At 45.3% G+C, this 288358-nt stretch overlaps 1 protein-coding gene across 3 annotated transcripts; it reads left to right on the top strand.

Annotated features, from left to right (window-relative positions):
* Positions 1 to 18581: 18581 nt before the first annotated feature.
* Positions 18582 to 234769, top strand: NBDY (negative regulator of P-body association). 3 transcript variants are annotated; one of them, XR_013966307.1, is made up of 3 exons: positions 18582 to 18908; positions 20638 to 20757; positions 234509 to 234769. XR_013966307.1 is itself a non-coding variant. In XM_080795431.1 (2 exons), exon 1 carries the CDS (start codon positions 18673 to 18675, stop codon positions 18877 to 18879), a length of 207 nt encoding a protein of 68 aa, XP_080651557.1. In that variant the 5' UTR covers positions 18582 to 18672; the 3' UTR covers positions 18880 to 18908; positions 20638 to 21205. The 3 variants fall into 3 exon arrangements, 1 of the variants encoding a protein (XP_080651557.1); XM_080795431.1 differs by lacking the exon at positions 234509 to 234769 and having other exon boundaries at positions 20638 to 21205; XR_013966308.1 differs by lacking the exons at positions 18582 to 18908; positions 20638 to 20757 and adding an exon at positions 186946 to 187348.
* Positions 234770 to 288358: the final 53589 nt, after the last annotated feature.

The raw sequence follows: 288358 nt of genomic DNA on the forward strand, positions 1-288358 counted from the left end.
ATCAGACACATGAAAAAATGTTCATCATCACTAACCTGAAATTTTTGATACATATATCTGTGTTTTTCTTTTGCTTTTCTATTTTTTTAATTTAATTTTAATTCAGTTTATTATTTTTTTTATTTTTTAATATTCATATAGAGTTAAACTTCAAGGTAATCCCCTTCCCCCAATCAATGCTACCCTATAGATAAACCAATTTTTAATCCCCCTTTATCTTAGAAAAGGTGAGTCCTTTAACAAAGATATTAAGACACATCCAGGAAGAATCAAAATAACCTTCCCTGCCCACACTGAGAATTTAAAACCACTCTCCCATATTTGCCTTGCACCAGTGCTTCTGTGTATTTGTTTTTGTCCTGGTAGTATACAAATCTTACACTTGGGGTTCATTTGGACGAGGTTCTTTTTTTTTTTTTTCCTCTTGTTATCTACTTTTATCAGTCTTTTTGTTTGTCTGCTTTTGTTTGTATACTTCATAAATATTACCTTGGGGCCCATTTGGGCTGGGCCTTCTCTTTAATTTTATCTTTCTTTTTTATTCCTGTATCTCTCTCTCTCTCTCTCTCTTTCTTTTTTTCCTTCTTTTGGGTGGGGACACTTGATTGCTCAGAAGCGTTCCAGGGTGCACCTTGCCTGAACACGGTCGATACATTCAGCTACATCCATTCAGCCATCTCTCACCAAAATGATTAGGGGGAAGAATGCCTAACAGAAGAAAAATGCAGAGACTGGGCCTTCTGCAACAGAGCTAATGGCTACGGACATAGACAGTATGTTGGAAAGGGAATTCAGGCTAACAATTATACAAGCAATAACTAGGTTGGAGAAAGCCATGGATGACAAAATGGAATTGATTAGGGCAGAACTGAAAGCCAACAGGGATGATGTTCACAATGTTCTCAAAGAGTTCCAATCTAATCTAAATTCTGTAAAAGCTAGGGTAACTGAGACAGAAGATGGAATTAGTGATCTGGAGGACAAACAGGGAGAAAGGATCAGGAGGAAGCCTGGAACAAACAGCTTAGAAACCACAAAAACAGAATTAGGAAAATAAATGACGCCATGAAACATTCCAATGTCAGAATTATTGGAGTCCCTGAGCGGGAGGAGAAAGAAAGAAGACTAGAAGATATATTGAACAAATTCTCCATGAAAATTTTACCAATCTTGCAAATGGAACCAACGTTCGTGTACTAGAGGCAGAACAGTCTCCCCCCAAGATTATAGAATCTAGAAAGACATCAAGACACCTGATAGTGAGAATGATGAATCATAATTGTAGACAGGGGCTTTTGAAAGCAGCTAGAACAAAGAAATCCCTTACATACAGAGGAAAGCCCATCAGAATAACGTCAGACCTGTCCACAGAAACCTGGCAAGCCAGAAAGGGCTGGCAAGACATATTCAGGGCACTAAATGAGAAGAACATGCAGCCAAGAATACTTTATTCAGCAAGACTGGCATTCAAAATGGATGGAGGGATAAAGAGCTTCCAAGACCCGCAAGTTTTTTTTTTTTAATTAAATTTTTTATTTCTTTTCAGCGTAACAGTATTCATTGTTTTTTCACCACACCCAGTGCTCCATGCAATCTGTGCCCTCCCCAATACCCATCACCTGGTTCCCCCACCCTCCCACCCCCCGCCCCTTCAAATCCCTCAGGTTGTTTTTCAGAGTCCATAGTCTCTCATGGTTCACCTCCCCTTCCAATTTCCCTCAACTCCCTTCTCCTCTCCATCTACCCTTGTCCTCTATATTATTTGTTATGCTCCACAAATAAGTGAAACCATATGATACTTGACTCTCTCTGTTTGACTTATTTCACTCAGCATAATCTCTTCCAGTCCTGTCCATGTTGCTACAAAAGTTGGGTATTCGTCCTTTCTGATGGAGGCATAATACTCCATAGTGTATATGGACCTCATCTTCCTTATCCATTCATCCGTCGAAGGGCATCTTGGTTCTTTCCACAGTTTGGCGACCGTGGCCATTGCTGCTATAAACATTGGGGTACAGATGGCCCTTCTTTTCACTACATCTGTATCTTTGGGGTAAATACCCAGCAGTGCAATTGCAGGGTCATAGGGAAGCTCTATTTTTAATTTCCTGAGGAATCTCCACACTGTTCTCCAAAGTCAAGACCCACAAGTTTTAAAAGAGTATGCGACCACCAAGCCAACACTGCGGGAAATATTAAGGGGGGGTTATAAAAGAGGAACAATCCTAAGAATATCATTGAATAGAAATATATGGAGACAATCTATAGAAACAAAGCCTTCACAGGTAACACAATGTCAATAAAAACGTATCTCTCAATAATCACTCCCAATGTGAATGGCCTAAATGCGCCCATAAAATGACACAGGGTTGCAGATTGGATAAAACGACAGGACCCATCCATATGTTCTCTACAAGAGACCCATTTCGAACCTAAGGATACACCCAGACTGAAAGTGAAGGAATGGAGTAGTGTATTTCATGCCAATGGGCCTCCAAAGAAGGCTCGCGTAGCGATTCTCATATCAGATAAATTAGATTTTGAACTAAAGACTGTAGTCAGAGATACAGAAGGACACTACATCATTCCTAAAGGACTACCCACCAAGAAGATCTAACAATTGTAAATATTTATGCCCCCAATATGGGAGCAGCGAATTACATAAGAAAACTGTTAATCAAGATAAAGAGTTACATTGATATGAATACATTAATAGTAGGAGATCTTAACATGCCACTCTCAGTAATAGGCAGATCATCCAAGCAGAAAATCAATAAAGAAACAAGAGCACTAAGTGACACATTGGACCAGATGGACCTCATAGATATATACAGAACATTCCACCCTAAAACAACAGAATACTCATTCTTCTTGAGAGCACATGGAACCTTCTCCAGAATAGACCACATACTGGGTCAAAAATCAGGGCTCACTGGATACAAGAAGATTGAGATTATTCCCTGAATATTCTCAGATCACAGTGCTTTGAAACTGGAGCTCAACCACAAAGAAAACTTTGGAAGAAATGCAAACACCTGGAAGCTAAAGACCACTTTGCTTAAGAATGCTTGGATCAACAAGGAGATCAAAGAAGAACTTAAACAATTCATGGAAACCAATGACAATGAGGACACTTCGGTCCGAAACCTATGGGATACAGCAAAGGTGGTCCTAAGGGGGAAATACATAACCATGCAAGCCTCCTTCAAAAAAAAAATTGAAAAATCCAGAATACACCAGCTATCTCTACACCTTAAAGAACGGGATAATCAACAACAAATTAAGACAACTCTACACACAAGAAGGGAAATAATCAAGATTAGAGCAGAGAACAATGAGATAGAAACTAGAGATACAGTAGAACAAATCAATAAAACTAGAAGCTGTTTTCTTGAAAGAATCAATAAGATCAATAAACCATTGGCCAAATTAATCCAAAAGAAAAGAGAGAAGGCCCAAATTAATAAAATTATGAATGAAAAGGGAGAGATCACAACTAACACCAGGGAGATAGAAACAATCATCAGAAGTTATTATCAACAGTTACCTCCAATAAGTTAAGCAACCTAGATGAAATGGATGCATTCCTGGAAAACTATAAACTTCCAAAATTGAACCAGGAAGAAATTGACAACCTGAATAGACTGATACCTAGGAAGGAGATTAAAGCAGTGATCAAAAACCTCCCAAAAAACAAAGTCCAGGACCTGATGGATTCCCGGGGGAATTCTACCAAACGTTCAAAGAAGAAATAACACCTATTCTCCTGAAAGTGTTTCAAAAAATTGAAGCAGAAGGAAAACTTCCAGACTCTTTTTAGGAAGCCAGCATTACCCTGATCCCCAAACCAGGCGAAGACCCCACCAAAAATTTCATACCAATAGCCCTGACGAATATGGATGCTAAGGTTCTCAACAAGATCCTAGCAAATAGGATCCAACAGCACATTAAAAAGATTATCCACCATGACCAGGTCGGATTTATCCCTGGGTTGCAAAGGTGGTTCAACATTGGCAAATCAATCAATCTGATAGAACAAATCAATAAGAGAAGAGAGAAGAACTACATGATCCTCTCAATTGATGCAGAAAAAGCATTTGACAAAATCCAGTATCCATTCCTGATTAAAATGCTTCAAAGTATAGGAATAAAGGGAACATTCCTCAGATCATAAAATCTATCTATGGAAAACCCACAGCAAATATCAGTCTCAATGGAAAAAGCTCACAGCCTTCCCATTCAGATCAGGAACACGACAAGGATGCCCACTCTCATCACTCTTGTTCAACACAGTATTAGAAGTCCTAGCAACAGCAATCAGAAAACAAAGAGAAATGGAAGGTATCCAAATTGGCAAGGAAGAAATCAAACGCTCTCTCTTTGCAGATGACATAATTCTTTATATGGAAAACCCAAAAGACTCCACCCCCAAACTACTAGAACTCATATAGCAATTCAGGAACGTGGCAGGATACAAAGCCAATGTACAGAAATCAGTGGCTTTCTTATACACTAACAATGAAAATACAGAAGGAAAAATTAGAGAATCGATTCCATTTACTATAGCACCAAGAACCATAAGATACCTGGGAATAAACCTAATCAAGGAGGTAAAGGATCTGTGTTCAAGGAACTATAGAACACTCATGAAAGAAATTGAAGAAGACACAAAAAGATGGAAGACCATTCTGTTCTCTTGGATCGGAAAAATAAACATTGTTAAAATGTCTATACTGCCTAGAGCAATCTATACTTTTAATGCCATTCCGATTAAAATTCCACCGCTATTTTTCAAAGAGCTGGAGCAAAGAATCCTAAAATTTGTATGGAATCAGAAGAGACCCCAAATTGCTAAGGAAATGTTGAAAAAGAAAAACAAAACTGGCAGCATCAGGTTGTCTGATTTCAAGCTTTACTATAAACCTGTGATCACCAAGACAGCATGGTACTAGCATAAAAACAGACACATGAACCAGTGGAAAAGAGTAGAGAATCCAGATATGGACCCTCAAATTTATGGTCAAATAATCTTCAGCAAAGTAGGAAAAAATATCCAGTGGAAAAAAGACAGTCTTTTCAATAAATGGTGCTGGGAAAATTGGACAGCTATATGTAGAAGAATGAAACTCGACCATTCTCTTACACTGTACACAAAGATAAACTCGAAATGTATGAAAGACCTCAACATGAAGCAGGAATCCATTAGAATCCTAGAGGAGAACATAGGCAGTAACCTCTTTGATATCAGCCACAGCAACTTCTTTCAAGATATGTCTCCAAAGGCAAAGGAAACAAAAGCGAAAATGAACTTTTGGACTTCATCAAGATCAAAAGATTCTGCACAGCAAAGGAAACAGTCAACAAAACAAAGAGGCAACCCACTGATTGGGAGAAGATATTTGCAAATGTCAGTACAGACAAAAGGCTGATATCCAGGATCTATAAAGAACTTCTCAAACTCAACACACACAATACAGATAATCATGTCACAAAATGGGCAGAAGACATGAACAGACACTTCTCCAATGAAGACATACAAATGGCTATCAGACACATGAAAAAATGTTCATCATCACTAGCCATCAGGGAGATTCAAATCAAAAGCACATTGAGATACCACCTTACACCAGTTAGAATGGCCAAAATTATCAAGACAGTAAACAACGTGTGTTGGAGAGGATGTGGAGAAAGGGGAACCCTCTTACGCTGTTGGTGGGAATGCAAACTGGTGCAGCCGCTTTGGAGAACAGTGTTGAGATTCCTCAAGAAATTAAAAATAGAACTTCCCTATGACCCTGCAATTGCACTACTGGGTAATTACCCCAAAGATACAGATGTAGTGAAAAGAAGGCCCATCTGTACCCCAATGTTCATAGCAGCAATGGCCACGGTTGCCAACCTGTGGAAAGAACCAAGATGCTCTTCAACAGGAATGGATAAGGAAGATGAGGTCCATATACACTATGGAGTATTATGCCTCCATCAGAAAGGACGAATACCCAACTTTTGTATCAACATGGATGGGATTATGCTGAGTGAAATAATTCAAGCAGAGAGAGTCAATTATCATATGGTTTTGCTTATTTGTGGAGCATAAGAAATAACACGGAGGACATGGGGAGATCGAGAGGAGAAGGGAGTTGAGGGAAATTGGAGGGGGAGATGAACCATGAGAGACTCTAGACTCTGAAAAACAATTTGAGGGTTTTGAAGGGGTGGGGGTTAGGAGGTTGAGGGAGCCTGGTGGTGGGTATTATGGAGGGCACATATTGCATGGAGCACTGGGTGTGGTTCATAAACAATGAAATCTGTTACACTGAAAAAAATTAAATTAAAGAAAGAAAGAAAAAAGATAAAACAAAGACCCATTGATATACTGATTACAAGGGACTCATTTTAGACCCGAAGACACCTCTAGATTGAAAGTGAGTGGGTAGAGAGACATTTATCATGCTAATGGACATCAAAAGAAATCTAGGGTAGCCATATCCATATCAGACAAGTTAGATTTTTAAACCAGTCCTGTACTAAGAGATGAGGAAGAACTCTGTATCAAAAAAGGGGGCCTGTCCAACGGGAAACTCTAACACTTGTGAATATTTAAGCCCCTACCTTTGGAGCAGCCAATTAGATAAACTAATTAATAACAAAATTAAAGAGACACATTGAAAATCATCCAATAGTAGTAGGGACTTTAAAACCCCACTCACACAAAAACAATGAATGCTGTTATGCTGAAAAGAAATTAAAAAAAAAAAACCCACTCACAGCAAGAGACAGATCATGTAAGCAGAAAATCAACAAGGAAACAGGGCTTTGAATGACACACTTGACGAGATGGACTTAACAGGTATATTCAGAGTGCTTCATCCTAAAGCAACAAAATACACATTCTTCTTGAGTGCAGATGGAACTTTCTCCATAATAGATCACATACTAGGTCACAAATAAGGTCTAACCAATACCAAATGATTGGGATCATTCCCTGCATATTTTCAGACCACAATGCTTTAAAACTTGAACTCAATTACAGGAAAATATTGGAAGGAACACAAATATATAAAGGTTAAAGAGCATCCTACTAAACAATGAATGGGATAACCAGGAAATTAAAGAAGAATTTGAAAAATTCATGGAAAGAAAATGAAAACACAACAGTTCAGAACCTTTGGGATGGAGCAAAGGCAATCCAAAGAGGGAAGTATACAGCACTACAGGTCTTTCTCAAGAAACAAAAAAAGTCTCAAATACACAACCTAATCTTACACCTAATGGAGCTGAAACAAAAACAGCAAATAAAGTCTAAATCCTGCAGAAGAAGAGAAATAATAATGATTAGAGCAGAAATCAATGAAATACAAATTAAAAGAACAGTAGAACAGATCAACAAAACTAGGAGATGGTTCTTTGAAAGAGTAAGATTGATAAACCCCTAGGAAGATTTATCAAAAAGAAAAGAGAAAGGGTCCAGATAAATAAAATCATAAATGAAACAGGATAAATCACAACAAACACCAAGGAAATACAGGTAATTTTAAGAACATATTATGAGCAACTATTTGCCAACAAATTAGGCAATCTCAAAGAAATGGGTGCATTCTTAGAAATATATAAACTACCAAAACCGAAACAGGAAGAAATAGGAAACCTGAACAGGCTAATAACCAGCAAAGAAATTGTAGCAGTTATCAAAAATATCCCAACAAAAAAGAGTCTGGGGCCAGATGGCCTCCCAACAGAATTCAACCAAACATTTAAAGAAGAATTAATACCTATCTCTCTGAAGTTGTTTTTAAAAGAAAGAAATGGAAGAAAAACTCCAAATTCATTCTATGAGGACAGCATTACCTTGATCCCCAAACCAGGCAAAGACCCCATCAAAAAGGAGAATTTCAGACCAATAACCCTGATGAATATGGTTGCCAAAATTCTCAACAAGATCCTAGCTAAAAGTATCCAACAGTGCATTAAAAGGATTATCCACCATGACCAGGTGGGATTTATCCCTGGGATGCAAGAGTGGTTCAACATCTGCATATCAATTAATGTGATACACCACGTTAAGAAAAGAAAAAATATTAATCATATGATCCTCTCAATTGATGCAGAAAATGCATTTGACAAATTACAGCATCCTTTCTAGATTAAAACTCTGTGCAATGTAGAGATCGAGGGAACATAGCTTGATATCATAAAAGCCATAAACAAAAAACCTACAGCAAATATCATCCTCAACAGAATAAAATAGAGCTTTTCCCCTAAGGTCAGGAACACGGCAGAGATGTCCACTCTCACCACTATCGTTCAACATACTACTGGAAGTCCTAGCCTCAGCAATCAGGCAACAAAAAGAAATAAATGGCATCCAAATCAGCAAGCAAGAAGTCAAATTTTCACTCATCGCAGATGAGATAATACTCTGTGTTGAGAACCCAAAAGAGTCCACTCCAAAACTGTTAGAATTCATACAGGAATTTGCAAAGTGGCAGGATATATGATCAATGCAGAGAAGTCAGTTATATTTCTATACACTAACAATGAGACAGAAGAAAGAAATGAAGGAATTGATCCCATTTATAATTGCACCCCAAACCTTACTATGCCTACAAATAAACCTAACCAAGTTAAAAGATCTGTACTCTGAAAACTATAGAACACTTATGAAAGAAATTGAGGAAGAGGGATGCCTGGGTGGCTCAGTCATTAAGCATCTGCCTTTGGCTCAGGTCATGATCCCAGGGTCCTGGGATCAAGATCTTTGTTAGGTTCTCTGCTCAGCGGGAAGCCTGCTTCTCCCTCTACCCCTCCCCCCTTCTCACTCTCTGTCTCTCTCTCTCTCTCTCTCAGATAAATAAATGAAATCTTTTTAAAAAATAAATGGAGGACCAGTTAGAATGGCCAAAATTAGCAAGACAGTAAACAACGTGTGTTGGAGAGGATGTGGAGAAAGGGGAACCCTCTTACACTGTTGGTGGGAATGCAAGTTGGTGCAGCCACTTTGGAGAACAGTGTGGAGATTCCTCAAGAAATTAAAAATAGAGCTTCCTATGACCCTGCAAGTGCATTACTGGGTATTTACCCCAAAGATACAGATGTAGTGAAAAGAAGGGCCATCTGTACCTCAATATTTATAGCAGCAATGGCCACGGTTGCCAAACTGTGGAAAGAACCAAGATGCCCTTCGACGGATGAATGGATAAGGAAGATGTGGTCCATATACACTATGGAGTATTATGCCTCCATCAGAAAGGACGAATACCCAACTTTTGTAGCAACATGGATGGGACTGGAAGAGATTATGCTGAGTGAAATAAGTCAAGCAGAGAGAGTCAAGTTTCATATGGTTTCACTCATTTGTGGAGCATAGCAAATAACATGGAGGACAAGGGTAGATGGAGAGGAGAAGGGAGTTGAGGGAAATTGGAAGGGGAGGTGAACCATGAGAGACTATGGACTCTGAAAAACAACCTGAGGGTTTTGAAGGGGTGGGGGGGTGGGAGGTCGGAGGAACCAGGTGGTGGGTATTAGGGAGGGCACGGATTGCATGGGGCACTGGGTGTGGTGAAAAAACAATGAATACTGTTACGCTGAAAAGAAATAAAAAATTAAAAAAAAAGAAATGGAGGAAGACACAAAGAAATTGAAACACATTCTATACTCATGAAATGGAAGAACAAATGTTAAAATCTGTATGCTTCCCAGAGCAATCTACACATTCAATGCAATCCCTATCAAAATACCATAAACATTTTCCACAGTGCTGAAACAAATAATCTTAAAATTTGTATGGAACCAGAAAAGACCCCAAATAGCCAAAGGAATGTTGAAAAAGAAAAAACCTGGGAGCATCACAATTCCAGACTTCAAGTTATATTATAAACTGTAGTGATAAAGACAGCATGGTACTGGCACAAAAAAAGAGACATAGATCAATTGAACACAATAAAGAACTCAGAAAAGGACCCTCAATTTTAAGGTCAACTAATCTTTGGCAAAGCAAGAAAGAACATCCAACGGAAAATAGTCTCTTCAAGAAATGGTGTTGAGAAAATTGGACAGCCACATGCAGAAGAATGAAACTGGACTATTTTTTGTTACACTATACACAAAAATGAAGTTAAGATGGGTGAAAGACTTAAATGTGAGACAGGAATCCAACAAAATCCTAGAGGAGAACATAGGCAGCAACTTCTTTGACATTGGCTGCAGCAACTTCTTGCTAGACAGATCTCAAAGGCAATGGAAGTGAAAGCAAAAGTGAATCATTGGAGCTTCATCAAGATAAAAAGCTTTTGCACAGCAAAGGAAACAGTCAACAAAACTAAAAGGCTACCTACACACTGGGAGAAGATATTTACAAATGTCTTATCAGAAAAGGGCTAGTATCCAACATCTATAAAGAACTTATCAAACTCAACACCCCAAAAACAAATGAACCAGTCAAGAAATAGGCAGAACACATGAACAGACATTTTTCCAATGAAGACATGCAAATGACCAACAGACACATGAGAAAATGTTCTACATCCCTTTGTATCACGGAAATAGAAATCAAAACCACAATGACACACCACGGCTACATGAGTCAGAATGGCTAAAATTAACAAGTCAGGAAACAACAGATGTTGGTGAGGATGTGGACATAGAGGAACCCTTTTATACTGTTGGTGGGAATGCAAACTGCTATCACCACTCTGGAAAAAAATATGAAATAGAGCTACCATACAACCTAACAATTTTACTACTAGCTATTTATCCAAAGGATACAACACAGTGATTCAAAGGTACACATGCACCCCAATGTTTATACCAACAATGAACACAATAGCCAAAATATGGAAAGAGCCCAGAAGTCCCTAGACAGATGAACGGATGAAGAAGGTGTGGTGTATATATATACAATGGAATATTACTCAGCCTTCAAAATAATGAAATCTTACCATTTGCGCCAACACGAGTGGAACTAGAGGGTAATAGGCTAAGAGAAGTATGTTAGTCAGAGAAAAAAAAGTGCCATGTAATTTCAGTCATATGAGGAATTTAAGAAACAAAACATGAGCATAGGGGATGGGAAGGAAAAATAAAATATAGATGAAATTGGAGTAAGATTAAAAACCATTAAAAAACTCTTAACTATAGGAAACAAACTGAAGATTTCTGGAGGGAAAGTGGGTAGGCAGATGGGGTACGTAGGTAATGGGCATTACGGAGGGCACTTGATGCAGTAAACATTGGGCATTACATGCAATTGGTGAATCACTTAACTTTACCTCTTTACCTTTGAAGCTGGTAGTACAGTGTATTTTAATTAATTGATTTTAAATTTTAAAAAAGCAACTTAAATAAATTTAAAAAACTTGAAACTAACTAGCTAACTAGTCACTCAGTCAGTCCTGGGTACATAATGTTATTACTTGTCGACTATACTTTAATGCTGTAGTACCAATCTGAGTGTTGTTAAATGGAGTAAATCTCAGTTCTCATGACAAAAAAATTAATTCTCTAAGTATGTGTGGGGGTATTTTTAAATTTCTTAAGATTTATTTATTTATTTGACAGAGAGAGAGCACATGCGTACAAGCAAGCAGGGGGAGTGGCAGGCAGAGAGAGAAGCAAGCAAAGGGAGAGGGAGAACCAGGCACAGGGAGAGGGAGAACCAGGATCTCCGCTGAGCAAGGAGCCCGATGTGGGACTTGATCCCAGGACTGTGGGATCATGACCTGAGCTGACGGCTGATATTTAACTGACTAAACTACACAGGCACCCTAATCATACTTCATTTTTCAAAAATGACTGTGAAGAAACAGCAAAAAAATGATGCATATCAAATAATAATAAATAAAAATATAATAATAAATAATAAATCCTTGGCAAGGTGATATTGCCCTGGTGATATTGAAACCCTTGTGCACTCTTGGTGAAAATGTCAAAAGGTGCAGCCACTATGGAAAATATTTTGGTGTTTCCTCAAAAAATTACATATTGAATTATTACTGCATGATCCATTAATTCGGCTTCTGGGTCATATCCATAAAACTTAGGACCTTCAAGAGATATGTGTATACCCATGTTATTGGAGGCATTATTCTCAATAGTCCAAACGTGGAAGCAACCCTAATGTACAATAACAGGGGAATGGATGAATAAACTGTAGTATATACTTAAAATGGAATATTATTCAGCTTTTCATTTCATTTCATTTCATTTTTTTAAAATTTTTTATAACATAGTCACCTTTTAAAGGGAAGAAAATTCTGACACATGCTACAACATGAATGAACCTTGAGGGCATTATACGAAGCAAAATGAATCATTCACAAGAAGACTAATATTGTATGATTCTATTTTAATGAGGTACTAGAGTAATCAAGCTCATAAAGACAGAAAGTAGAAAGGTAATTGCTAGGGGTTAGGGGCAGTGGTGAATGAGGAGTTGTTGCTTAATGGTTATAGCATTTCCATTTAGCAAGATGAAGACTTCTGGAGATCATTGCATAACACCTAACACTTCTGAGCTATACACTTCAAAATTATTAAGATAATTAAGATTTTTCAAAATAAAAAATAAACTTTGTTATGTGTATGTACCACAATAATTTTTTCTAGTTTTAAAAATGAAACACTGATTCATTGTACAAAATTGTGAACCTGAAAAATATGCTTAGTGAAAGAATCCAAATGCATAAGACCATTTATCATATGATTCCATTCATATGAAATGTCCAGTATAGACAAATCCATAGAGAGAGAAAATAAATTAGTAGTTTCCAGGGGCTGGGGTGGGGAGGATTGGAATTGACCATTAAAGTGTACATGGTTTCTTTTTGGATTGATGAAAATGTTCTTGAATTAAATAGTGGAGATAGATGCACAATTTTGTGAATATACTTAAACATGTCAAATTACATACTATACTATAATAAGGTGAATTTTATGGAATATGGATAAAAAATCAATGTAAGGGCATATAATGGGATTGTGTGCAGCCATTAAAAAAAATTTAACAATGAGAAGCAAGATTATCTGGAAAAATCAGCAAGCTATATGGTGAAGTTAAAAACACCAAAAACCTATGTTCAAAAACTGTGATTATATGATCACCTTTTTGAAATAAAAAACAACACATATACAAGTACATACATCTCACACACAAGCATCCGTGTATGTCAACATATACAAATTTATACTCTGTTCCTCTTCCCCAAGCATTTAAGGAGGTTTTCTAGGCAAAGAGCTGATAGATCTTTTTGCTTCCTTATTTTTATTTTATAGAATTCTTTTAAAAATTCTAGCTTAATTGGGGCACCTGGGTGGCTCAGTGGGTTGAGCCTCTGCCTTCGGCTCAGGTCATGATCTCAGGGTCCTGGGATCGAGCCCCGCGTCGGGCTCTCTGCTCAGCGGGGAGCCTGCTTCCTCTCTCTCTGCCTGCATCTCTGCCTACTTGTGATCTGTCTGTGTTAAATAAATAAATAAATAAAAAGAAAGAAATTCAATGAGTTTTTGAAAAAAAATAAAATTAAATTAAAAATTCTAGTTTAACCTTATATTAAAAACATAAAATAAAACAAAATAAATCATATGTCTATTCTCACTCCAAATCATTCTTATTTTCCATTTTGTGAAAATCTTACAAAAACTCCATGGTTTTTTCCCTGAGATTGGTACTTAAAAACAATTAACAAAGAAGTCCTTTATAATTGCACATGTAAGAGAAAACTTCTTGGCCTTGAGATGAAAGTTAATTTCCAAAAGAAATCAGAATTAATCAGCCAACTTCCCAGTTTAAAGAATTCACTATTTTCCCTCCCGTCCCCTATAAGAGGAAATCAGAGAGGGAGACAAACCATAAGGACTCTTAACTATAGGAAACAAACTGAAAATTGCTGGAGAGAAGGAGGGGGGGATGGGGTAACTGGGTGATGGACATGTGATGTAATGAGCACTGGGTGTTACATGCACCTTATAAATTACTGAACTCTATATCTGAAATTAATGATACACTATATGTTAACTAACTGAATTCAAATAAAATAAGTAAAAACAAATAAATACCCCCCAATTAAAACAGATTAATATCATGCAGAGGTGGGTTCAATTTTGTTCTGTGTTGTCATTTTCTGACATACAACATTATATTAGTTCAGCTTTATGACACAATATTTCAACATTTGTATGCATTAGGAATAGATCACTACAATGAGTCTATTACCGTCTGCCACCACATAAAATTTTTAAAAAATTACGTAATAGGAAACTTTAAGATTTACTTTCTTAGCATCTTTCAAATTTCCAATAAAATATTATTGAGTATGATCACCATGCTGTATATTACATCCCTATGACATTTATTTTGTAACTGAACATTTGTACCTCTTGACCTCTTTGCCCATTTTACCCACCTTCCAAACCTCCTCCCTTCTGGTGACCACCAATTTATTCTCTGTATCTATGAGTTTTGTTTTGCTTTGCTTGTTCATTTGCTTTGTTTTTTTGACTCCACATGTAATTGAAATCATACAGTATTTGTTTTTCTCTGTCTTCGTTTAGCATAATACACTATATGTCCATCCATATTGTCACAAATAGCAGTATTTCGTGCTTTTTTCATTGGTTGAGTCGTATTGCATTGTGTGCATTGTGTTTGTATGTGTATTATGTGTGTGTATACCACATCTTCTTTTTTCTTTTTTTATTAATTATTATTATTAATGTATAATGTATTATACACATCTTTATACACACTTCCATTATTGGACCCTTAGGTTGTTTCTATCTTGGCTATTGTATGAATAATGCTGCAATTAACATAGGGGATGCGTATATCCTTTTGAGTTATTTTTTGTTTCCTTTGGATAAATACCCATAAGTGGAATTGCTGGATCATATGGTAGTTCTATTTTTAATTTTTTCAGGAACTCCCATAGTGTTTTCCATAGTGGTTGCACCAATTTACACTCCCACCAACAATGCACAAGGGTTGTCTTTTCTCCACATTCTCACCAACATTTGTTTCTTGTCTTTTTGATAATAGCCATTATTCTAACAAGTGTGAGGGAATATCTCATTGTGGTTTTGATTTATATTTCCCTGGTAATGAGTGATGTTGGTAATCTTTTCATGAAGCCATTGGCCATCTGTATATCTTCCTTGGAGAAAATGTCTATTAGGATCCTCTGTCCATTTTTTAATCAGATTTTTGTTTTTGCTATTGAGTCGTATGAGTTCTTTATACACTATGGATATTGGCCCCTTATCAGATATACAATTTGCAAATATTTTCTTCCATTGAGTACATTGCCTTTTTATTTTGTTGATGGTTTCCTTCACTATGCAGAAGCTTCTTAGTTTGATGTAGTCCCATTTGTTTATTTTTGCTTTTGTTCTCATTGCCTTTGGAGCCAGATCAAAAAAAAAAAAAAAAAGTATCGCCAAGACTGATGTCAAGGAGCTTACATCCTATGATTTCTTCTAGGAGTTTTATGGTTTATGGTCTTGCATTCAAGACTTTACTCTGTTTTGAGTAAATTTTTGTGTATGGTGTAAAACAGTGATCCAGTTTCATTCTTTTTCATGTGGCTATCCAGTTTTCCATCACCATTTATAGAAAACACTCCCCTCTTGCACATCTGTTGTCATCTTTTGAGCACTTTAAATTATGAAAGAAATTCAGATCTGTAACACTTTTCAAATCTGGTATGCTAGCCCTTCAGCCTATAGGTGTCCTCTTTTGGTTTCATGATTCACATTCACCTATTTCAACAATGTTTTAAAAAAAAGTTTAACTTGGAAAAGCTGATGGGGAAAAATCCTTTTGAGACCTAGCTGTAAAAGGTTTTAGTTCTCCGTTTTAGTATAACAAAAATAAACAAACAAAATCCAGTTGGGAGTATAATGGTAGTTACCAAGGACTAGGAGAGGGGAAAAGGGAAGGCATTGTTTAATAAGTACGACAAAATTCTGGAGATTGGTTGTACAACATTGTGAATATACTCAACTACTGAACTGTACACTTAAAAATGATTAAGATGGAAAATTTTATGTTTATTTTACCACAATTAAAAATAAAGATAAATAAATCCAGTTGAGATATAAATAGTCCAGGTTGATGGCAGCAGCTTTACATTGGGACTGTTTTCACAAGTCAAATGTTTACCATAAATATAACACATCTGGATTTGATATAATTTTTAATTTCTGTTATTTTACTAAAATAGGCAACATTTATCTTATTTTACTAAAGCAGTCGCTATAAAACAACTTAATTTCAACTTTTGCTCTTAAAGTCTCTAGTTTTACAGATTGAGAAGCAGATCTGAAAAGGTTGCAAAAATGTTACTTCACTTACTTTGGAAAATAATGAAATAGTCTGCAGTATAAAGCATAGTAATAAGGTTTGACTTGTACAGCTGGGTAGAAGGGATGGCATTCACTGAAATAGAGAAGACTAGGAAAGGAGCAAGCTTGGTAGATTAGGAATAGACCAATGGTTCTTAGTGGGGATGACTTTGTCTCCCAGAGGACATTTGGCAGTGTCTGGAGACATTTTTAGTTTTACAGGTGGTGAGGATGTGCTACTGCCCTATGTTGGTATACTGCTAAACATTCTACAAAGCACAGGGCAGGCCCCTCCCACAGATAGGAATCTGGCCTCAAATGTCAGTAGTGCCAAAAGTGAGAAACACTAGGTTAGAGTCCTCTCCTTTGACTTTGGCTACTCTTTCTCAGTCTTTGCAGTAGACTACTCTTCCTCTGTCTATAATTACTGTCTTTAGCCCGCTTCCTTTTTCTCTATATTTTCTCTTGAGGATAACATCCATCTCTGTGCAACTACCAGATTTATGTTGGTGATTCCCACATGCTATGTCTAGTCCCAACTGCTTTTCTAAATCTAAAGTATTGATTCCCTTGATTTCCCTTCACATGTTTTCATTAACCCACTAATAGTATTTTTCTTTATTGGTAACATTTGATAGAAAACCACAGGGTCATTTATTTCCTAAACTTTTATTTAGTATCTAGTTTGTGTAAAGGCTGCACTGGTACTTAGAGGAAGGCGGTGATGGTGAAGATGAGAGGCAATTATGGTTAACAAGTATTTTAAATACATGAAGCCTGATTATGGCAACAGTTTTTTTTTTAAGATTTTATCTATTTATTTGACAGACAGAGATCACAATTAGGCAGAAAGGCAGGCAGAGAGAGGAAGGGAAGCAGGCTCCCCGCTGAGCAGAGAGCCCGACGCCGGGCTCGATCCCAGGACCCTGGGATCACGACCCGAGCCAAAGGCAGAGGCTTTAACCCGCTGAGCCACTCAGGCACCCCTATGGCAACAGTTTTAAAAGGAAGAAATTATTATCTCCTGGAAACTATAGCTCTTAGTGTTTAATTGATTACTTAAATATCACAGAGCTTATAAATAACAGAGTATTTTACTTATTTTTATTTTTTTAAAGATTTCATTTATTTATTTGACAGAGAGAGATCACAAATAGGCAGAAAGGCAGGCAGAGAGAGAGGGGGAAGCAGGCTCCCCGCTGAGCAGAGAGCCTGATGCAGAGCTGGATCCCAGGACCCTGAAACCAGGACCTAAGAAAAGGCAGAGGCCTAGACCACTGGGCTACCCAGGCGCCCCTAACAGGGTATTTTAAAAGTCAGTTCTATTTTGACATTAAGGATTGAACTCTCTCTATTATAAAACACTAAGGACAGTGGTGTAAAATTGTGGTCTAGTTTGTGCATAGCCAAAGGGGGATGGACATGAATGAGAAAGGTCTAAGAAGTTCCAGTAGCCTTTTCTTCTAAACCACAGCGCACCCTTTTCTGATTACTTACCATATATCATAGAATATAATACACCATATAGTAAGGTTAATTATAATTTTCCATAACTCTGGGAAACAGAACAAAAACATTGCCAATTAAAGTATGACATTCCATCAATTGAGACTGAGATTCATCAACTGAAATTTTATAGATGTTGAAATATTTAAAAACTTAGACATTTAAAAAAGTAAGCCTTCAGAGATTTCTAAATTGTTAAAAGACAAAGAAATAAGTGACATTACATTCTACGACATACGGTGAATTTATTTTACACATTCAATTACCATGGTCAATGCTGGTGTGCTATTTTGCATTTCAGTCAACTATCAGGTTCGCTTATTGCTTTTTAAACGGTCCTAAGCAGTTTCATGGTTCTGTTGTGCATAGGCAACTCTATAGTAAAGCCCTTAGCTTTTGAATAATTTCTTTGTTCTCCCCCTTCCCCCACACCTGCGCACCTTCCCTCCCCGCTCCGCGCTTTTCCACAATCTACGCAGAGTTTACCGTTTAGGAGTAAATCTAAATTTCTTTTAATCTTAAAATGGCATAGATTGTATAAAACAGAACGTAGATTTAGTTACACTTGGGGGGGGGGGACGAGCAGAGGAAAAACATTAAATATTAAATATACGCCTCGTCTTAAGACCCTCCCCTGTAGAAACATTAAAATAGGGTGGAGTAGGGAAGGGAGGGCGGAGGCGGAGAGGGGATATGCGTTTCAGGATACAGGAAATACGGTAAGCGCGAAACCCGGAGGAAGCTCTGTGCCTGCAAGGGACCAGCCGCCATCTCAGCTCTCGGCCTCGCTGGGCCCACCAGAGAGAGCTGACGCCCAGTCTTATAATCCTTATGGGGGACCAACCTTGCGCCTCCGGGACATCCACGCTCCCACCTGGAAATACGCGGGAAACCAGGCCTCCAAAAAAGCGCTGTCTCCTAGCTCCACGGTGGGATTATCCTGAAGGAACCCCCAACGGAGGTAGTAACCCTCTCCCCTCCGCACCCTCTCCTGCATCACCCGGCCTGAAATCGCACCCTCCTCCTCCGGAGAAGTAGTAGAATACACTTCTCCCACCCCAAACCAGGTCAGAGTCTTTCTCATCTTGAACATCCAGGCTCTCTGCAACTTAATTATGTAATTTCCCAGATCTCTTCCCTCTTTCTCTATTCTTTCCACGATTTCAAAGTGGAAAAACAAAATAAACAACAAAAAAGGGGGCATTAAATAGCTCTTTCACGAAATATGTTTGGGTGAAATTATGGATATTTATTGACATTAAGTAGTTATTTTTAATATATTAACTGTGATAATTATTATGTTTTTTAAGAGATAGATTTAAATCTTTTGATATGCTTAAAAGTAATTCAGTGGGGCCGAAGTGGGGGTTTACAAACAAAATGTTCATGAGTTGTTCATAACTGGGTGATTCATTATGCTGTTCCCACTATTTTTGTGTATATCTGAAACTTTCCCATTTTAAAAAAGTCATTGGTTCAAGATCAATAACATATGGAAGGCCTCATTCCTATGCTAACAGGCCTAATTCCTGTGGTGACAGAGAGTATTCTTAAAGTAAGTCTCCAGGAATGTATGTTTCTCTGTGTGTGGCAGGAAAATTTACCAAGTTAAAAAAAAAAAAAGTTACGCTGTGATAAGTGTAAACCCAAGTGCTTGTTCGGGGTGTGCAGGGATCACTCAGGATGGACAAAGTCATTCTGCCTGGTGGTAATCATGACCCATGAAAAAGGAAAGGGGAACTTTGGGTGGGCCTTAAAGGATGAGTGACATCTGTCTTGTGGAAAGCAAGAGAATGCTTTTCAGGCCTGATGCTTCCAGGACAAAAGCCCCGAAGCAGCCTTCTATGAAAAGCTTGGAGAAATTTTGGAGAAAGACTTGGAGGTGCAACAGAGTGTTGCAGGACCTTGAATGTTATGCTAAAGAGTATGTAGTTTAATCCAAAAGTGGTGATAACACCACAATCAAATGATGTATTTTAGGAGTCCAGTTTTTACTATCAGAGAAACAACCTTTTATTTAGATGACCTTCTAGAATGCAACAAAGAAAACCAAATCTGACCCAAGCCTCACAGATTCTTGTAATCCAAGGAAACAGGGCATCCTTTCTTCATTCATGCAATAAACCTTTACAGAGCCCTTGAAAAGGACTAGGCTTTGTGCCCGACACTGTAGGGAATGGATGACAAGGCATAATGCCTGGTAAATAGTAGGAGTGAAACAGGTATTTGAATAAAAAGGTCAATAAATGCTAGGATAACAGTGGAAACTAAGGAGGCTCTGGACTTAGAACTTAGAGGTAGTGCATAGAAAAAGAATGAGTTCTGGTTTTGCTTGAAAGCATCATTCAGTCATTCATTCCTTTACACTCTGATTTGCCTCAACTCTACTTCAGTGTCCAAAAGGATAATGGTTGTAAGGGGTAGGACATAGGAATAGCAGTGCTCAGATACAAAACAAAGGAGGTTGTGCAAGGCAAAAAGTTCAAGAGCTACATAATTTCCTCTAGTGATTCAAATCATTGAAAATAGTAATAATAGCACATATTTACTGAACATTTTTATGTGCTAGACCCTGTTCTAAAATGCTTCCAATATTTATGCTCTTAATTTACAATAGACCTCTCTTAATAATATCCATTTAACTGTTATACAAGAATATTATTATTCAGAAATATAGAATAATATTTCTATTATATAAAAAATGAGAACATGGTGGATCATAAGGACTTGAGGCCAGGGAAAAAGAGATGGACCATAACAGAAGAAACCATTTTGCCTTACTCTATTATTTTTCAGTCTTTGAGGGATTGCAGAATGACTCCATTTCCTTGGTGCATTCATAAAATGCTTCGTCTAGTGAAGACAATGAAGATTATTGACACTGCTGCCCTGCTTTTTTCTGATGTCCTGCAACAGGTAATTGTGTTTTTTAAGGTTATGTGTTTACAAAAAAACTTAGTAAGGGAGGAAGAGGAATAAGAGTTATAAAAAGAAATAGCCAAACAAAAAACAAAGCTAGCACCAAATGGTAAAATAGAAACTTACTTTCTACATTATATGAAACCATATATACCATATAATAATAATGTAATTTATAAGTTCCTTTGTTAGATTCACTCCTAATTACCTTGTAGTTTTTGTTGTTGCTGGGAAATGTATAAATGTGTTTAAAACCACATTTTCTGAGTGGCTCAGTGGGTTAAGTCTCTGCCTTCTGCTCAGGTCATGATCTCAGGGTCCTGGGATCAAACCCCCCCCATTGGGCTCTCTGCTCAGCAGGGAGTCTACTTCCCCCTCTCTCTCTCTCTCTCTGCCTGCCTCTTTGCCTACTTGTGATCTCTGTCAAATAAGTAAGTAAAATCTTAAAAAAAAAATTAAATCCTCACATTTTCTGATTTTTGGCTGATAAATGGGAATGATTGATATTTTTGCATATTGATTTTATATGCCACGATCTTTCTGAATTCTGTTTGTTCTGATAATTTACCGATTTTCTGAGATTATCTATTAATTATATTGTGAATAATGGCAGTTTCTCGTCAATATTTATTTTTTAGCTTGTCTTACTATGCCAGCTAGGATCTTCACTACAATGAGAAAGAGTTACAGTGATAGCAGATTTTCTTCTCTTGCTTTTGAATTTTCAACAAAATTATACAAATGTTTCACCATTTTTAGATTTGTTTCTTCAGGATAAGGAAGTTCATTTCTAGCCTTAGTATGCTGAGAATTTTAATTATAAAGGAATATGGAGTTTTTCTCCATTAATTTGAGAGTGTGACCATGTGATAAATTACAGTAATCAATTTTCTAATGTATTTTCTGATATTGGTTTCATCACCCTCACTATTGAATATTTTGTTTTTAAAATTTTTGCCTTAATCTTTATTATTTTCTTTACTTGCGTTATATTTGCTCTTTTTCAAATTTATCTTCTGGACTTTTAGCCCAGTAATCATCAAACTCTTCTTCTAAAATAAGAATTTATGACTATGAATCTTCCACTACTTATCATGTTAAAAGGATTTCACAGATTTTTATATGTAGTACTTTATTGTCATTCAATTGTAATTTCTCTTATGACTTCTTATTTGACTCATAAATTTGTTTAATTTTCAAACACGTGGGGCTCTTTTGTAAAAATCAGATCATGAAATCATGAAATCATTAGTCCAATTACAATTAACTTCATCTTATTTTCCAAAAAAATCCCACAAAACTTCATCTTATTTTCTGCTTTAAAATATATTTTTAATCTTTCTGATAAGAAGAAGCAAAATTATAGATGAGTTTCTCATTCTAAAAGATTTTGGCCATATAAAATATTTCTTTCATTAACTACATGGAAATGTATGTGCATGCTATTGAATGATGGAATTATTCCTGATATTTATATTTGGGTTTTTAAACTTTTTGTATATTTTGTTGTTGTTGTTCTTTTTTTTAATATAAAAAATTTAAATTTTATTTAAAGTTATTTAAATTTTTATTTAAATATCTGTTAGTTAACATATAGTAAAACATTAGTTTTAGGAAAAGAATTTAGTGATTCATCACTTACATATAATAATACCCAGTGCTCATCACAAGTGTCCTCATTAATACCCATCAACTATTTAGCCCATACCCAAACCAACTCCCTCCATCAACCCTCAGATTATTCTCTATAGGTAAGAGTCTCTTATGGTTTGCTTCTCTCTCTTTTTTTTTTCCCCTTTCTATATGTTCATCTGTTTTCTTTCTTAAATTCTACATATGAGTGAAATCAAATGGCAAATGGTATTTGTCTTTCCCTGACTTACTTCACTTAGCGTAATATACTGTAGCTCCATCTACATCATTGCAAATGGCAATATTTTATTCTTTTTGATAGCTGAGTAATATTCCATTATATATAGTATACAATATATGTGGTATATTTACATATACCACATCTTCTTTATCCGTTCATCAGTAGATGGACATTTGGGCATTTTCTGTAGTTTGGCTATTGTTGATAATGCTGCTATAAACATTGAGGAGTGTGTGCCTCTTCGAACCTGTATTTTTGTATCCTGTGGTTAAATACCTAGTAGTGCAATTGCTGGATCACAGGGTAGATCTATTTTTAACTTTTTGAGGAACCTCTATACTAATTTCCACAGTGAATGCACCACTTTGCATTCCCATCTACAGTGTAGGAGGGTTCCACTTGCTCCACATCCTCACCGATACTTCTTATTTCCTGTGTTGTTAATTTTAGCCATTCTGACGGTTGTGAGGTGGCATATCATCATGGTTGTGGTTTGTATTTCCCTGATGATGATTGATATTGAGCATCTTCTCATGTGTCTGTTAGCCACCTGTATGTCTTCTTTGGAGAAATATCTGTTCGTGTCTTTTGCCCATTTCTTAACTGATTATTTTTTGGGTGTTGAGTTTGATAAGTTCTTTATAGATTTTGGATAATAGTGTTTTATCTGATATGTCCTTTGCAAAAATCTTCTCCCATAACATACATTGCCTTTTAGTGTTTTTTTGGTTGTTTCATTTACTGTGCGAATGGTCTTTATCTTGCTGAAGTTCCAGTGTTCATTTTTGCTTTTGTTTTCCTTGCCTTTGGGGATTTGTCTAGCAAGAAGTTGCTGTGGCCAAGGTCATGGAGGTTGCTGCCTGTGTTCTTCTCTAGGATTTTGATGGATTCCTGACTCACATTGAGGTCTTTCATCCATTTTGAGTGTATCTTTGTGTATGGTGTGAGAAAATGGTCCAGTTTCATTCTTCTGCAATGTGGCTCTCCCATTTCCCCAGCACCATTTATTGAAGAGACTGTCTTTTTTCCATTGGATATTCTTTCCTGCTTTTTCTAAGATTAGTGGACTATAGAATTGAGGGTCCATTTCTAGGGTTTCTATTCTGTTCCATTGATGTGTATGTCTGTTTTTGTGCCAGTACCATACTGTCTTGACTACAGCTTCATAAAGCTTGAAGTCCAGAATCGTGATGTTTCCAGCTCTGCTTTTCTTTTTCAGGGTTGTTGTGGGTATTCCAGGTCTTTTGTGGTTCCATAATTTTTCTGGATCTGTGAAAAATGCTGGTGGTATTTTGATAGGGATTACATTAAAATTGTAGGTTGTTTTGGGTAATATAGACATTTTAACAATGTTTCTTTCACTCTATGAGCATGGAATGTTTTTCCATTTATTTATGTCCTCTTCAATTTCTTACATAGGTGTTCTATACTTTTCAGAGTACAGAACATCTACCTCTTTGGTTAGGTTTATTCCTAGGTATCTTATGGTTTTTGGTGCAGTTGCAAATGGGATTGATGCCTTGATGTTGGTACATTTTTTATTACTGATATAATTTCTTTGCTGATTATGGGTCTATTCAAATTTTTTAATTCTTCCTATTTCAATTTTGGTAGTTTGTATGTTTCTAGGAATTTTTCCATATTTTCTAGATTGCCCATTTATTGCATATAACTTTTTATAATATTCTCTTATAATTGTTTGTATTTCTGTGGTGTTGGTTGTGATCTCTCCTCTTTCATTTGTGATTTTATTTATTTGTTCCTTTCTCTTTTTGATAAGTCTGGCTAGGGAGTTATCAATTTTCTTAATTCTTTTAAAGAACCAGCTCTTAGTATCATTGATCTGTTCTACTGTGTTTTGTTTTTGTTTTTGTTTTCTGTTTCTATATCATTTATTTCTGCTCTAATCTTTATTATTTCTCTTCTTCTGTTGGCTTTAGGCTCTATTTCCTTCTCCTTTTGTAGCTCCTTTAGATGTAAGAATAGGTTGTATATTTGAGACTTTTCTTGTTTGGTGAGGTAGGCCTGTATTATAATATACTTCTCTTAAGACTGCCTTTGCTGTGTGTTTTCATTTTCATTTGCTTCCGTGTACTTTTTTATTTCCTCTTTAATTTCCTGATTAACCCATTCATTCTTATTAGGATGTTTTCTCACCTCCATGAATTTGTGGTCTTTCCAAATTTTTTCTTCTGGTTGACTCTAAATTTTATAGCATTGTGGTCTGTTATGCACAGTATGATCTCAATCTTTTTTGTACTTGCTGAGGCCTAATTTGTGACCCAGTATGTGATCTATTCTAGAGACTGTTCTGTCTGCACTTAAAAAGAATGTGTATTCTGCTGCTTGTGGATGAAATGTTATGAATATCTTTGTTAAGTCCACTGGTCCGTGTGTCATTCAAAGCCATTGTTTACTTTTTGATTTTCTGCCTAGATGATCTGTCCATTGTTCTAAGTAGGAGTATTAAAGTCCCCTAGTATTATTGTATTCTTGTCACTGAGTTTCTTTATGTTGTTTGATTTACATATTTGGGTCCCAAGTTGGGGGCATAAATATTTACAATTGTTAGAAATTCTTGCTTGATAAGTCCCTTAATTATGATATAGTGCCCTTTTTCATCTCTTCTTACAGTCTTTGGTTTAAAATCTAGTTTTCTTTTCTTTTTTTTTAAGGATTTTATTTATTTATATGACAGAGAGAGAGATCACAAGTAGGCAGAGAGGCAGGCAGAGGGAGAGGGGGAAGCACGCTCCCTGCTGAGCACAGAGTCTGATGTGGGGCTTGATCCCAGGACCCTGAGACCATGACCTGAGCCAAAGGCAGCAGCTTAACCCATTGAACCACCCAGGTGCCCCTAAAATCTAGTTTTCTTATATAAGTATTGCCACTGTGGCCTTCTTTTGACGGTGAATGGCTCTCTATCCCCTCACTTTCAATCTGTAGGTGTCTTTAGTTCTAAAATGAATCTCTTGTAAGCAGCATATAGATAGGTCTTGTTTTTTTTTAATCCATTCTGCTACCCTTTGTCTTTTGATTGGATAATTTAGTCCATTTACATTCAGACTGATTATTGATAAATATGAACTTAGTGCCATTGTATTAATTGTAAAGTTGGTATTTCTGGATATTTTCTCTGTTACTTTCTAGTCTTTGTTGCTTTTGGTCTTTTTTTCTCTACTCGGGACCCCTTACAATTTCTTTCACACCTGGCTTAATGGTCACAAACTCCTTTAGTTTTTGTTTGTCTGGGAAACTCTTTTTCTCTCCTTTTATTCTGAATGACAGCCTTACCAGGTAAAGAATTATTGGCTGCATATTTTTCCCATTCAGTACATTGAATATATCATGCCACTCTCTTCTGGTCTGCTAAGGTTCTGTGGATCTATCTGATGCAAACCTGATTTGTTTTCTCTTCTAGGTTAAGGAATTTTTTCCCATGTTGCTTACAAGATTCTTTCCTTTTCTGTGTATTTTGTAAATTTCACTATGCTTTGTCTTGGTGTTGGGTTGCTTTTGTTGATTTTGATGCGAGTTCTTTATGCCTCCTGGCTTTCGATGTCTGCATCCTTCTCCAGATTAGGAAGTTTTCAGCTATAATACCCTCAAATAAACCTTCTGCCCCTTTCCCCTCTCCTCTTCTTCTGGGACTCTATGATACAAATGTTATTACACTTTATGGAGTCACTGAGTTCCCTAAGTCTACATTCGTGATCCAATATTTTTCTTTCCTTCTTCTTTTCAACTTTATTATTTCCCATAATTTTAACTTCTGTATGACTGATTTGCTCCTCAGCTTCTTCCATCCTTGTGGTCACTACATCCAGTCTGTTGTGCATCTTGGTTATAGCCTTTTTATTTCTGCCTGAGTAGTTTCTAGAACTTTTATCTCTGTAGTAAGGTTCTCCCTAGTGTATTCAATGCTTCTCTCAAGTACAGCTAGCATCCTTAAGATTGTTGTTTTAAATTCTTGTTCAGGCATATTACTTATAACTGTTTTGATTAGATCACTGGCCTTACCTCTTGGTGTTTCTTGTGTGATAGAGTCCTCCATCTTGGCATTTTGCTTAGATCTCTGTCTTCTGTGTTTTCAGAAAATCTGTTACATTTCTTGCTCCTGAGAGTAATGGCTAAGTTAAGAAAGATCATATACCGTCCAGAGTTTGGCATTTCAGGAAGTTTTTTTGGTGTATTTTATGTGTACTCTGCTGCTGTGTTTTGGCTGCTCCTTCCCTTAGGTCAGTCCTCTACAGAGTTTCTCCTTGCCCGCAGTGGGGAGTGTTCAGACATTGGACATTGTGTGGTGGGTTTTAACTAGGTAACTTTTGGTGTGCTTGTTAGAAAAGGCTAGATTCTATTTCATTTCCCCCAAAGCTGAAGTTTTCCAGTACTCTATGATCAGTAGACTTAGTTTGTGCATGGGATTTGTGCTGGTCTTCTGGGGAAGGGGCCTGCCATGCTGGTTCTCAGGTGGACTTGGCCTAGTGGAGATGCATCTTCAAGGTATGGTGGGGTGAGGATTATTATAAGCAACCGTAGCCTCCACTGTGGGTGCTGTGTTGTTCACTGAAGTCTGTCTGTGCTGATGGATGGGAGGGAAATGGCCTCACTCTACTCTCATGTCCCTAAAGAGGGGAGTTTGTGCCTGCTCCTATTCAGGAAGCCCTCACAGAAGAATGAACAATCTCCCCCTCTATGTCCCAGGATTCCATCAGAGCCTTGTCTGTGTCTGCACCATCTATCTGCATGGTGGCACTATGTTCCTGTGTTTTATTTCAAGGGTGCAGCTGGGTTTCAAAACTCCAAATTTTAGGAACCTCATAAGGTGCAAACCTACATTAATTCTCTGGGGAGTGTCTCACTGCACTGTGGCTCATGTCAGTTTGTCCCAGAAAAGCAGTTGCACGACTGTGCAGGGGTTCAGCGTTTATGGTAAACCTTAGACAAAAGCTGGCATCCAGGTAACCTGCCTTCATCAGGTCCCTCTGCTGATTTCCTAATTAACAGTGCTGCTCAGTAGTGCCCATTTTCTGTTTCATCTCCTCTCAGGATATGCCACCTCTCCCAAATTCACTCCAAAGAAGGGAACTATCTCTCCCGGTGCAACCAAGGGTATCCTCAGACCATGCTGTCCACTTTTGGGGCTCTGAACTCTTCCCTAGATGAACACAACTGTACCCACCTGACACAGCCCCAGCGATGGCACAGACTTCTTAAACATCAGACTTTGAGCTCCACTGCTTGTAAAAACATAAAATAATCAGCCCCTCTCCTTTTCACAGTCAGTGGTTTTGGGGAAGTGTTTTTCTTGCGTAATCCCCTGTATGTTGGATTTCCTCTTTCTCTTCCTCTCTCAGTCTTCTCTGTGAGAAGGTCTCCTTCCCCTCTGAAGCATCTGCAGTTCTCTTCTCCCCCAAATCACCTGTCTGCAGCTCCTACCTTCCATGATGTGGCTTTTCTCCCTTTAAATGTACAGTTTGTTCTCAGTCCTCAGATCAATTTTTGGGTGTTCAGAATGATTTGATATTAATCTATCTGTGTTCAAGGGACAAGGCAGGCATAGGGTTCCCCATCTACTCCACCATCTTAACTCACCTCCTCATAACTTTATTTTTATCTAATTTTACAATTCAAATAAATTATTAGACTATTACAAAGAACTCCCATATGCTCTACCCAGATTCACCAATTAACATTTTTCCATGTTTGCTTTTATAGTCTCTATTTCTTTTTCTCCCTCTTATACCCCTTCTCCCTCTCCCAGCTCTTTTTTCCTTTCCTCCTCACTTACCCATTCTCCTCTTCTCTACCTTCCCCTTTTCCTCGGCCCTTTCCACTCTTCCTCTCTCTCTCTCCGAGCTGTTTAAGAGTCCCTAGCAGATATCATGCTCATTTACTTGGAAATATTTCAGTACCTGTAAGTACTACAGTGCATACTTCCTCAGAAAGATGACTTTCTCTTAAATAATCTTACTACATGTGTCAAAATAGAAATTTTGTATTGTTCGTTTTTGTTTCATAAACTTCTATTTTCATGATTATCCACTTATAATCACTGAAAAAGGGATGTGTTTAGAAGAACATATATTTCAAATGGATGATGCAAGCTATATTAATAATTCTTTTTTGTCTAGATTTATTGAAATATATTTCGCATATAACATTGTTGCAAGTTTATGGTATACAATAAGGTGATTTGCTATATCTATATGTTACAAAATAATTACCACAAGTTTTCACAGTCATCTCACACAGTTTTTTTTTCTCTGTGGTGAGACCTTTTTTTTTAAATTATTTTTTTAGAGATAGCACATGAGCAGGAGGGGCAGAGAGAGAGGGAGAGAATTTTAAGCAGGCTCCATGCTCTGCAAAGAGCCCAAAGCAGGGTTCAGCCTTCTGACCCTGAGATCATGACCTGAATCGAAAACAAGAGTTGCACATTTAACCGACGGAGCCAACCCGGTGACCCATGTGTGGTGAGAACTGTTAATATCTACTTTCAACAACTTTTAAGTATACAATATAGTATCACTAATTATAGTCAAACTATAGTTTTAACTATACTATAACTATAATTGTATAAATACGTATACTATAACTATATTATTAACTGTAATACAATGTATATCATGCTATATATGTAGTAGATATCCAGAACTTACTCATGTTAGTAACTGAATATTTATACCCTTTGAGCACTTTCACCAATTTCTCCCACCCTCCCACCTCAGGAAACTACCAACGTACTTGGTATTTATGAGTTTGTTTTCTTTTTAGTAAGATTCCATGTGTAAGTTCATGCAGTGTTTTTCTCTAATGTCCTTCACTTAGTATAATGCCCTCAAGTTTTGTCCATTGGGTTGGAAATGACAGGATTTCTTAACGCTGAATAACACATCATTTTATATTTACATCGTATTTTCTTTATCTTTTCATCTGTCGGTGGAGACCTAGGTTGTTTCCATGTCTTGCTTATTGTAAATAATGATGCAGTGAACTGGGGGTGCAGATGTCTTTTCAAGATTAGTGATTTTATTTCTTTCAGATATATACCTAAAGGGACTTGCTGAATCATATGATAATACTTGTTTTTCCCAGATTTTTATTTAAATTCTAATTAGTCAATGTACAGTGCAGTATTGGTCTCAGAAATACAATTCTGTGATTAATCACTTACATAGAACACCCAATGCTCATCATAAGTGCCCATACCCCACCCACCTCCTCCATGAACCCTCAGTTTGTTCTCTATCTTTAGGAGACTGTTATAGTTTGTTTCTCTCCTTTTACTTTTTTATTGCTCCTCCCATATCTTCAGCTGTTTTGTTTCTTAAATTCCACATATGAGTGAAATCATATGTTACTGGTCTTTCTCTGACTGGCTTATTTCGTTTAGCATAATATACTCTACCTCCATCCATTTCATTGCAAATGGCAAGATTTCATGCTTTTTGATGGGTAAATAATATTCCATTGGAATGACATTCCATTCCAATGTAAATAACATTCCATTCCACCATATCTTCTTAACCCATTCATTAGTCAGTGGACATTTGACTATTGTTGATAATGCTGCTATCAACATCAGGGTACATGTGTCCCTTTGAATCTGTGTTTCTCTGTCTTTTGGTTAAATACCTAGCAGTGCAATTGCTGGATTATAGGGGAGTTCTATTTTCAACTATTTAAGGAACCTCCATACTGTTCTCCTGAATGACTGCACTACTTTGCATTCCTACCATCAGAGCAGGAGGGTTCCCCTTTATCCACAGCATTACCAACACCTTTTGTTCTTTGTTTTGTTAATTTTAGCCATTCTGACAGGTGAGAGTTGATATCTCATAGTGATGATTTGTATTTCCCTGATGATGAGTGATGCTGAGCATTTTTAATGTGTCTGTAGGCCATTTGGTTGTCTTCATTGGAAAAGTGTCTATTAGTGTCTTCTGCCCATGAAATGTTTTTTGGGTATTGAGTTTGGTAATTTCTTTATAGATTTTGGATACTAGTGCTTTTTTGTCTGTCATTTGCGAATATATTCTCCCACTCTGTAGGCTGCCATTTCATTTTCTTGATTTTTTTCCTTCTTGAAGAAGTCCCATTAGTTCATTTTTGCTGTTATTTTCCTTGCTTCCTGTGACATGACTAGTAAGAATTTGCTATGGCTGAGGTCAAAGGATGCTGCCTGTGTTCTCTGGGATTTTGTTGGGTTCCTGTCTCACATTTAGGTCTTTCATCCATTTTGATTATTTTTATGTATGATATGAGAGAGTGCTCCAGTTTTATTCTTCTGTATGTGGCTGTCCAATTTTCATAATGTAATTTTTTAAAGAGACTGTATTTTTTCCATTGAATGTTCTTTCCTGTATCATCAAAGATTAGATAACCATAGAGTTGAGGGTCCATTTCTGGGTTTTCTATTCTGTTCAGTTGATCTCTGTGTCTGTTTTGGTGCCAGTACCATACTGTTCCGATGGTTATGGCTGTATAATTCAGCTTGAAGTCTGGAATTGATGCCTCTCGCTTTGGCTTTCTTTTTCACCATTCTTTTGGCTCTTCTGGGTCTTTTGTGGTTCCATACAAATTTCATGATTGTTTGTTCCAGCTCTGCGAAAAACGCTGAGGGTATTTTGATAGGGATTGCATTGAATGTGTACGTTGCTGTGGGAAGTATAGACTGACTTTCTTTCTTTCTTTCTCTATTTGTCAGAAAGAGAGGCTGAGAGAGAGAGAGAGAGAGAAAGAGCACAAGCAGAGGGAGAAGCAGAGGGAGGGGGAGAACGCTGAGCAGGGAACGTGAATCAAGGATCAGTCCCAGGACCCTGGGATCATGACCTGAGCCAAAGACAGACCCTTAACCAACTGAGTCTCCCAGGCACCCTGGTATAGACATTTTAACGGTGTTTGTTCTTCCAGTCCATGAATGTGGAATGCTTTCCCATTTCTTTGGGTACTCTCCAGTTTTTTCATTAGTGTTCTGTAGTTTTCAGAGTATAAATTCTTGAACTCTTTGGTTAAGTTTCATCCTACTTATCATATGGTTTTTGGTGCAATTGTAAATGGGATTGATTCCCTGATTTCTTTTTCTGTTTCTTCATTATTGTTGTATAGAAATACAACAGATTTCTGTATGTTGATTTCATAGCCTATGATTTTGCTGAATTTGTATACAAGATCTAGAAATTTTTTGGTGGAATCTTTTGTGTTTTTTACATAGAATATCATGTTGTCTGCAAATACTGAAAGTTTGACTTCTTCCTTACTGATTTGGATGCCTTATTTCTTTTTCTTCTCTGATTGCTGAGGCTAAGTCTTCCAGTATGTTAAATATGGTGAGAGTGGAAATCTGTATCTTATTCCTGACCATAGGTGAAACACTCTGTTTTTCCCCTTTGAAGATGATGTTAACTGTGTCTTTCATATATGGCCTTTATGATGTTGAAGTATGTTCCTTCTATCCCTACTCTGTTGAGGGTTTTTATCAAGAATGGTGGCTGCTGTGTTTCGTCTTGCTTTTTCTGGCTCTATTAACTGGATTATCTGGTTCTTATCTTTTTGTTTATTAAGGTGTTGTATCATATTGATTGATTTGTGAATATGAACTACCCCTGAAACCCAGGAATAAATTCCAGTTGATTGTGGCAAATAGTCCTTATAATGTACTGTTAGGTTCAATTTGCTAGTATCACCTTTATTTTTAACATCTTAATTTTATTTTATTTTTTTCATGTTCCAAGATTCATTGTTTATGCACCACATCCAGTGATCTTCTTGAGAATTTTTGCATCCCTGTTCACGGGGGATAGTGGTCTGTAATTCTCCTTTTTACTGGAGTCTTTGTCTGGTTTTGGAATCAAGGTAATGCTAGCCTTGTAGAAGGAGTATGGAAGTTTTCCTTTCATTTCTATTTTTTGGAAGAATTTGAGAAGTATAGGTATTATCTCTTCTTTAATGTCTGGTGGAGTTCCCCTGGGAAGCCATCTGTCCCTGGAGTTGTTTGTTGGAGATTTTTGATTACTTTCAAATTTTTCAATGTTCTTTCCATTTCTTTCCTGGTTATGGGTCTTCATAGATTTTTTATTTCTTCCTTTTTCAGTTTTGGTAGTTTCTATGTTTCTAGCAATTTGTCCATTTCTTCCAGATTGCCCATTTTGTTGGCATACAGTTTTTCATAATATAATCTATGATTATTTGTATTTTTGTGGTGTTGGGTACTATCTCTCCTTTTTCTTTCATGACTTTTTTCTATTTGGATCCTTTTATCTTTTTTCTTTTTTTTTGATAAGCCTGGCTAGGCACTTATCAATTTTATTCGTTTTTTTTTTTTTCAAAGAACCATCTCTTATTTTCTTTCATCTGTTTTACTTGGGTTTTGTCTTGTTTTTTTTTCTATATGATTTATTTCTGCTCTAATCATTGTTATTTCCCTTATTTTCCTGGCTTTAGGCCTTACTTGCTTTTCTTTTTGTAGCTCCTTTAGATGTTAGGTTAGGTCATGTATTTGAGACGTTTCTTACTTCCTGAGATAGGCTTATATTGCAGTATACTTCCCACTTAGGGCTGCCTTTGGTGCATCCCAAGGTTTTGGACTGTTGTGTTTTCATTTTCATTAGCTTCCATGTACTTTAACGTCTTCTTTAATTTCCTGTTTGATTCATTCATTCTTTAGTAAGATGTTCTTTAACCTCAATGTATTGATGATCTTTTTATAGTATTTCTTGTGGTTTACTTCAACTTTTATAAAATTGTCAACTGAAAATAAGTATATGATATTGATCTATTTGTACTTGTTGAGGCCTGATTTGTGACCCAGTATGTGATCTATTCTGAAGAATGTTTCATGTGCACTTGAAATGAATTTGTATTCTGCTGATTGAGGTTGAAAGGGTTTGAATATATATGTTAAGTTCATCCACTCCAATGTGTCATTTGAAGGCATTCTTTCCTTGTTGATTATTTGCTTACATGATCTGTCTGCTGCTGTTATTGTGGTGTTAAAACCCCTTACTGCCATTGCATTTTTTTTGCCATTGCATTATTACTGAGTTTCTTTTTGTTTATTATTAGTTGATGTATATATATTTGGATATTCCCAAGTTGTGGGCATAAATATTTAAAATCATTAGATCTTCTTGTTCAGTAGATCCCTTACTTTTTAGATGGTGTCCTTCATCTCTTGTTAAAGTCTTTGGTTTAAAATCTAATGTGTCTGATATAAGTATGGTTACTCCAGCTTTGTTTTGATGTCTATTAGCATGATAGAATGTTCTCCATCTTCTAAAATTCAATCTGCAGGTGTCATTAAGTTTAAAATGAGTCTCTTATAAGTAGCATATAGATGGGTCTTTTTTTTTTTTAATCCATTCTGTTACCCTGTATCTTTTGATTGGAGCATTCAGTCCATTTACATTTAGAGTGATTATTGAAAGATATGAATTTAGTGCTATTGTGTTATCTGTACTGTTCATATTTCTGGTGATGTTCTCTGGTCCTTTCTAGTCTTTGTTGCTTTTGTTGTTTTTTCCTTCATTCAAATAGTCCCCCTTAAAATTTCTTGCACTGCTGGCTTAGTGGTCACGAACTCCTTTAGTTTTTGTTTGTATTGGAGGCTGTCTCTCCTTCTATTCTCAGTGATAGCCTTGCTGGGTAAAGAATTCTTGGCTGCATGTTTTTCCCATTTAGTATGTTGAATGTTTCCTGCCACTATCTTCTGGCCTTCCAGCTTTCTCTGGCAGATCTGTTGTGAACTTGAGCTGTCTTTCGTTGTAGGTTAAGGGCTTTCTTTCCCTTGTTTTCAGGATTCTTTCCTTACCTGTGTATTTTGTGAATGTATTATATGCCTGGGTGATGTTGAGTATTTTAATTTAATGGGAGTTCTCTGTCCTTTTTGGATTTTGATGTCTGCATCCTTCCCCAGATTAGGGAGGTTTTCAGCTACAATTTGAACAGTCCTTCCGCCTGTTTTTCTCTTTCTTCATCACCTGGGTCTCCTATGATAAAAATGTTACCAGCTTTTAATAAGTCACTGAGTTCCCTAAGTCTACCTTCGTTGGCCTACCTTCATGGTCCATTACTTTCTTTCCCTCTTCTTGTCAGTGTCATTATTTTCCATAATTTTATCTTCTGTATCACTGACTCCTTCCTCTGCTTCATCCATCCTCACTTTCTTGGCATCCATTCTGGTTTGAATCTTAGTTATAACATTTTAATTTGGGGGTGACTAGATTTTAGTTCTTTTATCTCTGCTGTAAAAGAGTCTTCATTGTCTTCTATACTTTTTTGAAGCCCAGTTGCTATCCTTATAATTGATGTTTTAAATTCTAGTTCAGACATCTTATGTCTCTTGATTAAATCCCTGGACGTGAGTTATACTTCCTGTTTTTCTTTGGTGAATTTCTCCATCTCATCATTTTGTTCTGAAAAGAAAAGAAAGAAAACCAAAGCAAAAACCAAAAAACATAAAAACTAGATCCTGGGTGTGTTGGTCTCATTGTTAAAAGATTCACCCCGAAAATAATAAGATAAAATGAAAGTAAACAAAAAATTAAGGAAACATTTATATAATATATATATAAATAAAACTAAAAATAATAAAAAGAGAAGATATTGAAAAAATAAGAAAATACATGGAGAATTAATACGGAATAAAAGTAAAAAGGAAGCAAGATCCTATTTCCGTTAGAGCTAAACCTTTGCAGTACTCAGTGATCAGTAGATTTGGTGAGAAGAAGGTGTTTGTGTTTGTCCTTTGGGGAAGGTGCCTATTGTGCTGATCTTCAGGTGGACTTGACCTAGCAGAAATTTGCCTCCGGCGTAGCTGGGGTTGGGCTTTATGCAGGTGAGTCTGGCCTCCACTATGTGGTGTTGGTTTTCTTCATGAAGTTTTACAGTGCTGATGGGCAAGATGAAAATGGTGGTGCCCTGATGTCTAGCCTTGGAGCTGAATGTTCAAGCCTCCCACTCTTCAGTGAGCCTTCAAAGAAGAGCAGTCAGTCACCCCTCTGGTGTCTCCAGTTTCCTTCAGAACCCTGTGTTCACCCCACCTGTGTCCAAGTTTTTTTTAATCTCAGGTGCACAACTGAATTTCAGAACTCCAAATTTTAGGGACTCCTGTGTTGTGCACCTATCCTGTTTTTCCCAGGGAGGGTCTTGCTGCACTTTTGTTGTTTGCCAGTCAATCCAAGTATGTAGTCACACAACCACGCTGTGGTTTGTAGTTTATAGCAAAACAGCAGAAAGCCAGTACAAAGACTGGCTAAGCAGGATTCCCCTGTCCTATTTCTGGGAACAGTGCAGTATGTTGGCATCATCTGTTCTTCTTGTGACCCAGGGGATCCTCAGACCACACTGTCACTACTGGGATTCTGGCCTACTTCCCCACCTTAGCACCTTTAAGTGGACTTCTAAAGGTTCAGATTTTGCACTTTGTTGATTGTAATACTTTGCAGTTGCCCCTGTAAGCAGGGCTCCCTCCCGGCCACTGTATCCACAGCTATATATCCCCCAGGTCAACTCTCCCCCAGGACAACTTTTCTACTTGTAGATTTGCAGTTTTTGTTCTCTCAGACCTCTGACTGATGTTGTGGGTGTTCATAATGATTTGATAAGTATCTAGCTATATTTTGAGGGAGGACACAAGCTTAGAGTCCCCCTACTCTTCCATCATCTTAACTCCTCCCTCCAAAATCCACTGGTTTTAGTATCCATTGGTAAATCTGGACTGAAACAGTTATTAGTATGATGGCTGCAGTATGGTAATTTTGAAACTCCATCATTTTTGCTACAGGTATAAATTTGAATTCTACTTTAAGGAAGAACTTTATTCTCTATTTGTTCACTTATTTATGTTAGTTTGGACACATTCATTTTGATTCTTTCATGGATATCTTATTGCTATCATTATTTATTTTAATGCTCAGATTATCTCAGATTTAACCAGTGGCAGCCAATTGAAGCTGGCTTCTCTGTCCATTCAATCTACTCCCATCATTCTGATACGTATTTTGACATCAACATTTCCTTCACTTCCTTACTTTCAGGCTTGTTTTTTATTCCCTGGCTTATGGACCATTTCTGTGTGGAGCTGCAATTACTTTTAGTGGGAGGTGATATTTAGAAACCAAGACATGGGTACATGGATATATTTTAGTTTCACATTTTGTTATTCTCATTTAATTATACTTAGTACAGACACTATGATACTATTTACTTAGTACTGAGATTTGATATATGTTCTAGAGAACATGATCAATTTTTAAGTATTTCATATGTGCCTGAAAAGATTTTGTATATTCTACCTCTTGAATATGGTGTTCTGTAAGTGCCCATTAAATTCATTGTATCGTTTATCTGTCTTCTATATCTCTATTAATTTTGTTTGTTTGTTAGATCTATCAGTTCCTGAAAGAGGTAAATTTAAAATCCCCCACTATAATGGTGGATTTGTCAAATTATTGTAGTTCTCTAAATTTTTGCTTTTTATACGTGACACTTTGTTATGTCCGTACAAGTCTAAAATACATGCATCTTTTGTCATTTCAATGACCCATTTTACCTCTTTTTGCACTTAAAGTCTATTTTGGTTGATACACTTTTCTATGGATGGTATTTCTTTTTCAGTTCTTTTAATTACTCACTTTCCTTTTTTTCCTTTATTTTTCAGAATATGTTCTATAAAAATAAAACTGAATGCATTGATTTATTTGTGAATTTATCAACAGACTTTATAATGAGCAATAAGGATAAGCTTTATATATGAAAACATTATTTTTCTTCAGTTTTTTTAATAAAATTTCAACTCTTCAGAAAAGTCAAGACATCCTTCATGTAGATTCATCCATTTTTTATTTTGCTACATATAATTTCTTTATAAATGTATACATGTTTTTATGTGATATATTAATATTATATGTTATATATAATTATAATATATGTATTGCTGAACCATTTGGAAGTAACATGCAGATACTATGACACTTCAGCCTTGAACACTTCACTTCATTACTTCTCAAGAACAAGGGCATTACTTTCATCACATTCAGAGAAATTTAACACTGATACAATTCTGTTACCTAACATAACTGTCCTGATCAAAATTTCAAAATTGTCCTAAGAGTGTCCTTTAAAGCTTTTTATTTGTTTTGGTACAGGATCCAGTCAAGGATCATGTACTGTATTTGCTTGCCATGCCCCTTTAATATAAATCTAGAAAAGAACAAACTCATCTTTTCTTAAAAATTTTTCAAAATATTGGCAGATCTGATGGGTCCAGGCAGTTGTCCTACATATGTGTCACAATTTGAGCTTGTCTGTTTCCCCATGATTAATTTAAGCATTTTTAGCAAAGGACTACATAGGTGATGCTGTGTCCTTGCATCACATCAGAAAGCACAAAAGTCTGTTTTATCCCATTCATTATTGATGGTGCTAAGTTTGACCTTTTTAAAAGATTTTTTAAGAGCAAATTTGAGAAGAACATATAGAGATTTCTCATATATCCCCACCCCTACACATGCATAGCCTTTCCTGTTAACATTCCCTGTCAGAGTGGTACATTTGTCACAATTAATGAAACTATACTGACATACAATAATCACCCAAAGTCCATAGTTACATTATTTCACTCTTAATGTTAAACATTTTGTGGACTTAGAGAAATGAATAATGACATGTAATCTCATTATAGTATCATATAGAGTATTTCCACTGCTTCATAAGACCTCTGTGTTCTACCTATTCGCCCCTTCCTCCAAGCCTTTGGCAACCACTGGTCTTTTTACTGTGTCCTTAGTTTTGCCTTATCCAGAATGTTAATAATTGAAATCATACAGTATATGGCCTTTCAAATTTACTTATATCCATTAGTAATATGCATTTAGGGTTTCTCCATGTCTTAATGGTTTGATAGCGCATTTCATTTCAGAGTAACATTCCATTGTTTGTACCAGTTTATTTATCCATTCACCTACTGAAGAACACTTGGTTGCATCTCAGATTTGGCAATTATGAATTAAGTGCTATAAACATCTACATGCAGACTTTTGTGTGGACATGTTTTCAACTCCTTTGGGTAAATATCAGGAAATATAATTGTTTATATTTGGTGTTTCATATTTATACTTATATATTTATATGTACATATTGTATATGTATATATGTGTACGTATTTTTTTTCCTAAACCATTTGACAATAAGTTGCCTCATGAATCCTGAGTAATTCAGTATGTGTTTCCTAAAACTGTATTCATTTTTCACCAATTATACCATTAAATGTCATTTATTTAAAAAAAAAGAAAAGGGGGTGCCTGGGTGGCTCAGTGGATTAAAGCCTCTGCCTTCAGCTCAGGTCATGATCCCAGGGTCCTGGGATCGAACCCCACATTGGGCTCTCTGCTCAGCAGGGAGCCTGCTTCCTCCTCTCTCTGCCTGTCTCTCTGCCTACTTGTGATCTCTATCTGTCAAATAAATAAATAAATAAAACCTTAAAAAAAAAGAAAAGAATCTGGTCCAGGGTCCAATCTATAATCATGTCGCATTGAACTATCATGTTTGTTTAGTTTCCTTCAATCTGCAGTAGTTTCTTAGATTTTCTTTGTGTAGAAAAAATAGTTTTGAGGAAACAGTCATTTTATAGAATGTCCTTGAATTTCAGTTTGTTTGATGTTTTTTTGTGATTACATTCAGTTTATACACTTTTGTCAAGGATATGACTGAATTGATGTTTGTTTCTCAGTATATTGTGTAAGGAGGCACATGGTATCATTCTGTTCTATAACTTTAACTTTTAATTTCTTGTTACAGAATTTTGTTTAGGAGATTGAAGAATGTAAGGCTGTGTCCATTGGTGATGTCATGGATAGCTAGGCAGGTACTCTTCTCTTTTCCCATGGGAAACAATAGCTTTTTTTTTTTTAAGAAGGTATTTTTTTTAGACTTTATGTATTTATTTATTTATTTAGATCATGTGAGTGGGACAAGGGGCAGAGAGAGAGGGAGAGAGAGAATCTCAAGAAGACTCTGTGCTCAGCACAAGCCTAACATGTGGCTTGATCTCATGACCCTGAGATTGTGACCTGAGCTGAAATCAAGAGGTGATGTTGGGGCACCTGGGTGGCCCAGTCGTTAAGCACCTGCCTTCGGCTTGGGTCATAATTCCAGTGTCCTGGGATTGAGCCCCACATCGGGCTCCCTGCTCAGTGAGGAGTTTGCTTCTCCCTCTCCCACTCCCCCTGCTTGTGTTCCCTCTCTTGCTATGTCTTAAATAAATAAAATCTTTAAAAAAACAACCAAAGGGGCGCCTGGGTGGCTCAGTGGTTTAAGCCGCTGCCTTCGGCTCGGGTCGTGATCTCAGGGTCCTGGGATCGAGTCCCACATCGGGCTCTCTGCTCGGCAGGGAGCCTGCTTCCCTCTCTCACTCTCTCTGCCTGCCTCTCTGCCTACTTGTGGTCTCTCTCTCTCTGTCAAATAAATAAGTAAAATCTTTAAAAAAAAATAAAAATAAATAAAAAAACAACCAAAAAAGAGTTGGCTGCTAAACCACCTGAACCACCAAGGGGCCCAAAACAGTCATGTTTTTATGGACATGTTATTATGATGGATTTAGGTTTTCCTAATAGGCAGCCTATGTTTTGGTCTACTTTACCTGTTTATAGAAGTACTTATCATTAAATGGAGTTGCCATGTCTATTCTACAATCATATTTTCTTGCCTTAGAGTATTTATTACTCTGCCTATTGGTCTGTTTCTCTCTCTCAGAAGAGTTTTTTCAGCAGCCTCACATGCACATTGCCCTTAGGCACATTTTTCTGTAAGGTTAGCCAGTTTTTTTTCTCCCATACCATTACCTCCCTGTACTACTATCTTATTTTATAATTATTTCAAAGACTTTATTCTGTGAAGCCAATTCATAATATTCCTTATTTTATTATTATTTTTTTAAATTCCAGTATAATTAATATACAGTTTTATAGTTCTAGGTGTACAATATAATGACTGAACGATTCCATACATTATTCAGTGATCATCAGGATGAGTGTACTTTTAATCACCCTCACCTGTCTGACCCATTCCCTATCCACCTACGATCTGTCAACCATATTTGTTTCTATATAGTTACTCTAGATTTTGGTCTCTTTTTTCCTAGTTTATTTTGTTTCTTTAATTACACATATGACTGAAATCATATGGTACTTATCTTTCACTGACTTTTTTTTTAACTTAGCATTATACTCTCTAGCTCCATCTGTGTTATTGCAAATGGCAAGAGTTCATTCATTTTTATGGCTGAATAATACAATGTGTATATAAGCCACATCTTCTTAAATCAGAGACAGAGACAAACCATGAGAGACTCTTGACTCTGGGAAACAAACTGAGGTTTGTGGAAGGGGAGGTGGGGGGTGCCCCTTGTCCCACTTACATGATCTAAATAAATAAATACAGAAATAGATAAAATCTTAAAAACAGCAACAACAACAACTCAGAGGAGGCAAGATGGCGAAGTAGGAGGTGCTGTTTCAACCAGTCCCCTAAAGTGAGCTGATTATCTACGAAAGAACTCTGATCACCCATGAAATCAGCCTGAAATTAGAATTATACACTTCTGGATCTCTCCGGGGGCAGATGACACCAGTGCACAGGTAAAGCGGAGTGGGAACATCGGACTGATATCAGAAGATCAACAAAAGGGGGAGGGAGTCACCAGAAGCGACCCATTGGAAAATAATACCCCAATACGAGAGTGCCCTGTGATTGGGGACCAGCATTAACTTGGAGTCTGGTTGAAAGCACTCAAAAAAAGCAAAAGATCTTAAGGGGAAATTGGTGGAATCAGGCGGTTAGGGAGAGGGTCTTAAGCCCACGGACCCAGGACTACCACCGCTGGTGCTGAGCCAGAGAGAGTGTGGCAAAGAAGTCAGGTGTTGTTGCCTGAGCCGCTGGCACTTGTGAGAGGGTCTGGGTGGCGGCACGCATGAGAGAGTCTGGTGTGGACCCCCGCCGGCGCTCTCTAGAAGCACAGCCTTTTGCACTCTGCAGGTGCGCTGCGCTACCAGGGTCTGAGTCATGCTCCACACCCTCCCCTGAGAGAGACCCATGCAGGTGCTAGCCAGTGCTCTCTAGGACTGGGAGAGTCTGATCACTCCCAGCCTGGGCCAGCATGAAAATCTCGCTGTGCTCTCTCTGGTTGGGACCTCTTCAGCGGTCTGGACCTGCCCAGAAAGCCACAGAGGAGGCAGACACTAGAAGCCAGCTCTCTGGACTAGTACTACTCGTGGTTTTGGTAACAGCGACCCCTGAGACTGTGACTGGGGACATGCTCTGCCGGCGGCAGAGGGGGAGTTTATGTGCTCTGGACCACCCAGAGGGGAACAGACTGAGGAGACTCTCTGAGACGGAGGTCTGGGTGCAGTTTGCTTTCCTCTAAACCTCCAAAGAACCACCAAAAATGACCAAGGGGAGAGAAAAAAAAGGAGGGGGGAGAAACTCCAGAGAACAAAAGTTTGAAAAGACAGTTTCCTCAGAGCCCAGCCCCTTGATAGGGGGCAGGAGGACTCAACTCTAGCAAGACTGCCTGAAAAACCACGTAGCAGGCCCCTCCTCCAGGGAGCCAGCCAAACAAAAAACCAAAACCAAAACAAAAAAAAAAAAAAAAAAAAAGGACAACCAACACTACTTCATAGGTACTACTTTTATTTTTAATTTGTGCCCACTATTCTCATTCTTTTCAATTTTTTAATAATTTTTTAACCTAGTTACCATCACAATGAGATGTTCAATACAACATATTCCATAATAACCTTTTAACTTGAACTTTTGTGATACATATACCTGTGTTTTTCTTTTTCTTTTCTATTTTTTTATTATTCATAATAGAGATAAGCTTCAAGGTAATCCTCTTTCCCCAATCAATACTACCCCTATATATAAACCAGTATAAATGACCATTTATGCCAGGAAAGTTGAGTCCTTTAACAAAGATATCAAGATACACCCAGGAAGAATCAAAATAACCTTCCTTGCCCACACTGAGAATTTTTAACCACTCTCCCAACTTTTTTTTCTGTCAGTATTTCTGTGTATTTGTTTTTGTTCTGGTAGTATCTAAATCTTATACTTGGGGTTCATTTTGGCTGGGTTCTTTTTATTTTTTTTTCTTGTCATTTACTTCTGTCGGTCTTTTTGTTTGTTTTTGTTTGTATACTTTATAAATCTTACATTTGGGTCCCATTCGGGATGTGTCTTCTCTTTTCTTTTTTTTTTTTTTCCCTCTCTCTCTCTTTTTCTTTTTTCTTTCTTTTTGTTGGGAACTCCTGATTGCTCAGGAGCGTTCCAGGGTGCACCTTCCCTGCATCATGGTTGAAACATTCAGCTACACATACCCTTAGCCAACTCTCACCAAAATGACTAGGAGGAGGAATGCCCAACAGAGGAAAAATTCAGAAGCTGGGCCCTCTGCAACAGTGCTATTCGATGTGGACATAAACAGTATGTCGGAAAGAGAATTCAGGGTAACACTTATCCAGGCAATGGCTAGATTGGAAAAAAAAATCATCAATGACAAAATGTAATTGATTAGGGCAGAAGTGAAAGTCACCAGGGAAGATGTTAACAATGCTCTCAATGAGTTCCAATCTAATCTAAATTCTCTAACAGCTAGTGTAACTGAGGCAGAAGATAGAATTAGTGATCTAGAGGACAAACTGATAGAGAAAAAAGATCAGGAGGAGGCCTGGAACAAACAGCTTAGAAGGCATGAAAACAGAATTAAAGAAATAAATGACTCCATGAAACATTCCAATGTCAGAATTATGGGAATCCCTGAGGGGGAGGAGAAAGAAAGAAGACTAGAGGATATAGTTGAACAAATTTTCCATGAAAATTTTCCCAATCTGGCGAATGGAATGAGCGTTTTTGTCCTAGAGGCAGAAAGATCTCTCCCCAAGATTACAGAATCTAGAAAGACCTCGAAACACCTGATTGTGAAAATGATGAATCATAATTTTAGACAGGAGCTCTTGAGAGCAGCTGGGGGGGAAGAGATTCCTTACATACAGAGGAAGCTTATCAGAATAAGGTGAGACCTGTCCATAGAAACCTGGCAAGCCAGAAAGGTCTGGCAAGATGTATTCAGGGCACTAAATAAAAAGAACATGCAACCAGGTGGTGGGTATTAGGGAGGGCACAGATTGCATGGAGCACTGGGTGTGGTGAAAAAACAATGAATACTGTTACGCTGAAAATAAATAAAAAATTAAAAAAAAAAAAAAAAAAAAAAAAAAAAAAAAAAAAAAAAAAAAAAAAAAAGAACATGCAGCCAAGAATACTTTATCCAGCAAGACTGACATTCAAAATGGATGGAGAGATAAAGAGCTTCCAAGACCAGCGAGGTTTAAAAGAGTATGGGACCACCAAGCCGGCGCTACAAGAAATATTAAGGGAGGGTCTATAAAAGAGGAAAAAACCTAAGAATATCATTGAACAGAAATTATAGAGACAATCTGTAGAAAGAAAGACATCACAGGTAACACAATGTCAATAAAAATATATCTCTCAGTAATCACTCTGAACATGAATGGCATTAATGTGCCCATAAAATGGCACAGGGTTGCAGACTGGATAAAACAACAGGACCCATCCATATGTTGTCTACAAGAGACCAATGTTGAACCTAAGGATACACCCAGACTGAAAGTGAAGGGATGGAGAAGCATCTTTCATGCCAATGGGCCTCAAAAGAAGGCTGGGATAATGATTCTCATATCAGATAAATTAGATTTTAAAGTAAAGACTGTCGTCAGAGATACAGAAGGACACTACATCATTCTTAAACGGTCTATCCACCAAGAGGATCTAACAATTGTAAATATTTATGTCCCCAATATGTGAGCAGCTAACTGCATAAGACAACTGTTAATAAACAAAGAGTCATATTGATATGAATACATTAATAGTAGGGAATCTTAACACACCACTCTCAGTAATAGGTCATCCAAGCAGAAAATCAGTAAAGAAACAAGAGCATTGAATGACACATTGAACCAGATGGACCTCATAGATATATACAGAACATTCCACCCTAAAACAACAGAATACTCATTCTTCTCGTGTGCACATGGAAACTTCTCCAGAATAGACCACAAACTGGGTCACAAATCAGGGCTCAACGGATACAAGAAGATTGAGATTATTCCCTGCATATTCTCAGATCACAATGCTTTGAAACTGGAGCTCAACCACAAGAAAAAGTTCGGAAGGAATTCAAACACCTAGAAGCTAAAGACCACCTTGCTTAAGAATGCTTGGATCAACCAGGAAATCAAAGAAGAACTTAAAACAATTCATGGAAACCAATGAGAATGAAGACACTTCTGTCCAAAACCTATGGGATACAGCAAAGTCGGTCCTAAGGTGGAAATACATAGTCATCCAAACCTCCCTCAAAAAAAACCAAAAAACAAACAAACAAACAAAAAACCTGAAAAATCCAGAACACACCAGCTGTCTTTACACCTTAACAAACTGGAGAATCAACAACGAAGTAAGCCAACTCGACACACAAGAAGGGAAATAATCAAGTTTAGAGCAGGGATCAATGAGATAGAAACTAGAGGTACAGTAGAATGCATCAATGAAACTAGAAGCTGGTTTTTTGAAAAAGCCCATAAGATCAATAAACCATTGGCCAAACTAATCCAAAAGAAAAGAGAGAGGACCCAAATTAATAAAATTATGAATGAAAATGGAGAGGTTACAACTAACACCAAGGAAAGAACAACAATCATCAGAAATTATCAACAGTTATATGCCAATAAATTAAGCAACCTAGATGAAATGGATGCATTTCTGGAAAACTATAAACTTCCAAAAATGAATCAGGAAGAAATTGACAACCTGAATAGACCGATATCTAGTAACGAGATTGAAGCAGTGATCAAAAAACAAGAGCCCGGGACCTGACGGATTCCCTGTGGAATTCTATCAAACTTTCAAAGAAGTAATAATACCTATTCTCCTGAAGCTGTTTCAAAAAATTACAGCAGAAGAATAACTTACAGACTCTTTTTATGGAGGCAGCATTACCCTGATCCCCAAACCAGGCAATGACCCCACCAAAAAAGAGAATTTCAGACCAATATCCCTGATGAATATGGTTGCTAAGATTCTCAACATGATCCTAGCTCACAGGATCCAACAGTACTTTAAAAATACTATACACTGTGATGAGGTGGGATTTATCCCTGGGTTGCAAGCGTGGTTCAACATTCGCAAATCAATTAATGTGATAGAACAAATCAATAAGAGAAGAGAGAAGAACCACATGGTCCTCTCAATTGATGCAGAAAAAGCACTGGATAAGAAAGAGCATCAGTTCCTGATTAAAACGTTTCAAAGTATAGGGATAGAGGGGACATTCCTCAACTTCATAAAATACACCTCTGAAAAACCCACAGCAAATATCATTCTCAATGGGGAAAAGCTGACAGCCTTCCCTTTGAGATCAGCAACACAACAAGGATGCCCACTCTTGCAACTGTTGTTCAACATAGTACTTGAAGCCCTAGTCACAGCAATCAGACACCAAAGAGAAATAAAATGCATTCAGATATCCAAGATCTATAATGAATTCTTCAAACTCAACACACATATAATAGATAATCATGTCAAAAAATGGGCAGAAGACATGAACAGACACTTCTCCAATAAAGACATGCAAATGGCTAACAGACACATGAAAAAAAAAATGTTCATTATCTTTAGCCATCAGGGAGATTCAAATCAAAACCACATTGAGATACCACCTTGTACCAATTAGTATGGCCAAAACTAACAAGACAGTAAACAACGTGTGTTGGAGAGGATGTGGAGAAAGGGAAACCGTATTACACTGTTGTTGGGAATACAAGCTGGTGAAGGCACTTTGGAAAACAGTGTGGGGATTCCTCAATTAAAAATAGAGCTTCCCTGTGACCCTGCAATTGCACTACTGGGTATTTACCCCAAAGATACAGAGGTAGTGAAAAGAAGGGCCATCTGTACCCCAGTGTTCATAGCAGCAATGGCCAAACTGTCGAAAGAACCAAGATGCCCTTCAACGGACGAATGGATAAGGAAGATGTGGTCCATATATACTATGGAGTATTATGCCTCCATCAGAAAGAATGAATACCTAACTTTTTATCAACATGGACCAGACTGGAGGAGATTATGCTGAGTGAAATAAGTCAAGCAGAGAGAGTCAAGTATCATATGGATTTGCTTATTTTAAAAGTCTTTCTGTTGGGGCACCTAGGTAACTCAGTGGGTTAAGCCTCTGCCTTTGGCTCAGGTCATGATCCCAGGGTAGTGGGATCGAGCCCCACATCGGGCTCTCTGCTCAGCAGGGAGCCTGCTTCCCCCTGCCCCCGGCCTGCCTCTCTGCCTACTTGTGATCTCTGTCTGTCAAGTAAATAAATAAAATCTTTAAAAATAAAACAAACAAACAGAAAAACTAGTGTTTCCTGTGGGAAAAGAGAAAAGTACCTGCCTAGCTATCCATGACATTACCAAAGGACAAAGCCTTACATTCTTCAATCTCCTGAACAAAATTCTGTAACAAGAAATTAAAAGTTTAAGTTCTAGAACAAATTGATACCATGTGCCTCATGACACAATATACTGAGAAACAAACATCACTTCAGTCATATCCTTGACAAATATGTATAAACTGAATGTAATTGGGTGATGGGCATTAAGGAGGGCATGTGATGTGAAGAGCACTGGGTGTTATACACAATTGATGAATCATTCAACATTACATGTGAAACTAATGATGTACTATGTGTGGGTTAATTTAATTTAAGTTAAAAAAAAGAATTAACAAAATAAACCACATGTTCTTTATCCACTCATCAGTTGATACACACTTGGGTTGCTTTCATATCTTGCTGCTGTATATACTGTATTTTGCAATAAACCTAGGGGTGCAATATATCTTTTTCAAAATAATGCAATAACATAGGGGTGCATTTTTTTTCAAAATAATGTTTTCATATTCTATCAGTAAATACCCAATGGAGAAATTATTGAATCATATGACAGTACTATTTTTAATTTTTGCAGAAACCTCTACTGTATCCAGAGTGGATGCACCAGTGTGCATTCCCACCAACAGTGCATTAGTGTTCCATTTTCTGCATATACTTGCCAGCAATTCTTTCTCGTGTTTTTGTTTTAGCCATTCTGACAGGTCTAGTATTTCATTGTGGTTTTGATTTGCACTTCCCTTATGTTGAGCATCTTTCCATTTGTCTCTTGACTATCAGTATGTCTTCTTTGGAGAAATGTATTTTCATTTCTTCTATCCATGATTTATTTGGATTATTTCTTTTTTGGGTACTCATAAGTTTTTTATATATTTTGGATAGTAACACTTTATCAGATGTGTCATTTTATTTTTCTGATTGTTTCCTTCATTGTGCAGAGTCTTTTTATTTTGATGAAGTCCCAATGGTTTATATTGGTTTTTGTTTACCTTGCCTCAGGAGACATATATAGAAAGACGTTGGTGATAGTCGATGTCAAAGAGATGACTGCTGGTATCTACTCTAGGGTATTTATGTTTTTTTGTCTCACATTTAGGTCTTTAATACATTTTGAATTTATGTTCGTCTTTGTTGTAAGAAAGTGGTTCAGTTTCATTCTTTTGCATGTTTCTGACCCAGTCCCATTTGTTGAACAGACTGTCCTTTTCCCACTAGTTATTCTTTCTTGCTTTGATGAAGATTAATTGACCATATAATTGTGGGTTCATTTCTGGGTATTCTATTCTCTTCCATTGATTTATGTATCAATTTTGTGCCACTACCATACCGTTTTGATTGCTAGAGCAATTGTAATATACCTTGAAGTCCAGACATGTGATGCCTCCAGCTTTCATCTTCTTTTTCAAGATTATTTTGGCTATTTGGCTTTTGTGGTTTCATACAAATTTTAGGATCATTTGTTCTAGCTCTTTGCAGAATGCTTTTGGCATTTTGATAGGGATCAAATTAAATATTTGTATTGCTTTGGGTAATACAGGTATTTTAACAATATTTGTACTTCAGATCCATGAACATGGAATGTCTTTCCTTTTTTGTGTGTCATCTTCAATTTCTGTCTTCAGTGTTATGTACTTTTCAGAGGATAGGTCTTTTACCTCTTTGGTTAGGTCTATTACTAGGTATCTTACTGTTTTTGCTGCAGTTATAAATGGGATAGATCCTTTTTCTGTTGCATAATTATTGATCGATAGAAATTCAAGAAATTTTTGTAGGTTGATTTTGTATCCTGCATTTTTACTGATTCATAAATCACTTCTAGAAATTTTTTTTTGTAGTCTGTCAGGTTTTCTACGTAGAGTACCATGGCATCTGTAAAGGGTAAAATTTTCACTTCTTCCTTGCTGAATGAATGCCTTTTATTTCCTTTTCTTGTCCAATTGCCAAGGCTAAGACTTCCAGTAGTATATTAAATAGTAATGGTGAGAGTGGACATCCCTCTCTTCTTCCTGACCATAGAGAAAATGCTTTCAGTTTTTCCCCATTGAGGATGATACTAGCTGTGGATCTTTCATTTATGGCCTTTATCAGGTAGAGATATGTCCCTTCTATCCCTACTTTATTGATGGTTTTTGTCATGAATGGATACTGTACTTTATCAGACAATTTTTCTGCATCTATTTAGAAGATCATATGGTTCTTGTTTCATTTACTTATGTGGTGTAACACATTGATTGATTTGTGAATATCGAACCACCCTTGTAATGCAGGAATAAATCCCACTTGCTTATGGTGATTATTTTTTCTAATAATTTGTTGGATTCAATTTGCTAGTAATTTATTGACAATTTTTGCATCTCTGTTCATTAGGAATATTGGTCCTTAGTTCTGCTTTTCAGTGGAGTTTTTATCTATTCTTGATATGAGGTAATGCTGGCTTCATAGAATGAATATGGAAGTTTTCCTTCCCTTTTTATTTTATTGGAAGAGTTTGAGAAGTTTAATTCTTCTTTAAATGTTTGCAAAAATGTACTTGTGAAGCCATCTGTTCCTGAACTTCTGTGTCTCAAGAGATTGTTGATTAGTAATTCAATTTTCTTGCTGGTAATCATGCTGTTTAAGTTTTCTGTTTCTTCCTGTTTCTGCTTTGGTAGATTATGTTTGAAGGAATTAATTCATGTCTTCTAGGTTGTCCAGTGTGTAGCCATATAGGTTTATAATCTCTTATAATTTTATTTCTCTGATATTGATTGTTATTTCTTTTCTCTTATTTGTGATTTTATTTATTTGGGTCCTTTTTTCTTTTTGAATAGTTTGGCTAGGTGATTAATTTCATTAATTTTTTTCAAAGAACCATCTCCTGATTCCATTGACCTGTTCTAATGTATTTTTTTGTTTGTTTATTTGTTTTAGTTTCTATATCATTATCATTTTATTTCTACTCTAATATTACTTCCCTCCTTTGGCTGATGTGAGGCTACTTTTATTGTTCTGTTTCTAGCTTCTTTAGGTGTAGGCTGAGGGTGTTTATTTGAGATTTTTCTTGGTTCTTGAGGTAGGACTGTTTTGCTACATACTTCCCACTTAGGAACACTTTTGCTGTCTCCCAATGGTTTTGGACCATTGTGTGCTCACTTTTATTTGTTTCCTTGTATTTTTTAAATTTCTTCCTTGATATTCTGTTTTACACATTCATTGTTTTGTAGCATGTTATTTAAACTCCATGTATTTGCTTCCAAATTTTTTTTCTTGCATTTGACTTCTGTTTTCATAACATTATGTTCAGAAAAGCTGCATGGTATGATTTCAATTTTTTATATTTGTTAAAACCTGTTTAATATGTGACCTAAATATTTTTTAAAAGACATTTATTTGAGAGAGAGAAAGAGAGAAAGCATGAATAGAGGGAAGGAGCAGTGGGAGAGAGAAGCAGGCTCCCAACTGAGGAGGGAGGCCGATATGGGACTTGATCCTAGGACACTGGGATGGTGATCTGAACCAAAGGCAGATGCTTAACCAACTGAGTCACTTTCTTTCTCCATCTGTTCATAGCTGAGAACTTCCTTAATCTGGGGAAAGGAACAAGCATTCATGTCCAAGAGACAGAGAGGACCCTCCCAAAATCAATAAAAATTCATCAATACCCCAATATATAATAGTGAAGCTTGCAAATCTTAGCGCTAAGGATGCTACCTAAGAGCAGAAAGAAGGAAGAAATTTCTTATGTACAGAGGGAGGAACATCAGAATAACATCAGACCTGTCCAGAGAGACCTGGTAAGCCAGAAAGGACTGGCAAGACATATTCAAGGTACCAGATGAAAAGAACATGCAGCCAAGAATACTTTGCCCATCAAAGCTGTGATTCAGAACAGTTGGAGAGAGAAAGTACTTTCAGGAAAAACAAAAGCTGCAAGAACATGTGACCCCAAGCTAACCCTGCAAGAATTATAAAGCAGGGTTATGTAAGTGAAGCGAAATCTAAAGAGTCACATAGACCAGATATTAACAGAAACTACAAGAACAGGGACTTTATAGGCAATACAAAGGCACTAAATTCATATCTTTCTGTAGTGACTCTGAATGTAAACAAGTTATATCGAGCCATGAAAAGACACAGGGTTTCAGATTGGATAAAAAAAAAAGTAGGACCCATTTATATGCTGTCTACAAGAGATGCATTTTGAACTTAAAGACACCTCCAGATTGAAAGTGAGAGGATGAGGAACCATTACTATGCTAATGGACCTCAAAAGAAAGCTGGAGTAGAAATCCTTTTATCAGACAAATTACTTTTTAAACCAAAAACTGTAGTAAGAGATGTAGAGGGACATTGTATCATACTTAAAGGGTCTATTCAACAAGAAGATCTAAGAGTTGTATGTATCTATGCACCTAACATGGGAGCACCCAGTTGTATAAACCAATTAATAACTGACATAAAGATACATCAATAATAATACATTAATAGCAGAAGACCTCAACACTCCATTCACAACAATGGATGGATAACTAAACAGAAGATCAACAAAGAAACAACCACTTTGAGTGAAACATTGGGCCAGATGGACTTCACAGAAATATACAAAACATTACATCCTAAAACAACAGAATATTCATTCCTCTCAAGTACACATGGAACTCTCTCCAGAATAGATCACATAACTAGGTCACAAATCAGGTCTCAACTGATATTAAAAAATTGGGATTATTCCCTGCATATTTTCAGACCAAAATGCCCTGAACTGGAAATCAATCACAAGAAGAAGTTTGGAAGGAACTCAATCACTTAGAAGTTAAAGAGCATCCTGCTAAAGACTGATTTTATTAACCAGGAAATTAAAGAAAAAAAGAAAAAAAAAGTCATTGAAACTAATGAGAATGAAAACACATTGGGCCAAAGCCAATGGGATACTGCAAAGGAATTCCTAAGAGGGAAATACATAGCCATTCAAGTCTCTCAAAAAACTAGAAAAATCCCAAGTGCACAAGCTAACCTTACACCTAATGGACCTGGAGAAACAACATCAAATCATGCCAAAAGCAAGCAGTAGCACATGAATAATAAAGATTAGAGCAGAAATCAATGAAATAGAAACCAGAAAAATAGTAGAACAGAACAATGAAACTAGAAGCTGGTTCTCTGAAAGAATTAATAAGTTCTATAAACCTCTCACCAGACTTATTTAAAAGAAAAAGGAAAGGACCCAAATTAGTTAACTCTTGAATGAAAGGGGAGAGATCAGGACTGACACCAAGGAAATAGAAACGTATTAGAAATTATTACCAGCAACTATATGCCAACAAATTAGTTATCTAGAAGAAATGGATGTATTCCCAGAAATTTAAAAACTACAAAGAATGGAACAGGAAGAAACAATCTGAACAGACTCATAACCAGGAAGAAAATTGAGGCAGTAACCATAAAACTCCCAAAACACAAGAGTCCAGAACCACATGGCTTCCCAGGGGAATTCTACTAAACATTTTTTTAATTTTTATTTATTTTTTTAAATTTTTATTATGTTATGTTAGACACCATGCAGTACACCATTAGTTCTTGATATAGTGCTCCATGATTCATTGTTTGCATATAAAACCCAGAGTGCCATGCAATCCATGCCCTTCTTAATACCCACCACCAGGCTCATTCATCCCCCCACTGCCCTCCCTTCTTGACCCTCAGTTGGTTTCCCAGAGTCCGTAGTTTCTCATGGTTCATCTCCTACTCCAATTACCCCCCTTTCATTTTTCCTTTCCTTCTCCTAATGTCTTCCATGCTATTCCTTATGTTCCACAAATAAGTGAAACCATATGATAATTTACTCTCTCTGCTTGATTTATTTCACTCAGTATAATCTCCAACAGTCCCATCCGTGTTGATGCAGATGTTGGATATTCATCGTTTCTGATAGGTGAGTAATATACTATTGTGTATATGGCCCACATCTTTATCCATTCATCTGTTGAAGGGCATCTCGTCTCCTTCTCAGTTTGGCTATTGTGGACATTGCTGCTATGAACATGGGGGTGCATATGACCCTTCTTTTCATGACATCTGTCTCTTTGGGGTAAATACCCAATAGTGCAATTGCCAGGTCATAAGGTAGCTCTATTTTTTTTTAATTTTAACTTCTTTTTTTATTTTTTAAATTTCTTTTCAGTGTTCCAAAATTCATTGTTTATGTACCACACCCAGTGTTCCATGCAATACGTGCCCTCCATAATACCCACCACCAGGCTCACCCAACCTCCCAACCCCCGACTCTTCAAAACCCTCAGATTGTTTTTCAGAGTCCATAGTTTCTCATGGTTTGTTTTGATGAATCTCCACAGTTTTCCAAAGTGGCTGCACCAACTTGCATTCCCACCAACAGTATAAGAGGGTTCCCAACCTTTCTCCACATCCTCTCTGACATTTGTTGTTTCTTGCCTTGTTAATTTTTTTTCCATTCTAACTGGTATAAGGTGGTATCTCAATGTGGTTTTGATTTGAATTTCTCTGATGGCTAACAATGAGGATCATTTTTGTTATGTCTGCTAGCCATTTATATGTGTTCATTGGAGAAGTGTCTGTTCATTTCTTGTGCCCATTTTTTTTACTTGATTATCTGTTTTTTGGGTGTTGAATTTGAGAAGCTCTTTGTAGATCTTGGATATAAGCCCTTGGTCAATAAACCTCTCAACAGACTTATCCAAAAGAAAAGAGAACGGAGCCAAATCAATAAAACCATGAATGAAAGGGGAAAGATCCCAACTAACACCAAGAAAATAAAAACAATTTTTAGAAATTATTACCAGCAACTGTATGCTAACGAATTAAACAATCAGGAAGAAATGAATGTATTCCTGGAAACATATAAACTGCCAAGACTTGAAACAATCTGGATAGACCAGTAACCAGCAAGGAAACTGAAACAGTAATCAAAACAAAAACAAAAACAAAAGCAAAAAAACAACCAATGGTCCAGGTCAGCTTCCCAGGGGAATTCTACCAAACACTTAGAGAAGAAATCATACCTATTCTACTGAAGCTGTTTCAAAAAAATAGAAATAGAAGGACAGCTTCCAAACTCTTTCTATGAGGCCAGCATTACCCTGATACCCAAACCGGACAAAGACCCCATTAAAAAGGATTAAGGACCAATCTTCCTGTGAATTTGGATTCCAAAATACTCAAGAAGTTCTTAGTTAAGAGGACTCAACAGTGCATTGAAAGGATTATTCACCACAACTAGGTGGAAGTTAATTTGGGGATGCAACGGTAGTGGTTCAACATTCACAAATCAATCAATGTGATAGAGCACATTGATAAAATAAAAGATAAGAATTATATGATCCTCTCAGGTGTTCTAGAAAATGCATTTCAGAAAATATATCATCTTTTCCTGATTAAGATTCCTCAGGGTGTAGGGATAGAGGGAACATAACTCAATATTATAAAACCCATCTATGAAAAGGCCATAGTGAATATCATTCTCAATGGGGAAAAACGTAGAGCCTTTCCTTTAAGGTCAGGAACACCTCAGGGATACCCACTCTTCACCATTATTGTTCAACATAGTACTAGAAGTCCTAACCTCAGCAATCAGGCAACAAAGATAAATCAAAGGCATTCAAATTGGTAAAGAAGAAGTCAAAATCTCTCTTCTCACAGATGATATGATACTTATGTGGAAAACCCAAAAGACTCCACCCCCAAATTACTACAACTCATACATCAATCAGTAATGTGGCCAGATACAAAATCAATGCACAGAAGTCAGTGGCATTTCAATACACTAACAACGTAATTGAGGAAAAAGAAATTAAGGAATCAGCTCCTTTTACAATAGCACAAAAAACCATAAAATACCTAGGAATAAATCTAACCAAAGAGATCAAGGATCTATACTCTATAAATTGCAGAACACCTATGAAAGAAATTGAGAAGACAAAAGGAGATGGAAAAACTTTCCATGCTCATGGCTTGGAACAGTAAACACTGTTAAAATGTCTATGTTGCCCAGAGTAACCTACACACTCAGTGCAATCCTCATCAAAATACCATCAACAGGGGCGCCTGCGTGGCTCAGTGGGTTAAAGCCTCTGCCTTCGGCTCAGGTCATGATCCTAGGGTCCTGGGATCGAGCCCAGCATTGGGCCCTCTGCTCGGCAGGGAGCCTGCTTCCCCCTCTCTCTCTGCCTGTCTCTCTGCCTACTTGTGAACTCTGTTTGTCAAATAAATAAATAAAATCTTAAAAAATATATACCGTCAACATTTTTCACAGAGCTAGAACAAACAATCCTAAAATTAGTATGGAACCAGAAAAGACCCCGAATCACCAGGAGCATGTTGAAAAAGAAAACCAAAGCTTAGGGCATTATGATGCCTGATTTCAAGCTATATTACAAATTTGTGATCATTAAGACAGCATGGTATTGCCAAAAAAATATAATAATAATAACAGACTTATTTATTAGTGTAACAGAATAGAGATCCCAGATATGGACCCTTAACTCTATGGTCAAACTCTCTTCAACAAATCAGGAATGAACATCCCATTGATAAAAGGCAGTCTCTTCAATAAATGGTGCTAGGAAACCTTGACAGCCACATGCGGAAGAATGAAACGGGACCATTTTCTTACATCATACATAGAGATAAATTCAAAATGGTTGAAAGACCTCAATGTAAGACAGGAATCCATCAAACTCCTGGAGGAAAACATAGGAGTAACCTATTTGACATCGACTGCATTCACTTCTTTCAAGACATGTCTCCAAAGGCAAGGGAAACAAAAACAAAAATGAACTATTAGGACTACATCAAGATAAAAACCTTCTTCACAGCAATGGAAACAGTCAACAAAACAAAGAGGCAACCACAGAATGGGAGAAGATATTTGCAAATGACATTCCAGACAAAAGACTGGTATTTAAAATCTATAATTTTCTCAAACTCAACACCCAAAAAACAAATAATCCAGTCAAAAAATGGTCAGAAGACATGAATAGACACTTCTCCAAAGAAGACATACAGTATCCATAGTGTAGTGGTTATCACGTTTGCCTGACAAAGAAGACATACAAATGGCTAATGGGCTCATGAAAAAATGTTACATATCACTAGCCTTCAGGGAAATTCAAATCAAAACCTCAGTGAGATACCATCTTGCACCAGTTAGAATAGCTAAAATTTGCAAGACAGTTAACAACAAATGTTGATGAGGATGTAGAGAAAGAAGAACCCTCTTATACTGTTGGTGGAAATGCAAGCTGGTGCAGCCACTCTGGAAAACAGTATGAAGGTTCCTCAAGACGTTATGACCCAGCAATTGCAGTACTAGATATTTAGCCAAATATATAGATGTAGTGAAAAGAAGGGGCACCTGAACCCCAGAGTTCATAGCAGCAATGTCCACTATAGCCAAACTGTGGAAGGAGCCTAGATGTCATTCAACAGATGAATGGAGTAAGAAGATGTGATTCATGTGAAATATTGCTCAGCCATCAGAAAAGATGAATACCTACCATTTACATCTACATGGATGTAACTGAAGGGGATTATGCTAAATGAAATAAGTCAAGCAGAGAAAGACATATTGTCATATGGTTTCACTCTTATGTGGAACAGAAGGAAGAGTGCGGAGGACCACAGGGAAAGGGAGGAGAAACTGAATGGGAAGAAATCAGAGAGGGAGACAAACCACAAGAGACTCTGGACTCCTGGAACCAAACTGAGGGGTACGGAATGGAGTAGGATGCAGGGTTGGGCTAACTGGGTGGTGACTATTGAGGTGGTCTTGTGTTGTGAAGACCAGTGGATGTTATACACAACTAATGAATCATTGAACACTCCATCAAAAACTAATGATGTAGTAAATGTTGGCAAACTGAACATAATAAAAAACAATAGAAAACAAAGCCAAAAAAGAACAAGAACAAGAACAGACGGCAGTAAGCATTCCTCCACCTCAAAGAATAAACCTCCTCATTTGTGGACACCAAAAACAAAACAAAACAAAACAAAACAGACAAACACAAAAATATAAGTTGGTAAATTTAAGAATGTAGTTGAAACCAGAAGAAAAGGTAAAGAGAGAAAGAAATGAAAAATTTTATTCTGAAGGTTAAACAAGTCATGAGGAAACCCCCGGAGCTCAATATACTATTTTACCATAGCACTGGAGTTTTACCGTATTGTGGCATCCATAAGCTTTTCATTCACCTGTTCTTCCAGTCAGTCTTCTGGGGAAGGAGCTTGCTGTGCTGGCTCTCAGAATCTTTGGGCATATTTGTCCCACCCTTTGTCAGAGGGATGTGCTCAATTTAAGCTGGTCATTTGTAAGGTTTTTTTTCCCTGGAGGCTTTCCATGCCTCTTCAGAATCAGAGCAAACATGGCCATGCCCAGATCTCCAGCCCAGAGCCATAAGATCACAGTGCCCCTCTTCAATAAACCCTCCAGGTCAAAGAGTCTCCACTTCTGTGTGTCACAAACTCCTCAGACTCTTGGGGTTCATGCCCACTGCAATCCTCCTGGTGGGGAGAGGGGAGCAGGACCTACTGTTACTGTGCTTTGCGTCTTTGCGACTTTGAGTGGTTGTGGGCTCACACACACACCTTGCTCTTCAAGGTCATGGCTGGGTGCTGCTCTATTGTGCTTTCAGGGCCACCAGTGCCCTGAGAGCTGTTGCCCAGTCCTGGGTGCAGCCATTTTGTCCCTCCCAGGGGATGGTAAATGGCCTGCATGTTCCAGTCCTTTTCAGGGTGCTCAGGCAAACAGCAGTCTCCCTACTGTCTGACTCACGATTTATGGCAGCCTGAGCTGAAAGTCCCTCCTAGGCTCAGTGACCATAATCATTTTTTCCTCTCCGCTTCTTGGGCACTGTATCAGTTCCAGCCCTCCCATTCTTTCTGCGTCTCCTGGGATCCTGAGACCACAATGATCCACCTAGATTTCTGCCCTTTTCATCCCCTGACCCCCTTTCAGAAAGGGATGTCTCTCACTGGAGCAAATTTCTTAGGGTTCCGATTTTGCACTCTGGTGTTGTATCACTTTCTGGTAGCCAGCTTATACAGCCTCCCTGCCCCCTTGTGTTTATCTTCTGATATTTCCCCACAGATTCATGACTCTGCACCACCAACATTGCAAAAAGCAGTTGTTTTTCTGCTTGTAGAGTTCCAGATTAATTTTCTTGCCATTTCAGGCTGAATTCATGGGTGTTCAGAATGATTTGCTAGATATCCAGCTAAATTCGAGGGACCAGATGAAAGAAACCAGGTCCCTTACTCCTCTGCCATCTTGCCTCCCTCCTCATTCAATGTAATTATTGATGGATGCATATTTATTGCCATTCTGTTACTTGTTTTCTCATTTCTGGAGGTTTTCTCTGATCTTGTCTTTGTCACATTGGTGACAAATTGTTACCTTTGCACCTAAAGTGTCCCCTTTAATATTTCTTGCAGAACTGGTTTAGTGGTCACAATTTCCTTTAGATTTAGATTTTGTTTGTCTGGGAAACTGTTTCTCTCTCCTTCTATACTGAGGGACAGTCTTGTTGGATAGAGTATCCTTGGCTGTGGATCGTTCCCATTCAGCGCTTTGAATATGTTCTACTCCATTCTTATTTGGAAAATTTCTTTGGGAAATCTCCAGCTAACTTTATGAGTTTTTCCTTGTAAGTTAAGGACTTCTATGCCTTGCTGCTTTTAAGATTTTTTTCTTTATCACTAAATTTTCAAATCTAATTGCAGTATATCTTGGTGTTGGCCTGCTTTTGTTGATTATGATAGGAGTTGTCTGTGCCTCCCAGATCTAGATTTTTGTTTCCCTCTCCAGATCAGGGAAATTTTCAGTTGTTATTTCTTCAAATAACTTCTCTGTCCCTTTTTCTTTCTCTTCTCCTGGGACTCCTATTATACAAATGTTATTACATTTGATGGTCAGTGACTTCCATGTGTCTGTTCTCATACTGCATAATTCTTCTCTTTCCTCTTCAGTGTGATTACTTTCCTTTATCTGTCTTCTTGGTCGCTAATTCATTCATTTGCTTCTTCCAGCCTGGTGTTCATTGCATGAAGCCTGTTACAAATCTTGTTTATTGAACTCTTCATCTCTAATCAATTCTTTTATCTATTTTCTGTGTTAAGGGTCTAACTAATGTCTTCTATTCTTTTCTCAAGCCCACTGAGTATCCTTATGGTTGTCATTTTAAATTCTCCATCAGTTGTTTATATCAGCATTATCACCAATAGCCAAATTATGAAAGAGCCCAAATGCCCATTGACTTATGAATTGATAAAGATGATGTGGTATACATATATGTGTGTATGTATGTGTGTATATACATGTATATGTGTGTGTGTTATATACATTGGAATATTACTCAGCCTTCAAAAAGAATGAACCTTTGCCGCTGCTGACATTGTGGGTGGATCTAGAGAGTATTATGCTAAGTGAAATAAGTTAGTCAGAGAGATAAATACCATGACTTCACTCATATGTGGAATTTCAGAAACAAAAGAGGTGAATATAGTTGGATGAAAGAGAGGCAAATTATGAAACAGATGCTTAACTACAGAGAACAAACTGAGGATTACTGGAAAGGACATTCATGGGGGATGTGTTAAATAGGTGATAGATATTAAGGAGGACATTTGTGATTAGCACTCTTTAGTTTATGTAAGTGATGAATCACCAAATTCTATACATAAAGCTAATATTACACTGTATGTTAACTGACTGGAATTTAGATTTAAGAACTTGAAGGAATAAAAATTCTCCATCAGGTATGTAACTTTTCTCTCTTTTGCTTATATCTCTGGCAATGGCCTTGTTTTTTTCATTTGTGATAAATTCTTCTTTCTTTGCGTTTTGTCAAAGTCTCTGTATTTTTCTCTGAGCTATGTTAAGGCAGATATGCTTCCTGCTTCTGAAAGTAAGGCCTTGTGAAGAAAAAGTCATGTAGTGCCCAGAGCATGGTGCTTCAGGGAGTTTCTCTGATGTGTGCTGCATGTGTACTGCTTTTGTGTTTTGGCTGCTTTATCCTTTAGGGCAGTTGGCAGAGGTTCTCTGTGCCTGCTGTGAGCAGTGTTTGCACTCTGACCTGAACATGGTTTGTTTTAACTAGGTGTGTTGTGTTCTGCTAATCAATGAGTTCTGCCATCACTTCTACCATAGCTGAGGCCCTGCAGAACTCTCTGTTTGGGAGACATGGCATGGGCGGGGGTTATGCTGTCTTCTGAGGGATGGGCCAACCATGCTGGGACTGAGGCAAGTTTGAGAAGTGCAGTCGCACCAGAGTAGAGGATGGTGGAGACTGGTGTATGCAAGCTATGCAGCCAGTTTGGGTACTGCTCTGCTTTTCCCAAGTGGCTCTGTGTTTATGATGAGGGGTGGGGTTGGGAAATGGCGCCGGTCAGCTCCTGTGTTCCTGAAGAGGTGTCCTTAGTGAACACTGCCTCTTACAGACATGCTCCAAGAAGAAGAAATAATGTCCCCACTGTGTGCCTCAGGTGCTCTTCAGATTGTTGTGTCCATGCTCTCTGCCCCTGTGTTATTTGCTTGCCTTCTCTTCAAGTGCAGCCTTCTGCCCTCTGGACTTTATCCCATCCAAGCCCACTAACATTTAAACTTCAGGCTTTAAGCCCATCTGGTTGCAAGAACTCACCAAATTCAGCCCCTCTGGTTTTCCAAGCCAGTGGCTTTAGGGAAACATTCTCATTGTGAGTTCCCCTGTGTGTCCCTCCCCCACCATATCACCCTTCTCTGTGACTGTAGCTCCTTCCCTTCTACATCCCCCATGATCTGTTTCTCCCTTAAACCATATCTCCACACTTTCTACCTGCTTTGATGTGGCCTCTTCTCTCTCTTTAGTTTTGGAGTTTGTTCTGTCAGAATTTAGATCAACTTCTGGAGTACTTAGAATGATTTGATAGTTATCTAATTGTGTTCATGGGATGAGGGAAGCCTAGGGTTCTCCTACTGTACCACCATCTATCTCTCCAAGCTTATTGTAGTATATTTTTAATTTCAGTTACTGAGTTTTTCACTGCTGATTGGTCCTTTTTTATCTTTTCTATCGCTTTTTGAGGCTCTCACTGAGATCCTCCACTCTTCTTAAGTCCAGTGAATATCTTTATGACCATTACTTCAAATTCTCCATCAAACATATTGCCTATCTAGATTTCACTTAGCTCTCTTGGTGTTTTTTTTGTTGTTGTTCTTTCATTTGGGACACATTCCTCTGCCTCCTCTTTTTATGTAACTCTCTGCATCTGTTTCTTTGTTTTGGGAAAGTCTTCTTACATGCTTGTGTTCCCTGCTTTTCAAAATAGTGGCTTTATGAAGAAGTCCTGTAGTACCCTACAGCACAATATCCACTGTTCACTAGGACCTGGTGATTTAGGAGTATCTCCTATGTATGTTGCTGCACCCTACTTTTGTAGATTAGCTGTGTTTGCCTTCAGACCCATGTTTTGCAGTGGCTCTGTTTGCCTGCTGTGGACCAGATTTATTCCCTGGTATATTGTATGGGGCCAGCCTAGGGACCCCTTGGGCTTGAATTTGTTCCGGCCAGATGTTTGCCAGAGTTGTGGTTGCAGCAAACTACAGGGTGCTCTTCCTGTGTTGTTCCCTGAGAGGCTTTCACTGATGGGTGAGGACTGCAGTCAATCCAGGTGACTACCCCCAGTCCACTGCTGGGGCTTCTCTCCTTAGGACAAGTCACCTTAGAATGTTGCTTGGCACCTTTGGGGCTGGTTGCAGAATTCGACACTTGTGGTGTGGCTTTGGATAAACCCTAAATTTGTTATGCTGAGTAGAGTGGGTTGAGTGAGGTATATCCACAGGAGAATGCTAGGGTATGTTGCACTCTTAGGAAATTTTGCCCTCGTCTGCTTATGGGTGGTGACCTGGTGCTGCTTTGGAGAACTCCTGTGGAGAGCAGGTTGGATGAAGCAGGTCAGTATGAGAGCATGGAGGCATAGTACATTGCTAGCAGGCAAGTTGGAGAGTGTTTGTGCTGGTTCCTCCAGGTGTCTGTGCATCTAGGCTGGGTGTTGATCGAGAAAAATGGCTCCTGCCAGTGCTTTCCTTTTGGAGAAGTCTCTAAAGACTCCTGCCTCTCCTACGCATGTTCTGAGATTAGTAAACAAATCTCCTTCCCATATACTATGCAGGTATTTTTCCAAACTAATGCTTCTATACTTTATGTTAGTGGGATTGTTTGTTATGTTATTTCTTTAAGGGTGGGGACTCAGTTTCTTATTCTCCTCATGTTCTCCCCAAGCTGACCCTACTGATTTTTAAAGTTTCTGTAAAATTCCTGGTGTTAAGCTTCACTGACTATAAAAACTCTCAAAGTTAAGCCCCTCTGGTTTTCAAAGCCAAGTGTTATACTGATTTGTCTTCCCAGCCGGGGGTGCCTGGTGTGGGGTCTTCTCCTTTCCCTTCTCTGTACTTGCAGTGCCCCTCCTTCCCCTGGTCAGTCTCACAGGTCACTTTGTTTCATGACCAGTTCTGTGCCCTTCCTACTATTTTTGATGTGGATTCTCTACAATTAGCTGTGGAGAATCTGTTCTTGCAGTCTTCAGGTTGTGTTCTGAGTTACTTAAACTGATGTAGGTGTTATATAGGTGGATCTGTGGGGTGAGTTAAGTTTAGGATCCTCCTACTCTGCCATCCTCCCCAGAAGTCCTTCCTATACTACTTTAGATTGATCATTTTTAAAAGGAAAATATAATATACTCAAGTTCTTTTCTTGGTAATCTTCCTTCCTGATGTGTTATCACTTCATTTCAGTGTTTTGTTTTTCTTGGAAGTGCATCAACTTTTCTTGCATTGATTTCATGTAAGTTTTCTACTATTGCCTTAACAAATTTATCACAAATGTAGGGGCTTAAAACAATACCTGCACTGTTTTACCATTGTGTATGTCAGAAATCTGGTACAGGTCTCATTGGATGAAAATCAAGGTATTGGCAAGCTGCATTCCCTTCTAGAGGGTCTAGGGGGAAATTCATGACGTACTCATTTGGTTGTTGGCAGAACTCAATTTCTTATTACTGTAAGTCTAGAATTTCTGTTTCCTTGCTAGCCATCAACTGAGGGCTGTTCTCAGTTTCAAGAGTTCACCTTCATTCTTTGGTTCATTGCATCTTTTTTCCATCATCAGAGCCAACAACAGATTGAGTTCCTTTTACCATAGAATTTCTCTAATTTCTTTTTTCTTATTTCTGAGAGATATTTTGGAAATTTACATCACCTAGGATGTATATATATGTTTGAAAAACATTACACAAATATATGTATATATAAAATATATATATTTACACTATATACACACACACTATATATACACTATGTATATATATACACACACTAAAAGAATGTGAAGTTATTTTTCTTTTAAAAACAATGGTTATATGACTCACTTTTGAGGGAAAAAATAGAGAACAAAGGCATTTTTATGTTGTTAAAAGACAATTTTTTCTGAAATCACAGAATCTGTGTTCAAATATGATTTCTTCATTTTCTGATTATAACACCTGAGGCAAGTCATTGAACTTTTGAGTCCAATTTTCACTTCTATAAATGAGAATAATGAATACCTGTCGTAGTTGATGTATAGGTTATGAATATTAAGTGACATAAATAAATTTTTTAAAAAGCTATATGCATGTAATGATATATTAAAATGAACCCATTACAATTTTAATTTTGTCAGAGGTCCCAAATTAATGCATCATCTCCTCTAAGCTACCAAAGTCAGCCATGACACCATCACACTTAACCTGCAAAAAGGTGAAAGAAAAAATTTTTCTATTATCCTCAACTGCAAAGTATATAAAATTATTCTCATGAAAATAAATAAATGAAATAAATAAATAAATAGTGTCCTCATGGATAATAGATGCAAAGATTTTTCTACATATGGAATGTATGTACCCCACACCCTCTAATAAGGATGGGTATTGATGGGGTTTTTAATCCTCATCTCACAATTTTTTTCATCTTTATTGTTGTTTAATTGACAAATAAAATTATAAGATATTTAAATTGTACCTTATGGTGATTTGGTATACATATACAGTTTGAAAAGATTTCCACCATCTTGTTAATTAAGACACCCATCACCTCCCGTATTTATTGGGTCTTTTTGGTGAGAACATTTAAGTTCTGCTCTCTTAGCAAATTTCAATTATACAGTACATTGTTATCAACTATAATCATCATGTTTTACATTAAATCTTCAGACCTTATTCATCTTATAGTTCAAAGTTTGTACCCTTTGACCAACCTCTTCCTATTTCCCCCAGTTCCCAATCCCTGGCAACTACTTTTATAATTTTTGTTTCTAGGAGTTTGACTTTTTTTTTTTTTTTTTAGATTCCATATATAAATGACACCATGCAGTATTTGTCTTTGTCTGGCTTATTTCACTTAGCATAATGCCCTCAAGGTCCATCCACATTGTCAAAATGGCAAAGTTTCCTTCTTTCTCATGACTAAATATTTATATGTATGTGTATTTATGTGTGTATGTATGTATCATGTCTTCTTTAGCCTTTTGACTATTGATTGACACTTGTTATTTCTGTATCTTGGCTATGATGAATAATGCTACAGTGAACACTGGAGTGTAGCTGTCCCTTCAGTATTCTGTTTTCACTACCTTTGGATATGTACCTGTAAGTTTTCATTTTCTTTTCTCTTCTTTTTGTCTTTACATCTCTCTCTGACTCAGCTGGGGAAAAAATCCTCTGCTTTTAAGGAATTATGCTGTTACTGTGTGTGCAGCCAGGTAATCCAGAATAATCTCCCCCATCTCAAGTCCCTTTTCTTAATCACATCATCAAAGTTCTTTTTTCCATGTAAGGAACATAGTAGTTCTACAACTACTATGTTGTTCTACAACTACTGTGTAGTTCTATAACAACTATATGTAGTTCTACAACTACTACGTTCCTTACATGAAAAAAAGAACTTTGATGATCTGGGAATTAGGGTGTGGCCATTTTTGGGTAGTCATCATTCTGCTTACCTTTGGTAGTCATCATTCAGCCTCTTCTTGTTGGAGGATGAAGATGGTTGGTGGGCAGATCTACACATCATATGATTTTCCTAGATAAGAGATGAAGCTAGATCAGCAAGTTGGAGCTTGAACCTTGTGTGCCATGCTAGGTGGGTTTGAAATAAATCTAGGAAATGGAAAGTCATTGAAGTTTTTTTTTAAGGAGGGTAGTATATTCACATTCATGTTTTATATAGATTATGCTAGTGAGCCTATGGAAAATGGTGTAGAAGGTGTTTGGGGTAAGAAGACCATTTAAGATGTTTTTATAATAATCTTGACAAGTAATGATGAAAGCCTGATGTCAGTCAGTCATATTTGGGATGGATCACAGAGGAATAGATTTGAGAAAGTTTAAGGAAATATTACTGATTAGTTGATAAAATCAATCAGGGATCAACCAGAGAAACAGAACTAGTAAGAGATAGATATTAAAAATGTTCAAGGAATTGGCTTATGCGATTGCAGGGACTGACTAGGCGAGTCTGAAATACATAGAGCAGTCTCTCAGGAATGCAGACTGAAACTTTTCAGCATGGCCTGAAGCTAGTGTTCAGAGATAAAGTTTCTTCTGGGAAGCCTCATTCTGCTCTTAAGACCTATCAGCTGATTGAATTAGTTCCGCCACAATATATGGGATAATTTCCTTTACTTAAGTGATATCACAGACATTAATTACATCTACCAAATGGCTTTACAGCAGCAGGTAGATGAGTGCTTGATTGAGTAAATGGGGTATCTAGTCTAGCCAAGTTTACTTATAAAAGACCGTCACAGATGGGATGGAGGCCAATGGGGACAGAATAATAGGGAATGACTCAAGTTTCTGGCATGAGTATTAAGTGAGATCACTAATATAGATATAGAATACAAGAGAAGGATCAGGTTTTCAACACTTTTAGTAAAGTTTTGAGATTAAAAGAAAGGTTTCAACCAGATAAATACATTTAGAAGCCATCAGGTAAAAGTGATAGTTGAACCAGGGGACTAAATTAAATAATCTACAAGAGGACATATATAGGGAAAAGTTATGAGGAGGAAATTCTGAGGACCACCAACATTTAAGAATTATCTAGGAAAAAAAATATTTAGAAAAATAGGATGAAGAGAGAACCCAGAAGTGTTTGATGCCCAGTTTTAAGAAAAATGTAGTGAACAGCAGCATTATAGATACTAGAGGGTTCAATAAGTTTAGTTCAATGACAAAAACATCCATTAATTTGTGAATTAAGTTCATTAGTGAATTTAGCATGAGTAGTTTCAGTGTTGTTAGAACAGAAGCAAGAATGCAGTGGGTTGAAGAATGACTAGAAGGGGGGTGTCTGGGTGGCTCAGTCGTTAAGTATCTGCCTTTGGCTCGGGTCATGATCCCAGGGTCCTAGGATCAAGGGAGTCTGCTTCTCTCTCTCCCACTCCCCCTGCTTGTATCCCCTCTTTCGCTGTGTTTTTCTCTGTCAAACAAGTAAATTTTAAAAATCTTTAAAAAAAAAGAATGACTAGAAGGTGTCAAATTGAAGCCAATATAGATCACCCAGAGATGTATAGATAAGGAGGAAAGATACAAATTGAATGATATAAGAAAACGGATAATAATTGTAAGAGGATTAAGTGCCAAGGGAGGATGTTAAAAATGGCAGAAACTTGAGAAAGTTTATTGGCAAACAGTAACAAGAAAGGAGGGAGAGATTGATGTTCTAGGAGGGAAGAAAATTCCTAATAACTGAGAAAGAAAAGAAATAACCCAGTTATTAAACAGGGATGCAATGCTAAGGAAAGTCTTGTTTTCTTCTTTGCATGGGAATCAAGTAGTGGCTGTCAATGATGGTAGTATAAACCCAAGGAGATGGTTTGAAAGTTTGTGAGAGGTTTTGTAGACCATCATAATGACTGGAGAACTTCCTTACCTATTATGAACAGGGTTTTGTGTCACGATAGGCTTCACAGAAAAAAAAAATAATTTTTCTATATCTCCTATAACTTTTCATTATCCCATTGGTTGTCTATATAGATAAAAAACCTGTTTGTATTGATCTAAGCCTTGAATCAAACTTCATTTTATATACCAAGAAGAAAGTTTTAGTACACAGACTTCTCCAGGAATCCATCTACCATGTAAATCAGCATACAACCTTACTTTGTTTTGTTCAGAATGTTACCAAGAATGTTCATCATTTTGGAAAATCATTTTACCTACAAAAATACTGCTCTTGGTTATTTGAAATAATAGTATTAACAGACCTGTACCAGTCAGCATTCGTAGCTATTACATTTACAAGCATTCTCTGTATACTTGTCTACATATCTTTTAGTTTTGTCATGCTCCAGCATTTCCATGTTGAAATGCATTTTGATTCATCATAAACTACTTCCTTTGTATTTCTCTTTCATGTGTATCATATTTTTGGCATTATGTGTATTTTATTTCAGCATAGTAAAATAGGTATTAAAATATTTAAGAAACAGGGCCAGATAGACTTGAGAAACACTAGCTTAGTGGGAAGAAGATAGGAATGGGCAAAAATGCTGAAAATTTTCATGTAGAGATGCAGGAACTTGTTAGAATGGCTATGCATTATGCTTTATGGTAGAGGTTACCATAGCTCTGATTACCAGATTTAGTGAATAGTTTTTAGCTTTTATCATGACTGTAATATTCAGAATTCTCTCCTCTTTTCCTTTCTATGACATCCTTCTTCTTCAGTTCTTCTCTTACATATCTGGGCTTCATTTATGACTCTTTTTCTGAGTATTCCTCTGCCTGGATCTTTAGATTTGGTGATTCCTAAAGCTCCCTGTTTGAATTCTCAATTCTGCTTGGCAGTCTCATTCATGCCTTGGATCTAATTAAATATACATATGCAGATGATTCCCAAATCTGTACTGCCAGCACAAGTCTTTATGCCAGGCTTCAGACTCATGAAGCCAACTGCCTGCTGCTTTTTTTCTTTGTGGATGCCTTATCAGCATCTCAAACTGAATATAACCAAAACTGAACTCTTCATTACTCCACCAGCAGCACCATAAACCTCTTTCTTATTCTTGTTGGTACTAATATTTCCAAGGTAAATGACTAGGGCATAATATCATATTTCTCCTTTTTTACCTCCACTTTTTAATCTGATGCAAAATCATAATGATCATTCCTTCAGAATATCTCATGAATTTGTCTTCTTTTCCATTTCCTAAACTCCATTCCAATACCCTAGTTTAGACCCTTACCATGTCTCCTGATAACGATAATAATCTAACTAAATCTGCTACCTCCACTACTTTAATGACTTTCTATTTCCAATGATAAAGTCTTAGTGTGACCTAAAATATTCTCTGTGGCATGTCTCTTACTCAAACTGGTCTCTTACTGCTAATCCCTATACCCTACCCCAAATTTATATAATCCTTTTCTTGTATTTTATGTTTCACCAGGGTTTCCTTGAACCTACTATGTTTGTCTCCCATTTGTTTGCACATTTGTTTTCCTCTAATATCGTTATACCCTTTACCTCATGAACTTCATTTTTCAAAGTCCTGCTCAGTTGTCTTAACCTTAACAAAATTTTCTTTTATTTCCTGTTCTTTGTTCCTAGAGGCAATTACTTCCTCTTTGCTATTTCTCTGCCTGGTATTTATATATTGTTGTACGTATCATATACAGGCTTGGTAGATGCACTTTGATACATATTGAAATCTCAGTATAGCATCTTTCTATCTTGTTGATTAGGAATGTAAAAAAATAAAATACACAACAGAAGTTCATAGGTTTGTTTCTTTTGTATTGCTTATTAATTGATATATAACACATAGTAAAGCATATAAATCTTAATTATATAGCTCTGGTAATTTTATACCCATATTTATATGTTCATGTAACCGCCACCTAGATCAAAATATAGAACATTTTCAGTAACCCGGAAGGTTCATTTGTACCATTTCCAAGTCAGTACCCTTAAGAAGTAACCATTATGGGGCGCCTGGGTGGCTCAGTGGGTTAAAGCCTCTGCCTTCAGTTCAGGTCATGATCCCAGGGTCCTGGGATCGAGCCCCGCATTGGGCTCTCTGCTCAGCAGGGAGCCTGCTTCCCTCTCACTCTCTGCCTGCCTCTCTGCCTACTTGTGATCTCTGTCAAATAAATACATAAAATCTTTAAAAAAGAAAAAAAGAAGTAACCACTATTCTGACTTCTGTCACCATCTATTAGTTTTCCCTGTGCTTCAACTTTATATACATGGAATCACAGAATATGTGTTCTTTGGTCAGGCAGGTTTTTATAAAAACCTTAAAACTTTGGTGCATTCTAATGTTGTCTATGAAGAAAGAGATTCCGAAAGCCTATGAGAGGATGTTCCAAGAATGAGGCAAGGCTTCAACCACTCCTGAGTCACAAAAATTAGAAAAGTCTATGAACATTTGGATGGGTGCCCTCACTGCAAAATAAAATGTTGTTACACATATATATTAACAAGAACAAGAAAAAATGAAATCTCAAGAATTTTGAAGAAACTATAGAGGGAAGATATCCTCAAAATTTTCTAGGAAAGAAAAGATGTTAATTTGAAACTAAGTCAGTTCTATTCAACCAGCACTTACTGAGAACGTCTGTGTATCAGGCACGCAGAGTACTAAACTATGCACCTGCTGTTGAAGACTACACACTCTAGTGCTAGAGACAGAATCATCTTCTAAGAAAGATTTGAATTAAACATATGTTATAAGTGGGAGACACTCAAGAAAGTTGAAGAGGTACATTTCATTTTCAGCCATGATTAATTTGAGATTCCTGTGGAACATTTAGGTGTAGATGTTCTTTAGAATGTCAAAATTATAGATAAGGGATGCAGATTTGGATATTACCAGCATATAGATGGGAATTCAGATTACATAAATAGGAGCTGAAGTCATGAGGAGTGTATTCTGTGAGACAAGACAGTGAAAATGGAATTCTGAAGGCTTCAACAACTCCTGAGTCACAAAGGTTAGAAAGTCTATGAACATTTGCCCTCACTGCAAAATAAAATGTAGCACATATATATTAACAAGACCTGGGGAAAATGAAATCTCAAGAATTTTGAAGAAACTGTAGAGGATCCTGAAAATGAAACTGCATAACCAAAGATGTAAGGAAGGAGTACAGGACATGAAGTGTCCTTTAAAAAAAAAAGTGCCCTAGGACACTTTTCCTAAGGGAAAAGAGTATCTCAAGAGGAGGTAATCAACAGTGTCAACAGGTTTTGTTTTTGTAAAAGACTTTAAAGTGTCCATTGGTGTTGGGAATGGAAGGGAGAGAGCAATCATTGAATCTGTCAAAGAAGGTCCTTGATTTCGCATGTAAGAAATTTAAAAAAAAATGTAATGGTTTGAGAAGTGCATGGAAGGAGAGTGGGGAAGTGGTCAAAGAGAGTACAGACTGTTTTCAAGAAACTGAGCTATGATACATAGGAAGAAGGAGAGAGATTTATAATCAAGGGAATATAAGGTTTAAATCAAACTTTATTTTGAAGGAAAAGACTTGAGAATATTAAAATATTTATAGGAATGTCAAATAGGAAGCTGAAGGGACAGGAAAAAGTGGTTATAATTAATGGTTTGAGGGAGGTGAGATCAAGTGCAGAGATGGAAGGATATGCCTTAGGAGAGGAGAAAACTAAAGGGAGAAATACTCCACTTTCAATTATGGGTAGAATATGTAGACAGACCAATAAAGAAAGAGCAGATTTACTCACAGATTGAAAGTGAGATAGAGAAATATTTATCATAGACCTAAAAGAAAGTGGGGTTAAGGGGCACCTGGGTGGCTCAGTTGGTTAAGCGGCTGCCTTCAGCTCAGGTCATGATTCCAGGGTCCTGGGATCAAGCCCTGCATCGGACAGCCTGCTCAGCAGAGAGCCTGCTTCTCTCTCTCCCTCTGCCTGCTGCTCTGCTTACTTGTGTTCTCTCTCTCTGTCAAACAAATAAATAAAATATTTAAAAAAAAGAAAAAAGAAAGTGGGGTTAACAGTACTTATATTTTAAACCAAAAACTGTAATACATGAAGAAGACTACTATATCATAATAAAGGAAACTATCTAACAAGATATAACAATTGTAAGTATTTATGTACCCAACATAGGAACATCCAACTATATAATATAGTTAATAATAAACATGATGGAATTCATTAATAATAATATACTAATATTAAGCAACAATAACAGTCCACATTAATCAGTGAGTGGATCATCTAAACAGAAAATCAACAAGGAAACAGTGGCTTTGAATGATGCACTGGACCAGAGGAACTTAACAGATATACTTAGATCATTCTATCCCAAAGCTGCAAAATATGCATTCTTGTCAAGTGCACAAAGGATATGCTCCACACTCTATCTCATAGTAGGTCACAGATCACACCTCAAAAAGTACAAAAAGATTGAGATCAAACCATGCATATTTTCTGACCATAATGCTATGAAACTTGAAGTCAACCACAAGAAAAAAAAATTAGAAATACCAAAAATGCATGGAGGTTAAACAGCATTCTGTGAAACAGTGAATGGGTCAACCAGTAAATAAATACAAGGAAATAAATGAAAGTGAAACACAATAGTCCAAAATAATTGGAATGTAGCTAAAACAGTCATAAGAGGAAAGTATATTGTAATACAGGCCTACTTCAAGAAGCAAGAAAAATCTCAAATAAACTACCTAACTTTATACCTCAAGGAGTTAGAAAAAGAACAACAAATGAAGCCTAAAGCCAGCAGAATAGAAATAATAAAGATTAAGGGAGAAAAAAATGATATAGAAACTAAACAAACAAACAAACCCACAGAACAGATCAATAGATTCAGAACGTGATCCTTTGAAAAAATAAATAAAATTGATAACCCTCCAGCCAGACTTATCAAAAAGATAAAATAAAGGACCCAAAATAAAATCAAAAATGAGAGAAGAGAAATAACAAGCAACATTACAGAAATATATACAGTTATAAGATAATATGATGAAAAACTATATGCCAACAAATTGGGCAACATGGAAGAAGTGGATAAATTCTTAGAAACATGTAAACTACTAAAACTGAAACAGGAGAAAATAGAAAACTTGAACAGACTGATAACCAGCAAAGAAATTGAATCGACAATCAAAAATCTCCCGAGAAACAAAGTCAAGGGCCAGATGGCTTCACAGGTGAATTCAAGAAAACATTAAAAGAGGAGTTAATATCTATATTTCTAAAACTATTGCAAAAAAATAGAAACAGAAGTATAATCTAATTTCATTCTGTGAGGCCAGCATTACCCTTATAATAAAACCAGACAGACTCAACTAAAAAAGAGAACTATATAGTCCAGTACCCTTGATGAACATGGATGCAAAAATTCTCAATAAATTACTAGTAGATCGAGTCCAACAGTACATTAACAGAATCATCATCATGATCTAGTGGCATTTATTCCTAGGCTGCAAGAGTGGTTCAGCGTTCAAAAATCAATCATGGTGATACATCATAGTAACAAAAGAAAGGACAAAAATCATATGATCCTTCCAACAGATGCAGAAAACTCAATCACAAAGTACAACATCCATTCATGATAAAAACTGTCCATAAAGTAGGGACAGAGGGAATATAGCTCAACATCATAAAAGCCATATACAAGAGACCGATAACTAATATCCTCTACAGGGAAAAACTGAGAGTTTTTCCTCTTTGTCCAGAAACAAGACAGGGATGTTCAGCCTCACCATTGTTATTTAACATAGCATTGGAAGTCCTTGCCACAGTAATCAGACCAAAAAAAAAAAAAAAAAAATACAGATTGAAAAGGAAGAAGTAAAACTTTCACTATTTGTAGATGACATGATATGCTATATAGAAGACCCAACACTCTACCAAAGAACTGCTAGAAGTGATAAATGAATTTATCAAAGTTGCAGGACAAAAAATCAACATACAAAAATCTTTTGCATTTTCATACACCACTAATGAAGCAGCAGAAAAAGAAATCAAGGATCAATCCCACTTATAAATCACCAAAAACAATGAGACACTTAGGTATATACCTAACCAAATAGGTGAAAGGCCTTTATTCTGAAAACTAAAACTGATGAGAAAAAATTGAAGATGACATGAAGAAAAGGAAAGTCATTCATGCTCATGGATTAGAAGAACAAATATTTTTAAAACATCTACAGAAAGCAATCTACAGGGACGCCTAGGTGGCTCAGTTGGTTAAGCAGCTGCCTTCAGCTCAGGTCATGATCCCAGCGTCCTGGGATCGAGTCCCACATCGGGCTCCTTGCTCTGCAGGGAGCCTGCTTCTCCCTCTGCCTGCCACTCTGTCTGCTTGTGCTCACTCTCGCTCCTCTCTCTCTCTCTCTCTCTGACAAATAAATAAATAAATAAATCTTTAAAAAAAAAAAAGAAAGCAATCTACATATTTAATGCAATCTTTATCAAAATACCAACAGAATTTTTCACAGAGCTAGAAAAAAAATCATAAAAATTGTATGGAATCACAAAAAAAAAAAAAAAAAACCCTCAATAGCCAAAGCAACCTTGAAAAAGAAAAAAGAAAAAAGAAACAAACAAACAAGAGAAACAACAACAACAAAAAAGGCAAACATGGAGGCATCACAGTTCCAGACTACAAGTTCTCTTACGAAGGTATAGTGATCAAAACAGTAGGGTACTTGCACAAATATAGACACATAGATCAGTGAAACAGTATAGAAGTCCAAGAAATGAACCTGTAAGTATATGGTCAGTTAATCTTTGAAAAAGCAGAAAAGACTTTCTAATGGGCAAAAGACAGTCTCTTCAAAAATTGGTTTTGAGTAAACTGGACCACAACATGCAAAATAATGAAAGTGGACCACTTTGTTACACTATACACAAACATAAATCCAAACTGGATGAAATACCTAAGTGTGAGACAAAAAACCCTTAAAATCCTAGAGAAGAACACAGGCAGTAACCTCTTTGTCATTGGCAGTAGCAACTTCTTAGATTGTGTCCTGAGGTAAGGGAAACAAAAACAAAAATAAACTATTGGGATTTCATTAAAATAGGAAGCTTCTGTATAGTGAAGTAGACAATCAACAAAACTAAAAGGCAACATGCAGAATGGGAGAAGATATTTGCAAATGACATATCTGATAAAACATTAGTATCCAAAATATGTAAAGGAATTATACAAATCAACAACCAAAAAATGCATAATCCATATTAAAATATTGGCAGAAGACATCAGCAGTACTTTTTTCCAAAGAAGGCATAGAGATAACCAACAGACACATGAAAAGATACTTAACATTATTCATCATCAAGAGAAATACAAATCAAAACTACAATGAGATATCACCTCACACCAGTCAGAATGGCTAAAATTAGCAACACAAGAAATAACAGGTTTTGGAAAGGATGTGGAGAAAGGACAACCGTCTTGCACTCTTGTTGGGAATGCAAGCTGGTGCAGCCACTGTGGAAAATAGTATGGCATTTCCTCAGAGAGTTACAAATATCAATACCCTATGTCCCAGCAATGGCATTACTTGGTATTTACCCCCAAAAACAAAACAAAACACAAAAATACTAATTCAAATGGATACATGTACCATGATGTTTACAGAAGCATTATCTGCAATAGCCAAATTATGGAAATATCCCAAGTGTCCATTGACTTGTGGATAGATAAAGATGTGGTATATACAGAAGAATGAAATTTGACCCTTTTTTACACCACACACAAAGATAAACTCAAAATTGAGGAAAGACCTCAGTGTGAGACAGGAATGCATTAAATTCCTAGAGAACATAGGCAGTAACCTCTTCGACATCAACCACAGCAACTTCTTTCAAAACACATCTCCAAAGGCAAGAGAAACAAAGCAAAAATGAACTTTTGGGATGTCATCAAGATCAAAAGCTTCTGCACAGCAAAGGAAACAGTCAACAAAACAAAGAGGCAACCCACAGAATGGGAGAAAATATTCGCAAATGACACTACAAAGGGTTGATATCCAAGATCTATAAAGAACTCCTCAAACTCAACACCCAAAAAAAAACAAATAATCAAGTCAAAAATTGGCCAGAAGACATGAACAGACACTTCTTCAATGAAAACATACAAATGGCTAACAGACACATGAAAAAATGTTCATCATCATTAGCCATCAGGGAAATTCAAATCAAAACCACATTGAGATACCACCTTACACCAGTTAGAATGGCAAAAATTGACAAGCAAGAGACAACAAGTGTTGGAGAGGTTGTGGAGAAAGGGGAACACTCTTACACTGTTGGTGGGAATGCAAGTTGGTGCAACTATTTTGGAAAACAGTGTGGAGATTCCTCAAAAAGTTAAAAATAGAGCTACCCTATGACCCAGCAAATGCACTACTGGGTATTTACCCCAAAGATACAGATATAGTGAAAAGAAGGGCCACATGCACCCCAATGTTCATAGCAGCAATGGCCACAATAAACAAACTTATCTTCAACAGATGAATGGATAAAGATATGGTCCATATATATACAATGGAATATTACTCAGCCATCAGAAAGGATGAATACCCAACTTTTGTATTAACATGGATGGAACTGGAGGAGATTATTCTAAGGGAAATAAATCAAGCAGAGAGAGTCAATTATCATATGGTTCCATTTATTTGTGGAACATAAGGAATAGCATGGAGAACATTAGGAGAAGGAAGGGAAAAATGAAGGGGTGGGGAATCAGAGGAGGAGACAAACCATGAGAGACTGTGGACTCCAGGAAACAAACTGAGGATTTTAGAAGGGGCCAGGATGGGAGGTTGGATTAGCCCAGTGATGGGTACCAAGGAGGGCACTGGGTGTTATACGCAAACAATGAATCATGAAACACTACATCAAAAACCAATGATGTATTTTATGTTGACTAACATAACATAATAATAATAATAATAATAGAAATGGTATGTATGATATAGAGTAGAATATTACTCAGCCATAAAAATGAATGGAATCTTGCTATTTGCAATGCTATGGAGACCTATAGTATTATGGCAAATGACATATCTCACATAAGTGAGTCAGATAAAGACATATACCATATGATTCCACTCATATGTGGAATTCAAGAAACAAAGGGGGAAAAAGGAGATAGGCAAATGAAGAAATAGACCCTTGACTATAGATTACAAACTGATGGTTTCAAGTTGGGATGGGTTAGGTAGATAGGTGTTGGGGATTAAGGATTGTACTTGTGATGAACACCAGGTGTTGTATGGAGGTATTAAATCACTGTATTGTATACCTGAAACTAATACTACACTGTTAGTTAAATAACTCAAATTTAAATAAAAACTTTAAAACAAGTGTTAAAATATGTTAGTCTTTATAAGAAGATAAAATTTAGGGCAGGATCCAAGAATACAACATAGGAAGACCCTGAACTCATCTCCACAGATAGACCAAATCACCTACATATAGATCAATTCCTCCAGAAGAATTGCAGGCTAACTGAACAGCTTCTCCACAACAAAGGATAGAGGGAATACATAGATGATGACAGGAGAGACAGACACAAGGAAACTATGAGAACCCTGTCCCCAATTCTGTGAACAGCAGTTATACTTTGGAGGTATAACACTGACAAGCTTGGAGCAGATTCTCTACCCTAGGTCACAGGGGAAGAACAAACAAACAAACAAACTGTGGTTTAAAAGAGCAACTAGAATTTTAAAGTTGAAGCCCTTCAGTACATGCAAAATGTTGGGGGACCTGTAGAATGCTCTCTGGAATGAGAGTGGCTGATGAGTACTACTGTTTATGCTCCCCCTCCACCTTGATAGCAAAGATAAAAACAGAATCTGGGCACCCTCACTGGCCTAATGTTTTAATGATTCCCCTGAGTCCTTGGCCAAACCATCTTTCACCAAAAAATTATGATTTAAAAGAACAAGTGGGGCCCCTGGGTGGGTCAGTCATTAAGCATCTGCCTTCGGCTCAGGTCACGATCCCAGGGTATCGGGCTCCCTGCTTGGCGGGAAGCCTGCTTATCCCTCTCCCACTTGCCCTGCTTATGTTCCCCTCTCTTGCTATGTCTCTCTCTGTCAAATAAATAAAATCTTTAAAAATAAATAGATAGATGATAGATAGATAGATAGATGGATAAAAGAACAACTAACATATAAAGAAAACAACCCTAGAAGCACTGTGGGAACAGTGCTGTATTGGAGGGGCTGGTGAGTGCCATTGTTTATGCACCCCCTGCACCTTGATAATGCAGACAGGAACAGGCAATCTAACCAGCTGGCTGCCTTGGTGAGGCCTGAACCCTTAGCTCATAGTAGCCACAGTCATCCCTCCAAGATAGCTCCCACCACCTACCCAATCTCCAGTTATCCCACCCAGGTCGCCCCAGCATTCTGTGCATGAGGACCTTCCTGGACACTGCTCACTACAGCTCCAGCCATATCATCAAGGCAACACAGGAGCAAATCACCCCAGGACACCCCAAGTCCACACCCACTTTGGATTCAGGTGCCTTGCCAAAGTACTGTCTCTACTGAATGCACTAAGAACCCCCAGCCTGTACCTGCTGCAGCTCCAGCTGCTCTGCCAAAGCAAATCTGCACAGAATGCCAAGAGTCTCCTTGAGAACAGTCCTTTTAGTTTCACCTGTCCTATCAAGAAGCCCTTTATATGTAGTGCCCTGGGACCTTCCAGTCTGCACCCAGTTCGCCTCAAGCCATCCTACCAGGCAGCCCCTGAGTGGACTTTCCTGGGTCATCTCACTTGTGCCTTCTACAGTTCCAACCAGGCAACAAAAGGTGTTAAACTGGCTGAGCCACCCAGGTGCCTGGGTGGCTTAGTCATTAAGTGTCTGCCTTTGGCTCAGGTCATGATCCCTGGATCCTGGGATTGAGCCCCTCATCAGGCTCCCTGCTTAGCGGGAAGCCTGCTTCTCCCTCTCCCACTCCCCCTGCTTGTGTTCCCTCTCTCACTGTGTCTCTCTCTGTCAAATAAATAAATAAAATCTTTAAAAACAAAACAAAACAAAAGCTACTAAACCAACACTGTCAGCACAAGGGCAGTCCTTCAAGAGTAGGAGAAATAGCTGATCCATTTAATTAATGGAAACAATGTCAAATAAAATGAGGTAATAGAGGAATATGCTCCTAAAGAAAGAATGAGGCAAAATTTTAGAAAATAACTAAGTGAAATGGAATTAAATGATCTCTCTAAAAAACAGTTTAAAGTAATGGCATAAAAATGGTTACTGGACTGGAGAGGAGTGGATGAACTCAGAGAGAACTTCAAAAAAGCAATAGAAAGTATTAAAAAGAACCAATAGGGTGCCTGGGTGGCTCAGTGGGTTAAGCCTCTGCCTTCGGCTCAGGTCACGATCTCAGGGTCCTGGGATCGAGCCCCACATCAGGGTGTCTGCTCAGTGCGTAGCCTGCTTCCCCCTCCCCTCTGCCTGCCTCTCTGCCTGCTTGTGATCTCTCTCTCTCTCTGTCAAATAAATAAATAAAATCTTTTTTTTTTAAAGAACCAATCAGTTGAAGAATACTGCATCTGAAATGGGAAAAAAAAAAGTCCACTACATGGAACTAAGAGCAGATTAGAAGATATAGAAGTACGGACCAGTAATCTGTAAGAGAGAGCTCTGGAAAGTGGCCAAACTGAACAGCAAAAATTTTTAAAAAATTAAAATGAGGAAAGATTAAGGGTCCTTCTGAGACAGCATCAAGTCTATTAATATTCTAATTATACAAGTTCCAGAAGGAGAAGTGAGAGAGAAAGGGGCAGAAAACTTATCTGAAGAAATAATGGCTAAAAATTTCCATAGTCTGGGGAAAGAAACATGTGATCCAGGTCCGGGAAGCATGTATATCTCTAAATAAGGTGAATGGAAGGATGTCCCCACTGAGACACATAATAATTAAAATGTCAATGATTAAAGATAAAGAGAGCAAGGGGAAAAGTAGCAAGGGAAAAATCAACTAGTTACGTAAAAGAGAAACACCAGAAGGCTATCAGGTGATTATACAGCAGCAGCTTTGCTCATGAGAAGGCAATGATGTGATATATTCATAATGCAAGAAGAAAAACCTACAACAAATAATCCCCTACCCAGCAAAGTTACATTCAGACTGGAAGGAGAGAGAGTTTCCCAAACAAAAGCTAATGAAGTTTATCCCCACTGAATCTGTTTTAGGAAAAAAAAAAAAAAAAAACAACAATATATAAAGGCACTTCATTATTTATTTTTAAAGTCACTTCATTAAGTGGGAAAAGGGAAACATAATTAAAAGAAAACAAAAAGTTATGAGTAAAAGGAAACATACAATGAAAATATTAGATTACTCACTTATAGAACTACTGTGAAAGTTAAAAAAACAAAAGCATTGAAATTAATTATATCAAAAAATACTTGAGAGATTCACCAAATTTAAATATACACACAAATACACACGTAAAAACTAGAGAGAGGAGAAGTAATGCAGTACTTTTTGAATGTGTTTGAACTTAAGTGACCATCAACATAACATAGATAAGACTACTATAGATTACTACAGATGTGTATCCTGAGAAGATATTAGAGTAGTGGGACCCTAAGCTCACCTTGTCCCATGGATACAACTAGTTAACACTCAAGTGTAGATAACCTAGAAAACAACCAGTAGACTAAATAAACACTACAGTGAAAGGTAAAGAGGCAACATCAAGGAAGGTAGGAAAGTTGGAGACATGGTTTTGTTGCAAAATGGCCCTTGGCCATCTACAGAGGGAGGGAGCCTTGAGCCTTGAAAGGGGAGAGATCCAGGCTATCACATCATGGACTCCACACTGGAAAGAATAATTCCCATAATATTTGGCTTTGAAATTGAGAATGACAAATTTCATGAGTTCTTAAAACCAGCGGGACTTAAAAGCCTAGAATAAAAGATCAGTGGGATTGGATCTGTAAAAACAGGCAGGACAAGAGGAAGTTGTGTCTCTACCCTTAGAGAGCACAACAAACAGACCCTAGAGGACCATCCTAGAAGCAACTATTTGAAAAACAGCTGGGGAATATAGGAGAGAGATTTATTTACTGAATTTACACTCTGTCATGGAGAGACAGAGATTACTGATGGACTTCTGCAGGAAACAAAGGAGCTAGCAGGTGTCTTCTACTCCCCCATTCCCCAGGATAAATATACTACCACCAGCAGGAATCAATCTGGCACCTACCTAACTTACTTACATCTAGCCCTGTATCTTGCACTGTGATGGACCTGCTCTTCCCAGTCACCTTTCCTTCAGTCATGTTGCTACAGTTCCTTTAACCAGAAGACCAGTGCAGACCTTGTCAACACCATGTCTCCCAACGCACATTTTTTATGGGGCTTTCGTCCTTGTGGCAGTGGCAACAGCAGCAGTTGCAGGCCATGTAGAAGCTTGAGGTGCACCTAGATAAAATTGTGTGCTGTGGCAGATTTGCATAGTTTCTGGATGAACCTTGGGTGACCCAAGTTCTGGGAGTGACAGCAGATCTCATTTTGCAAGCATCAGAGTGCACCTTGTTAAAACCACGTGCCCCACCATGCCCTGGGACCAATTCACAACAGGCAAAGAGAGACTCTGTATATGATTGGACTAAAGGAGAAAGTGGACAGGACACAACTGCAGGGCACATGTAACACACATGAGACAGCCCATGAAGTACCATGTTCTGTGGAATAGGGCATATGCACTGCAGGGCATTATAACACCTCTTCTTCATAAGGCCATTACCCTCAAGAAGAGGAGACATCTGACTTCCTAACACAGAAACACACAGAGCAAGACAAAATGAGATAGAGAAATATGTCCCAAATTAAAGAACAGGGCAGCACCACAGCAAGAGACCTATGTGAAACAGATAAAAATAATATGCCTGATAGAGGACTTAAAGTAATGATCATAAAGTTACTCACTGGACTTCAGGAAAGGGTGGAGGACATCAGTGAGACCCTTGATAAAGAGATTAAAAAATAACATCAGAGATTAAGAACTCTATAATTGATATATAAAATACAATAGATGGAATAAATAGTGGACTATAGGAAGGGGAGGAACTTATAAGTGACCTAAAGGATAGAGTAATGAAAAGTAATCAAGGTGAACAGGTGAAAGACAAACAAATACTGCATGATGAGAATAGACTTAGAGAACTCAATGACTGCATCAAAAGCAATAGCATTCTCATTATAGGGTTCCCAGAAGAGAAGAGAGAGAAGTGAAGGGTCAAAAACTACTTAAATAATAGTTGAAAACAACCTGAATATGGGGGAAAAACAGAGATCCAGATTTAGAAGGCACAGAAATCCCCCAAGAAACTGAACCCAAGAAGATATATGTCAAGACACATAGTAATAAAAATGGCAAAAAGTAGTGAAAATGAGAGAATTTCAAAAACAACAAATGAAAGATAGTTACATGCAGGGGAAACCACATAAGGATATCATTGGATTTTACAGCAGAAACTTTGAAGGCCAGAAAGAAGCAGCATGATATATTCAAAGTGCTGTGAAGAGAAAATCTGCACACATGAATATTTTATCCACCAAAGCTATCATTCAGAATAGAAGGAGTGATAAAGAGTTTCTCAGGCAGACAAAAGTAAAGAAGTTTATGACCACTAAACGAGCCCCACAAGAAATATTAAAGGGGACTCTGGAAAGACCATAAGTAAGAGTATGAAAAGTAGTAAACACAAAACCAGTAAAAAGTATATCTGTAAAAATCAATCAAAGGATTCACAAAATACAAGGATGTAAAATGTGACACCATATACTGAAAACATGGAGGGAAGAGGAATAAAGAGTGGGTTCAAACTTAAGCAACCGTTGCTTTAATATAGGCTACAATATTCATAAGATGTCATATACAAACCTATTGGTAACCAGAAATTAAAAAAAAAAACAGTAAGAGATATAAAGTAATAAAGAGAATGTACTCCAAGTATATAACTAAAGAAAGGCAATAAACCATGAAAGCTATTAAAGGATCAGAGAACTATAAAAAGAATAACAAAAGTGCCACAATGGTAATAAATAATTATCTATCAGTAATTACTTTGAATGTAAATTATGACTAAATACACCAATCAAAACACTTATGGTGACAAAATGGATAAAAAGCCCGATACCCATCTATATGCTGCCTAGAAGGGACTCGTTTTAGAGAATCCTGCAGATTGAAAATGAGGGGATGGACAAAGATTTGTCGTGATAATGGATGTCAAAAGAAAGCCAAAGTAGGCAGCATATATATTCACTATATCAGCATATAGATGGGTATTGAGTTTTTTATCCATTTTGTCACCATAAGTGTTTTGATTGGTGTAGTTAGTCCTAATTTACATCCAAAGTAATTATTGATAGATAATTATTTATTGCCATGGGGTATTCTCCAGGATAAATCACATACTTGTATCAGACAGACTAAATTTGAACCAAAGACTGTAATGAGAGATGAAGAAGGGCACTATATTACAATAAAGGTGTCTACCCAACAAGAAGATCAAACAATTGTAAATATTTATGCCACCAACTTGGGACGATCCAAATATATAAATGAATTAACAACATACATAAAAGAAATAATTATTAATAATACAAAAATAGTAGGGAACTTTAACACCCCACTTACATCAATGAACAGATGATTGAAACACGAAATCAACAAGGAAACAATGGCTTTGAATGACACATTAGATCACTTAACAGATATATTCAGAACATCTCATCCTAAAGCAGCAGAATACACATTCTTTTTGAGTGCACATGGGGTATTCTTCAGGATGGATCACATACTAGGTCACATATCAGGCCTCAAAAGGTATAAATAGATGGAAATCATACCATGCATATTTTCTCACCATAATGTTATGAAACTTGAAGTCAACCACAGGCAAAAATTTGAAAAGATCACAAATACATGGATGTTAAACAACATGCTACTAAACAGTGAAACAAATCAACCAGGAAATAAAAACAACATTGGACAATGGCCCAAAATCTTTTGGATGCAGGAGAAGCAGTCTTAATAGGGAAATATATAGCAATACACCTTATTTTAAGAAGCAAGAAAAATCTCAAACAGCCTAAGTTTACACATAAAGGAGCCAGAAAAATAACAACAAATGAAGCTCAAAGCCAGAAAAAAGGGAATAATAAGGAAGAGAGCAGATATAAGTGATACAGAACAAACAAAAAACCCCAGTAGAATAGACCAAGTAAACCGGAGATGGTTCTTTGAAAAGCTCAATAAAATTGATAACCTCTAGCCAGATGTATCAGAGGGAAGAAAAAGCATCCAAAGAAATAAAATCACAAATGAGAGAAGAGAAATAGTAACCAACACCACAGAAATACAAACAGTTATAAGAGATCATTATGAAAAACTATGCACAACAAATTGGGCAACATGGAAGAAATGGATAAAATCCTAGACACATATAAACTGCTGAATCTAGGTTAAGATGGTGGAATAGTAGGAGGACGTTATGCTTCCCTCAATCCTTGAACACAGCAGGCAAATATCAAGTCATTCTTAACACCTAGGAAATCGATCTGAGGACTGAGAGAATAAACACAGACAAGAAAAGATTCTTGAAAGCCAAAGGGTGAAAAAAGTTGTTAGCCTACAAAGGAAGACAGGTAAAGTTTGCAGCAGATCTGTCCACAGAAACATAGCAGGCCAGAAGAGAGTGGCAGGATATATTCAACATGCTAAATGTGAAAAGTATTCAGCCAAGAATACTTTATACAGCAAGGCTGTCATTCATCATAGAAGGAGAATTAAAGAGTTTCTCAAACAAAAACCAAAGGAATTTGTGGCCACTTAACCAGCCCTGCAGGAAATATTAAAGGGGACTCTTTGAGTGGGGGGGGGGGGGAGGAAAGACCAAAAACAACAAATTAGAAAGGAACAGAGAAAATCTCCAGAAACACCAACTTTACAGGTAACACAATGGCACTAAATTAATATCTTTCAATGATCACTCCAAAAGTAAGTGGACTAAATGCTCCAGTCAAAAGGCATAGGGTATCAGAATGGATAAAAAACAAGACCCACCTCTGTGCTGCCTACAAGAGAGTTGTTTTAGTCATAAACGCACCCACAGATTGAAAGTGAGGAGATAATCATTTATCATGCAAATGGATGTGAAAAGAAAGCCAGAGTTTCAATATTTATATTGGACAAAATAGACTTTAAAACAAAGATTTTAAGAATAGACAAAGAAGGAACCTATGTAGTAATAAAGGGGACATTCCAAAAAGAAAATATAACATGTAAAGATTTGTGCAGCAAACATGGGAGAAGCAAAATACATAAAATGGTTAATAGGAATCTTAAAGGCACTAATTCATAGTAACACAGTGATAGTTGGGGACTTTAACACTTCATTTACATGAACTGATCATCCCCACAGAAAATCAACAAGGAAACAGTTGTGTTGAATGATACGTTGGACCAAGTGGACTTAAATGTACTCAGAACATCTATCCTAAGACAGTGGAATACACATTTCTTTTCAAGTGCACATGGAACATTCTTCAGACTAGATCACATATTAGACCACAAAGAAAGTTTCAACAAGTTTAACATGATTGAAGTCATACCATGCATCTTTTCAGACCACAATGCTATGAAGTTAGGAATCGACGACAAGAAAAACACTGGAAAGAATGCAAATACATGGAGGTTAAATAACAGGCTACTAAACAATGAAACCAAGAAATCAAAGATGAAAGAAATACTACATGGAGAGAATTTAAAATGAAAATACAGTGATCCAATGTTTTATGAGTCAGGAAAAGCAGCTCTAAGGGGTAGATTTATAGCAAATACAGGTTAACGTCAAGAAGCAGGATAAGTATTTATTTAAACAACTTAACATTAACCTAAATGAACTACAAAAGGAACAACAAACAAAACCCCAAACTAGGAGAAGGATGAAAATAATAAGATTAGAGCAGAAATAAGTGATACAGAGTAAAAAATAATAATAATTTTAAATTATTATTATTATAGGAGCTGGTTCTTTAAAAGATCAACAAAATTGATAAATCTTTAACCAGACTCATAAAAAAAAAGAGAGAGGATTCCAGTAAAATCATGTGTTAAAGAGGAGAAAAACAACTGAGTTCACAGAAATACTAAAGATTGTAAGAGACTATTATGTGAAAAGTATATACCAACAAATTGGACAGCCTGGAATAAATGCATAAATCCTAGAAAGATATAACCAACCAAAACTGAACCAGAAACAAACAGACCAATTACCAGTAAAGAAATTAAATCAGTAATCAACAAATCTACAACCAGATATCTTCATAGTGAAATTCAAACATTTAAGGAGGAGTTGATACCTATTCTTACAAAACTTTTCCAAAACTTGGAAGTGGAATGAAGACTTCCAAATTCATTCCATGAGGCCAGAATTACCCTGATAACAAACCAGATGAAGACACCACAAAAAAAGAGAACTACTGGCCAAGATCCCTGAAGAACATAAATACAAAAATTCTCAATAAAGTCTCAGTAAAATGCTAGCAAAACAAATCCAACAATTCATTTAAAAAAAAAAATCAAGAGATCAAGTGGGATGTATTTCTGGGAGGGGGGTTCAGTAAACAATGTTATGTATCCTGTCAGTAAGAGCAAGGATAAAACTGATACAGTAATCTCAAATTTTTATTTATTTATGTATTTGTTTGTTTGTTTATTTTGACAGAGAGAAAAACATACGTAGGCAGGCAGAGAGAGGGGAGAAGCAGGCTCCCTGCTGAGCAGGGAGCCCAACTGTGGGGCTTAATCCCAGGACCCTGAGATCATGACCTGAGCGGAAGGCAGAGGTTTAACCCACTGAGCCACACAGGTGTACCAATACAGTCATTTCAAGAGATGCAGAAAAAGCAATAGAGAAAGTACAACATCCATTCATGACAAATACCTCAACAAAGTAGGTTTAGAGGGAACATACCTGAACATAATGAAGGGTGTATATGAAAAACACAGTTAACATCATATTCAATGAGGAAAAACTGAGAGCTTTTCTTTTAAGGTCAGGAACAAGACAAGGATGTCCAGTCTTACCACAGCAATCAGAAAGCAAAAAGAAATAAAAGGCGTCAAAATCAATAAGGAAATAGTAACACTTCACTATTTGCAGATAATGTGATACCCTAAATAAAAAAAAAAAATAAAAAATAAAAAACTCAAAGACTCCACCACAAAACTACTAGAATTGATAAATTAATTCAGTGATGTTGCCAGATGCAAAATCATTGTGCAGAAATCTATTACACTTCTAGACACTATTAATAAAGCAGCAGATAGAGAAGTTAAGAAAATAATCTTGTTTACAATTGCACCAAAAACAATAAAATACCTAAGAATATAATTAAGCAAAGAGGTGAAAGACCTGTACACTGATAACTATAAAACTCTAATGAAAGAAATTGAATATGACACAGAGAAATGGAAAGACATTCCATGCTTATGGATTGGAATAACAAATACTGGTAAATGTCTGTATTACGCAAAGGAGTCTACACATTTAATGTATGCCTTATCAAAATACCAGCAGCGTTTTTCACAGAAGCATAACAGACAATCCTAAAATTTGTATGGAACCACAAAAGAACTGGAATGGCCAAAGCAATCTTGGGTGGGGTGGGGGGACAAACTATAGGTATCCCAATTCGAGATTCCAAGTTATACTACAAAGCTGTAAAATTAAAGCAGTATGGTAGTGCCACAAAAATAGAGACATAGATCAATAGAACAGAATACAAAACCCAGAAATAAATCCACAATTACATGGTCAATTAACTTTAATATTTATTTTTTTTCCTTTTTTAAAAAATTTTTTATTTCTTTTCAGCATAACAGTATTCATTGTTTTTTCACCACACCCAGTGCTCCATGCAATCTGTGCCTTCCCTAATACCCACCACCTGGTTCCTCTGACCTCCCACCCCCCACCCCTTCAAAACCCTCAGGTTGTTTTTCAGAGTCCATAGTCTCTCATGGTTCACCTCCCCTTCCAATTTCCCTCAACTCCCTTCTCCTCTCCATCTCCCCTTGTCCTCCATGTTATTTGTTATGCTCCACAAATAAGTGAAACCATATGATACTTGACTCTCTCTGCTTGACTTATTTTACTCAGCATAATCTCTTCCAGTCCCGTCCATGTTGCTACAAAAGTTGGGTATTCGTCCTTTCTGATGGAGGCATAATACTCCATAATGTATATGGACCACATCTTCCTTATCCATTCATCCGACACTTCTCCAATGAAGACATACAAATGGCTATCAGACACATGAAAAAATGTTCATCATCACTAGCCATCAGGGAGATTCAAATCAAAACCACATTGAGATACCACCTTACACCAGTTAGAATGGCCAAAATTAGCAAGACAGGAAACAACATGTGTTGGAGAGGATGTGGAGAAAGGGGAACCCTCTTCCACTGTTGGTGGGGATGCAAGTTGGTGCAGCCACTTTGGAGAACAGTGTGGAGATTCCTCAGGAAATTAAAAATAGATCTTCCCTATGACCCTGCAATTGCACTACTGGGTATTGACACCAAAGATACAGATACAGTGAAAAGAAGGGCCATCTGTACCCCAATGTTTATAGCAGCAATGGCCACGGTTGCCAACCTGTGGAAAGAACCAAGATGCCCTTCAATTTATTTTTTAATTAAAAATATTTATTTATTTGAAAGAGAGAGTGTAGGAGTGGAGGGAAGGAGCAGAGAAAAGGAAGAAGCAGGTTCCATGCTGAGCAGGGAGCCCAACATGGGGCTCAATCCCAGAATCCCAAGATCGTGACTTGAGCCAAAGGCAGACACTTACCCAACTCAGCCACCCAGGCACCCCAGTCGATTAAATTTCAATAAAGGAGGCAATAATATGCAATGGGGAGAAGATAGTCTCTTTAACAAATGGTGTTGGGAATACTGGCCAGGTGCATGCAAAATAATGAAACTGAGCCATTCTCTTACACCATAAACCAAAATGAACTCATAATGTATTGAGGGCCTAAATATGAGACCTGAAACCATAACAATCCTAAAAGAGGACATAGTAGTTTCTCTAACATTGGTCATAGCAGCAGCCTTCTGTATATGTCTTTTGAGAACAAGGGGAAATAAAGGAAATAAAACTATTGGGAATATATCAAAATAAAAAGCACAGCAAAGGAATAAACCAAAAATACTAAAAGTCAGCCTATTGATTGGGGAGGACTCTTGCAAATGACATATCTGATAAAGGGGCAATATCCAAAATATACAAAGAGATACTCTTCAGCACCAAAAACCCCCTGAATAATCCAATTAAAAATTGGCAGAAGACATCAACAGACATTTCTCCACAAAGGAGACATCCAGATGGCCAAGAGACACATAAAAAGATGCTTATCATCAGTTATCATCAGGGACATACAAATTAAAAGCACAATGAGATATTACCTCACATCTGTCAGAATGGCTAAAAACAAGAAAAGAAAGAACATTTTATCAAGGATGTGGAGGAAAGGGAACACTTGTGCACAGTTGGTGGTACAGACAGTTTGGAAAACAGTGCTGTGGTTTCTCAAAAAGTTAAAAATAGAACTACTATGAGCCAGCACTCTAATGACTGGGATTTTATACAATTAATGCACATCTATTAATTCAAAGGGATACAGGCACCCCCTGTGTTAATAGTAGCATTATTTCCGATAACCAAGATATGGAAGCTGCTCAGGTGTACATCAATTGATGATGGTTAAAAAAGAAATGGTGTATGTATATATGGAATATTATTCAGTCATAAAAACGAAAGTTTCCATTTGTAGCAACATGACTAGAGCTAGACAATATAATGTTAAGCCAAACGAGTCAATCAGAGAAAGACAAATACCATATGATTTCATTCATCTGTGGAATTTAAGAAACAAATCAACATAGAGGGAATAAAGGAGAGGGACAAACCATAAAATAGGCACTTAACTCAAGACAACAAAGTCAGGGTTGCTGGAGGGGAGTTCGACAGGGAATAGGTCAAATGGATGATGGGTATTAATACCCATCCTTAAGGAGGACACGTGTGCTGAACACTGGATATTGTAAGTGATGAATCACTAAATTCTACACCTGAAACTAATACTAAACTCTATGTAAAATAACTGGAATTTAAATAAAAATTTGAAACAGAACAAAAAGTGTGATATGTTTGTGTGGGAGGATGGGTGAAATAGGTTATGGATATTAAAGAGTACACTTACCATGATGAAAAAAATAATAAAAAAATAATGTGGCAAAAATAAGAAATAAAAGGCATCCAGTTTAGTAAGAAGTCACACTCAATATTTGCAGAAGTCTTGATACTATATAATGAAAACTCTAAAGACTTCACCAACAAAGGATTAAAACCAATAAATAAATTCAGTGAATTTATAAAATATAAAATTAATATACTGTAATCCATTGTAGTTTTAATGATTTACCTTGTGGGGGTGTGGGTGGGGGAGAGTGAGAGAATCCTCAAGCAGACTCCCTCTTGAGTGTGGAGCCCAATATGGGGCTCAATCCATGACCCCGAGACCATGACCTGAGCTGAAATCAAGAGTCATATGCTTAACTGACTGAGCAACCCAGGTGCCCCTGTTGTGTTTTAGACATTAATAAGGCAGAAATACCAGAAAGACAAATTAAGAAAATAATCCCATTTACAATTGCACCAAGAAGAATAATATTCCTAGGAATAAATTTAACCACAGAAGTAAAAAGCATATACTCTAAAAACTAAGATACTGATGAAAAAAATTGAAGACAACACAAATAAATGGAAAACTAGCCAATGTTCATGAATTGGAAGAATTCAAATTGTTAAAATGTTTATACTACTCAAAGCAGTCTAGAGTTTCAGTGAAATATAACAATGGCATTTTTCACAGAACTAGAACAAAAAATAGTAAAATTTACATGGAACCACAAGAAACCTTGAATAGTGGAAGCAATCTTGAAGAAGAAAAAAGCTGAAGACATGACAATCCCAGGTTTCAAGATAACTAAAATGCTACTGTAATCAAAATACTATGGTACTGGCATAAGAATAGACATATAGATCAATTGAAAGGAATAGGGAGGGGCACCTGGGAGACTTAGTCATTTAAGCGTCTGCCTTCACCTCAGGTCATGATCTCAGGGCCCTGGGATGGAGCCCTGTATGCTCCCTGCTTAGGGGGGTGTCTGTTTCTCCCTCTTCCTCTGCCCCTCCCTCCTATTCGTGCTCTCTCTTGACCTCTCTCTCTCTCTCTCAAATAAATAAAATCCTTAAAAAAATAAAAGGATAGGGAATCCAGAAATAAAATCACTTATATACATTAAATAATCAATTTATGTTAATAGAGACATAAATATACAATGGGAAATGACAGTCTACAACAAATGCTGTTGGGAAAGCTGGACAGCTACATGCATAGTAATGAAACTGTATTACCTTATTATACCATATACAAAATTAAATACAAAATGGTTTAAAGACCCAACATCTGAAAGCTGAAACCATAAATATCTTCAAAGAAAAGGGGCAGTAATCTGTTTGACATCAGTCTTGGCAAAATATTTATTGATCTGTCTCCTCTGACAAAGGAAACAAAAGCAAATATAAACTATGGGGACTCCACCAAGATAAGAAGCTTTTGCACAGCAAAGAAAATTATGAACAAGACAAAAAGTGAACCTATTGAATAGGAGAAGGTATTTGCAAATGATATTATCTGATAAGGGACTAATATCCAAAATCCCTTAAAAAAACAGATTTTTTAAAAAATGGGCAAAGGATGAAATAGACATTTTTCTAAAGAAGATGTACAGATGGCCAACAGTCACATGAAAAGTTGCTCAACATCACAAATCATCAGGAACTTGCAAATCAAAGCCAAGATGAGCCAACTCACACACAGCAGAAAAACTAGAATCAAAAAGAAAAGAAATCACTAATGTTGATGAGGTTGTGGAGAAAGGGGAACCCTCATGCACTGTTGGAATGTAAGTTGATCTAACCACTGTGGAAAACAGTATGGAAGATCCTTAAAAAATTAAAAATCAAAATACCATATGATCCAGTAATTTCAGTACTGGTTGTTGGTTCAAATAAAACAATAACACTGATTTGAAAAGATATATGCATTCCTATGTTCATCACAGTGTCATATATGATAGCCAAGTCATGTCAGCAACCTGGGCTATACCACCAATAGATGAATTATGAAGAGGAGGTGTACATATATACAATGGAATATTCCTTAGCCGTAAAAAGAATGGCATCTTGACATTTGCAAAGACACAGATGGACCTATAGGGTATTATGCATAGTACAGTAATTAAGACAGAAAAACGCCATATGGGGTGCCTGGGTGGCTCAGTGGGTTAAAGCCTCTGCCTTCGGCCCAGGTCATGATCCCAGAGTCCTAGGATCGAGCCCCGCATTGGGCTCTCTGCTCCACGGGGAGCCTGCTTCCTCCTCTCTCTCTGCCTTGTCTCTCTGCCTACTTGTGGTCTCTGTCTATCAAATTAAAAAAAAAAAAAGCCATATGATTTCACCTATACGTGGAATGTAAAAAACAAAAGCAAATTTGCAAACAAAAGCAGATACAGACATAGAAATACATAGAACAAACTGATGGCTTTCAAAGAGAATTTGCGGATAAACACAACAGTTGTAGGGGATTAAAAGGTACAGATTTGCAGTTATAATATAAAAAAGTTACAGGGATAAAAAAAAGTACGTAATACTAACTATAGTCAATGATTTTGTAATAACATTGTTGACAGATGGTAACTACACTTACCATGGTTAACATTATGTAATGTATACAATTGTTGAATAACTATGTTGTGCACCTGAAACTAATATAATGTATGTTAGCTATATTTTAATAAAGGGAAATAGGGGTGCCTATGTATCCCAGTCAGTTAAGCTTCTGTCTTCAGGTCAGGTCATGCCCCACATAGAGCTCTCTGCTTAGTGGTGAGGTTGCTTCTCCCTCTCCCTCTGCCTACTGCTCTGAGTACTTGTGCTTGTTCTCTGTCAACTAAATAAATAAAATCTTTCAATTTTTATTTTTTTAAAGATTTTGTTTATTTGTCAGAGAGAGAGAGAGAAAGAACACAAACAGGGTTAGCAACAGGCAGAGGGATAGGGAGCCTGATGTGGGACTCCATCCTAGGACCCTGGGATCATGACCTGAGCCACAAGCAGATGCTTAAACGACTGAGCCACCGAGGCGCTCCTAAATAAAAGCATAAAAGAAAAATAAATTTAAAAAAAAATGAAAATTTTAAAAAAGTGAAATTTGTAAACATAAAGAGACAACACTGGTGTGTATACACAGAGAAAAGGCCATCATCTGGGGACATAGGAAATCACCCATCACCCATCTGCAAACCAAGGATCAAGGCCTCAGAACTCAGACCTGCCCACACCCCCATGTTGGACTTCTAGCCAGCCTCCATAACTGAGAAACAAATTACTGCTGTATTTTTTTATGTGTTAAAGTATATCAAAAATAACCTCTTAGTGAGATGGAAGTTAACAACACATTAACAGGCTGTATGAGGAAAACAACAGATAAATAGAAAATGGAAAATATTTATATTCAGCTTGAAAAATGAAAGGATCTAGATTGCCTTGAAACAACAAGTGCTAGAGAAGTAAAAATGACATAATAGGAATTTTCTCAGTGACCCTTATTAAATGGACTATTATGTTAAATGTAAATGATACCATTTATTATTAGGAATGGTTTTCTCACACATGGGTAGTATAAGAAAATAATGATGATGAAATATTGGATGTAATTTGCTACAAATTCTTGAATTAGTCTTGGCTCTCCACATAAGATACATTATATTTCATGTTGCATTCATTTTTATTTTTCCAAATTTTTTCATTATTTGGACAAAAATTATATATATTTAAAGTGTGCAAGTGACCTTCGTATACATTATGAAATGATTATTAAAAACATGCTAATTAACAAAATCATCACTTCACATAGTAACATTTAAATTCATTTACAGACAATTATATAAACTGTTTAAGAAGATTCTAAAATGTTACTTATGTAAGTTTTCAAGCAATTTTTCAATATTAGTAACTAGAGTCAAGAGTACACCCCATTATTACACCTCTAGACCTTACACAACTTTTTAAAAAAAACTTGGAGGTAGTGAACATCTTGACATTTCTGATACTGCAAGCATTTAATAATCACCATTCCATGCTCTGCTGTAAGACTTGTTGAAATTACTTATTACCGAAATTCTGCAGTATTTCCCATTCATTGTATGTCATATTCAATAAAAATTTTATATTCCAAAATCATTTTATTGAAACTAACATAATATTTTCAGTAAGTTATATAATATTCTCATATATAACATAATTTTTGATTCTATGACGCCATTCACATGTGGGTTAAGAGTCCAACTGGGCTAATATGAAAAATACTACAGAAATTGTGAAAAAACATGTATCTTTGAGAAACAGATATCATTTGTGTTTTATATGTACTCATATTTCTAAAAAAATTGGTATTGATAATTGATATACTAGGTGGAAAATTCATGATAATTTTTCAATAGTTTCCTGACTATTTCTGTAGAAACAAAATATAACATGGGATTAAAAAAAAAGGTGCCTGGATTAATAACGCCAAATCAAATCCTTAAGAGAAAAAAAAAAATGTTTTCAATAGAAACAATGGTCAACCTCATATACATGCTTACTGAACTTATAAACATATCTACATAACCATTCAGAACACAAAAACATACCTCAATTATAACATGTCCAATTCATACCAAAAAACTCCATTCAAGAAAGTAATTAAAATCAAAACCCACCATAAATACTTTCTATACTATAACTGAATCTGCAACAGAAACTAAGCTAAAATGTATACATATAACTTACAGTAAGTAATGAATTTAAAAAAACAAATGATCACTGTCTATGGAATATAAAACAAATCGGTGAACAGGCAACTCAAGCGAGGATGTGAACCTGGAGCCTGGCCTGTTTACCCAGATAGATGGGGACTCCCCCACTGGAGGAGAGTCGGGGGCCATCCATCCTCCACGGGAGGTGGCCCTGTGTGGGGCCTGCCCCCTGACTTCCTGACTGGGCGATGTCTGGTGGCCTTGCCAAGGCCCCTGGGTGAGAGCAAGGGCTGCCTGCCTGCCCAGAGTCGGTGCTTGTGTGAGTGCTGGGTTCCCCTTTCCGGGGAGCCTCCTGGATGGGGCCCTGTGGGCAGCCACTTCTGGCTGGTGGGGCTTGTCCGGTCAGCCCAAGGTGGGGGTGACCTCAGCCTGTAGCCCCAGGCCTTGGGAGGAAGCACAAAAGTGACTTGCAAGCCAGCAAGGTGGGTGGCCGCCAGCTTGTCCAGGAGAGGTCCTGTCCACTGTAAAGCCTCAGGCAGAGTCACAGAGGCCGGTTCCTGTGTCCTTTGCCCTTTATTTCTCCCGAGAGCAGGAGCCAAGAAAAATGGGGCAGCGCAAAAGGAAGGAAGAAGGCCTGCAGGGTGTCTGTCCTCCTGGTAGGTGGTCATTTGGCCCCGCGTATTTATTTGGTGGTCCCCTTGGGTCCCCTTGGCTGGTTGGTGTCTCTTTCTCTGGTTCTTCATGCCCAGTTATGGTGTCTAGTGGTGGTGGTAGTGGTGGTCCCGATGGTGTTGGGTTTTTGTGTGGGTGTTTTGCCTTGGGGGGAAGGTCAGAGGGGGGAGGGGGGAGGGGGGAGGGGGGAGGGGGGAGGGCGGGTGGGAGGATGGTAGTGGGGAAAGTCCGGTGGGCGGTGGTGGGGGTTTGTTTAGGTTTTCCTTTCTCTTTGTGCTTTCCCTTTCTTGGTTGGTGTGTGGGTGGGGTGGGGTGGGGTGGGGTGGGGGCTGTGTGTAGGGGCTGGGATGTGTGTGTTGTGGTTGTTGCTGGTTTTCTTTGTGTGTTTTGACTTTAGAAGGTGCTGAGGCCCAAGGTCTGCGCTGGTGGGGTGAAGGGGGGAGGGGGCGGGGTACGGGTTCAGTTGGCACAGTTGGCATTCGTGGAGCCATACTGCCATCAAGCGGAAATTGTTTCTGTCCCAGGGAGGTGCCTGGGCTCTCCTGCTCAGGAGAGCCCAGGAGCAGGAAGGAGAAGGCTCCTGTGTGTCTGTGTGTGTGTGTATGGTGGTGGGGAGGTGGGGGTTGGCGGTGGACCCAACGGGAAGCGGTGGGTCCTGTGCGCGCACCTGGACACCGGGCTCCCGGTCCTGTCTTCCCCGCTCTGCTCTGCTGGATCCGAGACTGGAGCTGAGGGAGTCACTCAGAAACCCCGGGCCGGGGGGGGGGGGGGGGGGCAGCCTGAGATGGCTGCCTGGGCACCCCCTCCCGCCCGCCCCGCGCCACAGCTGCCTGGGACTGCCAAGCACCAGTGGCCCCGAACCCAGGACCTCTAAATGCCTCCGCTCCCGGGGAGGCCAGGGGTGGCCCCAGGCAGGGCACCCTGCTGCTCCCCAGAAAGGGCAGCCAAGGAAATGTCCGCCTGGTCCCTGGGGACAGTGCTGAGTTGCTTCCCTTGGGCCCACCCCAAAATGGCTGACGGGGAAGCTCCGCCCCGGGCTGCTTGGTCTTGGGGCTGCCTGCTGTGTCCCCAGGGCCCCTAGAGCTCCTGCTGCCTCACTGGGTCCCAGCATCAGGCACACTTCCCTCTAGGCCTCAGAGCCCAGATCGGGGAAACCCTGGCTTGAGCCGAGCACAGCCGACCGGGCGCATCCCTGCTGACCCCTGTGCCTGGCAGAAGGCGCGTTGCTGCTGCCTGGGCTTTTCAGACACGGTTTCCGCTGGATGGCACTGTGGCTCCAGAAATGACAGTCACCCCTCTCCCTGCCCCCACTGGGCCTTCTGCCCTCCACTCCTCCCCTCCCCACCTTCGCTGCCTGGCACAGAGAGGGGAACAGCCACTACAACAACAACAACAACAACAAGGACCACAACCACCGCCACACAAATCATCCATCCTCCTCCTGCAGCCTCCTCCAGCCTCTGCCTCTTCCTCTCCTCCCCCTCCCTATGCCCCCCTCCTCAACCAAGCCGCAGAGCACCCTTCTCAAGTCTGGCTGGGCTCCTGGCCAACTTGACCACTTTGTGGCAAACCTGCAAGAGTATGCAGGCTTTGCTTTTTCTTTTTCTTCATGGGTTTAGTGTAATTGCGGTAACTGAACATGCGGTGTTAGATTGGTTTCAGGTGTCCAGTATAGGGATTCAACAGTTGCTTAGGTCACCTGCTGCTCAGCAGGACAAGTGCACTCCCTAATCCCCATCACCCGTTTCAGGCAACACTCCCTCCCCACGGGTAACCATCAGTTTTCTCTAAGACTCTATCTCTTGATATCTGTGTGTGTGTGTGTGTGTGTGTGTGTGTGTGTGTGTGTGTGTGTCTGAGAGAGAGAGAGAGAAAGAGAATGTGTGTCTCTCTGCTCATTTGCTTTCTTTTCTTGAAATCCGCATAGGAGTGAAATCATATGGTATTGTCTTTCTCTGACTGATTCATTTCACCTAGCATTATACTCTCTGCCCACCCCCTGCCCCATCCTTGCGAATGGCAAGAAGATTATTTCATTTTCATTTCAAGGGTGAATAGTATTCCCCCGACTCTCTCTCTCTCTCTGTCTCTCTCTCTCTGTGTGTGTGTGTGTGTGTCTGTGTGTGTGTGTGTGTGTGTGTTTGCGTGCATATGAACCACTTTGTCCATATGTCTTCTTTGTCCATTCGTCAATCCGATGGGCACTTGGGCTGCTTCCCTCTCTTGGCTATTGTAATTAATACTGCTGTAACATGGGGGTGCACGTATCCCTTTGAATTCGTGTTCTTGTAGTCTTTGGACAAATATCCAGTAGTGCGATTGCTGGGAGCATAGGGTGCTTGTAGTTTCACCTTTCCGAGGAACCTCCATACCGTTTTGCACTGTGGCAGCGGTCTCAGTTTGTGTTCCCAGCAACAGTTTAGGAGAGTTCCTTTTCCTCCACATCCTCACCAACACCTGTTGTTTCTTGTGTTATTGAATTTTGGCTGGGCTTTTCTTGACTCTGTCCATCCTCTTAGGCTCCCTGTCAAGACAGACGGCCCTCAAGAGATCCCACCAGTGGGCTTGCGGATTTCTCTTTGACTTTGAATCTTCAGACCCCCCCCCCACCCCCACCCCCGGCCGCTTGCTTGTCTCCACCGCGCCTGTCCCTTGGCAGCAGACTCCCGTCTCTCCAAGCCTCATGGTTCAGGGGACCAGCGGGCAGCCAGGTGCCACAGGGGTCCAGAACCTGTCGACCTGTCCTGCAGCACGGGGTCCTGCCAAGTGCCACCCGGCTCTGAGGGCCCCAGCTACCTCCCTCCATGGAACCCCCGGGCATTGGTTTGTGCCCAGGGGTGGGCCTTTTCGGAGATGGGATGGGTTGCAGAGGTGGGTGTCCCGGAAGGCCACTTGGCATCTCTTAGGGAGCTCGGTGCGCCTTTCCTAGAAGGCCTCTGTTCACGGGTTCGCGGCGGGGGTCTTTCTGCCCCCTGGCGTTGGTGGCCAGGCTTCCCTGGCTTCAGGTCTGCCCAGGGAGCTCTTCCATAAGACTTGCTCAGCTTTCTTCCAGGGCCCCTGCAAACTTTGACCCTTGGGCATGGGTGATGGAGGTCAGGAGGCCAGGGGAGTTGGAGGTGGGGGCGGGGGCGTTGCGGTGTGGCGGAAGAGGGTTTGGGGACTTGGTCTGGTATGTAGCTCTCTCTGATTCTCAGCCTAACCCGTGGTTGATGCTGTAGTACCCAGGCCCGGTATTCTCCCCGGAAAACGAATGAGCTGGGGGACCGGCGAGCAGGGGAGGAGAAGGAGGAGGTGTGTGTGTGTGTTGGGGGGGGGGGGTCGGGGATCCCCCTACCTCCAAACACCACCCCCTTCGGAGGAACCACGGAACACCTCAATGCGGCCCCGTGTTTCCAGGCCGGCCGGCAGGCAGGCAACACCAGGGATAAGGGCCTTGAATCCAGGAGCAGGCTGGGATGCAAAGCAAAGCAGTGGTCACCTCGGTGTGATTGTTTAAGGTCGTACCCTCCTAGCCATGCCACCCAGTGCCTGGACAACGTGATCCTGAGGCTTTCTACGGGTTCCCAGGTGGCTCCCTTCCTGGCCCTTTTGGAAAGGCTTCCTTGACGCCTGGGCCCATGGGAGCTCCAGAGGAGGGAAAATCCACACCCGCAGGGCAGGGAATTCCAACACTCCAACACTGGGTGGTATCTCAAGGACTCTTAGAATGGAGGAGTCCCTGTTTCGGACACTCTTCCACGCCAGGCTCTCCCAGGGATCGGGCAGACGTTTTGAAACTGGTGAGAGAAAAGAACACGCCGAAGACAACCCACAAACACTTTTTAAAGTCCCCACCGTCCTGCCAAGTAGGGCCAAAGGTGGATCTTTCGCACATAGGCCAGGGCAGGGAGCAACCACAACACACCTTCTTGGGAGAAATGCAGGGAGAAAGAAGGGCCGGGATTGGGTCCCCCAAGTGGTGGAATCCCCACTCTGCAGCATCTGGGGTCATCCTTGTTTTCTCACATCTGGACGCAGCCCCTCCACACCTTTCCCCGTAGTCCTGCCCATGCTTACCTTCGAAAACTCGGGCACATGCCTACACGCCTACACGCCTACACACCTACACGCCCGCGCGCGCGAACACGCACACGCACGCACATGCACCCGCACGGGGGCAGGCACGCAGGCACGCACGCGCGAGCGTACACACACACGCACGCGCACACACACACACGCACACACTCAGACACACAGGCCTACGTGCCTACGCAGCTTTATTCGGGTAGATCCGTCTGGGCGGGCACCCACACTCGCACACCGTGAATCTCTGTGCAAGGAGGCTCAGTGGGCCCCACGGACGCCCTTCCTTGTGTCCTTTCCTTCCTCCTTGCCCCTTTCAGTTTGGCCTCCCACTCCTCATTTGGGTCGTAGAGCACGGCAAAACAGGCCTCTCTCTGGACAGGGTTCGTTCAAACCCTCGCCTAAAAGTGGCTGAGACTTTGTCTGGGCGGATGGCTCTTCCCCTAGGAGGCCACTGCTGGTTTCTCCCGGTCCCCCGGGGCCGCGATGCCTTCTGAGGTCGCATTCGTTCTCCTCCTCCTCCACCAGGATTCCTTCTTTGCCTGCGCTTTGCTCTCCCCACTTTTGGCTCCTTACCTTGACTTCTTCATTGGCCCTTCTTCCCCTGTGGCTGTCCGCAGATTCACCTTCACGTGTCCTGTGGATTGGGGGAGCAAGGGGGCATCCCCTCACAACCATCGCTTTCTTACCCTGGGAGAGTAACTCATCCCTCTCCTCTCCTGTCACAGCGACACCCCCCCCGCCCCCCTCCCCCCGGCAGCCCCCCGGCAGCCCCCGGCAGCCCCCGGCAGCCCCCGCTTTTTCAACCCAGGCTGGTTTCCGGGGTTTCCTCCTACCCACTCTTGGCCCTGCGTGCGTAGCCGGGACTCTGTGGCTCTTTGGGCCCTGTGGAGTGTGCCCATGACATATTTAAGGTGTGGCTCAGCCTGCCCTTTTGCCCTCCTTACGCCCTACAGGCCGACCTCTGGGTCAGGACCCTTGATGGCCCTCAGGAGGGATCCTGTGGCAAGAGGCGGCCTGGCCAGGCCGTTGCACCCTTCCCTGGCGAGGCCGCGTGTAGCTTGTGTCTCCTTGCTGTAGCTTGGGTCTCCTTGTCATTCCATGTGCCTGTTACCCCCCACAGCGAGGCGCGCCTGGACTGCGTCCACGTCCACGAGGGCGCTGGCCCTGGCGCTGGCGCCGGCGCTGGCGCGGTGGGTGGTGGTGACAATTCTGCTTCTCTCTTTTCCTTTCACTTTCCATACCAAGGCTAGTGGCGGGGATGGGTGGGGGTGAGGGGTGGGGATGGTGGGGGTGGTGGGGGGTGTGGGGGGTGGGGGAGAGGGGCTTGGTGGGAGGGCGAATGGGTGGGGATGGGTGTGCTAGGGGCAGAGGGGAGGTGTGCGGGGAGGTGGGGGTGGGCTTGCGGGGCAGGGGCCAGGGGGCGGCGCAGGGGCAGGGGCAGCAGGGCCCAGTGTGTTTCCGAGGGTGGGGGGTGGGGTGGGGCGGGGCGGCTGGAGGCAGCCCGGGACCCAGGGATCCTCCTCCTACCCCTGATCTTGGGGTATGAAGAGACACAGGTGCAGCAGAAGGCAGGAGTGAGGAGGTGCCGCCGTTTCGAACTTTGTGGCCCCGCGGCGGTGGCGGTCAGGCTCATCTTTGAAAAACACGATCCAGGAGTTACTTTGCAAGGGAACCGCACCAGGAAGTCAGGACTCGGCAAAAGATGCCGTGGCTTTCCAGTCCTTGCAGTTTTTGTCCTTATCGAAGCTCTTAAAGTCAGTGCTGGGGCCCGTTGGAACCTCTTCAAGTTGTGCCCTCCTTCCCCTGGTTCCCAGTCCAGTCGTGTGACCCGGACCGAGAGAGATTTCAGGGAGTGCCTGCGAGCTGGGGGACGCGGACACACACACTCTCAGGCGGGCTCTCAAAGAGGGACACGCAGCCGGCCGTTCTGGGTTGCCTGAGCTGGTCATGTGTGAACAGGCCTGCTCAAGCGAGGGCTGTGAACCTGGAGCCTGGCCTGTTTACCCAGATAGATGGGGACTCCCCCACTGGAGGAGAGTCGGGGGCCATCCATCCTCCACGGGAGGTGGCCCTGTGTGGGGCCTGCCCCCTGACTTCCTGACTGGGCGATGTCTGGTGGCCTTGCCAAGGCCCCTGGGTGAGAGCAAGGGCTGCCTGCCTGCCCAGAGTCGGTGCTTGTGTGAGTGCTGGGTTCCCCTTTCCGGGGAGCCTCCTGGATGGGGCCCTGTGGGCTGCAGGTGGGGCCAGCCACTTCTGGCTGGTGGGGCTTGTCCGGTCAGCCCAAGGTGGGGGTGACCTCAGCCTGTAGCCCCAGGCCTTGGGAGGAAGCACAAAAGTGACTTGCAAGCCAGCAAGGTGGGTGGCCGCCAGCTTGTCCAGGAGAGGTCCTGTCCACTGTAAAGCCTCAGGCAGAGTCACAGAGGAGCGGTTCCTGTGTCCTTTGCCCTTTATTTCTCCCGAGAGCAGGAGCCAAGAAAAATGGGGCAGCGCAAAAGGAAGGAAGAAGGCCTGCAGGGTGTCTGTCCTCCTGGTAGGTGGTCATTTGGCCCCGCGTATTTATTTGGTGGTCCCCTTGGGTCCCCTTGGCTGGTTGGTGTCTCTTTCTCTGGTTCTTCATGCCCAGTTATGGTGTCTAGTGGTGGTGGTAGTGGTGGTCCCGATGGTGTTGGGTTTTTGTGTGGGTGTTTTGCCTTGGGGGGAAGGTCAGAGGGGGGAGGGGGGAGGGGGGAGGGGGGAGGGGGGAGGGCGGGTGGGAGGATGGTAGTGGGGAAAGTCCGGTGGGCGGTGGTGGGGGTTTGTTTAGGTTTTCCTTTCTCTTTGTGCTTTCCCTTTCTTGGTTGGTGTGTGGGTGGGGTGGGGTGGGGTGGGGTGGGGGCTGTGTGTAGGGGCTGGGATGTGTGTGTTGTGGTTGTTGCTGGTTTTCTTTGTGTGTTTTGACTTTAGAAGGTGCTGAGGCCCAAGGTCTGCGCTGGTGGGGTGAAGGGGGGAGGGGGCGGGGTACGGGTTCAGTTGGCACAGTTGGCATTCGTGGAGCCATACTGCCATCAAGCGGAAATTGTTTCTGTCCCAGGGAGGTGCCTGGGCTCTCCTGCTCAGGAGAGCCCAGGAGCAGGAAGGAGAAGGCTCCTGTGTGTCTGTGTGTGTGTGTATGGTGGTGGGGAGGTGGGGGTTGGCGGTGGACCCAACGGGAAGCGGTGGGTCCTGTGCGCGCACCTGGACACCGGGCTCCCGGTCCTGTCTTCCCCGCTCTGCTCTGCTGGATCCGAGACTGGAGCTGAGGGAGTCACTCAGAAACCCCGGGCCGGGGGGCGGGGGGGCAGCCTGAGATGGCTGCCTGGGCACCCCCTCCCGCCCGCCCCGCGCCACAGCTGCCTGGGACTGCCAAGCACCAGTGGCCCCGAACCCAGGACCTCTAAATGCCTCCGCTCCCGGGGAGGCCAGGGGTGGCCCCAGGCAGGGCACCCTGCTGCTCCCCAGAAAGGGCAGCCAAGGAAATGTCCGCCTGGTCCCTGGGGACAGTGCTGAGTTGCTTCCCTTGGGCCCACCCCAAAATGGCTGACGGGGAAGCTCCGCCCCGGGCTGCTTGGTCTTGGGGCTGCCTGCTGTGTCCCCAGGGCCCCTAGAGCTCCTGCTGCCTCACTGGGTCCCAGCATCAGGCACACTTCCCTCTAGGCCTCAGAGCCCAGATCGGGGAAACCCTGGCTTGAGCCGAGCACAGCCGACCGGGCGCATCCCTGCTGACCCCTGTGCCTGGCAGAAGGCGCGTTGCTGCTGCCTGGGCTTTTCAGACACGGTTTCCGCTGGATGGCACTGTGGCTCCAGAAATGACAGTCACCCCTCTCCCTGCCCCCACTGGGCCTTCTGCCCTCCACTCCTCCCCTCCCCACCTTCGCTGCCTGGCACAGAGAGGGGAACAGCCACTACAACAACAACAACAACAACAAGGACCACAACCACCGCCACACAAATCATCCATCCTCCTCCTGCAGCCTCCTCCAGCCTCTGCCTCTTCCTCTCCTCCCCCTCCCTATGCCCCCCTCCTCAACCAAGCCGCAGAGCACCCTTCTCAAGTCTGGCTGGGCTCCTGGCCAACTTGACCACTTTGTGGCAAACCTGCAAGAGTATGCAGGCTTTGCTTTTTCTTTTTCTTCATGGGTTTAGTGTAATTGCGGTAACTGAACATGCGGTGTTAGATTGGTTTCAGGTGTCCAGTATAGGGATTCAACAGTTGCTTAGGTCACCTGCTGCTCAGCAGGACAAGTGCACTCCCTAATCCCCATCACCCGTTTCAGGCAACACTCCCTCCCCACGGGTAACCATCAGTTTTCTCTAAGACTCTATCTCTTGATATCTGTGTGTGTGTGTGTGTGTGTGTGTGTGTGTGTGTGTGTGTGTGTCTGAGAGAGAGAGAGAGAAAGAGAATGTGTGTCTCTCTGCTCATTTGCTTTCTTTTCTTGAAATCCGCATAGGAGTGAAATCATATGGTATTGTCTTTCTCTGACTGATTCATTTCACCTAGCATTATACTCTCTGCCCACCCCCTGCCCCATCCTTGCGAATGGCAAGAAGATTATTTCATTTTCATTTCAAGGGTGAATAGTATTCCCCCGACTCTCTCTCTCTCTCTGTCTCTCTCTCTCTGTGTGTGTGTGTGTGTGTGTCTGTGTGTGTGTGTGTGTGTGTGTTTGCGTGCATATGAACCACTTTGTCCATATGTCTTCTTTGTCCATTCGTCAATCCGATGGGCACTTGGGCTGCTTCCCTCTCTTGGCTATTGTAATTAATACTGCTGTAACATGGGGGTGCACGTATCCCTTTGAATTCGTGTTCTTGTAGTCTTTGGACAAATATCCAGTAGTGCGATTGCTGGGAGCATAGGGTGCTTGTAGTTTCACCTTTCCGAGGAACCTCCATACCGTTTTGCACTGTGGCAGCGGTCTCAGTTTGTGTTCCCAGCAACAGTTTAGGAGAGTTCCTTTTCCTCCACATCCTCACCAACACCTGTTGTTTCTTGTGTTATTGAATTTTGGCTGGGCTTTTCTTGACTCTGTCCATCCTCTTAGGCTCCCTGTCAAGACAGACGGCCCTCAAGAGATCCCACCAGTGGGCTTGCAGATTTCTCTTTGACTTTGAATCTTCAGACCCCCCCCCCACCCCCACCCCCGGCCGCTTGCTTGTCTCCACCGCGCCTGTCCCTTGGCAGCAGACTCCCGTCTCTCCAAGCCTCATGGTTCAGGGGACCAGCGGGCAGCCAGGTGCCACAGGGGTCCAGAACCTGTCGACCTGTCCTGCAGCACGGGGTCCTGCCAAGTGCCACCCGGCTCTGAGGGCCCCAGCTACCTCCCTCCATGGAACCCCCGGGCATTGGTTTGTGCCCAGGGGTGGGCCTTTTCGGAGATGGGATGGGTTGCAGAGGTGGGTGTCCCGGAAGGCCACTTGGCATCTCTTAGGGAGCTCGGTGCGCCTTTCCTAGAAGGCCTCTGTTCACGGGTTCGCGGCGGGGGTCTTTCTGCCCCCTGGCGTTGGTGGCCAGGCTTCCCTGGCTTCAGGTCTGCCCAGGGAGCTCTTCCATAAGACTTGCTCAGCTTTCTTCCAGGGCCCCTGCAAACTTTGACCCTTGGGCATGGGTGATGGAGGTCAGGAGGCCAGGGGAGTTGGAGGTGGGGGCGGGGGCGTTGCGGTGTGGCGGAAGAGGGTTTGGGGACTTGGTCTGGTATGTAGCTCTCTCTGATTCTCAGCCTAACCCGTGGTTGATGCTGTAGTACCCAGGCCCGGTATTCTCCCCGGAAAACGAATGAGCTGGGGGACCGGCGAGCAGGGGAGGAGAAGGAGGAGGTGTGTGTGTGTGTTGGGGGGGGGGTCGGGGATCCCCCTACCTCCAAACACCACCCCCTTCGGAGGAACCACGGAACACCTCAGTGCGGCCCCGCGTTTCCAGGCCGGCAGGCAGGCAGGCAACACCAGGGATAAGGGCCTTGAATCCAGGAGCAGGCTGGGATGCAAAGCAAAGCAGTGGTCACCTCGGTGTGATTGTTTAAGGTCGTACCCTCCTAGCCATGCCACCCAGTGCCTGGACAACGTGATCCTGAGGCTTTCTACGGGTTCCCAGGTGGCTCCCTTCCTGGCCCTTTTGGAAAGGCTTCCTTGACGCCTGGGCCCATGGGAGCTCCAGAGGAGGGAAAATCCACACCCGCAGGGCAGGGAATTCCAACACTCCAACACTGGGTGGTATCTCAAGGACTCTTAGAATGGAGGAGTCCCTGTTTCGGACACTCTTCCACGCCAGGCTCTCCCAGGGATCGGGCAGACGTTTTGAAACTGGTGAGAGAAAAGAACACGCCGAAGACAACCCACAAACACTTTTTAAAGTCCCCACCGTCCTGCCAAGTAGGGCCAAAGGTGGATCTTTCGCACATAGGCCAGGGCAGGGAGCAACCACAACACACCTTCTTGGGAGAAATGCAGGGAGAAAGAAGGGCCGGGATTGGGTCCCCCAAGTGGTGGAATCCCCACTCTGCAGCATCTGGGGTCATCCTTGTTTTCTCACATCTGGACGCAGCCCCTCCACACCTTTCCCCGTAGTCCTGCCCATGCTTACCTTCGAAAACTCGGGCACATGCCTACACGCCTACACGCCTACACACCTACACGCCCGCGCGCGCGAACACGCACACGCACGCACATGCACCCGCACGGGGGCAGGCACGCAGGCACGCACGCGCGAGCGTACACACACACGCACGCGCACACACACACACGCACACACTCAGACACACAGGCCTACGTGCCTACGCAGCTTTATTCGGGTAGATCCGTCTGGGCGGGCACCCACACTCGCACACCGTGAATCTCTGTGCAAGGAGGCTCAGTGGGCCCCACGGACGCCCTTCCTTGTGTCCTTTCCTTCCTCCTTGCCCCTTTCAGTTTGGCCTCCCACTCCTCATTTGGGTCGTAGAGCACGGCAAAACAGGCCTCTCTCTGGACAGGGTTCGTTCAAACCCTCGCCTAAAAGTGGCTGAGACTTTGTCTGGGCGGATGGCTCTTCCCCTAGGAGGCCACTGCTGGTTTCTCCCGGTCCCCCGGGGCCGCGATGCCTTCTGAGGTCGCATTCGTTCTCCTCCTCCTCCACCAGGATTCCTTCTTTGCCTGCGCTTTGCTCTCCCCACTTTTGGCTCCTTACCTTGACTTCTTCATTGGCCCTTCTTCCCCTGTGGCTGTCCGCAGATTCACCTTCACGTGTCCTGTGGATTGGGGGAGCAAGGGGGCATCCCCTCACAACCATCGCTTTCTTACCCTGGGAGAGTAACTCATCCCTCTCCTCTCCTGTCACAGCGACACCCCCCCCGCCCCCCTCCCCCCGGCAGCCCCCCGGCAGCCCCCGGCAGCCCCCGGCAGCCCGCACGCTTTTTCAACCCAGGCTGGTTTCCGGGGTTTCCTCCTACCCACTCTTGGCCCTGCGTGCGTAGCCGGGACTCTGTGGCTCTTTGGGCCCTGTGGAGTGTGCCCATGACATATTTAAGGTGTGGCTCAGCCTGCCCTTTTGCCCTCCTTACGCCCTACAGGCCGACCTCTGGGTCAGGACCCTTGATGGCCCTCAGGAGGGATCCTGTGGCAAGAGGCGGCCTGGCCAGGCCGTTGCACCCTTCCCTGGCGAGGCCGCGTGTAGCTTGTGTCTCCTTGCTGTAGCTTGGGTCTCCTTGTCATTCCATGTGCCTGTTACCCCCCACAGCGAGGCGCGCCTGGACTGCGTCCACGTCCACGAGGGCGCTGGCCCTGGCGCTGGCGCCGGCGCTGGCGCGGTGGGTGGTGGTGACAATTCTGCTTCTCTCTTTTCCTTTCACTTTCCATACCAAGGCTAGTGGCGGGGATGGGTGGGGGTGAGGGGTGGGGATGGTGGGGGTGGTGGGGGGTGTGGGGGGTGGGGGAGAGGGGCTTGGTGGGAGGGCGAATGGGTGGGGATGGGTGTGCTAGGGGCAGAGGGGAGGTGTGCGGGGAGGTGGGGGTGGGCTTGCGGGGCAGGGGCCAGGGGGCGGCGCAGGGGCAGGGGCAGCAGGGCCCAGTGTGTTTCCGAGGGTGGGGGGTGGGGTGGGGCGGGGCGGCTGGAGGCAGCCCGGGACCCAGGGATCCTCCTCCTACCCCTGATCTTGGGGTATGAAGAGACACAGGTGCAGCAGAAGGCAGGAGTGAGGAGGTGCCGCCGTTTCGAACTTTGTGGCCCCGCGGCGGTGGCGGTCAGGCTCATCTTTGAAAAACACGATCCAGGAGTTACTTTGCAAGGGAACCGCACCAGGAAGTCAGGACTCGGCAAAAGATGCCGTGGCTTTCCAGTCCTTGCAGTTTTTGTCCTTATCGAAGCTCTTAAAGTCAGTGCTGGGGCAACCTCTTCAAGTTGTGCCCTCCTTCCCCTGGTTCCCAGTCCAGTCGTGTGACCCGGACCGAGAGAGATTTCAGGGAGTGCCTGCGAGCTGGGGGACGCGGACACACACACTCTCAGGCGGGCTCTCAAAGAGGGACACGCAGCCGGCCGTTCTGGGTTGCCTGAGCTGGTCATGTGTGAACAGGCCTGCTCAAGCGAGGGCTGTGAACCTGGAGCCTGGCCTGTTTACCCAGATAGATGGGGACTCCCCCACTGGAGGAGAGTCGGGGGCCATCCATCCTCCACGGGAGGTGGCCCTGTGTGGGGCCTGCCCCCTGACTTCCTGACTGGGCGATGTCTGGTGGCCTTGCCAAGGCCCCTGGGTGAGAGCAAGGGCTGCCTGCCTGCCCAGAGTCGGTGCTTGTGTGAGTGCTGGGTTCCCCTTTCCGGGGAGCCTCCTGGATGGGGCCCTGTGGGCTGCAGGTGGGGCCAGCCACTTCTGGCTGGTGGGGCTTGTCCGGTCAGCCCAAGGTGGGGGTGACCTCAGCCTGTAGCCCCAGGCCTTGGGAGGAAGCACAAAAGTGACTTGCAAGCCAGCAAGGTGGGTGGCCGCCAGCTTGTCCAGGAGAGGTCCTGTCCACTGTAAAGCCTCAGGCAGAGTCACAGAGGCCGGTTCCTGTGTCCTTTGCCCTTTATTTCTCCCGAGAGCAGGAGCCAAGAAAAATGGGGCAGCGCAAAAGGAAGGAAGAAGGCCTGCAGGGTGTCTGTCCTCCTGGTAGGTGGTCATTTGGCCCCGCGTATTTATTTGGTGGTCCCCTTGGGTCCCCTTGGCTGGTTGGTGTCTCTTTCTCTGGTTCTTCATGCCCAGTTATGGTGTCTAGTGGTGGTGGTAGTGGTGGTCCCGATGGTGTTGGGTTTTTGTGTGGGTGTTTTGCCTTGGGGGGAAGGTCAGAGGGGGGAGGGGGGAGGGGGGAGGGGGGAGGGGGGAGGGGGGAGGGCGGGTGGGAGGATGGTAGTGGGGAAAGTCCGGTGGGCGGTGGTGGGGGTTTGTTTAGGTTTTCCTTTCTCTTTGTGCTTTCCCTTTCTTGGTTGGTGTGTGGGTGGGGTGGGGTGGGGTGGGGTGGGGGCTGTGTGTAGGGGCTGGGATGTGTGTGTTGTGGTTGTTGCTGGTTTTCTTTGTGTGTTTTGACTTTAGAAGGTGCTGAGGCCCAAGGTCTGCGCTGGTGGGGTGAAGGGGGGAGGGGGCGGGGTACGGGTTCAGTTGGCACAGTTGGCATTCGTGGAGCCATACTGCCATCAAGCGGAAATTGTTTCTGTCCCAGGGAGGTGCCTGGGCTCTCCTGCTCAGGAGAGCCCAGGAGCAGGAAGGAGAAGGCTCCTGTGTGTCTGTGTGTGTGTGTATGGTGGTGGGGAGGTGGGGGTTGGCGGTGGACCCAACGGGAAGCGGTGGGTCCTGTGCGCGCACCTGGACACCGGGCTCCCGGTCCTGTCTTCCCCGCTCTGCTCTGCTGGATCCGAGACTGGAGCTGAGGGAGTCACTCAGAAACCCCGGGCCGGGGGGGGGGGGGGCAGCCTGAGATGGCTGCCTGGGCACCCCCTCCCGCCCGCCCCGCGCCACAGCTGCCTGGGACTGCCAAGCACCAGTGGCCCCGAACCCAGGACCTCTAAATGCCTCCGCTCCCGGGGAGGCCAGGGGTGGCCCCAGGCAGGGCACCCTGCTGCTCCCCAGAAAGGGCAGCCAAGGAAATGTCCGCCTGGTCCCTGGGGACAGTGCTGAGTTGCTTCCCTTGGGCCCACCCCAAAATGGCTGACGGGGAAGCTCCGCCCCGGGCTGCTTGGTCTTGGGGCTGCCTGCTGTGTCCCCAGGGCCCCTAGAGCTCCTGCTGCCTCACTGGGTCCCAGCATCAGGCACACTTCCCTCTAGGCCTCAGAGCCCAGATCGGGGAAACCCTGGCTTGAGCCGAGCACAGCCGACCGGGCGCATCCCTGCTGACCCCTGTGCCTGGCAGAAGGCGCGTTGCTGCTGCCTGGGCTTTTCAGACACGGTTTCCGCTGGATGGCACTGTGGCTCCAGAAATGACAGTCACCCCTCTCCCTGCCCCCACTGGGCCTTCTGCCCTCCACTCCTCCCCTCCCCACCTTCGCTGCCTGGCACAGAGAGGGGAACAGCCACTACAACAACAACAACAACAACAAGGACCACAACCACCGCCACACAAATCATCCATCCTCCTCCTGCAGCCTCCTCCAGCCTCTGCCTCTTCCTCTCCTCCCCCTCCCTATGCCCCCCTCCTCAACCAAGCCGCAGAGCACCCTTCTCAAGTCTGGCTGGGCTCCTGGCCAACTTGACCACTTTGTGGCAAACCTGCAAGAGTATGCAGGCTTTGCTTTTTCTTTTTCTTCATGGGTTTAGTGTAATTGCGGTAACTGAACATGCGGTGTTAGATTGGTTTCAGGTGTCCAGTATAGGGATTCAACAGTTGCTTAGGTCACCTGCTGCTCAGCAGGACAAGTGCACTCCCTAATCCCCATCACCCGTTTCAGGCAACACTCCCTCCCCACGGGTAACCATCAGTTTTCTCTAAGACTCTATCTCTTGATATCTGTGTGTGTGTGTGTGTGTGTGTGTGTGTGTGTGTGTGTGTCTGAGAGAGAGAGAGAGAAAGAGAATGTGTGTCTCTCTGCTCATTTGCTTTCTTTTCTTGAAATCCGCATAGGAGTGAAATCATATGGTATTGTCTTTCTCTGACTGATTCATTTCACCTAGCATTATACTCTCTGCCCACCCCCTGCCCCATCCTTGCGAATGGCAAGAAGATTATTTCATTTTCATTTCAAGGGTGAATAGTATTCCCCCGACTCTCTCTCTCTCTCTGTCTCTCTCTCTCTGCGTGTGTGTGTGTGTCTGTGTGTGTGTGTGTGTGTGTGTGTTTGCGTGCATATGAACCACTTTGTCCATATGTCTTCTTTGTCCATTCGTCAATCCGATGGGCACTTGGGCTGCTTCCCTCTCTTGGCTATTGTAATTAATACTGCTGTAACATGGGGGTGCACGTATCCCTTTGAATTCGTGTTCTTGTAGTCTTTGGACAAATATCCAGTAGTGCGATTGCTGGGAGCATAGGGTGCTTGTAGTTTCACCTTTCCGAGGAACCTCCATACCGTTTTGCACTGTGGCAGCGGTCTCAGTTTGTGTTCCCAGCAACAGTTTAGGAGAGTTCCTTTTCCTCCACATCCTCACCAACACCTGTTGTTTCTTGTGTTATTGAATTTTGGCTGGGCTTTTCTTGACTCTGTCCATCCTCTTAGGCTCCCTGTCAAGACAGACGGCCCTCAAGAGATCCCACCAGTGGGCTTGCAGATTTCTCTTTGACTTTGAATCTTCAGACCCCCCCCCCACCCCCACCCCCGGCCGCTTGCTTGTCTCCACCGCGCCTGTCCCTTGGCAGCAGACTCCCGTCTCTCCAAGCCTCATGGTTCAGGGGACCAGCGGGCAGCCAGGTGCCACAGGGGTCCAGAACCTGTCGACCTGTCCTGCAGCACGGGGTCCTGCCAAGTGCCACCCGGCTCTGAGGGCCCCAGCTACCTCCCTCCATGGAACCCCCGGGCATTGGTTTGTGCCCAGGGGTGGGCCTTTTCGGAGATGGGATGGGTTGCAGAGGTGGGTGTCCCGGAAGGCCACTTGGCATCTCTTAGGGAGCTCGGTGCGCCTTTCCTAGAAGGCCTCTGTTCACGGGTTCGCGGCGGGGGTCTTTCTGCCCCCTGGCGTTGGTGGCCAGGCTTCCCTGGCTTCAGGTCTGCCCAGGGAGCTCTTCCATAAGACTTGCTCAGCTTTCTTCCAGGGCCCCTGCAAACTTTGACCCTTGGGCATGGGTGATGGAGGTCAGGAGGCCAGGGGAGTTGGAGGTGGGGGCGGGGGCGTTGCGGTGTGGCGGAAGAGGGTTTGGGGACTTGGTCTGGTATGTAGCTCTCTCTGATTCTCAGCCTAACCCGTGGTTGATGCTGTAGTACCCAGGCCCGGTATTCTCCCCGGAAAACGAATGAGCTGGGGGACCGGCGAGCAGGGGAGGAGAAGGAGGAGGTGTGTGTGTGTGTTGGGGGGGGGGTCGGGGATCCCCCTACCTCCAAACACCACCCCCTTCGGAGGAACCACGGAACACCTCAATGCGGCCCCATGTTTCCAGGCCGGCCGGCAGGCAGGCAACACCAGGGATAAGGGCCTTGAATCCAGGAGCAGGCTGGGATGCAAAGCAAAGCAGTGGTCACCTCGGTGTGATTGTTTAAGGTCGTACCCTCCTAGCCATGCCACCCAGTGCCTGGACAACGTGATCCTGAGGCTTTCTACGGGTTCCCAGGTGGCTCCCTTCCTGGCCCTTTTGGAAAGGCTTCCTTGACGCCTGGGCCCATGGGAGCTCCAGAGGAGGGAAAATCCACACCCGCAGGGCAGGGAATTCCAACACTCCAACACTGGGTGGTATCTCAAGGACTCTTAGAATGGAGGAGTCCCTGTTTCGGACACTCTTCCACGCCAGGCTCTCCCAGGGATCGGGCAGACGTTTTGAAACTGGTGAGAGAAAAGAACACGCCGAAGACAACCCACAAACACTTTTTAAAGTCCCCACCGTCCTGCCAAGTAGGGCCAAAGGTGGATCTTTCGCACATAGGCCAGGGCAGGGAGCAACCACAACACACCTTCTTGGGAGAAATGCAGGGAGAAAGAAGGGCCGGGATTGGGTCCCCCAAGTGGTGGAATCCCCACTCTGCAGCATCTGGGGTCATCCTTGTTTTCTCACATCTGGACGCAGCCCCTCCACACCTTTCCCCGTAGTCCTGCCCATGCTTACCTTCGAAAACTCGGGCACATGCCTACACGCCTACACGCCTACACACCTACACGCCCGCGCGCGCGAACACGCACACGCACGCACATGCACCCGCACGGGGGCAGGCACGCAGGCACGCACGCGCGAGCGTACACACACACGCACGCGCACACACACACACACGCACACACTCAGACACACAGGCCTACGTGCCTACGCAGCTTTATTCGGGTAGATCCGTCTGGGCGGGCACCCACACTCGCACACCGTGAATCTCTGTGCAAGGAGGCTCAGTGGGCCCCACGGACGCCCTTCCTTGTGTCCTTTCCTTCCTCCTTGCCCCTTTCAGTTTGGCCTCCCACTCCTCATTTGGGTCGTAGAGCACGGCAAAACAGGCCTCTCTCTGGACAGGGTTCGTTCAAACCCTCGCCTAAAAGTGGCTGAGACTTTGTCTGGGCGGATGGCTCTTCCCCTAGGAGGCCACTGCTGGTTTCTCCCGGTCCCCCGGGGCCGCGATGCCTTCTGAGGTCGCATTCGTTCTCCTCCTCCTCCACCAGGATTCCTTCTTTGCCTGCGCTTTGCTCTCCCCACTTTTGGCTCCTTACCTTGACTTCTTCATTGGCCCTTCTTCCCCTGTGGCTGTCCGCAGATTCACCTTCACGTGTCCTGTGGATTGGGGGAGCAAGGGGGCATCCCCTCACAACCATCGCTTTCTTACCCTGGGAGAGTAACTCATCCCTCTCCTCTCCTGTCACAGCGACACCCCCCCCGCCCCCCTCCCCCCGGCAGCCCCCCGGCAGCCCCCGGCAGCCCCCGGCAGCCCCCGGCAGCCCCCGCTTTTTCAACCCAGGCTGGTTTCCGGGGTTTCCTCCTACCCACTCTTGGCCCTGCGTGCGTAGCCGGGACTCTGTGGCTCTTTGGGCCCTGTGGAGTGTGCCCATGACATATTTAAGGTGTGGCTCAGCCTGCCCTTTTGCCCTCCTTACGCCCTACAGGCCGACCTCTGGGTCAGGACCCTTGATGGCCCTCAGGAGGGATCCTGTGGCAAGAGGCGGCCTGGCCAGGCCGTTGCACCCTTCCCTGGCGAGGCCGCGTGTAGCTTGTGTCTCCTTGCTGTAGCTTGGGTCTCCTTGTCATTCCATGTGCCTGTTACCCCCCACAGCGAGGCGCGCCTGGACTGCGTCCACGTCCACGAGGGCGCTGGCCCTGGCGCTGGCGCCGGCGCTGGCGCGGTGGGTGGTGGTGACAATTCTGCTTCTCTCTTTTCCTTTCACTTTCCATACCAAGGCTAGTGGCGGGGATGGGTGGGGGTGAGGGGTGGGGATGGTGGGGGTGGTGGGGGGTGTGGGGGGTGGGGGAGAGGGGCTTGGTGGGAGGGCGAATGGGTGGGGATGGGTGTGCTAGGGGCAGAGGGGAGGTGTGCGGGGAGGTGGGGGTGGGCTTGCGGGGCAGGGGCCAGGGGGCGGCGCAGGGGCAGGGGCAGCAGGGCCCAGTGTGTTTCCGAGGGTGGGGGGTGGGGTGGGGCGGGGCGGCTGGAGGCAGCCCGGGACCCAGGGATCCTCCTCCTACCCCTGATCTTGGGGTATGAAGAGACACAGGTGCAGCAGAAGGCAGGAGTGAGGAGGTGCCGCCGTTTCGAACTTTGTGGCCCCGCGGCGGTGGCGGTCAGGCTCATCTTTGAAAAACACGATCCAGGAGTTACTTTGCAAGGGAACCGCACCAGGAAGTCAGGACTCGGCAAAAGATGCCGTGGCTTTCCAGTCCTTGCAGTTTTTGTCCTTATCGAAGCTCTTAAAGTCAGTGCTGGGGCCCGTTGGAACCTCTTCAAGTTGTGCCCTCCTTCCCCTGGTTCCCAGTCCAGTCGTGTGACCCGGACCGAGAGAGATTTCAGGGAGTGCCTGCGAGCTGGGGGACGCGGACACACACACTCTCAGGCGGGCTCTCAAAGAGGGACACGCAGCCGGCCGTTCTGGGTTGCCTGAGCTGGTCATGTGTGAACAGGCCTGCTCAAGCGAGGGCTGTGAACCTGGAGCCTGGCCTGTTTACCCAGATAGATGGGGACTCCCCCACTGGAGGAGAGTCGGGGGCCATCCATCCTCCACGGGAGGTGGCCCTGTGTGGGGCCTGCCCCCTGACTTCCTGACTGGGCGATGTCTGGTGGCCTTGCCAAGGCCCCTGGGTGAGAGCAAGGGCTGCCTGCCTGCCCAGAGTCGGTGCTTGTGTGAGTGCTGGGTTCCCCTTTCCGGGGAGCCTCCTGGATGGGGCCCTGTGGGCTGCAGGTGGGGCCAGCCACTTCTGGCTGGTGGGGCTTGTCCGGTCAGCCCAAGGTGGGGGTGACCTCAGCCTGTAGCCCCAGGCCTTGGGAGGAAGCACAAAAGTGACTTGCAAGCCAGCAAGGTGGGTGGCCGCCAGCTTGTCCAGGAGAGGTCCTGTCCACTGTAAAGCCTCAGGCAGAGTCACAGAGGCCGGTTCCTGTGTCCTTTGCCCTTTATTTCTCCCGAGAGCAGGAGCCAAGAAAAATGGGGCAGCGCAAAAGGAAGGAAGAAGGCCTGCAGGGTGTCTGTCCTCCTGGTAGGTGGTCATTTGGCCCCGCGTATTTATTTGGTGGTCCCCTTGGGTCCCCTTGGCTGGTTGGTGTCTCTTTCTCTGGTTCTTCATGCCCAGTTATGGTGTCTAGTGGTGGTGGTAGTGGTGGTCCCGATGGTGTTGGGTTTTTGTGTGGGTGTTTTGCCTTGGGGGGAAGGTCAGAGGGGGGAGGGGGGAGGGGGGAGGGGGGAGGGGGGAGGGCGGGTGGGAGGATGGTAGTGGGGAAAGTCCGGTGGGCGGTGGTGGGGGTTTGTTTAGGTTTTCCTTTCTCTTTGTGCTTTCCCTTTCTTGGTTGGTGTGTGGGTGGGGTGGGGTGGGGTGGGGTGGGGGCTGTGTGTAGGGGCTGGGATGTGTGTGTTGTGGTTGTTGCTGGTTTTCTTTGTGTGTTTTGACTTTAGAAGGTGCTGAGGCCCAAGGTCTGCGCTGGTGGGGTGAAGGGGGGAGGGGGCGGGGTACGGGTTCAGTTGGCACAGTTGGCATTCGTGGAGCCATACTGCCATCAAGCGGAAATTGTTTCTGTCCCAGGGAGGTGCCTGGGCTCTCCTGCTCAGGAGAGCCCAGGAGCAGGAAGGAGAAGGCTCCTGTGTGTCTGTGTGTGTGTGTATGGTGGTGGGGAGGTGGGGGTTGGCGGTGGACCCAACGGGAAGCGGTGGGTCCTGTGCGCGCACCTGGACACCGGGCTCCCGGTCCTGTCTTCCCCGCTCTGCTCTGCTGGATCCGAGACTGGAGCTGAGGGAGTCACTCAGAAACCCCGGGCCGGGGGGGGGGGGGGCAGCCTGAGATGGCTGCCTGGGCACCCCCTCCCGCCCGCCCCGCGCCACAGCTGCCTGGGACTGCCAAGCACCAGTGGCCCCGAACCCAGGACCTCTAAATGCCTCCGCTCCCGGGGAGGCCAGGGGTGGCCCCAGGCAGGGCACCCTGCTGCTCCCCAGAAAGGGCAGCCAAGGAAATGTCCGCCTGGTCCCTGGGGACAGTGCTGAGTTGCTTCCCTTGGGCCCACCCCAAAATGGCTGACGGGGAAGCTCCGCCCCGGGCTGCTTGGTCTTGGGGCTGCCTGCTGTGTCCCCAGGGCCCCTAGAGCTCCTGCTGCCTCACTGGGTCCCAGCATCAGGCACACTTCCCTCTAGGCCTCAGAGCCCAGATCGGGGAAACCCTGGCTTGAGCCGAGCACAGCCGACCGGGCGCATCCCTGCTGACCCCTGTGCCTGGCAGAAGGCGCGTTGCTGCTGCCTGGGCTTTTCAGACACGGTTTCCGCTGGATGGCACTGTGGCTCCAGAAATGACAGTCACCCCTCTCCCTGCCCCCACTGGGCCTTCTGCCCTCCACTCCTCCCCTCCCCACCTTCGCTGCCTGGCACAGAGAGGGGAACAGCCACTACAACAACAACAACAACAACAAGGACCACAACCACCGCCACACAAATCATCCATCCTCCTCCTGCAGCCTCCTCCAGCCTCTGCCTCTTCCTCTCCTCCCCCTCCCTATGCCCCCCTCCTCAACCAAGCCGCAGAGCACCCTTCTCAAGTCTGGCTGGGCTCCTGGCCAACTTGACCACTTTGTGGCAAACCTGCAAGAGTATGCAGGCTTTGCTTTTTCTTTTTCTTCATGGGTTTAGTGTAATTGCGGTAACTGAACATGCGGTGTTAGATTGGTTTCAGGTGTCCAGTATAGGGATTCAACAGTTGCTTAGGTCACCTGCTGCTCAGCAGGACAAGTGCACTCCCTAATCCCCATCACCCGTTTCAGGCAACACTCCCTCCCCACGGGTAACCATCAGTTTTCTCTAAGACTCTATCTCTTGATATCTGTGTGTGTGTGTGTGTGTGTGTGTGTGTGTGTGTGTGTGTCTGAGAGAGAGAGAGAGAAAGAGAATGTGTGTCTCTCTGCTCATTTGCTTTCTTTTCTTGAAATCCGCATAGGAGTGAAATCATATGGTATTGTCTTTCTCTGACTGATTCATTTCACCTAGCATTATACTCTCTGCCCACCCCCTGCCCCATCCTTGCGAATGGCAAGAAGATTATTTCATTTTCATTTCAAGGGTGAATAGTATTCCCCCGACTCTCTCTCTCTCTCTGTCTCTCTCTCTCTGCGTGTGTGTGTGTGTCTGTGTGTGTGTGTGTGTGTGTGTGTTTGCGTGCATATGAACCACTTTGTCCATATGTCTTCTTTGTCCATTCGTCAATCCGATGGGCACTTGGGCTGCTTCCCTCTCTTGGCTATTGTAATTAATACTGCTGTAACATGGGGGTGCACGTATCCCTTTGAATTCGTGTTCTTGTAGTCTTTGGACAAATATCCAGTAGTGCGATTGCTGGGAGCATAGGGTGCTTGTAGTTTCACCTTTCCGAGGAACCTCCATACCGTTTTGCACTGTGGCAGCGGTCTCAGTTTGTGTTCCCAGCAACAGTTTAGGAGAGTTCCTTTTCCTCCACATCCTCACCAACACCTGTTGTTTCTTGTGTTATTGAATTTTGGCTGGGCTTTTCTTGACTCTGTCCATCCTCTTAGGCTCCCTGTCAAGACAGACGGCCCTCAAGAGATCCCACCAGTGGGCTTGCAGATTTCTCTTTGACTTTGAATCTTCAGACCCCCCCCCCACCCCCACCCCCGGCCGCTTGCTTGTCTCCACCGCGCCTGTCCCTTGGCAGCAGACTCCCGTCTCTCCAAGCCTCATGGTTCAGGGGACCAGCGGGCAGCCAGGTGCCACAGGGGTCCAGAACCTGTCGACCTGTCCTGCAGCACGGGGTCCTGCCAAGTGCCACCCGGCTCTGAGGGCCCCAGCTACCTCCCTCCATGGAACCCCCGGGCATTGGTTTGTGCCCAGGGGTGGGCCTTTTCGGAGATGGGATGGGTTGCAGAGGTGGGTGTCCCGGAAGGCCACTTGGCATCTCTTAGGGAGCTCGGTGCGCCTTTCCTAGAAGGCCTCTGTTCACGGGTTCGCGGCGGGGGTCTTTCTGCCCCCTGGCGTTGGTGGCCAGGCTTCCCTGGCTTCAGGTCTGCCCAGGGAGCTCTTCCATAAGACTTGCTCAGCTTTCTTCCAGGGCCCCTGCAAACTTTGACCCTTGGGCATGGGTGATGGAGGTCAGGAGGCCAGGGGAGTTGGAGGTGGGGGCGGGGGCGTTGCGGTGTGGCGGAAGAGGGTTTGGGGACTTGGTCTGGTATGTAGCTCTCTCTGATTCTCAGCCTAACCCGTGGTTGATGCTGTAGTACCCAGGCCCGGTATTCTCCCCGGAAAACGAATGAGCTGGGGGACCGGCGAGCAGGGGAGGAGAAGGAGGAGGTGTGTGTGTGTGTTGGGGGGGGGGTCGGGGATCCCCCTACCTCCAAACACCACCCCCTTCGGAGGAACCACGGAACACCTCAATGCGGCCCCATGTTTCCAGGCCGGCCGGCAGGCAGGCAACACCAGGGATAAGGGCCTTGAATCCAGGAGCAGGCTGGGATGCAAAGCAAAGCAGTGGTCACCTCGGTGTGATTGTTTAAGGTCGTACCCTCCTAGCCATGCCACCCAGTGCCTGGACAACGTGATCCTGAGGCTTTCTACGGGTTCCCAGGTGGCTCCCTTCCTGGCCCTTTTGGAAAGGCTTCCTTGACGCCTGGGCCCATGGGAGCTCCAGAGGAGGGAAAATCCACACCCGCAGGGCAGGGAATTCCAACACTCCAACACTGGGTGGTATCTCAAGGACTCTTAGAATGGAGGAGTCCCTGTTTCGGACACTCTTCCACGCCAGGCTCTCCCAGGGATCGGGCAGACGTTTTGAAACTGGTGAGAGAAAAGAACACGCCGAAGACAACCCACAAACACTTTTTAAAGTCCCCACCGTCCTGCCAAGTAGGGCCAAAGGTGGATCTTTCGCACATAGGCCAGGGCAGGGAGCAACCACAACACACCTTCTTGGGAGAAATGCAGGGAGAAAGAAGGGCCGGGATTGGGTCCCCCAAGTGGTGGAATCCCCACTCTGCAGCATCTGGGGTCATCCTTGTTTTCTCACATCTGGACGCAGCCCCTCCACACCTTTCCCCGTAGTCCTGCCCATGCTTACCTTCGAAAACTCGGGCACATGCCTACACGCCTACACGCCTACACACCTACACGCCCGCGCGCGCGAACACGCACACGCACGCACATGCACCCGCACGGGGGCAGGCACGCAGGCACGCACGCGCGAGCGTACACACACACGCACGCGCACACACACACACACGCACACACTCAGACACACAGGCCTACGTGCCTACGCAGCTTTATTCGGGTAGATCCGTCTGGGCGGGCACCCACACTCGCACACCGTGAATCTCTGTGCAAGGAGGCTCAGTGGGCCCCACGGACGCCCTTCCTTGTGTCCTTTCCTTCCTCCTTGCCCCTTTCAGTTTGGCCTCCCACTCCTCATTTGGGTCGTAGAGCACGGCAAAACAGGCCTCTCTCTGGACAGGGTTCGTTCAAACCCTCGCCTAAAAGTGGCTGAGACTTTGTCTGGGCGGATGGCTCTTCCCCTAGGAGGCCACTGCTGGTTTCTCCCGGTCCCCCGGGGCCGCGATGCCTTCTGAGGTCGCATTCGTTCTCCTCCTCCTCCACCAGGATTCCTTCTTTGCCTGCGCTTTGCTCTCCCCACTTTTGGCTCCTTACCTTGACTTCTTCATTGGCCCTTCTTCCCCTGTGGCTGTCCGCAGATTCACCTTCACGTGTCCTGTGGATTGGGGGAGCAAGGGGGCATCCCCTCACAACCATCGCTTTCTTACCCTGGGAGAGTAACTCATCCCTCTCCTCTCCTGTCACAGCGACACCCCCCCCGCCCCCCTCCCCCCGGCAGCCCCCCGGCAGCCCCCGGCAGCCCCCGGCAGCCCCCGGCAGCCCCCGCTTTTTCAACCCAGGCTGGTTTCCGGGGTTTCCTCCTACCCACTCTTGGCCCTGCGTGCGTAGCCGGGACTCTGTGGCTCTTTGGGCCCTGTGGAGTGTGCCCATGACATATTTAAGGTGTGGCTCAGCCTGCCCTTTTGCCCTCCTTACGCCCTACAGGCCGACCTCTGGGTCAGGACCCTTGATGGCCCTCAGGAGGGATCCTGTGGCAAGAGGCGGCCTGGCCAGGCCGTTGCACCCTTCCCTGGCGAGGCCGCGTGTAGCTTGTGTCTCCTTGCTGTAGCTTGGGTCTCCTTGTCATTCCATGTGCCTGTTACCCCCCACAGCGAGGCGCGCCTGGACTGCGTCCACGTCCACGAGGGCGCTGGCCCTGGCGCTGGCGCCGGCGCTGGCGCGGTGGGTGGTGGTGACAATTCTGCTTCTCTCTTTTCCTTTCACTTTCCATACCAAGGCTAGTGGCGGGGATGGGTGGGGGTGAGGGGTGGGGATGGTGGGGGTGGTGGGGGGTGTGGGGGGTGGGGGAGAGGGGCTTGGTGGGAGGGCGAATGGGTGGGGATGGGTGTGCTAGGGGCAGAGGGGAGGTGTGCGGGGAGGTGGGGGTGGGCTTGCGGGGCAGGGGCCAGGGGGCGGCGCAGGGGCAGGGGCAGCAGGGCCCAGTGTGTTTCCGAGGGTGGGGGGTGGGGTGGGGCGGGGCGGCTGGAGGCAGCCCGGGACCCAGGGATCCTCCTCCTACCCCTGATCTTGGGGTATGAAGAGACACAGGTGCAGCAGAAGGCAGGAGTGAGGAGGTGCCGCCGTTTCGAACTTTGTGGCCCCGCGGCGGTGGCGGTCAGGCTCATCTTTGAAAAACACGATCCAGGAGTTACTTTGCAAGGGAACCGCACCAGGAAGTCAGGACTCGGCAAAAGATGCCGTGGCTTTCCAGTCCTTGCAGTTTTTGTCCTTATCGAAGCTCTTAAAGTCAGTGCTGGGGCCCGTTGGAACCTCTTCAAGTTGTGCCCTCCTTCCCCTGGTTCCCAGTCCAGTCGTGTGACCCGGACCGAGAGAGATTTCAGGGAGTGCCTGCGAGCTGGGGGACGCGGACACACACACTCTCAGGCGGGCTCTCAAAGAGGGACACGCAGCCGGCCGTTCTGGGTTGCCTGAGCTGGTCATGTGTGAACAGGCCTGCTCAAGCGAGGGCTGTGAACCTGGAGCCTGGCCTGTTTACCCAGATAGATGGGGACTCCCCCACTGGAGGAGAGTCGGGGGCCATCCATCCTCCACGGGAGGTGGCCCTGTGTGGGGCCTGCCCCCTGACTTCCTGACTGGGCGATGTCTGGTGGCCTTGCCAAGGCCCCTGGGTGAGAGCAAGGGCTGCCTGCCTGCCCAGAGTCGGTGCTTGTGTGAGTGCTGGGTTCCCCTTTCCGGGGAGCCTCCTGGATGGGGCCCTGTGGGCTGCAGGTGGGGCCAGCCACTTCTGGCTGGTGGGGCTTGTCCGGTCAGCCCAAGGTGGGGGTGACCTCAGCCTGTAGCCCCAGGCCTTGGGAGGAAGCACAAAAGTGACTTGCAAGCCAGCAAGGTGGGTGGCCGCCAGCTTGTCCAGGAGAGGTCCTGTCCACTGTAAAGCCTCAGGCAGAGTCACAGAGGCCGGTTCCTGTGTCCTTTGCCCTTTATTTCTCCCGAGAGCAGGAGCCAAGAAAAATGGGGCAGCGCAAAAGGAAGGAAGAAGGCCTGCAGGGTGTCTGTCCTCCTGGTAGGTGGTCATTTGGCCCCGCGTATTTATTTGGTGGTCCCCTTGGGTCCCCTTGGCTGGTTGGTGTCTCTTTCTCTGGTTCTTCATGCCCAGTTATGGTGTCTAGTGGTGGTGGTAGTGGTGGTCCCGATGGTGTTGGGTTTTTGTGTGGGTGTTTTGCCTTGGGGGGAAGGTCAGAGGGGGGAGGGGGGAGGGGGGAGGGGGGAGGGGGGAGGGGGGAGGGGGGAGGGGGGAGGGGGGAGGGCGGGTGGGAGGATGGTAGTGGGGAAAGTCCGGTGGGCGGTGGTGGGGGTTTGTTTAGGTTTTCCTTTCTCTTTGTGCTTTCCCTTTCTTGGTTGGTGTGTGGGTGGGGTGGGGTGGGGTGGGGTGGGGGCTGTGTGTAGGGGCTGGGATGTGTGTGTTGTGGTTGTTGCTGGTTTTCTTTGTGTGTTTTGACTTTAGAAGGTGCTGAGGCCCAAGGTCTGCGCTGGTGGGGTGAAGGGGGGAGGGGGCGGGGTACGGGTTCAGTTGGCACAGTTGGCATTCGTGGAGCCATACTGCCATCAAGCGGAAATTGTTTCTGTCCCAGGGAGGTGCCTGGGCTCTCCTGCTCAGGAGAGCCCAGGAGCAGGAAGGAGAAGGCTCCTGTGTGTCTGTGTGTGTGTGTATGGTGGTGGGGAGGTGGGGGTTGGCGGTGGACCCAACGGGAAGCGGTGGGTCCTGTGCGCGCACCTGGACACCGGGCTCCCGGTCCTGTCTTCCCCGCTCTGCTCTGCTGGATCCGAGACTGGAGCTGAGGGAGTCACTCAGAAACCCCGGGCCGGGGGGGGGGGGGGGGGGCAGCCTGAGATGGCTGCCTGGGCACCCCCTCCCGCCCGCCCCGCGCCACAGCTGCCTGGGACTGCCAAGCACCAGTGGCCCCGAACCCAGGACCTCTAAATGCCTCCGCTCCCAGGGAGGCCAGGGGTGGCCCCAGGCAGGGCACCCTGCTGCTCCCCAGAAAGGGCAGCCAAGGAAATGTCCGCCTGGTCCCTGGGGACAGTGCTGAGTTGCTTCCCTTGGGCCCACCCCAAAATGGCTGACGGGGAAGCTCCGCCCCGGGCTGCTTGGTCTTGGGGCTGCCTGCTGTGTCCCCAGGGCCCCTAGAGCTCCTGCTGCCTCACTGGGTCCCAGCATCAGGCACACTTCCCTCTAGGCCTCAGAGCCCAGATCGGGGAAACCCTGGCTTGAGCCGAGCACAGCCGACCGGGCGCATCCCTGCTGACCCCTGTGCCTGGCAGAAGGCGCGTTGCTGCTGCCTGGGCTTTTCAGACACGGTTTCCGCTGGATGGCACTGTGGCTCCAGAAATGACAGTCACCCCTCTCCCTGCCCCCACTGGGCCTTCTGCCCTCCACTCCTCCCCTCCCCACCTTCGCTGCCTGGCACAGAGAGGGGAACAGCCACTACAACAACAACAACAACAACAAGGACCACAACCACCGCCACACAAATCATCCATCCTCCTCCTGCAGCCTCCTCCAGCCTCTGCCTCTTCCTCTCCTCCCCCTCCCTATGCCCCCCTCCTCAACCAAGCCGCAGAGCACCCTTCTCAAGTCTGGCTGGGCTCCTGGCCAACTTGACCACTTTGTGGCAAACCTGCAAGAGTATGCAGGCTTTGCTTTTTCTTTTTCTTCATGGGTTTAGTGTAATTGCGGTAACTGAACATGCGGTGTTAGATTGGTTTCAGGTGTCCAGTATAGGGATTCAACAGTTGCTTAGGTCACCTGCTGCTCAGCAGGACAAGTGCACTCCCTAATCCCCATCACCCGTTTCAGGCAACACTCCCTCCCCACGGGTAACCATCAGTTTTCTCTAAGACTCTATCTCTTGATATCTGTGTGTGTGTGTGTGTGTGTGTGTGTGTGTGTGTGTGTGTGTCTGAGAGAGAGAGAGAGAAAGAGAATGTGTGTCTCTCTGCTCATTTGCTTTCTTTTCTTGAAATCCGCATAGGAGTGAAATCATATGGTATTGTCTTTCTCTGACTGATTCATTTCACCTAGCATTATACTCTCTGCCCACCCCCTGCCCCATCCTTGCGAATGGCAAGAAGATTATTTCATTTTCATTTCAAGGGTGAATAGTATTCCCCCGACTCTCTCTCTCTCTCTGTCTCTCTCTCTCTGTGTGTGTGTGTGTGTGTCTGTGTGTGTGTGTGTGTGTGTGTTTGCGTGCATATGAACCACTTTGTCCATATGTCTTCTTTGTCCATTCGTCAATCCGATGGGCACTTGGGCTGCTTCCCTCTCTTGGCTATTGTAATTAATACTGCTGTAACATGGGGGTGCACGTATCCCTTTGAATTCGTGTTCTTGTAGTCTTTGGACAAATATCCAGTAGTGCGATTGCTGGGAGCATAGGGTGCTTGTAGTTTCACCTTTCCGAGGAACCTCCATACCGTTTTGCACTGTGGCAGCGGTCTCAGTTTGTGTTCCCAGCAACAGTTTAGGAGAGTTCCTTTTCCTCCACATCCTCACCAACACCTGTTGTTTCTTGTGTTATTGAATTTTGGCTGGGCTTTTCTTGACTCTGTCCATCCTCTTAGGCTCCCTGTCAAGACAGACGGCCCTCAAGAGATCCCACCAGTGGGCTTGCGGATTTCTCTTTGACTTTGAATCTTCAGACCCCCCCCCCACCCCCACCCCCGGCCGCTTGCTTGTCTCCACCGCGCCTGTCCCTTGGCAGCAGACTCCCGTCTCTCCAAGCCTCATGGTTCAGGGGACCAGCGGGCAGCCAGGTGCCACAGGGGTCCAGAACCTGTCGACCTGTCCTGCAGCACGGGGTCCTGCCAAGTGCCACCCGGCTCTGAGGGCCCCAGCTACCTCCCTCCATGGAACCCCCGGGCATTGGTTTGTGCCCAGGGGTGGGCCTTTTCGGAGATGGGATGGGTTGCAGAGGTGGGTGTCCCGGAAGGCCACTTGGCATCTCTTAGGGAGCTCGGTGCGCCTTTCCTAGAAGGCCTCTGTTCACGGGTTCGCGGCGGGGGTCTTTCTGCCCCCTGGCGTTGGTGGCCAGGCTTCCCTGGCTTCAGGTCTGCCCAGGGAGCTCTTCCATAAGACTTGCTCAGCTTTCTTCCAGGGCCCCTGCAAACTTTGACCCTTGGGCATGGGTGATGGAGGTCAGGAGGCCAGGGGAGTTGGAGGTGGGGGCGGGGGCGTTGCGGTGTGGCGGAAGAGGGTTTGGGGACTTGGTCTGGTATGTAGCTCTCTCTGATTCTCAGCCTAACCCGTGGTTGATGCTGTAGTACCCAGGCCCGGTATTCTCCCCGGAAAACGAATGAGCTGGGGGACCGGCGAGCAGGGGAGGAGAAGGAGGAGGTGTGTGTGTGTGTTGGGGGGGGGGGGTCGGGGATCCCCCTACCTCCAAACACCACCCCCTTCGGAGGAACCACGGAACACCTCAATGCGGCCCCGCGTTTCCAGGCCGGCCGGCAGGCAGGCAACACCAGGGATAAGGGCCTTGAATCCAGGAGCAGGCTGGGATGCAAAGCAAAGCAGTGGTCACCTCGGTGTGATTGTTTAAGGTCGTACCCTCCTAGCCATGCCACCCAGTGCCTGGACAACGTGATCCTGAGGCTTTCTACGGGTTCCCAGGTGGCTCCCTTCCTGGCCCTTTTGGAAAGGCTTCCTTGACGCCTGGGCCCATGGGAGCTCCAGAGGAGGGAAAATCCACACCCGCAGGGCAGGGAATTCCAACACTCCAACACTGGGTGGTATCTCAAGGACTCTTAGAATGGAGGAGTCCCTGTTTCGGACACTCTTCCACGCCAGGCTCTCCCAGGGATCGGGCAGACGTTTTGAAACTGGTGAGAGAAAAGAACACGCCGAAGACAACCCACAAACACTTTTTAAAGTCCCCACCGTCCTGCCAAGTAGGGCCAAAGGTGGATCTTTCGCACATAGGCCAGGGCAGGGAGCAACCACAACACACCTTCTTGGGAGAAATGCAGGGAGAAAGAAGGGCCGGGATTGGGTCCCCCAAGTGGTGGAATCCCCACTCTGCAGCATCTGGGGTCATCCTTGTTTTCTCACATCTGGACGCAGCCCCTCCACACCTTTCCCCGTAGTCCTGCCCATGCTTACCTTCGAAAACTCGGGCACATGCCTACACGCCTACACGCCTACACACCTACACGCCCGCGCGCGCGAACACGCACACGCACGCACATGCACCCGCACGGGGGCAGGCACGCAGGCACGCACGCGCGAGCGTACACACACACGCACGCGCACACACACACACACACAGACACTCAGACACACAGGCCTACGTGCCTACGCAGCTTTATTCGGGTAGATCCGTCTGGGCGGGCACCCACACTCGCACACCGTGAATCTCTGTGCAAGGAGGCTCAGTGGGCCCCACGGACGCCCTTCCTTGTGTCCTTTCCTTCCTCCTTGCCCCTTTCAGTTTGGCCTCCCACTCCTCATTTGGGTCGTAGAGCACGGCAAAACAGGCCTCTCTCTGGACAGGGTTCGTTCAAACCCTCGCCTAAAAGTGGCTGAGACTTTGTCTGGGCGGATGGCTCTTCCCCTAGGAGGCCACTGCTGGTTTCTCCCGGTCCCCCGGGGCCGCGATGCCTTCTGAGGTCGCATTCGTTCTCCTCCTCCTCCACCAGGATTCCTTCTTTGCCTGCGCTTTGCTCTCCCCACTTTTGGCTCCTTACCTTGACTTCTTCATTGGCCCTTCTTCCCCTGTGGCTGTCCGCAGATTCACCTTCACGTGTCCTGTGGATTGGGGGAGCAAGGGGGCATCCCCTCACAACCATCGCTTTCTTACCCTGGGAGAGTAACTCATCCCTCTCCTCTCCTGTCACAGCGACACCCCCCCCGCCCCCCTCCCCCCGGCAGCCCCCCGGCAGCCCCCGGCAGCCCCCGGCAGCCCCCGGCAGCCCCCGCTTTTTCAACCCAGGCTGGTTTCCGGGGTTTCCTCCTACCCACTCTTGGCCCTGCGTGCGTAGCCGGGACTCTGTGGCTCTTTGGGCCCTGTGGAGTGTGCCCATGACATATTTAAGGTGTGGCTCAGCCTGCCCTTTTGCCCTCCTTACGCCCTACAGGCCGACCTCTGGGTCAGGACCCTTGATGGCCCTCAGGAGGGATCCTGTGGCAAGAGGCGGCCTGGCCAGGCCGTTGCACCCTTCCCTGGCGAGGCCGCGTGTAGCTTGTGTCTCCTTGCTGTAGCTTGGGTCTCCTTGTCATTCCATGTGCCTGTTACCCCCCACAGCGAGGCGCGCCTGGACTGCGTCCACGTCCACGAGGGCGCTGGCCCTGGCGCTGGCGCCGGCGCTGGCGCGGTGGGTGGTGGTGACAATTCTGCTTCTCTCTTTTCCTTTCACTTTCCATACCAAGGCTAGTGGCGGGGATGGGTGGGGGTGAGGGGTGGGGATGGTGGGGGTGGTGGGGGGTGTGGGGGGTGGGGGAGAGGGGCTTGGTGGGAGGGCGAATGGGTGGGGATGGGTGTGCTAGGGGCAGAGGGGAGGTGTGCGGGGAGGTGGGGGTGGGCTTGCGGGGCAGGGGCCAGGGGGCGGCGCAGGGGCAGGGGCAGCAGGGCCCAGTGTGTTTCCGAGGGTGGGGGGTGGGGTGGGGCGGGGCGGCTGGAGGCAGCCCGGGACCCAGGGATCCTCCTCCTACCCCTGATCTTGGGGTATGAAGAGACACAGGTGCAGCAGAAGGCAGGAGTGAGGAGGTGCCGCCGTTTCGAACTTTGTGGCCCCGCGGCGGTGGCGGTCAGGCTCATCTTTGAAAAACACGATCCAGGAGTTACTTTGCAAGGGAACCGCACCAGGAAGTCAGGACTCGGCAAAAGATGCCGTGGCTTTCCAGTCCTTGCAGTTTTTGTCCTTATCGAAGCTCTTAAAGTCAGTGCTGGGGCCCGTTGGAACCTCTTCAAGTTGTGCCCTCCTTCCCCTGGTTCCCAGTCCAGTCGTGTGACCCGGACCGAGAGAGATTTCAGGGAGTGCCTGCGAGCTGGGGGACGCGGACACACACACTCTCAGGCGGGCTCTCAAAGAGGGACACGCAGCCGGCCGTTCTGGGTTGCCTGAGCTGGTCATGTGTGAACAGGCCTGCTCAAGCGAGGGCTGTGAACCTGGAGCCTGGCCTGTTTACCCAGATAGATGGGGACTCCCCCACTGGAGGAGAGTCGGGGGCCATCCATCCTCCACGGGAGGTGGCCCTGTGTGGGGCCTGCCCCCTGACTTCCTGACTGGGCGATGTCTGGTGGCCTTGCCAAGGCCCCTGGGTGAGAGCAAGGGCTGCCTGCCTGCCCAGAGTCGGTGCTTGTGTGAGTGCTGGGTTCCCCTTTCCGGGGAGCCTCCTGGATGGGGCCCTGTGGGCTGCAGGTGGGGCCAGCCACTTCTGGCTGGTGGGGCTTGTCCGGTCAGCCCAAGGTGGGGGTGACCTCAGCCTGTAGCCCCAGGCCTTGGGAGGAAGCACAAAAGTGACTTGCAAGCCAGCAAGGTGGGTGGCCGCCAGCTTGTCCAGGAGAGGTCCTGTCCACTGTAAAGCCTCAGGCAGAGTCACAGAGGAGCGGTTCCTGTGTCCTTTGCCCTTTATTTCTCCCGAGAGCAGGAGCCAAGAAAAATGGGGCAGCGCAAAAGGAAGGAAGAAGGCCTGCAGGGTGTCTGTCCTCCTGGTAGGTGGTCATTTGGCCCCGCGTATTTATTTGGTGGTCCCCTTGGGTCCCCTTGGCTGGTTGGTGTCTCTTTCTCTGGTTCTTCATGCCCAGTTATGGTGTCTAGTGGTGGTGGTAGTGGTGGTCCCGATGGTGTTGGGTTTTTGTGTGGGTGTTTTGCCTTGGGGGGAAGGTCAGAGGGGGGAGGGGGGAGGGGGGAGGGGGGAGGGGGGAGGGCGGGTGGGAGGATGGTAGTGGGGAAAGTCCGGTGGGCGGTGGTGGGGGTTTGTTTAGGTTTTCCTTTCTCTTTGTGCTTTCCCTTTCTTGGTTGGTGTGTGGGTGGGGTGGGGTGGGGTGGGGTGGGGGCTGTGTGTAGGGGCTGGGATGTGTGTGTTGTGGTTGTTGCTGGTTTTCTTTGTGTGTTTTGACTTTAGAAGGTGCTGAGGCCCAAGGTCTGCGCTGGTGGGGTGAAGGGGGGAGGGGGCGGGGTACGGGTTCAGTTGGCACAGTTGGCATTCGTGGAGCCATACTGCCATCAAGCGGAAATTGTTTCTGTCCCAGGGAGGTGCCTGGGCTCTCCTGCTCAGGAGAGCCCAGGAGCAGGAAGGAGAAGGCTCCTGTGTGTCTGTGTGTGTGTGTATGGTGGTGGGGAGGTGGGGGTTGGCGGTGGACCCAACGGGAAGCGGTGGGTCCTGTGCGCGCACCTGGACACCGGGCTCCCGGTCCTGTCTTCCCCGCTCTGCTCTGCTGGATCCGAGACTGGAGCTGAGGGAGTCACTCAGAAACCCCGGGCCGGGGGGCGGGGGGGCAGCCTGAGATGGCTGCCTGGGCACCCCCTCCCGCCCGCCCCGCGCCACAGCTGCCTGGGACTGCCAAGCACCAGTGGCCCCGAACCCAGGACCTCTAAATGCCTCCGCTCCCGGGGAGGCCAGGGGTGGCCCCAGGCAGGGCACCCTGCTGCTCCCCAGAAAGGGCAGCCAAGGAAATGTCCGCCTGGTCCCTGGGGACAGTGCTGAGTTGCTTCCCTTGGGCCCACCCCAAAATGGCTGACGGGGAAGCTCCGCCCCGGGCTGCTTGGTCTTGGGGCTGCCTGCTGTGTCCCCAGGGCCCCTAGAGCTCCTGCTGCCTCACTGGGTCCCAGCATCAGGCACACTTCCCTCTAGGCCTCAGAGCCCAGATCGGGGAAACCCTGGCTTGAGCCGAGCACAGCCGACCCGGCGCATCCCTGCTGACCCCTGTGCCTGGCAGAAGGCGCGTTGCTGCTGCCTGGGCTTTTCAGACACGGTTTCCGCTGGATGGCACTGTGGCTCCAGAAATGACAGTCACCCCTCTCCCTGCCCCCACTGGGCCTTCTGCCCTCCACTCCTCCCCTCCCCACCTTCGCTGCCTGGCACAGAGAGGGGAACAGCCACTACAACAACAACAACAACAACAAGGACCACAACCACCGCCACACAAATCATCCATCCTCCTCCTGCAGCCTCCTCCAGCCTCTGCCTCTTCCTCTCCTCCCCCTCCCTATGCCCCCCTCCTCAACCAAGCCGCAGAGCACCCTTCTCAAGTCTGGCTGGGCTCCTGGCCAACTTGACCACTTTGTGGCAAACCTGCAAGAGTATGCAGGCTTTGCTTTTTCTTTTTCTTCATGGGTTTAGTGTAATTGCGGTAACTGAACATGCGGTGTTAGATTGGTTTCAGGTGTCCAGTATAGGGATTCAACAGTTGCTTAGGTCACCTGCTGCTCAGCAGGACAAGTGCACTCCCTAATCCCCATCACCCGTTTCAGGCAACACTCCCTCCCCACGGGTAACCATCAGTTTTCTCTAAGACTCTATCTCTTGATATCTGTGTGTGTGTGTGTGTGTGTGTGTGTGTGTGTGTGTGTGTGTGTCTGAGAGAGAGAGAGAGAAAGAGAATGTGTGTCTCTCTGCTCATTTGCTTTCTTTTCTTGAAATCCGCATAGGAGTGAAATCATATGGTATTGTCTTTCTCTGACTGATTCATTTCACCTAGCATTATACTCTCTGCCCACCCCCTGCCCCATCCTTGCGAATGGCAAGAAGATTATTTCATTTTCATTTCAAGGGTGAATAGTATTCCCCCGACTCTCTCTCTCTCTCTGTCTCTCTCTCTCTGCGTGTGTGTGTGTGTCTGTGTGTGTGTGTGTGTGTGTGTGTTTGCGTGCATATGAACCACTTTGTCCATATGTCTTCTTTGTCCATTCGTCAATCCGATGGGCACTTGGGCTGCTTCCCTCTCTTGGCTTTTGTAATTAATACTGCTGTAACATGGGGGTGCACGTATCCCTTTGAATTCGTGTTCTTGTAGTCTTTGGACAAATATCCAGTAGTGCGATTGCTGGGAGCATAGGGTGCTTGTAGTTTCACCTTTCCGAGGAACCTCCATACCGTTTTGCACTGTGGCAGCGGTCTCAGTTTGTGTTCCCAGCAACAGTTTAGGAGAGTTCCTTTTCCTCCACATCCTCACCAACACCTGTTGTTTCTTGTGTTATTGAATTTTGGCTGGGCTTTTCTTGACTCTGTCCATCCTCTTAGGCTCCCTGTCAAGACAGACGGCCCTCAAGAGATCCCACCAGTGGGCTTGCAGATTTCTCTTTGACTTTGAATCTTCAGACCCCCCCCCCACCCCCACCCCCGGCCGCTTGCTTGTCTCCACCGCGCCTGTCCCTTGGCAGCAGACTCCCGTCTCTCCAAGCCTCATGGTTCAGGGGACCAGCGGGCAGCCAGGTGCCACAGGGGTCCAGAACCTGTCGACCTGTCCTGCAGCACGGGGTCCTGCCAAGTGCCACCCGGCTCTGAGGGCCCCAGCTACCTCCCTCCATGGAACCCCCGGGCATTGGTTTGTGCCCAGGGGTGGGCCTTTTCGGAGATGGGATGGGTTGCAGAGGTGGGTGTCCCGGAAGGCCACTTGGCATCTCTTAGGGAGCTCGGTGCGCCTTTCCTAGAAGGCCTCTGTTCACGGGTTCGCGGCGGGGGTCTTTCTGCCCCCTGGCGTTGGTGGCCAGGCTTCCCTGGCTTCAGGTCTGCCCAGGGAGCTCTTCCATAAGACTTGCTCAGCTTTCTTCCAGGGCCCCTGCAAACTTTGACCCTTGGGCATGGGTGATGGAGGTCAGGAGGCCAGGGGAGTTGGAGGTGGGGGCGGGGGCGTTGCGGTGTGGCGGAAGAGGGTTTGGGGACTTGGTCTGGTATGTAGCTCTCTCTGATTCTCAGCCTAACCCGTGGTTGATGCTGTAGTACCCAGGCCCGGTATTCTCCCCGGAAAACGAATGAGCTGGGGGACCGGCGAGCAGGGGAGGAGAAGGAGGAGGTGTGTGTGTGTGTTGGGGGGGGGGGTCGGGGATCCCCCTACCTCCAAACACCACCCCCTTCGGAGGAACCACGGAACACCTCAGTGCGGCCCTGCGTTTCCAGGCCGGCCGGCAGGCAGGCAACACCAGGGATAAGGGCCTTGAATCCAGGAGCAGGCTGGGATGCAAAGCAAAGCAGTGGTCACCTCGGTGTGATTGTTTAAGGTCGTACCCTCCTAGCCATGCCACCCAGTGCCTGGACAACGTGATCCTGAGGCTTTCTACGGGTTCCCAGGTGGCTCCCTTCCTGGCCCTTTTGGAAAGGCTTCCTTGACGCCTGGGCCCATGGGAGCTCCAGAGGAGGGAAAATCCACACCCGCAGGGCAGGGAATTCCAACACTCCAACACTGGGTGGTATCTCAAGGACTCTTAGAATGGAGGAGTCCCTGTTTCGGACACTCTTCCACGCCAGGCTCTCCCAGGGATCGGGCAGACGTTTTGAAACTGGTGAGAGAAAAGAACACGCCGAAGACAACCCACAAACACTTTTTAAAGTCCCCACCGTCCTGCCAAGTAGGGCCAAAGGTGGATCTTTCGCACATAGGCCAGGGCAGGGAGCAACCACAACACACCTTCTTGGGAGAAATGCAGGGAGAAAGAAGGGCCGGGATTGGGTCCCCCAAGTGGTGGAATCCCCACTCTGCAGCATCTGGGGTCATCCTTGTTTTCTCACATCTGGACGCAGCCCCTCCACACCTTTCCCCGTAGTCCTGCCCATGCTTACCTTCGAAAACTCGGGCACATGCCTACACGCCTACACGCCTACACACCTACACGCCCGCGCGCGCGAACACGCACACGCACGCACATGCACCCGCACGGGGGCAGGCACGCAGGCACGCACGCGCGAGCGTACACACACACGCACGCGCACACACACACACACACACAGACACTCAGACACACAGGCCTACGTGCCTACGCAGCTTTATTCGGGTAGATCCGTCTGGGCGGGCACCCACACTCGCACACCGTGAATCTCTGTGCAAGGAGGCTCAGTGGGCCCCACGGACGCCCTTCCTTGTGTCCTTTCCTTCCTCCTTGCCCCTTTCAGTTTGGCCTCCCACTCCTCATTTGGGTCGTAGAGCACGGCAAAACAGGCCTCTCTCTGGACAGGGTTCGTTCAAACCCTCGCCTAAAAGTGGCTGAGACTTTGTCTGGGCGGATGGCTCTTCCCCTAGGAGGCCACTGCTGGTTTCTCCCGGTCCCCCGGGGCCGCGATGCCTTCTGAGGTCGCATTCGTTCTCCTCCTCCTCCACCAGGATTCCTTCTTTGCCTGCGCTTTGCTCTCCCCACTTTTGGCTCCTTACCTTGACTTCTTCATTGGCCCTTCTTCCCCTGTGGCTGTCCGCAGATTCACCTTCACGTGTCCTGTGGATTGGGGGAGCAAGGGGGCATCCCCTCACAACCATCGCTTTCTTACCCTGGGAGAGTAACTCATCCCTCTCCTCTCCTGTCACAGCGACACCCCCCCCGCCCCCCTCCCCCCGGCAGCCCCCCGGCAGCCCCCGGCAGCCCCCGGCAGCCCCCGCTTTTTCAACCCAGGCTGGTTTCCGGGGTTTCCTCCTACCCACTCTTGGCCCTGCGTGCGTAGCCGGGACTCTGTGGCTCTTTGGGCCCTGTGGAGTGTGCCCATGACATATTTAAGGTGTGGCTCAGCCTGCCCTTTTGCCCTCCTTACGCCCTACAGGCCGACCTCTGGGTCAGGACCCTTGATGGCCCTCAGGAGGGATCCTGTGGCAAGAGGCGGCCTGGCCAGGCCGTTGCACCCTTCCCTGGCGAGGCCGCGTGTAGCTTGTGTCTCCTTGCTGTAGCTTGGGTCTCCTTGTCATTCCATGTGCCTGTTACCCCCCACAGCGAGGCGCGCCTGGACTGCGTCCACGTCCACGAGGGCGCTGGCCCTGGCGCTGGCGCCGGCGCTGGCGCGGTGGGTGGTGGTGACAATTCTGCTTCTCTCTTTTCCTTTCACTTTCCATACCAAGGCTAGTGGCGGGGATGGGTGGGGGTGAGGGGTGGGGATGGTGGGGGTGGTGGGGGGTGTGGGGGGTGGGGGAGAGGGGCTTGGTGGGAGGGCGAATGGGTGGGGATGGGTGTGCTAGGGGCAGAGGGGAGGTGTGCGGGGAGGTGGGGGTGGGCTTGCGGGGCAGGGGCCAGGGGGCGGCGCAGGGGCAGGGGCAGCAGGGCCCAGTGTGTTTCCGAGGGTGGGGGGTGGGGTGGGGCGGGGCGGCTGGAGGCAGCCCGGGACCCAGGGATCCTCCTCCTACCCCTGATCTTGGGGTATGAAGAGACACAGGTGCAGCAGAAGGCAGGAGTGAGGAGGTGCCGCCGTTTCGAACTTTGTGGCCCCGCGGCGGTGGCGGTCAGGCTCATCTTTGAAAAACACGATCCAGGAGTTACTTTGCAAGGGAACCGCACCAGGAAGTCAGGACTCGGCAAAAGATGCCGTGGCTTTCCAGTCCTTGCAGTTTTTGTCCTTATCGAAGCTCTTAAAGTCAGTGCTGGGGCCCGTTGGAACCTCTTCAAGTTGTGCCCTCCTTCCCCTGGTTCCCAGTCCAGTCGTGTGACCCGGACCGAGAGAGATTTCAGGGAGTGCCTGCGAGCTGGGGGACGCGGACACACACACTCTCAGGCGGGCTCTCAAAGAGGGACACGCAGCCGGCCGTTCTGGGTTGCCTGAGCTGGTCATGTGTGAACAGGCCTGCTCAAGCGAGGGCTGTGAACCTGGAGCCTGGCCTGTTTACCCAGATAGATGGGGACTCCCCCACTGGAGGAGAGTCGGGGGCCATCCATCCTCCACGGGAGGTGGCCCTGTGTGGGGCCTGCCCCCTGACTTCCTGACTGGGCGATGTCTGGTGGCCTTGCCAAGGCCCCTGGGTGAGAGCAAGGGCTGCCTGCCTGCCCAGAGTCGGTGCTTGTGTGAGTGCTGGGTTCCCCTTTCCGGGGAGCCTCCTGGATGGGGCCCTGTGGGCTGCAGGTGGGGCCAGCCACTTCTGGCTGGTGGGGCTTGTCCGGTCAGCCCAAGGTGGGGGTGACCTCAGCCTGTAGCCCCAGGCCTTGGGAGGAAGCACAAAAGTGACTTGCAAGCCAGCAAGGTGGGTGGCCGCCAGCTTGTCCAGGAGAGGTCCTGTCCACTGTAAAGCCTCAGGCAGAGTCACAGAGGAGCGGTTCCTGTGTCCTTTGCCCTTTATTTCTCCCGAGAGCAGGAGCCAAGAAAAATGGGGCAGCGCAAAAGGAAGGAAGAAGGCCTGCAGGGTGTCTGTCCTCCTGGTAGGTGGTCATTTGGCCCCGCGTATTTATTTGGTGGTCCCCTTGGGTCCCCTTGGCTGGTTGGTGTCTCTTTCTCTGGTTCTTCATGCCCAGTTATGGTGTCTAGTGGTGGTGGTAGTGGTGGTCCCGATGGTGTTGGGTTTTTGTGTGGGTGTTTTGCCTTGGGGGGAAGGTCAGAGGGGGGAGGGGGGAGGGGGGAGGGGGGAGGGGGGAGGGCGGGTGGGAGGATGGTAGTGGGGAAAGTCCGGTGGGCGGTGGTGGGGGTTTGTTTAGGTTTTCCTTTCTCTTTGTGCTTTCCCTTTCTTGGTTGGTGTGTGGGTGGGGTGGGGTGGGGTGGGGTGGGGGCTGTGTGTAGGGGCTGGGATGTGTGTGTTGTGGTTGTTGCTGGTTTTCTTTGTGTGTTTTGACTTTAGAAGGTGCTGAGGCCCAAGGTCTGCGCTGGTGGGGTGAAGGGGGGAGGGGGCGGGGTACGGGTTCAGTTGGCACAGTTGGCATTCGTGGAGCCATACTGCCATCAAGCGGAAATTGTTTCTGTCCCAGGGAGGTGCCTGGGCTCTCCTGCTCAGGAGAGCCCAGGAGCAGGAAGGAGAAGGCTCCTGTGTGTCTGTGTGTGTGTGTATGGTGGTGGGGAGGTGGGGGTTGGCGGTGGACCCAACGGGAAGCGGTGGGTCCTGTGCGCGCACCTGGACACCGGGCTCCCGGTCCTGTCTTCCCCGCTCTGCTCTGCTGGATCCGAGACTGGAGCTGAGGGAGTCACTCAGAAACCCCGGGCCGGGGGGGGGGGGGGGGGGGCAGCCTGAGATGGCTGCCTGGGCACCCCCTCCCGCCCGCCCCGCGCCACAGCTGCCTGGGACTGCCAAGCACCAGTGGCCCCGAACCCAGGACCTCTAAATGCCTCCGCTCCCGGGGAGGCCAGGGGTGGCCCCAGGCAGGGCACCCTGCTGCTCCCCAGAAAGGGCAGCCAAGGAAATGTCCGCCTGGTCCCTGGGGACAGTGCTGAGTTGCTTCCCTTGGGCCCACCCCAAAATGGCTGACGGGGAAGCTCCGCCCCGGGCTGCTTGGTCTTGGGGCTGCCTGCTGTGTCCCCAGGGCCCCTAGAGCTCCTGCTGCCTCACTGGGTCCCAGCATCAGGCACACTTCCCTCTAGGCCTCAGAGCCCAGATCGGGGAAACCCTGGCTTGAGCCGAGCACAGCCGACCCGGCGCATCCCTGCTGACCCCTGTGCCTGGCAGAAGGCGCGTTGCTGCTGCCTGGGCTTTTCAGACACGGTTTCCGCTGGATGGCACTGTGGCTCCAGAAATGACAGTCACCCCTCTCCCTGCCCCCACTGGGCCTTCTGCCCTCCACTCCTCCCCTCCCCACCTTCGCTGCCTGGCACAGAGAGGGGAACAGCCACTACAACAACAACAACAACAACAAGGACCACAACCACCGCCACACAAATCATCCATCCTCCTCCTGCAGCCTCCTCCAGCCTCTGCCTCTTCCTCTCCTCCCCCTCCCTATGCCCCCCTCCTCAACCAAGCCGCAGAGCACCCTTCTCAAGTCTGGCTGGGCTCCTGGCCAACTTGACCACTTTGTGGCAAACCTGCAAGAGTATGCAGGCTTTGCTTTTTCTTTTTCTTCATGGGTTTAGTGTAATTGCGGTAACTGAACATGCGGTGTTAGATTGGTTTCAGGTGTCCAGTATAGGGATTCAACAGTTGCTTAGGTCACCTGCTGCTCAGCAGGACAAGTGCACTCCCTAATCCCCATCACCCCTTTCAGGCAACACTTCCTCCCCACGGGTAACCATCAGTTTTCTCTAAGACTCTATCTCTTGATATCTGTGTGTGTGTGTGTGTGTGTGTGTGTGTGTGTGTGTGTGTGTCTGAGAGAGAGAGAGAGAAAGAGAATGTGTGTCTCTCTGCTCATTTGCTTTCTTTTCTTGAAATCCGCATAGGAGTGAAATCATATGGTATTGTCTTTCTCTGACTGATTCATTTCACCTAGCATTATACTCTCTGCCCACCCCCTGCCCCATCCTTGCGAATGGCAAGAAGATTATTTCATTTTCATTTCAAGGGTGAATAGTATTCCCCCGACTCTCTCTCTCTCTCTGTCTCTCTCTCTCTGCGTGTGTGTGTGTGTCTGTGTGTGTGTGTGTGTGTGTGTGTTTGCGTGCATATGAACCACTTTGTCCATATGTCTTCTTTGTCCATTCGTCAATCCGATGGGCACTTGGGCTGCTTCCCTCTCTTGGCTATTGTAATTAATACTGCTGTAACATGGGGGTGCACGTATCCCTTTGAATTCGTGTTCTTGTAGTCTTTGGACAAATATCCAGTAGTGCGATTGCTGGGAGCATAGGGTGCTTGTAGTTTCACCTTTCCGAGGAACCTCCATACTGTTTTGCACTGTGGCAGCGGTCTCAGTTTGTGTTCCCAGCAACAGTTTAGGAGAGTTCCTTTTCCTCCACATCCTCACCAACACCTGTTGTTTCTTGTGTTATTGAATTTTGGCTGGGCTTTTCTTGACTCTGTCCATCCTCTTAGGCTCCCTGTCAAGACAGACGGCCCTCAAGAGATCCCACCAGTGGGCTTGCAGATTTCTCTTTGACTTTGAATCTTCAGACCCCCCCCCCACCCCCACCCCCGGCCGCTTGCTTGTCTCCACCGCGCCTGTCCCTTGGCAGCAGACTCCCGTCTCTCCAAGCCTCATGGTTCAGGGAACCAGCGGGCAGCCAGGTGCCACAGGGGTCCAGAACCTGTCGACCTGTCCTGCAGCACGGGGTCCTGCCAAGTGCCACCCGGCTCTGAGGGCCCCAGCTACCTCCCTCCATGGAACCCCCGGGCATTGGTTTGTGCCCAGGGGTGGGCCTTTTCGGAGATGGGATGGGTTGCAGAGGTGGGTGTCCCGGAAGGCCACTTGGCATCTCTTAGGGAGCTCGGTGCGCCTTTCCTAGAAGGCCTCTGTTCACGGGTTCGCGGCGGGGGTCTTTCTGCCCCCTGGCGTTGGTGGCCAGGCTTCCCTGGCTTCAGGTCTGCCCAGGGAGCTCTTCCATAAGACTTGCTCAGCTTTCTTCCAGGGCCCCTGCAAACTTTGACCCTTGGGCATGGGTGATGGAGGTCAGGAGGCCAGGGGAGTTGGAGGTGGGGGCGGGGGCGTTGCGGTGTGGCGGAAGAGGGTTTGGGGACTTGGTCTGGTATGTAGCTCTCTCTGATTCTCAGCCTAACCCGTGGTTGATGCTGTAGTACCCAGGCCCGGTATTCTCCCCGGAAAACGAATGAGCTGGGGGACCGGCGAGCAGGGGAGGAGAAGGAGGAGGTGTGTGTGTGTGTTGGGGGGGGGGTCGGGGATCCCCCTACCTCCAAACACCACCCCCTTCGGAGGAACCACGGAACACCTCAGTGCGGCCCTGTGTTTCCAGGCCGGCCGGCAGGCAGGCAACACCAGGGATAAGGGCCTTGAATCCAGGAGCAGGCTGGGATGCAAAGCAAAGCAGTGGTCACCTCGGTGTGATTGTTTAAGGTCGTACCCTCCTAGCCATGCCACCCAGTGCCTGGACAACGTGATCCTGAGGCTTTCTACGGGTTCCCAGGTGGCTCCCTTCCTGGCCCTTTTGGAAAGGCTTCCTTGACGCCTGGGCCCATGGGAGCTCCAGAGGAGGGAAAATCCACACCCGCAGGGCAGGGAATTCCAACACTCCAACACTGGGTGGTATCTCAAGGACTCTTAGAATGGAGGAGTCCCTGTTTCGGACACTCTTCCACGCCAGGCTCTCCCAGGGATCGGGCAGACGTTTTGAAACTGGTGAGAGAAAAGAACACGCCGAAGACAACCCACAAACACTTTTTAAAGTCCCCACCGTCCTGCCAAGTAGGGCCAAAGGTGGATCTTTCGCACATAGGCCAGGGCAGGGAGCAACCACAACACACCTTCTTGGGAGAAATGCAGGGAGAAAGAAGGGCCGGGATTGGGTCCCCCAAGTGGTGGAATCCCCACTCTGCAGCATCTGGGGTCATCCTTGTTTTCTCACATCTGGACGCAGCCCCTCCACACCTTTCCCCGTAGTCCTGCCCATGCTTACCTTCGAAAACTCGGGCACATGCCTACACGCCTACACGCCTACACACCTACACGCCCGCGCGCGCGAACACGCACACGCACGCACATGCACCCGCACGGGGGCAGGCACGCAGGCACGCACGCGCGAGCGTACACACACACGCACGCGCACACACACACACGCACACACTCAGACACACAGGCCTACGTGCCTACGCAGCTTTATTCGGGTAGATCCGTCTGGGCGGGCACCCACACTCGCACACCGTGAATCTCTGTGCAAGGAGGCTCAGTGGGCCCCACGGACGCCCTTCCTTGTGTCCTTTCCTTCCTCCTTGCCCCTTTCAGTTTGGCCTCCCACTCCTCATTTGGGTCGTAGAGCACGGCAAAACAGGCCTCTCTCTGGACAGGGTTCGTTCAAACCCTCGCCTAAAAGTGGCTGAGACTTTGTCTGGGCGGATGGCTCTTCCCCTAGGAGGCCACTGCTGGTTTCTCCCGGTCCCCCGGGGCCGCGATGCCTTCTGAGGTCGCATTCGTTCTCCTCCTCCTCCACCAGGATTCCTTCTTTGCCTGCGCTTTGCTCTCCCCACTTTTGGCTCCTTACCTTGACTTCTTCATTGGCCCTTCTTCCCCTGTGGCTGTCCGCAGATTCACCTTCACGTGTCCTGTGGATTGGGGGAGCAAGGGGGCATCCCCTCACAACCATCGCTTTCTTACCCTGGGAGAGTAACTCATCCCTCTCCTCTCCTGTCACAGCGACACCCCCCCCGCCCCCCTCCCCCCGGCAGCCCCCCGGCAGCCCCCGGCAGCCCCCGGCAGCCCCCGCTTTTTCAACCCAGGCTGGTTTCCGGGGTTTCCTCCTACCCACTCTTGGCCCTGCGTGCGTAGCCGGGACTCTGTGGCTCTTTGGGCCCTGTGGAGTGTGCCCATGACATATTTAAGGTGTGGCTCAGCCTGCCCTTTTGCCCTCCTTACGCCCTACAGGCCGACCTCTGGGTCAGGACCCTTGATGGCCCTCAGGAGGGATCCTGTGGCAAGAGGCGGCCTGGCCAGGCCGTTGCACCCTTCCCTGGCGAGGCCGCGTGTAGCTTGTGTCTCCTTGCTGTAGCTTGGGTCTCCTTGTCATTCCATGTGCCTGTTACCCCCCACAGCGAGGCGCGCCTGGACTGCGTCCACGTCCACGAGGGCGCTGGCCCTGGCGCTGGCGCCGGCGCTGGCGCGGTGGGTGGTGGTGACAATTCTGCTTCTCTCTTTTCCTTTCACTTTCCATACCAAGGCTAGTGGCGGGGATGGGTGGGGGTGAGGGGTGGGGATGGTGGGGGTGGTGGGGGGTGTGGGGGGTGGGGGAGAGGGGCTTGGTGGGAGGGCGAATGGGTGGGGATGGGTGTGCTAGGGGCAGAGGGGAGGTGTGCGGGGAGGTGGGGGTGGGCTTGCGGGGCAGGGGCCAGGGGGCGGCGCAGGGGCAGGGGCAGCAGGGCCCAGTGTGTTTCCGAGGGTGGGGGGTGGGGTGGGGCGGGGCGGCTGGAGGCAGCCCGGGACCCAGGGATCCTCCTCCTACCCCTGATCTTGGGGTATGAAGAGACACAGGTGCAGCAGAAGGCAGGAGTGAGGAGGTGCCGCCGTTTCGAACTTTGTGGCCCCGCGGCGGTGGCGGTCAGGCTCATCTTTGAAAAACACGATCCAGGAGTTACTTTGCAAGGGAACCGCACCAGGAAGTCAGGACTCGGCAAAAGATGCCGTGGCTTTCCAGTCCTTGCAGTTTTTGTCCTTATCGAAGCTCTTAAAGTCAGTGCTGGGGCCCGTTGGAACCTCTTCAAGTTGTGCCCTCCTTCCCCTGGTTCCCAGTCCAGTCGTGTGACCCGGACCGAGAGAGATTTCAGGGAGTGCCTGCGAGCTGGGGGACGCGGACACACACACTCTCAGGCGGGCTCTCAAAGAGGGACACGCAGCCGGCCGTTCTGGGTTGCCTGAGCTGGTCATGTGTGAACAGGCCTGCTCAAGCGAGGGCTGTGAACCTGGAGCCTGGCCTGTTTACCCAGATAGATGGGGACTCCCCCACTGGAGGAGAGTCGGGGGCCATCCATCCTCCACGGGAGGTGGCCCTGTGTGGGGCCTGCCCCCTGACTTCCTGACTGGGCGATGTCTGGTGGCCTTGCCAAGGCCCCTGGGTGAGAGCAAGGGCTGCCTGCCTGCCCAGAGTCGGTGCTTGTGTGAGTGCTGGGTTCCCCTTTCCGGGGAGCCTCCTGGATGGGGCCCTGTGGGCTGCAGGTGGGGCCAGCCACTTCTGGCTGGTGGGGCTTGTCCGGTCAGCCCAAGGTGGGGGTGACCTCAGCCTGTAGCCCCAGGCCTTGGGAGGAAGCACAAAAGTGACTTGCAAGCCAGCAAGGTGGGTGGCCGCCAGCTTGTCCAGGAGAGGTCCTGTCCACTGTAAAGCCTCAGGCAGAGTCACAGAGGAGCGGTTCCTGTGTCCTTTGCCCTTTATTTCTCCCGAGAGCAGGAGCCAAGAAAAATGGGGCAGCGCAAAAGGAAGGAAGAAGGCCTGCAGGGTGTCTGTCCTCCTGGTAGGTGGTCATTTGGCCCCGCGTATTTATTTGGTGGTCCCCTTGGGTCCCCTTGGCTGGTTGGTGTCTCTTTCTCTGGTTCTTCATGCCCAGTTATGGTGTCTAGTGGTGGTGGTAGTGGTGGTCCCGATGGTGTTGGGTTTTTGTGTGGGTGTTTTGCCTTGGGGGGAAGGTCAGAGGGGGGAGGGGGGAGGGGGGAGGGGGGAGGGCGGGTGGGAGGATGGTAGTGGGGAAAGTCCGGTGGGCGGTGGTGGGGGTTTGTTTAGGTTTTCCTTTCTCTTTGTGCTTTCCCTTTCTTGGTTGGTGTGTGGGTGGGGTGGGGTGGGGTGGGGTGGGGGCTGTGTGTAGGGGCTGGGATGTGTGTGTTGTGGTTGTTGCTGGTTTTCTTTGTGTGTTTTGACTTTAGAAGGTGCTGAGGCCCAAGGTCTGCGCTGGTGGGGTGAAGGGGGGAGGGGGCGGGGTACGGGTTCAGTTGGCACAGTTGGCATTCGTGGAGCCATACTGCCATCAAGCGGAAATTGTTTCTGTCCCAGGGAGGTGCCTGGGCTCTCCTGCTCAGGAGAGCCCAGGAGCAGGAAGGAGAAGGCTCCTGTGTGTCTGTGTGTGTGTGTATGGTGGTGGGGAGGTGGGGGTTGGCGGTGGACCCAACGGGAAGCGGTGGGTCCTGTGCGCGCACCTGGACACCGGGCTCCCGGTCCTGTCTTCCCCGCTCTGCTCTGCTGGATCCGAGACTGGAGCTGAGGGAGTCACTCAGAAACCCCGGGCCGGGGGGCGGGGGGGCAGCCTGAGATGGCTGCCTGGGCACCCCCTCCCGCCCGCCCCGCGCCACAGCTGCCTGGGACTGCCAAGCACCAGTGGCCCCGAACCCAGGACCTCTAAATGCCTCCGCTCCCGGGGAGGCCAGGGGTGGCCCCAGGCAGGGCACCCTGCTGCTCCCCAGAAAGGGCAGCCAAGGAAATGTCCGCCTGGTCCCTGGGGACAGTGCTGAGTTGCTTCCCTTGGGCCCACCCCAAAATGGCTGACGGGGAAGCTCCGCCCCGGGCTGCTTGGTCTTGGGGCTGCCTGCTGTGTCCCCAGGGCCCCTAGAGCTCCTGCTGCCTCACTGGGTCCCAGCATCAGGCACACTTCCCTCTAGGCCTCAGAGCCCAGATCGGGGAAACCCTGGCTTGAGCCGAGCACAGCCGACCGGGCGCATCCCTGCTGACCCCTGTGCCTGGCAGAAGGCGCGTTGCTGCTGCCTGGGCTTTTCAGACACGGTTTCCGCTGGATGGCACTGTGGCTCCAGAAATGACAGTCACCCCTCTCCCTGCCCCCACTGGGCCTTCTGCCCTCCACTCCTCCCCTCCCCACCTTCGCTGCCTGGCACAGAGAGGGGAACAGCCACTACAACAACAACAACAACAACAAGGACCACAACCACCGCCACACAAATCATCCATCCTCCTCCTGCAGCCTCCTCCAGCCTCTGCCTCTTCCTCTCCTCCCCCTCCCTATGCCCCCCTCCTCAACCAAGCCGCAGAGCACCCTTCTCAAGTCTGGCTGGGCTCCTGGCCAACTTGACCACTTTGTGGCAAACCTGCAAGAGTATGCAGGCTTTGCTTTTTCTTTTTCTTCATGGGTTTAGTGTAATTGCGGTAACTGAACATGCGGTGTTAGATTGGTTTCAGGTGTCCAGTATAGGGATTCAACAGTTGCTTAGGTCACCTGCTGCTCAGCAGGACAAGTGCACTCCCTAATCCCCATCACCCGTTTCAGGCAACACTCCCTCCCCACGGGTAACCATCAGTTTTCTCTAAGACTCTATCTCTTGATATCTGTGTGTGTGTGTGTGTGTGTGTGTGTGTGTGTGTGTGTCTGAGAGAGAGAGAGAGAAAGAGAATGTGTGTCTCTCTGCTCATTTGCTTTCTTTTCTTGAAATCCGCATAGGAGTGAAATCATATGGTATTGTCTTTCTCTGACTGATTCATTTCACCTAGCATTATACTCTCTGCCCACCCCCTGCCCCATCCTTGCGAATGGCAAGAAGATTATTTCATTTTCATTTCAAGGGTGAATAGTATTCCCCCGACTCTCTCTCTCTCTCTGTCTCTCTCTCTGTGTGTGTGTGTGTGTGTGTGTCTGTGTGTGTGTGTGTGTGTGTGTTTGCGTGCATATGAACCACTTTGTCCATATGTCTTCTTTGTCCATTCGTCAATCCGATGGGCACTTGGGCTGCTTCCCTCTCTTGGCTATTGTAATTAATACTGCTGTAACATGGGGGTGCACGTATCCCTTTGAATTCGTGTTCTTGTAGTCTTTGGACAAATATCCAGTAGTGCGATTGCTGGGAGCATAGGGTGCTTGTAGTTTCACCTTTCCGAGGAACCTCCATACCGTTTTGCACTGTGGCAGCGGTCTCAGTTTGTGTTCCCAGCAACAGTTTAGGAGAGTTCCTTTTCCTCCACATCCTCACCAACACCTGTTGTTTCTTGTGTTATTGAATTTTGGCTGGGCTTTTCTTGACTCTGTCCATCCTCTTAGGCTCCCTGTCAAGACAGACGGCCCTCAAGAGATCCCACCAGTGGGCTTGCAGATTTCTCTTTGACTTTGAATCTTCAGACCCCCCCCCCACCCCCACCCCCGGCCGCTTGCTTGTCTCCACCGCGCCTGTCCCTTGGCAGCAGACTCCCGTCTCTCCAAGCCTCATGGTTCAGGGGACCAGCGGGCAGCCAGGTGCCACAGGGGTCCAGAACCTGTCGACCTGTCCTGCAGCACGGGGTCCTGCCAAGTGCCACCCGGCTCTGAGGGCCCCAGCTACCTCCCTCCATGGAACCCCCGGGCATTGGTTTGTGCCCAGGGGTGGGCCTTTTCGGAGATGGGATGGGTTGCAGAGGTGGGTGTCCCGGAAGGCCACTTGGCATCTCTTAGGGAGCTCGGTGCGCCTTTCCTAGAAGGCCTCTGTTCACGGGTTCGCGGCGGGGGTCTTTCTGCCCCCTGGCGTTGGTGGCCAGGCTTCCCTGGCTTCAGGTCTGCCCAGGGAGCTCTTCCATAAGACTTGCTCAGCTTTCTTCCAGGGCCCCTGCAAACTTTGACCCTTGGGCATGGGTGATGGAGGTCAGGAGGCCAGGGGAGTTGGAGGTGGGGGCGGGGGCGTTGCGGTGTGGCGGAAGAGGGTTTGGGGACTTGGTCTGGTATGTAGCTCTCTCTGATTCTCAGCCTAACCCGTGGTTGATGCTGTAGTACCCAGGCCCGGTATTCTCCCCGGAAAACGAATGAGCTGGGGGACCGGCGAGCAGGGGAGGAGAAGGAGGAGGTGTGTGTGTGTGTTGGGGGGGGGGTCGGGGATCCCCCTACCTCCAAACACCACCCCCTTCGGAGGAACCACGGAACACCTCAGTGCGGCCCTGTGTTTCCAGGCCGGCCGGCAGGCAGGCAACACCAGGGATAAGGGCCTTGAATCCAGGAGCAGGCTGGGATGCAAAGCAAAGCAGTGGTCACCTCGGTGTGATTGTTTAAGGTCGTACCCTCCTAGCCATGCCACCCAGTGCCTGGACAACGTGATCCTGAGGCTTTCTACGGGTTCCCAGGTGGCTCCCTTCCTGGCCCTTTTGGAAAGGCTTCCTTGACGCCTGGGCCCATGGGAGCTCCAGAGGAGGGAAAATCCACACCCGCAGGGCAGGGAATTCCAACACTCCAACACTGGGTGGTATCTCAAGGACTCTTAGAATGGAGGAGTCCCTGTTTCGGACACTCTTCCACGCCAGGCTCTCCCAGGGATCGGGCAGACGTTTTGAAACTGGTGAGAGAAAAGAACACGCCGAAGACAACCCACAAACACTTTTTAAAGTCCCCACCGTCCTGCCAAGTAGGGCCAAAGGTGGATCTTTCGCACATAGGCCAGGGCAGGGAGCAACCACAACACACCTTCTTGGGAGAAATGCAGGGAGAAAGAAGGGCCGGGATTGGGTCCCCCAAGTGGTGGAATCCCCACTCTGCAGCATCTGGGGTCATCCTTGTTTTCTCACATCTGGACGCAGCCCCTCCACACCTTTCCCCGTAGTCCTGCCCATGCTTACCTTCGAAAACTCGGGCACATGCCTACACGCCTACACGCCTACACACCTACACGCCCGCGCGCGCGAACACGCACACGCACGCACATGCACCCGCACGGGGGCAGGCACGCAGGCACGCACGCGCGAGCGTACACACACACGCACGCGCACACACACACACGCACACACTCAGACACACAGGCCTACGTGCCTACGCAGCTTTATTCGGGTAGATCCGTCTGGGCGGGCACCCACACTCGCACACCGTGAATCTCTGTGCAAGGAGGCTCAGTGGGCCCCACGGACGCCCTTCCTTGTGTCCTTTCCTTCCTCCTTGCCCCTTTCAGTTTGGCCTCCCACTCCTCATTTGGGTCGTAGAGCACGGCAAAACAGGCCTCTCTCTGGACAGGGTTCGTTCAAACCCTCGCCTAAAAGTGGCTGAGACTTTGTCTGGGCGGATGGCTCTTCCCCTAGGAGGCCACTGCTGGTTTCTCCCGGTCCCCCGGGGCCGCGATGCCTTCTGAGGTCGCATTCGTTCTCCTCCTCCTCCACCAGGATTCCTTCTTTGCCTGCGCTTTGCTCTCCCCACTTTTGGCTCCTTACCTTGACTTCTTCATTGGCCCTTCTTCCCCTGTGGCTGTCCGCAGATTCACCTTCACGTGTCCTGTGGATTGGGGGAGCAAGGGGGCATCCCCTCACAACCATCGCTTTCTTACCCTGGGAGAGTAACTCATCCCTCTCCTCTCCTGTCACAGCGACACCCCCCCCGCCCCCCTCCCCCCGGCAGCCCCCCGGCAGCCCCCGGCAGCCCCCGGCAGCCCCCGCTTTTTCAACCCAGGCTGGTTTCCGGGGTTTCCTCCTACCCACTCTTGGCCCTGCGTGCGTAGCCGGGACTCTGTGGCTCTTTGGGCCCTGTGGAGTGTGCCCATGACATATTTAAGGTGTGGCTCAGCCTGCCCTTTTGCCCTCCTTACGCCCTACAGGCCGACCTCTGGGTCAGGACCCTTGATGGCCCTCAGGAGGGATCCTGTGGCAAGAGGCGGCCTGGCCAGGCCGTTGCACCCTTCCCTGGCGAGGCCGCGTGTAGCTTGTGTCTCCTTGCTGTAGCTTGGGTCTCCTTGTCATTCCATGTGCCTGTTACCCCCCACAGCGAGGCGCGCCTGGACTGCGTCCACGTCCACGAGGGCGCTGGCCCTGGCGCTGGCGCCGGCGCTGGCGCGGTGGGTGGTGGTGACAATTCTGCTTCTCTCTTTTCCTTTCACTTTCCATACCAAGGCTAGTGGCGGGGATGGGTGGGGGTGAGGGGTGGGGATGGTGGGGGTGGTGGGGGGTGTGGGGGGTGGGGGAGAGGGGCTTGGTGGGAGGGCGAATGGGTGGGGATGGGTGTGCTAGGGGCAGAGGGGAGGTGTGCGGGGAGGTGGGGGTGGGCTTGCGGGGCAGGGGCCAGGGGGCGGCGCAGGGGCAGGGGCAGCAGGGCCCAGTGTGTTTCCGAGGGTGGGGGGTGGGGTGGGGCGGGGCGGCTGGAGGCAGCCCGGGACCCAGGGATCCTCCTCCTACCCCTGATCTTGGGGTATGAAGAGACACAGGTGCAGCAGAAGGCAGGAGTGAGGAGGTGCCGCCGTTTCGAACTTTGTGGCCCCGCGGCGGTGGCGGTCAGGCTCATCTTTGAAAAACACGATCCAGGAGTTACTTTGCAAGGGAACCGCACCAGGAAGTCAGGACTCGGCAAAAGATGCCGTGGCTTTCCAGTCCTTGCAGTTTTTGTCCTTATCGAAGCTCTTAAAGTCAGTGCTGGGGCCCGTTGGAACCTCTTCAAGTTGTGCCCTCCTTCCCCTGGTTCCCAGTCCAGTCGTGTGACCCGGACCGAGAGAGATTTCAGGGAGTGCCTGCGAGCTGGGGGACGCGGACACACACACTCTCAGGCGGGCTCTCAAAGAGGGACACGCAGCCGGCCGTTCTGGGTTGCCTGAGCTGGTCATGTGTGAACAGGCCTGCTCAAGCGAGGGCTGTGAACCTGGAGCCTGGCCTGTTTACCCAGATAGATGGGGACTCCCCCACTGGAGGAGAGTCGGGGGCCATCCATCCTCCACGGGAGGTGGCCCTGTGTGGGGCCTGCCCCCTGACTTCCTGACTGGGCGATGTCTGGTGGCCTTGCCAAGGCCCCTGGGTGAGAGCAAGGGCTGCCTGCCTGCCCAGAGTCGGTGCTTGTGTGAGTGCTGGGTTCCCCTTTCCGGGGAGCCTCCTGGATGGGGCCCTGTGGGCTGCAGGTGGGGCCAGCCACTTCTGGCTGGTGGGGCTTGTCCGGTCAGCCCAAGGTGGGGGTGACCTCAGCCTGTAGCCCCAGGCCTTGGGAGGAAGCACAAAAGTGACTTGCAAGCCAGCAAGGTGGGTGGCCGCCAGCTTGTCCAGGAGAGGTCCTGTCCACTGTAAAGCCTCAGGCAGAGTCACAGAGGAGCGGTTCCTGTGTCCTTTGCCCTTTATTTCTCCCGAGAGCAGGAGCCAAGAAAAATGGGGCAGCGCAAAAGGAAGGAAGAAGGCCTGCAGGGTGTCTGTCCTCCTGGTAGGTGGTCATTTGGCCCCGCGTATTTATTTGGTGGTCCCCTTGGGTCCCCTTGGCTGGTTGGTGTCTCTTTCTCTGGTTCTTCATGCCCAGTTATGGTGTCTAGTGGTGGTGGTAGTGGTGGTCCCGATGGTGTTGGGTTTTTGTGTGGGTGTTTTGCCTTGGGGGGAAGGTCAGAGGGGGGAGGGGGGAGGGGGGAGGGGGGAGGGGGGAGGGCGGGTGGGAGGATGGTAGTGGGGAAAGTCCGGTGGGCGGTGGTGGGGGTTTGTTTAGGTTTTCCTTTCTCTTTGTGCTTTCCCTTTCTTGGTTGGTGTGTGGGTGGGGTGGGGTGGGGTGGGGTGGGGGCTGTGTGTAGGGGCTGGGATGTGTGTGTTGTGGTTGTTGCTGGTTTTCTTTGTGTGTTTTGACTTTAGAAGGTGCTGAGGCCCAAGGTCTGCGCTGGTGGGGTGAAGGGGGGAGGGGGCGGGGTACGGGTTCAGTTGGCACAGTTGGCATTCGTGGAGCCATACTGCCATCAAGCGGAAATTGTTTCTGTCCCAGGGAGGTGCCTGGGCTCTCCTGCTCAGGAGAGCCCAGGAGCAGGAAGGAGAAGGCTCCTGTGTGTCTGTGTGTGTGTGTATGGTGGTGGGGAGGTGGGGGTTGGCGGTGGACCCAACGGGAAGCGGTGGGTCCTGTGCGCGCACCTGGACACCGGGCTCCCGGTCCTGTCTTCCCCGCTCTGCTCTGCTGGATCCGAGACTGGAGCTGAGGGAGTCACTCAGAAACCCCGGGCCGGGGGGCGGGGGGGCAGCCTGAGATGGCTGCCTGGGCACCCCCTCCCGCCCGCCCCGCGCCACAGCTGCCTGGGACTGCCAAGCACCAGTGGCCCCGAACCCAGGACCTCTAAATGCCTCCGCTCCCGGGGAGGCCAGGGGTGGCCCCAGGCAGGGCACCCTGCTGCTCCCCAGAAAGGGCAGCCAAGGAAATGTCCGCCTGGTCCCTGGGGACAGTGCTGAGTTGCTTCCCTTGGGCCCACCCCAAAATGGCTGACGGGGAAGCTCCGCCCCGGGCTGCTTGGTCTTGGGGCTGCCTGCTGTGTCCCCAGGGCCCCTAGAGCTCCTGCTGCCTCACTGGGTCCCAGCATCAGGCACACTTCCCTCTAGGCCTCAGAGCCCAGATCGGGGAAACCCTGGCTTGAGCCGAGCACAGCCGACCGGGCGCATCCCTGCTGACCCCTGTGCCTGGCAGAAGGCGCGTTGCTGCTGCCTGGGCTTTTCAGACACGGTTTCCGCTGGATGGCACTGTGGCTCCAGAAATGACAGTCACCCCTCTCCCTGCCCCCACTGGGCCTTCTGCCCTCCACTCCTCCCCTCCCCACCTTCGCTGCCTGGCACAGAGAGGGGAACAGCCACTACAACAACAACAACAACAACAAGGACCACAACCACCGCCACACAAATCATCCATCCTCCTCCTGCAGCCTCCTCCAGCCTCTGCCTCTTCCTCTCCTCCCCCTCCCTATGCCCCCCTCCTCAACCAAGCCGCAGAGCACCCTTCTCAAGTCTGGCTGGGCTCCTGGCCAACTTGACCACTTTGTGGCAAACCTGCAAGAGTATGCAGGCTTTGCTTTTTCTTTTTCTTCATGGGTTTAGTGTAATTGCGGTAACTGAACATGCGGTGTTAGATTGGTTTCAGGTGTCCAGTATAGGGATTCAACAGTTGCTTAGGTCACCTGCTGCTCAGCAGGACAAGTGCACTCCCTAATCCCCATCACCCGTTTCAGGCAACACTCCCTCCCCACGGGTAACCATCAGTTTTCTCTAAGACTCTATCTCTTGATATCTGTGTGTGTGTGTGTGTGTGTGTGTGTGTGTGTGTGTGTGTGTGTCTGAGAGAGAGAGAGAGAAAGAGAATGTGTGTCTCTCTGCTCATTTGCTTTCTTTTCTTGAAATCCGCATAGGAGTGAAATCATATGGTATTGTCTTTCTCTGACTGATTCATTTCACCTAGCATTATACTCTCTGCCCACCCCCTGCCCCATCCTTGCGAATGGCAAGAAGATTATTTCATTTTCATTTCAAGGGTGAATAGTATTCCCCCGACTCTCTCTCTCTCTCTGTCTCTCTCTCTCTGTGTGTGTGTGTGTGTGTGTCTGTGTGTGTGTGTGTGTGTGTGTTTGCGTGCATATGAACCACTTTGTCCATATGTCTTCTTTGTCCATTCGTCAATCCGATGGGCACTTGGGCTGCTTCCCTCTCTTGGCTATTGTAATTAATACTGCTGTAACATGGGGGTGCACGTATCCCTTTGAATTCGTGTTCTTGTAGTCTTTGGACAAATATCCAGTAGTGCGATTGCTGGGAGCATAGGGTGCTTGTAGTTTCACCTTTCCGAGGAACCTCCATACCGTTTTGCACTGTGGCAGCGGTCTCAGTTTGTGTTCCCAGCAACAGTTTAGGAGAGTTCCTTTTCCTCCACATCCTCACCAACACCTGTTGTTTCTTGTGTTATTGAATTTTGGCTGGGCTTTTCTTGACTCTGTCCATCCTCTTAGGCTCCCTGTCAAGACAGACGGCCCTCAAGAGATCCCACCAGTGGGCTTGCAGATTTCTCTTTGACTTTGAATCTTCAGACCCCCCCCCCACCCCCACCCCCGGCCGCTTGCTTGTCTCCACCGCGCCTGTCCCTTGGCAGCAGACTCCCGTCTCTCCAAGCCTCATGGTTCAGGGGACCAGCGGGCAGCCAGGTGCCACAGGGGTCCAGAACCTGTCGACCTGTCCTGCAGCACGGGGTCCTGCCAAGTGCCACCCGGCTCTGAGGGCCCCAGCTACCTCCCTCCATGGAACCCCCGGGCATTGGTTTGTGCCCAGGGGTGGGCCTTTTCGGAGATGGGATGGGTTGCAGAGGTGGGTGTCCCGGAAGGCCACTTGGCATCTCTTAGGGAGCTCGGTGCGCCTTTCCTAGAAGGCCTCTGTTCACGGGTTCGCGGCGGGGGTCTTTCTGCCCCCTGGCGTTGGTGGCCAGGCTTCCCTGGCTTCAGGTCTGCCCAGGGAGCTCTTCCATAAGACTTGCTCAGCTTTCTTCCAGGGCCCCTGCAAACTTTGACCCTTGGGCATGGGTGATGGAGGTCAGGAGGCCAGGGGAGTTGGAGGTGGGGGCGGGGGCGTTGCGGTGTGGCGGAAGAGGGTTTGGGGACTTGGTCTGGTATGTAGCTCTCTCTGATTCTCAGCCTAACCCGTGGTTGATGCTGTAGTACCCAGGCCCGGTATTCTCCCCGGAAAACGAATGAGCTGGGGGACCGGCGAGCAGGGGAGGAGAAGGAGGAGGTGTGTGTGTGTGTTGGGGGGGGGGTCGGGGATCCCCCTACCTCCAAACACCACCCCCTTCGGAGGAACCACGGAACACCTCAGTGCGGCCCCGCGTTTCCAGGCCGGCAGGCAGGCAGGCAACACCAGGGATAAGGGCCTTGAATCCAGGAGCAGGCTGGGATGCAAAGCAAAGCAGTGGTCACCTCGGTGTGATTGTTTAAGGTCGTACCCTCCTAGCCATGCCACCCAGTGCCTGGACAACGTGATCCTGAGGCTTTCTACGGGTTCCCAGGTGGCTCCCTTCCTGGCCCTTTTGGAAAGGCTTCCTTGACGCCTGGGCCCATGGGAGCTCCAGAGGAGGGAAAATCCACACCCGCAGGGCAGGGAATTCCAACACTCCAACACTGGGTGGTATCTCAAGGACTCTTAGAATGGAGGAGTCCCTGTTTCGGACACTCTTCCACGCCAGGCTCTCCCAGGGATCGGGCAGACGTTTTGAAACTGGTGAGAGAAAAGAACACGCCGAAGACAACCCACAAACACTTTTTAAAGTCCCCACCGTCCTGCCAAGTAGGGCCAAAGGTGGATCTTTCGCACATAGGCCAGGGCAGGGAGCAACCACAACACACCTTCTTGGGAGAAATGCAGGGAGAAAGAAGGGCCGGGATTGGGTCCCCCAAGTGGTGGAATCCCCACTCTGCAGCATCTGGGGTCATCCTTGTTTTCTCACATCTGGACGCAGCCCCTCCACACCTTTCCCCGTAGTCCTGCCCATGCTTACCTTCGAAAACTCGGGCACATGCCTACACGCCTACACGCCTACACACCTACACGCCCGCGCGCGCGAACACGCACACGCACGCACATGCACCCGCACGGGGGCAGGCACGCAGGCACGCACGCGCGAGCGTACACACACACGCACGCGCACACACACACACGCACACACTCAGACACACAGGCCTACGTGCCTACGCAGCTTTATTCGGGTAGATCCGTCTGGGCGGGCACCCACACTCGCACACCGTGAATCTCTGTGCAAGGAGGCTCAGTGGGCCCCACGGACGCCCTTCCTTGTGTCCTTTCCTTCCTCCTTGCCCCTTTCAGTTTGGCCTCCCACTCCTCATTTGGGTCGTAGAGCACGGCAAAACAGGCCTCTCTCTGGACAGGGTTCGTTCAAACCCTCGCCTAAAAGTGGCTGAGACTTTGTCTGGGCGGATGGCTCTTCCCCTAGGAGGCCACTGCTGGTTTCTCCCGGTCCCCCGGGGCCGCGATGCCTTCTGAGGTCGCATTCGTTCTCCTCCTCCTCCACCAGGATTCCTTCTTTGCCTGCGCTTTGCTCTCCCCACTTTTGGCTCCTTACCTTGACTTCTTCATTGGCCCTTCTTCCCCTGTGGCTGTCCGCAGATTCACCTTCACGTGTCCTGTGGATTGGGGGAGCAAGGGGGCATCCCCTCACAACCATCGCTTTCTTACCCTGGGAGAGTAACTCATCCCTCTCCTCTCCTGTCACAGCGACACCCCCCCCGCCCCCCTCCCCCCGGCAGCCCCCCGGCAGCCCCCGGCAGCCCCCGGCAGCCCCCGCTTTTTCAACCCAGGCTGGTTTCCGGGGTTTCCTCCTACCCACTCTTGGCCCTGCGTGCGTAGCCGGGACTCTGTGGCTCTTTGGGCCCTGTGGAGTGTGCCCATGACATATTTAAGGTGTGGCTCAGCCTGCCCTTTTGCCCTCCTTACGCCCTACAGGCCGACCTCTGGGTCAGGACCCTTGATGGCCCTCAGGAGGGATCCTGTGGCAAGAGGCGGCCTGGCCAGGCCGTTGCACCCTTCCCTGGCGAGGCCGCGTGTAGCTTGTGTCTCCTTGCTGTAGCTTGGGTCTCCTTGTCATTCCATGTGCCTGTTACCCCCCACAGCGAGGCGCGCCTGGACTGCGTCCACGTCCACGAGGGCGCTGGCCCTGGCGCTGGCGCCGGCGCTGGCGCGGTGGGTGGTGGTGACAATTCTGCTTCTCTCTTTTCCTTTCACTTTCCATACCAAGGCTAGTGGCGGGGATGGGTGGGGGTGAGGGGTGGGGATGGTGGGGGTGGTGGGGGGTGTGGGGGGTGGGGGAGAGGGGCTTGGTGGGAGGGCGAATGGGTGGGGATGGGTGTGCTAGGGGCAGAGGGGAGGTGTGCGGGGAGGTGGGGGTGGGCTTGCGGGGCAGGGGCCAGGGGGCGGCGCAGGGGCAGGGGCAGCAGGGCCCAGTGTGTTTCCGAGGGTGGGGGGTGGGGTGGGGCGGGGCGGCTGGAGGCAGCCCGGGACCCAGGGATCCTCCTCCTACCCCTGATCTTGGGGTATGAAGAGACACAGGTGCAGCAGAAGGCAGGAGTGAGGAGGTGCCGCCGTTTCGAACTTTGTGGCCCCGCGGCGGTGGCGGTCAGGCTCATCTTTGAAAAACACGATCCAGGAGTTACTTTGCAAGGGAACCGCACCAGGAAGTCAGGACTCGGCAAAAGATGCCGTGGCTTTCCAGTCCTTGCAGTTTTTGTCCTTATCGAAGCTCTTAAAGTCAGTGCTGGGGCCCGTTGGAACCTCTTCAAGTTGTGCCCTCCTTCCCCTGGTTCCCAGTCCAGTCGTGTGACCCGGACCGAGAGAGATTTCAGGGAGTGCCTGCGAGCTGGGGGACGCGGACACACACACTCTCAGGCGGGCTCTCAAAGAGGGACACGCAGCCGGCCGTTCTGGGTTGCCTGAGCTGGTCATGTGTGAACAGGCCTGCTCAAGCGAGGGCTGTGAACCTGGAGCCTGGCCTGTTTACCCAGATAGATGGGGACTCCCCCACTGGAGGAGAGTCGGGGGCCATCCATCCTCCACGGGAGGTGGCCCTGTGTGGGGCCTGCCCCCTGACTTCCTGACTGGGCGATGTCTGGTGGCCTTGCCAAGGCCCCTGGGTGAGAGCAAGGGCTGCCTGCCTGCCCAGAGTCGGTGCTTGTGTGAGTGCTGGGTTCCCCTTTCCGGGGAGCCTCCTGGATGGGGCCCTGTGGGCTGCAGGTGGGGCCAGCCACTTCTGGCTGGTGGGGCTTGTCCGGTCAGCCCAAGGTGGGGGTGACCTCAGCCTGTAGCCCCAGGCCTTGGGAGGAAGCACAAAAGTGACTTGCAAGCCAGCAAGGTGGGTGGCCGCCAGCTTGTCCAGGAGAGGTCCTGTCCACTGTAAAGCCTCAGGCAGAGTCACAGAGGCCGGTTCCTGTGTCCTTTGCCCTTTATTTCTCCCGAGAGCAGGAGCCAAGAAAAATGGGGCAGCGCAAAAGGAAGGAAGAAGGCCTGCAGGGTGTCTGTCCTCCTGGTAGGTGGTCATTTGGCCCCGCGTATTTATTTGGTGGTCCCCTTGGGTCCCCTTGGCTGGTTGGTGTCTCTTTCTCTGGTTCTTCATGCCCAGTTATGGTGTCTAGTGGTGGTGGTAGTGGTGGTCCCGATGGTGTTGGGTTTTTGTGTGGGTGTTTTGCCTTGGGGGGAAGGTCAGAGGGGGGAGGGGGGAGGGGGGAGGGGGGAGGGGGGAGGGCGGGTGGGAGGATGGTAGTGGGGAAAGTCCGGTGGGCGGTGGTGGGGGTTTGTTTAGGTTTTCCTTTCTCTTTGTGCTTTCCCTTTCTTGGTTGGTGTGTGGGTGGGGTGGGGTGGGGTGGGGTGGGGGCTGTGTGTAGGGGCTGGGATGTGTGTGTTGTGGTTGTTGCTGGTTTTCTTTGTGTGTTTTGACTTTAGAAGGTGCTGAGGCCCAAGGTCTGCGCTGGTGGGGTGAAGGGGGGAGGGGGCGGGGTACGGGTTCAGTTGGCACAGTTGGCATTCGTGGAGCCATACTGCCATCAAGCGGAAATTGTTTCTGTCCCAGGGAGGTGCCTGGGCTCTCCTGCTCAGGAGAGCCCAGGAGCAGGAAGGAGAAGGCTCCTGTGTGTCTGTGTGTGTGTGTATGGTGGTGGGGAGGTGGGGGTTGGCGGTGGACCCAACGGGAAGCGGTGGGTCCTGTGCGCGCACCTGGACACCGGGCTCCCGGTCCTGTCTTCCCCGCTCTGCTCTGCTGGATCCGAGACTGGAGCTGAGGGAGTCACTCAGAAACCCCGGGCCGGGGGGGGGGCAGCCTGAGATGGCTGCCTGGGCACCCCCTCCCGCCCGCCCCGCGCCACAGCTGCCTGGGACTGCCAAGCACCAGTGGCCCCGAACCCAGGACCTCTAAATGCCTCCGCTCCCGGGGAGGCCAGGGGTGGCCCCAGGCAGGGCACCCTGCTGCTCCCCAGAAAGGGCAGCCAAGGAAATGTCCGCCTGGTCCCTGGGGACAGTGCTGAGTTGCTTCCCTTGGGCCCACCCCAAAATGGCTGACGGGGAAGCTCCGCCCCGGGCTGCTTGGTCTTGGGGCTGCCTGCTGTGTCCCCAGGGCCCCTAGAGCTCCTGCTGCCTCACTGGGTCCCAGCATCAGGCACACTTCCCTCTAGGCCTCAGAGCCCAGATCGGGGAAACCCTGGCTTGAGCCGAGCACAGCCGACCGGGCGCATCCCTGCTGACCCCTGTGCCTGGCAGAAGGCGCGTTGCTGCTGCCTGGGCTTTTCAGACACGGTTTCCGCTGGATGGCACTGTGGCTCCAGAAATGACAGTCACCCCTCTCCCTGCCCCCACTGGGCCTTCTGCCCTCCACTCCTCCCCTCCCCACCTTCGCTGCCTGGCACAGAGAGGGGAACAGCCACTACAACAACAACAACAACAACAAGGACCACAACCACCGCCACACAAATCATCCATCCTCCTCCTGCAGCCTCCTCCAGCCTCTGCCTCTTCCTCTCCTCCCCCTCCCTATGCCCCCCTCCTCAACCAAGCCGCAGAGCACCCTTCTCAAGTCTGGCTGGGCTCCTGGCCAACTTGACCACTTTGTGGCAAACCTGCAAGAGTATGCAGGCTTTGCTTTTTCTTTTTCTTCATGGGTTTAGTGTAATTGCGGTAACTGAACATGCGGTGTTAGATTGGTTTCAGGTGTCCAGTATAGGGATTCAACAGTTGCTTAGGTCACCTGCTGCTCAGCAGGACAAGTGCACTCCCTAATCCCCATCACCCGTTTCAGGCAACACTCCCTCCCCACGGGTAACCATCAGTTTTCTCTAAGACTCTATCTCTTGATATCTGTGTGTGTGTGTGTGTGTGTGTGTGTGTGTGTGTGTGTGTGTGTCTGAGAGAGAGAGAGAGAAAGAGAATGTGTGTCTCTCTGCTCATTTGCTTTCTTTTCTTGAAATCCGCATAGGAGTGAAATCATATGGTATTGTCTTTCTCTGACTGATTCATTTCACCTAGCATTATACTCTCTGCCCACCCCCTGCCCCATCCTTGCGAATGGCAAGAAGATTATTTCATTTTCATTTCAAGGGTGAATAGTATTCCCCCGACTCTCTCTCTCTCTCTGTCTCTCTCTCTCTGTGTGTGTGTGTGTGTGTGTCTGTGTGTGTGTGTGTGTGTGTGTTTGCGTGCATATGAACCACTTTGTCCATATGTCTTCTTTGTCCATTCGTCAATCCGATGGGCACTTGGGCTGCTTCCCTCTCTTGGCTATTGTAATTAATACTGCTGTAACATGGGGGTGCACGTATCCCTTTGAATTCGTGTTCTTGTAGTCTTTGGACAAATATCCAGTAGTGCGATTGCTGGGAGCATAGGGTGCTTGTAGTTTCACCTTTCCGAGGAACCTCCATACCGTTTTGCACTGTGGCAGCGGTCTCAGTTTGTGTTCCCAGCAACAGTTTAGGAGAGTTCCTTTTCCTCCACATCCTCACCAACACCTGTTGTTTCTTGTGTTATTGAATTTTGGCTGGGCTTTTCTTGACTCTGTCCATCCTCTTAGGCTCCCTGTCAAGACAGACGGCCCTCAAGAGATCCCACCAGTGGGCTTGCAGATTTCTCTTTGACTTTGAATCTTCAGACCCCCCCCCCACCCCCACCCCCGGCCGCTTGCTTGTCTCCACCGCGCCTGTCCCTTGGCAGCAGACTCCCGTCTCTCCAAGCCTCATGGTTCAGGGGACCAGCGGGCAGCCAGGTGCCACAGGGGTCCAGAACCTGTCGACCTGTCCTGCAGCACGGGGTCCTGCCAAGTGCCACCCGGCTCTGAGGGCCCCAGCTACCTCCCTCCATGGAACCCCCGGGCATTGGTTTGTGCCCAGGGGTGGGCCTTTTCGGAGATGGGATGGGTTGCAGAGGTGGGTGTCCCGGAAGGCCACTTGGCATCTCTTAGGGAGCTCGGTGCGCCTTTCCTAGAAGGCCTCTGTTCACGGGTTCGCGGCGGGGGTCTTTCTGCCCCCTGGCGTTGGTGGCCAGGCTTCCCTGGCTTCAGGTCTGCCCAGGGAGCTCTTCCATAAGACTTGCTCAGCTTTCTTCCAGGGCCCCTGCAAACTTTGACCCTTGGGCATGGGTGATGGAGGTCAGGAGGCCAGGGGAGTTGGAGGTGGGGGCGGGGGCGTTGCGGTGTGGCGGAAGAGGGTTTGGGGACTTGGTCTGGTATGTAGCTCTCTCTGATTCTCAGCCTAACCCGTGGTTGATGCTGTAGTACCCAGGCCCGGTATTCTCCCCGGAAAACGAATGAGCTGGGGGACCGGCGAGCAGGGGAGGAGAAGGAGGAGGTGTGTGTGTGTGTTGGGGGGGGGGTCGGGGATCCCCCTACCTCCAAACACCACCCCCTTCGGAGGAACCACGGAACACCTCAGTGCGGCCCCGCGTTTCCAGGCCGGCAGGCAGGCAGGCAACACCAGGGATAAGGGCCTTGAATCCAGGAGCAGGCTGGGATGCAAAGCAAAGCAGTGGTCACCTCGGTGTGATTGTTTAAGGTCGTACCCTCCTAGCCATGCCACCCAGTGCCTGGACAACGTGATCCTGAGGCTTTCTACGGGTTCCCAGGTGGCTCCCTTCCTGGCCCTTTTGGAAAGGCTTCCTTGACGCCTGGGCCCATGGGAGCTCCAGAGGAGGGAAAATCCACACCCGCAGGGCAGGGAATTCCAACACTCCAACACTGGGTGGTATCTCAAGGACTCTTAGAATGGAGGAGTCCCTGTTTCGGACACTCTTCCACGCCAGGCTCTCCCAGGGATCGGGCAGACGTTTTGAAACTGGTGAGAGAAAAGAACACGCCGAAGACAACCCACAAACACTTTTTAAAGTCCCCACCGTCCTGCCAAGTAGGGCCAAAGGTGGATCTTTCGCACATAGGCCAGGGCAGGGAGCAACCACAACACACCTTCTTGGGAGAAATGCAGGGAGAAAGAAGGGCCGGGATTGGGTCCCCCAAGTGGTGGAATCCCCACTCTGCAGCATCTGGGGTCATCCTTGTTTTCTCACATCTGGACGCAGCCCCTCCACACCTTTCCCCGTAGTCCTGCCCATGCTTACCTTCGAAAACTCGGGCACATGCCTACACGCCTACACGCCTACACACCTACACGCCCGCGCGCGCGAACACGCACACGCACGCACATGCACCCGCACGGGGGCAGGCACGCAGGCACGCACGCGCGAGCGTACACACACACGCACGCGCACACACACACACGCACACACTCAGACACACAGGCCTACGTGCCTACGCAGCTTTATTCGGGTAGATCCGTCTGGGCGGGCACCCACACTCGCACACCGTGAATCTCTGTGCAAGGAGGCTCAGTGGGCCCCACGGACGCCCTTCCTTGTGTCCTTTCCTTCCTCCTTGCCCCTTTCAGTTTGGCCTCCCACTCCTCATTTGGGTCGTAGAGCACGGCAAAACAGGCCTCTCTCTGGACAGGGTTCGTTCAAACCCTCGCCTAAAAGTGGCTGAGACTTTGTCTGGGCGGATGGCTCTTCCCCTAGGAGGCCACTGCTGGTTTCTCCCGGTCCCCCGGGGCCGCGATGCCTTCTGAGGTCGCATTCGTTCTCCTCCTCCTCCACCAGGATTCCTTCTTTGCCTGCGCTTTGCTCTCCCCACTTTTGGCTCCTTACCTTGACTTCTTCATTGGCCCTTCTTCCCCTGTGGCTGTCCGCAGATTCACCTTCACGTGTCCTGTGGATTGGGGGAGCAAGGGGGCATCCCCTCACAACCATCGCTTTCTTACCCTGGGAGAGTAACTCATCCCTCTCCTCTCCTGTCACAGCGACACCCCCCCCGCCCCCCTCCCCCCGGCAGCCCCCCGGCAGCCCCCGGCAGCCCCCGGCAGCCCCCGCTTTTTCAACCCAGGCTGGTTTCCGGGGTTTCCTCCTACCCACTCTTGGCCCTGCGTGCGTAGCCGGGACTCTGTGGCTCTTTGGGCCCTGTGGAGTGTGCCCATGACATATTTAAGGTGTGGCTCAGCCTGCCCTTTTGCCCTCCTTACGCCCTACAGGCCGACCTCTGGGTCAGGACCCTTGATGGCCCTCAGGAGGGATCCTGTGGCAAGAGGCGGCCTGGCCAGGCCGTTGCACCCTTCCCTGGCGAGGCCGCGTGTAGCTTGTGTCTCCTTGCTGTAGCTTGGGTCTCCTTGTCATTCCATGTGCCTGTTACCCCCCACAGCGAGGCGCGCCTGGACTGCGTCCACGTCCACGAGGGCGCTGGCCCTGGCGCTGGCGCCGGCGCTGGCGCGGTGGGTGGTGGTGACAATTCTGCTTCTCTCTTTTCCTTTCACTTTCCATACCAAGGCTAGTGGCGGGGATGGGTGGGGGTGAGGGGTGGGGATGGTGGGGGTGGTGGGGGGTGTGGGGGGTGGGGGAGAGGGGCTTGGTGGGAGGGCGAATGGGTGGGGATGGGTGTGCTAGGGGCAGAGGGGAGGTGTGCGGGGAGGTGGGGGTGGGCTTGCGGGGCAGGGGCCAGGGGGCGGCGCAGGGGCAGGGGCAGCAGGGCCCAGTGTGTTTCCGAGGGTGGGGGGTGGGGTGGGGCGGGGCGGCTGGAGGCAGCCCGGGACCCAGGGATCCTCCTCCTACCCCTGATCTTGGGGTATGAAGAGACACAGGTGCAGCAGAAGGCAGGAGTGAGGAGGTGCCGCCGTTTCGAACTTTGTGGCCCCGCGGCGGTGGCGGTCAGGCTCATCTTTGAAAAACACGATCCAGGAGTTACTTTGCAAGGGAACCGCACCAGGAAGTCAGGACTCGGCAAAAGATGCCGTGGCTTTCCAGTCCTTGCAGTTTTTGTCCTTATCGAAGCTCTTAAAGTCAGTGCTGGGGCCCGTTGGAACCTCTTCAAGTTGTGCCCTCCTTCCCCTGGTTCCCAGTCCAGTCGTGTGACCCGGACCGAGAGAGATTTCAGGGAGTGCCTGCGAGCTGGGGGACGCGGACACACACACTCTCAGGCGGGCTCTCAAAGAGGGACACGCAGCCGGCCGTTCTGGGTTGCCTGAGCTGGTCATGTGTGAACAGGCCTGCTCAAGCGAGGGCTGTGAACCTGGAGCCTGGCCTGTTTACCCAGATAGATGGGGACTCCCCCACTGGAGGAGAGTCGGGGGCCATCCATCCTCCACGGGAGGTGGCCCTGTGTGGGGCCTGCCCCCTGACTTCCTGACTGGGCGATGTCTGGTGGCCTTGCCAAGGCCCCTGGGTGAGAGCAAGGGCTGCCTGCCTGCCCAGAGTCGGTGCTTGTGTGAGTGCTGGGTTCCCCTTTCCGGGGAGCCTCCTGGATGGGGCCCTGTGGGCTGCAGGTGGGGCCAGCCACTTCTGGCTGGTGGGGCTTGTCCGGTCAGCCCAAGGTGGGGGTGACCTCAGCCTGTAGCCCCAGGCCTTGGGAGGAAGCACAAAAGTGACTTGCAAGCCAGCAAGGTGGGTGGCCGCCAGCTTGTCCAGGAGAGGTCCTGTCCACTGTAAAGCCTCAGGCAGAGTCACAGAGGCCGGTTCCTGTGTCCTTTGCCCTTTATTTCTCCCGAGAGCAGGAGCCAAGAAAAATGGGGCAGCGCAAAAGGAAGGAAGAAGGCCTGCAGGGTGTCTGTCCTCCTGGTAGGTGGTCATTTGGCCCCGCGTATTTATTTGGTGGTCCCCTTGGGTCCCCTTGGCTGGTTGGTGTCTCTTTCTCTGGTTCTTCATGCCCAGTTATGGTGTCTAGTGGTGGTGGTAGTGGTGGTCCCGATGGTGTTGGGTTTTTGTGTGGGTGTTTTGCCTTGGGGGGAAGGTCAGAGGGGGGAGGGGGGAGGGGGGAGGGGGGAGGGGGGAGGGCGGGTGGGAGGATGGTAGTGGGGAAAGTCCGGTGGGCGGTGGTGGGGGTTTGTTTAGGTTTTCCTTTCTCTTTGTGCTTTCCCTTTCTTGGTTGGTGTGTGGGTGGGGTGGGGTGGGGTGGGGTGGGGGCTGTGTGTAGGGGCTGGGATGTGTGTGTTGTGGTTGTTGCTGGTTTTCTTTGTGTGTTTTGACTTTAGAAGGTGCTGAGGCCCAAGGTCTGCGCTGGTGGGGTGAAGGGGGGAGGGGGCGGGGTACGGGTTCAGTTGGCACAGTTGGCATTCGTGGAGCCATACTGCCATCAAGCGGAAATTGTTTCTGTCCCAGGGAGGTGCCTGGGCTCTCCTGCTCAGGAGAGCCCAGGAGCAGGAAGGAGAAGGCTCCTGTGTGTCTGTGTGTGTGTGTATGGTGGTGGGGAGGTGGGGGTTGGCGGTGGACCCAACGGGAAGCGGTGGGTCCTGTGCGCGCACCTGGACACCGGGCTCCCGGTCCTGTCTTCCCCGCTCTGCTCTGCTGGATCCGAGACTGGAGCTGAGGGAGTCACTCAGAAACCCCGGGCCGGGGGGGGGGGGCAGCCTGAGATGGCTGCCTGGGCACCCCCTCCCGCCCGCCCCGCGCCACAGCTGCCTGGGACTGCCAAGCACCAGTGGCCCCGAACCCAGGACCTCTAAATGCCTCCGCTCCCGGGGAGGCCAGGGGTGGCCCCAGGCAGGGCACCCTGCTGCTCCCCAGAAAGGGCAGCCAAGGAAATGTCCGCCTGGTCCCTGGGGACAGTGCTGAGTTGCTTCCCTTGGGCCCACCCCAAAATGGCTGACGGGGAAGCTCCGCCCCGGGCTGCTTGGTCTTGGGGCTGCCTGCTGTGTCCCCAGGGCCCCTAGAGCTCCTGCTGCCTCACTGGGTCCCAGCATCAGGCACACTTCCCTCTAGGCCTCAGAGCCCAGATCGGGGAAACCCTGGCTTGAGCCGAGCACAGCCGACCGGGCGCATCCCTGCTGACCCCTGTGCCTGGCAGAAGGCGCGTTGCTGCTGCCTGGGCTTTTCAGACACGGTTTCCGCTGGATGGCACTGTGGCTCCAGAAATGACAGTCACCCCTCTCCCTGCCCCCACTGGGCCTTCTGCCCTCCACTCCTCCCCTCCCCACCTTCGCTGCCTGGCACAGAGAGGGGAACAGCCACTACAACAACAACAACAACAACAAGGACCACAACCACCGCCACACAAATCATCCATCCTCCTCCTGCAGCCTCCTCCAGCCTCTGCCTCTTCCTCTCCTCCCCCTCCCTATGCCCCCCTCCTCAACCAAGCCGCAGAGCACCCTTCTCAAGTCTGGCTGGGCTCCTGGCCAACTTGACCACTTTGTGGCAAACCTGCAAGAGTATGCAGGCTTTGCTTTTTCTTTTTCTTCATGGGTTTAGTGTAATTGCGGTAACTGAACATGCGGTGTTAGATTGGTTTCAGGTGTCCAGTATAGGGATTCAACAGTTGCTTAGGTCACCTGCTGCTCAGCAGGACAAGTGCACTCCCTAATCCCCATCACCCGTTTCAGGCAACACTCCCTCCCCACGGGTAACCATCAGTTTTCTCTAAGACTCTATCTCTTGATATCTGTGTGTGTGTGTGTGTGTGTGTGTGTGTGTGTGTGTGTGTGTGTGTCTGAGAGAGAGAGAGAGAAAGAGAATGTGTGTCTCTCTGCTCATTTGCTTTCTTTTCTTGAAATCCGCATAGGAGTGAAATCATATGGTATTGTCTTTCTCTGACTGATTCATTTCACCTAGCATTATACTCTCTGCCCACCCCCTGCCCCATCCTTGCGAATGGCAAGAAGATTATTTCATTTTCATTTCAAGGGTGAATAGTATTCCCCCGACTCTCTCTCTCTCTCTGTCTCTCTCTCTCTGTGTGTGTGTGTGTGTGTCTGTGTGTGTGTGTGTGTGTGTGTTTGCGTGCATATGAACCACTTTGTCCATATGTCTTCTTTGTCCATTCGTCAATCCGATGGGCACTTGGGCTGCTTCCCTCTCTTGGCTATTGTAATTAATACTGCTGTAACATGGGGGTGCACGTATCCCTTTGAATTCGTGTTCTTGTAGTCTTTGGACAAATATCCAGTAGTGCGATTGCTGGGAGCATAGGGTGCTTGTAGTTTCACCTTTCCGAGGAACCTCCATACCGTTTTGCACTGTGGCAGCGGTCTCAGTTTGTGTTCCCAGCAACAGTTTAGGAGAGTTCCTTTTCCTCCACATCCTCACCAACACCTGTTGTTTCTTGTGTTATTGAATTTTGGCTGGGCTTTTCTTGACTCTGTCCATCCTCTTAGGCTCCCTGTCAAGACAGACGGCCCTCAAGAGATCCCACCAGTGGGCTTGCGGATTTCTCTTTGACTTTGAATCTTCAGACCCCCCCCCCCACCCCCACCCCCGGCCGCTTGCTTGTCTCCACCGCGCCTGTCCCTTGGCAGCAGACTCCCGTCTCTCCAAGCCTCATGGTTCAGGGGACCAGCGGGCAGCCAGGTGCCACAGGGGTCCAGAACCTGTCGACCTGTCCTGCAGCACGGGGTCCTGCCAAGTGCCACCCGGCTCTGAGGGCCCCAGCTACCTCCCTCCATGGAACCCCCGGGCATTGGTTTGTGCCCAGGGGTGGGCCTTTTCGGAGATGGGATGGGTTGCAGAGGTGGGTGTCCCGGAAGGCCACTTGGCATCTCTTAGGGAGCTCGGTGCGCCTTTCCTAGAAGGCCTCTGTTCACGGGTTCGCGGCGGGGGTCTTTCTGCCCCCTGGCGTTGGTGGCCAGGCTTCCCTGGCTTCAGGTCTGCCCAGGGAGCTCTTCCATAAGACTTGCTCAGCTTTCTTCCAGGGCCCCTGCAAACTTTGACCCTTGGGCATGGGTGATGGAGGTCAGGAGGCCAGGGGAGTTGGAGGTGGGGGCGGGGGCGTTGCGGTGTGGCGGAAGAGGGTTTGGGGACTTGGTCTGGTATGTAGCTCTCTCTGATTCTCAGCCTAACCCGTGGTTGATGCTGTAGTACCCAGGCCCGGTATTCTCCCCGGAAAACGAATGAGCTGGGGGACCGGCGAGCAGGGGAGGAGAAGGAGGAGGTGTGTGTGTGTGTTGGGGGGGGGGTCGGGGATCCCCCTACCTCCAAACACCACCCCCTTCGGAGGAACCACGGAACACCTCAGTGCGGCCCTGTGTTTCCAGGCCGGCCGGCAGGCAGGCAACACCAGGGATAAGGGCCTTGAATCCAGGAGCAGGCTGGGATGCAAAGCAAAGCAGTGGTCACCTCGGTGTGATTGTTTAAGGTCGTACCCTCCTAGCCATGCCACCCAGTGCCTGGACAACGTGATCCTGAGGCTTTCTACGGGTTCCCAGGTGGCTCCCTTCCTGGCCCTTTTGGAAAGGCTTCCTTGACGCCTGGGCCCATGGGAGCTCCAGAGGAGGGAAAATCCACACCCGCAGGGCAGGGAATTCCAACACTCCAACACTGGGTGGTATCTCAAGGACTCTTAGAATGGAGGAGTCCCTGTTTCGGACACTCTTCCACGCCAGGCTCTCCCAGGGATCGGGCAGACGTTTTGAAACTGGTGAGAGAAAAGAACACGCCGAAGACAACCCACAAACACTTTTTAAAGTCCCCACCGTCCTGCCAAGTAGGGCCAAAGGTGGATCTTTCGCACATAGGCCAGGGCAGGGAGCAACCACAACACACCTTCTTGGGAGAAATGCAGGGAGAAAGAAGGGCCGGGATTGGGTCCCCCAAGTGGTGGAATCCCCACTCTGCAGCATCTGGGGTCATCCTTGTTTTCTCACATCTGGACGCAGCCCCTCCACACCTTTCCCCGTAGTCCTGCCCATGCTTACCTTCGAAAACTCGGGCACATGCCTACACGCCTACACGCCTACACACCTACACGCCCGCGCGCGCGAACACGCACACGCACGCACATGCACCCGCACGGGGGCAGGCACGCAGGCACGCACGCGCGAGCGTACACACACACGCACGCGCACACACACACACGCACACACTCAGACACACAGGCCTACGTGCCTACGCAGCTTTATTCGGGTAGATCCGTCTGGGCGGGCACCCACACTCGCACACCGTGAATCTCTGTGCAAGGAGGCTCAGTGGGCCCCACGGACGCCCTTCCTTGTGTCCTTTCCTTCCTCCTTGCCCCTTTCAGTTTGGCCTCCCACTCCTCATTTGGGTCGTAGAGCACGGCAAAACAGGCCTCTCTCTGGACAGGGTTCGTTCAAACCCTCGCCTAAAAGTGGCTGAGACTTTGTCTGGGCGGATGGCTCTTCCCCTAGGAGGCCACTGCTGGTTTCTCCCGGTCCCCCGGGGCCGCGATGCCTTCTGAGGTCGCATTCGTTCTCCTCCTCCTCCACCAGGATTCCTTCTTTGCCTGCGCTTTGCTCTCCCCACTTTTGGCTCCTTACCTTGACTTCTTCATTGGCCCTTCTTCCCCTGTGGCTGTCCGCAGATTCACCTTCACGTGTCCTGTGGATTGGGGGAGCAAGGGGGCATCCCCTCACAACCATCGCTTTCTTACCCTGGGAGAGTAACTCATCCCTCTCCTCTCCTGTCACAGCGACACCCCCCCCGCCCCCCTCCCCCCGGCAGCCCCCCGGCAGCCCCCGGCAGCCCCCGGCAGCCCCCGCTTTTTCAACCCAGGCTGGTTTCCGGGGTTTCCTCCTACCCACTCTTGGCCCTGCGTGCGTAGCCGGGACTCTGTGGCTCTTTGGGCCCTGTGGAGTGTGCCCATGACATATTTAAGGTGTGGCTCAGCCTGCCCTTTTGCCCTCCTTACGCCCTACAGGCCGACCTCTGGGTCAGGACCCTTGATGGCCCTCAGGAGGGATCCTGTGGCAAGAGGCGGCCTGGCCAGGCCGTTGCACCCTTCCCTGGCGAGGCCGCGTGTAGCTTGTGTCTCCTTGCTGTAGCTTGGGTCTCCTTGTCATTCCATGTGCCTGTTACCCCCCACAGCGAGGCGCGCCTGGACTGCGTCCACGTCCACGAGGGCGCTGGCCCTGGCGCTGGCGCCGGCGCTGGCGCGGTGGGTGGTGGTGACAATTCTGCTTCTCTCTTTTCCTTTCACTTTCCATACCAAGGCTAGTGGCGGGGATGGGTGGGGGTGAGGGGTGGGGATGGTGGGGGTGGTGGGGGGTGTGGGGGGTGGGGGAGAGGGGCTTGGTGGGAGGGCGAATGGGTGGGGATGGGTGTGCTAGGGGCAGAGGGGAGGTGTGCGGGGAGGTGGGGGTGGGCTTGCGGGGCAGGGGCCAGGGGGCGGCGCAGGGGCAGGGGCAGCAGGGCCCAGTGTGTTTCCGAGGGTGGGGGGTGGGGTGGGGCGGGGCGGCTGGAGGCAGCCCGGGACCCAGGGATCCTCCTCCTACCCCTGATCTTGGGGTATGAAGAGACACAGGTGCAGCAGAAGGCAGGAGTGAGGAGGTGCCGCCGTTTCGAACTTTGTGGCCCCGCGGCGGTGGCGGTCAGGCTCATCTTTGAAAAACACGATCCAGGAGTTACTTTGCAAGGGAACCGCACCAGGAAGTCAGGACTCGGCAAAAGATGCCGTGGCTTTCCAGTCCTTGCAGTTTTTGTCCTTATCGAAGCTCTTAAAGTCAGTGCTGGGGCCCGTTGGAACCTCTTCAAGTTGTGCCCTCCTTCCCCTGGTTCCCAGTCCAGTCGTGTGACCCGGACCGAGAGAGATTTCAGGGAGTGCCTGCGAGCTGGGGGACGCGGACACACACACTCTCAGGCGGGCTCTCAAAGAGGGACACGCAGCCGGCCGTTCTGGGTTGCCTGAGCTGGTCATGTGTGAACAGGCCTGCTCAAGCGAGGGCTGTGAACCTGGAGCCTGGCCTGTTTACCCAGATAGATGGGGACTCCCCCACTGGAGGAGAGTCGGGGGCCATCCATCCTCCACGGGAGGTGGCCCTGTGTGGGGCCTGCCCCCTGACTTCCTGACTGGGCGATGTCTGGTGGCCTTGCCAAGGCCCCTGGGTGAGAGCAAGGGCTGCCTGCCTGCCCAGAGTCGGTGCTTGTGTGAGTGCTGGGTTCCCCTTTCCGGGGAGCCTCCTGGATGGGGCCCTGTGGGCTGCAGGTGGGGCCAGCCACTTCTGGCTGGTGGGGCTTGTCCGGTCAGCCCAAGGTGGGGGTGACCTCAGCCTGTAGCCCCAGGCCTTGGGAGGAAGCACAAAAGTGACTTGCAAGCCAGCAAGGTGGGTGGCCGCCAGCTTGTCCAGGAGAGGTCCTGTCCACTGTAAAGCCTCAGGCAGAGTCACAGAGGAGCGGTTCCTGTGTCCTTTGCCCTTTATTTCTCCCGAGAGCAGGAGCCAAGAAAAATGGGGCAGCGCAAAAGGAAGGAAGAAGGCCTGCAGGGTGTCTGTCCTCCTGGTAGGTGGTCATTTGGCCCCGCGTATTTATTTGGTGGTCCCCTTGGGTCCCCTTGGCTGGTTGGTGTCTCTTTCTCTGGTTCTTCATGCCCAGTTATGGTGTCTAGTGGTGGTGGTAGTGGTGGTCCCGATGGTGTTGGGTTTTTGTGTGGGTGTTTTGCCTTGGGGGGAAGGTCAGAGGGGGGAGGGGGGAGGGGGGAGGGGGGAGGGGGGAGGGGGGAGGGCGGGTGGGAGGATGGTAGTGGGGAAAGTCCGGTGGGCGGTGGTGGGGGTTTGTTTAGGTTTTCCTTTCTCTTTGTGCTTTCCCTTTCTTGGTTGGTGTGTGGGTGGGGTGGGGTGGGGTGGGGTGGGGGCTGTGTGTAGGGGCTGGGATGTGTGTGTTGTGGTTGTTGCTGGTTTTCTTTGTGTGTTTTGACTTTAGAAGGTGCTGAGGCCCAAGGTCTGCGCTGGTGGGGTGAAGGGGGGAGGGGGCGGGGTACGGGTTCAGTTGGCACAGTTGGCATTCGTGGAGCCATACTGCCATCAAGCGGAAATTGTTTCTGTCCCAGGGAGGTGCCTGGGCTCTCCTGCTCAGGAGAGCCCAGGAGCAGGAAGGAGAAGGCTCCTGTGTGTCTGTGTGTGTGTGTATGGTGGTGGGGAGGTGGGGGTTGGCGGTGGACCCAACGGGAAGCGGTGGGTCCTGTGCGCGCACCTGGACACCGGGCTCCCGGTCCTGTCTTCCCCGCTCTGCTCTGCTGGATCCGAGACTGGAGCTGAGGGAGTCACTCAGAAACCCCGGGCCGGGGGGCGGGGGGGCAGCCTGAGATGGCTGCCTGGGCACCCCCTCCCGCCCGCCCCGCGCCACAGCTGCCTGGGACTGCCAAGCACCAGTGGCCCCGAACCCAGGACCTCTAAATGCCTCCGCTCCCGGGGAGGCCAGGGGTGGCCCCAGGCAGGGCACCCTGCTGCTCCCCAGAAAGGGCAGCCAAGGAAATGTCCGCCTGGTCCCTGGGGACAGTGCTGAGTTGCTTCCCTTGGGCCCACCCCAAAATGGCTGACGGGGAAGCTCCGCCCCGGGCTGCTTGGTCTTGGGGCTGCCTGCTGTGTCCCCAGGGCCCCTAGAGCTCCTGCTGCCTCACTGGGTCCCAGCATCAGGCACACTTCCCTCTAGGCCTCAGAGCCCAGATCGGGGAAACCCTGGCTTGAGCCGAGCACAGCCGACCGGGCGCATCCCTGCTGACCCCTGTGCCTGGCAGAAGGCGCGTTGCTGCTGCCTGGGCTTTTCAGACACAGTTTCCGCTGGATGGCACTGTGGCTCCAGAAATGACAGTCACCCCTCTCCCTGCCCCCACTGGGCCTTCTGCCCTCCACTCCTCCCCTCCCCACCTTCGCTGCCTGGCACAGAGAGGGGAACAGCCACTACAACAACAACAACAACAACAAGGACCACAACCACCGCCACACAAATCATCCATCCTCCTCCTGCAGCCTCCTCCAGCCTCTGCCTCTTCCTCTCCTCCCCCTCCCTATGCCCCCCTCCTCAACCAAGCCGCAGAGCACCCTTCTCAAGTCTGGCTGGGCTCCTGGCCAACTTGACCACTTTGTGGCAAACCTGCAAGAGTATGCAGGCTTTGCTTTTTCTTTTTCTTCATGGGTTTAGTGTAATTGCGGTAACTGAACATGCGGTGTTAGATTGGTTTCAGGTGTCCAGTATAGGGATTCAACAGTTGCTTAGGTCACCTGCTGCTCAGCAGGACAAGTGCACTCCCTAATCCCCATCACCCGTTTCAGGCAACACTCCCTCCCCACGGGTAACCATCAGTTTTCTCTAAGACTCTATCTCTTGATATCTGTGTGTGTGTGTGTGTGTGTGTGTGTGTGTGTGTGTGTGTCTGAGAGAGAGAGAGAGAAAGAGAATGTGTGTCTCTCTGCTCATTTGCTTTCTTTTCTTGAAATCCGCATAGGAGTGAAATCATATGGTATTGTCTTTCTCTGACTGATTCATTTCACCTAGCATTATACTCTCTGCCCACCCCCTGCCCCATCCTTGCGAATGGCAAGAAGATTATTTCATTTTCATTTCAAGGGTGAATAGTATTCCCCCGACTCTCTCTCTCTCTCTGTCTCTCTCTCTCTGTGTGTGTGTGTGTGTGTGTCTGTGTGTGTGTGTGTGTGTGTGTTTGCGTGCATATGAACCACTTTGTCCATATGTCTTCTTTGTCCATTCGTCAATCCGATGGGCACTTGGGCTGCTTCCCTCTCTTGGCTATTGTAATTAATACTGCTGTAACATGGGGGTGCACGTATCCCTTTGAATTCGTGTTCTTGTAGTCTTTGGACAAATATCCAGTAGTGCGATTGCTGGGAGCATAGGGTGCTTGTAGTTTCACCTTTCCGAGGAACCTCCATACCGTTTTGCACTGTGGCAGCGGTCTCAGTTTGTGTTCCCAGCAACAGTTTAGGAGAGTTCCTTTTCCTCCACATCCTCACCAACACCTGTTGTTTCTTGTGTTATTGAATTTTGGCTGGGCTTTTCTTGACTCTGTCCATCCTCTTAGGCTCCCTGTCAAGACAGACGGCCCTCAAGAGATCCCACCAGTGGGCTTGCAGATTTCTCTTTGACTTTGAATCTTCAGACCCCCCCCCCACCCCCACCCCCGGCCGCTTGCTTGTCTCCACCGCGCCTGTCCCTTGGCAGCAGACTCCCGTCTCTCCAAGCCTCATGGTTCAGGGGACCAGCGGGCAGCCAGGTGCCACAGGGGTCCAGAACCTGTCGACCTGTCCTGCAGCACGGGGTCCTGCCAAGTGCCACCCGGCTCTGAGGGCCCCAGCTACCTCCCTCCATGGAACCCCCGGGCATTGGTTTGTGCCCAGGGGTGGGCCTTTTCGGAGATGGGATGGGTTGCAGAGGTGGGTGTCCCGGAAGGCCACTTGGCATCTCTTAGGGAGCTCGGTGCGCCTTTCCTAGAAGGCCTCTGTTCACGGGTTCGCGGCGGGGGTCTTTCTGCCCCCTGGCGTTGGTGGCCAGGCTTCCCTGGCTTCAGGTCTGCCCAGGGAGCTCTTCCATAAGACTTGCTCAGCTTTCTTCCAGGGCCCCTGCAAACTTTGACCCTTGGGCATGGGTGATGGAGGTCAGGAGGCCAGGGGAGTTGGAGGTGGGGGCGGGGGCGTTGCGGTGTGGCGGAAGAGGGTTTGGGGACTTGGTCTGGTATGTAGCTCTCTCTGATTCTCAGCCTAACCCGTGGTTGATGCTGTAGTACCCAGGCCCGGTATTCTCCCCGGAAAACGAATGAGCTGGGGGACCGGCGAGCAGGGGAGGAGAAGGAGGAGGTGTGTGTGTGTGTTGGGGGGGGGGGTCGGGGATCCCCCTACCTCCAAACACCACCCCCTTCGGAGGAACCACGGAACACCTCAGTGCGGCCCCGCGTTTCCAGGCCGGCAGGCAGGCAGGCAACACCAGGGATAAGGGCCTTGAATCCAGGAGCAGGCTGGGATGCAAAGCAAAGCAGTGGTCACCTCGGTGTGATTGTTTAAGGTCGTACCCTCCTAGCCATGCCACCCAGTGCCTGGACAACGTGATCCTGAGGCTTTCTACGGGTTCCCAGGTGGCTCCCTTCCTGGCCCTTTTGGAAAGGCTTCCTTGACGCCTGGGCCCATGGGAGCTCCAGAGGAGGGAAAATCCACACCCGCAGGGCAGGGAATTCCAACACTCCAACACTGGGTGGTATCTCAAGGACTCTTAGAATGGAGGAGTCCCTGTTTCGGACACTCTTCCACGCCAGGCTCTCCCAGGGATCGGGCAGACGTTTTGAAACTGGTGAGAGAAAAGAACACGCCGAAGACAACCCACAAACACTTTTTAAAGTCCCCACCGTCCTGCCAAGTAGGGCCAAAGGTGGATCTTTCGCACATAGGCCAGGGCAGGGAGCAACCACAACACACCTTCTTGGGAGAAATGCAGGGAGAAAGAAGGGCCGGGATTGGGTCCCCCAAGTGGTGGAATCCCCACTCTGCAGCATCTGGGGTCATCCTTGTTTTCTCACATCTGGACGCAGCCCCTCCACACCTTTCCCCGTAGTCCTGCCCATGCTTACCTTCGAAAACTCGGGCACATGCCTACACGCCTACACGCCTACACACCTACACGCCCGCGCGTGCGAACACGCACACGCACGCACATGCACCCGCACGGGGGCAGGCACGCAGGCACGCACGCGCGAGCGTACACACACACGCACGCGCACACACACACACGCACACACTCAGACACACAGGCCTACGTGCCTACGCAGCTTTATTCGGGTAGATCCGTCTGGGCGGGCACCCACACTCGCACACCGTGAATCTCTGTGCAAGGAGGCTCAGTGGGCCCCACGGACGCCCTTCCTTGTGTCCTTTCCTTCCTCCTTGCCCCTTTCAGTTTGGCCTCCCACTCCTCATTTGGGTCGTAGAGCACGGCAAAACAGGCCTCTCTCTGGACAGGGTTCGTTCAAACCCTCGCCTAAAAGTGGCTGAGACTTTGTCTGGGCGGATGGCTCTTCCCCTAGGAGGCCACTGCTGGTTTCTCCCGGTCCCCCGGGGCCGCGATGCCTTCTGAGGTCGCATTCGTTCTCCTCCTCCTCCACCAGGATTCCTTCTTTGCCTGCGCTTTGCTCTCCCCACTTTTGGCTCCTTACCTTGACTTCTTCATTGGCCCTTCTTCCCCTGTGGCTGTCCGCAGATTCACCTTCACGTGTCCTGTGGATTGGGGGAGCAAGGGGGCATCCCCTCACAACCATCGCTTTCTTACCCTGGGAGAGTAACTCATCCCTCTCCTCTCCTGTCACAGCGACACCCCCCCCGCCCCCCTCCCCCCGGCAGCCCCCCGGCAGCCCCCGGCAGCCCCCGCTTTTTCAACCCAGGCTGGTTTCCGGGGTTTCCTCCTACCCACTCTTGGCCCTGCGTGCGTAGCCGGGACTCTGTGGCTCTTTGGGCCCTGTGGAGTGTGCCCATGACATATTTAAGGTGTGGCTCAGCCTGCCCTTTTGCCCTCCTTACGCCCTACAGGCCGACCTCTGGGTCAGGACCCTTGATGGCCCTCAGGAGGGATCCTGTGGCAAGAGGCGGCCTGGCCAGGCCGTTGCACCCTTCCCTGGCGAGGCCGCGTGTAGCTTGTGTCTCCTTGCTGTAGCTTGGGTCTCCTTGTCATTCCATGTGCCTGTTACCCCCCACAGCGAGGCGCGCCTGGACTGCGTCCACGTCCACGAGGGCGCTGGCCCTGGCGCTGGCGCCGGCGCTGGCGCGGTGGGTGGTGGTGACAATTCTGCTTCTCTCTTTTCCTTTCACTTTCCATACCAAGGCTAGTGGCGGGGATGGGTGGGGGTGAGGGGTGGGGATGGTGGGGGTGGTGGGGGGTGTGGGGGGTGGGGGAGAGGGGCTTGGTGGGAGGGCGAATGGGTGGGGATGGGTGTGCTAGGGGCAGAGGGGAGGTGTGCGGGGAGGTGGGGGTGGGCTTGCGGGGCAGGGGCCAGGGGGCGGCGCAGGGGCAGGGGCAGCAGGGCCCAGTGTGTTTCCGAGGGTGGGGGGTGGGGTGGGGCGGGGCGGCTGGAGGCAGCCCGGGACCCAGGGATCCTCCTCCTACCCCTGATCTTGGGGTATGAAGAGACACAGGTGCAGCAGAAGGCAGGAGTGAGGAGGTGCCGCCGTTTCGAACTTTGTGGCCCCGCGGCGGTGGCGGTCAGGCTCATCTTTGAAAAACACGATCCAGGAGTTACTTTGCAAGGGAACCGCACCAGGAAGTCAGGACTCGGCAAAAGATGCCGTGGCTTTCCAGTCCTTGCAGTTTTTGTCCTTATCGAAGCTCTTAAAGTCAGTGCTGGGGCCCGTTGGAACCTCTTCAAGTTGTGCCCTCCTTCCCCTGGTTCCCAGTCCAGTCGTGTGACCCGGACCGAGAGAGATTTCAGGGAGTGCCTGCGAGCTGGGGGACGCGGACACACACACTCTCAGGCGGGCTCTCAAAGAGGGACACGCAGCCGGCCGTTCTGGGTTGCCTGAGCTGGTCATGTGTGAACAGGCCTGCTCAAGCGAGGGCTGTGAACCTGGAGCCTGGCCTGTTTACCCAGATAGATGGGGACTCCCCCACTGGAGGAGAGTCGGGGGCCATCCATCCTCCACGGGAGGTGGCCCTGTGTGGGGCCTGCCCCCTGACTTCCTGACTGGGCGATGTCTGGTGGCCTTGCCAAGGCCCCTGGGTGAGAGCAAGGGCTGCCTGCCTGCCCAGAGTCGGTGCTTGTGTGAGTGCTGGGTTCCCCTTTCCGGGGAGCCTCCTGGATGGGGCCCTGTGGGCTGCAGGTGGGGCCAGCCACTTCTGGCTGGTGGGGCTTGTCCGGTCAGCCCAAGGTGGGGGTGACCTCAGCCTGTAGCCCCAGGCCTTGGGAGGAAGCACAAAAGTGACTTGCAAGCCAGCAAGGTGGGTGGCCGCCAGCTTGTCCAGGAGAGGTCCTGTCCACTGTAAAGCCTCAGGCAGAGTCACAGAGGCCGGTTCCTGTGTCCTTTGCCCTTTATTTCTCCCGAGAGCAGGAGCCAAGAAAAATGGGGCAGCGCAAAAGGAAGGAAGAAGGCCTGCAGGGTGTCTGTCCTCCTGGTAGGTGGTCATTTGGCCCCGCGTATTTATTTGGTGGTCCCCTTGGGTCCCCTTGGCTGGTTGGTGTCTCTTTCTCTGGTTCTTCATGCCCAGTTATGGTGTCTAGTGGTGGTGGTAGTGGTGGTCCCGATGGTGTTGGGTTTTTGTGTGGGTGTTTTGCCTTGGGGGGAAGGTCAGAGGGGGGAGGGGGGAGGGGGGAGGGGGGAGGGGGGAGGGCGGGTGGGAGGATGGTAGTGGGGAAAGTCCGGTGGGCGGTGGTGGGGGTTTGTTTAGGTTTTCCTTTCTCTTTGTGCTTTCCCTTTCTTGGTTGGTGTGTGGGTGGGGTGGGGTGGGGTGGGGTGGGGGCTGTGTGTAGGGGCTGGGATGTGTGTGTTGTGGTTGTTGCTGGTTTTCTTTGTGTGTTTTGACTTTAGAAGGTGCTGAGGCCCAAGGTCTGCGCTGGTGGGGTGAAGGGGGGAGGGGGCGGGGTACGGGTTCAGTTGGCACAGTTGGCATTCGTGGAGCCATACTGCCATCAAGCGGAAATTGTTTCTGTCCCAGGGAGGTGCCTGGGCTCTCCTGCTCAGGAGAGCCCAGGAGCAGGAAGGAGAAGGCTCCTGTGTGTCTGTGTGTGTGTGTATGGTGGTGGGGAGGTGGGGGTTGGCGGTGGACCCAACGGGAAGCGGTGGGTCCTGTGCGCGCACCTGGACACCGGGCTCCCGGTCCTGTCTTCCCCGCTCTGCTCTGCTGGATCCGAGACTGGAGCTGAGGGAGTCACTCAGAAACCCCGGGCCGGGGGGGGGGGGGGGGGGCAGCCTGAGATGGCTGCCTGGGCACCCCCTCCCGCCCGCCCCGCGCCACAGCTGCCTGGGACTGCCAAGCACCAGTGGCCCCGAACCCAGGACCTCTAAATGCCTCCGCTCCCGGGGAGGCCAGGGGTGGCCCCAGGCAGGGCACCCTGCTGCTCCCCAGAAAGGGCAGCCAAGGAAATGTCCGCCTGGTCCCTGGGGACAGTGCTGAGTTGCTTCCCTTGGGCCCACCCCAAAATGGCTGACGGGGAAGCTCCGCCCCGGGCTGCTTGGTCTTGGGGCTGCCTGCTGTGTCCCCAGGGCCCCTAGAGCTCCTGCTGCCTCACTGGGTCCCAGCATCAGGCACACTTCCCTCTAGGCCTCAGAGCCCAGATCGGGGAAACCCTGGCTTGAGCCGAGCACAGCCGACCGGGCGCATCCCTGCTGACCCCTGTGCCTGGCAGAAGGCGCGTTGCTGCTGCCTGGGCTTTTCAGACACGGTTTCCGCTGGATGGCACTGTGGCTCCAGAAATGACAGTCACCCCTCTCCCTGCCCCCACTGGGCCTTCTGCCCTCCACTCCTCCCCTCCCCACCTTCGCTGCCTGGCACAGAGAGGGGAACAGCCACTACAACAACAACAACAACAACAAGGACCACAACCACCGCCACACAAATCATCCATCCTCCTCCTGCAGCCTCCTCCAGCCTCTGCCTCTTCCTCTCCTCCCCCTCCCTATGCCCCCCTCCTCAACCAAGCCGCAGAGCACCCTTCTCAAGTCTGGCTGGGCTCCTGGCCAACTTGACCACTTTGTGGCAAACCTGCAAGAGTATGCAGGCTTTGCTTTTTCTTTTTCTTCATGGGTTTAGTGTAATTGCGGTAACTGAACATGCGGTGTTAGATTGGTTTCAGGTGTCCAGTATAGGGATTCAACAGTTGCTTAGGTCACCTGCTGCTCAGCAGGACAAGTGCACTCCCTAATCCCCATCACCCGTTTCAGGCAACACTCCCTCCCCACGGGTAACCATCAGTTTTCTCTAAGACTCTATCTCTTGATATCTGTGTGTGTGTGTGTGTGTGTGTGTGTGTGTGTGTGTGTGTGTGTCTGAGAGAGAGAGAGAGAAAGAGAATGTGTGTCTCTCTGCTCATTTGCTTTCTTTTCTTGAAATCCGCATAGGAGTGAAATCATATGGTATTGTCTTTCTCTGACTGATTCATTTCACCTAGCATTATACTCTCTGCCCACCCCCTGCCCCATCCTTGCGAATGGCAAGAAGATTATTTCATTTTCATTTCAAGGGTGAATAGTATTCCCCCGACTCTCTCTCTCTCTCTGTCTCTCTCTCTCTGTGTGTGTGTGTGTGTGTCTGTGTGTGTGTGTGTGTGTGTGTTTGCGTGCATATGAACCACTTTGTCCATATGTCTTCTTTGTCCATTCGTCAATCCGATGGGCACTTGGGCTGCTTCCCTCTCTTGGCTATTGTAATTAATACTGCTGTAACATGGGGGTGCACGTATCCCTTTGAATTCGTGTTCTTGTAGTCTTTGGACAAATATCCAGTAGTGCGATTGCTGGGAGCATAGGGTGCTTGTAGTTTCACCTTTCCGAGGAACCTCCATACCGTTTTGCACTGTGGCAGCGGTCTCAGTTTGTGTTCCCAGCAACAGTTTAGGAGAGTTCCTTTTCCTCCACATCCTCACCAACACCTGTTGTTTCTTGTGTTATTGAATTTTGGCTGGGCTTTTCTTGACTCTGTCCATCCTCTTAGGCTCCCTGTCAAGACAGACGGCCCTCAAGAGATCCCACCAGTGGGCTTGCGGATTTCTCTTTGACTTTGAATCTTCAGACCCCCCCCCCACCCCCACCCCCGGCCGCTTGCTTGTCTCCACCGCGCCTGTCCCTTGGCAGCAGACTCCCGTCTCTCCAAGCCTCATGGTTCAGGGGACCAGCGGGCAGCCAGGTGCCACAGGGGTCCAGAACCTGTCGACCTGTCCTGCAGCACGGGGTCCTGCCAAGTGCCACCCGGCTCTGAGGGCCCCAGCTACCTCCCTCCATGGAACCCCCGGGCATTGGTTTGTGCCCAGGGGTGGGCCTTTTCGGAGATGGGATGGGTTGCAGAGGTGGGTGTCCCGGAAGGCCACTTGGCATCTCTTAGGGAGCTCGGTGCGCCTTTCCTAGAAGGCCTCTGTTCACGGGTTCGCGGCGGGGGTCTTTCTGCCCCCTGGCGTTGGTGGCCAGGCTTCCCTGGCTTCAGGTCTGCCCAGGGAGCTCTTCCATAAGACTTGCTCAGCTTTCTTCCAGGGCCCCTGCAAACTTTGACCCTTGGGCATGGGTGATGGAGGTCAGGAGGCCAGGGGAGTTGGAGGTGGGGGCGGGGGCGTTGCGGTGTGGCGGAAGAGGGTTTGGGGACTTGGTCTGGTATGTAGCTCTCTCTGATTCTCAGCCTAACCCGTGGTTGATGCTGTAGTACCCAGGCCCGGTATTCTCCCCGGAAAACGAATGAGCTGGGGGACCGGCGAGCAGGGGAGGAGAAGGAGGAGGTGTGTGTGTGTGTTGGGGGGGGGGGGTCGGGGATCCCCCTACCTCCAAACACCACCCCCTTCGGAGGAACCACGGAACACCTCAATGCGGCCCCGTGTTTCCAGGCCGGCCGGCAGGCAGGCAACACCAGGGATAAGGGCCTTGAATCCAGGAGCAGGCTGGGATGCAAAGCAAAGCAGTGGTCACCTCGGTGTGATTGTTTAAGGTCGTACCCTCCTAGCCATGCCACCCAGTGCCTGGACAACGTGATCCTGAGGCTTTCTACGGGTTCCCAGGTGGCTCCCTTCCTGGCCCTTTTGGAAAGGCTTCCTTGACGCCTGGGCCCATGGGAGCTCCAGAGGAGGGAAAATCCACACCCGCAGGGCAGGGAATTCCAACACTCCAACACTGGGTGGTATCTCAAGGACTCTTAGAATGGAGGAGTCCCTGTTTCGGACACTCTTCCACGCCAGGCTCTCCCAGGGATCGGGCAGACGTTTTGAAACTGGTGAGAGAAAAGAACACGCCGAAGACAACCCACAAACACTTTTTAAAGTCCCCACCGTCCTGCCAAGTAGGGCCAAAGGTGGATCTTTCGCACATAGGCCAGGGCAGGGAGCAACCACAACACACCTTCTTGGGAGAAATGCAGGGAGAAAGAAGGGCCGGGATTGGGTCCCCCAAGTGGTGGAATCCCCACTCTGCAGCATCTGGGGTCATCCTTGTTTTCTCACATCTGGACGCAGCCCCTCCACACCTTTCCCCGTAGTCCTGCCCATGCTTACCTTCGAAAACTCGGGCACATGCCTACACGCCTACACGCCTACACACCTACACGCCCGCGCGCGCGAACACGCACACGCACGCACATGCACCCGCACGGGGGCAGGCACGCAGGCACGCACGCGCGAGCGTACACACACACGCACGCGCACACACACACACACACACAGACACTCAGACACACAGGCCTACGTGCCTACGCAGCTTTATTCGGGTAGATCCGTCTGGGCGGGCACCCACACTCGCACACCGTGAATCTCTGTGCAAGGAGGCTCAGTGGGCCCCACGGACGCCCTTCCTTGTGTCCTTTCCTTCCTCCTTGCCCCTTTCAGTTTGGCCTCCCACTCCTCATTTGGGTCGTAGAGCACGGCAAAACAGGCCTCTCTCTGGACAGGGTTCGTTCAAACCCTCGCCTAAAAGTGGCTGAGACTTTGTCTGGGCGGATGGCTCTTCCCCTAGGAGGCCACTGCTGGTTTCTCCCGGTCCCCCGGGGCCGCGATGCCTTCTGAGGTCGCATTCGTTCTCCTCCTCCTCCACCAGGATTCCTTCTTTGCCTGCGCTTTGCTCTCCCCACTTTTGGCTCCTTACCTTGACTTCTTCATTGGCCCTTCTTCCCCTGTGGCTGTCCGCAGATTCACCTTCACGTGTCCTGTGGATTGGGGGAGCAAGGGGGCATCCCCTCACAACCATCGCTTTCTTACCCTGGGAGAGTAACTCATCCCTCTCCTCTCCTGTCACAGCGACACCCCCCCCGCCCCCCTCCCCCCGGCAGCCCCCCGGCAGCCCCCGGCAGCCCCCGGCAGCCCCCGGCAGCCCCCGCTTTTTCAACCCAGGCTGGTTTCCGGGGTTTCCTCCTACCCACTCTTGGCCCTGCGTGCGTAGCCGGGACTCTGTGGCTCTTTGGGCCCTGTGGAGTGTGCCCATGACATATTTAAGGTGTGGCTCAGCCTGCCCTTTTGCCCTCCTTACGCCCTACAGGCCGACCTCTGGGTCAGGACCCTTGATGGCCCTCAGGAGGGATCCTGTGGCAAGAGGCGGCCTGGCCAGGCCGTTGCACCCTTCCCTGGCGAGGCCGCGTGTAGCTTGTGTCTCCTTGCTGTAGCTTGGGTCTCCTTGTCATTCCATGTGCCTGTTACCCCCCACAGCGAGGCGCGCCTGGACTGCGTCCACGTCCACGAGGGCGCTGGCCCTGGCGCTGGCGCCGGCGCTGGCGCGGTGGGTGGTGGTGACAATTCTGCTTCTCTCTTTTCCTTTCACTTTCCATACCAAGGCTAGTGGCGGGGATGGGTGGGGGTGAGGGGTGGGGATGGTGGGGGTGGTGGGGGGTGTGGGGGGTGGGGGAGAGGGGCTTGGTGGGAGGGCGAATGGGTGGGGATGGGTGTGCTAGGGGCAGAGGGGAGGTGTGCGGGGAGGTGGGGGTGGGCTTGCGGGGCAGGGGCCAGGGGGCGGCGCAGGGGCAGGGGCAGCAGGGCCCAGTGTGTTTCCGAGGGTGGGGGGTGGGGTGGGGCGGGGCGGCTGGAGGCAGCCCGGGACCCAGGGATCCTCCTCCTACCCCTGATCTTGGGGTATGAAGAGACACAGGTGCAGCAGAAGGCAGGAGTGAGGAGGTGCCGCCGTTTCGAACTTTGTGGCCCCGCGGCGGTGGCGGTCAGGCTCATCTTTGAAAAACACGATCCAGGAGTTACTTTGCAAGGGAACCGCACCAGGAAGTCAGGACTCGGCAAAAGATGCCGTGGCTTTCCAGTCCTTGCAGTTTTTGTCCTTATCGAAGCTCTTAAAGTCAGTGCTGGGGCCCGTTGGAACCTCTTCAAGTTGTGCCCTCCTTCCCCTGGTTCCCAGTCCAGTCGTGTGACCCGGACCGAGAGAGATTTCAGGGAGTGCCTGCGAGCTGGGGGACGCGGACACACACACTCTCAGGCGGGCTCTCAAAGAGGGACACGCAGCCGGCCGTTCTGGGTTGCCTGAGCTGGTCATGTGTGAACAGGCCTGCTCAAGCGAGGGCTGTGAACCTGGAGCCTGGCCTGTTTACCCAGATAGATGGGGACTCCCCCACTGGAGGAGAGTCGGGGGCCATCCATCCTCCACGGGAGGTGGCCCTGTGTGGGGCCTGCCCCCTGACTTCCTGACTGGGCGATGTCTGGTGGCCTTGCCAAGGCCCCTGGGTGAGAGCAAGGGCTGCCTGCCTGCCCAGAGTCGGTGCTTGTGTGAGTGCTGGGTTCCCCTTTCCGGGGAGCCTCCTGGATGGGGCCCTGTGGGCTGCAGGTGGGGCCAGCCACTTCTGGCTGGTGGGGCTTGTCCGGTCAGCCCAAGGTGGGGGTGACCTCAGCCTGTAGCCCCAGGCCTTGGGAGGAAGCACAAAAGTGACTTGCAAGCCAGCAAGGTGGGTGGCCGCCAGCTTGTCCAGGAGAGGTCCTGTCCACTGTAAAGCCTCAGGCAGAGTCACAGAGGCCGGTTCCTGTGTCCTTTGCCCTTTATTTCTCCCGAGAGCAGGAGCCAAGAAAAATGGGGCAGCGCAAAAGGAAGGAAGAAGGCCTGCAGGGTGTCTGTCCTCCTGGTAGGTGGTCATTTGGCCCCGCGTATTTATTTGGTGGTCCCCTTGGGTCCCCTTGGCTGGTTGGTGTCTCTTTCTCTGGTTCTTCATGCCCAGTTATGGTGTCTAGTGGTGGTGGTAGTGGTGGTCCCGATGGTGTTGGGTTTTTGTGTGGGTGTTTTGCCTTGGGGGGAAGGTCAGAGGGGGGAGGGGGGAGGGGGGAGGGGGGAGGGGGGAGGGCGGGTGGGAGGATGGTAGTGGGGAAAGTCCGGTGGGCGGTGGTGGGGGTTTGTTTAGGTTTTCCTTTCTCTTTGTGCTTTCCCTTTCTTGGTTGGTGTGTGGGTGGGGTGGGGTGGGGTGGGGTGGGGGCTGTGTGTAGGGGCTGGGATGTGTGTGTTGTGGTTGTTGCTGGTTTTCTTTGTGTGTTTTGACTTTAGAAGGTGCTGAGGCCCAAGGTCTGCGCTGGTGGGGTGAAGGGGGGAGGGGGCGGGGTACGGGTTCAGTTGGCACAGTTGGCATTCGTGGAGCCATACTGCCATCAAGCGGAAATTGTTTCTGTCCCAGGGAGGTGCCTGGGCTCTCCTGCTCAGGAGAGCCCAGGAGCAGGAAGGAGAAGGCTCCTGTGTGTCTGTGTGTGTGTGTATGGTGGTGGGGAGGTGGGGGTTGGCGGTGGACCCAACGGGAAGCGGTGGGTCCTGTGCGCGCACCTGGACACCGGGCTCCCGGTCCTGTCTTCCCCGCTCTGCTCTGCTGGATCCGAGACTGGAGCTGAGGGAGTCACTCAGAAACCCCGGGCCGGGGGGGGGGGGGGGGGCAGCCTGAGATGGCTGCCTGGGCACCCCCTCCCGCCCGCCCCGCGCCACAGCTGCCTGGGACTGCCAAGCACCAGTGGCCCCGAACCCAGGACCTCTAAATGCCTCCGCTCCCGGGGAGGCCAGGGGTGGCCCCAGGCAGGGCACCCTGCTGCTCCCCAGAAAGGGCAGCCAAGGAAATGTCCGCCTGGTCCCTGGGGACAGTGCTGAGTTGCTTCCCTTGGGCCCACCCCAAAATGGCTGACGGGGAAGCTCCGCCCCGGGCTGCTTGGTCTTGGGGCTGCCTGCTGTGTCCCCAGGGCCCCTAGAGCTCCTGCTGCCTCACTGGGTCCCAGCATCAGGCACACTTCCCTCTAGGCCTCAGAGCCCAGATCGGGGAAACCCTGGCTTGAGCCGAGCACAGCCGACCGGGCGCATCCCTGCTGACCCCTGTGCCTGGCAGAAGGCGCGTTGCTGCTGCCTGGGCTTTTCAGACACGGTTTCCGCTGGATGGCACTGTGGCTCCAGAAATGACAGTCACCCCTCTCCCTGCCCCCACTGGGCCTTCTGCCCTCCACTCCTCCCCTCCCCACCTTCGCTGCCTGGCACAGAGAGGGGAACAGCCACTACAACAACAACAACAACAACAAGGACCACAACCACCGCCACACAAATCATCCATCCTCCTCCTGCAGCCTCCTCCAGCCTCTGCCTCTTCCTCTCCTCCCCCTCCCTATGCCCCCCTCCTCAACCAAGCCGCAGAGCACCCTTCTCAAGTCTGGCTGGGCTCCTGGCCAACTTGACCACTTTGTGGCAAACCTGCAAGAGTATGCAGGCTTTGCTTTTTCTTTTTCTTCATGGGTTTAGTGTAATTGCGGTAACTGAACATGCGGTGTTAGATTGGTTTCAGGTGTCCAGTATAGGGATTCAACAGTTGCTTAGGTCACCTGCTGCTCAGCAGGACAAGTGCACTCCCTAATCCCCATCACCCGTTTCAGGCAACACTCCCTCCCCACGGGTAACCATCAGTTTTCTCTAAGACTCTATCTCTTGATATCTGTGTGTGTGTGTGTGTGTGTGTGTGTGTGTGTGTGTGTGTGTGTGTCTGAGAGAGAGAGAGAGAAAGAGAATGTGTGTCTCTCTGCTCATTTGCTTTCTTTTCTTGAAATCCGCATAGGAGTGAAATCATATGGTATTGTCTTTCTCTGACTGATTCATTTCACCTAGCATTATACTCTCTGCCCACCCCCTGCCCCATCCTTGCGAATGGCAAGAAGATTATTTCATTTTCATTTCAAGGGTGAATAGTATTCCCCCGACTCTCTCTCTCTCTCTGTCTCTCTCTCTCTGTGTGTGTGTGTGTGTCTGTGTGTGTGTGTGTGTGTGTGTGTTTGCGTGCATATGAACCACTTTGTCCATATGTCTTCTTTGTCCATTCGTCAATCCGATGGGCACTTGGGCTGCTTCCCTCTCTTGGCTATTGTAATTAATACTGCTGTAACATGGGGGTGCACGTATCCCTTTGAATTCGTGTTCTTGTAGTCTTTGGACAAATATCCAGTAGTGCGATTGCTGGGAGCATAGGGTGCTTGTAGTTTCACCTTTCCGAGGAACCTCCATACCGTTTTGCACTGTGGCAGCGGTCTCAGTTTGTGTTCCCAGCAACAGTTTAGGAGAGTTCCTTTTCCTCCACATCCTCACCAACACCTGTTGTTTCTTGTGTTATTGAATTTTGGCTGGGCTTTTCTTGACTCTGTCCATCCTCTTAGGCTCCCTGTCAAGACAGACGGCCCTCAAGAGATCCCACCAGTGGGCTTGCAGATTTCTCTTTGACTTTGAATCTTCAGACCCCCCCCACCCCCACCCCCGGCCGCTTGCTTGTCTCCACCGCGCCTGTCCCTTGGCAGCAGACTCCCGTCTCTCCAAGCCTCATGGTTCAGGGGACCAGCGGGCAGCCAGGTGCCACAGGGGTCCAGAACCTGTCGACCTGTCCTGCAGCACGGGGTCCTGCCAAGTGCCACCCGGCTCTGAGGGCCCCAGCTACCTCCCTCCATGGAACCCCCGGGCATTGGTTTGTGCCCAGGGGTGGGCCTTTTCGGAGATGGGATGGGTTGCAGAGGTGGGTGTCCCGGAAGGCCACTTGGCATCTCTTAGGGAGCTCGGTGCGCCTTTCCTAGAAGGCCTCTGTTCACGGGTTCGCGGCGGGGGTCTTTCTGCCCCCTGGCGTTGGTGGCCAGGCTTCCCTGGCTTCAGGTCTGCCCAGGGAGCTCTTCCATAAGACTTGCTCAGCTTTCTTCCAGGGCCCCTGCAAACTTTGACCCTTGGGCATGGGTGATGGAGGTCAGGAGGCCAGGGGAGTTGGAGGTGGGGGCGGGGGCGTTGCGGTGTGGCGGAAGAGGGTTTGGGGACTTGGTCTGGTATGTAGCTCTCTCTGATTCTCAGCCTAACCCGTGGTTGATGCTGTAGTACCCAGGCCCGGTATTCTCCCCGGAAAACGAATGAGCTGGGGGACCGGCGAGCAGGGGAGGAGAAGGAGGAGGTGTGTGTGTGTGTTGGGGGGGGGGTCGGGGATCCCCCTACCTCCAAACACCACCCCCTTCGGAGGAACCACGGAACACCTCAGTGCGGCCCCGCGTTTCCAGGCCGGCCGGCAGGCAGGCAACACCAGGGATAAGGGCCTTGAATCCAGGAGCAGGCTGGGATGCAAAGCAAAGCAGTGGTCACCTCGGTGTGATTGTTTAAGGTCGTACCCTCCTAGCCATGCCACCCAGTGCCTGGACAACGTGATCCTGAGGCTTTCTACGGGTTCCCAGGTGGCTCCCTTCCTGGCCCTTTTGGAAAGGCTTCCTTGACGCCTGGGCCCATGGGAGCTCCAGAGGAGGGAAAATCCACACCCGCAGGGCAGGGAATTCCAACACTCCAACACTGGGTGGTATCTCAAGGACTCTTAGAATGGAGGAGTCCCTGTTTCGGACACTCTTCCACGCCAGGCTCTCCCAGGGATCGGGCAGACGTTTTGAAACTGGTGAGAGAAAAGAACACGCCGAAGACAACCCACAAACACTTTTTAAAGTCCCCACCATCCTGCCAAGTAGGGCCAAAGGTGGATCTTTCGCACATAGGCCAGGGCAGGGAGCAACCACAACACACCTTCTTGGGAGAAATGCAGGGAGAAAGAAGGGCCGGGATTGGGTCCCCCAAGTGGTGGAATCCCCACTCTGCAGCATCTGGGGTCATCCTTGTTTTCTCACATCTGGACGCAGCCCCTCCACACCTTTCCCCGTAGTCCTGCCCATGCTTACCTTCGAAAACTCGGGCACATGCCTACACGCCTACACGCCTACACACCTACACGCCCGCGCGCGCGAACACGCACACGCACGCACATGCACCCGCACGGGGGCAGGCACGCAGGCACGCACGCGCGAGCGTACACACACACGCACGCGCACACACACACACGCACACACTCAGACACACAGGCCTACGTGCCTACGCAGCTTTATTCGGGTAGATCCGTCTGGGCGGGCACCCACACTCGCACACCGTGAATCTCTGTGCAAGGAGGCTCAGTGGGCCCCACGGACGCCCTTCCTTGTGTCCTTTCCTTCCTCCTTGCCCCTTTCAGTTTGGCCTCCCACTCCTCATTTGGGTCGTAGAGCACGGCAAAACAGGCCTCTCTCTGGACAGGGTTCGTTCAAACCCTCGCCTAAAAGTGGCTGAGACTTTGTCTGGGCGGATGGCTCTTCCCCTAGGAGGCCACTGCTGGTTTCTCCCGGTCCCCCGGGGCCGCGATGCCTTCTGAGGTCGCATTCGTTCTCCTCCTCCTCCACCAGGATTCCTTCTTTGCCTGCGCTTTGCTCTCCCCACTTTTGGCTCCTTACCTTGACTTCTTCATTGGCCCTTCTTCCCCTGTGGCTGTCCGCAGATTCACCTTCACGTGTCCTGTGGATTGGGGGAGCAAGGGGGCATCCCCTCACAACCATCGCTTTCTTACCCTGGGAGAGTAACTCATCCCTCTCCTCTCCTGTCACAGCGACACCCCCCCCGCCCCCCTCCCCCCGGCAGCCCCCCGGCAGCCCCCGGCAGCCCCCGCTTTTTCAACCCAGGCTGGTTTCCGGGGTTTCCTCCTACCCACTCTTGGCCCTGCGTGCGTAGCCGGGACTCTGTGGCTCTTTGGGCCCTGTGGAGTGTGCCCATGACATATTTAAGGTGTGGCTCAGCCTGCCCTTTTGCCCTCCTTACGCCCTACAGGCCGACCTCTGGGTCAGGACCCTTGATGGCCCTCAGGAGGGATCCTGTGGCAAGAGGCGGCCTGGCCAGGCCGTTGCACCCTTCCCTGGCGAGGCCGCGTGTAGCTTGTGTCTCCTTGCTGTAGCTTGGGTCTCCTTGTCATTCCATGTGCCTGTTACCCCCCACAGCGAGGCGCGCCTGGACTGCGTCCACGTCCACGAGGGCGCTGGCCCTGGCGCTGGCGCCGGCGCTGGCGCGGTGGGTGGTGGTGACAATTCTGCTTCTCTCTTTTCCTTTCACTTTCCATACCAAGGCTAGTGGCGGGGATGGGTGGGGGTGAGGGGTGGGGATGGTGGGGGTGGTGGGGGGTGTGGGGGGTGGGGGAGAGGGGCTTGGTGGGAGGGCGAATGGGTGGGGATGGGTGTGCTAGGGGCAGAGGGGAGGTGTGCGGGGAGGTGGGGGTGGGCTTGCGGGGCAGGGGCCAGGGGGCGGCGCAGGGGCAGGGGCAGCAGGGCCCAGTGTGTTTCCGAGGGTGGGGGGTGGGGTGGGGCGGGGCGGCTGGAGGCAGCCCGGGACCCAGGGATCCTCCTCCTACCCCTGATCTTGGGGTATGAAGAGACACAGGTGCAGCAGAAGGCAGGAGTGAGGAGGTGCCGCCGTTTCGAACTTTGTGGCCCCGCGGCGGTGGCGGTCAGGCTCATCTTTGAAAAACACGATCCAGGAGTTACTTTGCAAGGGAACCGCACCAGGAAGTCAGGACTCGGCAAAAGATGCCGTGGCTTTCCAGTCCTTGCAGTTTTTGTCCTTATCGAAGCTCTTAAAGTCAGTGCTGGGGCCCGTTGGAACCTCTTCAAGTTGTGCCCTCCTTCCCCTGGTTCCCAGTCCAGTCGTGTGACCCGGACCGAGAGAGATTTCAGGGAGTGCCTGCGAGCTGGGGGACGCGGACACACACACTCTCAGGCGGGCTCTCAAAGAGGGACACGCAGCCGGCCGTTCTGGGTTGCCTGAGCTGGTCATGTGTGAACAGGCCTGCTCAAGCGAGGGCTGTGAACCTGGAGCCTGGCCTGTTTACCCAGATAGATGGGGACTCCCCCACTGGAGGAGAGTCGGGGGCCATCCATCCTCCACGGGAGGTGGCCCTGTGTGGGGCCTGCCCCCTGACTTCCTGACTGGGCGATGTCTGGTGGCCTTGCCAAGGCCCCTGGGTGAGAGCAAGGGCTGCCTGCCTGCCCAGAGTCGGTGCTTGTGTGAGTGCTGGGTTCCCCTTTCCGGGGAGCCTCCTGGATGGGGCCCTGTGGGCTGCAGGTGGGGCCAGCCACTTCTGGCTGGTGGGGCTTGTCCGGTCAGCCCAAGGTGGGGGTGACCTCAGCCTGTAGCCCCAGGCCTTGGGAGGAAGCACAAAAGTGACTTGCAAGCCAGCAAGGTGGGTGGCCGCCAGCTTGTCCAGGAGAGGTCCTGTCCACTGTAAAGCCTCAGGCAGAGTCACAGAGGCCGGTTCCTGTGTCCTTTGCCCTTTATTTCTCCCGAGAGCAGGAGCCAAGAAAAATGGGGCAGCGCAAAAGGAAGGAAGAAGGCCTGCAGGGTGTCTGTCCTCCTGGTAGGTGGTCATTTGGCCCCGCGTATTTATTTGGTGGTCCCCTTGGGTCCCCTTGGCTGGTTGGTGTCTCTTTCTCTGGTTCTTCATGCCCAGTTATGGTGTCTAGTGGTGGTGGTAGTGGTGGTCCCGATGGTGTTGGGTTTTTGTGTGGGTGTTTTGCCTTGGGGGGAAGGTCAGAGGGGGGAGGGGGGAGGGGGGAGGGGGGAGGGCGGGTGGGAGGATGGTAGTGGGGAAAGTCCGGTGGGCGGTGGTGGGGGTTTGTTTAGGTTTTCCTTTCTCTTTGTGCTTTCCCTTTCTTGGTTGGTGTGTGGGTGGGGTGGGGTGGGGTGGGGTGGGGGCTGTGTGTAGGGGCTGGGATGTGTGTGTTGTGGTTGTTGCTGGTTTTCTTTGTGTGTTTTGACTTTAGAAGGTGCTGAGGCCCAAGGTCTGCGCTGGTGGGGTGAAGGGGGGAGGGGGCGGGGTACGGGTTCAGTTGGCACAGTTGGCATTCGTGGAGCCATACTGCCATCAAGCGGAAATTGTTTCTGTCCCAGGGAGGTGCCTGGGCTCTCCTGCTCAGGAGAGCCCAGGAGCAGGAAGGAGAAGGCTCCTGTGTGTCTGTGTGTGTGTGTATGGTGGTGGGGAGGTGGGGGTTGGCGGTGGACCCAACGGGAAGCGGTGGGTCCTGTGCGCGCACCTGGACACCGGGCTCCCGGTCCTGTCTTCCCCGCTCTGCTCTGCTGGATCCGAGACTGGAGCTGAGGGAGTCACTCAGAAACCCCGGGCCGGGGGGGGGGCAGCCTGAGATGGCTGCCTGGGCACCCCCTCCCGCCCGCCCCGCGCCACAGCTGCCTGGGACTGCCAAGCACCAGTGGCCCCGAACCCAGGACCTCTAAATGCCTCCGCTCCCGGGGAGGCCAGGGGTGGCCCCAGGCAGGGCACCCTGCTGCTCCCCAGAAAGGGCAGCCAAGGAAATGTCCGCCTGGTCCCTGGGGACAGTGCTGAGTTGCTTCCCTTGGGCCCACCCCAAAATGGCTGACGGGGAAGCTCCGCCCCGGGCTGCTTGGTCTTGGGGCTGCCTGCTGTGTCCCCAGGGCCCCTAGAGCTCCTGCTGCCTCACTGGGTCCCAGCATCAGGCACACTTCCCTCTAGGCCTCAGAGCCCAGATCATGGAAACCCTGGCTTGAGCTGTGCACAAGGGACCTAGGGTAATCTTTCTCACAGTTTTGTCTGTTAGAAGGCAAGTTGCTGCTTACTGGCTTTTTCCCAGACAAGTGCTTTTTATATTGATCTTCATTATTTATTTGGCTCGTTTTCCAAGTTGAAGTTTCTCTCCTGTTCATTTTTTATCTCTTTTAAAGAATGTCAATGATAATGTGACATCTCAGATTTTTTTATGTTATTTTTAATATATATATCCATATTGTTATTTACATTTTTATTCCTTGTCTCAAGTCATAATTTTGTATAATTACTCTGTTGTCATTATATATTTTTTTTACTTTTGTAATTTTTTGGTCAGTTTTTAACCTTTATTTATATATGATTTCGTAAAAAGTCTTTTGTTTTATTGGGTGTCTTTTTTCTCTTTCGTGTTCTTTTATAGCTTTTACTTATTTTTTTTAAAGGAATCTGATTTTCTGGAAAGGTAATTTAAGTATATGAGTTATTTTGTGATTTATTTTTTTATTTTTTCTAAGAAGCAATTTAAATATATTTGTATCATACATTGCAGTGAAATTTTCTGTCCTCCAATTTAAGGGTATAGTGTGTCCCCAGATTTAACACTATCATGTCCATAATGTATAACATTTTTAAAATTTTCTTGTTTCACTTTTTCTTTCATTTATAGCTCATTTTCCCTCAGATAAATTCCTTGAAAAAATTTTCACCTTTTTAGGAGTTGAAAATAATATGATCTTACAAACCTAGTCATCCCTATTTTATTATTTAGCATTTGATAACTTTGACCCAGCAGCCTTCACCTATGCTGATTTTACTTGAGGTGCTTGTCTGGGTTCCTCCTCTGTGCTTCTGCTCCCAGGTGCTCATGTTTTCTCTGTACCATATCTTGTCCCCAGGATCCTGTGTCACTGCTTCTTAGTGCTGTTCAAGATCAGCAGACTGCATACATCACTATGTTAAAGTTTAAATTTTGCTGTCCTGCCCTTTATCTCCCATGTTTTATTTCTTGTTTTTGACTTGTCTTCTTGGGTTGCTTTTTGTCTTACACCTTGGGTCCTAAGACACATATTAGATCCATCTTCACAAGGACTGATCAGGTGGTACTTTCAGCTATTCCCACAGTTCCTAAGTTGTGGTTTTGAGCTTCTATCACCATTCATACTATTGCTATTTTTGCCCCTCCCCCTAAGTCCTGAGTTGCTTCTTTGATCTGCCATCAGTAGCTGCTGCTCTGCTACATCTCTTTTCTCATACCCTGAGTAGCAAATATGATTCACCAGCACTAGGACCATGCTGCTGCTCTTATGCAACTCTCCCCTGGGTCCTAAGTTAGGGCTTTGACTTCCCTGGCCAAGACTTGTATCTTGTTTTCTGCACACTCTCCTTTGGTTTCTGAGAATATACTTTGACCTTTAGGGCATGCTGCCCCTGCAACCCTTTCCCTAGGCCTATTCCACTGTTATAGTATATCATCCCTAACCTCTTGATTCTACTACATCCTGCTTACCTTTCTACTAGGGCCTTAGTCATATAATGATTCCCAGTGACTCAGACCTAGTTTAATAAGTGTTTTGCACATGCCCTTAGTTCTGATACCAGAACTATGGTATTCACCATCGTTCAGATGTCATAGCAGTTCCACATGCCTCTAAGCCTAAAATCCAGCTGTGTTGTCATGCTGAGTCCCAGCATGCAAGACCTGGCTCCAAGTGAGACCCACTTGGGTAGAAATTCCTCCATGCATGCAGAAGAACCAAATAACCCCAATTGCTTTTGCTGCTGGAGAACCCAACAGCCCTAGCTACCACTGCCACCACAAATATGTGCAGGAGACCTTCAAACTTGGCCAATAAGATCCATAGAGTATTTTCTATGTTGACCTCGCTGACAGAACTCCGTGTAGAATACATTCCTGCACCCTTCTCAGAATCAGAGTTGCTGCATCCTACTCAAATTGCAGCCTTCAGCCACGTTCAGGTGAAGTTTCTCTAGTGAAGGTCAGTGAAGGCAGTTTGAAATAGGTGACTGCTATCTGAAATGTGGAGATGCCAATGTGTAGGTACCTGCAACACACAAGCGTAAAAGAAAATATGATACCACCCAAAATCACAGTAATTGTTCAGTAATTTATCCCAAAGAAAAAGAGATGTGAAAATTACCTGAAAAATAATTAAAAAAATAATTATTATAAGTAAATTCAGCATGATTTAAAAGAGTACATATAGAAAACTTAATGAACTCAGGAAAACACTGCATAAAGATAATGCAAAGTTGTAAATTGTAAAAAATTGTAGAAATTGTAAAAAAAAACTAAACATAAATGTTGAACTGAATAATACAATGAATGAAATGAGAAATTGATATTGAGATTTAATAGTAGCCTTGGTAAAGCAGAAGAAAGAATCTGTAAGTTTGAAGACAGATCTCTTGAAATTATTCAGTAAGAGGCGAGAAGGAGAAGAATAGGGATCCCAGAAAGTAAAGAGAGAATCGGAGGTGCAAAAAGCTTATTTAATAATGACTGAAAACTTCCCAAGTTTAGGGAGTGTTATGGACATCCAGATATATAAAACACAAAGTTCTTCAAACAGATTCATCCCATAGAGATCTTTCCTGAGATACATTATAATCCAACTCTCAAAGATTAAAGACAGAATCTTGAAAGCAACAACAGAAAAATGACTCATTAAGTACGATGTAACCCTGATAAAGCTATGAGCTGATTTCTCAGCGGAAACTCTATGGGGCAGAAGGGTGTGGGAAGGTACATTCAAAGTGCTGGAAAACAAAATTACCAATGAAGAATATTATATTCATCAAAATCACCCATCAAAAATGTATAAACACTTTGACAGATAAGCAAAGCTGAGGGACTTCACCACCACTCCCCCTGCCTTACAAGAAATGATAGAGACTGTTCTTCAACTTATAAAGCTGAAATGTTTTCTTAAAATACACAGTATAAAAGTTGTAAATTGTGACGTCAGGTGAAGTCATTCAAAAGGTCAACATAGGTAGATCCTGAACTCATTTCTCATTGAAACACAAATCAACAGCTACATATGGGACAATTTCTTCTGAAAAACTCTGACAACTAGCTGATTGACTCCTTCATATTGGGCAAAGAAGAAGAAATCCATATTGAAGTGTTTAGGAGAGGCAGAGACATAATCTTGTCATAAACCCCACCCCAACACAGTAAACCCACAAACAGAAGGGAACTCACAAACATGTGGATTCTCTCTGAGGAGCAAATAGTTCATACCCCAAATTAGCCCCCACCAAACTTCTAAGACCTGCACCTGAGAGGTGAGCCCCCAAACATCTGGCTTTGAAAACCATCCTGACTCATAGTCACAAGACATAAAGGGCTGTAGCAAACTATGAAATGGTTGTTAAAGGGCTCATGTGTGGACTTACCCCAGGGCCCTATGGATAAGCAGCCATTTGAACAGCACCCAGATTTTATGTAAAACTAATATATTTGCTAATCTTAAAGCATCAGCTGGATGGGCAGGGGCATATTGGGGCACTCTGGGATGAAGGCTGATGGGTACAATTTCCATATTCTCCTGCCTTGGTGAATTTTGTGGGTGCCATTTCACTTCAGATGTGAGCACACAAAGAATGACGGTAAAGGGATGCAAAAAGATATTCTGTGAAAACAGAATCCAAAAGAAAGCTAGAATAAGTATCCTTATAGAAGACAAAATAGACTTTATTTAAAAAAATATTTATTTGTTAGAGAGAGACAGAGAAAAGAGAGAGAGAGAGACCCATGAGTGCAGGGGGGAGTAGCAGAGGGGGAGGGAGAGAAAGAGTGAGAGAATCCCTGGCAGACTCCATGCCACTGAGCACAGAGCCCAGTGTGGGGCTGGATCTCACAACCCTGGAATTACAACCTGAGTCAAAAGCAAGAGTCAGACGCCTAACCAACTGAGCCACCCAGGCACCTCAAAATAGACTTTTTAAAGCAAATATTGTAATAAGGGACAAAAAGGGTATTACAGAATGATAAAGGGGTCAATCCAACAAGATATAACATTTGTAAATATTGAGGCACTCAACATAGCATCTAAATTTATGAAGCAAATATTAATAGACCCAAAGGGAGAAATAGATGACAATACAATAATAGGAGAATTTAATGCCAAACCTATATCAGTAGATAGATCATCCAGACAGAAAGGAAAAAAAAAACACTGTTATATCCTATTGAGTATTTTGGTATCAATGTTCATCAGGGATATTGGTCTATAATTCTCATTTTTGATGGGGTCTTTGTCTGCTTTTGGGATCAGGGTAATGCTGGCCTCACAGAATGAGTTTGGAGGTTTTCCTTTCATTTCTATTTTTTGGAACAGCTTCAGTAGAATAGGTATGATTTCTTTAAATATTTGGTAGAATTACCCTAGGAAGCCATCTGGCCCTGGACTCTTGTTTTTTGAGATATTTTTGATTACTGCTTCAATTTTGTTACTGGTTATTGGTCTATTCATATTGTCTAGTTCTTCCTGCTTCAGTCTTGGTAGTTTGTAACTTCCCAGGAAGTCATCAATTTCTTCCAGGTTGCTTAATTTCTTGGCATATAATTCCTGGTAATAATTGCTAGTAATTGTTTCTATTTCCATGGTGTTAGTTGTGATCGATCCTCTTTTATTCATGATTTTATTAATTTGGGTCCTTTCTCTTTTCTTTTGGAAAAGTCTGGCCAGAGATTTATGGATCTTTTTAATTCTTTCAAAGAACCAGCTTCTAGTTTCCTTGATCTGTTCTACTGTTATTCTGGTTTGTATTTCATTGATTTCTGCTCTAATCTTTACTATTTCTCTTCTCCTGCTTGCTTTAGGCTTTATTTGCTATTTTTTTTTCCTCCAGATGCTTTAGGTGTAAGGTTAGCTTGTGCATTGGGCATTTTTCAATTTTTTTAAAAGATTTTATTTATTTGACAGAGATCACAAGTAGGCAGAGAGGCAGGCAGAGAGAGAGAGGAAGGGAAGCAGGCTCCCTGCTGAGCAGAGAGCCCGATGCGGGGCTCGATCCCAGGACCCTGAGATCATGACCTGAGCCAAAGGCAGAGGCTTTAACCCACTGAGCCACCCAGGCGCCCCCATTTTTCAAATTTTTTGAGAGAGGCTTGGGTAGCTATGTACTTACCCCTAAGGACAGCCTTTGCAGTATCCTATAGATTCTGAACCCATGTGCTTTCATTTTCACTGGTTTGCATGAACTTCTTAAGTTCCTCTTTAGTTTCCTGGTTGACCTATTCATTCTTTAGCAGGATGCTCTTTAACCTCCAAGAGTTTCAGTTCCTTCTAAATTTGTCCTTGTGGTTGAGTTCCTGTCTCAATGCACTGTGGTCTGAAAATATGCAGGGAATAATCTCAATCTTTTGGTATCAGTTGAGATTTGTGACCCAGTATGTGATCTGTTCTGGAGAAAGTTCCATATACACTCAAGAAGAATGACTATTCTGTTGTTTTAGGGTGGAATGTTGTGTATATATCTGTGAAGTCCATCTGGTCCAATATGTCATCCAAAGCTTTTGTTTCTTTGTTGATCTTCTGCTTAGATGATCTATCCATTGCTGTGAGTGGAGTGTTGAAGTCTCCTACTATTAATGTATTATTTATGATTCTTTATTTTGGTTTTTAGTTAGTTTATGTAATTGGCTGCTCCCACGTTGGGGGCATCGGTATTTACAATTGTTAGATCTTCTTGTTGGATAGACACTTTAAGTATGATATAGTGTCCCTATATATCTCTTATTACAGTCTTTGGTTTAAAATCTAAGTTGTCTGATATAAAAATTGCTGCTCCAGCAATGGGCACAGTCGCCAAACTGTGGAAAGAGCCAAGATGCCCTTCAACAGACAAATGGATCAAAAAGATATGTTCCATATACACAATGGAGTATTATGCCTCCATCAGAAAGGATGAATACCCAACTTTTGTACCAACGTGGATGGGACTGAAGGAGATTATGCTGAGTGAAATAAGTCGAGCAGAGAGAGTCAATTATCATATGGTTTCACTTACTTGTGGAGCATAAGGAATAACACAGAGGACACTGGGAGAAGGAGAGAAGTGAGTTGGGGGAAGTCAGAGGGGGAGAAGAACCATGAGAGACTGTGGACTCATGAGAAACAAACTGAGGGTTTTGGGGGGAGGTGTGTGGAGAGTTGGGTGAGCCTGGTGGTAGGTATTAAGGAGGGCACGTATTGCATGGACTACTGGGTGTGGTGCATAAACAATGGATCTTGGAACACTGAAAAAATAAAATAAAACTAAAAAAAAAAAAAAAAAGAATTGCTGCTCCAGCTTTCTTTTGAGGTCCGTTGGCATGATAAATTGTTCTCCATTCACTCACTTTCAATCTGGAGGTGTCTTTAGGTTCAAAATGAGTCTCTTGTATACAGCATATGGATGGGTCCTGCTTTTTTCTTTTAACCAATTGGAAACCCTGTGTCTTTTGATGGGAGCATTCAGTCCATTTACATTGAGATTAACTATTGGGAAGATATGAATTTAATGCCACCATATTGCCTGTAAATTCCTGTTTCTTTTTTTTTTTAAGATTTTATTTATTTATTTGACAGACAGATATCACAAGTAGGCAGAGAGGCAGGCAGAGAGAGAGGAGGAAGGAGGCTCTCCACAGGGCAGAGAGCCTGACACGGGGCTCAATCCCAGGGCCCTGGGATCATGGCCTGAGCCGAAGGCCCTGAGCCACCCAGGTGCCCCTAAATTCCTGTTTCTATAGATTGTCTCTGTTAATTTCTGGCCCATTTTTTACTTGAAGTCTTTCTTCTTTCATAGAACCCCCTTTAATATTTCTTGCAGGACTGACTTGGTGGTCACATATTCTTTCAGTTTCTGCCTGTCCTGGAAGTTCTTTGTCTCTCTATCCATTCTGAATGACAGCCTTGCTGGATAAAGTATTCTTGGCTGCAATTTCTTCTCATTCAGTACCTGACTATGTCTTGCCAACCATTTCTGGCTTGCCAGGTCTCTGTGGATTAGTCTGATGTTATTCTGATATTTCTCCCTCCATATGTTAAGAAATCTTTTACTCCTAGCTTCTCTCACGATAGGGTCCTTATCTCTAAGATTTGCAAGATTCACCATTATATGCCAGGGTATTGGTCTATTTTTAGTGATTTTTGGAGGGATCCTCTCTGCCTCTTGGACATGAATGACTGTTTCCTTACCCAGATGAGGGAACTTCTCAGCTATGATTTGCTCAAATACACCTTCTAGCCCTCTTTCCCCACCCCTTTGGGATCCCAATATTTCTTACATTGGAACATTTCATGGCATAATTAATCTCTGCAAAAGTTTTTTCATGTGCTACCAGCAGCCTATCTCTGTTTTCCTCCACTTCTTTCTTTTCCATCAGTTTATCTTCTAGATCACTAATTCTCTCTTCTGCCTCATTTACCTTGGCTGTTAGAGTATCCAATTTAGACTGCATCTCATTCTCTCCAACACATTGTTGTTTACTGTCTTGTTAATTTTGGCCATTCTAACCGCTATAAGGTGGTATTTCAATGTGGTTTTGATTTGAATCTCCCTGATGGCTGGTGATGATGAACATTTTTTCATGTGTCTGGTAGCCATTTGTATGTCTTCATTGGAGAAGTGTCTGTTCATGTCTTCTGCCCATTTTTTGACATGATTATCTGTTATGCATGTGTTGAGTTTGAGGAGTTCTTTATAGATCTTGGATATCAACCCTTTGACTTTAGTGTCATTTGCGAATATCTTCTCCCATTCTGTGGGTTCCCTCTTTATTTTGTTGACTGTTTCCTTTGCTGTTCAGAAGCTTTTGGTCTTGATGAAGTCCCAAAAATTCATTTTCACTTTTGTTTCCTTTGCCTTTGGAGACATACCTTGAAAGAAGGTGCTGTGGCCGATGTCAAAGAGGTTACTGCCTATGATCTCCCCTAGGATTCTGATGGATTCCTGCCCCACGTTGAGGTCTTTTATCCATTTCGAGTTTATTTTTGTGTATGGTGTAAGAGAATGGTCGAGTTTCACTCTTCTATACATAGCTGTCCAATTTTCCCAGCACCATTTATTGAAGAGACTGTCTTTTTTCCACTGGATATTTTTTCCTGCTTTGTCGAAGATTATTTAACCATAAAGTTGAGGGTCCATATCTGGGCTCTCTACTCTGTTTCACTGGTCTATGTATCTGTTTTTGTGTCAGTTCCATGCTGTCTTGGTGATCACAGCTTTGTACTAAAGCTTGAAATCAGGCAACATGATGTCCCAATTTTGTTTTTCTTTTTCAACATTTTCTTAGCAATTTGGGGTCTCTTCTGGTTCCATACAAATTTTAGGATTGTTTGTTCTAGCTCTTTGAAAAATGCAGGTAGAATTTTGATCAGAATGGCATTGAAAGTATAGATTTCTCTAGGCAGTATAGACATTTTAACAATGCTTATTCTTTTGATCCATGAGCATGGAATGGTCTTCCATCTTTTTGTGTCTTCTTCAATTTCTTTCATGAGTGTTCTGTAGTTCCTCAAGTACATATCCTTTACCTCTTTGGATAGGTTTATTCCCAGGTATGTTATGGTTCTTGTATACTAAATAAAATTGATTCTGGAATTTCCCTTTCGGTATTTTTGTTGTTAGTGTATAAGAAAACAACTGATTTCTGAACATTGATTTTGTATCCTGCCACATTCCTGAATTGCTGTATGAGTTCTAGTAGTTTGAGGTGGAGTCTTTTCATTTTCCATATAAAGTACCATGTCTTCTCATTCATATCAATTTTTAGTTTGGTCTGTTTAGAACTCATTTCTGCTCTTAGATTTCCTATACTGTCACCAATGCTTCTTCCAAGCCTACCTATTGATTTAATGATTGATATCCTGAGTTCTGTCTGACATCTTGCTTATATCCATATCCATTAGTTCTATGGTAGAGGATACTGTCTCTGTTTCTTTTCTTTGTTGGGAGTTCCTCCTTCTAGTCATTCTGTTGAGGGATTTTTGGGTGAATGAGCAGAGTCCAAAATATCAACCATGACCCAAGGAAAATGCACCCTAGCAAAATCCAGTGTTCAGAAGCCAATGCTGAAAAAGCCAAGCCAAAATGAAAACAGAAGAATAAAATTTGTAAAAAAAAAAAAAAAAAAAAAAAAAAAAGAGGGTGAGGGGAAGGGGGCTATAATCTCTTAGTGTGGACAAAGCAGATTGTTTCATTTTTTCCTAGGTGTATTTTCGTCTGTGTTAGATGACACTATTTCCCAAAATTACAATGAAAGTAAAATTTGTATATTTATAAAGGTAAAATTGAATAGTGAAAAAAAGCCTTCAATAAGCATCTATCTATAAAAAATAAGTGTGAAAAGATACAAGTTAAAAAGGTACAATGACATATAAGTTGATATTATAAACACTTAGCTGAAATGAGAAAAAGATAAAAAGAAAAAAAAAACAGAAAAGACATAAGAAAAAGAAAAAAAAAGGAGAGTTTTATCTGAAAAATTAACAAGCCATGAAGCAGCAGCTAGAGCTCAATATACAATTTTCCCCTAGCATTGGGATTTTACAATCTTATGAGATCTGTGGTGTTGTCCTCCACTTGCTCTGCCAGCCTGTCTTCTGGGGCAGAGGCTTGCTCTTCTGTTTCCCAGGTAACCCTGCTTTAGTGGAATTGCCTTGCCTTTGTCAGTGGATGGGCTCAGTGGAAACTGGTCCTCTGTGCTTTTGTTCCCGGGGACTTTTTGTGACTCTTCCGAGGGTCAGAGCAAAAATGGTCATATCCAAGCCTCTAACCCAGAGCAGAGAAATCATAGTCTGCTTTCTTCACCAAACCCTCTAGGACAATCTCCATTTCTGTATGTATCACCAAAAATAAAAGCCTCCCATAGTGCTACCCACAGTAACCCTCTCAGAGGTAGTCCCAGGGGCCCATGAGTGTCACTGCCCTTTTTGCTTCTGAAATCATGAGTGGCCATAAGCTCGCGTGCATGCCTGAAGCTCTTGGATAATGTCTGGGTGCTGCTCTAAAGCTCTTTCCTGGCCTCTAACACTTTGTGAGTTTTTGCTTGTTTGTGGGTGTGTGTTCCTAATTTTTTTCAGGCTTCCCAGGAGAAGAGAGATTCTCAACCACTTGGTTTGCAGTTTATGATGATCTGAGCTGAGAGTCCCTTCCTGGGCTCGCTGACAATAACCTGCTTCCTGGCTCCCCTGCTCGGGCACTCTGTCAGTCCCAGAAGTCTTTTTGGCTCTGAGGCTTCTTGTATCCTGAGACCACAATGCTCTACCTAGAATTCAGCCTCTTCATTTCCAGAGCCCCTTTAAGAGAGGTATGTCACTCCCTAGAGCGGATATCTAAGGGGTCTGATTTTGCAGTCTGGTGTTATATCACTTTCCAAGAACCAGCTTATGGAGGCTTTCTCCCTCTTCTGTTTATCTTCTGCTATCTCCCTGTAGATTCACCACTCTGCACATCTTACCTTGCAATAAACAGTTGCTTTTCTGCTTGTAGAGATCCAGATATATATTCTTGCATCTCGGGCTGATTTTGTGGGCATTCAGAATGGTTTGGTAGATACTCTGCTAAACACAGAGGACTGGTTGAAACAGGGTCCCCTACTCCTCCACCATCTTTCCTCTCTCCAGGAGCTGATTCTTTGAAAATTAAGAAAATAGAAGATAACTACCTTTAACTAGGCTCACCAAGAAAAAATAGAGAAGACATAAATAAATAAAATCTTGAAATAAAGATACATTAAAAGGGATACTACAAAAAAAAAACAAAAACAAATGTAAGTCAAAAGTATGAATAAATGAATAAATTCTGAAACACACATATGGCTTACCAAGACTGAATCATGAAGAATAAAAGACCTGTATAGACTGATTATTAGTTAAAAGACAGAAACTGTAATCGAAATGCTCCTGACAAAAGTCCAGTTTCAGTTGTCTTCATTGTTGAATTCTACCAAACATTGAAAAAAAAAAAAAAAGAATTACTAGAAATCCTTCTTAAACACTTCCCAAAAAAATCGAAAAAAAGATGGAACACTTCTAAAGTAATTAAAAAAAAAAGACTTTATTTATTTATTTATTTGAGAGAGAGACAGTGAGAGAAAGCATGAAAGAGAAGGTCAAAGGGAGAAGCAGACTCCCTGCAGAGCTGGGAACCTGATGCACGACTCGATCCCGGGACTCTGGGATCATGACCCGAGCTGAAGGCAGTTGCTTAACTAACTGAGCCACCCAGACACCCCTAAAGTCATTTTTAAGGCAAACATTACCATGATACCAAAACCAGACAAGGCAAACACAAGAAAAGAAAATTACATGTCAATACACCTGATGAATATAGATGGAAGTGCCTTTAACCAAATATAAGCAAACAAAATTCAAAAATACATTAAAAGGAAAATACACCATTATCAAGTAGGATTTATATTTGGGATGCAAGGATAGTTCAACATCTACAAATCAATCAAGGATGCACCATATTAAAAATGAAGGATATAAATCATATGATTATCTCAATATACGTAGAAAAATCATTTGACAAATTTTATCATCCTTTTATGATAGAAACTCTCAATGACTTGGTCATCAATGACATGTACCTCAACCTAATAAAGGCCATTTATGTCAAACCCTCAATGGTGAAACATTAAAAGCTTTTTCTCTAAGATCAGGACAAGATAAGCATGTATGCTCTCCACTTTGATTCAACATAAAATAAAAGTGCCAGTAGTAGCTACAGCAGCTAGGACAAATCTACAGCAGAGAAAGAAGGAAAGAGAGAGAGAGAGAAAGAGAAAGAAAGAAAGGAAGAAACAAGAGAAAAGAAAACAAGAGAGAAGACAAGAACAAAGAAGAGCACCCCAATGGGAAAGTAAGAAGTAAAACTGTCACTATCTTCAGATCAAATGATATTTTATATAAAAAAATCCTAAATATTCTGCCCAAATAATTGTTACACCTTAAAAATTTCACTGAATTTTCAAGATGCATAGTTAATATAGCAGAAAAATCTGTTTTGTTTCTATATGCTAGTTGTGAAAAGCCAAAAAAAAGTAATTAAGAAAGCAATCCATTTTATAATTGCATCAAAACTAGTAAAATACCTAAGAAATACCCTAGGATTTGAAAGGATTTGAAAGGCTTGTACACTGAAAACTTGAAGACATTGATGTAAGACATTGTAACAACAACAACAACAACAACAACAACAAATAAATGGAATATGGAGGAACTAATATTGTTAAAATGTACATATTACCCAAAGTTATCTACAGATTGTATCCAATCTCTTCACAATTCCAATGCCATTTGTTTAATTTTTTGTTTGTTTCAAATTTTTTATCTAAATTCTAGTTAGTTACCATGTAACATAATATTGGTTTCAGGAGTAGAATTTAGTGGTTCATCACTTAAATGTAACACCCAGTGCTCATCATAACAAATGCCCTCCTTAATACCCATCACCCATTTAGCTATTACCTCACCCACCTTCCTCCATCAACCCTGTTTGTTCTCTATCTCATTGTTTCTTCCCTCTCTCTTTTTTTGCTTCCCATATGTTCATCTGTTTTGTTTCAAAAATCCACACATGAGTAAAATCACATGTTATTTGTTTTTCTCTAACTGACTTATTTTACTTAGCATAATACACTCTAGCTCCATCCATGTTGTTGTAGTGGCAAGATTTCATTCTTTTTGATGGCTGAGTAATAGTCCATTATGTTATGTATAGATATATATCTATATATCTCTTCTTTATCCATTCATTAGTCAATGAATATCTGGGATCTTTCCACAGTTTGGCTATGGTTGATAATGCTGCTGTAAACATCTCCAATGACATTTTTTTACAGAAATAGTAAAAGTAATCTTAAAATCTGTATGGAATCATTAAACATCCTAAATTGTTAAAGCAATTTTGAGAAAGAAGAACAAAGTTGGATATAACACACTTCCCGAGTTCAAAGTATATACGAAAGTATAGTTATCAAAATAATATGGCATTGTTTAAAAATAGACACAAAGATCAATGGAACATAATCAAGAACCCAGAAATAAACCCATACATATATGGCCAATTAATTTACTGCAAAGGAGCCATGAATAAACAATGGGAAAAAGTCTGTCTCTTCAATAAATCATGCTGGGCAAATAGGACAGCCACATGCAAAGGAATGAAACTGGACCACTATCTTAAACCTTACAAGAAAATTATCTCAAAGTAGATTAAAGACTTGAATATAAGACCTAAACCCATAAAAGTCCCTAGAAGAAAACCTAGCAGGTAGGCTCCTTGACATAAGTCTTGGTGATGATTTTTTGGAACTGACTTCCAGTAGCAAAGGCAACAGAAGAAAACAATAAACAATTGGGACTATATCAAACTAATAAGGCTCTGTAAATGGAAGGAAACAATCAACAAATGAAAATGCGACATACTGAATGGGAGAGAATATTTGTATGTCATATTTGATAAAGGGTTAGTACCCAAAATATATAAAAATTTCATACAACTCATTAGTTAAAAAACAATCTGATGAAAAAAAAATAGTCCTAGGAAATGAATAGATATTTTCCCAAAGAAGATGTACAGATGCTCTCAGGTTGAAAAAATTCTCAACATGACTGATCAGGGAAATGCAAGTCAAAATCACAGTGAGATCTCATCTTTCACCTGTTATGATGTCTATTATCAAAAAGACAAGAAATAAATGTTTGCAAAGATGTTAAAAAAAGGTGATTATGCACTATTGGTGGGAATATAAATTAGTGCTGCTACCATGGAAAACAGTGTGGAGGTCCCTTAAAAATTAAAAATAGAGGGGTGCCTTGCTGGCTCAGTTGGTAGAGGATGTAACTCTTGATCTCAGGGTCATAAGTCCAAGCCCCATGTTGGATGTAGAGCTTACTTACAACAACTATATATCATCTATCTATCTACTTCATCTATCTATCCATCATCTATCTATCTACTCTATCTATCTATCATCTCTACTATATGATCCAATACTTCATTTCTAGGTTTTAGCTGAAAAAAAAAACCATAAACAAAAACAGTAATTCAAAATGGTTTCTGCCCCCCTGTGTTCATTACAGAATTATTTACAATAGCTCAGATATGGAAACAACTTAAGTGTCCATTGATAGATGAATGGATAAGGAAGATATCAAACACACATATACACACACATATACACACTGCTCAATCACTAAAAAAAAAAAAAAGAAAGAAAAGAAAAAGAAAAGAAAGAAATCATGCCGTTTGCAACACCATGGATGGACCTTGTGGGCATTATGCTAAAGTAAAATATGTTAGGCAGAGAAAACACAAATACCAGATGATTTCACTTAAATGGAGAATCTAACACCTGAGGTGGGGGGAAGCTTGCAAATACAGAGAACAGATTGGTGATTACTAGTAGTGTGGCCAACAGGTGGGCAGAAATGGGTGAAGGGACTCCAAAGGTACAAACTTTTATATTTCAGATGTCATGGAGTTGTAACTTAGAGCATGGCAATGAGAGTTAATAATACTTTACTACATATTTGAAAATATGCTATATGAATAGAACTTAAAAGTCCTTGTGAAAACAAACAAAAAGCTGTACGTATTTATTTATTTATTTATTTATTTATATTTTCCATTATGTTCAGTTAGCCAACATATAGTTTTGTTAAGTTTTTGTTGTAGTGTTCAATGATTTATTAGTTGTATATAACACCCAGTGCTCATCCCAACACATGCGCTCCTTAATACCCATTGCCTGATTACCCCATCCACCCACCCCCTCCCCTCTGTAACCTTCAGTTTGTTTTCTGGAGTCCAGAGTCTCTCATGGTCTGTCTCCTTCTCTGATTTCTTCCCGTTTAGTTTTCCCTCCCTTCTCCTGGGGTCCTCTGGTCTATTCCTTCTGTTCTGCATATGAGTGAAACCATATGGTAATTGTCTTTCTCTGCTTGACATATTTCACTTACTATGATCCCCTTCAATTCCATCCATGCCAATGTAAATGGTAAGTATTCATCCTTTCAAATGACTGAGTAATATTCCATTGTATATATGAACCACATCTTCTTTATCCATAAATTTGTCTGTTGAAGGGCATCTTGGTTCCTTCCACAGTTTGGCTATGGTGGACATTGCTGCTATGAACCTTGAGGTGCATGTGCCCCTTCTTTTCACTACATCTGTATCTCTGGGGTAAATACCTAGTAGTGTAATTGCCAGCTCATAGGATAACTCTATTTTCAACGTCTTCAGGAAGCTCCATACTGTTTTCCAGAGTGGCTGTACCAGCTTGCATTCCCACCAACAGTGTAAGAGGGTTCCCCCTTCTCCTCAACCTCTCCAACACTTGTTGCTTCCTGTCTTGTTAAATTTGGCCATTCTGGTTGGTGTAAGGTGATATCTCATTGTGGTTTTGATTTGTATTTCCCTGATGGCTAGTGATGTTGAGCATTTTTTCATGTGTTTTTTCGCCATTTGTATGTTTTCCTTGGAGAAGTGTCTGTTTCTGTCTTCTGCCTATTTCTTGACTGGGTTATTTGTTTTTTGGGTGTTGAGTTTGAGAAGTTCTTTATAGATCTTGAATACAAGCCCTTTATCTAAAATGTCATTTGCAAATATCTTCTTCCATTCCATGAGTTGCCTCTTAGTTTTGCTGACTGTTTCCTTTGTTGTGAAAAGCTTTTTATTTTGATGAAGTCCCAATAGTTTATTTTTTCTCTTGTTTCCCTTGCCTTTAGAGACATGTCTTGAAAGAAGTTCCTGTGTCCAATGTCAAAGAGGTTACTGCCTATGTTCTCCTCTAGGATTTTAATGGATTTAAAGATTGAAAGATTGAAATCTTTCATCCATTTTGAGTTTATCTTTGTGTATGGTGTAAGAGAATAGTCTGGTTTCATTCTTCTGCATGTGACAGTCCAGTTTTCCCAGCACCATTTATTGTACACTTTCAATGCAATTTCTATCAAATACCATTGATATTTTCCACAGAGCTAAAACAAACAGTCCTAAAATTTGTGTGGAACCAGAAAAGACCCTGAATTGCAAAGGGCATGCTGAAAAAGAAAAGCTAAGCTGGGGGCATCACAATGCCTGAATTCAAGCTATATTACAAAGCTGTAGTCATCAAGACAGTATGGTATTGGCACAAAAACAGACACATAGATTAGTGAGACAGAATGAGACCCCAGAAATGGACTCTCAACTCTACGGTCAACTGATCTTTGACAAAGCAGGAAAGAACATCCAATGGAAAAAGTTGTAATTATGTGTGGTGATGGATGTTGAGTTATTTTGATGGTTATTTCACAATATATACAAATATTGAATCATGATATTGTACAACTAAAGCTAATATAATGTTATAGGTCCATTATATCTTAATTAAAAAAGAGAAGAAATTGGGACATAAACATAAGGTGTGGGGTAGGGGCAAGAAAATATATAGAGCTTTTATGTACAATTTGAGTTATTGTCAGTCTAAAATAGGCTTGTAAGATGCATTATGAAAGCCTTATTGTAACAAGAAATCTAAAACCCATAGTAGGTGTACAAAGACAAAGAGAAAAGAATCAATCCACAGTCTTAGAAAAGTCATCAGTTCACAAACAAAACACCAAAAAAGATAGAAAGGAACAAACAATCTTTAATAGAATCAGAGAATGATTTAATAATCACAATAGTAAGTTCTTAATAAATAATTATTCTGAATGTACATAGTTTAAATTCCCATACCAAAGGGCATGGGCTGTGTGAATAGGTGAAAAAGTGGCACTCAACTATATGCTACTTACAAGAGAGTCACCAAAAATTTAAAGAAACTTATTTAAGAATCTATTTTTTGTTTGTTTCTGAAAGTGAAGGTATGGAAAAGGTGTTCCACACAAAATGGACACCAACAGAGAACAGGGGTAGCTATACTTATATCAGATGATATAGTTTAAGACAAAAGGCTGTGAAAAAAGCCCAATGTAATTATACAGTAATATGATAATTTTATTAAGAAGATATAACAACTGTAAATATATATTCACCCAATATTGGAACACCTAAATATAATAAACATATGTTAACAGATCAGAGGGAAAAAAGAGCAATGCAATAATAGTAGGGCACATCAGTACCCTATTTTTTTTTTTAAGATTTTATCCATTTATTTGACAGACAGATCACAGGTACACAGGCAGGCAGAGAGAGAGAGAGAGAGAGGAGGAACCAGGCCCCCCACAGAGCAGAAAGCCCGACGCGGGGCCCGATCCCAGGACCCTGAGATCACGACCCGAGCCGAAGGCAGAGGCCCAACCCACTGAGCCACCCAGGCACCCCCATCAGTACCCTATTTTACTCAACAATGAATGGATCATGCAGACAGAAAATGAATATGACAATAATGGACTTGAAGTACACTTTAGACTAAATGGACCTAACGGACACATAGAAAGCATTCCACCCAACAATAGCAGAATGCACACTCCTCTTAAGCACACAAGAAGCATTTTCCAGGATAGATCATGTGTTAGTCACAAAATAAGTTTTAACATTTCAGAATATTGAAATCATATCAGATATCTTTTCCAAACACAATAGTATGAAATTATAAAACAACAGCAAGAGAAAGCAGGAAATTTCACCTATATGTGAAAAATAACACAGTCCTGAAAAACCAAAGGCAATGGGCAAAGAAATAAAAAAGGAACACAGAAAATATCTTGAGGAAAAAAACCCAAAGCAAAAACAAATGAAAACAGCATACTAAAACTTGTGAGACACAGGGTCCAAGATGGTGACTCAGGAAGACCCTGAAATCACATTCTTCATGGAACACACCAAGTTATACTTATTTATAGAACAACTCTTCCTGAAGAAGAATTAGCAGCCCACTGAGCAGCTTCTGCACAATGAAATGAAGAATGGTGAAAGAGAACAGCAAGACAGAAACATTGTACAAAAGAGAAACCCCATCCCTGGTGCTGCAACTGCAGTGGGGAAGGAAAGTACTGAAGGACTAAGAAAAGAATCTGTCCTTGGGCACAGACAAAAAGGTGTGGTTTAAAAGAGCAACTAGATTATAAAAGAGCCAGCTTTAGAACTCTGTCAAATGGGAGGGAGTTGCTGAAACTATCTCTGGGTGAGAGGGACTGACATGTCTATTCTTCTACCTTGAAAGCACCAAACAGTGCAGTCGATGTGCCCTAACCATCCTGCCACCTCAGTATGTTCCAGGACCCTAGCCTACACCAGCCCTAGCTATCCTGTCAAGGTGGCCAGAGGGTGGTGCACACCAGGACACCCCTGTTCAGTGCTCGCCACAGCTCCAACCTCTGCTCCCAGATGACACAGACACAAAGCACCCTAGAACAACCAGGCCCATACCAGTTCAATTTCAAAGGGCTTGCTAGGGCATCCCTGTTGGAGAGTGCTCCAGAACCTCCCATATGACTGTCTACTTTGGATCCAGCTACTCTGCCCAGGTGCCCCCAGTGCAGAGCACCTGAGGACTCCTCCTGCCCAATGCCTGCATCCGTTTCAGCCCCCTTCCAAGGATCCCCCTGTGCAAAGTGTCCCAAAATACCCCTGCCCAGACCAGCCTCAGCTCCAGTTGCCTGGCCAAGACATCCTCTACACTGAGCATCCGGTGACATCCCAGCTTACAACCCAATTCAGCTTCAGCTATTCCACCTGGTCACCCTCAGTGTGTAGAGTCCCAGAATACTCAGTTTACACTCACTTCAAGTATCCTGCCAAGTTGTCCTGTGTGCAAAGTGCACTGGGTTTCCTGGCTTATACTAACTTTAGCTTCAGCTATACTACCAGGGAACTCTCTGCTCAGAGGGCCCAGGAAACTCACAGCCCACATAGCACCTTAGGTCCAGTTACTCTACCAGACATTCCCTTTATGGAAAACCTCAAGACACCATGGATTATATCCATTTCAGCTTCAGCTGTCCTGCCAGGGTGCCCGTGCACAGAAAACAACAAGACCTCCCAACCCACACCCCATCTCTCAGCTCTAGCTGCACAGCCAGAGCACTCTCTGTGTGGAAAGCTCTGGGACACCCCTGCTAACACCTATTTCAGCTTCAGCTATCCTGTTAAGGTGCTTTCTGTGTGTAGACCTCAGAACAACCCATCTTGCATGCACTTTAGTTTAAACTGTCCTGCCAAATCACCTGCTACTGGAAAGCACAAGGAACACAACCATCTGTGACCACAAGAGATTCAGCTGCCTTAGCAAAGTGCTTTTTGAACTTTGGAGAGCATTGGAACCCCCAGCCCATAACATCTACAGCTCCAGTCAGGCAGGTAAATTCACCAAGCACACAGTCTACATAGGGGATGACCATACATGAAACCATTCCAAGTTTAAATGTAGCTGTCTTACCTAATCCATAGAAACAAGCACAGAAAGTCAAGCAAAATGAGGAAACAGAGAAATATGTTGTAAAAGAAAGCACAATGCAAAATCTCAGAAAAGAACTAATGAAACAAAGATAAAAAAAATTTCTGATAAAAAATTTAAGGTAATTAAAAGTAATCATCCTAGAGATGTGCACTGGAAGGACAGAAGAGTGGATGGCTTCAGTAAGACCTTCAATAAAGAGATACAAAATTTAAGAGCCAATTAGAGTTGAGGAATAAAATAACTGAAATAAACACAGTAGAGGAAATCATCAATTTAACAGACTTAGGAGAACATATCAATGATTTGGAAGATAGTGATGGGAAACCAAGGTGAACAGCAAAAAGAGAAAATAATTTTAAAAATGAGCATAGTTTAAGAGTTCAAACTAAGAAAATTTTCATTATAGGGGTCCCAGAAGAAGAGAGATAGAATGAAGCACAAAACTTTTTTGAAAAGATGGTAGCTGAAAACTTGTCTAAACTGAGAAAGAAAATAGACATCCAGGGCCAAAAAGCACAAAGAGTTCCAAACAACATAAACCCAAAAAGGAGCACACTATGACACATAATAATTAAAATATCAAAGGTTAATGATAAAAAGTCTTAAAAGCAGAGGGGCAAGATTGCAGAGAAGTAGGAGATGCTGTTTCAACCAGTCCCCTAAAGTGAGCTGATTATCTACCGGAACACTTTGAACACCCATGAAACCAGCCTGAGAAGTAGGATTATAAGCTTCTGGATCCCTATAGGCTGAGAAGACACCAGTGGACAGGTAAAGCAGAGTGGGAACATCGGACTGACATCAGAAGATCAACAAAAGGGGGAGGAAGCCACCAGAAGTGACCCATTGGAAAGTAATACCCCAATACAAGTGTGCTCTGTGATTGGGGACCAGCATTAACTTGGAGTCTAGTTAAAAGCACTTAAAAAGAGAAAAAGATCTTAAGGGGAAATTGGTGGAATTGGGCAGTTAGGGGCTTAAGCCCACAGACCCAGGATGGCCACCACATGTGCCTTGCCACAGGGAGTGCAGCGAAGAATGCAGACCCTGGTCCCTGAGCCACCAGTGCTTGTGAGAGCATCTGGGTAGCAGTGCGCCTGAGACAGTCTGGTGTGGACGCCAGCTGGCGCTCTCTAGAACCACAGCCTTTTGCACTCTGCACGTGCACTGCGCAACCAGGGTCTGAGTTGCGCTCCACACCCTCCCCTGATAGAGGTCCATTTGGGTCCTAGCCACCGCTCTCTAGGACCTGCAAGAGTCTGAACATCCCAGGACAGGCCAACCTGAAAATCTCAGCATGTTCTCTCTGGTTGGGATCTCTCCAGTGGTCTGGACCTGCCCGGACAGCCACAGCAAAGGCAGCCACTGGAAGCAGGCTCTCTGGACTAATATTGCTCATGCTTTTAGTAGCACCAGGGTACAGAGACAAGCGGGAGCTCCTGCAACCCCTGAGAATGTGGATGGGGACGTGCTCTGCCGTGGGGAGGTGGCAGAGGGGGAGTCTATGTGCTCTGGACCACCCAGAGGGGACCAGACTGGGCCTGCTTTCTGAGATGGAGGTCTGGGTGCAGTTTGCTTTCCTCTAAACCTCTGAAGAACCACCAAAAGCCACGGGGAGGAGGGGACCCTCCAGAGAACAAAAGCCTGAAAAACCAGTTTCCTAAGAGCCCAGCCCCTTGGTAGGGAGCAGGAGGACTCAACCCAAGCAAGACTGCCTGAAAAACAGCATGGCACCAAGAACCATAAGATACCTGGGAATAAACCTAACCAAAGAGGTAAAGGATCTGTACTTGAGGAACTACAGAACACTCATGAAAGAAATTGAAGAAGACACAAAAAGATGGAAGACCATTCCATGCTCTTGGATCAGAAGAACATTGTTAAAATGTCTATACTGCCTAGAGCAATCTATAATTTTAATGCCATTCCAATCAAGATTCCACCGGTATTTTTCAAAGAGCTGGAACAAACAATCCTAAAATTTGTATGGAATCAGAAGAGACCCCAAATTGCTAAGGAAATGTTGAAAAGGAAAAACAAAACTGGGGCATCATGTTACCTGATTTCAAGCTTTACTACAAAGCTTTGATCACCAAGACAGCATGGTACTAGCATAAAAACAGACACATGGACCAGTGGAACAGAATAGAGAGCCCAGATATGGACCCTGAACTCTATGGTCAAATAATCTTCGACACAACAGGAAAAAATATCCAGTGGAAAAAAGACAGTCTCTTCAATAAATGGTGCTGGGAAAACTGGACAGCTATATGGAGAAGAATGAAACTCGACCATTCTCTTACACCGTGCACAAAGATAAACTCGAAATGGATAAAAGACCTCAATGTGAGACAGGAATCCATCAGAATCCTAGAGGAGAACATAGGCAGTAACCTCTTTGATATCAGCCACAGCAACTTCTTTCAAGATATGTCTCCAAAGGCGAAGGAAACAAAAGCGAAAATGAACTTTTGGGACTTCATCAAGATCAAAAGCTTCTGCACAGCAAAAGAAACAGTCAACAAAACAAAGGGGGAACCCACGGAATGGGAAAAGATATTTGCAAATGATACTACAGACAAAAGGCTGATATCCAGGATCTATAAAGAACTTCTCAAACTCAACACACACAAAACAGATAATCATGTCAAAAAATGGGCAGAAGACATGAACAGACACTTCTCCAATGAAGACATACAAATGGCTATCAGATACATGAAAAAATGTTCATCATCACTAGCCATCAGGGAGATTCAAATCAAAAGAACATTGGTAACCTTACACCACTTAGAATGGCCAAAATTAGCAAGACAGGAAACAACGTGTGTTGGAGAGGATGTGGAGAAAGGGGAACCCTCTTGCACTGTTGGTGGGAATGCAAGTTGGTGCAGTCACTTTGGAGACCAGTATGGAGATTCCTTAAGAAATTAAAAATAGAGCTTCCCTATGACCCTGCAATTGCACTACTGGGTATTTACCCCAAAGATACAGATGTCGTGAAAAGAAGGGCCATCTGTACCCCAATGTTTATAGCAGCAATGGCCACGGTCGCCAAACTGTGGAAAGAACCAAGATGCCCTTCAACGGATGAATGGATAAGGAAGATGTGGTCCATATACACTATGGAATATTATGCCTCCATCAGAAAGGATGAATACCCACCTTTTGTATCAACATGGATGGGACTGGAAGAGATTATGCTGAGTGAAATAAGTCAAGCAGAGAGAGTTAATTCTCATATGGTTGTACTTTTTTGTGGACCATAACAAATAACATGGAGGGCACAGGGAGATGGAGAGGAGAAGGGAGTTGAGGGAAATTAACTGTATGATCTTGGGCAAGCTACTTAACTTCTTTAAAGTAATAGTCACCTCATTAGTATTATCAGAACAGTAATAGTTTTTACCCTATAAGGTTGATGTGAGGGTTAAATAAGCTAATGCATGAAAAGGTCTCAATGCCTGCCATATTGTAAACACGTGAGAAATGCTATTATCATTAGTGTTGAATGCATTTTGATTTAGTACCCATATTGTGCCTGATACCCTGGGAGAAGCAGCAAAGAATTGGGCCAGGTTTCTGGGAGAGAAATGTATACTTACTGGCCAGAATCCAAGAGGCTCAGGACTATAATAGAGAGAGACTCAGAGTGTTGTGGGAGCAAGAAGAGAAGAGGAAGTAATTGAATCTGGTGAGGTGGACTAGGGATGACCATGGTTAGTTGAATCAGGTTGGTTATTTGACCAAAGGGCAGTCCACTTGGTGGTACCTTGAAGGTGGTCTGGCAGAAAATTCTATGCAGAAGGAATTCTGATACAGCAACTAGAGAAAACTGTCAAGCAGCCAGCACTGAACGTTGGAACTGAAAGATGAAAAGAGAGGTTAAGAGTGATTATTTAAACTCCTGCAGCTGGAATCTCTGGAGTAGCTTAGAATCCCATTCCATTCTCCATGCGGCTAGACCATTCTAAGCTTCTCTCTTCAGGTCCCATATTTATTTCTTTATTGCTCTGTACATGAGATCTCCACTACTGAGCAGGTCTGAGTGCATCACAGCTGCTTCTTCTTCTTCTTCTTCTTCTTCTTCTTTTTAATGGTCTAAGTGAAGCTTAAAAAAAAGCTTTATTGAGATATAATTCCCATACTATACAATTCATCCATTACTGAGTATACAATGCAATGGTTTTTGGTATATGTGCTATTATCACCACAGTCAATTTTAGAACATTTTCATCACCTAAAAAGAAACCTTGTACCTGTATTAGCAATCATCCCCGCTTCTTCCTTTTCTCCAAGTCCTGACAATCAGGAGTATCTGTGGACTTGCCTATTACGGACATTTCAAACAATTGGAATCATATAATACATGGCTTTGTGTGACTAGTTCTTTTCACTTAATGTAATGTTTTCAAAGTTTATCTGTGTTGTAGCATGTGTCTGAATTGTATTTCTTTGTATTGTGAAATACACTGTCACTATAAGGATATAGCATATTTAACTTATCTATTCATCAGTTGATAGATATTTGGGTTGTTTCCATCTTTTGGGTATTATGAATAATGCTGCTATAAACATGCATAAACAAGTTTTATAAACATGCATAAACTGCCCGACTGCTTTCCAAAGCGGCTGCTCTATTTTGCATTCCTTCCGTCAGTATATGAGGGTTCTGATTTCTCCACATCTTCACCAACTCTAACTTTTTTTTTTGTGATGATCTTTTTTTAAAAAATTTTTTATTTATTTTCAGCGTAACAGTATTCATTGTTTTTTCACCACACCCAGTGCTCCATGCAATCTGTGCCCTCCCTAATACCCACCTCCTGGTTCCCCCAACCTCCCACTCCCCGCCCCTTCAAAACCCTCAGGTTGTCTTTGTTTGTTTGTTTGTTTGTTTGTTTTTCATTGTTAAGTCAGTTTTATTTTTATTTTTTTAAATTTATTTTCAGCGTAACAGTATTCATTGTTTTTTCACCACACCCAGTGCTCCATGCAATCTGTGCCCTCCCTAATACCCACCACCTGGTTCCCCCAACCTCCCACCCCCCACTCCTTCAAAACCCTCAGGTTGTTTTGCAGAGTCCGTAGTCTCTCATGGTTCACCTCCCCTTCCAATTTCCCTCAACTCCCTTCTCCTCTCCATCTACCCTTGTCCTCTATATTATTTGTTATGCTCCACCAATAAGTGAAAACATATGATACTTGACTCTCTCTGTTTGACTTATTTCACTCAGCATAATCTCTTCCAGTCCTGTCCATGTTGCTACAAAAGTTGGGTATTCGTCCTTTCTGATGGAGGCATAATACTCCATAGTGTATATGGACCACATCTTCCTTATCCATTCATCCGTTGAAGGGCATCTTGGTTCTTTCCACAGTTTGGCGACCGTGGCCATTGCTGCTATAAACATTGGGGTACAGATGGCCCTTCTTTTCACGACATCTGTATCTTTGGGGTAAATACCCAGTAGTGCAATTGCAGGGTCATAGGGAAGCTCTATTTTTAACTTCTTGAGGAATCTCCACACTGTTTTCCAAAGTGGCTGCACCAGTTTGCATTCCTACCAACAGTGTAAGAGGGTTCCCCTTTCTCCACATCCTCTCCAACACACGTTGTTTCCTGTCTTGCTAATTTTGGCCATTCTAACTGGTGTAAGGTGGTATCTCAATGTGCTTTTGATTTGAATCTCCCTGATGGCTAGTGATGATGAACATTTTTTCACGTGTCTGATAGCCATTTGTATGTCTTCATTGGAGAAATGTCTGTTCATACCTTCTGCCCATTTTTTTTAATTAAATTTTTTATTTATTTTCAGCATAACAGTATTCATTGTTTTTTCACCACACCCAGTGCTCCATGCAATCTGTGCCCTCCCTAATGCCCACCACCTGGTTCCCCCACCCTCCCACCCCGCCCCATCAAAATCCTCAGGTTGTTTTTCAGAGTCCATAGTCTCTCATGGTTCACCTCCCCTTCCAATTTCCCTCAACTCCCTTCTCCTCTCCATCTACCCTTGTCCTCTATATTATTTGTTATGCTGCACCAATAAGTGAAACCATATGATACTTGACTTTCTCTGTTTGACTTATTTCACTCAGCATAATCTCTTCCAGTCCTGTCCATGTTGCTACAAAAGTTGAGTATTCGTCCTTTCTGATGGAGGCATAATACTCCATAGTGTATATGGACCACATCTTCCTTATCCATTCATCCGTTGAAGGGCATCTTGGTTCTTTCCACAGTTTGGCGACCGTGGCCATTGCTGCTATAAACATTGGGGTACAGATGGCCCTTCTTTTCACGACATCTGTATCTTTGGGGTAAATACCCAGCAGTGCAATTGCAGGGTCATAGGGAAGATCTATTTTTAATTTCCTGAGGAATCTCCACATTGTTCTCCAATGTGGCTGCACCAGTTTGCATTCCCACCAACAGTGTAAGAGGGTTCCCCTTTCTCCACATCCTCTCCAACACACATTGTTTCCTGTCTTGCTAATTTTGGCCATTCTAACTGGTGTAAGGTGGTATCTCAATGTGGTTTTGATTTGAATCTCCCTGATGGCTAGTGATGATGAACATTTTTTCATGTGTCTGGTAGCCATTTGTATGTCTTCATTGGAGAAATGTCTGTTCATACCTTCTGCCCATTTTTTAATATGATTGTCTGTTTTGTGTGTGTTGAGTTTGAGGAGTTCTTTATAGATCCTGGATATCAGCCTTTTGTCTGTAGTGTCATTTGCAAATATCTTCTCCCATTCCGTGGGTTGCCTCTTTGTTTTGTTGACTGTTTCTTTTGCTGTGCAGGAGCTTTTGATCTTGATGAAGTCCCAAAAGTTCATTTTCACTTTTGTTTCCTTCGCCTTTGGAGACATATCTTGAAAGAAGTTGCTGTGGCTGATATCAAAGAGGTTACTGCCTATGTTCTCCTCGAGGATTCTGATGGATTCCTTTCTCACGTTGAGGTCTTTTATCCATTTTGAGTTTATCTTTGTGTACGGTGTAAGAGAATGGTCGAGTTTCATTCTTCTCCATATAGCTGTCCAGTTTTCCCAGCACCATTTATTGAAGAGACTGTTTTTTTTCCACAGGATATTTTTTCCTGTTGTGTCGAAGATTATTTGACCATAGAGTTCAGGGTCCATATCTGGGCTCTCTACTCTGTTCCACTGGTCCATGTGTCTGTTTTTATGCCAGTACCATGCTGTCTTGGTGATCAAAGCTTTGTAGTAAAGCTTGAAATCAGGTAACGTGATGCCGCCAGTTTTATTTTTGTTTTTCAACATTTCCTTAGCAATTCTGGGTCTCTTCTGATTCCATACAAATTTTAGGATTTTTTGCTCCAGCTCTTTGAAAAATACTGGTGGAATTTTGATCGGAATGGCATTAAAAGTATAGATTGCTCTGGGCAGTATAGACATTTTAACAGTGTTTGTTCTTCCGATCCAAGAGCATGGAATGGTCTTCCATCTTTTTGTGTCTTCTTCAATTTCTTTTAGGAGTGTTCTGTAGTTCCTCGAGTACAGATCTTTAACCTCTTTGGTTAGGTTTATTCCGAGGTATCTTATGGTTCTTGGTGCTATAGTAAATGGAATCGATTCTCTAGTTTGCCTTTCTGTATTTTCATTGTTAGTGTATAAGAAAGCCACTGATTTCTGGACATTGACTTTGTATCCTGCCACATTACTCAATTGCTGTATGAGTTCTAATAGTTTGGGGGTGGAGTCTTTCGGGTTTTCCATATAAAGAATCATGTCATCTGTGAAGAGAGAGAGCTTGACTTCTTCCTTGCCAATTTGGATACCTTTTATTTCTCTTTGTTGTCTGATTGCTGTTGCTAGGACTTCTAATACTATGTTGAACAAGAGTGGTGAGAGTGGGCATCCTTGTCGTGTTCCTGATCTCAACGGGAAGGCTGCAAGCTTTTTCCAACTCTAACTTTTTGATTGTAGCCATCCTAATACATATAAAGTGGTATCTCATTGTGGTTTAGATGGTTGACTAATGATTTTGAGAATCTTTTAATGTAATTATTCAACATTTGTATACCTTCTTTGGAGAAATGCCTACTCAGATACGTTGCCCATTTTTAAAAATTGGATCATCTATTTGGAGTTTAAAGAGTTGTTTATATATACTACATGCAAGTCCCTTGTGATCTGCAAATATTTCTTCCATACGAGGCATTGTTTTTTCACTTTCTTGATAGGCCTTTATATCATTAAAGTTTCTGATTTTGATGAATTCAAATTCAAATTTGTCTATTTGAGTTGTTTTTCTTGTTTTTTTGGTGTCATGTATGAGAACCCATTGCCAAATCTGAGGTTAGGGGATGTCATGGAGAGGACATGACATCAATTGACTGGTGAGCTGGACCAGGGCAATCAGAAGCTCCTCACCCACTCCTCTTTCCCTGGAATGTGCATTCTGCTTGCCTTTCCTGCTCCTAGAGGCTGTCCCCAAGGATATAGCCTTGAGATAGTAATGTGACCATCTGAATGGCGTATGTGACTGAACTCAGATCTCCAAATATGTGAAGCCAAAATTGACAGAATTATATGGAGGAATAAACGATTTTACAATAATTTTTGGAGACTCTAATATTCCACTTTCAATTATGGATAGAACAACCAGACAAAAGATCAGTAAGGAGATAGAGAACTTAAACAGCACTATAAACTAACTAGACCTAACAGAAATAAACAGAATCCTCCATGCAGCAGCAGCAGAATACACGAAAAGCTATATAAGAAAGGGAAATGAGGGCACTAAATTACTTGGCTATAAAAGGAACAAAATGTACAAGTCACAATAATTAATACAACCATTGTTTATTTTGAATCAACCTATAGAGAAAGCATGGAGGATTTAATTATGCTTGTAGAACATAATGTAAATGTCAATCTTGACAGTGTAAAATTAAAAATACAGGTGACAGACGATAGGATGTAGAAAGGAGAGAAGAACATTAGGGAAAAGCAGGGCTACTAATATCCTTATCTCATAGAATGGAGAGTCAAGAGATGTTTAGTGTTGATAAAACAAGAAATACAGGTACAAGTATATTGTCTAAAGATATACAGAAAAGCAAGGGGGGGTGATTGAAACTCTTATACATTGCTGGTGGGAATGTAAAATAGTTGTGTTCATGGAAAGATGGGAGTACATAGATAAGAGTACAATAAGAAGATAGAGTGTTTATTACAGAGATAAAAGATAAAAGTAGTGAGGTTGTGTCTTAAATTGATAGATCAAGAAATAACAGCTTATATATATATTATTAGGAATAAATGAAGGAACAAATTACCAGGAGAAACAGAAGAGGAGAGGGTCTGACATGGGACAATGGAGCAAGAGACTGCTGGTCGTTATAATAAACACTTCTGAACACAGATGCGAAAAGTTCTCACCAAAATACTAGCCAGTACAATCCAACAGTGCATTCAAAGGGTTAGTCACCACGACCAAGTGGGATTTACTCCAGGGCTGCAAGGTTGGTTCAACATCTGTAAATCAATCAATGTGATACAATACATTAATAAAAGAAAGAACAAGAACCATATCATACTCTCAATAGATGCTGAAAAAACATTTGACAAAGTACAGAATCCTTTCCTGATCAAAACTCTGCATAGTGTAGGAATAGAGGGTACACACCTCAATATCATCAAAGCCATCTATGAAAAACCCACTGCAAATATAATTCTCAATGGAGAAGAACTGAGAGCTTTTCCGCTAAGGTCAGGAACAGGGCGGGGATGTCCATTATCACCACTGCTATTCAAAATAGTACTAGAAGTCCTAGCCTCAGCAATCAGACAACAAAAAGAAATTAAAGGCATTTGAATTGGCAAAGAAGAAGTCAAACTATCACTCTTGCAGATGATATGATACTCTATGTGGAAAACCCAAAAGACTCCACTCCAAATCTGCTAGAACTTGTACAGGAATTCAGTAAAGTGTCTGGATATAAAATCAATGCACAGAAATCAGTTGCATTTCTTTACACCAATAACAATACAGAAGAAAGAGAAATTAAGGAGTCAATCCCATTTACAAATTGCACCCAAAACCATAAGATACCTAGGAATAAACCCTAACCAAAGAGGCAAAGAATCTGTACTCAGAAAACTATAAAGTACTCATGAAAGAAATTGAGGAAGACACAAAGAAATGGAAAAATGTTCCATGCTCATGGATTAGAAGAACAAATATTGTGAAAATGTCTATGCTACCTAAAGCAATCTACACATTTAATCCAATCCCTATCAAAATACCATCCATTTTTTTTTCAAAGAAATGGAACAAAAATCCTACAATTTATATGGAACCAGAAAAGACCTCGAATAGCTAGAGGAATATTGAAAAAGAACACCAAATTTGGTGGCATCACAATTCCAGACTTCAAGCTCTATTACAAAGCTGTCATCATCAAGACAGTATGTTACTGGCACAAAAACAGTCACATAGATCAATGGAACAGAATAGAGAGCCCAGAAATAGACCCTCCACTCTATGGTCAACTAATCTTCGACAAAACAGGAAAGAATGTCCAATGGAAAAAAAGACAGTCTCTTCAATAAATGGTGTTGGGAAAATTGGACAGCCACATGCAGAAAAATGAAACTGGACCATTTCCTTACACCACACAGAAAAAATAGATTCAAAATGGATGAAAGAACTCAACGTGAGAAAGGAATCCATCAAAATCCTTGAGGAGAACACAGGCAGTAACCTCTTCGACCTCAGCTGCAGCAACCTCTTCCTAGAAACATTGCCAAAGGCAAGGGAAGCAAGGGCAGATATGAACTATTGGGACTTAATCAAGATCAAAACCTTTTTCACAGCAAAGAAAACAGTCAACAAAACCAAAAGACAACTGACATAATGGGAGAAGACATTTGAAATGGACATGTCAGATAAAGGGCTAGTATCCAAAATCTGTAAAGAAATTATCAAACTCAACACCCAAGAACAAATAATCCAATCAAGAAATCGGCAGAGGACACGAACAGACATTTCTGCAAGGAAGACATCCAGATGGCCAACAGACACATGAAAAAGTGCTCCACATCACTCAGCATCAAGGGAATACAAATCAAACCCACAATGACATACCGCCTCACACCAGTCAGAATGGCTAAAATAACAATTCAGGAAAAGACAGATGCTGGTGAGGATGTGGAGAAAGGGGAACCGTCCTACACTGTTGGTGGGTACACAAGCTGGCATAGCCACTCTGGAAAACATTATGGAGGTTCCTCAAAAAGCTGAAAATAGCGTTACCCTACCACCCAGCAATTGCACTACTGAGTATTTACCCTAAAGATACAAATGTAGTGATACAAAAGGGCACATTTATAGCAGCTGAATGTTTATAACAGCCATGTCCACAATAGCCAAACTATGGACAGAACCTAGATGTCCATCAACAGATGAATGGATAAAGATGTGGTATTTACATTCAATGGAATACTATGCAGCCAGCCATTAAATGAAATGAAATGTTCCCATTTGCAATGACATGGATGAACTAGAGAGTATTATGCTGAGTGAAATAAGTCAATCAGGGAAAGACAATTATCATATGATCTCCCTGATATGAGGAATTTGAGAGGCAGAGTGGGGGGCTCGAGGGGTAGGGAAGGGAAAAAATGAATCAAGATTGGATCAGGAGGGGAACAAACCATAAGAGACTCTTAATCTCCCCAAACAAACTGAGAGTTGCCGGGGGGAGACAGGTAGGGAAAGGGTGGTTGCGTTATGGACATTGGGGAGGTTATGTGCTATGGTGAGTGCTGTGAAGTTTGTAAACTTGGCGATTCACTGACCTGTACCCTTGGGCCTAATAATACAAGATATGTTAATCAAAAATTAAAAAAAAATTAAAAAAAGAATGTTTGGATTAACCAGGAAATCAAAGAAGAATTTAAACAATTCATGTAAACCAATGAGAATGAAGACACTTCAATCCAAAACCTATAGGATACAGCAAAGGAGGTCCAACGGGAAATACATAGCCATCCAAGCCTCCCTCAAAAAATCGAAAAATCCAGAATACACCAGCTGTCTTTACAACCTTAATGAACTGGAGAATCAACAACAAATTAAGCCAACCCCACACACAAGAAAGGAAATATTGAAGATTTAGCAGAGTTCAATGTGATAGAATCCAGAGATACAGTAGAATGCATCAACGAAACTAGAAGTTGTTTTTTTGATGAATCAATAAGATCGATAAATCATTGGCCAAACTAATCCAAAAGAAAAGAGATAGGACCTAAATTAACAAAATTATGAATGAAAAGGGAGAGATCATGACTAACACCAAGGAAATAGAAATAATTATCAGAAATTATTATCAACAACAACAAAAAAAGAAAGTATTATCAACAGTTATATGCCAATAAGTTAAGCAACCTAGATGAAATGGATGCATTCCTGGAAACCTATAAACTTCCAAAACTGAATCAGAAATAAATTGACAATCTAAATAGACCAATATCTAGTAACGAGATTGAAGCAGTGATCAAAACCCTGCCAAACAACAAGAGCCCAGGACCTGATGGACTCCCTGGGAAATTTTACCAAACATTCGATGAAGGAATAATACCTATTCTCCTAAAGCCGATTCAAAAAATTGAAGCAGAAGAAAAACTTCCAGACTCTTTTCTATGAAGCCAGCATTACCCTGATCCCCAAACCAGGCAGAGACCCCACCAAAAAGGAGAATTTCATACCAATATCCCTAATGAATATGGATGTTAAGATTCTCAACAAGATCCTAGCTAATAGGATCCAACAGCACATTAAAATGATTATCCACCATGACCAGGTGGGATTCATCCCTGGGTTGCAAGGTTGGTTCAACATTCGCAAATCAATCAATGTGATAGAACAAATCAATAAGAGAAGAGAGAAGAAACACATGGTCCTCTCAATTGATGCAGAAAAAGCATTTGACAAAATCCAGCATCCGTTCCTGATTAAAATGCTTCAAAGTATAGGAATAGAGGGAACATTGCTAAACTTCATAAAATCTATCTCTGAAAAACACACAGCGAATATCATTTTCAATGGGGAAAAGCTGACAGCTTTCCCTTTGAGATCAGGAACAGAGCAGGGATGCCCACTCTCACCACTCTTGTTGAACATAATATTAGAAGTCCTAGCAACAGCAGTCAGACAACAAAGAGAAATAAAAGTATTAAAATCGGCAGTGATGAAGTCAAACTCTCTCTCTTCGCAGATGACATGATCCTTCATATGGAAAGCCCAAAAGACTCCACCCCAAACTACTAGAACTCATATAGAAATACAGTAATGTGGCTGGATACAAAATCAATGTACAGAAATCAGTTGCTTTCTTATACACTAACAATGAAAATACAGAAAGGGAAATTAGAGAATCAATTCCATTTACTATAGCACAAAGAACCATAAGATACCTGGGAATGAACCTAACCAAAGAGGTAAAGGATCTGTACTAAAGGAACTACAGAACACTCATGAAAGAAATCGAAGAAGACACAAAAAGATAGAAAAACATTCCATGCTCACGGATCAGAAGAATAAACATTGTTAAAATGTCTATACTGCCTAGAGCAATCTATAATTTCAATGCCATTCTGATCAAAATTCTACTGGCATTTTTCAAAGAGCTGGAACAAACAATCCTAAAATTTGTATGGAATCTGAATTGACCCTGAATTGCTAAGGAAATGTTGAAAACGAAAAACAAAACTTGGGACATCACGTTACCTGATATCCAGCTTTACTACAAAGCTGTGATCAGGAAGACAGCATTGGACTGGAATAAAAACAGACACATAAACCAGTGGAACACAGTAAAGAGCCCAGATATGGACCCTTAACTTTATGGTCAACTAATATTTGGCAAAACAGGAAAAAATATACAGGGGAAAAAAGACAGTCTCTTCAATAAATGGTGCTAGGGAAATTGGACAGCTGTATGTAGAAGAATGAATCTTGACAATTCTCTTACACCATACTCAAAGATAAATTCAATATGAATAATAGACCTCAACGTGGGGCAGGAATCCATCAGAATCCTAGGGGAGAACATAGGCAGTAACCTCTTTGACATCGGCCACAACACCTTCTTTCAAGGTATGTCTCCAAAGGCAAAGGAAACAAAAGCAAAAATGAATTTTTGGGACTTAATCAAGATCAAAAGCTTCTGCACAACAAAGGAAACAGTCAACAAAACAAAGAGGCAACCCACGGAATGGGAGAAGATATTCACAAATGACACTACAGTCAAAGGGTTGATATCCAAGATCTATAAAGAGCTCCTCAAACTCAACACACGCATAACAGATAATCATGTCAAAAAATGGGCAGAAGATATGAACAGACACTTCTCCAATGAAGACATACAAATGGCTACCAGACACATGAAAAAATGTTCATCACCACTAGCCATCAGGGAGATTCAAATCAAAAGCACATTGAGATACCACCTTACACCAGTTAGAATGGCCAAAATTAACAAGACAGTAAGTGTGTGTTGTAGAGGATGTGGAGAAAGGGGAATCCTCTTACACTGTTGGTGGGAATGGAAATTGGTGAAGCCACTTTGGAAAGCAGTGTGGAGATTCCTCAAGAAATTAAAAATAGAGTTTCCCTATGACCCTGCTATTGCACTATTGGGTATTTACCCCAACGATATGGATGTAGTATAAAGAAGGGCCATCTGTACCCCAATGTTCATGGCAGCAATGGCCACAGTCGCCAAACTGTGGAAAGAATCAAGATGCCCTTCAATGGACAAGTGGATAAGGAAGATGTGGTCCATATATACAATGGAGAATGTGCCTCCATCAGAAAGGATGAATACCCAACTTTTGTATCAACGTGGATGGGATTGGAAGAGAATATACGGAGTGAAATAAGTCAAACAGAGGGAGTCAATTATCATATAGTTTTGCTTATTTGTGGAGCAGAAGGAGTAACACAGAGAACATGGAGAGATGGAGAGGAGAAGGCAGTTGGGGGCAATTGGAGGGGTAGATGAACCATGAGAGACTGTGGAGTCTGAGAAACAATCTGAGGGTTTTGGAGGAGTGAGGGGTGGGAGGTTTGGTGAGCCTGGTGGTGGGTATAATGGAGGGCACGTATTGCATGGAGCACTGGGTGTGGTGCATAAACAATGAATTCTGGAACACTGAAAAGAAATTAGAAAAAAATAAAGAAAAAAAAATGAGAAATTAAATATAGAGCTACCATATGACTCTGCATTTGCACTACTGGGTATTTACCCCAACGATGCAAATTTAGTGAAAAGAAGGGCCATCTGTACCCCAATATTCATAACAGCAATGGCCACATTTGCCAAACTATGGAAAGAACCACGATGCCCTTTAATGGATGAATGGATAAAGAGGATATCACCCATATATACTATGGCGTATTATGCCTGCATCAGAAAGGATGAATACTCAACTTTTGTAACAGCATGGATGGGACTGGAAGAGATTATGCTGAGCGAAATATGTCAAGCAGAGAGAATCAATTATCATATGGTATCCTTTATTTGTGGAACATAAGGAATAACACGGAGGACATGGGGAGATGGAGAGGAGAAGGGAGATCGGGAAATTGGAGGGGGAGACAAACCATGAGAGACTGGACTCTGAGAAACAAACTGAGGGTTTTGGAGGGGTGGGGAATGAGAGGTTGGGTGAGCCTGGTGTGGGTATTATGGAGGGCATGTATTGCATGGAGCACTGGGTCTGGTACATAAACAATGATTCTGGAACACTGAAAAGAAATTAAAAATGAATAATTTTTTAAATATAAAAAAAGCATTTACTAGATGTCAGGTGACAAGGGAGCATTATATGTTAATAAAAATAATAATATTATTTTAAAAAGAGGCTGAGATAACATCAGGTAGCAGGATATCAGCTAGATAGCTTATCAAACCATTCCAAAAACCTACAAATCCAATATGAGATCAAAGAGAAGAAGAGTAGCAATTCTAGAAACAGAAAATCGACCACTTTCTGAAAGGTAGGACCTGCAGACATAGACCACGGGGGGAGGGGCTGGCTCCTGGCAAGTGGCCGAGCAACAGACCACAAAATCTGAACTTTTGAAAGTCTGCTCCATTGAAGGACATCATTCCAGAGGCTAAGCGGGGCTGGAGCCCTGGCGGGGATAGCATGGTCTCAGGTCCTGAGGGGTCACTGAAGGATTGGGGGTGTCTGAGAATCAAAGAACTCACAGGTAATAGAGTGATAGAGCTGGCTACAGAGACAGAGCCAAGGAGTGAGCCCTTAGCTCAGAGTTACCATAAACCATGATCCATGGCACAGTCAGACCACTGCTCTTTGAGCAGGGACCCACAAGTGGAAGATCCAGGTAGTCCTCCCTGGAAGAACTGCAGTGATCTGTTGGGTTTGTAGACTCCAGGAGGGGCTGTGTTCTAGAGACAGAGACACTCAGTCACAGGCCGGGTGAGCTTGGCGTGCAGCCAGAGGCTAGGGATATGGGAATGATTCAGTGCTTTTCTCCAAGGGCGCACTGAAGAGTGGGGCCCTGAGCTCTCTGCTCCTCCACGCCGGAGACTGGGAGGCCACCGTTTTCATTCTTGTCCTCCAGAACTCTAACAGAAAGCATTCAGGTAACAAAAGCTCCCGAGAGCAAACCCGAGCAGATTACTTAGCCTGGCCCCTGGCAAGGGCAGAGCAATACCTCCTCAGGCAAAGACACTTGAGAATCCCTACCACAGGCCCCTTCCCCAGAAGGTCAGCAAGAAATTCCGCCCAGACCAAGCTAACTTACCAAGGAGAACAGCTGAATTCCAGAGGAGAAGAAAGCAAAGCATGGAATTCATGGCTTTCTCCACATGATCCTTTAGAATTGCAAAGTTAATTCATTTTTTTAATTTTATTTTTTTCTTATTCTAATTTTTTTTGACTCTTACTCTTTCCTCTTTTAATATTTTTTATCTAGTTAATCTTAACAATACCTTTCATAAAATTTTTTTTGGACCTTCCTTATTACACTCATATTTTATCCTTCATTGTATCTAACTTTATTTTTTGTATACACATAGGGTTTCTTCTAAAAAATTTTGGGATGCAACTTCTTCTGATAGATCAAAATATACCCTAAATCTAGCACAGGGCTTTGTTCTAGTCTCCAGCCTGAGCAAATACTCTCCATTTTCTTTTTCTTTCTTTTCCCAACCAACTTATCTTATCAACTCTTTTATGAGAATTTTTAGAAAATTTTCATCTTTACTGTCATATTCCATCATTCATCGTGCATATATATATATATATATATATATATATATATATAATATATATATTCCTTTAAAATTTGGGGAGGCAGTTTCTTCTAAAAGACCAAAGTACTCCCAAAATTAAGTGAGTGGCTTTGTTCTATTCACCAGTCCAATATCTATATTTTCTTTTTCTTAATTGTTTCTTAACTTCTTTTTAATTTTTTTTTTAAATTTCTTTTCAGTGTACCAGAATTCATTGTTTATGTACCACACACATTGTTCCATGAAATACGTGCCTTGCATAATTCCCACCACCAGGCTCACACAAACTCCCATCCCCCGCCCCTTCAAAACCTTCAGATAGTTTTTCAGAGTCTACAGTCTCTCATGGTTCATCTCTCCCTCCAATTTCCCCCAAATCCCTTCTCTCCATCTCCCCATGTCCTCCATGTTATTTCTTATGCTCCACAAATAGGTGAAACCATATGATAATTGACTCTCTCTGCTTGACCTATTTCACTCAGCATAATCTCTTCCAGTCCCATCCATGTTGATACAAAAGTTAGGTATTCATCCTTTCTGATGGAGGCATAATACTCCATAGTGTATATGGACCACATCTTCCTTATCCATTCATCCGTTGAAGGGCATCTTGATTCTTTCCACAGTTTGGCAACTGTAGCCATGGCTGCTATGAACATTGGGGTACAGATGACCCTTCTTTTCACTATATCTGTATCTTTGGGGTAAATAGCCAGTAGTGCAATTGCACGGTCATAAGGAAGCTCTATTTTTAATTTCTTGAGGAATCTCCACACTGTTCTCCAAAGTGGCTGCACCAACTTGCATTCTCACCAACAGTGTAAGAGGATTCCCCTTTCTCCACATCCTCTCCAACACTTGTTGTTTACTGTCTTGTTATTTTTGGCCATTCTAACTGGTGTAAGGTGGTATCTCAATGTGGTGTGGTTTTGATTTGAATCTCCCTGATGGCTAGTGATGATGAACATTTTTTCATGTGTCTGGTAGCCATTTGTATGTCTTCATTGGCGAAGGGTCTGTTCATGTCTTCTGCCCATCGTTTGACATGATTATCTGTTTTGTGTGTGTTCAGTTTGAGGAGATCTTTATAGATCCTGGATATCAGCCTTTTGTCTGTAGTGTCGTTTGCGAATATCTTCTCCCATTCTGTGGGTTGCCTCTTTGTTTTGTTGACTGTTTCCTTTGCTGTTCAGAAGCTTTTGATCTTGGTGAAGTCCCAAAAATTCATTTTCACTTTTGTTTCCTTTGCCTTTGAAGACATATCTTGAAAGAAGTTGCTGTGTCTGATATCGAAGAGGTTACTGCCTATGTTCTCTTCTATGATTTGATGGATTCCTGCCTCACATTGAGGTCTTTTACCCATTTTGAGTTTATCTTTTTGTGTATGGTGTAAGAGAATGGCTGAGTTTCATTCTTCCACACATAGCTGTCCAATTTTCCCAGCACCATTTATTGAAGAGACTGTCTTTTTTCCACTGTATATTTTTTCCTGTTTTGTCCAAGATTATTTGACCATAGAGTTGAGGGTCCATATCTGGGCTCTCTACTCTGTTCCACTGCTCTATGTGTCTGTTTTAGTGCCAATACCATGCTGTCTTGGCGATCAGAGTTTTGTAGTAAAGCTTGAAATCAGGCAACATGATGCCCCCAATTTTGTTTTTCTTTTTCAACATTTTCTTAGCAATTCGGGGTCTCTTTTGGCTTCATAAAAGATTTAGGATTCTTTGCTCCAGCTCTTTGAAAAATGCTGGTCGAATTTTGATCAGATGGCATTGAAAGTACAGATTGCTCTAAGCACTACAGACATTTTAACGATGTTTATTTTTCTGATCCATGAGCATGGAATGGTCTTCCATATTTTTGTTTCTTCTTCAATTTCTTTCATGAATGTTCTGTAGTTCCTTGAGTACAGATTCTACCTCTTTGGTTAGGTTTATTCCGAAGTATCTTATGGTTCTTGGTGTTATAGTAAATGGAATCGATTCTCTGATTTTCCTTTGTGTATTTTCATTGTTAGTGTATAAGAAAGCAACTGATTTTTGTACATTGACTATGTATCCTGCCACATTACTGTATTTCTGTATGAGTTCTAGTAGTTAAGGGGTGGAGTCTTTAGGGTTTTCCATATAAAGGATCATGTCATCTGCGAAGAGAGAGAGTTTGACTTCTTCATTCCCAATTTGAATACATTTTATTTCTCTTTGTTGTCTGATTGCTGTTGCTAGGACTTCTAATATTATGTTCAACAAGAATAGTGAGAGTGAGCATCCCTGTTCTGTTCCTGATCTCAAGGGGAAAGCTGTCAGCTTTTCCCCATTGAGAATGATTTTCCCTGTGGGTTTTTCAGAGACAGATTCTATGAAGTTGAGGAATGTTCCTCTATTACTGTACTTTTAAGCGTTTTAATCAGGAATGGATTCTGTATTTTGTCCAATGCTTTTTCTGCATCCATTGAGAGGACCATGTGTTTTTTCTCTCTTCTCTTATTGATGTGTTCTATCACACTGATTGATTTGTGAATGTTGAACCACCCTTGCAGCCCAGGGATAAATCCCACCTGATTATGGTAGATAATCGTTTTAATGTGCTGTTGTTGGATCCTATTAGCTAGGACCTTGTTGAGAATCTTAGCATCCATATTCATCAAAGATATTGGTCTGAAATTCTCCTTTTTGGTGGGTTCTTTGCCTGGTTTGGGGATCAGTGTAATTCTGGTTTCACAAAAAGAATATGGGTGTTTTCCTTCTGCTTCAATTTTTTGAAACTGGTTCAGGAGAATAGGTATTACTACTTCTTTGAAAGTTCGGTAGAATTCCCCAGGGAATCTATCAGGTCCTGGGCTCCTGTATTTTGGGAGGTTTTCGATCACTCTTCAATCTTGTTACTAGAAATTGGTCTATTCGGGTTGTCAATTTTTTTCTGATTCAGTTTTGGAAGTTTCCAGGTTTCCAGGGATGCATCCATTTTGTCAGCATTGCTTAACTTACTGGCACATAGCTATTGGTAATAATTTCTGTTGATTTTTTCTATTTCCTTGATGTCAGTCATTATCCTTCCCTTTTCATTCATAATTTTATTAATTTCTGTCCTTTCTCTTTTCTTTTGGATTAGTTTGTCCAATGGTTTATCGATCTTATTGATTTAAAAAAAACAATTTCTAATTTTGATGATGCATCCCACTGTATCTCTAGTTTCTATGTCTTTGATCTCTGCTCTAGTTTTGATTATTTCCTTTCTTGTGTGTGGGGTTGGCTTAACTTGTTGATTCTCCAGTTCTTCAAGGTTCTTCAAGGTGTAAAGAGAGCTGGTGTATTCGGGATTTTTGGGTGGCTATGTATTTCACCATTAGGACCGTCTTGGCTGTATTTCATAGGTTTTGGACTGACGTGTCTTCATTTTCATTGGTTTCCATGAATTGTTTAAGTTTTTCTGTGATTTCCTTGTTGATCCAAACATTCTTAAGCAAGGTGGTCTTTAGCTCCCAGGCGTTTGAATTCCTTTCAAACTTTTTCTTATGGTTGAGCTCCAGTTTCAAAGCATAGTGATCTGAGAATATGCAGGGTATAATCTCAATATTTTGGTATCAGTTGAGTCCTGATTTGTGACCCATTATGTGGTGTATTCCATTGAAAGTTCCATGTGGACTCAAGAAGAATGAGTATTCCGGGTTTTTTGTTGTTGTTGTTTGTTTGTTTTTGTTTTTGTTTTTATGTGGAATGTCCTGTATTTCTGTATGAGGTCCATCTGGTGTAATATGTCATTCAATGGTCTTGTTTCCTTATTTATTTTCTGCTTGGATGATCTGTCTATTACTGAGAGTGATGTGTTAAGATCCCCTACTATTAATGTATTTATATCAATAAGATTTTTTATCTTGTTTAATAGTTGTCTCATGCAGTTGCCTGCTCCCGTATTAGAGGTACAAACATTTTCAACTGTTAGATCGTCTAGGTCGATAGACACTTTAAGAATGATATAGTGTCCTTCTTTATCTCTGACTACAGTCTTTAGTTTAAAATCTAATTTATCTGATATGAGAATCACTACTCCAATCTTCTTTTGAGGCCCATTGGCATGGAAGGTGCTTCTCCATCCCTTCACTTTCAGTCTGGATGTATCCTTAGGTTCAAAATGGGTCTCTTGTAGACAACATATGGATGGGTCCTGTCGTGTTATCCAATCTGCAACCCTGTGCCGTTTTATGGGAGCTTTTATTTTGTTCACGTTGCAAGTGATTATTGAGAGATATGTTCTTATTGACATCGTGTTGTCTGTGAAGTTCTTGTTTCTATAGATTGTATCCATAAATTTCTGTTCAATGACACTCTTGGTTTCTTCTTCTTTTATAGAAGCCCCCTTAATATGTTTTGTAGTGCTGGCTTGGTGGTCACATACTCTTTTATACCTTGTTGGTCGTGGAAGCTCTTTATCTCTCCATCCATTTTGAATGTCAGTCTTGCTGGATAAAATGTTCTTGGCTGCATGTTCTTCTCATTTAGTGCCCTGAATACATCTTGCCAGCCCTTTCTGGCTTGCCAGGTTTTTGTAGACAGGCCTGACATTATTCTGATGGGCCTCCCTCTGTACATAAGGAATCTCTTCCACAGCTGCTCTCAAGAGCTCCTGTCTAAAATTGATTCATCATTTTCACAATCAGGTGTCTTGAGGCTTTTCTAGATTCTCTGATCTTGGGGGGAAACCTTTCTTCCTCTAGGACATGAATGCTAGTTCCATTCCCCAGATTCAGAAAATTTTCTTGGAGAATTTGTCCAACTATATCCTCTAGTCTTTTTTTCTTTCTCTTCTCCCTCAGGGATCCCAATAATTCTGACATTCTAACGTTTCATGGTGTCATTTATTTCCCTAATTCTGTTTTCATGGCTTCGAAGCTGTTTGTTCCTGGCCTTCTCCTGATCCTTTTTCTCTATCAGTTTGTCTTATAGATCACTAACTCTGTCTTCTGCCTCTGTTACCCTAGTTGCTAGAGAATTTAGATTAGATTGAAACTCATTGATAGCATTGTTAACATCTTCCCTGGTCGCTTTCACTTGTGTCCTAATGGATTCCATTTTGTCATTAATGGTTTTCCCCAACCTAGTCATTGCCTGAATAATTGTTAGCCTGAATTCCCTTTCCGACATACTGTTTATGTCCATATCCAATAGCTCTGATGGAGAGGGCACAGTCTCTGAATTTTTCCTCTGTTGGGCATTTCTCCTCCTAGTCATTTTGGTGAGAAATGTCTGAGGGGATGTGTAGCTGAATGTATCAACCGTGATTCAGGCAAAATGCACCCTGGAATGCTTCTTAGCAATCGGGAGTTCCCACCAGAAATAAAGAAAAAAGAAAAAAAGAAAGAGAACGAGACAAGAAAAAAAATAAAAGAGAAGACCCAGTGCAAATGGGCCCAAATGTAAGATTTATAAGGTATACAAACGAAAAGAGACAAACAAAAACCCGACGAAAGTAAATGAGAAAAAAAAAAAAGAACCCAGACAAAATGAATCCCAAGTATAAAATTTATATACTACCAGAACAAAAACAAATACAGAGAAACACTGACAGAAGAAAAGGATGGGAGGGTGGTTATAAATTCTCAGTGTGGTCAAAGAAGTTTATTTTGATTCTTCCTGGGTGTATCTTGATATGTTTGTTAAATGACTCAACTTTCCCGAGATGAAGCTGGATTAAAACTGTTTTAGATATAGGGGTTGTATTGATTGGGGCAAGAGGATTACCTTGAAGCTAATATCTATATGAATATTAAAAAATAGAAAGAAAAAAACCACAGAGCTATACGTATCAAAAGTTTGATTTAAAAGGTTATTATGGAATTTGTTGTATTGAAACTCTCATTGTGATGGTATAGGTTAAAAAATTATAAAAAATTAAAAAGAATGAGAACAGTGGGAATGGACTAAAAAAAATAAAAGTTGGGGGCTCCTGTGTAGGCTCAGTGGGTTAAAGCCTCTGCCTTCGGCTTGGGCCATGATTCCAGGGTCCTGGGATCAAACCCCACATCGGGCTGTCTGCTCAGCAGGGAGCGTGCTTCCTCCTCTCTCTCTCTCTGCCTGCCTCTCTGTCTACTTGTGATCTCTATCTGTCAAATAAATAAATAAAATCTTTAAAAAAATATAAAAGCTGTATCTATGAAGTATACACATTTTACGGCAATACCAGGAGCTTAATATCTCCTTTTCCCCTGATATTGAGGTTTTGCAGTTTTATGGGAATCCTGTGGTGGTTGTCCTCTTGTTTGTTTTTTGGGGGGGCTGGTCTTCTGGGGGAGGGCCCTGCCACGTGGATTTCAGACAATCTTGAGAGAGTTGAGTCCTCCTGCCCCCTATCAAGGGGCTGGACTCTAAGGAAACTGGTTTTTCAGACTTTTGTTCTCTGGAGGTTCCCCCCCACCCCCTTTGGAGGATTTTGGCCATTCTTCGGAGGTTTAGAGGAAAGCAAACTGCACCCAGAGCTCTGTCTCAGAAAGAAGCTTCAGTCTATTCCCCTCTGGGTGCTCCATAGCACATAAAATCCCACTCTGCCACCTCCCAATGGCAAAGCACGTCCCAGCCACAGTCTCAGGGGTCGCAAGAGCTCCCGCGTGTACCCTGGTGCTACTAAAAGCAGGAGCAGTATTAGTCCAGAGAATTGGCTTCCAGTGGCTGCCTTTGCCGAGGCTGTCTGGGCAGATCCAGACCGCTGGAGAGATCCCAAGTAGAGATAGCTCGCTGAGATTTTCCTGTCAGCCTGGGCTGGAAGTGTTCAGACTCTCACCTGTTGTAGAGAGCACCAGCTAGCGCCTGCATGGATCCCTCTCAGGGGAGGGTGTGGAGTGCCACTCAGACCCAGGTCTCACAGCGCGCGTGCCAAGTGCAAAAGACTGGTTCTAGAGAGCACCAGCTGGCCAGAATCTCTCATGAGCACTGCCACCCAGATGCTCTCACTTGCACTGGCGCTGGCGGCTCAAGGACCATGGCCTGGATGCTTTGCTGCACTCTCCCTGGCAGTTCACCGGCAGTGGCTACCCTAGGTCTGTGGGCTTAAGCCCCTAACTGCCCAATTCCACCAATTTCCCCTTAAGATCTTTTGCTTTTTTTGAGTGTTTTTAACAAGACTCTAAGTTAATGCTGGTTCCCAATCACAGGGCACTATTGTACTGGGGTATTACTTTCCAATGGTTAGCTTCTGGTGGCCCCCTCCCCCTTTTGTTTATTTTCCAGTATCAGTCCAACATTCCCACTCAGCTTTACCTGTCCACTGGTGTCTTCTGCCCCCATTGAGATCCAGAAGTGTATAATCCTACATCTCAGGCTGATTTCATGAGTCTTCAGAGTGTTCTGGTAGATAATAAGCTCACTTTAGGGGACCAGTTGAAACGTGCCTCCTACTTTTCCTCCATCTTGCCCCCCCCCAGGAGTCTATAACACACTCAATCTTTATGATTGAAGACATCATAAACAAACTTAGAAAACAATCTGTATACAATGTGATAACACTTCAAAAACATATTTTGGATACATTATTAGTTTCCAAAATGTAGAAAACACTAAAAAATAATACAAAAACACAAATAACTTGGGCCACCTGGGTGGCCCAGTAGGTTAAGTCTCTGCCTTTGGCTCAGTTCATGATCCCAGGGTCCTAGGATAGAGCCCTGCATCGGGCTCTCTGTCCCCGGGGGAACCTGCTTCCCCCTCTCTCTTTTCCTGCCTCTCTGCCTACTTGTGATCTCTCTCTATCAAATAAATAAATAAATTCTTTAGGAAAACCCACAAATAACTCAATAGAAAAATGGTTAGAAAGTTCTTAGCAGTAAAAATATGAATATCCAATAATAAATTAAGTTTATTTCATTACTATCATGGATATATAAAATTCAATATGTGTACCACTTTTTTTTTAAAAGATATATTTATTTATTTATTTGACAGACAGAGATTACAAGTAGGCAGAGAGGCAGGCAGAGAGAGAGGAGGAAGCAGGCTCCCTGCTGAGCAGAGAGCCCAATGCGGGGCTCGATCCCAGGACCCTGGGATCATGACCTGAGCCGAAGGCAGAGGCTTTACTGAGCCACCCAGGAGCCCCATGTGTACCACTTTTAAACAGTCATACTTCCAATACTCAGAAGTCTTCATAATGTTCAGTTTTAAGAATGTGGTGAGATGTACACTGTCTATAAGAGTGTATGTGTATGCTCTTTAATACATATTTTATTTATGAAAACTATGAAAATACTCTTGCATGTGAATAAACACACGTCATTGTTTGGAATAAAGAAAAGTTGTATGTATTCTTAGTGCTTTTAAAGAAAGGAATGACTAAATAAATTATTCTGTTATGCAACGTAATATCATGAGGCAGTTGGAATATTGAAAAAGTTATACTTTCATATAGAAAACCATTGTGATATTAAGTGGATTAAAACAATTAGAAGAATAGCATGTATGGTATGATTTAACTTATATTCAAAACCTCTTATCTAAAACTTTATATTTCTGTAAATATTGTTGCTGTGTATATTTAAATGCATAAAGAAAAGTCTAGGAAGAACTTACACTTATGTTGCTTTCTGGAGATAGAAGTACTGAAGAAAGGGAGAAGATTTTTGGCAAGAGTTTTGTGTATGGTGTTTGGATTATATACAGTTCCATTATATTCGTGTATCACTTGTGTAAATAAATATGGGACATGTGGGTGTCTCAGTTAAGCATCTGCCTTCAGCTCAGGTCATGATCTTAGGGTCCTGGGATTGGGTCCCACATTGGGCTTCTTCCTCGCTGGGAGCCTGCTTCTCCCTCTGCCACTCCTCCTGCTTGTGTTCTCTCTCTCTCTCTCTCTCTCTCTGACAAATAAATGAATGAAATCTGAAAAAATAAACACAGATTTTCTAAGGAACATAAGAATGTGTTGAAGGTTAACAGGGTCAACATGGGGCTGGTTCATCAGTTAAGGAAGCCTAGAAAAATGAGAAACATAGAGAAATACATTCCAAAACTTTTCTTAAGGGAAAACTTCTAGGGTGATGGAAAGATCTAGTCTGTGTGACAGATGAATCTTCACTGTGCAGTCAGACTCATCAGATATAAAGCAAGATGCCAGTCATCAGCATCCTATGACCTACATTTTATGTTTATGAAGAAATGCTCAAATCATCCTGTTTTTCTTGTAACCCACCTCAAAGGGAAAGTGTTTTATCTTCTCAACAGTCATATATGACCTGTATGATAGTTGCATTTCTTAATGTAAATTAATAAATTCTCCTTCTGTGTTTATATCTTTCAGTCTTATGATATAATCAGCATAATTTCACCTCCTGAATTTGGATGAATTCTGGGACATAATCAAGATCAGGCTGTAGACGTCTAAGATTGAAGGCCATGGCCTGGATTATGGTGAACTCACCAAGGCAAATAACCCCCGTAAGATGGTCCTGCAGTAGGCAATCAATGTTATCTTTTGTGATACCCAGTCCTTGCTGTGTAACTTTGAATTCTTATAAATCCATTAAGGTACCAATAAATTTTGTTTCTCATTGTTCTGTTAGTTCTGTATGACTACTATCTAGTAAATTGTACGTTTTTAGTAAATGTTTTATAATAATTACAAATACAAAATATTACTAAAGTTGTTGTCAAAGTATGACTTTTTTTCCCCTACAGATGACCATCTACTCATTTCTTGTAGGGTAAAAACACCAGGGAAATGTGTAAGGGATATGAAGGTTAAAATCTGAAAAATAATTAATTTTCCAGGATATTCTCCTCACTTTACTGTCAATATTTCTATTCTATCTATCTATTCTATGGTATTTCTTATTCTTCTACATATTAAGTGTTTTCCTGGTTAAAATGGTTGATGTGCTTGCTTTTTGTAATATTCTATTTTACTTCTGAAATGCTCTATATTAAAAAAAAATAGGGCATCTCAGTTGGAAGCATTTATGAAAGTTACAACTTCCAGAGAAGATGGTGGAGTAGGAGGATCCTAGACTTACCTCATTTCACGGATACATCTAGAAAAAATCCATATCAGTATATGTAAGGCAGAAAATGACCCAAACACTGGAAGAACATATTCTCCACAGCTCAATGTAATGAAGAGGTCACATTGCAAATGGAAGTAAGGGTGGAGATATAGTTGGGAAACAAACTGGCCCACAGGACTCTCTGATGGGGGGAGGATTCAAGCATTGAGAGGGGAGAGGTGGAGATCCCACACAAGGCATGAAGAACCCTCACTATGAAGACAAATCCCTATAACATTTGGCTTTGAAAACCAGAGTGACATAACTTCAGAAGTTCTTACTGTCAGTGGGACAGAACTCCTGGAACTTTAAAAATCAGCCAACTTGGCTCTTGTAGAGTCAGGAGGCAATAGAAAATTGAGTTTCTGCCTTCAATGGGGAAACACAACAGTTTTGCTGAGATACAGTGGGGAAGCAGCAGTTTGAAAAATACCTGTGGCATATGAAGAGATTTGTTTACTAATCTCAGACTGTGTGCTAGAAGGGCAGGGATCTTCAGGAGTCTTCTAAGAACAAAAGAACTGGTGGGCACCATTTCCATTCCTCACCCTTGAGCCTAGATACACAGACACCCAAGTGAGCCAGGGCAGAGCAGGCACTCTCCACCTAACTTGCTAAAAAAATACCATGCCCCCATGCTCTTTTGCGAATCTGCCCCCTCCAACCCAGCCCCAGAATGTGTTTTCCAGGGTGGTTGCAAGTTCCCACCTACAGTGGACCTGCATGGACCTTGATGGCACCATGTGCCCTGCCCAATATTCCCTTGAAGACCCAATCTATTCAACAAGCTGTTGACAACAGTCCATCAAATTGGCACCACAAGAATGGCAGTGTGCAAGGAGCCCCAACAGAGCAAGAACCATCCCAAAGTGGCTCCTGACCCAAGAAAAGGGGAAGAAACACCCACACAATAGTTTGACTGCATCCCCAACAGCTTGGATAGGGCAAACATATGTTCTGACTGCAGGCCTTACCCAGCAATGAAAGCTTCTCAAAAGACAATGCAAGGAGAGCATCTGTAGTTGGGTGCCACTACAGCTCTGGCAAACACCACATCTAACAAGACTGAAGCTGCCTTAAACTGGTCCACTAAAAACATAGGGAAAAACTCTGCCCATGACAGGCCAAGAGAGGCATTGCAGATGGCTGGATTGAAGGCAAATGAGGCTTAGCCACAATAGTAGGGTACACACAATGCACAAAGGAGACACCCCTGAAATGCCAGGTTCTCATGAACAGATGACATTGCACTGCAGAGCACTACAGGACCTCTTCTTTATAAGGCCATTACTATCAAGAGCAGGAGACATAGCTGAAATTCTGCCATATAGAAACAGAGGGAGACAAAATGAGGAGAAAAAGGAATATGTCCCAAATGGAAGAACAAGATAAAAATCAAAGCAGGAGAGCTTAAAAGAAAACCCTGAAATAAGTAATATGCCTGATAGAGAATTTAAGGTAATGGTCACAAAGATATTCACTGGGCTTGAGAAAGGAATAGAAGACTTCAGTGAGACCCTCAACAAAGAGATAGAAAACATAAAAAAGAACCACCAGAAATTAAGAACTCAATAACTGAAATTTAAAATACACTAGAAGGATTAAATAGTAGACAAGAGGAAGCAGAAGAGCAGGTCAGTGACTTGGAGGACAGAGTAATGGAAAACAATCAATCAGGGGACTCAGTTACATAATAAAGGCTAACATTGACATTATAGCAATCCCAGAAGAAGAGATAGAAAAAGGGACATAAAATTTATTTGAAGGAAACTGACATCCAGATCCAGGAAGAACAGAGACAACCCACCCCCCCAACAAAATTGCCCAAGTATGTCAATGCCAAGAGAGATCATTTTTAAACTGGCAAAAAGTAGTGATAAAGAGAGAATTGTAAAGGGAGCAAAAGAAAATAGTTAAGTACAAGAGAAACCCCATAAGGTACCAGTGGATTTTTCAGGAGAAACTTTGCAGGCCAGGAGAAAGTGACATGATATAGTAAAAGTGCTGAAAGAAAAAACAAAAACAAAAATGGCAAACAGAATACTCTATCCAACAAGGCTATCATTCAGAGCAGAAGGAGAGATAAAGAAAAAAATTTCCTAGACAAAATAAAAGGAATTTCTCAGCACTAAACCAGCCTTACAAAAATTTTTAAAGAGGACTTTGAGGGGAAAGGAAAATTGATAAGTAGAAATTAAAAAAAAATAAGCACAACATCAATGAAATTAAGTATATCTATAAATAATCTGTCAATGCATTCACAGTGTAAAGATGTTAAAATGAAAACATACATAAAATGTGGGGGACAGTGTTAAATATTTAGTACATTTAGAATAGTTCAAACTTAAGTGGCCATCAATTTAATATAGATTACTATATGCATGGAATGCAATATATAAAAGTAATGGTAACCACAAATCAAAAACTTGTCAAAAAATAAAAGGAATGGAAATCAAGCATATCACTACAAAAACCATAAAACCACATGAAAAGAGAAGGAAAGAACAACAACAAATACAACAACCCAAAAAAGCCATAAAACAAGAAACAAAATGGCAATAATTGCATCCCTATCAATAATTACTTCGAATGTATATGGAGAAAATGCTTCAATTAAAAGACATAAGGTAATTGGATGGATAAAAAAATAAGACGCATCTATATCCTGATTTCAACCAATTCACTTTAGGCCTATTGACACATGGAGACTGAAATCAAAATGATAGAAAAAAGTATTTATCATCCAAATGGAAGTGAAAGGAAAGCTGGGGTAGCAAGACTGGAAAAAATAGACTTTAAAACAAGTATTGTAACAAGAAACAAAAAAAAGGCATTACATAATGATAATCACAATAGTCAAACAAGAAGAAATAGTTGTAAATATTTATGTACCCAACATGGGAACACCCAAATAAATAAAGAGACTATTAACACATATAAAGGAAAAAATCTACAGTAATACAGTGATAGTATGAACTTTGACATCAGTAGAAACAGATGAAGACACCAAACTTATAGCAATGGATAGATCTTCCAGATAGGAAAATAACAAAGATACAGTGGCTTTGAATGACACATTTGACCAGATGAATCTAACAAATATATTCACAACACTGCATCCCCAAACAGCAGAATACCCTTTATTTTTAAATAAGATCTCCAAAGAAGAGTATTTTATTAAGTTTTTAATATTAATTCTGGCATAATTAACACTGTTTTATTAGTTTCAGGTGTACAATATGTGATTGGACAATTCTATATATTGTTCAGGGTTTATCATGAAAAGTGTACTCTTTAATCCTCATCACCTTTTCACCCATTCTCCCACCCACCTCTGTTCTGGTAACCATCAGTTTACTCCCTATAGTTATGAATCTGTTTCTTAGTTTGTCTCTTATTTTCCTTTTCTAAAATGTTTTGTTTCTTAAATTTCACATATTGTTTTCTTAATTTCTCTTTCTGCGGTTTCAATTAGTGATATATAAAAATGCAACACATTTATGTACATTGATTTTGTATCCTGCAACTATACTGAATTCGTTTAGAAAGTCTAGCAGTTTTTTGGTGGAGTTTTTTAGGTTTTCTACATATAGTGTCTTGTCATGTGCAATCAGTAAAGTTTTACTTTTTCCTTACTGATTTGGATGCCTTTTATTTCTTTTTTGTTCTCTGATTGCTATGACTGGGACTTCCAGTACTATTTTGAATAAAAGTGGTGAAAGTAGATATCCTTGTCTTCTTCCTGACCTTAGAGGAAACGTTCTCAGTTTTTCTCTATTGAAGACGTTGTTAGTTTTGGGTTTTTTGGTTATGGTCTTTATTGTTTTGAGGTGTGTTCCTTCTAAAACTTCTTTGTGGAGGGCTTTTTATCATGAATGGATGTTGTATTTGACAAATGCTTTTTTCTGCATCTATTGAAATGATCACATGATTCCTATCTTTTCTTTTATTGATATGATGTGAGATGTTGATTGATTAGTGAATATTGACCCACACTGACAACTCAGAAATAAAACACATTTGATTGTGGTGAATGATAATCTAATGTATTATTGAGTTTGGATGGTTACTGTTTTATTAAGAATTTTTGCATCTATATTCATCGAGGATATTGGCCTGTAGCTTCTTTTGTAAGTACTGTCTTTACCCCATTTTGGTATCAGGAAAATGCTTGCCTCATCAAGTGAATTTGGAAGATTTCTTTCCTTTACTACTTGTTGGAATAGTTTGAGAAGAATGGGTAGTAACTCTTCCTTAGTGTTTGGTAAAATTCACCTGTGAAGACAACAAGTCCTGGACGTTCATTTTTTGATTACTGACTGAATTTTCCTCCTAGCTATCAGTCTGTTCAAATTTTCTATTTCTTCCTGTTTCATTCTTGGTAGATTACATGTTTCTAGGAATTTATCCATTTCTTCTAAGTGGTGCAATTTTCTGGCATACACTTTTTCTTTTTTGGGCATACACTTTTTCATAATATTCTCTTATAGATGCTTGCATATCTGTCGTGATGGTTGTTTTTGTTTTTGTTTTGTTTTTTTTTAATTTATTTTCAGTGTTCCAGATTTCATTGTTTAGGCACCACACCCAGTGCTCCATGCAATACATGCCTTTCATAATATCCACTACCAGGCTCACCCAACCTCCCACCCTGCTCCCCTCCAAATCTCTCAGTTTGTTTCTCAGAGTCCACTGTCTTTTATGGTTTGTCTCCCCTCCAATCTCTCCTGACTCACTTCTCCTCTCCATCTTCCCATGTCCTGTGTGTTATTCCTTATGGTCCACAAATAAGAAAAACCATATGATATTTCACTCTCTCTGCTTGATTTATTTCACTTAGCATAATCTCTTCCAGTCCCATCCGTGTTGACACAAAAGTTGAGTATTTATCCTTTCTGATGGAGGCATAATACTCCACAGTATATATGGATCACATCTTCTTTATCCATTCATCCATTGAAGGGCACCTTGGTTCTTTTCACAGTTTGGCGACTTTGGCCATGGCTGCTTTGAACATTGGGGTACAGTTGGCCCTTCTTTTCACTACATCTGTATCTTTGGGGTAAATACCCAATAGCGCAATTGCAAGGTCATAGAGAAGCTCAATTCTTAATTTCTTAAGGAATCACCACACTGTTTTCCAAAGTGGCTGCACCAAATTGCATTTCCACCAACAGTGTAAGAGGGTTCCCCTTTCTCCACATCCTCTCCAACACTTGTTGTTTACTGTCTTATTAATTTTGGCCATTCGAACCGGTATAAGGTGTTATTTCAATGTGGTTTTGATTTTAATCTCTCTGATGGCTAAAGATGATGAATATTTTTTAATGTGTCTGTTAGCCATTTGTATGTCTTCTTTGGAGAAGTGTCTGTTCATGTCTTCTGCACATTTTTTTTTTTTTTTGCTGTGATTATCTGTTTTGTGTTTGTTGAGTTTGCGGAGTTCTTTATAGATTTTGGATATCAGCCCTTTGTCTGTACTGCCATTTGTGAATATCTTCTCCATTCCATGGGCTGCCTCTTTGTTTTGATGAGTCTTTCCTTTGCTGTGCAGAAGCTTTTGATCTTGATATAGTCCCAAAATTTCATTTTCACTTTTGTTTCCTTTGCCTTTGGAGACATGTCTTGAAAGAAGTTGCTGTGGCCAATGTCGAAGAGGTTACTGCCTATGTTCTCCTCTAGGATTTTGATATTTCCCTGCCTCTCATTGACAAAATACCATAAAAATGGTCTTTTATTCATTTCCTGTTTATCTTGGTGTATGGTGTAAGTAAATGGTGGAGTTTCATTCTTCTACACATAGCTGTCCAATTTTCCCAGAACCATTTATTGAAGAGACTGTCTTTTTTCCACTGTATATTTTTTCCTGCTTTGCAGAACATTTGTTGACCATAAAGTTGAGGGTCCATATCTGGGCTCTCTACTCTGTTCCACTGCTCTGTGTGTCTGTTTTTGTGCTAGTACCATGCTGTCGTGGTGATCAGAGCTTTGTAGTAAAGCTGGAAAACAGGCAACGTCATGTCCCCAGTTTTGTTGTTCTTTTTCAACATTTCCTTAGCAATTCGGGGTCTCTTCTGGTTCCATACAAATTTTAGGATTGTTTGCTCCAGCTCTCTGAAATGTGCCAGTGGTATTTTGATCGGAATGGCATTGAAATTATAGATTTCTCTAGGTAGTATAGACATTTTAACAATGTTTATTCTTCTGATCCATGAGCATGGAGTGGTCTTCCATCTTTTTATGTCTTCTTCAATTTCTTTCATGAGTGTTCTGTAGTTCCTCGAGTACAGATCCTTTACCTCTTTGGTTAGGTTCATTCCCAGGTATCTTATTGTTCTTGGTGCTATAGTAAATGGAATCAATTCTCTAATTTCCCTTTCTGTTTTTTCATTGTTAGTGTATTAGAAAGCAACTGATTTCTGTACATTGACTTCGTATCCTGCCACATTACTGAATTGCTGTATGAGTTCTAGTAGTTTGGGGGTGGATTCTTTTGGGATTTCCATATAAGGTATCATGTCATCTGTGAAGAGAGAGAGTTTGTCTTCTTCATTGCCATTTGAGTACATTTTATTTCTCTTTGTCATTCGATTGCTGCTGCTAGGAGTTCTAGTACTATGTTGATCAAGAATGGCAAGCGTATGGCATAAAAACAGACACATGGACCAGTGGAACAGAGTAGAGAGCCCAGATATGGACCCTCAACTCTATGGTCAAATAATCTTTGACAAAACAGGAAAAAATATCCAGTGGAAAAAAGACAGTCTCTTCAATAAATGGTGCTGGGAAAACTGGACAGCTATATGTAGAAGAATGAAACTTGACCATTCTCTTACACCGTACACAAAGATAAACTCGAAATCAATAAAAGACCTCAACGTGAGACAGGAATCCATCAGAATCCTCGAGAACATAGGGAGTAACCTCTTTGATATCAGCCACAGCAACTTCTTTCAAGATATGTCTCCAAAGGCAAAGGAAACAAAGGCAAAGATGAACTTTTGGGACTTCATCAAGATCAAAAGCTTCTGCATAGCAAAAGAAACAGTCATCAAAACAAAGAGGCAACCCACGGAATGGGAGAAGATATTTGCAAATGACAGTACAGATAAAAGGTTGATATCCAGGATCTATAAAGAACTCCTCAAACTCAACACACACAAAACAGATAATCATATTAAAAAATGGGCAGAAGATATGAACAGACACTTCTCTAATGAAGACATACAAATGGCTACCAGACACATGAAAAAATGTTCATCATCACTAGCCATCAGGGAGATTCAAATCAAAACCACATTGAGATACCACCTTACACCAGTTAGAATGGCCAAAATTAGCAAGACAGGAAACAACGTGTGTTGGAGAGGATGTGGAGAAAGGGGAACCCTCTTACACTGTTGGTGGGAATGCAAACTGGTGCAGCCACTTTGGAGAACAGTGTGGAGATTCCTTAGGAAATTAAAAATAGATCTTCCCTATGACCCTGCAATTGCACTGCTGGGTATTTACCCCAAAGATACAGAAGGGCCATCTGTACCCCAATGTTTATAGCAGCAATGGCCACGGTCGCCAAACTGTGGAAAGAACCAAGATGCCCTTCAATGGATGAATGGATAAGGAAGATGTGGTCCATATACACTATGGAGTATTATGCCTCCATCAGAAAGGACGAATACCCAACTTTTGTATCCACATGGAGAGGACTGGAAGAGATTATGCTGAGTGAAATAAGTCAAACAGAGAAAGTCAAGTATCATATGGTTTCACTTATTGGTGGAGCATAACAAATAATATAGAGGAGAAGGGTAGATGGAGAGGAGAAGGGAGTTGAGGGAAATTGGAAGGGGAGGTGAACCATGAGAGACTATGGACTCTGAAAAACAACCTGAGGGTTTTGAAGGGGCGGGGTGGGAGGGTGGGGGAACCAGGTGGTGGGTATTAGGGAGGGCACAGATTGCATGGAGCACTGGGTGTGGTGAAAAGACAATGAATACTGTTACGCTGAAAATAAATAAAAAATTTAATTAAAAAAAAATAAAAGAATGTCAAGTGTAGGCATTCTTGTCATGCTCCTGGTCTCAAAGGGAAGGCTGTCAGCTTTTCCCCACTGAGGATGATATTCGCTGTGGGTTTTTCAGAGATAGATTTTATGTAGTTGAGGAATGTTCCCTCTGTCCCTATACTTTGAAGCACTTTCATCAGAAATGAATGCTGTATTTTGTCCAATGATTTTTCTGCATCCATTGAGAGGACTATGTGGTTCTTTTCTCTTCTCTTACTGATTTGTTCTATCACATTGATTGATTTGCAATATTGAACCACCCCTGCATCCCATGGATAAATCCCCCCTGGTCATGTTGGATAATCTTTTTTTTTTCCCAAGATTTTATTTATTTATTTGACAAACAGAGATCACATGTAGGCATAGAGGCAGACAGAGTAAAAGGGGGAAGGAGGCTCCCTGCTGAGCAGAGAGCCAGATGTGGGGCTCCATCCCAGGACCCTAGGACCATGACCTGAGCCGAAGGCAGAGGCCCAACCGACTGAGCCACCCAAGTGCTCCTGGATAATCTTTTTAATGTCATTTTGGATCCTATTACCTAGGATCTTGTTGAGAACCTTAACATCCATATTCATTAGGGATATTGGTCTGAAATTCTCCTTTTTGGTGGGGTTTTTGCCTGGTTTGGGGATCAGTGTAATGCTGGCTTCACAAAAAGAGTGTGGGAGTTTTCCTTCTGCTTCAGTTTTTTGAAACAGCTTCAGGAGAATAGGTATTACTACTTCTTTGAATGTTTGGCAGATTTCCCCATGGAATCCGTCAGGTCCTGGGCTCTTGTATTTTGGGAAGTTTTTGATCACTCTTCAATCTCGTTACTAGAAATTGGTCTATTCAGGTTGTCAATTTCTCCCTGAATCAGTTTTGGAAGATTAGTGGTTTCCAGGCATGCCTGCATTTCCTCTCTAGGTTACTTAACTTATTGGCATATAACTGTTGATAATAATTTCTGATGATTGTTTCTATTTCCTTATTGTTAGTCATGATCTTTCCCTTTTAATTCATAATTTTATTAATTTGGGTTCTCTCTCTTTTCTTTTGGATTAGTTTGGCCAAGGGTTTGTTGATCTTATTGATTCTTTCAAAAAAAAAAAAACAGCTTCTAGTTCCTTTGATGTGTTCTACTGTATCTTTAGTTTTTATCACCTTGATCTCTGCTCTAATCTTGATTATTTCCCTTCTTATGTGTGTGGTTTTCTCAATTTGTTGTTGATTTTCTAGTTCCTTTTATTTTTTAAGTTTTAAAATTTTTAAAAATTTCTTTTCAGTGTTCCTGAATTCATTGTTTTTGCACCACACTTAGGGCTCCATGCAATACATACCCTCCATAATACCCACCACCAGGATCACCCAACCCCCCACCTCCATCTTCTCCAAAACCCTCAGTTTGTTTCACAGAGTCCACAGTCTCTCATCGTTCGTCTCCCCCTCCAATTTCTGCCAACTCACTTCTCTCCATCTCCCCATGTTCTCCATATCATTACTTGTGCTTCACAAATAAGCAAAACCATATGATATTTGATTCTCTCTGATTGACTTATTTCACTTAGCATAATCTCTTCCAGTCCTGTCCATGTTGATACAAAAGTATCAACATTCATCCTTTCTAATGGAAGCATAATACTCCATAGTATATATGGACCACATCTTTTTTATCCATTCCTCTGTTGAAGGGCATCTTGGTTCTTTCCACAGTTTGGCGACTGTGGCCATTGCTGTTATGAACATTAGGGTTCTGTCATTTGTGAATATCTTCTCCATTCCTTGTGTTGTCTCTTTGTTTTGTTGACTGTTTCTTTTGCTGTGCAGAAGCTTTTGATCTTGATGAAGTCCCAGAAGTTCATTTTCACTTTTGTTTCCTTTGTCTTTTTCAAGATTTTTTTTAAATTTGGGGTCCCTCTCAATTCCATTTGAATTTTAGGATCAGTATGTCAATTTCTCCTAAGAAGCCAGGTACCCCAGATTTCTTTTGAGGCCCTCTGGCATGAATGATGCTTCTCTCTCCCTTCACTTTCAGTTTGGATGTATCTGTAGGTTCCAAATATTTCTCTTGTAGACAGCATATGGACGGGTTCTGTTGTTTCATCCAATCTGTAACCCTGTGCCATTTTATGGGAGCATTTAAGTTCTTCACACTGAGAGTGCTTTCTGAAAGATATGTTTTCATTGACATCATGTTGCCTGTGAAGTCCTTGTTTCTATATTTTGTCTCTGTAAATTTCTGTTCTATGTCACTCTTGGATTCTTTCTTCTTTTACAGAACACTCCTTAATATTTTTTTGTAGTACCAGCTTGGTGGCCACATACTCTTTTAAACCTTGCCAGTCTTGGAAACTCTTTATCTCTCCATCCATTTTGAATGTCAACCTTGCTGGATAAATTATTCTTGGATGCATGTTCTTTCTTTTATTGCCCTGAATATGTCTTGCCAGCCCTTCCTGGCTTGCCAGGTTTCTGTGGACAGGTCTGATGTTATCCTGATGGGCTTTCCTTTCTACATAAGGAATTTCTTCCCCCTAGCTGCTCTCAAGAGCTCCTGTTTAAAATTATGATTCATCATTTTCACAATTAGGTGTCTCGAGGTCTTTCTAGATTCTATGTTCTTGGGGTGAGCCCTTTCTGCTTCTAGGACACAAACGCTGGTTCCATTCCCCAGATTGGGAAAATTTTTATGGAGAATTTGTTCAACTATATTTTCTAGTCTTCTTTCTTTTTCCTCCTCCTCAGGGATTCCAATAATTCAGACATTGGAATGTTTCATGGCATCATTTATTTCCCTAATTCTGTTTTCATGGCTTCTAAGCTGTTTGTTCCTGGCCTCCTCCTGATCTACTTTCTCTATAAGTTTGTCTTGTAGATCGCTAATTCTATCTTCTGCCTCAGATACCCTAGCTGCTAGAGAATTTAGATTAGATTGGAACTCACTGATAGGACTTTTAACTACTTCCCTGGTGGCTTTCACTTCTGCCCTAATCGATTCCATGTTGTCATTCATGGTTTTCTCCAACCTAGGCATTGCCTAGATAATTGTTTGCCTGAATTCCCTTTCCGACATACTGTTTATGTCCATATCCAATAGCTCTGATGGAGAGGGAGCAGTCTCTGAATTTTTCCTCTGTTGGGCATTCCTCCTCCTAGTCATTTTGGTGAAAGATGGTTGAGGGGATGTGTAGCTGAATGTATCAACTGTGATCCAGGGAAGGTGCACCCTGGAAGGCTTCTGAGTAATCAAGAGTCCCCACCAAAAAGAAAGTAAAAAGAAAAAAAGAGAGAGAGAGAAAGAGAGACAGAAAAAAATAAAATAAAAGAGAAGACCCAGCCCGAATGGGCCCAAATGTAAGATTTATAAGGTATACAAACAAAAAGACCAACAAAAGTAAATGACATGAAAAAGGAACCCAGCCAAAAGAAACCCCAAATATAAGATTCATGTACTACCAGAACAAAACCAAATACACAGAAACACTGACGGAAGAAAAATATGGGATTTGGTTATAAATCCTCAGTGTGGTCGAGGAAGTTTATTTTGATTCTTCCTGGGTGTTTCTTGATATCTTTGTTGCAGGACTCAACTTTCCAGAGATAAAAGGGGTTTAAATCTGGCTTATATATAGGGGTAGTATTGACTGGGGAAGAGAATTACCTTGAAGTGCATCTCTATATGAATATTAAAAAAAATAGGAAAGCAAAAGAAAAACACTGGTGTATGTATCAAAAAAAAGTTCAAGTTAAAATGTCATTATCTAATTTGTTGTATTGAACCTCTCATTGTGATGGTAAATAGATTTTAAAAAGTAAAAAAATTAAAAAGAATGAGAATAGTGGGAATGAATTAAAAATAAAATTGTATCTATGAAATATTCAAGTTTTTGGGCAATTCCGGTAGCTTAATATATTTTCCCCTGATATTGCGATTTTACAATTTTATGGAGACCCTGTGGTGGTTGTCCTTTTATTTTTTTGTCTGCCTTTCTGGGGGAGGGGCCTGCAGTGTTGTTCTTCAGGCAGTCTTGCCTGGGTCAAGTCCTCCTGCTCCCTATCAAGGGGCTGGGTTCTGAGGAAACCAGTTTTTCAGGCTTTTGTTTCTGGAGGGTTTATTTATTTATTTATTTATTTATTTTTCCCTTGGCAGCTTTTGGGGCTCTTTGGAGGTTTAGAAGAAAGCAAACTGTATCCAGATCTCCGTCTCATAGAGCAGCTTCCGGCTGTTCCCCTCTGGGTGGTCCAGAGCACATAGACTCCCCTTTGCCACTTCCCACCACCAGAGTGCATCCCCAGTCACCACCTCAGGGGTCGCAGGAACTCCTGCTTGTTTCTGCACCCCCTTGTTACTAAAATTGCAAAGGATATTGGTCCAGGGAGCCTGTTTCCAGTGGTTGCCCTTACGCCCTGCTGTTTGGGCAAGTCCAGACCACTGGAGACATCCCAACCAGAGATAGCGGGCTGGAATTTTTGCTGCCTCCCCAACCCTGGGGCTGGGAGTGTTCAGATTCTTGACTGGTCCTAGAGACCACTGGCTAGTGCCCACACGGACCTCTTTCGGGGAGGTTGTGGAGCATGGCTCAGGCCCTGTTCGTGCAACATGGGTGTGCAGATTGCAAAAGGCTGTGGTTCTAGAGTGCTCCATTTGTTGTACACACCAGACTCTCTTGCTTAGGCGACTAAGGAACCGGGACCTGGAGGCTTCAAGTCACTCTCTCTGGCATGGGTGTTCCCTGGAGGTGGCCATCCTAGGTCTGTGGCCTTAAGTCCCTTCCCATGACCGCCCTAATCCCCTGTTTACCCTTAAGGTCTTTTGCTCTTTTTGAGTGCTTTTAACCAGACTCCAAGTTAATGCTGGTACCAATCACAGGGCACTTTCGTATTGGGGTATCACTTTACAATGGGTCTCTTCTGGTGGCTCCCTCCCCCTTCTGTTTATCCTCCTGTAGCCATCCAATCATTCAAACTCTGTTGCTTTACCTCACCACTGGTGCCTTCTCCCCCTGTAGATCCAGAATTCTATAATCCTACATCTCAGGCTGATTTCATGGTTTTTCAGAGTGTTCTGGTAGGTAATCAGCTCACATTAGATGACCGGTTGAAACAGTGTCTCCTACTTCCCGCCATCTTGCCCCCAGCTGTCATGATGGTGGTTTTTTCTCCTCTCTTGTTTGAGATTTCCTTTACTTGAGCCCTTTCTCTCTTTTCCTTGGTATGTGTGGTTAAAGGTTTCTCAATTTTGGTGTGTGTATTGGTTTATGAATTTTGGTGTCTCTGTGTGTGTGTGTGTGTGTGTGTGTGTGTGTGTTTAAAAAAACAGTTCCTGGAACCACTGATCTCTTCTAATTTTTTTTAAGTTTTCATATCATTAATTTATACTCTAATCTTTATTATTTACTTCCTTCTCCAGGATTTAGGATTTGTTTGTTGTTATTTTCTTAGCTCCATTAGGTTTAAGAGTAGTTTTTTTTTAATTTTATTTTATTTTTGCAGTGTTCCAAGATTCATTGTTTATGCACAACACCCAGTGCTCCATCCAGTATGTGCCCTCCTTAATATCCACCACTGGGCTCACCCATTCCCCCCATCCCTCTCCCCCTCCAAAATCCCCAGTTTGTTTATCAGATTTCATAGTCTCTCATGCTTCATCTCCCCCTCTGATTTATGACAATTCACTTTTTATTTCCTCTCCTAATGTCCTCCATGTTATTCCTTATGTTTCACAAGTAAGACAAACCATATGATAATTGCTTTCTCTCCTTGACTTATTTCACTCAGCATAATCTCCACCGGTCCTATCCATGTTGATTCAATAGTTGGGTATTCATCCTTTCTGATGGCTGCATAGTATTCCATTGTATATATGGACCATATCTTCTTGATTCATTCTTCTGTTGAAGGGCACCTTGGCTCATTCCACAGATTGGCAATTGTGATCATTGCTGCTATGAACATCGGGGTACATATGGCCCTTCTTTTCACTACATCTTTATCTTTGGAGTAAATACCCAGTAGTGCAATTGCAGGGTCACAGGGTAGCCCTATTTTAACTTCTTGAGGAATCTCCACACTGTTTTCCAAAGCGGCTGCACCAACTTCCCTTCCCACCAACAGTGTAGAAGGGTTTCACTTTCTCCACATCCTCTCCAGCACTTGTTGTTTTCTGTCTTGTTAATGGTGGCCATTCTAATTGGTGCAAAGTGGTGTCTCAATGTGGTTTTGATTTGAATTTTCCTGATGGCTAATGATGATGAACATTTTTTCATGTGTCCGTTAGCCATTTTTATGTCTTCTTTGGAGAAGTGTCTGTTCATGTCTTCTGCCCATTTTTTTGATGTTATTATTTGTTTTGTGTGTGTTGAGTTTGAGGAGTTCTTTGTAGAGGTTGGATATCCGCCCTTTGTCCTTAGTGTCATTTGCGAATATCTTCTCCCATTCCATGGGTTGCCGCTTTGTTTTGTGGACTGCTTCCTTTGCTGTGCAGAAGCTTTTGATCTTGATGAAGACCCAAAAGTTCATTTACACTTTTGTTTCCCTTGCCTTTGGAGACAGGTCTTGAAAGATGTTGCTGTGACTGATGTAGAAGAGGTTACTGCCTATGCTCTTCTCTAGGATTCTGATAGATCCCTGCCTCACGTTGAGATCTTTTATCCATCTCGAGTTTATCTTTGTGTATGGTGGAAGAGAATGGTCGTGTTTCATTCTTTTTAAAATAGCTGTCCAATTTTCCCAGCACCATTTATTGAAGAGAGTTTTATCAGTGAAATCAGAAGCTGGTTTTTTGAAAGAATCAATAAGATTGTTAAATAACTAGCCAAACTAATCCAGAAGAAAGGAGAGAAGACCCAAATTAATTAAATTATGAATGAAAGGGGAGAGATCACGACTAACACCAAGGAAATAGAAACAATCTTCAGAAATTATTATCAACAGTTATATGCCAATAAGTTAAGCAACCTAGAAGAAACGGAAACATTCCTGGAAACCTATGAACTTCCAAAACTGAATCAGGAAGAAATTGACAACCTGAATAGACCAATATTTAGTAATGAAATTGAAGTGGTGATCAAAAGCCTCCCAGAAAACAAGAGCCCAAGCCTTGACGGCTTCCCTGGGGAAATATACCAAATATTCAAAAAAGAAATAATACCTATTATCCTGAAGCTGTTTCAAGCGAAAGAAACAGAAGGAAAATATCCAGACTCTTTCGATGAAGGCAGCATTACCCTGATCCCCAAACCAGGCAAAGAACCCATCAAAAAGGAGAAATTCAGGGGCACCTGGGTGGCTCAGTGGGTTAAGACCTCTGCCTTCAGCTCAGGTCATGATCCCAGGGTCCTGGGATCGAGCCCCACGTCGAGCTCTCCGATCAGCGGGGAGCCTGCTTCCTCCTCTCTCTCTCTCTGCCTGCCTCTCTGCCTACTTGTGATCTCTGTCTGTCAAATAAATAAAATGAAGTCTTTAAAAAAAAAAAGGAGAAATTCAGACCAATGTCCCTGATGAATATGGATACCACAATTCTCAACAGGATCCTAGCTACTACGATCTAACAGTATATTAAGCACATTATCCACCAAGACCAGGTGGGATCTGTCCCTGGAACACAAGGGTGGTTCAACATTCACAAATCAACCAGTGTGGTAGAACAATTCAATAAGAGAAGAGAGAAAAAGCACATGGTCCTCTCAATTGATGCAGAATAAGTATTTGACAAGATTCAGTATCAGTATCTGTTCCTGATTAAAACGCTTCAAATATAGGGATATAGGAAATATTTCTCAACTTCATAAAATCTGTTATTTTTCCATTTTTTTGAGTGCAGCTATGTATTTCCCCCTCAGGAATGCATTTGATCTATCTCATAGGTTTGGACCAATGTGTCTTCATTCTCATTGGTTTCTGTGAATTGTTTAAGTTCTTTGATATTTTGGTTGACCTAAACATTCCTGAGCAGGATGGACTTTAGCTTCTATGTGTTTGAATTTCTTCCAAACTTTTTTCTTGTGGTTAGGATCAGTTTTAAATCACTGTGGTCTGAGAAAATGCAGGGAGTAATCTCAGTCTTTTGGTATCAGTTGAGCCCTGATTTGTGACCCTGCATGTGGTCTATTCTGAAGAATGTTCCATGTGCGGTTGAGAAGAATGAATCTTCTGTTGTTTTAGGGTCTAATGTTCTGTATATATCTATGAGGTCCATCTGGTCCAAAGTGTCATTTGAAGCTGTTTCTTTATTGATTTCCTGCTTGGACAATCTGTCTATTACTGAGAGTAGCATCTTGAGTTCCCCTACACTTAATGTATTTCATATCAATATGACTCTTTTTTTGATTAACAGTTGGCTTATGTAGTTGCCTGTTCCCATACCAGGGGCATAAATATTTACAATTCTTAGATCTTCCTTGTGCATAGACGCTTTAATAATGATGTAGCATCCTTCTGTATCTCTGAGTACAATCTTTAGCTTAAAATCTAATTTATCTGATATGAGAATTGTTACCCCAGCTTTCTTTTGAGGCCCGTTTGCATGAAAGATTGTTTTCTGTCCCTTCACTTTCAGTCTGGATGTATCTTTAGGTTCCAAATGTGTCTCTTGTAGAAAGCACATGGACAGGTCCTGTCGTTTTATCCAGTCTGCAACCCTATGCCATTTTTTGGGAGCATTTAGGACATTCACATTGAGAGTGATTATTGAAAGATAAGTTTTTATTGACACCATGTTACCTGTGAAGTCTGTGTTTCTATAGATTATCTCTGTAAATTTCTGCTCTATATCACTCTTGGGTTATTTCTTATTTAACAGAAGCCCCCCTAATATTTCTTGTTATGCCAACTTGGTGGTCACATACTCTTAATCCTTGCCAATCTCAGAAGCTCTTTATCTTTCCATCCATTTTAATGTCAACCTTGCTGGATAAAGTATCTTTGGCTGCATGTTCTTCTCATTTAGTGCCCTGAATATGTCTTGCCAGTCATTTTTGGCTTGCCAGGTTTGTGTGGAGAGGTCTGACATTATTCTGATGGAACTTTCTCTCTACTTAAAGAATCTCTTCCCCCTTGCTGCCCTTAGGACCTCTTGTCTAAAATTATGTTTCGTGAATTTCCCAATTAAGTGTCTGGAGGTTTTTCTAGAATCCTTGATTTGTGGTGGTGTCCTTTTGGCCTCTGGGACTTGAGTACTTGTCCCATTCCCCAGATTGGGGAAATTTTCATCCAGAATTTTCAAGTATATCTTCTAGTCTTCTCTCTTTCTCCACCCCCTCAGGGATCCCAATAATTCTGATGTTGGAATGTTCCATGGTGTAATTTATTTCCCTAGTTCTGCCTTCATGGCTTCTATGCTGTTTATTCCAGGCCTCCTCCTTATCCTTCTTTTGTATCAGCTTGTCTTCTAAATTACTATTTCGGTCTTCTGCCTTGGTTACTCTAGCTGTTAGAGTATTTCGATCAGATTGGATCTCATTGATAACATTTTTAGTACTACCGGTTTTGCCCTCATTTCTACCTGCAGAGCTTCTATGTTTCCACTAATGGTCTTCTCCAACCTAACCATTGCCTGGACAGTTGTTACCCTGAATTCCCTTTCTAACCTACAGTTTATATCCATATCCAATAGTTCTGTGGGAGAGGGCACAGTCTCTGAATTTTTGCTCTGTTGGGTGTTCCTCCTTTTAGTCATTTTGGTGAGAGGTGGTTGAGGGGATGTATAGCTGAATATATCAACCACAATTCAGGTAAGGTGCACCTTGGAATGTTTTGGAGCAATCAGAAGTTACTACCAAGAACAAAGAAAAAAAGGAAAAAAAAGGAGAGAGAAAAAGAAAAAAAAATGAACCCCAAAAGTGAGATTTATAAGTTCCCAAACCAAAAATGAACAAAGTGACTGAGAAAATTAAAAGGTAAATATGAAAAACCCAGCTAAAATGAAACCCCAAAATAGGATTTATACAGTACAAAACCAAAAACAAATACCAGAAACACTGACAAAAGAATAAGACAGGAAGGTTTTTATAAACCCTCAATGTGGGTGAGGAAGATTCGTTTTTTCTTCAGTGTATCTCGTTATCTTTTCTAAAGGACTAAACTTTCCATAAATACTTGGAATTTAAACCTGATTTATATATAGGGGTTGTAATGAATAAGGAAAAAGGACTACCTTGAAGCTTCTATGTCTATATCTATCTATCTATCATCTATCTATCTATCTATCTAGATGTAGATATAGATAAATAGAGATAGAGATAGAGATAGAGATAGAGATATATAAACAGAAAAGGAAACACAGGCTTATGTATGAAAAAAAGCTATTATGGAATATGTTGTATTAAACCTCTGGTTGTAATTGTAAGTAGGTTAAACAAATAAAAAACAAGAATCAGGGGCGCCTGGGTGGCTCAGTGGGTTGGGGCCTCTGCCTTCGGCTCGGGTCATGATCCCAGAGTCCTGGGATCGAGCCCCGCATCGGGCTCTCTGCTCGGCGGGAAGCCTGCTTTCCTTCCTCTCTCTCTGCCTGCCTCTCTGCCTGCTTGTGATCTCTGTCTGTCAAATGAATGAATAAAAAAAAAAAAAAAATCTTTAAAAAAAAAAAAAAAAAAAAAAACAAGAATCATGAGAATGAATTTAAAAGAAAAAGAAAGAAAAGTTGTGTCTATGAAACATACAGATCTGGGGGTAATACCGGGAGCTTAATATATTGTTTTTCCTTGATGTTGGGGTTTTACAGTTTTATGTGATCCTGTGGTGGTTGTCCTCTTGTTCTTTTGGCTTGTCTTCTGGGGGAGGGGCCTGACACTTTGTTTTTCAGTCAATCTTGCTTGGGCTGAGTCACCCTGACCCCTGTCAAGGGGCTGGGCTCTGTGGAAACCGTTTTTTCAGGTTTTTGTTCTCTAGATGGTTTTGTTCTTTGGTGGCTTTATGTGGCTTTTTGGAGGGTCAGAGCAAAGTAAACTGTCTGCACCCAGACTTCTGCCCCAGAGAGAGGCTGTAGTCTGGTCCCCTCTGGATGGTCCAGAACACACAGATGTCCCCTCTGAAACTCCGCTGAACGGTGCAACCTCCCACAGGTGGTGCACACTCCCAGCCACCATCTCAGTGGTTGCCCAAGGCCCCGCTTGTCTCTGCTCCCAGGTGCCACTAAAACCACAAGCGATATTGATCCTTGTGAGCCTGATCCAGGTGGCTGCCATTTTTGGAACTGTTGTCTGGAACCCATGCCCATGCCAGGTGTGCTGAAATCCAGGAGGGGGTGTAGGCGATGATAGGCTGTGGGTCCAGGGACCACTGATTGGAGCTTGCACCGGACTCTCTCAGGCACAGGCAAGGGTATGTCCAGCCCCAGTGGTGGCACAGGTCGTGGAAGGCTACCAGCCCAGGGATCTCTGGCTGGAGCCTGTGCTGGGCTCTGTCAGGCTCTGCTCGCCCTGGGACCATGGGCTTAGGTCCATGCCTGTGGCTGCCCAATTCCACCAATTGTCCCTTAAGACCCTTTGTTCTTTTTGAGTGTTTTTACCCAGACTGAAAGTCAATGCTGGTCCCAATCCCAGGGCACTTTTGTATTGGGGTATTTTTTTCCAATAGGTCTTTTCTGATGGCTCCTTCCCCCTTCTGTTTATCCCCCAGTATCAGTCTGAACACTCCCACTCCACTATTCCTCTCCTCTGATGATCTTCTGCCCCTGTAGTGATCCAGAAGTGTATAATTTTACATCTTAGGCTGATTTCATGTGTGTTCAGAGCATTCTGGTAGAAATCTAGCTCAATTCAGGGGACCAGTTGAAACAGGGTCTCCCACTTCTCTGCCATCTTGCTCCTCCTCCTGCTTTGTGTGTGTGTGTGTGTGTGAGAGAGAGAGAGAGAGAGATTTGTTGCTTCTTGATATAGGCCTGTATTGCTATAAACTTCCCTCTTAGATCTGCTTTCACTGCATCACAGAGGTTTTTGATATTTGAGCTTTCATTTTCATTTAGTTCCATTTATTTTTTGTTGTTGTTGTTTTTAATTTTAATCTCAATTAGTTATCATACAGTGTTATATTGGTTTCAGGTGTACAGTATGGTACTTCAACACTTCATACATCACCCTGTTCTCATTAAGACAAGTGAACTCTTTAATCCCCATCACCTATTTGACCCATTCCCCCACCCACCTCCCCTCTGGTAACCATCAGATTTGTTCTCTATAATGCTTAGTTTGTTTCTTACTTTGTCTCTCTCTTATTTTCACTTTGTTTGCTTGTTGTGTTTCTTAAATTCCACATATAAGTGAAATCATATAGTATTTGTCTTCCTTTTGCTGACTTCTTTCACTTAGCATTATACTCTCTAACTCCATCTATGTTCTTGCAAACAACAAGATTTCATTATTTTTTATTTCTGAAATATATATACATATATCACACCTTCTTTATCCATCCCTCAATTGATGGAATCTTGGGCTGCTTCCATATCTTGGTTATTGTAAATAATGCTGCTATAAAGATAAGGGTACATGTATCCTTTTGAATTAGTGTTCTTGTATTCTTTAGGTAAATACCCAGTAGCACAATTTCTAGATTGTAAGGTAGTTCTATTTTTAACTTTTTTGAGTAACCTCCGTACTGTTTTCCACAATGGCTGCACCAGTTTGCATTCCTACCAAGAGGTTACACGTGTTCCTTTTTCTCCACATCAGCACCAACACCTGCTGTTTCTTGTGATGTTAATTTTAGCTATTTGGAAGGGTGTTCCTTATACTATTAAAATTTCTTTTTTGATAACCCATTTGACCCAATTCATTGTCTAGTAGCATGTTATTTAACCTCCATATATTTGTGGTCTTTTCAAATTTTTCTTGTGTTTGACATCTAGTTTCATAACGTTGTGGTCAGAAAATACGCATGATACGATTTCATTCTTGAACTTGTCAAGGTTTGTTTTTTGGGTTAATGTGTGATCTATACTCTGGAGAATGTTCTGTGTGTGCCTGAAAATAATGTGTATTCTGCTGGCTTAGGATGGAATATTCTGAATGTATCTGTTAAATCCATCTTGTCCAGTGTACCGTTCAAAGCCATTGTCTCCTTGTTGGTGTTTTTCTTAGATGATGTGTCCAATGTGTCCACCCCATTAAGCGGGGTGTTAAAATCCCCTCTTATTATCACACCATTATTGATTAGTTCCTTTATGTTTGTTATTAACACTTACATGTATTTAGGTACTCCTATATCAGGTACATAAATATTTGCAATTGTTATATCTTTTTGTTGGATTGTCCCCTTAATGCTTGTGTAGTGTCCTCCATTCTCTCTTATTACAGTGTTTGTGGTAAAGTCTGTTTTGTCCAATATAAGTATTTCTTTTCTGACTTTTCTTTTTCTGAATTCCATTTACATTTTATATTTTTCCATTCCATCACTATCCATCTGCAGGTGACTTTAGGTCTAAACTGAGTCTCTTATAGGCATCGTATAAATGAGTCTTTTAAAAAAAAAATCCATTGCATCACCGTATGTGTTTTGATTGGAGCATGTAGTTCATTTACATTCAAAGTAATTTTTTAAAAGTACTTACTGATAGATAGGTATTTATTGACATTTTACTACTTGTTTTGTGGGCGTTTTTTTAAAATTTTTTTATTTTAATAAACATATAATGTATTTTTATCCCCAGGGGTACAGGTCTGTGAATCGCTAGGTTTACACATTTCACAGCACTCATCATAGCCCATACCCTCCCCAATTTCCATTTCCCCCCACCACCCTCTCCCATCCCCCCTCCCCCCCCGCAACCCTCAGTCTGTTTCTTGAGATTGAGTCTTTTATGGTTTGTCTCCCTCCCAATCCCATCTTTTCATTTTTTCTTTCCCTACCTCCCCCCAACCTCCCCCCGCCTTGCATCTTCACTTCCTCATATCAAAGAGATCATACGATAGTTGTCTTTCTCTGATTGACTTATTTCGCTAAGCATGATACCCTCTAGTTCCATCCACGTCATCGCAAATGGCAAGATTTCATGTCTTTTGATGGCTGCATAGTATTTCATTGTGTGTATATACCACATCTTCTTTATCCATTCATCTGTTGATGGACATCTAGGTTCTGTCCATAGTTTGGCTATTGTGGACATTGCTGCTATAAACATTCGGGTGCACGTGTCCCTTCGGAGCACCACGTTTGTATCTTTAGGATATATACCCAGTAGTGCAATTGCTGGGTCGTAGGGTATTTGTGGGCGTTTTTGAAGATTCTGTCTGATCCTTTCTTATCTTTCTCTCTTCCGTGTTTTGCTGATTTCCTTTAGTGACATATTTGGGTTTCTTTCTCTTTATTTGCATTTTTATTAGTGGGTTTTGATATATGGTTATCATTAAGTTTGTATATAACCTTTTCTACATATAGCACTCTATATTAAGTCAATGGTCATTCAATTTTGAACCCATTTTTTTCTCCTCTCATCTCCTCATTTAAAGTATATAATATTATATTTTATATCTACCTTTTGTGATATCCTTTGTGATTATTGATAGAAAACTGAGGTGGAAGTCCTTCTTCCTGGCTCTCTGTCTTGACTGGGGGTTAGTCCTTGACTCTTTAGGCTGAAGTTTTTCTTTTGGCTCTTCATTTTGATTGCTGTTTATTACCTTACTCCTGGGCTGGAAGGTTTTTCTCCTAGTTCTTTGTTTGAGTGGAGTTCACCACCTCACTTCAGGTCTGGAATTTTTTTTCTGGCTCTCTATGAAAATTTTTCATACTCTTTATCTGATGCTGATTTTCCATTGGGAACTTCTAAGTTGATTGAAACCCTTTTCATGAATCCCTGCTCATTATATGTTTTGGCAACACTGCCTACCCACTTCTTGTTTGTATAATTTTGCTGAGGATAATTTTGAACTTTGTGGGCTCTTTGGAAACTGTGCAATCTCCCCCACCTGAATCCTCTAAGAATTTCTACCTTTCCATTGCTTCCATTTATCTGTTTACCACCTTTATTCTTCCCATCACTCCCTTTAATCCTTTGCTATGTTCCCCCTTCAAATTCTTACCCTCTCTGGATGTCTGCCAGACTTTTCCCTTCCCACTCCAACCCCTCTGTTCCCTACAGTCACTTTAACTTTAGGCTTCATACCCTTATGGGTGCCTCTCGAGGAACCAAGTGTTCATCAAAAGCGACTACTCATGAATAAAAACAGAAAAGAAAAGAGCTAATTAAAAATAGACTGAATATTTTATCCATTTAAGTAACTTTGGACACTTTTAAACTGCCACTAGATGTCTCTTCAACCTCAGAGGTAGGGCATAGCATGCACAAGATTACATATCATGACAAAATAAAATCTTAAAAATTTTCTTTACAAATATGGGTAAAAAGCATTAGTCTTCATATTTAATAGACAATATTATCTTGTCCCATATTGGACAGAAACACTACTTAGATGAAAATATAAAGTGGAGTAATGTGAGAGTCAACTATTTTATATAAATCAGTGAGTTTTATATTACTTTGTTTCCTAATTAATGGTTAAAACTTTATAATGAACGCTATAAGATCTCTGCATCTGTATGACTGTACTTGTATGTATGGTTGTATGTATGTTATCTGTATGTTTTGTTTTTTTCTGCCTCCAGATGGTATAGCCAATGTGATTCATAAAATCCCTTAAAAAAGACTTATTTAAATTGACCTAATTGCCCCATACCCCACCCACCTCCCCTTCAGCAGCCCTGTTTGTTTCCTATAGTTATGGGTCTCTTGTGTTTTTTCTCCCTCTCTGATGACTTCCCATTCAGTTTTCCCTCCCTTACCCGATGATCCTCTGTGCTGTTTCTCATATTCCACATATGAGTGAAACCATATGATAATTGTCTTTCTCTGACTTATTTCACTCAGCATAATATCCTCCAGTTCCATCCACATCAATGTAAATGGTAAGTATTCATCCTTTCTGATGGCTAAGTAATATATCACCATGTGTGGAACACACACCACATCATTTCTATTCATTCATCTGTTGATGGATATCTCAGCTCTTTCCACATTTTGGCTATGTGAACATTACTTCTATAAATATTGGAGAGCAGGTGACCCTTTGGATCAATAAATTTGTATCTTTGGGGTAAATACCTAGTACTGCAATTGTTGCATCATAGGGTAGCTTTATTTTTAATTTCTTGAGAAACCTGCATACCATTTTCCAGAGTGGCTGTACCAGCTTGCATTCCCACCAATGGTGGAAAAGGATTCCCCTTTCTCCACATCCTCACCAGTATTTGTTGTTTCCTAACTTGTTAAGTTTAGCTATTCTGACTGGTATCTCATCATGGTTTTGATTTGTATTCCCCTAACGGCAAGTGATGTTGAGCATTTTTTCACGTGTCTGTTGGCTATTTGTATGTCTTCTTTGGAGAAATGTCTGTTCATGTCTTCTGCCCATTTCTTGACTGGATTCTTTGTTTCTTTTGGGTGTTGGGTTTAATAAGTTATTTATAGATCTTGGATACTAGCTCTTTATCTGATGTGTCATTTACAAATATCTTCTCCCATTCCATAGGTTGCCTTTTTGTTTTGTTTTGTTTTGTTATGTTTTTTAATAGTTTCCTTGGCTGAGCAGAAGCTTGAGCACTGGGTGTTATATGCAACTGATGGATTCTTGAATGCTACATCTAAAACTAATGATATGTTGGCTAATTTAATTTATTTTTAGAAGCTTTTATTTATTTGAGAGAGAGGGTGAGATACAGAGCATGAGCAGAGGGGGGAGGGGCAGAGGAAGAGGGAGAAGCAGACTCCTCACTGAGCAGGGATCCCAATGCAAGGTCTGATCCCAGGACCCCAGGATCATGACCTGAGCCAAAGGCAAACACCTAATTGACTGAGCAACCCAGGTACGCTTGGCTAACTGAATTTAAAGTAAAAAAAAAAATTAGGGGCACCTGGGTGGCTCAGTTCTTAAGCGTCTGCCTTTGACTCAGGTCATGATCCCAGAGTCATGGGATCTATCTCTGCATCAAGTGCCGCATCGGGCTCCATGCTCCACAGGGAGCCTGCTTCTCCCTCTCCCACTCCCTCTGCTGTGTTCCTTCTCTCACTGTGTCTCTCTCTGTCAAACAAATAAAATCCTAGAAAAATAAAGTAAGAAAAATAAATTCAATGAAATCTATCCATAAAAATATAAATCAACTTAGAGATAAATGAGAACTTAAATAAATTAAATATTCTTTTTTAAAAATTTAATTTTATATTTTCAGTGTTCCAAGATTGATTGTTTATGCACCACACCCAGTGCTCCATGCAATACATGCCCTCCTTAATACCCACCACCAGGTCCACCTAACCCTCAACCCCTCCCTTCCAAAACTCTCAGTTTGATTCTCAAGAGTCCATTGTCTCTTATGGTTTGTGTCCCCCTCTGATTTCCCACAATTCACTTTTCCTTTCCTTCTAATGTCCTCCATGTAATTCCTTATGCTCCATAAGTAAGTAAAATATTCTTAAAACTATAAGAAATATAGGAAGAAACACAAATGCTTTTCAAATGAATATGAGTTGAAAAATCTCTTTGGATAATAATATTAGTTTAATACTGTTGTTTTAATAAAAACAGCTGTGTCTTCCGAATTATCAACATTACCTATAATGTCAGCATACTTTTTTTTGAAGATTTTATTTATTTATTTATTTCACAGACAGAGATCACCAGATCACCCAGGTGCCCTGTCAGCATACGTTTTTGTTCTACCCCAATTTCCTACAAAAATAAGGTTTAAAATGGAAAACAGAGGGACGCCTGTGTGGCTCAGTCAAACATCTGCCTTTGGCTCAGGTCATGATTCCAGTATCCTGGGATCGTGTTCCTCATTGATCTCCTTGCTCGGCAGGGATCCAGCTTCTCCTTCTGCCTACCACTCCCTCTGCTTGTGCTCTCTCTCTCTCTCTGACAAAATAAGTAAATAAAATTTTTAAAAATAAAAAAATAAAAATAGAAAACAGATAACAATATGATGGGGTAGTTGGTTGGTGTTATATTTGTCTAAAAATTGGTTCCAAAATATTTTTGCTCATTTCCCACCTTAGTTATGGTAAGTTAAGGAATACATATTCACTCAGTGTTGGGTTATTTCTATGTCAGATAAGCTACTGAAACACTACTAACAAAAGTTAAATTTATGTATTTTTTATCATGTTTAATATAGAGAAGATAAATATATTTGTGTCTGTGCATAAACATTTATAATTGTACTATACACAGAAGGTCACCATCATAGCCATTTAGGAGACCGTAGCCTTTGTCGGCTTATAAAGATCAGTAATTAGACAGCTGTCTATGAAGAAAACCACCTCTAGAGAGCACTAGAATCCACTTGAGAAAATTTAGCAACAGAATAGGATAAAAAAGGGGCGCCTGGGTGGCTCAGCGGGTTAAAGCCTCTGCCTTCGGCTCGGGCCATGATCCCAGGGTTTTGGGATTGAGCCCCATGTTGGGCTCTCTGCTCAGCGGGGAGCCTGCCTCCTCCTCTCTCTCTCTGCCTACTTCTCTGCCTACTTGTGATTTCTGACTGTCAAATAAATAAATTAAAAAAAAAGAATAGGATAAAAAACTTGAGAAAGACCAAAAAAAAAAAAAAAACAGCTTCATTTTTCCTGGATCATCCTATTTCCCAAGTCAGCATTGCTCTTCACCAAGAAAGAACATATCAGGTAAAAGGAATTCTTCTAATGGGAAAAAGGAGAGTGGAATGAGTAGTAGCTTCCCCAGTTTTTCTGGCCACTGCAAGAACCAGCTTTGGTTTCTTTCCACCCAGAAACTGGCAAAGCTGAGACATTCAGAGATGGTTAGGTAGTACAAACTACAAGTATCAGAATTGCAGCAGGAATAACCACAGTTTACAGTGGCCTCCTCTTCAGAAGACCCCTTCAACTCCTTTGTTGCTAAAGGAACTAATGGCCAGCACAACTTCTATAGATCTCCTACAGATAACACCAGTTTTTATTGGTGGACATGTTTGTGGACAGGTATTCATCTTTGTGGGCACCAGCCACCTGGGTCTCTCCTCAACATGTAACATGAAAACATATGAAAATATACAACTGGTAAAAGCAAGTATGTAGTCAGATTCAGAATACGCTAGTAATGTAATATGGTGGATTATAATCACTTCAATCTAGTATGAAAGTTAATGAACAACAGTATTGGGGGAATGAGTTAAGATGGAGAAGTAGGGGAACCTTTGGCTTTTTTCAATCCTTGAACACAGTTGTTTTGAGGTCAGACCACTTCGAACAAACAAGAAATCAACCTGAGGATTGAAAGAAGTATCTCAATGGTTGGAAGGAGAAAATGTGGCAGCTGTGAGGTGTATGGGTGTGAACTGGGGGAGAGAAAAACTGCCATGCCACGGAAGTGAGGGAATCCTTTCCACAGGGAGAGAAAAGGGAGAGCAAGAGAGAGGGGTTAAGAAAATGCAGTGTCAGGTTTGCACAAGATGAAAGCCTCTCCAGACCACAGACTGGGGAGTCAGAGGAACTGAGTGTGGCAGGTTTTTTTGCAAACAGTGTATGGAGCTCTGAGGTTTTGGAAGTGCATGACTTTTACCAGAGTGGAACTATGGTGTGCACTTCTGGGGAGAAGGAGGATGCTTGGCTGGAGAGCACAAAGTGGTGTAGGGAACTCCTGGGTCACAATGGGAGAGATTGTTTCCATTCCTGGAGTACATGTTAGAGGGTATATTGACTCTCCAAGGACAAAAGACCCTGCAGGTACTAGAAATCAGCCTTTCATTAGGAGGGGAAGAGGCACATGCAGAGAATGGATAACCTGGTCGCTGCTTTTTCAGGGGGCACACCATAGACTCCACACACTGTGTAGGCATGGGGCTGTTTTTTCTGGGACAAAGAACACTAGTAATGGCATAGAAAGACTCAAATCCAAAGAAGGGAGTGGATCTGTGCAGTGCCCGCTCCTTTAAAATTTGGAGTTTTGAATCCAAATCAGCACACAAAGATAAAATGCAAGAAAGTTGTGGCACTGGGCATGATGATGGCCCTTGTTTTTCTGTGAGGGCTTCCTGAACAGTGAGTTGTGTGAGATACACTCTCTAGGGATGAAAGAGTGCGGTGCCATTTTACCCTTGCCACAAACACAGTCAGGCTTCAGAGAGTAACAGAGCAGACCCCAGTAGAGGTGGGAGCCAATTACATCAAGCCGCGGCCTCCTGTGCTTGGCCAGTATGTTTTTACTGGGATGGGATTGATTCTCAGCCAGTGCAGCGCAGGAAGCACTCCACATGCACCAAATCAACTGATCATAATTCAGTGTCCCCTTCAAATTTGATAGAAATAGGACCAGGCTGTATTTTTTTTCCTGATTCATTCTTCCTTCCTTCCTTCCTTTCTTTTTTCTTTCTTTCTTTCTTTTCTTTCTTCTTCTTCTTTTTTTTTAAAATTAGAATTATAGGATATTTGTTTGTTGGATTTTTTTTTCATTTCCTTTTCTCTTTTTTCTCTGGATCAGGCTTCTTTTTGTTTTTTGATTTTTCTTTATTTTCCCATATTTTTCTTGGAAATCAGCCTTCTGGCTTTTTAAAAAGATTTTTAAAAATTTCTTTTTTTTTTTTTTTTTTTTGAGTGAGGCTTGGGTGGCTATGTATTTCACCCTTAGGACCACCTTTGCCATATCCCATAGGTTTTGGACCAATGTGCCTTCATTCTCATTTGCTTCCATGAATTGTTTAAGTCCTTTGGTTTCCTGGTTGACCCAAACATTCTTGAAAATGATGGTGTTTAGGTTCCAAGTGTTTGAATTCCTTCGAAACTTTTTCTTGTGATTGAGTTCCAGTTTCAGAGCATTGTTGTCTGAGAATATGCAGGGAATAATCTCAAACTTTTGGTATTAGTTAAGACCTGATGGGTATTAAGGAGGGCATGTATTGCATGGAGCACTGGGTATTATATGTAAACAATGAATCCTGGAACACTACATCAAAATCTAATGATGTACTCTATGGTGACTAACATAACATAATAAAAAAATAATAATTTAAAATAATAATTTTTTTTTAAATTTTGGGCACCTGGGTGGCTCAGTGGGTTAAGCCTCTGCCTTCAGCTCAGGTCATGATCTCAGGGTCCTGGGATCGAGCCCCACATCAGGATCTCTGCACAGCAGGGAGCCTGCTTCCCCCTCTCTCTATGCCTTCCTCTCTGCCTACTTGTGATCTCTCTCTCTGTTAAATAAAGAAATAAAATTTTTTTTAATTTTTAAAATTTTTAATTTAAATTAAATTAGACAACAGTTTGTTTCCTATAGTTAAGACCATGAAAGAATCTTAACTATAGGTTTAAAACCTTTTAATTACCTGCTTTAAAAAAAATCCTTTCCCTTTTCCTTCTCTCTCTCTCTGTCTGGATAAGACTTTTCTGGAGATCAGGCTTTTTCTTTCTCTTTTTTTTTCTTTTTCCTTCTTTTTTTCCAAGTTCATTTTAACAAAGTAATCAACGTATACCTGGATAAAGGACCAAACACTCCCCACAGCAAGCAAGGAGGAATTCTGCAGAGGACTGGCCACTGGAAAAGAACAGAAAAAATGTAACAGCAAAGTGAGCACAGCATACCCCAGAAACACTTCCTGAAGTTTCAGGCCCTGGACAGTGTATGACCTCTTTTTTTAATTTAGTGTTACTCTGAGGTGCACGAAACATAAGAAGATTTTATAACACACAAAAGATAAAGAAAAACTTAGGCAAAATAACAAGATGGAAGAATTCTTCCCAAAAGAAAGATCAGAAAGGTATCATAGCCAAGGATTTGCTGATAACAGATATAAGCAATATATGTGAAAAATAATTTAGAAAAAACAGTCATAAGACTGCTAACTAGACCTGAAAAAAGCATGACAGACCCTTGCTGCAGAGGTAAAAGACCTAAAATCTAGTCAGGCTAAAATAAGCACTGTTACTGAAATGCAAAATTGACTTGTTATAATCACAATGAAGATTGTAAAAGCAGTGGAGAATATAGGTGATATAAAAGGTAAAATTACGGAAAGTAAAGAAGCTGTAAAGAAGAGGGGAAGAATAATATTAGATTATGAGGCTAGATTCAGGGAACTTGGTCCTTTCACAAAGAGAAATAATATCTTTATCATAAGAATCCCATAAGAAGAGCAGAAAAAAGGGGTGGAAGGTTTATTTGTAATTATAGCTGAGAACTTCTTTAATCTGGGGAAGGAAACAGGCATTCAAGTCCAAGAGGCACAGAGAAAGCCCTAAAAATCAACAAAAACAGGACAACATTACAACATAGTGAAACTTGCAAAACACAAATATAAAGAGATAATTCTGAAAGCAGCTAGGGAAAAAAGGTCTTTGATCTATAAAAGTAGACACATAAGGTTAACAGCAGACCTGTCCATGAAGACTTGGCAGGCTAGAAATGAGTGGCATGATATATTCAATGTGCTAAATGGGAAAAATAAGCACCCAGTAATACTTTATTCAGTAAGGTGGTCATTCAGAACATAGAGGTAAAGAGTCTCCAAAGACAAACAAAAACTAAAGGAGTTCATGAACACTAAACAAGAGTTGCAAGAAATGTAAACCTGTACCCCTGAAGCAAATAATACATTCTATGTTAATAAGAAAATATAGCAAATATTATATGCTTTTCAGATGTATGGATGAAAAATAAAAACAATGTCATCAGAATTTTGTTCTTCAAAGATAAAAAAAGTGGGAGGACCACAAATACATGAAGGTTAAAGAACATCCTACTAAAGAATGAATGGGTGGCCCGGAAATGAAAGAAGAATGATCAAAAATACATGGAAGCAGGGGAGGAGGAGCAAGATGGTGAAGTAGGAGTCCCTGTTTCAACCGGTCCCCTAAAGTGAGCTAAATATCTACCGGAACACTCTGAACACCCATAACATCAGCCTGAGATGTAAGATTATACACTTCTGGATCTCTACAGGGGTAGAAGATCATTAGTGGAGAGATAAAATGGAGTGGGAACACTCAGACTGATATCGGAAGATAAACAGAATGGGGAGGGAGCCACCAGAAGCGACCCATTGGAAAATAATACCACAATATGAAAGTGCCCTGTGAGTGGGGACCAGCATTAACTTGAAGTCTGGTTAAAAGCACTCAAAAAGAGCAAAGGATCTTAAGGGGCAACTGGTGCAGTTGGGCTGTCAAGGACATGGGCTTAAGCCCACGGTCCGAGGATGGTCACTGCTGGTGACCACACACGTCAGAGAGAGTCCGGAGGGGGGCTCCAGTCTGTGGTTCCTGATCCCATGGCTTTCTGCAGCTTGCACCACAACTCAGGCTGGGCACACTCCTGCCCATGCCTGACAGAGTCCAGTGTGGGCACCCTCTGGCAGTCTCTGGGCCTGGAGCCTTCCATGATCTACCCAGCCACCAGGACTGAGCACACCCAGCCCGTACCTGAGAGAACCCAGCACGAAATCCAGTCGGGGTCCCTCAGGCCGCAGCTTTCCACGACATGCGCTGCCGCAGGGTCTGAGCATTCCTGGCATGGGAGTGGGCTCTAGACAGCAGTACCAACAGTGGCAGCCACTCGGGTTCAGCCTTGCCTGGACCAATATCCCTCATAGTTGTAGTTGCACCAGGGATGCAGAGACAAGTGGGGCCCTTGGGTGACCACTGAGATGGTGGCTGGGGGTGTGCACTGCCTGTGAGTGGTTGCACTGATCAGCGGAGTTTGCAGAGGGGAAGGCTGTGTGGTCTGGGACACCCAGAGGGGAGCACACTGAGGCTTCTCTCTGAGGAGGAGGTCTGGGTGTAGACAATTTACTTTCCACTAACCCTCCAAAAAGCCACAAAAAGCTGCCAAAGAACAAAAACCTCTAGAGAACAAAAGCATGAAAAACCAGTTTCCACAGTGCCCAGCCTCTTGATAGGGTGCAGGGTGACTCAGCCTGCAGACAGGCTGACATCTGTGGCAGACACCTCCCTCAGAAGACAAGCCAAAAGAACAAGAGTACAACCACCACAGGGTCCCCATAAAAGCGTAAAACCCCAACATCAGGGGAAAACAATATATTAGGCTCCTGGTATTGCCCCCAATCTGTATATTTCATAGATACAACTTTTCTTTCTTCTTCTTTTTTTAAGTTCTTTCTCACCATTCTCGTACTTTTAATTTTTTTAACCTACTTGCCATTACAACTTGAGATTTAATACACCATATTCTATAATAACTTTTTAACTTGAACTTTATTCATACATATACCTTTGTTTCTTTTTCTTTTTTTTTATTATACATATAGATATAAGTTTCAAGGTAACCCATTTCCTTATTCAATACTACCCCTATATATAAACCAGTTTTAATTTCCCTGTATCACTGGAAAGTTGAGTCCTTTAACAAAGATAACAAGAGAGGGAGGAGGAGTCAAGATGGGAGAGAAGTAGCAGGATGAGATGACATCAGGTAGCAGGAGATCAGCTAGATAGCTTATCAAACCATTCTGAACACCTACAAATCCAACAGGAGATCAAAGATAAGAAGAGCAACAATTCTAGAAACAGAAAATCGACCACTTTCTGAAAGGTAGGAGCGGCGGAGAAGTGAATGCAAAGTGACGGGAAGATAGACCATGCGGGGAGGGGCCGGCTCCCAGCAAATGGCAGAGCAATGGAGCACAAAATCGGAACTTTTCAAAGTCTGCTCCACTGAAGGACATCATTCCAGAGGCTAAACCAGGGTGAAGCCCACGTGGGGACAGTATGGCCTCAGGTCCCATGGGGTCACAGAAGGATCGGGGGTGTCTGAGTGTCACAGAGCTTGCAGGTATTAGAGTGGGGAAGCCGCCTACAGAGACAGAGCCAAGGAGTGAGCTCTCAACTCAGGGTTACCTTGAATGTAATCTGTGGCACAGGCCACTGCTCTGTGAGTGGGGTCTCACAAGATCTGGGGAGACCCCCCAGAAGCCCTCAGGGATCTCTGGGGTTTGAAGACTCCAGGCGGAGCTGTGTGCCAGAGACAGAGATGCTTGGTCACAGGCTGGGTGAGCTCAGAGCGCAGCTGGAGGCCAGGGAGATGGGAGTGACTGAGCACTTTTCTCCAAGCACAGCCGGAGGTGGGGGAGACAGGAGTGATTGAGCACTTTTCTCTGAGGGTGCAGTGAGGAGTGGGGTCCCAAGCTCTCAGCTCCTCCGGGCCGGAGATTGGGAGGCTGCCATTTTCATTTCTGTCCTCCGGAACTCTATGGAAAGCATTCAGGGAACAAAAGGTCCGAAAGTGAACCTGAGTGGGTTACTTAGCCCGGCTCCTGGTAAGGGTGTTCCAATTCTGCCTCAAGCAAAGACACTTCAGAATCACTACAATAGGCCTCTCCCCCAGAAGATCAACAAGAAATCCAGCCAAGACCAAGTTCACTTACCAAGGAGAACAGCAGAATTCCAGAGGAGGAGAAAGCAAAGCATGGAATTCATGCCTTTGTCCCCATGATTCTTTAGTCTTGCAAAGTTAATTAATTGTTTTTAATTTTATTTTTTTTTCTTCTGCTAATTTTTTTAAACTTTTACCCTTTCCTCTTTTAACGTTTTCTAACTAGTTTATCTTAATACCGTTCATAAAAAATAATAATCTTTTTGAACCTTCCTTATTATAGTCATATTTTATCCTTCATTGTATCTAACTTTATTTCTTGTATACACATAGGGTTTTTTCTTCTAAAAAATTTGGGGTACAACTTCTTCTAACAGATCAAAATACACCTGAAATCTAGCACCGGGCCTGTTTTAGTCTCCAACCCAAGCAAATTCTCTCCACCTTCTTTTTCTTTATTCTCCCAACCAACTTGCCTTATCAACTCCTTTTTTACAAATTAAAAAAATTTTTTTTCATCTTTATAGTCATATTCCATCCTTCATTGTGTTTACCCTTATATACGTTTTTTATTCTTTAAAATTTTGGGAGGTAGTTTCTTCTAAGAGACCAAAATACTCCCCACATTAAGTGGGGGGGCACTGTTCTAGTCACCAGTCTAACATATATATATATATTTTTTTTCTTTTTTCTATTTTTTCTTTATTTGTTTTCTTTTTTAAATTTTTTTTTCTGAACTTCTTTTTACCCCTTTCTCCCCCTCACAATTTGGGGGTTTCTTCTGAATTGGTTAAAGCACATTTTCCTGGGGTCTTTGTCACCCTTTTAGTATTTTATTTGCTCTTTCATATATTCTTATCTGGACAAAAATGACAAGACAGAAAAAAAACTCACCACAAAAAAAGAACAAGAGGCACTACCGAAGGCTAGGGACCTAATCAATACAGACATGGGTAATATGTCAGATCTGGAGTTCAGAATGACAATTCTCAAGGCTCTAGGCAGGCTCAAAAAAGACATGGAAGATATTAGAAAAACGCTGTCCGGAGAAATAGAAGCCCTTTCAGGAGAAATAAAAGAACTAAAATCTAACCAAGTTGAAACAAAAAAAGCTATTAATGAGGTTCAACCAAAAATGGAGGCTCTTACTGCTAGGATAAATGAGACAGAAGAAAGAATTAGTGATATAGAAGATGAAATACAGAAAATAAAGAAGCTGGGCAAAAGAGAGACAAACAACTACTGGACCACAAGGGGAGAATTCGAGAGATAAGCGATACCATAAGAGGAAACATCATTAGAATAATTGGGATTCCAGAAGAAGAAAGAGAGAGGGGAGCAGAAGGTATATTGGAGAGAATGTAGAGAATTTCCCTAATATGACAAAGGGAACAAGCATCAAAATGCAGGAGATGCAGAGAACCCCCACTCAAAATCAATAAGAATAGGTCCACACCCTGTCATCTAACAGTAAAATTTACAAGTCTTAGTGACAAAGAGAAAATCCTGAAAGCAGCCCAGGACAAGAAGTCTGTAACATACAATGGTAAAAATATTAGATTGGCAGTGGACTTATTCACAGAGACCTGGCAGGCCAGAAAGAACTGGCATGATATATTCAGAGCACTAAACGAGAAAAACATGCAGCCAAGAATACTATATCCAGCTAGGCTATCATTGAAAATAGGAGAGATAAAAAGCTTCCAGGACAAACAAAAACTGAAAGAATTTGCAAACACCAAACCAGCTCTACAGAAAATATTGAAAGGGAAAGCAAAGAGACACCTTAAAAGTAGTAGACCAGAAAGGAACAGAGACAATATACAGTAACAGTCACCTTACAGGCAATACAATATCTCATATCTCTCAATAGTTACCCTGAATGTTAATGGGCTAAATGCCCAATCAAAAAACACAAGGTATCAGAATGGATTAAAAAAACAAACCCCATCAATATGCTGCTTACAAGAAACACATTTTAGACCCTAAGACACTTCCAGATTTAAAGTGAGGGGGTGGAAAACAATGTACCATGCTAATAGACATCAGAAGAAAGCTGGGGTGGCAATCCTTATATCAGATCAATTAGACTTTAAGCCAAAGACTATAATTAGAGATGAGGAAGGACACTATATCATACTCAAAGAGTCTGTCCAACAAGAAGATCTAACAATTTTAAATATCTATGCCCCTAGCATGGGAGCAGCCAACTATGTAAACCAATTAATAACAAAAGCAAAGAAACACATTGACAATAATACAATAATAGTAGGGGACGTTAACACTCCCCTCACTGAAATGGACAGATCATCCAAGCAAAAGATCAACAAGGAAATAAAGGCCGTAAATGACACACTGGACCAGATGGACATCACAGATATATTCAGAACATTCCATCCCAAAGCAACAGACTACATATTCTTCTCTAGTGCACATGGAACATTCTCCAGAATAGATCACATCCTGGGTCATAAATCAGGTCTCAACCAGTATCAAAAGATTGGGATCATTCCCTGCATATTTTCAGACCACAGTGCTCTGAAGCTAGAACTCAATCACAAGAGGACATATGGAAAGAACCCAAATACATGGAGACTAAACAGCATCCTTCTACAGAATGAATGGGTCAACCAAGAAATTAAAGAAGAATTGAAAAAATTCATGGAAACAAATGATAATGAAAACACAACGGTTGAAAATCTGTGGGACACAGTAAAGGCAGTCCTGAGAGGAAAATATATAGTGATACAAGCCTTTCTGAAGAAACAAGAAAGGTTTCAAATACACAACCTAACCCTACACCTAAAGGAGCTGGAGAAAGAACAACAAAGAAAGCCTAAACCCAGCAGGAGAAGAGAAATAAAAAAGATCAGAGGAGTAATCAATGAAATAGAAACCAAGAAACAATAGAAGAAATCAACGAAACTAGGAGCTGGTTCTTTGAAGGAATTAATAAGATTGGCAAGGCCCTGGCCAGACTTATCAAAAAGAAAAGCGAGGGGCACCTGGGTGGCTCACTTGTTAAGCGTCTGCCTTCAGCTCAGGTCATGATCCCAGAGTCCTGGGATCAAGCCCCGCATCAGGCTCCCAGCTCAGCGGGAAGCCTGCTTCTTCCTCTCCCACTCCCCCTACTTGTGTTCCCTCTCTCACTCACTGTATCTTTCTCTGTCAAATAATAAATAAAAATCTTAAAAAAAAAAAAAAAAGAAAAGCGAAAGGACCCTAATAAATAAAATCATGAATGAAAGAGGAGAGATCACAACCAACACCAAAGAAATACAAACAATTATAAAAACATATTATGAGCAACTATACGCCAACAAATTTGACAATCTGGAAGAAATGGATACATTCCTAAAGACATATAAACTACCACAACTGAACCAGGAAGAAATAGAAAACCTGAACAGACCCATAACCAGTAAGGAGATTGAAACAGTCATCAAAAATCGCCAAGGAAACAAAAGCCCAGGGCCAGACGGCTTCCCAGGGGAATTCTACCAAACATTTAAAGAAGAATTAATTCCTATTCTACTGAAACTGTTTCAAAAAAAGAAATGGAGGGAAAACTTCCCAACTCATTTTATGAGGCCAGCATCACCTTGATCCCAAAACCAGACAAGGATCCCATCAAAAAAGAGAATTACAGACTAATATCCTTGATGAACACAGATGCGAAAATTCTCACCAAAATACTTGCCAATAGGATCCAACAGTACATTCAAAGGATTATTCACCACGACCAAGTGGGATTTATTCCAGGGCTGCAAGGTTGGTACAGCATCCACAAATCAATCAATGTGATACAATAAATTAATAAAAGAAATAACAAGAACCATATCATACTCTCAATAGATGATGAAAAAGCATTTGACAAAGTACAGCATCCCTTCCTGATCAAAACTCTTCAAAGTGTAGGGATAGAGGACACAAACCACAATATTATCAAAGCCATCTATGAAAAACCCACTGCAAATATTCTCAATGGAGAAAAACTGAGAGCTTTTCCTCTAAGGTCAGGAACACGGCAGGGATGTCCATTATCACCGCTGCTATTCAACATAGTACTAGAAGCCCTAGCCTCAGCAATCAGACAACAAAAAGCAACTAAAGGCATCCAAATCGGCAAAGAAGAAGCCAAACTATCACTCTTTGCAGATAATATGATACTATATGTGGAAAACCCAAAAGACTCCACTCCAAATCTGCTAGAACTTGTACAGGAATTCAGTAAGGTGTCAGGATATAAAATCAATGCACAGAAATCAGGTTCATTTCTTTACACCAACAACAGGACAGAAGAAGAGAAATTAGGGAGTAAATCCCATTTACAATTGCACCCAAACCCATAAGATACCTAGGAATAAACCTAACCAAAGAGGCAAAGAATCTATACTCAGAAAACTATAAAGTATTCATGAAAGAAATTGAGGAAGACACAAAGAAATGAAAAAATGTTCCATGCTCATGGATTGGAAGAACAAATATTGTGAAAATGTCTATGCTACCTAAAGCAATCTACACATTTAATGCAATCCCTATCAAAATCCCATTATTTTTTTTTCAAGGAAATGGAATGAATAATCTTAAAATTTGTATGGAACCAGAAAAGACCTCAAATAACCAGAGGAATATTGAAAAAGAAAGCCAAAGTTGGTGGCATCATAATTCCAGACTTCAAGCTCTATTACAAAGCTGTCATCATCAAGACAGTATGGTACTGGCACAAAGATAGATACACAGATCAATGGAACAGAATAGAGAGCCCAGAAATAGACCTTCAACTCTACAGTCACCTAGTCTTTGACAAAGCAGGAAAGAATGTCCAATGGAAAAAAGACAGCCTTTTCAACAAATGGTGTTGGGAAAATTGGACAGCCACATGCAGAAAATGAAATTGGACTGTTTCCTTACACCACACATGAAAATAAACTCCAAATGGATGAAGGACCTCAATGTGAGAACGGAATCTTTCAAAATCCTTGAGGAGAACACAGGCAGCAACCTCTTCGACCTCAGCTGCAGCAACTGCTTCCTAGAAACATCGCCAAAGGCAAGGGAAGCAGGGGCAAAAATGAACTATTGGGATTTCATTAAGATCAAAAGCTTTTGCACAGCAAAGGAAACAGTTAACAAAACCAAAAGGCAACTGACAGAATGGGAGAAGATATTTACAAATGACATATCAGATAAAGGGTTTTATCCAAAATCTATAAAGAGCTTAACAAAGTCAATACCCAAAGAACAAATAATCCAATCAAGAAATGGGCACAGGACAGGAACAGACACTTCTGCAAAGAAGACATCCAGATGTCCAACAGTCACATGAAAAAGTGCTCCACATCACTTGGCATCAGGGAAATACAAGTCAAAACCACAATGAGATACCACCTCACACCAGTCAGAATGGCTAAAGTTAACAAGTCAGGAAATGACAGATGCTGCTGAGGATGTGGAGAAAGCGGAACCCTCCTACACTGTTGGTAGGAATGGAAGCTGTTGCAGCCACTCTGGAAAACAGCATGGAGGTTCCTCAAAAAGTTGAAAATAGAGCTACCTTACGACCCAGCAATTGCACTACTGGGTATTTACCCTAAAGATACAAATGTAGTGATCCGAAGGGACCCATGCACCTGAATGTTTATAGCAGCAATGTCCACAATAGCCAAACTATGGACAGAACCTAGATGTCCATCAACAGATGAATGGATAAAGAAGAAGTGGTAGATATATATAATGGAATACTATGCAGCCATCAAAAGAAAAGAAATCTTTGGGATGACCTGGATGGAACTAGAGGGTATTATGCTTAGCAAAATAAGTTAATCAGAGAAAGACAATTATCATATGATCTCCCTGATATGAGGAAGTTGAGAGGCAACGTGGGGTGTTTGGGAGGTAGGAAAGGAATAAATGAAACAAGATGGGATCAGGAGGGAGACAAACCATGAGAGACTTGAATGTCACAAAACAAACTGAGGGTGGCGGGGGGGGGGAGGGGGGTAGGTAGAGGGTGGTGGTGTTATGGACATTGGGAAGGGTATGTGATATAGTGAGTGTTGTGAAGTGTGTAAACCTGGTGATTCACAGACCTGTGCCCCTGGGGCTAATAATACATTATATGTTTATAAAAAATTAAGAATTAAAAAAAATTTTAAAAGTAAAAGAATAAATATACAATTATAAATACAATAAATACCAAGCCATCCAACAAAACAAAACAAAACAAAAAAGAAAACAACAAAAAAAACTAAAGATAACAAGATATACCCAGGAATAACTGAAGTAAACTTCCTTGTCCAAATTGAGGGATTATAACCGACTTCCCATCTTATTCTTCTGTCAGTGTTTCTGTGTATTTGTTTTTGTTTTGGTATTATATAAATCTTATTCTTGGTGTTCATTTTGGCTGGGGTTTTTGTTTTGTTTTGTTTTGTTTTTGCTTGTCTATTACTTTTGTCGACATTTTTGTTTGTTCATTTTTGTTTATGTGCCTTATAAATCTTACTTTGGGGCTCATTTAAGTTGGGATTTCTCTTTTCCTTTCTCCTCTTTCTCTCCTCTTTTCTTTTTTCTTTCATTTTCGTGGTGACTCCTGATTGCTCTGAAACTTTCCAGGGTGCACCTGCCCTAGATTGTGGTTGATATATTCAGCTATACATCCCCTCAACCACCTCTCACTAAAATGACTAAAAGGAGGAACACCCAACAGAGCAAAAATTCAGAGACTGTGCCCTCTGCCACAGAATTATTGGATATGGATATAAACAGTAGGTTTGAAAGGGAATTCAGGGTAACAACTATCCAGGCAATGGTTAGATTGGAGAAGACCATTAGTGGAAACATAGAAGCTCTGCAGGTAGAAATGAGGGCCAATCTGGTAGTACTAAAAATTGCTATCAATGAGATCCAAACTATTCTAAATACTCTAACAGCTAGGGTAACCAAGGCAGAAGATCAAATTAGTAATCTAGAAGAAAAACTGATAGAAAAGGAGGATTAGGAGAAGGCCTGGAACAAGCAGCTTTAGAAGCTGTGAAATCAGAATTAGGGAAATAAATGATGCCATGAAATGCTCCAATGTCATAATTTTTGGGATCCCTGTGGGGGTGGAGAAAGAGAGAAGACTACAAGATATAGTTGAACAAATTCTGGATGAACATTTCCCTAATCTGGAGAATGGAAAAAGTGCTCATGTTGTAGAGGCCGAAGGGATACCCCCAAGATCAACGAGTTTAGAAAGACTTCCAGACAATTGTGAAATTCATGAATCATAATTTCACATAGTATGTCTTAAGGGAAGCTAGCGGGAAGAGATTCCTCACTTACAGAGGAAGGTCCATCAGTAAAACATCAGAACTGCCCACAGAAACCAGGCAAGCCAGAAAGGACTGGCAAGACATATTCAGGGCACTAAATGAGAAGAACATGCAGCCAAGAATACTTTGTCCAGCAAGGTTGACACTCAAAATGGATGGAGAGATAAAGAGCTTCCAAGGCTTCCAAGGTTTAAAAGAGTATCTGGCCACCAAGCCAGCCCTGCAAGAAATATTAAGGGGGGTCTATAAAAGAAGAATAAACCCAAGAGAAACATAGAGCAGAAACTTACAGACAATCTATATAGACAAGGACTTCATAGGCAACATGACGTCAATAAAAACATACCTATCAGTAATCACTCTCAACGTGAATGGCCTAAATACTCCCATAAAACGGCACAGGGTTTCAGATTGGATAAAACAACAGGACCCATCCATATGCAGTCTACAAAAGGGACATTTTGAAATTAAGATACAACCAGACTGAAAGTGAAGGGATGGAGAGGCATCTTTCATGCCAACAGGTCTCCAAAGAAAATTGGGGTAGTGATTCTCATATCAGATAAATTAGATTTTAAGCTAAAGACTGTAGTCAGAGATAAAGAAGGACATTACATCATTCTTAAAGGGTCTATCCACCAAGAAGATCTAACAATTGTAAATATGTATTCCTCCAATATGGTAGCAGCTAACTACATAAGCCAATGGTTAATCCATATAAACAGTCATATTGATATGAATATATTAATTGTAGGGGAACTTAATATGCCACTCTCAGTAATAAACAATCATCCAAGCAGAAAATAAATAAGGAAACAAGAGCTTTGAATGACGTGTCATACCAGATGGACCTCATAGATATATACATTCACAGATATCTATATTCCAATATATATATTCCACAGATATATATAGATATATATATTCCACCCTAAAACGACAGACTACTCATTCTTTTCAAGCACACATAAAACTTTCTCCAGAGTAGACCACATACTGACTTACAAATCAGGGCTCAACCGATAGCAAAAGATTGTGATTATTCCCTGCATATTCTCAGACCACAATGCTTTGGAACCTGAACTCAACCAGAAGAAAACGTTTGGGAGGAATTCAAACAGTGGGAAGCTAAGACCATCCCGCTCAAGAATGTTTGGATAAACCAGGAAGTCAAAGAAGAATGTAAACAACTCATGGAAACCAATGAGATTGAAGACACTTCGGTCCAAAACTCATGGGATATGGCAAGGGTGGTCCTAAGTGGGGAATACATAACCATCCAAGCCTCAGTGAAATACATGGAAAAATCCAGAATTCACCAACTTTCCTTACACCTTAAGGAACTGGAAAATCAGCAACAAATTAAGCCAACCCCACGTGCAAGATTATATCACAGATCAATACGATAATAACTAGAGATAGAGTAGAACACATCAACGAAACTAGAAACGGTTCCTTGAATGAATCAATATGATCGATAAACCACTGGCCAAACTAATCCTAAAGAAAGAGATTGGACCCAAATTAATAAAATTTTGAATGAAAAGGGAGAGATCATGACTAACACCAAAGAAATAGAAACAATCATCAGAAATTATTATCAACAGTTATATGCCAATAAGTTAAGCAACCTAGAAGAAATGGAGATATTCCTGGAAACCAATAGATTTTCAAGACAGAAACAGGAAGAAAATTAGAACTTGAATAGATCAATGTCTAGTAACAAGATTGAAGCATTGATGAAAAACCTCCCGGGGCGCCTGGGTGGCTCAGTGCGTTAAAGCCTCTGCCTTTGGCTCAGGTCATGATCCCAGGGTCCTGGGATCGAGCCCCGCATCAGGCTCTCTGCTCCGCAGGGAGCCTGCTTCCTCCTCTCTCTCTGTCTGCCTCTCTGCCTACTTGTGATCTCTGTCTGTCAAATAAATAAATAAAATCTTTAAAAAAAAAAAAAGCAAACAAACCCAAAAACTCCCAAAAATGAAAAACCCAGGACCTGACGGATTCCATGCGAAATTCTACTGAATATTCAAAGAAGATAAAATGCCTATTCTCCTGAAGATGTTTCAAAAAATAGCAACAGAAACAAAACTTACAGATACTTTCTATAAACCCAGCATTAACCCTGATCCCCAAACCAGGCAAATACCCCATCAAAAAGGAGAATTTTAGACCAATATCCCTCATGAATATGGAAGCCAAAATTCTCAACAAGAGCCTAGCTAATAGGATCAAACAGTACAGTACAAAGATTATCCACAAGGACCAGGTGGGATTTTCCCTGGGATTGAACATTTGCAAATCAATCAATGTGATATAACATAAATAAGAGAAGAGAGAAGAACCACATGGGCCTCTCAATGGATGCAGGAAAACCATTTGACAAGATTCAGCACCCTTTCCTGATTAAAACATTTCAAAGTATAGGGATAGAGGGAACATTCCTCAACTTCATAAAATCCTTCTATGAAAAACCCACAGCGAATATCATTCTCAATGGGGAAAATGTGACAGCCTTCCCTTTGAGATCAGGAACACAACAAGGATGCCCACTCTCGCCACTGTTGTTCAACACAGTACTAGAAATCTTAGCAACAGCCATCAGACAACAAAAATAAATAAAATGTGTTCCAATGGACAAGGAATAAATCAAACTCTCTCTCCTCACAGATAACATGATACTTTATATAGAAAACCCAAAAGACTTTACCCGCAAACTAGAAGAACTCATACAGCAATTCAGTAATGTGGCAGGATAAAAAAATCAATGTACAGAAATCAGTTGCTTTCTTATACACTAACAATGAAAATGTAGAAGGAGAAATTAGGGGATCAATTGCATTTACTATAGCACCAAGAACCGTAAGATACCCAGGAATAAATCTATTTTTTTTTTTAAAGATTTTATTTATTTATTCGACAGACAGAGATCACAAGCAGGCAGAGAAGCAGGCAGAGAGAGAGGAGGAAGCAGGCTCCCTGCGGAGCAGAGAGCCCGATGTGGGGCTCGATCCCAGGACCCTGGGATCATGACCCGAGCTGAAGGCAGAGGCTTTAACCCACTGAGCCACCCAGGCGCCCCCCCAGGAATAAATCTAACCAAGGAGGTAAATGATCTGTACTTGAGGAACTACAGAACACTCATGAAAGAAATTGAAGAAGACACAAAAAGATGGAAGACCATTCTATGCTCATGGATCAGAAGAATAAACATTGTTAAAATGTCTATACTGCCCAGATGAATCTATACTTCCAATGCCATCCCAATCAAAATTCCACTGGCACTTTTCAAAGTGCTGGAACAACAAATCCTAAAATTTGTTTGGAACCGAGAAAAGACCTGCAATTGCTAAAGACATTTTGAAAAGGAAAAACAAAACTGGGGACATCACGTTGTCTGATTTGAAACTTTATTACAAAGCTGTGATCACTGAGACAGCATGGTACTGTCACAAAAAAAGACACATAGACCAGTGGAACAGAGTAGATAGTCCAGATACGGACCTGCAACTCTATGTTCAAATAATCTTCAACAAAGCAGGAAGAAATGTCCAGTGGAATAAAGACAGTCTCTTCTATAAATGGTGCTGGGAAAATTGGACAGCTATGTGTAGAAGAATGAAACTTGACCATTCTCTTACACCATATACAAAGATAAACTGGAAATGCATAAAAGACCTCAACAAGAGGTAGGAATGTATCAAAATCCTAGAGGAGAACATCAGCAGTAACCTCTTTGACATTGGCCACAGCAACTTCTTCAAGACATGTCTCCAAAGGCAAAGGAAACAAAAGTAAGAACGAACTTTGAGGACTTCAAGATCAAAAGCTTCTGCACAGCAGAGGAAACAGTCAACAAAACAAAGGGGTATCTCACGGAATGGGAGAAGATATTCACAAATGACACTACAGACAAAGGGCTGATATCCAAGATCTACAAAGAACTCCTTAAACTCAACACACACAAAACAGATAATCATGTCAAAAAATTGGCAGAAGACATGAACAGACACGTCTCCAAAGAAGACATACAAATGGCTAACAGACACATGAGAAAATATTTATCATCATTAGCCACGAGGAAAATTCAAATCTATACCACATTGTGATACTACATTATAACAGTTGATAGGCCAAAATTAACAAGAAAGTTAACAGCAAGTGTTGGAGAGGATGTGGAGAAAAGGGAACACTCTTACACTGTTGGTGTAAGAGAGAATGCAAGTTGGTACAGCTTCTTTGGAAAACAGTGTATAGATTCCTCAAGAAGTTAAAATAGGGCTACCCTATGACCCTGCAATTGCACTACTGGGTATTTACCCCAAAGATAAAGCTGTATCAAAAAGAAGGGCTATCATACACCAATGTTCATAGCAGCGATGGCCATAATCACCAAACTGTACAAAGAGCTAAGATGCCCTTCAACAGATGAATGGATAAAGACGATATCATCCATATATCCATGGAATATTTCGCAGCAATCAGAAAGGATGAATACCCAACTTTTGTATCAACATGGACAGGACTGGAGATTATGTTTAGTGAAATAAGTTAAGTCGAGAGAGTCATTTATATGGTTTCACTTACTTGTGGACTGTAAGATTGCCCATATTAGGAGAAGGAAAGGAAAAGTGAATTGGGGGATCTGGGTGGGGGAGATGAAGGATGAGAGACTATGGACTCTGAGAAACAAACCAAGGGTTTTGGAAGGGCGAGGAGTGGGGAGATAGGTGAGCCTGGTGGTGGGTATTAAGGTGGAGAGGTATTGCATGGAGCACTGGTGTGGTGCATAAACAATGAATTTTGGAACACTGAGAAAGTAAAATAAATTTTTTTTAAAAATTAAGAAATAATATATGGAGATCAATGTACATAAAAACATAACAGTCCAAAAACTTTGGGATGAACCAACATTGGTCCTATAAAGAAAGTCTATAGCAATACAGGCCTTCTTCCAGACGGAAGATACACAACCTAATCTTACATCTAAAGGAGCTGGAAAAAGGCACCAAAGAGATCTTAAATTCAGAAAGAGTAGGGACATAATGAAGATTAGAGCAGAAGTCAGTGATATAGTAATAATAATAATAAAAAAAAACCAGTAGAACGTATCACTGGAACAATATTTTTTTTCTTGAAAGAATGAACAAAACTGAAAAAGCTGTAGTCAGAGTTATCAAAAAGAAAAGAGAAAGGACCCAATTTCATAAAATCATGGATGAAAGAGGAGAGGTCACGACCAACACCAAGGAAGTACAATATTAAGAACATATGACCTACTATATACCAAAAAAGTAGGTAATCTGAAAGAAATAGATGCACTCCTAGAAACATAAACTATCAAAATTGAAACAGGAAGAAATAGAAAATTTGGACATATACAAAACCAGCAAGAAAATTGAAGTAACCAAAAATCTTCCAAGAAAGAAGTGTGCAGGGCTAGATGGCTTCCCAGGAGAATTCTAGCAAAGAATTAAAGAAGAATGAATATCTATTCTTCTGAAGATGTTCCAAACAATAGAAATGGGGGAAAAAACCCCTTCCAAATTCATTCTATGAGGCCAGAATTACCTTGATCCAAAAATAATACAAAGACCCCTCTAAAAAGGAAAAATATCCCTGATGGTCATGGATGCAAAAATTCTCACCAACATGCTAGTTAAGAGGATCCAACAGTACATTAAAAGGATTATTCATGATGACCAAGTGTGATTTATTCTTGGGATATATGGGTGTCTCAACATCCTTAAATCAATCATGATACACCACATCAATAAAAGAAAGGATTAAAACTATATGATCCTCTCAATAGATGCATAAAAAGCATTCGACAAAATACAGCATCATTTTTTTTTTTTTTTTTTTTTTTTTTTTGGTAAACACCCTCCACCATGTAGGGTTAGAAGCAACATACTTAACATCATAAAAACTGTATCTGAATGACCACATTGAATGCACAATATCCTCCACTGGGAAAAACAGAGCTTTTTTTCCTAAAGTCAAGAAAACGACCAGGTGTCCACTCTTACCAGATTTGTTCAACATAGCACTGGAATTCTTAGCCTCAACAATCAGACAACAAAAATAAATAAAAGTCATCTGAGTCAAAAAAGAAGCCAAACTTTCATTTTTTGCAGATGACATGATACTCCATGTAGACAAACCAAAAGACACCACTAAAAACCTGTTAGAACTGATACAGGAATTGAGCAAAGTCACAGTATATAAAATCAATGCAAAGAAGTCTGTTACATTTCTATACACTAACAATGGAGTAACAGAAAGAGCAATTACCTACGAATAAACCTAACCAAAGAGGTAAAAGTTCTGTACTCTGAAAACTACAGAACACTTACGGAAGAAATGGAGGAAGACACAAAGAAATGGAAAAACATTCCATGCTCATGGATTAAAAGAACAAATATTGTTAAAATATCTATGCAACCCAAAGCAATCTACACATTCATTGCAATCTCTATCAAAATACCACCAGCATTTTTCACAGAGCTGGAACAAGCAATCCTAAAATTTGTGTAGAACCAGAAAAGATCCTGAATAGCCAAAAGGAAGTTCAAAAGAAAACCAAAGCTGGAGGAATCTCAATTCCAGACTTTACGTCGTATTACAAATCTGTGATCATCAAGACAGAATGGCACTGGCATGAAAACAGATACATTGATCAATTGAACAAAATAGAGAACCCAGAAACGGACCCACAACTACAGGGTCAACTAACCTTCAACAAAGCTAGAAAAAACATCCAATGGAAAAATGACCATCTCTTCAACAAATGTTGTTGGGAGAACTGGACAGCCACATGCAGAAAAAATAAAACTGTATCACCATCTTACACCATTGAGAAAAATAAATTCAAAATGGATGAACAACCTAAATGTGAGACAGGAATTCAACAAAATCCTAGAGGAGAACACAAGTAGCAACCTCTTTGATCTCGGCCACAGTAACTTCTTGCTAGCCACGTCTCTAAAGGTATGGGTAACAAAAGCAAAAATGAATTATTGGGACTTCTTTAAGATAAAAAGACTTTGCACAGTAAAGAAGATGTCAGCCAAACTAAAAGGCATCCTACAAACTGGGAGGAGATGCTTGCAAATGTCTTATCAGATAAAGGGCTAGTATCCAAAATCTATAAAGAATTTCTCAAACTCAACACTCCAAAAACAAATAATCCAGTCAAGAAATGGGCTGAAGACATCAACAGACATTTATCCAAAGAAGACATAGAAATGGCTTATAGAAACATAAAAACATGTTCAACATCATTTGGCATCAGGGAAATTCAAACCAAAACCACAATGAGATACCACCCCATACCTGGCAGAATGGCTAAAATTAACAAAAAGGAAACAACATACATTGGCCCAGAAAAGGATACCCTCTTACACTTTTGGTGGGGATACAAAGTGGTACAGACACACTGGAAAACAGTATGGAGGTTCCTCAAAAAATGAAAAATAGAGGAGGGGGGAAAAAGGCAGCGAAGTAGGAGACTGTTTCAACTGGTCCCCTAATGTGAGCTGATTATCTACCAGAACACGCTGAAAAACCATGAAATGACCCTTAAATGTAGGATTATACACTTCTGGATCTCTACAAGAACAGAAGATGGCAGTGGTGAAGTAAAGCAGTGGAGTTTGATATTGTAGGATAAACAGAAGGGGGAGGGAGCCACCAGAAGCTACCCATTGGAAAGTAATACCACAATATGAAAGTGCCCTGTGGTTGTGATGAAGTTCTAGAACCTAGGTGAGGTACGGTGGGGTGAGGTCCGGAGCTGATGACCAAGAAAGAATTCTTGAGACATCTTTGGTGCAAAATGGTGGTTTATTAAGCATGGGGACAGGACCCATGGGCAGGAAGAGCTGCTGCCCCGGGGATGTGAGGAGTGGCTGGTTATATTCACAGGAGTTGGGTAGGTGAGAACAAAGGGAGTGATGTTAGTCTCTAAGGAATTTTGGAAGCAAGGTCTCCAGGATTTTGAAGGGCTAGCTATTGTTGGGAGAAAGGTTATTTATTACTAGTAGTAAAAATCTTCTTGTGAGACCCTTTACATGTATATCAGTGGGCCATATGCTTGGGAATGATTCTTGACACTATCTTGGAGATCTAGAGATAAAGTTTCACATTTCTCCTATCAAGTGTCCTTGTTAGTGATGATGAAGTTCTAGAACCTAGGTGAGGTTCGGTGGGCTGAGGTCCGGAGCCGATGACCAAGAAAGAATTCTTGAGACATCTTTGGTGCAAAATGGTGGTTTATTAAAGCATGGGGACAGGACCCGTGGGCAGGAAGAGCTGCTGCCCCGGGTTGTGAGGGATGGCAGGTTATGTACCCTGTGGTTGGGGGAAGGTGAGGGAAAGGGAGGTTTCAACGGAGCTTTCATATGTTAAAGGAGGCCTCCAAGGTGCAGGGATACCGGAGGCTTGATCAATGTTATCTTTTGGCAAGCCATTAACATCAAGATTGTTGGGAGATTCCTGGTGGAATGTCATAATCCTGCTATCAAGCGTCTTTGTTAGTGAGATTTAGGTATAGAAGAAACTTAACTTCACTTACATTTCCTTCTACCCCAGCCTCCTTCAGTTTTGTTTATGGAGGGGAGGGTGACATTAAGGCTTGAGGAACTGAGTCATTTGCCTCTGGAAATTGTGCTATTGATAATGTAACTTCTTTGTTAAACCAAGGGAGACTCCTGTCTTGCGGGATTGTGATCTCAGCAAGTTAACTATTTGTTTTGGCAGTCAGGGGTACCTGAGGAATGTCACATACATCACCGAGGGGAGCGGATGGAGAGGGGGTGCAAGGTGCCAGCTTTTGCTTTGTCCTCAGCCAGCCTCCCGCTCCCTCATCAGTGAGATTTGGGTTTAGAAGAAATTTAACTTTATTTAGGGCTTGAGGAACTGAGTTATTTGCCTCTGGAAATTGTGCTATTGATAAGGTAACTTCTTTTTTTGTAGATCTCTAGGACATTGGTAAACCAAAGGAGACTCCTGTCTTGCAGGATTGTGATCTCTGCAAGTTAACTATTTGTTTCTCATTTGTGGCAGTCAGGGGTGCCTGAGGAATGTCACACATATTACCGAGGGGAGTGGGTGGAGAGGGGGTTCAAGGTGCTAGCTTTTGCTTTGTCCTCAGCCAGCCTCCTGCTCCCTCATCAGTTGGGGACCAGCATTAACTTGGAGTCTGGTTAAAAGCACTCATAAAGAGCAAAATATTTTAAGGGGAAACTGGAGGAATTGGGCGGTCATGGGCTCAGGCTTAAGCCCATGGACCCAGGACAGTCACCGCCAGTGACCACCCATGCCAGAGAGAGTGCAGCAAAGCATCCAGACTGTGGTCCCTGACCTCTCCGCCCCCCACCGTGCGAGAGAGTTAGGTGTGAACACCAACCAGTGCTCTCTAGAACCACAGCATTTTGCACTCTGCAGGTATGCTGCCTGACCAGGGCCTGAGCCACACTCCACACCTTCCCCTGAGAAAGGTCCATGTGGGCACGAGCCGGTGGTCTCTAGAACTGGCTGAGAGTCTGAATACTCCCAGCCCCAGGGTATGGGGGTGGGGGGGCAGGGCTACAAATATCTCAGCCTGCTCTCTCTGGTTGGGATCCCTCCAGCGGTCTGGACCTGCCCAAAGAGCAGCTGGGCAAAGACAGCCACTGGAAGCGGGCTCTCTGGACCAATATCCCTTGAAGTTTTAGTAACATGGGGGTGCAGAGATAAGCAGGAGCTTCTGTGACCCCTGAGAGGGTGGCTGGGGATGTGCTCTGCCAGTGGGAGGTGGCAGAGGGGGTGTCTGTGTTCAGGACCCCACAGAGGAGAAGAGACTGAAGCTGCTCTCTGAGACAGAGGTCGGGGTGTAGTTTGCTTTCCTCTAAACCTCCAAAGAACCATCAAAAGCCGCCAAGAGGGAAAAAACAAAACAAACAAACAAACAAACAAACCAAAAACCAAAAACCAAAAAACAAAACAAACCACCAGAGAACAAAAGCCTGAAAAACCGGTTTCCTCAAAATCCAGCCCCTTGATAGGGGGCAGGAAGAACCCAAGTAAGACTGCCTGAAAAACAATGAGGCAGGCCCCTCCCCCAGAAAGTCAGCCAAAAAACCAAGAGGACATCCACCACAAGGTCCCAATAAAACTGTAAAACCCAAAATCAGTGGAAAAGAAGATATTGAGCTCCTGATATTGCCCTAAAACCTGTATATTTCATAGACACAAATTTTATTTTTAATTTGTTCCCACTATTCTCATGCTTTTTAATTAAAAAAATTTTTTTAACTTATTTACCGTCACAATGAGAGATTCAATACAACAAATTCCATAATAACCTTTTAACTTGAATTTTTTGATATATATACCTGTGTTTTTCTTTTGCTTTTCTATTTTTTTAAATATTCATATAGAGATAAGCTTCAAGGTAATCATCTTTCCCCAATCAATACTACCCCTATATATAAACCAGTTTCAAACCCCTTTATCTCTGAAAAGTTGAGTCCTGCAACAAAGATATGAAGATACATTCAGGAAGAGTCAAAATAACCTTCCTTGACCACACTGAGGATTTATAACCAACTCCCATCTTTTTCTTCTGTCAGTGTTTCTGTGTATTTGTTTTTGTTCTGATAGTATATGAATCTTATACTTGGGATTCATTTTGGCTGGGTTCTTTTATTCTTGTCGTTTACTTTTGTTGGCCTTTTTTTGTTGTTTTTGTTTGTATACCTTATAAATCTTACCTTTGTGACCCATTCGGGCTGGGTCTTCTCTCTCTCTCTCTCTCTCTCTCTCTCTCTTTCTGTCTCTCTCTTTCTCTCTCTCTCTTTTTTTCTTTTTTCTTTATTTTTGGTGGGGACTCTTGATTGCTCAGAAGCATTCCAGGGTGCACCTTGCCTTGATCATGGTTGATACATTCAGCTACACATCCCCTCAGCCATCTGTCACCAAAATGACTAGGAAGAGGAATGCCCAACAGAGGGAAAAAAATCAGAGACTGCTCCCTCTCCATCTGTTGGATATGGACATTAGCAGTATGTTGGAAAGGGAATTCAGGCAAACAATTATCCAGGCAATGGCTAGGATGGAGAAAACTATTAATGACAATATGGAATCAATTAGGGCAGAGGTGAAAACCACCAGGGATAAGATAAAAATGCTATCAATGAGTTCCAATCTTTTCTAAATTTTCTGACAGCTAGGGTAACTGAGGAAAAAGACAGAATTAGTGATCTAGAGGACAAACTTATAGAGAAAAAGGATCAGAACAAACAGCTTAGAAGCCATGAAAACAGAATTAGGGAAATAAATGATGCCATGAAACATTCCAACATCAGAATTATTGGGATCCCTGAGGGGGAAGAGAAAAAAAGAAGACTTGAAGATATAGTTGAACAAATTCTCCATGAAAATTTCCCCAATCTGGCGAATGGAACCAGCGCTCATGCCCTAGAGGCAGAAAGGCCTGCCCCCAGATCATAGGATCTAGAAAGACCTTGAGACACCTGATTGTGAAACTGATAAATCATAATTTTAGACAGGAGCTCTTGAGAGCAGCTAGGGGGAAGAGATTCCTTAAGTACAGATGAAGGACCATCAGAATAATGTCAGGCCTCCACACAGAAACCTGGCAAGCCAGAAAGGACTGGCAAGACGTATTCAGGGCATTAAATGAGAAGAATATGCAGCCACAGATCCTTTATCCAACAAAGTTGACATTCAAAATGGATGGAGAGATAAAGAGTTTCCAATACCGGCAAGGATTAAAAGAGTATGTGACCATCAAACCGGCACTACAAGAAATATTAAGCTGGTTTCCTTAAAAGAAGAAAGAACCCAAGAGTGTCATACAACAGAAATTTATGGAGACAATCTATAGAAACAAGGACTTCACAGGCAACACGACGTCAATAAACATGTATCTCTCAATAATCACTCTCAATGTGAACAGCCTAAACACTTCCATCACATGGCACAGAATTGCAGATTGGATAGAAAGGCAGTACCCATCAATATGTTGTCTACAAGAGACCCATTTGAACCTATGGATACATCCAGACTGAAAGTGAAGGGATGGAGAAGCATCTTTCAGGCCAATGGGCCTCAAAAGAAAGCTGGGGTAGTCATTCTCATATCAGATAAATTAGGTTTTAAACTAAAGACTGTAGTCAGAGATAAAGAAGGACACTACATCATTCTTAGAGTGTCTATCCACCAAGAATATCTAACAATTTTAAATATTTATGCCCCCAGTATGGGAACAGCCAACTACATAAGACAACTGTTATTCAGGATAAAAAGTCACATTGATATGAATACATTAATAGTAGGGGATCTTAACATGCCACCCTCAGTAATAGACAGATCATCCAAGCAGAAAATCAATAAAGAAACAAGAGCTTTGAATGACAC

Source organism: Martes martes, assembly GCF_963455335.1.
Source record: "Martes martes genome assembly, chromosome: X".
NCBI classification, from domain to species: Eukaryota; Metazoa; Chordata; class Mammalia; order Carnivora; family Mustelidae; genus Martes; species Martes martes.

Bases quoted from the DNA above. Each gene is read 5' to 3' on its own strand.
- NBDY (XM_080795431.1), top strand. From the start codon at position 18,673: ATGGGGGACCAACCTTGCGCCTCCGGGACATCCACGCTCCCACCTGGA.